Source organism: Parasteatoda tepidariorum, chromosome 4 (genome assembly GCF_982258835.1).
Source record: "Parasteatoda tepidariorum strain Cologne lab strain chromosome 4, Ptep-v5.0, whole genome shotgun sequence".
NCBI lineage: Eukaryota > Metazoa > Arthropoda > Arachnida > Araneae > Theridiidae > Parasteatoda > Parasteatoda tepidariorum.
Genome location: NC_141758.1, coordinates 110,061,863 through 110,350,220, shown reverse-complemented (window position 1 = coordinate 110,350,220; position 288,358 = coordinate 110,061,863). Strand labels below are relative to the sequence as shown.

At 30.0% G+C, this 288,358-nt stretch overlaps 2 protein-coding genes and 2 pseudogenes across 4 annotated transcripts; all 4 read right to left on the bottom strand.

Moving 5' to 3' along the window:
- Nucleotides 1-104,485: 104,485 nt before the first annotated feature.
- On the bottom strand, nt 104,486-130,675 carry LOC147812555 (uncharacterized). The gene is made up of 7 exons (XM_087162348.1): nt 130,540-130,675; nt 128,922-129,181; nt 127,492-127,549; nt 123,544-123,813; nt 118,947-119,179; nt 115,498-115,620; nt 104,486-105,716 (listed from the first exon to the last, which is right to left on the bottom strand). Exons 1-5 carry the CDS (start codon nt 130,673-130,675, stop codon nt 119,040-119,042), a joined length of 864 nt encoding a protein of 287 aa, XP_087018474.1. The 3' UTR covers nt 104,486-105,716; nt 115,498-115,620; nt 118,947-119,039.
- Nucleotides 129,050-138,509, bottom strand: LOC147812554 (uncharacterized). Its single transcript, XM_087161913.1, has 6 exons — nt 138,421-138,509; nt 135,226-135,352; nt 132,154-132,362; nt 131,519-131,615; nt 131,076-131,194; nt 129,050-129,181 (listed from the first exon to the last, which is right to left on the bottom strand). Exons 3-5 carry the CDS (start codon nt 132,351-132,353, stop codon nt 131,138-131,140), a joined length of 354 nt encoding a protein of 117 aa, XP_087018039.1. The 5' UTR covers nt 132,354-132,362; nt 135,226-135,352; nt 138,421-138,509; the 3' UTR covers nt 129,050-129,181; nt 131,076-131,137.
- A 4,850-nt stretch (nt 138,510-143,359) lies between these two features.
- Nucleotides 143,360-222,934, bottom strand: LOC147812553 (uncharacterized; annotated as a pseudogene). Its single transcript, XR_015433417.1, has 21 exons — nt 222,905-222,934; nt 222,783-222,791; nt 214,796-214,918; nt 213,156-213,282; nt 212,074-212,214; nt 211,217-211,364; nt 209,773-209,903; nt 209,241-209,374; nt 207,744-207,794; nt 207,572-207,639; nt 206,741-206,898; nt 206,083-206,138; nt 204,715-204,802; nt 199,218-199,289; nt 193,946-194,052; nt 187,534-187,660; nt 183,889-184,026; nt 152,892-152,939; nt 144,339-144,416; nt 143,807-143,895; nt 143,360-143,461 (listed from the first exon to the last, which is right to left on the bottom strand). The product of XR_015433417.1 is annotated as an uncharacterized LOC147812553 (transcript).
- A 7,831-nt stretch (nt 222,935-230,765) lies between these two features.
- Nucleotides 230,766-240,812, bottom strand: LOC147812552 (beta-ureidopropionase-like; annotated as a pseudogene). The gene is made up of 6 exons (XR_015433416.1): nt 240,787-240,812; nt 240,412-240,671; nt 238,608-238,693; nt 237,810-237,973; nt 233,688-233,802; nt 230,766-230,810 (listed from the first exon to the last, which is right to left on the bottom strand). The product of XR_015433416.1 is annotated as a beta-ureidopropionase-like (transcript).
- Between the last annotated feature and the right edge of the window lie 47,546 nt (nt 240,813-288,358).

Sequence of the window (288,358 nt, the reverse complement as noted above, 5' to 3'; positions counted from 1 at the left end):
GAAAATTTCAGACCTTTTCGGTACTTAGAAAATTTCTGTCGTTTTCGGTACTTAGAGAAATTCTGATGATTTCAGTACTTAGAAAAATTCTGCCAATTTCGGTACTTAGAAAAATTCTGTTGATTTCGGTACTTAGAAAAATTCTGTCGATTTCGGTACTTGGAAAAATTCTGTTTATTTTGGTACTTAGAAAATTTCTGACATTTTCGGTAGTTAGAAAATATCTGACGTTTTCGGTACTTAGAAAAATTCTGCCTTTTTCGGTACTTTTAAAAGACTCAGAAGATTTCAGTACTTAGTAAATTTCTGTCGTTTTCGGTACTTAGAAAAATTCTGTTGATTTCGGTACTTAGAAAAATTCTGTCGATTTCGGTACTTAGAAAAATTCTGTTGATTTTGGTACTTGGAAAATTTCTGCCTTTTTCGGTACTTTGAAAAGACTCAGAAGTATTCAGTACTTAGAAAATTTCTGACGTTTTCGATATTTAGAAAATTTCTGACGTTTTCGGTACTTAGAAAAATTCTGCCGATTTCGGTACTTAGAAAAATTCTGTTGATTTCGGTACTTAGAAAAATTCTGTCGATTTCGGTACTTAGAAAAATTCTGTTGATTTTGGTACTTAGAAAATTCTGACGATTTCGGTACTTAGAAAAATTCTGATAATTTCAGTACTTAGAATATTTCTGACCTTTTCGGTACTTAGAAAATTTCAGATCTTTTCGGTACTTAGAAAATTTCTGTCGTTTTCGGTACTTAGAGAAATTCTGTTGATTTCAGTACTTAGAAAAATTCTGCCAATTTCGGAACTTAGAAAAATTCTGTTGATTTCAGTACTTAGAAAAATTCTGTCGATTTCGGTACTTGGAAAAATTCTGTTTATTTTGGTACTTAGAAAATTTCTGACCTTTTCGGTAGTTAGAAAATATCTGACGTTTTCGGTACTTAGAAAAATTCTGCCTTTTTCGGTACTTTGAAAAGACTCAGAAGTTTTCAACAAAAAGTAAATTTCTGACGTTTTCGATACTTAGAAAATTTCTGACGTTTTCGGTACTTAGAAAAATTCTGCCGATTTCGGTACTTAGAAAAGACTCGGAAGATTTCGGTGCTTAGAAAATTTCTGACGTTTTCGGTACTTAGAAAAATTCTGATAATTTCGGTGCTTAGAATATTTATGACCTTTTCGGTACTTAGAAAATTTCTGACGTTTTCGATACTTAGAAAATTTCTGACGTTTTCGGTACTTAGAAAAATTCTGCCGATTTCGGTACTTAGAAAAGACTCGGAAGTTTTCGGTACTTAGAAAATTTCTGACGTTTTCGGTACTTAGAAAAATTCTGATGATTTCGGAACTTAGAAAAATTCTGTTGATTTCGGTACTTGGAAAATTTCTGCCTTTTTCGGTACTTAGAAAAATTCTGTTGATTTTGTTACTTAGAAAATTTCTGACCTTTTCGGTACTTAGAAAATTTCTGTCGTTTTCGGTACTTACAAAAATTCAGACGATTTCGGTACTTAGAATATTTCGGACGTTATCGGTACTTAGAAAATTTCTGACCTTTTCGGTACTTAGAAAATTTCTGTCGTTTTCGGTACTTAGAAAAATTCTGAAAATTTCGGTACTTAGAAAAATTCTGTCGATTTCGGTACTTCGAAAAGACTCGGAAGTTTTCGGTACTTAAAAAATTTCTGACGTTTTCGGTACTTAGAAAAATTCTGATGATTTCGGAACTTAGAAAAATTCTGCCGATTTCGGTACTTAGAAAAATTCTGTTGATTTCGGTACTTAGAAAAATTCTGTTGATTTCGGTACTTAGAAAAATTCTGTTGATTTTGGTACTTGGAAAATTTCTGCCTTTTTCGGTACTTTGAAAAGACTCAGAAGTATTCAGTACTTAGAAAATTTCTGACGTTTTCGATATTTAGAAAATTTCTGACGTTTTCGGTACTTAGAAAAATTCTGCCGATTTCGGTACTTAGAAAAATTCTGTTGATTTTGGTACTTCGAAAAGACTCGGAAGTTTTCGGTACTTAAAAAATTTCTGACGTTTTCGGTACTTAGAAAAATTCTGATGATTTCGGAACTTAGAAAAATTTTGACGATTTCGGTACTTAGAAAATTTCTGACCTTTTCGGTACTTAGAAAATTTCTGACCTTTTCGGTACTTAGAAAATTTCTGTCGTTTTCGGTAGTTAGAAAATATCTGACGTTTTCGGTACTTAGAAAAATTCTGCCTTTTTCGGTACTTTGAAAAATTCTGCCGATTTCGGTACTTGGAAAAATTCTGTTTATTTTGGTACTTAGAAAATTTCTGACCTTTTCGGTAGTTAGAAAATTTCTGACGTTTTCGATATTTAGAAAATTTCTGACGTTTTCGGTACTTAGAAAAATTCTGCCGATTTCGGTACTTAGAAAAATTCTGTTGATTTCGGTACTTAGAAAAATTCTGTCGATTTCGGTACTTAGAAAAATTCTGTTGATTTTGGTACTTAGAAAATTCTGACGATTTCGGTACTTAGAAAAATTCTGATAATTTCGGTACTTAGAATATTTCTGACCTTTTCGGTACTTAGAAAATTTCAGACCTTTTCGGTACTTAGAAAATTTCTGTCGTTTTCGGTACTTAGAGAAATTCTGTTGATTTCAGTACTTAGAAAAATTCTGCCAATTTCGGAACTTAGAAAAATTCTGTTGATTTCAGTACTTAGAAAAATTCTGTCGATTTCGGTACTTGGAAAAATTCTGTTTATTTTGGTACTTAGAAAATTTCTGACCTTTTCGGTAGTTAGAAAATATCTGACGTTTTCGGTACTTAGAAAAATTCTGCCTTTTTCGGTACTTTGAAAAGACTCAGAAGTTTTCAACAAAAAGTAAATTTCTGACGTTTTCGATACTTAGAAAATTTCTGACGTTTTCGGTACTTAGAAAAATTCTGCCGATTTCGGTACTTAGAAAAGACTCGGAAGTTTTCGGTGCTTAGAAAATTTCTGACGTTTTCGGTACTTAGAAAAATTCTGATAATTTCGATGCTTAGAATATTTATGACCTTTTCGGTACTTAGAAAATTTCTGACGTTTTCGATACTTAGAAAATTTCTGACGTTTTCGGTACTTAGAAAAATTCTGCCGATTTCGGTACTTAGAAAAGACTCGGAAGTTTTCGGTACTTAGAAAATTTCTGACGTTTTCGGTACTTAGAAAAATTCTGATGATTTCGGAACTTAGAAAAATTCTGTTGATTTCGGTACTTGGAAAATTTCTGCCTTTTTCGGTACTTAGAAAAATTCTGTTGATTTTGTTACTTAGAAAATTTCTGACCTTTTCGGTACTTAGAAAATTTCTGTCGTTTTCGGTACTTACAAAAATTCAGACGATTTCGGTACTTAGAATATTTCGGACGTTATCGGTACTTAGAAAATTTCTGACCTTTTCGGTACTTAGAAAATTTCTGTCGTTTTCGGTACTTAGAAAAATTCTGAAAATTTCGGTACTTAGAAAAATTCTGTCGATTTCGGTACTTCGAAAAGACTCGGAAGTTTTCGGTACTTAAAAAATTTCTGACGTTTTCGGTACTTAGAAAAATTCTGATGATTTCGGAACTTAGAAAAATTCTGCCGATTTCGGTACTTAGAAAAATTCTGTTGATTTCGGTACTTAGAAAAATTCTGTTGATTTTGGTACTTGGAAAATTTCTGCCTTTTTCGGTACTTTGAAAAGACTCAGAAGTATTCAGTACTTAGAAAATTTCTGACGTTTTCGATATTTAGAAAATTTCTGACGTTTTCGGTACTTAGAAAAATTCTGCCGATTTCGGTACTTAGAAAAATTCTGTTGATTTTGGTACTTCGAAAAGACTCGGAAGTTTTCGGTACTTAAAAAATTTCTGACGTTTTCGGTACTTAGAAAAATTCTGATGATTTCGGAACTTAGAAAAATTTTGACGATTTCGGTACTTAGAAAATTTCTGACCTTTTCGGTACTTAGAAAATTTCTGACCTTTTCGGTACTTAGAAAATTTCTGTCGTTTTCGGTACTTCGAAAAGACTCGGAAGTTTTCGGTACTTAAAAAATTTCTGACGTTTTCGATATTTAGAAAATTTCTGTCGTTTTCGGTACTTAGAAAAATTCTGCGATTTCGGTACTTAGAAAAATTCTGTCGATTTCGGTACTTAGAAAAATTCTGTTGATTTTGGTACTTAGAAAATTCTGACGATTTCGGTACTTAGAAAAATTCTGATAATTTCGGTGCTTAGAATATTTATGACCTTTTCGGTTCTTAGAAAATTTCAGACCTTTTCGGTACTTAGAAAATTTCAGACCTTTTCGGTACTTAGAAAATTTCTGTCGTTTTCGGTACTTAGAGAAATTCTGATGATTTCAGTACTTAGAAAAATTCTGCCAATTTCGGTACTTAGAAAAATTCTGTTGATTTCGGTACTTAGAAAAATTCTGTCGATTTCGGTACTTGGAAAAATTCTGTTTATTTTGGTACTTAGAAAATTTCTGACATTTTCGGTAGTTAGAAAATATCTGACGTTTTCGGTACTTAGAAAAATTCTGCCTTTTTCGGTACTTTTAAAAGACTCAGAAGATTTCAGTACTTAGTAAATTTCTGTCGTTTTCGGTACTTAGAAAAATTCTGTTGATTTCGGTACTTAGAAAAATTCTGTCGATTTCGGTACTTAGAAAAATTCTGTTGATTTTGGTACTTGGAAAATTTCTGCCTTTTTCGGTACTTTGAAAAGACTCAGAAGTATTCAGTACTTAGAAAATTTCTGACGTTTTCGATATTTAGAAAATTTCTGACGTTTTCGGTACTTAGAAAAATTCTGCCGATTTCGGTACTTAGAAAAATTCTGTTGATTTCGGTACTTAGAAAAATTCTGTCGATTTCGGTACTTAGAAAAATTCTGTTGATTTTGGTACTTAGAAAATTCTGACGATTTCGGTACTTAGAAAAATTCTGATAATTTCAGTACTTAGAATATTTCTGACCTTTTCGGTACTTAGAAAATTTCAGATCTTTTCGGTACTTAGAAAATTTCTGTCGTTTTCGGTACTTAGAGAAATTCTGTTGATTTCAGTACTTAGAAAAATTCTGCCAATTTCGGAACTTAGAAAAATTCTGTTGATTTCAGTACTTAGAAAAATTCTGTCGATTTCGGTACTTGGAAAAATTCTGTTTATTTTGGTACTTAGAAAATTTCTGACCTTTTCGGTAGTTAGAAAATATCTGACGTTTTCGGTACTTAGAAAAATTCTGCCTTTTTCGGTACTTTGAAAAGACTCAGAAGTTTTCAACAAAAAGTAAATTTCTGACGTTTTCGATACTTAGAAAATTTCTGACGTTTTCGGTACTTAGAAAAATTCTGCCGATTTCGGTACTTAGAAAAGACTCGGAAGATTTCGGTGCTTAGAAAATTTCTGACGTTTTCGGTACTTAGAAAAATTCTGATAATTTCGGTGCTTAGAATATTTATGACCTTTTCGGTACTTAGAAAATTTCTGACGTTTTCGATACTTAGAAAATTTCTGACGTTTTCGGTACTTAGAAAAATTCTGCCGATTTCGGTACTTAGAAAAGACTCGGAAGTTTTCGGTACTTAGAAAATTTCTGACGTTTTCGGTACTTAGAAAAATTCTGATGATTTCGGAACTTAGAAAAATTCTGTTGATTTCGGTACTTGGAAAATTTCTGCCTTTTTCGGTACTTAGAAAAATTCTGTTGATTTTGTTACTTAGAAAATTTCTGACCTTTTCGGTACTTAGAAAATTTCTGTCGTTTTCGGTACTTACAAAAATTCAGACGATTTCGGTACTTAGAATATTTCGGACGTTATCGGTACTTAGAAAATTTCTGACCTTTTCGGTACTTAGAAAATTTCTGTCGTTTTCGGTACTTAGAAAAATTCTGAAAATTTCGGTACTTAGAAAAATTCTGTCGATTTCGGTACTTCGAAAAGACTCGGAAGTTTTCGGTACTTAAAAAATTTCTGACGTTTTCGGTACTTAGAAAAATTCTGATGATTTCGGAACTTAGAAAAATTCTGCCGATTTCGGTACTTAGAAAAATTCTGTTGATTTCGGTACTTAGAAAAATTCTGTTGATTTCGGTACTTAGAAAAATTCTGTTGATTTTGGTACTTGGAAAATTTCTGCCTTTTTCGGTACTTTGAAAAGACTCAGAAGTATTCAGTACTTAGAAAATTTCTGACGTTTTCGATATTTAGAAAATTTCTGACGTTTTCGGTACTTAGAAAAATTCTGCCGATTTCGGTACTTAGAAAAATTCTGTTGATTTTGGTACTTCGAAAAGACTCGGAAGTTTTCGGTACTTAAAAAATTTCTGACGTTTTCGGTACTTAGAAAAATTCTGATGATTTCGGAACTTAGAAAAATTTTGACGATTTCGGTACTTAGAAAATTTCTGACCTTTTCGGTACTTAGAAAATTTCTGACCTTTTCGGTACTTAGAAAATTTCTGTCGTTTTCGGTACTTCGAAAAGACTCGGAAGTTTTCGGTACTTAAAAAATTTCTGACGTTTTCGATATTTAGAAAATTTCTGTCGTTTTCGGTACTTAGAAAAATTCTGCGATTTCGGTACTTAGAAAAATTCTGTCAATTTTGGTACTTAGAAAAATTCTGTTGATTTTGGTACTCAGAAAATTCTGACGATTTCGGTACTTAGAAAAATTTTGATAATTTCGGTACTTAGAAAATTTCTGACCTTTTCGGTACTTAGAAAATTTCTGACCTTTTCGGTACTTAGAAAATTTCTGTCGTTTTCGGTACTTTGAAAAATTCTGTTGATTTCGGTACTTAGAAAAATTCTGTCGATTTCGGTACTTCGAAAAGACTCGGAAGTTTTCGGTACTTAAAAAATTTCTGACGTTTTCGATATTTAGAAAATTTCTGTCGTTTTCGGTACTTAGAAAAATTCTGCGATTTCGGTACTTAGAAAAATTCTGTTGATTTCGGTACTTAGAAAAATTCTGTTGATTTCGGTACTTAGAAAAATTCTGTCGATTTCGGTACTTAGAAAAATTCTGTTGATTTTGGTACTTAGAAAATTCTGACGATTTCGGTACTTAGAAAAATTCTGATAATTTCGGTGCTTAGAATATTTATGACCTTTTCGGTACTTAGAAAATTTCAGACCTTTTCGGTACTTAGAAAATTTCTGTCGTTTTCGGTACTTAGAGAAATTCTGATGATTTCAGTACTTAGAAAAATTCTGCCAATTTCGGTACTTAGAAAAATTCTGTTGATTTCGGTACTTAGAAAAATTCTGTCGATTTCGGTACTTGGAAAAATTCTGTTTATTTTGGTACTTAGAAAATTTCTGACATTTTCGGTAGTTAGAAAATATCTGACGTTTTCGGTACTTAGAAAAATTCTGCCTTTTTCGGTACTTTTAAAAGACTCAGAAGATTTCAGTACTTAGTAAATTTCTGTCGTTTTCGGTACTTAGAAAAATTCTGATGATTTCAGTACTTAGAAAAATTCTGACAATTTCGGTACTTAGAAAAATTCCGACGATTTCGGTACTTAGAAAAATTCTGAAAATTTCGGTACTTAGAAAAATTCTGTCGATTTCGGTACTTCGAAAAGACTCGGAAGTTTTCGGTACTTAAAAAATTTCTGACGTTTTCGGTACTTAGAAAAATTCTGATGATTTCGGAACTTAGAAAAATTCTGTTGATTTCGGTACTTGGAAAATTTCTGCCTTTTTCGGTACTTTGAAAAGACTCAGAAGTATTCAGTACTTAGAAAATTTCTGACGTTTTCGATATTTAGAAAATTTCTGACGTTTTCGGTACTTAGAAAAATTCTGCCGATTTCGGTACTTAGAAAAATTCTGTTGATTTCGGTACTTAGAAAAATTCTGTCGATTTCGGTACTTAGAAAAATTCTGTTGATTTTGGTACTTAGAAAATTCTGACGATTTCGGTACTTAGAAAAATTCTGTTGATTTCGGTACTTAGAAAAATTCTGTTGATTTCGGTACTTAGAAAAATTCTGTCGATTTCGGTACTTAGAAAAATTCTGTTGATTTTGGTACTTAGAAAATTCTGACGATTTCGGTACTTAGTAAAATTCTGATAATTTCGGTACTTAGAATATTTCTGACCTTTTCGGAACTTAGAAAATTTCAGACCTTTTCGGTACTTAGAAAATTTCTGTCGTTTTCGGTACTTAGAGAAATTCTAATGATTTCAGTACTTAGAAAAATTCTGCCAATTTCGGTACTTAGAAAAATTCTGTTGATTTCGGTACTTAAAAAAATTCTGTCGATTTCGGTACTTGGAAAAATTCTGTTTATTTTGGTACTTAGAAAATTTCTGACCTTTTCGGTAGTTAGAAAATATCTGACGTTTTCGGTACTTGGAAAATTTCTGCCTTTTTCGGTACTTTGAAAAGACTCAGAAGTTTTCAGTACTTAGAAAATTTCTATCGATTTCGGTACTTAGAAAAATTCTGTTGATTTTGGTACTTAGAAAATTTCAGACCTTTTCGGTACTTAGAAAATTTCTGACGTTTTCGGTACTTAGAAAAATTCTGATGATTTCAGTACTTAGAAAAATTCTGACAATTTCGGTACTTAGAAAAATTCCGACGATTTCGGTACTTAGAAAAATTCTGAAAATTTCGGTACTTAGAAAATTTCTGACCTTTTCGGTATTTTGAAAATTTCAAACGATTTCAGTACTTAGAAAAATTCAGACGATGTCGGTACTTAGAATATTTCTGACGTTATCGGTACTTAGAAAATTTCTGACGTTTTCGGTACTTAGAAAAATTCTGTCGATTTCGGTACTTAGAAAAATTCTGTTGATTTCGGTACTTAGAAAAATTCTGTCGATTTCGGTACTTAGAAAAATTCTGTTGATTTTGGTACATAGAAAATTTCTGACGTTTTCGATATTTAGAAAATTTCTGTCGTTTTCGGTACTTAGAAAAATTCTGCCGATTTCGGTACTTAGAAAAATTCTGTTGATTTAGGTACTTAGAAAAATTCTGTCGATTTCGGTACTTAGAAAAATTCTGTTGATTTTGGTACTTAGAAAATTTCTGACCTTTTCGGTACTTAGAATATTTCGGACGTTATCGGTTCTTAAAAAATTTCTGACGTTTTCGGTACTTAGAAAAATTCTGATGATTTCGGTACTTGGAAAATTTCTGCCTTTTTCGGTACTTTGAAAAGACTCAGAAGTTTTCAGTACTTAGAAAATTTCTGTCGTTTTCGGTACTTAGAAAAATTCTGTCGATTTCGGTACTTAGAAAAATTCTGTTGATTTTGGTACTTAGAAAAATTCTGTTGATTTCGGTACTTAGAAAAATTCTGTTGATTTCGGTACTTAGAAAAATTCTGTCGATTTCGGTACTTAGAAAATTTCTGTTGATTTTGGTACTTAGAAAATTCTGACGATTTCGGTACTTAGAAAAATTCTGATAATTTCGGTACTTAGAATATTTCTGACCTTTTCGGTACTTAGAAAATTTCAGACCTTTTCGGTACTTAGAAAATTTCTGTCGTTTTCGGTACTTAGAGAAATTCTGATGATTTCAGTACTTAGAAAAATTCTGCCAATTTCGGTACTTAGAAAAATTCTGTTGATTTCGGTACTTAGAAAAATTCTGTCAATTTCGGAACTTGGAAAAATTCTGTTTATTTTGGTACTTAGAAAATTTCTGACCTTTTCGGTAGTTAGAAAATATCTGACGTTTTCGGTACTTAGAAAAATTCTGTTAATTTCGGTACTTGGAAAATTTCTGCCTTTTTCGGTACTTTGAAAAGACTCAGAAGTTTTCAGTACTTAGAAAATTTCTGACGTTTTCGATACTTAGAAAATTTCTGACGTTTTCGGTACTTAGAAAAATTCTGTCGATTTCGGTACTTAGAAAAGACTCGGAAGTTTTCGGTACTTAGAAAATTTCTGACCTTTTCGGTACTTAGAAAATTTCAGACCTTTTCGGTACTTAGAAAATTTCTGACGTTTTCGGTACTTAGAAAAATTCTGCCGATTTCGGTACTTAGAAAAGACTCGGAAGTTTTCGGTACTTAGAAAATTTCTGACGTTTTCGGTACTTAGAAAAATTCTGATGATTTCGGAACTTAGAAAAATTCTGTTAATTTCGGTACTTGGAAAATTTCTGCCTTTTTCGGTACTTTGAAAAGACTCAGAAGTTTTCAGTACTTAGAAAATTTCTGACGTTTTCGATACTTAGAAAATTTCTGACGTTTTCGGTACTTAGAAAAATTCTGTCGATTTCGGTACTTAGAAAAATTCTGTTGATTTTGGTACTTAGAAAATTTCTGACCTTTTCGGTAGTTAGAAAATATCTGACGTTTTCGGTACTTAGAAAAATTCTGTCGATTTCGGTACTTAGAAAAATTCTGTTGATTTAGGTACTTAGAAAATTTCAGACCTTTTCGGTACTTAGAAAATTTCTGTCGTTTTCGGTACTTAGAGAAATTCTGATGATTTCAGAACTTAGAAAAATTCTGTTGATTTCGGTACTTAGAAAAATTCTGTCGATTTCGGTACTTAGAAAAATTCTGTTGATTTCGGTACTTAGAAAAATTCTGACGATTTCGGTAGTTAGAAAATTTCTGCCTTTTTCGGAACTTAGAAAACATTCAGAAGTTTTCGGTACTTAGAAAATTTCTGACGTTATCGGTACTTAGAAAAATTCTGACGATTTCGGTACTTAGAAAAATTCTGGTGATTTCGGAACTTAGAAATATTCTGTTGATTTCGGTACTTAGAAAAATTCTGTCGAATTCGGTACTTAGAAAAATTCTGTTGATTTCGGTACTTAGAAAAATTCTGCCGATTTCGGTTCTTAGAAAATTCTGACGATTTCGGTACTTGGAAAATTTCTGACCTATTCGGTACTTAGAAAATTTCTGACCTTTTCGGTACTTAGAAAAATTCTGACGATTTCGGTACATAGAAAACATTCAGAAGTTATCAATACTTAGAAAATTTCTGACTTTTTCGGTACTTAGAAAAATTCTGCTGATTTCGGTACTTAGAAAAATTCTAATGATTTCGGTACTTAGAAAAATTCCGACGATTTCAGTACTTAGAAAATTTCTGCCTTTTTCGGAACTTAGAAAACATTCAGAAGTTTTCGGTACTTAGAAAAATTCTGACGATTTCTTTACTTAGAAAAATTCCGACGATTTCGTTACTTTGAAAATTCTGACGATTTCGGAACTTAGAAAAATTCAAACGATTTCGGTACTTAGAAAATTTTGACGATTTCGGTACTTAGAAAATTTCTGACCTTTTCGGTACTTGGAAAATTTCTGACCTTTACGGTACCTAGAAAACATTCCGACGATTTCGGTACTTAGAAAAATTCTGCCGATTTCGGTACTTAGAAAAATTCCGATGATTTCAGTACTTAGAAAATTTCTGCCTTTTTCGGTACTTAGAAAAATTCTGATGATTTCGGTACTTAGAAAAATTCTGACGATTTCGGTACTTAGAAAAATTCTGCCGAATTCGGTACTTAGAAAAATTCCGATGATTTCAGTACTTAGAAAATTTCTGCCTTTTTCGGTACTTAGAAAACATTCTGACGATTTCAGTACTTAGGAATTCTGTTCATTTTGGAACTTAAAAAAATTCTGACGATTTCTTTACTTAGAATAATTCCGACGATTTCGGTACTTAGAAAATTCTGACGATTTCGGAAATTAGAAAAATTCTGACGATTTCGGTACGTGGAAAATTTCTGACCTTTTCGGTACTTAGAAAATTTATGACCTTTCGGTACTTAGAAAAATTCTGACGTTTTCGGTACTTCGAAAAATTCTAATGATTTCGGTACTTTGAAAAATTCCGACGATTTCGGTAATTAGAAAATTCTGACGATTTCGGAACTTAGAAAAATTCTGATGATTTCGGTACTTGGAAAAATTCTGTTTATTTTGGTACTTAGAAAATTTCTGACCTTTTCGGTAGTTAGAAAATATCTGACGTTTTCGGTACTTGGAAAATTTCTGCCTTTTTCGGTACTTTGAAAAATTCTGCCGATTTCGGTACTTAGAAAAATTCTGTTGATTTAGGTACTTAGAAAAATTCTGTCGATTTCGGTACTTAGAAAAATTCTGATAATTTCGGTACTTAGAATATTTCTGACCTTTTCGGTACTTAGAAAATTTCAGACCTTTTCGGTACTTAGAAAATTTCTGTCGTTTTCGGTACTTAGAGAAATTCTGATGATTTCAGTACTTAGAAAAATTCTGCCAATTTCGGTACTTAGAAAAATTCTGTTGATTTCGGTACTTGGAAAATTTCTGCCTTTTTCGGTACTTTGAAAAGACTCAGAAGTTTTCAGTACTTAGAAAATTTCTATCGATTTCGGTACTTAGAAAAATTCTGTTGATTTTGGTACTTAGAAAATTTCAGACCTTTTCGGTACTTAGAAAATTTCTGACGTTTTCGGTACTTAGAAAAATTCTGATGATTTCAGTACTTAGAAAAATTCTGACAATTTCGGTACTTAGAAAAATTCCGACGATTTCGGTACTTAGAAAAATTCTGAAAATTTCGGTACTTAGAAAATTTCTGACCTTTTCGGTATTTTGAAAATTTCAAACGATTTCAGTACTTAGAAAAATTCAGACGATTTCGGTACTTAGAATATTTCTGACGTTATCGGTACTTAGAAAATTTCTGACGTTTTCGGTACTTAGAAAAATTCTGTCGATTTCGGTACTTAGAAAAATTCTGTTGATTTCGGTACTTAGAAAAATTCTGTCGATTTCGGTACTTAGAAAAATTCTGTTGATTTTGGTACATAGAAAATTTCTGACGTTTTCGATATTTAGAAAATTTCTGTCGTTTTCGGTACTTAGAAAAATTCTGCCGATTTCGGTACTTAGAAAAATTCTGTTGATTTAGGTACTTAGAAAAATTCTGTCGATTTCGGTACTTAGAAAAATTCTGTTGATTTTGGTACTTAGAAAATTTCTGACCTTTTCGGTACTTAGAATATTTCGGACGTTATCAGTTCTTAAAAAATTTCTGACGTTTTCGGTACTTAGAAAAATTCTGATGATTTCGGTACTTGGAAAATTTCTGCCTTTTTCGGTACTTTGAAAAGACTCAGAAGTTTTCAGTACTTAGAAAATTTCTGTCGTTTTCGGTACTTAGAAAAATTCTGTCGATTTCGGTACTTAGAAAAATTCTGTTGATTTTGGTACTTAGAAAAATTCTGTTGATTTCGGTACTTAGAAAAATTCTGTTGATTTCGGTACTTAGAAAAATTCTGTCGATTTCGGTACTTAGAAAATTTCTGTTGATTTTGGTACTTAGAAAATTCTGACGATTTCGGTACTTAGAAAAATTCTGATAATTTCGGTACTTAGAATATTTCTGACCTTTTCGGTACTTAGAAAATTTCAGACCTTTTCGGTACTTAGAAAATTTCTGTCGTTTTCGGTACTTAGAGAAATTCTGATGATTTCAGTACTTAGAAAAATTCTGCCAATTTCGGTACTTAGAAAAATTCTGCCGATTTCGGTTCTTAGAAAATTCTGACGATTTCGGTACTTGGAAAATTTCTGACCTATTCGGTACTTAGAAAATTTCTGACCTTTTCGGTACTTAGAAAAATTCTGACGATTTCGGTACATAGAAAACATTCAGAAGTTATCAATACTTAGAAAATTTCTGACTTTTTCGGTACTTAGAAAAATTCTGCTGATTTCGGTACTTAGAAAAATTCTAATGATTTCGGTACTTAGAAAAATTCCGACGATTTCAGTACTTAGAAAATTTCTGCCTTTTTCGGAACTTAGAAAACATTCAGAAGTTTTCGGTACTTAGAAAAATTCTGACGATTTCTTTACTTAGAAAAATTCCGACGATTTCGTTACTTTGAAAATTCTGACGATTTCGGAACTTAGAAAAATTCAAACGATTTCGGTACTTAGAAAATTTTGACGATTTCGGTACTTAGAAAATTTCTGACCTTTTCGGTACTTGGAAAATTTCTGACCTTTACGGTACCTAGAAAACATTCCGACGATTTCGGTACTTAGAAAAATTCTGCCGATTTCGGTACTTAGAAAAATTCCGATGATTTCAGTACTTAGAAAATTTCTGCCTTTTTCGGTACTTAGAAAAATTCTGATGATTTCGGTACTTAGAAAAATTCTGACGATTTCGGTACTTAGAAAAATTCTGCCGAATTCGGTACTTAGAAAAATTCCGATGATTTCAGTACTTAGAAAATTTCTGCCTTTTTCGGTACTTAGAAAACATTCTGACGATTTCAGTACTTAGGAATTCTGTTCATTTTGGAACTTAAAAAAATTCTGACGATTTCTTTACTTAGAATAATTCCGACGATTTCGGTACTTAGAAAATTCTGACGATTTCGGAAATTAGAAAAATTCTGACGATTTCGGTACGTGGAAAATTTCTGACCTTTTCGGTACTTAGAAAATTTATGACCTTTCGGTACTTAGAAAAATTCTGACGTTTTCGGTACTTCGAAAAATTCTAATGATTTCGGTACTTTGAAAAATTCCGACGATTTCGGTAATTAGAAAATTCTGACGATTTCGGAACTTAGAAAAATTCTGATGATTTCGGTACTTTGAAAAATTCTGACGATTTCGGTACTTAGAAAAATTCTGACGATTTCGGTACTTAGAAAAATTCTGTTGATTTTGGAACTTAGAAAAATTCTGACGATTTCTTTACTTAGAATAATTCCGACGATTTCGGTACTTAGAAAATTCTGACGATTTCGGAAATTAGAAAAATTCTGACGATTTCGGTACTTGGAAAAATTCTGTTTATTTTGGTACTTAGAAAATTTCTGACCTTTTCGGTAGTTAGAAAATATCTGACGTTTTCGGTACTTGGAAAATTTCTGCCTTTTTCGGTACTTTGAAAAATTCTGCCGATTTCGGTACTTAGAAAAATTCTGTTGATTTAGGTACTTAGAAAAATTCTGTCGATTTCGGTACTTAGAAAAATTCTGATAATTTCGGTACTTAGAATATTTCTGACCTTTTCGGTACTTAGAAAATTTCAGACCTTTTCGGTACTTAGAAAATTTCTGTCGTTTTCGGTACTTAGAGAAATTCTGATGATTTCAGTACTTAGAAAAATTCTGCCAATTTCGGTACTTAGAAAAATTCTGTTGATTTCGGTACTTGGAAAATTTCTGCCTTTTTCGGTACTTTGAAAAGACTCAGAAGTTTTCAGTACTTAGAAAATTTCTATCGATTTCGGTACTTAGAAAAATTCTGTTGATTTTGGTACTTAGAAAATTTCAGACCTTTTCGGTACTTAGAAAATTTCTGACGTTTTCGGTACTTAGAAAAATTCTGATGATTTCAGTACTTAGAAAAATTCTGACAATTTCGGTACTTAGAAAAATTCCGACGATTTCGGTACTTAGAAAAATTCTGAAAATTTCGGTACTTAGAAAATTTCTGACCTTTTCGGTATTTTGAAAATTTCAAACGATTTCAGTACTTAGAAAAATTCAGACGATTTCGGTACTTAGAATATTTCTGACGTTATCGGTACTTAGAAAATTTCTGACGTTTTCGGTACTTAGAAAAATTCTGTCGATTTCGGTACTTAGAAAAATTCTGTTGATTTCGGTACTTAGAAAAATTCTGTCGATTTCGGTACTTAGAAAAATTCTGTTGATTTTGGTACATAGAAAATTTCTGACGTTTTCGATATTTAGAAAATTTCTGTCGTTTTCGGTACTTAGAAAAATTCTGCCGATTTCGGTACTTAGAAAAATTCTGTTGATTTAGGTACTTAGAAAAATTCTGTCGATTTCGGTACTTAGAAAAATTCTGTTGATTTTGGTACTTAGAAAATTTCTGACCTTTTCGGTACTTAGAATATTTCGGACGTTATCAGTTCTTAAAAAATTTCTGACGTTTTCGGTACTTAGAAAAATTCTGATGATTTCGGTACTTGGAAAATTTCTGCCTTTTTCGGTACTTTGAAAAGACTCAGAAGTTTTCAGTACTTAGAAAATTTCTGTCGTTTTCGGTACTTAGAAAAATTCTGTCGATTTCGGTACTTAGAAAAATTCTGTTGATTTTGGTACTTAGAAAAATTCTGTTGATTTCGGTACTTAGAAAAATTCTGTTGATTTCGGTACTTAGAAAAATTCTGTCGATTTCGGTACTTAGAAAATTTCTGTTGATTTTGGTACTTAGAAAATTCTGACGATTTCGGTACTTAGAAAAATTCTGATAATTTCGGTACTTAGAATATTTCTGACCTTTTCGGTACTTAGAAAATTTCAGACCTTTTCGGTACTTAGAAAATTTCTGTCGTTTTCGGTACTTAGAGAAATTCTGATGATTTCAGTACTTAGAAAAATTCTGCCAATTTCGGTACTTAGAAAAATTCTGTTGATTTCGGTACTTAGAAAAATTCTGTCAATTTCGGAACTTGGAAAAATTCTGTTTATTTTGGTACTTAGAAAATTTCTGACCTTTTCGGTAGTTAGAAAATATCTGACGTTTTCGGTACTTAGAAAAATTCTGTTAATTTCGGTACTTGGAAAATTTCTGCCTTTTTCGGTACTTTGAAAAGACTCAGAAGTTTTCAGTACTTAGAAAATTTCTGACGTTTTCGATACTTAGAAAATTTCTGACGTTTTCGGTACTTAGAAAAATTCTGTCGATTTCGGTACTTAGAAAAGACTCGGAAGTTTTCGGTACTTAGAAAATTTCTGACCTTTTCGGTACTTAGAAAATTTCAGACCTTTTCGGTACTTAGAAAATTTCTGACGTTTTCGGTACTTAGAAAAATTCTGCCGATTTCGGTACTTAGAAAAGACTCGGAAGTTTTCGGTACTTAGAAAATTTCTGACGTTTTCGGTACTTAGAAAAATTCTGATGATTTCGGAACTTAGAAAAATTCTGTTAATTTCGGTACTTTGAAAATTTCTGCCTTTTTCGGTACTTTGAAAAGACTCAGAAGTTTTCAGTACTTAGAAAATTTCTGACGTTTTCGATACTTAGAAAATTTCTGACGTTTTCGGTACTTAGAAAAATTCTGTCGATTTCGGTACTTAGAAAAATTCTGTTGATTTTGGTACTTAGAAAATTTCTGACCTTTTCGGTAGTTAGAAAATATCTGACGTTTTCGGTACTTAGAAAAATTCTGTCGATTTCGGTACTTAGAAAAATTCTGTTGATTTAGGTACTTAGAAAATTTCAGACCTTTTCGGTACTTAGAAAATTTCTGTCGTTTTCGGTACTTAGAGAAATTCTGATGATTTCAGAACTTAGAAAAATTCTGTTGATTTCGGTACTTAGAAAAATTCTGTCGATTTCGGTACTTAGAAAAATTCTGTTGATTTCGGTACTTAGAAAAATTCTGACGATTTCGGTAGTTAGAAAATTTCTGCCTTTTTCGGAACTTAGAAAACATTCAGAAGTTTTCGGTACTTAGAAAATTTCTGACGTTATCGGTACTTAGAAAAATTCTGACGATTTCGGTACTTAGAAAAATTCTGGTGATTTCGGAACTTAGAAATATTCTGTTGATTTCGGTACTTAGAAAAATTCTGTCGAATTCGGTACTTAGAAAAATTCTGTTGATTTCGGTACTTAGAAAAATTCTGCCGATTTCGGTTCTTAGAAAATTCTGACGATTTCGGTACTTGGAAAATTTCTGACCTATTCGGTACTTAGAAAATTTCTGACCTTTTCGGTACTTAGAAAAATTCTGACGATTTCGGTACATAGAAAACATTCAGAAGTTATCAATACTTAGAAAATTTCTGACTTTTTCGGTACTTAGAAAAATTCTGCTGATTTCGGTACTTAGAAAAATTCTAATGATTTCGGTACTTAGAAAAATTCCGACGATTTCAGTACTTAGAAAATTTCTGCCTTTTTCGGAACTTAGAAAACATTCAGAAGTTTTCGGTACTTAGAAAAATTCTGACGATTTCTTTACTTAGAAAAATTCCGACGATTTCGTTACTTTGAAAATTCTGACGATTTCGGAACTTAGAAAAATTCAAACGATTTCGGTACTTAGAAAATTTTGACGATTTCGGTACTTAGAAAATTTCTGACCTTTTCGGTACTTGGAAAATTTCTGACCTTTACGGTACCTAGAAAACATTCCGACGATTTCGGTACTTAGAAAAATTCTGCCGATTTCGGTACTTAGAAAAATTCCGATGATTTCAGTACTTAGAAAATTTCTGCCTTTTTCGGTACTTAGAAAAATTCTGATGATTTCGGTACTTAGAAAAATTCTGACGATTTCGGTACTTAGAAAAATTCTGCCGAATTCGGTACTTAGAAAAATTCCGATGATTTCAGTACTTAGAAAATTTCTGCCTTTTTCGGTACTTAGAAAACATTCTGACGATTTCAGTACTTAGGAATTCTGTTCATTTTGGAACTTAAAAAAATTCTGACGATTTCTTTACTTAGAATAATTCCGACGATTTCGGTACTTAGAAAATTCTGACGATTTCGGAAATTAGAAAAATTCTGACGATTTCGGTACGTGGAAAATTTCTGACCTTTTCGGTACTTAGAAAATTTATGACCTTTCGGTACTTAGAAAAATTCTGACGTTTTCGGTACTTCGAAAAATTCTAATGATTTCGGTACTTTGAAAAATTCCGACGATTTCGGTAATTAGAAAATTCTGACGATTTCGGAACTTAGAAAAATTCTGATGATTTCGGTACTTTGAAAAATTCTGACGATTTCGGTACTTAGAAAAATTCTGACGATTTCGGTACTTAGAAAAATTCTGTTGATTTTGGAACTTAGAAAAATTCTGACGATTTCTTTACTTAGAATAATTCCGACGATTTCGGTACTTAGAAAATTCTGACGATTTCGGAAATTAGAAAAATTCTGACGATTTCGGTACTTGGAAAAATTCTGTTTATTTTGGTACTTAGAAAATTTCTGACCTTTTCGGTAGTTAGAAAATATCTGACGTTTTCGGTACTTGGAAAATTTCTGCCTTTTTCGGTACTTTGAAAAATTCTGCCGATTTCGGTACTTAGAAAAATTCTGTTGATTTAGGTACTTAGAAAAATTCTGTCGATTTCGGTACTTAGAAAAATTCTGATAATTTCGGTACTTAGAATATTTCTGACCTTTTCGGTACTTAGAAAATTTCAGACCTTTTCGGTACTTAGAAAATTTCTGTCGTTTTCGGTACTTAGAGAAATTCTGATGATTTCAGTACTTAGAAAAATTCTGCCAATTTCGGTACTTAGAAAAATTCTGTTGATTTCGGTACTTGGAAAATTTCTGCCTTTTTCGGTACTTTGAAAAGACTCAGAAGTTTTCAGTACTTAGAAAATTTCTATCGATTTCGGTACTTAGAAAAATTCTGTTGATTTTGGTACTTAGAAAATTTCAGACCTTTTCGGTACTTAGAAAATTTCTGACGTTTTCGGTACTTAGAAAAATTCTGATGATTTCAGTACTTAGAAAAATTCTGACAATTTCGGTACTTAGAAAAATTCCGACGATTTCGGTACTTAGAAAAATTCTGAAAATTTCGGTACTTAGAAAATTTCTGACCTTTTCGGTATTTTGAAAATTTCAAACGATTTCAGTACTTAGAAAAATTCAGACGATTTCGGTACTTAGAATATTTCTGACGTTATCGGTACTTAGAAAATTTCTGACGTTTTCGGTACTTAGAAAAATTCTGTCGATTTCGGTACTTAGAAAAATTCTGTTGATTTCGGTACTTAGAAAAATTCTGTCGATTTCGGTACTTAGAAAAATTCTGTTGATTTTGGTACATAGAAAATTTCTGACGTTTTCGATATTTAGAAAATTTCTGTCGTTTTCGGTACTTAGAAAAATTCTGCCGATTTCGGTACTTAGAAAAATTCTGTTGATTTAGGTACTTAGAAAAATTCTGTCGATTTCGGTACTTAGAAAAATTCTGTTGATTTTGGTACTTAGAAAATTTCTGACCTTTTCGGTACTTAGAATATTTCGGACGTTATCGGTTCTTAAAAAATTTCTGACGTTTTCGGTACTTAGAAAAATTCTGATGATTTCGGTACTTGGAAAATTTCTGCCTTTTTCGGTACTTTGAAAAGACTCAGAAGTTTTCAGTACTTAGAAAATTTCTGTCGTTTTCGGTACTTAGAAAAATTCTGTCGATTTCGGTACTTAGAAAAATTCTGTTGATTTTGGTACTTAGAAAAATTCTGTTGATTTCGGTACTTAGAAAAATTCTGTTGATTTCGGTACTTAGAAAAATTCTGTCGATTTCGGTACTTAGAAAATTTCTGTTGATTTTGGTACTTAGAAAATTCTGACGATTTCGGTACTTAGAATATTTCTGACCTTTTCGGTACTTAGAAAATTTCAGACCTTTTCGGTACTTAGAAAATTTCTGTCGTTTTCGGTACTTAGAGAAATTCTGATGATTTCAGTACTTAGAAAAATTCTGCCAATTTCGGTACTTAGAAAAATTCTGTTGATTTCGGTACTTAGAAAAATTCTGTCAATTTCGGAACTTGGAAAAATTCTGTTTATTTTGGTACTTAGAAAATTTCTGACCTTTTCGGTAGTTAGAAAATATCTGACGATGTCGGTACTTAGAATATTTCTGACGTTATCGGTACTTAGAAAATTTCTGACGTTTTCGGTACTTAGAAAAATTCTGTCGATTTCGGTACTTAGAAAAATTCTGTTGATTTCGGTACTTAGAAAAATTCTGTCGATTTCGGTACTTAGAAAAATTCTGTTGATTTTGGTACATAGAAAATTTCTGACGTTTTCGATATTTAGAAAATTTCTGTCGTTTTCGGTACTTAGAAAAATTCTGCCGATTTCGGTACTTAGAAAAATTCTGTTGATTTAGGTACTTAGAAAAATTCTGCCGATTTCGGTACTTAGAAAAGACTCGGAAGTTTTCGGTACTTAGAAAATTTCTGACGTTTTCGGTACTTAGAAAAATTCTGATGATTTCGGTACTTAGAAAAATTCTGCGATTTCGGTACTTGGAAAATTTCTGCCTTTTTCGGTACTTTGAAAAGACTCAGAAGTTTTCAGTACTTAGAAAATTTCTATCGATTTCGGTACTTAGAAAAATTCTGTTGATTTTGGTACTTAGAAAATTTCAGACCTTTTCGGTACTTAGAAAATTTCTGACGTTTTCGGTACTTAGAAAAATTCTGATGATTTCAGTACTTAGAAAAATTCTGACAATTTCGGTACTTAGAAAAATTCCGACGATTTCGGTACTTAGAAAAATTCTGAAAATTTCGGTACTTAGAAAATTTCTGACCTTTTCGGTATTTTGAAAATTTCAAACGATTTCAGTACTTAGAAAAATTCAGACGATTTCGGTACTTAGAATATTTCTGACGTTATCGGTACTTAGAAAATTTCTGACGTTTTCGGTACTTAGAAAAATTCTGTCGATTTCGGTACTTAGAAAAATTCTGTTGATTTCGGTACTTAGAAAAATTCTGTCGATTTCGGTACTTAGAAAAATTCTGTTGATTTTGGTACATAGAAAATTTCTGACGTTTTCGATATTTAGAAAATTTCTGTCGTTTTCGGTACTTAGAAAAATTCTGCCGATTTCGGTACTTAGAAAAATTCTGTTGATTTAGGTACTTAGAAAAATTCTGTCGATTTCGGTACTTAGAAAAATTCTGTTGATTTTGGTACTTAGAAAATTTCTGACCTTTTCGGTACTTAGAATATTTCGGACGTTATCGGTTCTTAAAAAATTTCTGACGTTTTCGGTACTTAGAAAAATTCTGATGATTTCGGTACTTGGAAAATTTCTGCCTTTTTCGGTACTTTGAAAAGACTCAGAAGTTTTCAGTACTTAGAAAATTTCTGTCGTTTTCGGTACTTAGAAAAATTCTGTCGATTTCGGTACTTAGAAAAATTCTGTTGATTTTGGTACTTAGAAAAATTCTGTTGATTTCGGTACTTAGAAAAATTCTGTTGATTTCGGTACTTAGAAAAATTCTGTCGATTTCGGTACTTAGAAAATTTCTGTTGATTTTGGTACTTAGAAAATTCTGACGATTTCGGTACTTAGAATATTTCTGACCTTTTCGGTACTTAGAAAATTTCAGACCTTTTCGGTACTTAGAAAATTTCTGTCGTTTTCGGTACTTAGAGAAATTCTGATGATTTCAGTACTTAGAAAAATTCTGCCAATTTCGGTACTTAGAAAAATTCTGTTGATTTCGGTACTTAGAAAAATTCTGTCAATTTCGGAACTTGGAAAAATTCTGTTTATTTTGGTACTTAGAAAATTTCTGACCTTTTCGGTAGTTAGAAAATATCTGATGATGTCGGTACTTAGAATATTTCTGACGTTATCGGTACTTAGAAAATTTCTGACGTTTTCGGTACTTAGAAAAATTCTGTCGATTTCGGTACTTAGAAAAATTCTGTTGATTTCGGTACTTAGAAAAATTCTGTCGATTTCGGTACTTAGAAAAATTCTGTTGATTTTGGTACATAGAAAATTTCTGACGTTTTCGATATTTAGAAAATTTCTGTCGTTTTCGGTACTTAGAAAAATTCTGCCGATTTCGGTACTTAGAAAAATTCTGTTGATTTAGGTACTTAGAAAAATTCTGCCGATTTCGGTACTTAGAAAAGACTCGGAAGTTTTCGGTACTTAGAAAATTTCTGACGTTTTCGGTACTTAGAAAAATTCTGATGATTTCGGTACTTAGAAAAATTCTGCGATTTCGGTTCTTAGAAAAATTCTGTTGATTTCGGTACTTAGAAAAATTCTGTTGATTTCGGTACTTAGAAAAATTCTGTCGATTTCGGTACTTAGAAAAATTCTGTTGATTTTGGTACTTAGAAAATTCTGACGATTTCGGTACTTAGAAAAATTCTGATAATTTCGGTGCTTAGAATATTTATGACCTTTTCGGTACTTAGAAAATTTCAGACCTTTTCGGTACTTAGAAAATTTCTGTCGTTTTCGGTACTTAGAGAAATTCTGATGATTTCAGTACTTAGAAAAATTCTGCCAATTTCGGTACTTAGAAAAATTCTGTTGATTTCGGTACTTAGAAAAATTCTGTCGATTTCGGTACTTGGAAAAATTCTGTTTATTTTGGTACTTAGAAAATTTCTGACATTTTCGGTAGTTAGAAAATATCTGACGTTTTCGGTACTTAGAAAAATTCTGCCTTTTTCGGTACTTTTAAAAGACTCAGAAGATTTCAGTACTTAGTAAATTTCTGTCGTTTTCGGTACTTAGAAAAATTCTGATGATTTCAGTACTTAGAAAAATTCTGACAATTTCGGTACTTAGAAAAATTCCGACGATTTCGGTACTTAGAAAAATTCTGAAAATTTCGGTACTTAGAAAAATTCTGTCGATTTCGGTACTTCGAAAAGACTCGGAAGTTTTCGGTACTTAAAAAATTTCTGACGTTTTCGGTACTTAGAAAAATTCTGATGATTTCGGAACTTAGAAAAATTCTGTTGATTTCGGTACTTGGAAAATTTCTGCCTTTTTCGGTACTTTGAAAAGACTCAGAAGTATTCAGTACTTAGAAAATTTCTGACGTTTTCGATATTTAGAAAATTTCTGACGTTTTCGGTACTTAGAAAAATTCTGCCGATTTCGGTACTTAGAAAAATTCTGTTGATTTCGGTACTTAGAAAAATTCTGTCGATTTCGGTACTTAGAAAAATTCTGTTGATTTTGGTACTTAGAAAATTCTGACGATTTCGGTACTTAGAAAAATTCTGTTGATTTCGGTACTTAGAAAAATTCTGTTGATTTCGGTACTTAGAAAAATTCTGTCGATTTCGGTACTTAGAAAAATTCTGTTGATTTTGGTACTTAGAAAATTCTGACGATTTCGGTACTGAGTAAAATTCTGATAATTTCGGTACTTAGAATATTTCTGACCTTTTCGGAACTTAGAAAATTTCAGACCTTTTCGGTACTTAGAAAATTTCTGTCGTTTTCGGTACTTAGAGAAATTCTAATGATTTCAGTACTTAGAAAAATTCTGCCAATTTCGGTACTTAGAAAAATTCTGTTGATTTCGGTACTTAAAAAAATTCTGTCGATTTCGGTACTTGGAAAAATTCTGTTTATTTTGGTACTTAGAAAATTTCTGACCTTTTCGGTAGTTAGAAAATATCTGACGTTTTCGGTACTTGGAAAATTTCTGCCTTTTTCGGTACTTTGAAAAGACTCAGAAGTTTTCAGTACTTAGAAAATTTCTATCGATTTCGGTACTTAGAAAAATTCTGTTGATTTTGGTACTTAGAAAATTTCAGACCTTTTCGGTACTTAGAAAATTTCTGACGTTTTCGGTACTTAGAAAAATTTTGATGATTTCAGTACTTAGAAAAATTCTGACAATTTCGGTACTTAGAAAAATTCCGACGATTTCGGTACTTAGAAAAATTCTGAAAATTTCGGTACTTAGAAAATTTCTGACCTTTTCGGTATTTTGAAAATTTCAAACGATTTCAGTACTTAGAAAAATTCAGACGATGTCGGTACTTAGAATATTTCTGACGTTATCGGTACTTAGAAAATTTCTGACGTTTTCGGTACTTAGAAAAATTCTGTCGATTTCGGTACTTAGAAAAATTCTGTTGATTTCGGTACTTAGAAAAATTCTGTCGATTTCGGTACTTAGAAAAATTCTGTTGATTTTGGTACATAGAAAATTTCTGACGTTTTCGATATTTAGAAAATTTCTGTCGTTTTCGGTACTTAGAAAAATTCTGCCGATTTCGGTACTTAGAAAAATTCTGTTGATTTAGGTACTTAGAAAAATTCTGTCGATTTCGGTACTTAGAAAAATTCTGTTGATTTTGGTACTTAGAAAATTTCTGACCTTTTCGGTACTTAGAATATTTCGGACGTTATCGGTTCTTAAAAAATTTCTGACGTTTTCGGTACTTAGAAAAATTCTGATGATTTCGGTACTTGGAAAATTTCTGCCTTTTTCGGTACTTTGAAAAGACTCAGAAGTTTTCAGTACTTAGAAAATTTCTGTCGTTTTCGGTACTTAGAAAAATTCTGTCGATTTCGGTACTTAGAAAAATTCTGTTGATTTTGGTACTTAGAAAAATTCTGTTGATTTCGGTACTTAGAAAAATTCTGTTGATTTCGGTACTTAGAAAAATTCTGTCGATTTCGGTACTTAGAAAATTTCTGTTGATTTTGGTACTTAGAAAATTCTGACGATTTCGGTACTTAGAAAAATTCTGATAATTTCGGTACTTAGAATATTTCTGACCTTTTCGGTACTTAGAAAATTTCAGACCTTTTCGGTACTTAGAAAATTTCTGTCGTTTTCGGTACTTAGAGAAATTCTGATGATTTCAGTACTTAGAAAAATTCTGCCTTTTTCGGTACTTTGAAAAGACTCAGAAGTTTTCAGTACTTAGAAAATTTCTGACGTTTTCGATACTTAGAAAATTTCTGACGTTTTCGGTACTTAGAAAAATTCTGTCGATTTCGGTACTTAGAAAAGACTCGGAAGTTTTCGGTACTTAGAAAATTTCTGACCTTTTCGGTACTTAGAAAATTTCAGACCTTTTCGGTACTTAGAAAATTTCTGACGTTTTCGGTACTTAGAAAAATTCTGCCGATTTCGGTACTTAGAAAAGACTCGGAAGTTTTCGGTACTTAGAAAATTTCTGACGTTTTCGGTACTTAGAAAAATTCTGATGATTTCGGAACTTAGAAAAATTCTGTTAATTTCGGTACTTGGAAAATTTCTGCCTTTTTCGGTACTTTGAAAAGACTCAGAAGTTTTCAGTACTTAGAAAATTTCTGACGTTTTCGATACTTAGAAAATTTCTGACGTTTTCGGTACTTAGAAAAATTCTGCCAATTTCGGTACTTAGAAAAATTCTGTTGATTTCGGTACTTAGAAAAATTCTGTCAATTTCGGAACTTGGAAAAATTCTGTTTATTTTGGTACTTAGAAAATTTCTGACCTTTTCGGTAGTTAGAAAATATCTGATGATGTCGGTACTTAGAATATTTCTGACGTTATCGGTACTTAGAAAATTTCTGACGTTTTCGGTACTTAGAAAAATTCTGTCGATTTCGGTACTTAGAAAAATTCTGTTGATTTCGGTACTTAGAAAAATTCTGTCGATTTCGGTACTTAGAAAAATTCTGTTGATTTTGGTACATAGAAAATTTCTGACGTTTTCGATATTTAGAAAATTTCTGTCGTTTTCGGTACTTAGAAAAATTCTGCCGATTTCGGTACTTAGAAAAATTCTGTTGATTTAGGTACTTAGAAAAATTCTGCCGATTTCGGTACTTAGAAAAGACTCGGAAGTTTTCGGTACTTAGAAAATTTCTGACGTTTTCGGTACTTAGAAAAATTCTGATGATTTCGGTACTTAGAAAAATTCTGCGATTTCGGTTCTTAGAAAAATTCTGTTGATTTCGGTACTTAGAAAAATTCTGTTGATTTCGGTACTTAGAAAAATTCTGTCGATTTCGGTACTTAGAAAAATTCTGTTGATTTTGGTACTTAGAAAATTCTGACGATTTCGGTACTTAGAAAAATTCTGATAATTTCGGTGCTTAGAATATTTATGACCTTTTCGGTACTTAGAAAATTTCAGACCTTTTCGGTACTTAGAAAATTTCTGTCGTTTTCGGTACTTAGAGAAATTCTGATGATTTCAGTACTTAGAAAAATTCTGCCAATTTCGGTACTTAGAAAAATTCTGTTGATTTCGGTACTTAGAAAAATTCTGTCGATTTCGGTACTTGGAAAAATTCTGTTTATTTTGGTACTTAGAAAATTTCTGACATTTTCGGTAGTTAGAAAATATCTGACGTTTTCGGTACTTAGAAAAATTCTGCCTTTTTCGGTACTTTTAAAAGACTCAGAAGATTTCAGTACTTAGTAAATTTCTGTCGTTTTCGGTACTTAGAAAAATTCTGATGATTTCAGTACTTAGAAAAATTCTGACAATTTCGGTACTTAGAAAAATTCCGACGATTTCGGTACTTAGAAAAATTCTGAAAATTTCGGTACTTAGAAAAATTCTGTCGATTTCGGTACTTCGAAAAGACTCGGAAGTTTTCGGTACTTAAAAAATTTCTGACGTTTTCGGTACTTAGAAAAATTCTGATGATTTCGGAACTTAGAAAAATTCTGTTGATTTCGGTACTTGGAAAATTTCTGCCTTTTTCGGTACTTTGAAAAGACTCAGAAGTATTCAGTACTTAGAAAATTTCTGACGTTTTCGATATTTAGAAAATTTCTGACGTTTTCGGTACTTAGAAAAATTCTGCCGATTTCGGTACTTAGAAAAATTCTGTTGATTTCGGTACTTAGAAAAATTCTGTCGATTTCGGTACTTAGAAAAATTCTGTTGATTTTGGTACTTAGAAAATTCTGACGATTTCGGTACTTAGAAAAATTCTGTTGATTTCGGTACTTAGAAAAATTCTGTTGATTTCGGTACTTAGAAAAATTCTGTCGATTTCGGTACTTAGAAAAATTCTGTTGATTTTGGTACTTAGAAAATTCTGACGATTTCGGTACTTAGTAAAATTCTGATAATTTCGGTACTTAGAATATTTCTGACCTTTTCGGAACTTAGAAAATTTCAGACCTTTTCGGTACTTAGAAAATTTCTGTCGTTTTCGGTACTTAGAGAAATTCTAATGATTTCAGTACTTAGAAAAATTCTGCCAATTTCGGTACTTAGAAAAATTCTGTTGATTTCGGTACTTAAAAAAATTCTGTCGATTTCGGTACTTGGAAAAATTCTGTTTATTTTGGTACTTAGAAAATTTCTGACCTTTTCGGTAGTTAGAAAATATCTGACGTTTTCGGTACTTGGAAAATTTCTGCCTTTTTCGGTACTTTGAAAAGACTCAGAAGTTTTCAGTACTTAGAAAATTTCTATCGATTTCGGTACTTAGAAAAATTCTGTTGATTTTGGTACTTAGAAAATTTCAGACCTTTTCGGTACTTAGAAAATTTCTGACGTTTTCGGTACTTAGAAAAATTTTGATGATTTCAGTACTTAGAAAAATTCTGACAATTTCGGTACTTAGAAAAATTCCGACGATTTCGGTACTTAGAAAAATTCTGAAAATTTCGGTACTTAGAAAATTTCTGACCTTTTCGGTATTTTGAAAATTTCAAACGATTTCAGTACTTAGAAAAATTCAGACGATGTCGGTACTTAGAATATTTCTGACGTTATCGGTACTTAGAAAATTTCTGACGTTTTCGGTACTTAGAAAAATTCTGTCGATTTCGGTACTTAGAAAAATTCTGTTGATTTCGGTACTTAGAAAAATTCTGTCGATTTCGGTACTTAGAAAAATTCTGTTGATTTTGGTACATAGAAAATTTCTGACGTTTTCGATATTTAGAAAATTTCTGTCGTTTTCGGTACTTAGAAAAATTCTGCCGATTTCGGTACTTAGAAAAATTCTGTTGATTTAGGTACTTAGAAAAATTCTGTCGATTTCGGTACTTAGAAAAATTCTGTTGATTTTGGTACTTAGAAAATTTCTGACCTTTTCGGTACTTAGAAAATTTCTGTTGATTTTGGTACTTAGAAAATTCTGACGATTTCGGTACTTAGAAAAATTCTGATAATTTCGGTACTTAGAATATTTCTGACCTTTTCGGTACTTAGAAAATTTCAGACCTTTTCGGTACTTAGAAAATTTCTGTCGTTTTCGGTACTTAGAGAAATTCTGATGATTTCAGTACTTAGAAAAATTCTGCCTTTTTCGGTACTTTGAAAAGACTCAGAAGTTTTCAGTACTTAGAAAATTTCTGACGTTTTCGATACTTAGAAAATTTCTGACGTTTTCGGTACTTAGAAAAATTCTGTCGATTTCGGTACTTAGAAAAGACTCGGAAGTTTTCGGTACTTAGAAAATTTCTGACCTTTTCGGTACTTAGAAAATTTCAGACCTTTTCGGTACTTAGAAAATTTCTGACGTTTTCGGTACTTAGAAAAATTCTGCCGATTTCGGTACTTAGAAAAGACTCGGAAGTTTTCGGTACTTAGAAAATTTCTGACGTTTTCGGTACTTAGAAAAATTCTGATGATTTCGGAACTTAGAAAAATTCTGTTAATTTCGGTACTTGGAAAATTTCTGCCTTTTTCGGTACTTTGAAAAGACTCAGAAGTTTTCAGTACTTAGAAAATTTCTGACGTTTTCGATACTTAGAAAATTTCTGACGTTTTCGGTACTTAGAAAAATTCTGCCAATTTCGGTACTTAGAAAAATTCTGTTGATTTCGGTACTTAGAAAAATTCTGTCAATTTCGGAACTTGGAAAAATTCTGTTTATTTTGGTACTTAGAAAATTTCTGACCTTTTCGGTAGTTAGAAAATATCTGATGATGTCGGTACTTAGAATATTTCTGACGTTATCGGTACTTAGAAAATTTCTGACGTTTTCGGTACTTAGAAAAATTCTGTCGATTTCGGTACTTAGAAAAATTCTGTTGATTTCGGTACTTAGAAAAATTCTGTCGATTTCGGTACTTAGAAAAATTCTGTTGATTTTGGTACATAGAAAATTTCTGACGTTTTCGATATTTAGAAAATTTCTGTCGTTTTCGGTACTTAGAAAAATTCTGCCGATTTCGGTACTTAGAAAAATTCTGTTGATTTAGGTACTTAGAAAAATTCTGCCGATTTCGGTACTTAGAAAAGACTCGGAAGTTTTCGGTACTTAGAAAATTTCTGACGTTTTCGGTACTTAGAAAAATTCTGATGATTTCGGTACTTAGAAAAATTCTGCGATTTCGGTTCTTAGAAAAATTCTGTTGATTTCGGTACTTAGAAAAATTCTGTTGATTTCGGTACTTAGAAAAATTCTGTCGATTTCGGTACTTAGAAAAATTCTGTTGATTTTGGTACTTAGAAAATTCTGACTATTTCGGTACTTAGAAAAATTCTGATAATTTCGGTGCTTAGAATATTTATGACCTTTTCGGTACTTAGAAAATTTCAGACCTTTTCGGTACTTAGAAAATTTCTGTCGTTTTCGGTACTTAGAGAAATTCTGATGATTTCAGTACTTAGAAAAATTCTGCCAATTTCGGTACTTAGAAAAATTCTGTTGATTTCGGTACTTAGAAAAATTCTGTCGATTTCGGTACTTGGAAAAATTCTGTTTATTTTGGTACTTAGAAAATTTCTGACATTTTCGGTAGTTAGAAAATATCTGACGTTTTCGGTACTTAGAAAAATTCTGCCTTTTTCGGTACTTTTAAAAGACTCAGAAGATTTCAGTACTTAGTAAATTTCTGTCGTTTTCGGTACTTAGAAAAATTCTGATGATTTCAGTACTTAGAAAAATTCTGACAATTTCGGTACTTAGAAAAATTCCGACGATTTCGGTACTTAGAAAAATTCTGAAAATTTCGGTACTTAGAAAAATTCTGTCGATTTCGGTACTTCGAAAAGACTCGGAAGTTTTCGGTACTTAAAAAATTTCTGACGTTTTCGGTACTTAGAAAAATTCTGATGATTTCGGAACTTAGAAAAATTCTGTTGATTTCGGTACTTGGAAAATTTCTGCCTTTTTCGGTACTTTGAAAAGACTCAGAAGTATTCAGTACTTAGAAAATTTCTGACGTTTTCGATATTTAGAAAATTTCTGACGTTTTCGGTACTTAGAAAAATTCTGCCGATTTCGGTACTTAGAAAAATTCTGTTGATTTCGGTACTTAGAAAAATTCTGTCGATTTCGGTACTTAGAAAAATTCTGTTGATTTTGGTACTTAGAAAATTCTGACGATTTCGGTACTTAGAAAAATTCTGTTGATTTCGGTACTTAGAAAAATTCTGTTGATTTCGGTACTTAGAAAAATTCTGTCGATTTCGGTACTTAGAAAAATTCTGTTGATTTTGGTACTTAGAAAATTCTGACGATTTCGGTACTTAGTAAAATTCTGATAATTTCGGTACTTAGAATATTTCTGACCTTTTCGGAACTTAGAAAATTTCAGACCTTTTCGGTACTTAGAAAATTTCTGTCGTTTTCGGTACTTAGAGAAATTCTAATGATTTCAGTACTTAGAAAAATTCTGCCAATTTCGGTACTTAGAAAAATTCTGTTGATTTCGGTACTTAAAAAAATTCTGTCGATTTCGGTACTTGGAAAAATTCTGTTTATTTTGGTACTTAGAAAATTTCTGACCTTTTCGGTAGTTAGAAAATATCTGACGTTTTCGGTACTTGGAAAATTTCTGCCTTTTTCGGTACTTTGAAAAGACTCAGAAGTTTTCAGTACTTAGAAAATTTCTATCGATTTCGGTACTTAGAAAAATTCTGTTGATTTTGGTACTTAGAAAATTTCAGACCTTTTCGGTACTTAGAAAATTTCTGACGTTTTCGGTACTTAGAAAAATTTTGATGATTTCAGTACTTAGAAAAATTCTGACAATTTCGGTACTTAGAAAAATTCCGACGATTTCGGTACTTAGAAAAATTCTGAAAATTTCGGTACTTAGAAAATTTCTGACCTTTTCGGTATTTTGAAAATTTCAAACGATTTCAGTACTTAGAAAAATTCAGACGATGTCGGTACTTAGAATATTTCTGACGTTATCGGTACTTAGAAAATTTCTGACGTTTTCGGTACTTAGAAAAATTCTGTCGATTTCGGTACTTAGAAAAATTCTGTTGATTTCGGTACTTAGAAAAATTCTGTCGATTTCGGTACTTAGAAAAATTCTGTTGATTTTGGTACATAGAAAATTTCTGACGTTTTCGATATTTAGAAAATTTCTGTCGTTTTCGGTACTTAGAAAAATTCTGCCGATTTCGGTACTTAGAAAAATTCTGTTGATTTAGGTACTTAGAAAAATTCTGTCGATTTCGGTACTTAGAAAAATTCTGTTGATTTTGGTACTTAGAAAATTTCTGACCTTTTCGGTACTTAGAATATTTCGGACGTTATCGGTTCTTAAAAAATTTCTGACGTTTTCGGTACTTAGAAAAATTCTGATGATTTCGGTACTTGGAAAATTTCTGCCTTTTTCGGTACTTTGAAAAGACTCAGAAGTTTTCAGTACTTAGAAAATTTCTGTCGTTTTCGGTACTTAGAAAAATTCTGTCGATTTCGGTACTTAGAAAAATTCTGTTGATTTTGGTACTTAGAAAAATTCTGTTGATTTCGGTACTTAGAAAAATTCTGTTGATTTCGGTACTTAGAAAAATTCTGTCGATTTCGGTACTTAGAAAATTTCTGTTGATTTTGGTACTTAGAAAATTCTGACGATTTCGGTACTTAGAAAAATTCTGATAATTTCGGTACTTAGAATATTTCTGACCTTTTCGGTACTTAGAAAATTTCAGACCTTTTCGGTACTTAGAAAATTTCTGTCGTTTTCGGTACTTAGAGAAATTCTGATGATTTCAGTACTTAGAAAAATTCTGCCTTTTTCGGTACTTTGAAAAGACTCAGAAGTTTTCAGTACTTAGAAAATTTCTGACGTTTTCGATACTTAGAAAATTTCTGACGTTTTCGGTACTTAGAAAAATTCTGTCGATTTCGGTACTTAGAAAAGACTCGGAAGTTTTCGGTACTTAGAAAATTTCTGACCTTTTCGGTACTTAGAAAATTTCAGACCTTTTCGGTACTTAGAAAATTTCTGACGTTTTCGGTACTTAGAAAAATTCTGCCGATTTCGGTACTTAGAAAAGACTCGGAAGTTTTCGGTACTTAGAAAATTTCTGACGTTTTCGGTACTTAGAAAAATTCTGATGATTTCGGAACTTAGAAAAATTCTGTTAATTTCGGTACTTGGAAAATTTCTGCCTTTTTCGGTACTTTGAAAAGACTCAGAAGTTTTCAGTACTTAGAAAATTTCTGACGTTTTCGATACTTAGAAAATTTCTGACGTTTTCGGTACTTAGAAAAATTCTGTCGATTTCGGTACTTAGAAAAATTCTGTTGATTTTGGTACTTAGAAAATTTCTGACCTTTTCGGTAGTTAGAAAATATCTGACGTTTTCGGTACTTAGAAAAATTCTGTCGATTTCGGTACTTAGAAAAATTCTGTTGATTTAGGTACTTAGAAAATTTCAGACCTTTTCGGTACTTAGAAAATTTCTGTCGTTTTCGGTACTTAGAGAAATTCTGATGATTTCAGAACTTAGAAAAATTCTGTTGATTTCGGTACTTAGAAAAATTCTGTCGATTTACTTAGAAAAATTCTGTTGATTTCGGTACTTAGAAAAATTCTGACGATTTCGGTAGTTAGAAAATTTCTGCCTTTTTCGGAACTTAGAAAACATTCAGAAGTTTTCGGTACTTAGAAAATTTCTGACGTTATCGGTACTTAGAAAAATTCTGACGATTTCGGTACTTAGAAAAATTCTGGTGATTTCGGAACTTAGAAATATTCTGTTGATTTCGGTACTTAGAAAAATTCTGTCGAATTCGGTACTTAGAAAAATTCTGTTGATTTCGGTACTTAGAAAAATTCTGCCGATTTCGGTACTTAGAAAAATTCTGACGATTTCGGTACATAGAAAACATTCAGAAGTTATCAATACTTAGAAAATTTCTGACTTTTTCGGTACTTAGAAAAATTCTGCCGATTTCGGTACTTAGAAAAATTCTAATGATTTCGGTACTTAGAAAATTTCTGTTGATTTTGGTACTTAGAAAATTCTGACGATTTCGGTACTTAGAAAAATTCTGATAATTTCGGTACTTAGAATATTTCTGACCTTTTCGGTACTTAGAAAATTTCAGACCTTTTCGGTACTTAGAAAATTTCTGTCGTTTTCGGTACTTAGAGAAATTCTGATGATTTCAGTACTTAGAAAAATTCTGCCAATTTCGGTACTTAGAAAAATTCTGTTGATTTCGGTACTTAGAAAAATTCTGTCAATTTCGGAACTTGGAAAAATTCTGTTTATTTTGGTACTTAGAAAATTTCTGACCTTTTCGGTAGTTAGAAAATATCTGACGTTTTCGGTACTTAGAAAAATTCTGTTAATTTCGGTACTTGGAAAATTTCTGCCTTTTTCGGTACTTTGAAAAGACTCAGAAGTTTTCAGTACTTAGAAAATTTCTGACGTTTTCGATACTTAGAAAATTTCTGACGTTTTCGGTACTTAGAAAAATTCTGTCGATTTCGGTACTTAGAAAAGACTCGGAAGGTTTCGGTACTTAGAAAATTTCTGACCTTTTCGGTACATAGAAAATTTCAGACCTTTTCGGTACTTAGAAAATTTCTGACGTATTCGGTACTTAGAAAAATTCTGCCGATTTCGGTACTTAGAAAAGACTCGGAAGTTTTCGGTACTTAGAAAATTTCTGACGTTTTCGGTACTTAGAAAAATTCTGATGATTTCGGAACTTAGAAAAATTCTGTTAATTTCGGTACTTGGAAAATTTCTGCCTTTTTCGGTACTTTGAAAAGACTCAGAAGTTTTCAGAACTTAGAAAATTTCTGACGTTTTCGATACTTAGAAAATTTCTGACGTTTTCGGTACTTAGAAAAATTCTGTCGATTTCGGTACTTAGAAAAATTCTGTTGATTTTGGTACTTAGAAAATTTCTGACCTTTTCGGTAGTTAGAAAATATCTGACGTTTTCGGTACTTAGAAAAATTCTGTCGATTTCGGTACTTAGAAAAATTCTGTTGATTTAGGTACTTAGAAAATTTCAGACCTTTTCGGTACTTAGAAAATTTCTGTCGTTTTCGGTACTTAGAGAAATTCTGATGATTTCAGAACTTAGAAAAATTCTGTTGATTTCGGTACTTAGAAAAATTCTGTCGATTTCGGTACTTAGAAAATTTCTGTTGATTTTGGTACTTAGAAAATTCTGACGATTTCGGTACTTAGAAAAATTCTGATAATTTCGGTACTTAGAATATTTCTGACCTTTTCGGTACTTAGAAAATTTCAGACCTTTTCGGTACTTAGAAAATTTCTGTCGTTTTCGGTACTTAGAGAAATTCTGATGATTTCAGTACTTAGAAAAATTCTGCCTTTTTCGGTACTTTGAAAAGACTCAGAAGTTTTCAGTACTTAGAAAATTTCTGACGTTTTCGATACTTAGAAAATTTCTGACGTTTTCGGTACTTAGAAAAATTCTGTCGATTTCGGTACTTAGAAAAGACTCGGAAGTTTTCGGTACTTAGAAAATTTCTGACCTTTTCGGTACTTAGAAAATTTCAGACCTTTTCGGTACTTAGAAAATTTCTGACGTTTTCGGTACTTAGAAAAATTCTGCCGATTTCGGTACTTAGAAAAGACTCGGAAGTTTTCGGTACTTAGAAAATTTCTGACGTTTTCGGTACTTAGAAAAATTCTGATGATTTCGGAACTTAGAAAAATTCTGTTAATTTCGGTACTTGGAAAATTTCTGCCTTTTTCGGTACTTTGAAAAGACTCAGAAGTTTTCAGTACTTAGAAAATTTCTGACGTTTTCGATACTTAGAAAATTTCTGACGTTTTCGGTACTTAGAAAAATTCTGTCGATTTCGGTACTTAGAAAAATTCTGTTGATTTTGGTACTTAGAAAATTTCTGACCTTTTCGGTAGTTAGAAAATATCTGACGTTTTCGGTACTTAGAAAAATTCTGTCGATTTCGGTACTTAGAAAAATTCTGTTGATTTAGGTACTTAGAAAATTTCAGACCTTTTCGGTACTTAGAAAATTTCTGTCGTTTTCGGTACTTAGAGAAATTCTGATGATTTCAGAACTTAGAAAAATTCTGTTGATTTCGGTACTTAGAAAAATTCTGTCGATTTACTTAGAAAAATTCTGTTGATTTCGGTACTTAGAAAAATTCTGACGATTTCGGTAGTTAGAAAATTTCTGCCTTTTTCGGAACTTAGAAAACATTCAGAAGTTTTCGGTACTTAGAAAATTTCTGACGTTATCGGTACTTAGAAAAATTCTGACGATTTCGGTACTTAGAAAAATTCTGGTGATTTCGGAACTTAGAAATATTCTGTTGATTTCGGTACTTAGAAAAATTCTGTCGAATTCGGTACTTAGAAAAATTCTGTTGATTTCGGTACTTAGAAAAATTCTGCCGATTTCGGTACTTAGAAAAATTCTGACGATTTCGGTACATAGAAAACATTCAGAAGTTATCAATACTTAGAAAATTTCTGACTTTTTCGGTACTTAGAAAAATTCTGCCGATTTCGGTACTTAGAAAAATTCTAATGATTTCGGTACTTAGAAAATTTCTGTTGATTTTGGTACTTAGAAAATTCTGACGATTTCGGTACTTAGAAAAATTCTGATAATTTCGGTACTTAGAATATTTCTGACCTTTTCGGTACTTAGAAAATTTCAGACCTTTTCGGTACTTAGAAAATTTCTGTCGTTTTCGGTACTTAGAGAAATTCTGATGATTTCAGTACTTAGAAAAATTCTGCCAATTTCGGTACTTAGAAAAATTCTGTTGATTTCGGTACTTAGAAAAATTCTGTCAATTTCGGAACTTGGAAAAATTCTGTTTATTTTGGTACTTAGAAAATTTCTGACCTTTTCGGTAGTTAGAAAATATCTGACGTTTTCGGTACTTAGAAAAATTCTGTTAATTTCGGTACTTGGAAAATTTCTGCCTTTTTCGGTACTTTGAAAAGACTCAGAAGTTTTCAGTACTTAGAAAATTTCTGACGTTTTCGATACTTAGAAAATTTCTGACGTTTTCGGTACTTAGAAAAATTCTGTCGATTTCGGTACTTAGAAAAGACTCGGAAGGTTTCGGTACTTAGAAAATTTCTGACCTTTTCGGTACATAGAAAATTTCAGACCTTTTCGGTACTTAGAAAATTTCTGACGTATTCGGTACTTAGAAAAATTCTGCCGATTTCGGTACTTAGAAAAGACTCGGAAGTTTTCGGTACTTAGAAAATTTCTGACGTTTTCGGTACTTAGAAAAATTCTGATGATTTCGGAACTTAGAAAAATTCTGTTAATTTCGGTACTTGGAAAATTTCTGCCTTTTTCGGTACTTTGAAAAGACTCAGAAGTTTTCGGTACTTAGAGAAATTCTGATGATTTCAGTACTTAGAAAAATTCTGCCAATTTCGGTACTTAGAAAAATTCTGTTGATTTCGGTACTTAGAAAAATTCTGTCAATTTCGGAACTTGGAAAAATTCTGTTTATTTTGGTACTTAGAAAATTTCTGACCTTTTCGGTACTTAGAAAATTTCTGACGTTTTCGATACTTAGAAAATTTCTGACGTTTTCGGTACTTAGAAAAATTCTGTCGATTTCGGTACTTAGAAAAATTCTGTTGATTTTGGTACTTAGAAAATTTCTGACCTTTTCGGTAGTTAGAAAATATCTGACGTTTTCGGTACTTAGAAAAATTCTGTCGATTTCGGTACTTAGAAAAATTCTGTTGATTTAGGTACTTAGAAAATTTCAGACCTTTTCGGTACTTAGAAAATTTCTGTCGTTTTCGGTACTTAGAGAAATTCTGATGATTTCAGAACTTAGAAAAATTCTGTTGATTTCGGTACTTAGAAAAATTCTGTCGATTTCGGTACTTAGAAAAATTCTGTTGATTTCGGTACTTAGAAAAATTCTGACGATTTCGGTAGTTAGAAAATTTCTGCCTTTTTCGGAACTTAGAAAACATTCAGAAGTTTTCGGTACTTAGAAAATTTCTGACGTTATCGGTACTTAGAAAAATTCTGACGATTTCGGTACTTAGAAAAATTCTGGTGATTTCGGAACTTAGAAATATTCTGTTGATTTCGGTACTTAGAAAAATTCTGTCGAATTCGGTACTTAGAAAAATTCTGTTGATTTCGGTACTTAGAAAAATTCTGCCGATTTCGGTTCTTAGAAAATTCTGACGATTTCGGTACTTGGAAAATTTCTGACCTATTCGGTACTTAGAAAATTTCTGACCTTTTCGGTACTTAGAAAAATTCTGACGATTTCGGTACATAGAAAACATTCAGAAGTTATCAATACTTAGAAAATTTCTGACTTTTTCGGTACTTAGAAAAATTCTGCTGATTTCGGTTCTTAGAAAAATTCTAATGATTTCGGTACTTAGAAAAATTCCGACGATTTCAGTACTTAGAAAATTTCTGCCTTTTTCGGAACTTAGAAAACATTCAGAAGTTTTCGGTACTTAGAAAAATTCTGACGATTTCTTTACTTAGAAAAATTCCGACGATTTCGTTACTTTGAAAATTCTGACGATTTCGGAACTTAGAAAAATTCAAACGATTTCGGTACTTAGAAAATTTTGACGATTTCGGTACTTAGAAAATTTCTGACCTTTTCGGTACTTGGAAAATTTCTGACCTTTACGGTACCTAGAAAACATTCCGACGATTTCGGTACTTAGAAAAATTCTGCCGATTTCGGTACTTAGAAAAATTCCGATGATTTCAGTACTTAGAAAATTTCTGCCTTTTTCGGTACTTAGAAAAATTCTGATGATTTCGGTACTTAGAAAAATTCTGACGATTTCGGTACTTAGAAAAATTCTGCCGAATTCGGTACTTAGAAAAATTCCGATGATTTCAGTACTTAGAAAATTTCTGCCTTTTTCGGTACTTAGAAAACATTCTGACGATTTCAGTACTTAGGAATTCTGTTCATTTTGGAACTTAAAAAAATTCTGACGATTTCTTTACTTAGAATAATTCCGACGATTTCGGTACTTAGAAAATTCTGACGATTTCGGAAATTAGAAAAATTCTGACGATTTCGGTACGTGGAAAATTTCTGACCTTTTCGGTACTTAGAAAATTTATGACCTTTCGGTACTTAGAAAAATTCTGACGTTTTCGGTACTTCGAAAAATTCTAATGATTTCGGTACTTTGAAAAATTCCGACGATTTCGGTACTTAGAAAATTCTGACGATTTCGGAACTTAGAAAAATTCTGATGATTTCGGTACTTTGAAAAATTCTGACGATTTCGGTACTTAGAAAAATTCTGACGATTTCGGTACTTAGAAAAATTCTGTTTATTTTGGTACTTAGAAAATTTCTGACCTTTTCGGTAGTTAGAAAATATCTGACGTTTTCGGTACTTGGAAAATTTCTGCCTTTTTCGGTACTTTGAAAAATTCTGCCGATTTCGGTACTTAGAAAAATTCTGTTGATTTAGGTACTTAGAAAAATTCTGTCGATTTCGGTACTTAGAAAAATTCTGATAATTTCGGTACTTAGAATATTTCTGACCTTTTCGGTACTTAGAAAATTTCAGACCTTTTCGGTACTTAGAAAATTTCTGTCGTTTTCGGTACTTAGAGAAAATCTGATGATTTCAGTACTTAGAAAAATTCTGCCAATTTCGGTACTTAGAAAAATTCTGTTGATTTCGGAACTTGGAAAAATTCTGTTTATTTTGGTACTTAGAAAATTTCTGAACTTTTCGGTAGTTAGAAAATATCTGCCTTTTTCGGTACTTTGAAAAGACTCAGAAGTTTTCAGTACTTAGTAAATTTCTGACGTTTTCGATACTTAGAAAATTTCTGACGTTTTCGGTACTTAGAAAAATTCTGCCGATTTCGGTACTTAGAAAAGACTCGGAAGTTTTCGGTACTTAGAAAATTTCTGACGTTTTCGGTACTTAGAAAAATTCTGATGATTTCGGAACTTAGAAAAATTCTGTTAATTTCGGTACTTGGAAAATTTCTGCCTTTTTCGGTACTTTGAAAGGACTCAGAAGTTTTCAGTACTTAGAAAATTTCTGAGTTTTCGATACTTAGAAAATTTCTGACGTTTTCGGTACTTAGAAAAATTCTGTCGATTTCGGTACTTAGAAAAATTCTGTTGATTTTGGTACTTAGAAAATTTCTGACCTTTTCGGTAGTTAGAAAATATCTGACGTTTTCGGTACTTAGAAAAATTCTGTCGATTTCGGTACTTAGAAAAATTCTGTTGATTTAGGTACTTAGAAAATTTCAGACCTTTTCGGTACTTAGAAAATTTCTGTCGTTTTCGGTACTTAGAAAAATTCTGATGATTTCAGAACTTAGAAACATTCTGTTGATTTCGGTACTTAGAAAAATTCTGTCGATTTCGGTACTTAGAAAAATTCTGTTGATTTCGGTACTTAGAAAAATTCTGACGATTTCGGTAGTTAGAAAATTTCTGCCTTTTTCGGAACTTAGAAAACATTCAGAAGTTTTCGGTACTTAGAAAATTTCTGACGTTATCGGTACTTAGAAAAATTCTGCCGATTTCGGTACTTAGAAAATTCTGACGATTTCGGTACTTGGAAAATTTCTGACCTATTCGGTACTTAGAAAATTTCTGACCTTTTCGGTACTTAGAAAAATTCTGACGATTTCGGTACATAGAAAACATTCAGAAGTTATCGATACTTAGAAAATTTCTGACTTTTTCGGTACTTAGAAAAATTCTGCCGATTTCGGTACTTAGAAAAATTCTAATGATTTCGGTACTTAGAAAAATTCCGACGATTTCAGTACTTAGAAAATTTCTGCCTTTTTCGGAACTTGGAAAACATTCAGAAGTTTTCGGTACTTAGAAAAATTCTGACGATTTCTTTACTTAGAAAAATTCCGACGATTTCGTTACTTTGAAAATTCTGACGATTTCGGAACTTAGAAAAATTCTGTTGATTTCGGTACTTAGAAAATTTCTGCCTTTTTCGGTACTTTGAAAATTTCAGACGTTTTCGGTACTTTGAAAAGACTCAGAAGTTTTCAGTACTTAGAAAATTTCTGACGATTTCTTTACTTAGAAAAATTCCGACGATTTCGGTACTTAGAAAAATTCAGACGATTTCGGTACTTAGAAAAATTCAAACGATTTCGGTACTTAGAAAATTTTGACGATTTCGGTACTTAGAAAATTTCTGACCTTTTCGGTACTTGGAAAATTTCTGACCTTTACGGTACCTAGAAAACATTCCGATGATTTCAGTACTTAGAAAATTTCTGCATTTTTCGGTACTTAGAAAAATTCTGATGATTTCGGTACATAGAAAAATTCTGACGTTTTCGGTACTTAGAAAAATTCTGCCGATTTCGGTACTTAGAAAAATTCCGATGATTTCAGTACTTAGAAAATTTCTGCCTTTTTCGGTACTTTGAAAAGACTCAGAAGTTATCAGTACTTAGAAAATTTCTGACGTTTTCGATACTTAGAAAATTTCTGAAGTTTTCGGTACTTAGAAAAATTCTGTCGATTACGGTACTTAGAAAAATTCTGTTGATTTTGGTACTTAGAAAAATTCTGCCGATTTCGGTACTTAGAAAATTCTGACGATTTCGGTACTTGGAAAATTTCTGACCTATTCGGTACTTAGAAAATTTCTGACCTTTTCGGTACTTAGAAAAATTCTGACGATTTCGGTACATAGAAAACATTCAGAAGTTATCGATACTTAGAAAATTTCTGACTTTTTCGGTACTTAGAAAAATTCTGCCGATTTCGGTACTTAGAAAAATTCTAATGATTTCGGTACTTAGAAAAATTCCGACGATTTCAGTACTTAGAAAATTTCTGCCTTTTTCGGAACTTGGAAAACATTCAGAAGTTTTCGGTACTTAGAAAAATTCTGACGATTTCTTTACTTAGAAAAATTCCGACGATTTCGTTACTTTGAAAATTCTGACGATTTCGGTACTTAGAAAAATTCTGATGATTTCGGAACTTAGAAAAATTCTGCCTTTTTCGGTACTTTGAAAAGACTCAGAAGTTTTCAGTACTTAGTAAATTTCTGACGTGTTCGATACTTAGAAAATTTCTGACGTTTTCGGTACTTAGAAAAATTCTGCCGATTTCGGTACTTAGAAAAGACTCGGAAGTTTTCGGTACTAAGAAAATTTCTGACGTTTTCGGTACTTAGAAAAATTCTGATGATTTCGGAACTTAGAAAAATTCTGTTAATTTCGGTACTTGGAAAATTTCTGCCTTTTTCGGTACTTTGAAAAGACTCAGAAGTTATCAGTACTTAGAAAATTTCTGACGTTTTCGATACTTAGAAAATTTCTGAAGTTTTCGGTACTTAGAAAAATTCTGTCGATTACGGTACTTAGAAAAATTCTGTTGATTTTGGTACTTAGAAAATTTCTGACCTTTTCGGTAGTTAGAAAATATCTGACGTTTTCGGTACTTAGAAAAATTCTGTCGATTTCGGTACTTAGAAAAATTCTGTTTATTTCGGTACTTAGAAAAATTCTGTCGATTTCGGTACTTAGAAAAATTCTGACGATTTCGGTAGTTAGAAAATTTCTGCCTTTTTCGGAACTTAGAAAACATTCAGAAGTTTTCGGTACTTAGAAAATTTCTGACGTTATCGGTACTTAGAAAAATTCTGACGATTTCGGTACTTAGAAAAATTCTGGTGATTTCGGAACTTAGAAATATTCTGTTGATCTCGGTACTTAGAAAATTTCTGTCGAATTCGGTACTTAGAAAAATTCTGTTGATTTCGGTACTTAGAAAAATTCTGCCGATTTCGGTACTTAGAAAATTCTGACGATTTCGGTACTTGGAAAATTTTTGACCTATTCGGTACTTAGAAAATTTCTGACCTTTTCGGTACTTAGAAAAATTCTGACGATTTCGGTACATAGAAAACATTCAGAAGTTATCGATACTTAGAAAATTTCTGACTTTTTCGGTACTTAGAAAAATTCTGCCGATTTCGGTACTTAGAAAAATTCTAATGATTTCGGTACTTAGAAAAATTCCGACGATTTCAGTACTTAGAAAATTTCTGCCTTTTTCGGAACTTAGAAAACATTCAGAAGTTTTCGGTACTTAGAAAAATTCTGACGATTTCTTTACTTAGAAAAATTCCGACGATTTCGTTACTTTGAAAATTCTGACGATTTCGGAACTTAGAAAAATTCTGTTGATTTCGGTACTTAGAAAATTTCTGCCTTTTTCGGTACTTTGAAAATTTCAGACGTTTTCGGTACTTTGAAAAGACTCAGAAGTTTTCAGTACTTAGAAAATTTCTGACGATTTCTTTACTTAGAAAAATTCCGACGATTTCGGTACTTAGAAAAATTCTGACGATTTCGGTACTTAGAAAAATTCAAACGATTTCGGTACTTAGAAAATTTTGACGATTTCGGTACTTAGAAAATTTCTGACCTTTTCGGTACTTGGAAAATTTCTGACCTTTACGGTACCTAGAAAACATTCCGACGATTTCGGTACTTAGAAAAATTCTGCCGATTTCGGTACTTAGAAAAATTCCGATGATTTCGGTACTTAGAAAAATTCTGCCTTTTTCGGTACTTTGAAAAGACTCAGAAGTTTTCAGTACTTAGTAAATTTCTGACGTTTTCAATACTTAGAAAATTTCTGACGTTTTCGGTACTTAGAAAAATTCTGATGATTTCGGAACTTAGAAAAATTCTGTTGATTTCGGTACTTGGAAAATTTCTGCCTTTTTCGGTACTTAGAAAAATTCTGTTGATTTTGTTACTTAGAAAATTTCTGACCTTTTCGGTACTTAGAAAATTTCTGTCGTTTTCGGTACTTACAAAAATTCAGACGATTTCGGTACTTAGAATATTTCGGACGTTATCGGTACTTAGAAAATTTCTGACCTTTTCGGTACTTAGAAAATTTCTGTCGTTTTCGGTACTTAGAAAAATTCTGATGATTTCAGTACTTAGAAAAATTCTGACAATTTCGGTACTTAGAAAAATTCCGACGATTTCGGTACTTAGAAAAATTCTGAAAATTTCGGTACTTGGAAAAATTCTGTCGATTTCGGTACTTCGAAAAGACTCGGAAGTTTTCGGTACTTAAAAAATTTCTGACGTTTTCGGTACTTAGAAAAATTCTGATGATTTCGGAACTTAGAAAAATTCTGCCGATTTCGGAACTTTAAAAAATTCTGTTAATTTCGGTACTTGGAAAATTTCTGCCTTTTTCGGTACTTTGAAAAGACTCAGAAGTTTTCAGTACTTAGAAAATTTCTGACGTTTTCGATACTTAGAAAATTTCTGACGTTTTCGGTAGTTAGAAAAATTCTGAAGATTTCGGAACTTAGAAAAATTCTGTTGATTTCGGTACTTGGAAAATTTCTGCCTTTTTCGGTACTTAGAAAAATTCTGTTGATTTTGTTACTTAGAAAATTTCTGACCTTTTCGGTACTTAGAAAATTTCTGTCGTTTTCGGTACTTACAAAAATTCAGACGATTTCGGTACTTAGAATATTTCGGACGTTATCGGTACTTAGAAAATTTCTGACCTTTTCGGTACTTAGAAAATTTCTGTCGTTTTCGGTACTTAGAAAAATTCTGATGATTTCAGTACTTAGAAAAATTCTGACAATTTCGGTACTTAGAAAAATTCCGACGATTTCGGTACTTAGAAAAATTCTGAAAATTTCGGTACTTAGAAAAATTCTGTCGATTTCGGTACTTCGAAAAATTCTGTTAATTTCGGTACTTGGAAAATTTCTGCCTTTTTCGGTACTTTGAAAAGACTCAGAAGTTTTCAGTACTTAGAAAATTTCTGACGTTTTCGATACTTAGAAAATTTCTGACGTTTTCGGTAGTTAGAAAATATCTGACGTTTTCGGTACTTAGAAAAATTCTGTCGATTTCGGTACTTAGAAAAATTCTGTTGATTTTGGTACTTAGAAAATTTCTGACCTTTTCGGTAGTTAGAAAATATCTGACGTTTTCGGTACTTAGAAAAATTCTGTCGATTTCGGTACTTAGAAAAATTCTGTTGATTTAGGTACTTAGAAAATTTCAGACCTTTTCGGTACTTAGAAAATTTCTGTCGTTTTCGGTACTTAGAAAAATTCTGATGATTTCGGTACTTAGAAAAATTCCGACGATTTCAGTACTTAGAAAATTTCTGCCTTTTTCGGAACTTGGAAAACATTCAGAAGTTTTCGGTACTTAGAAAAATTCTGACGATTTCTTTACTTAGAAAAATTCCGACGATTTCGTTACTTTGAAAATTCTGTTGATTTCGGTACTTAGAAAAATTCTGACGATTTCGGTAGTTAGAAAATTTCTGCCTTTTTCGGAACTTAGAAAACATTCAGAAGTTTTCGGTACTTAGAAAATTTCTGACGTTATCGGTACTTAGAAAAATTCTGACGATTTCGGTACTTAGAAAAATTCTGGTGATTTCGGAACTTAGAAATATTCTGTTGATTTCGGTACTTAGAAAAATTCTGTCGAATTCGGTACTTAGAAAAATTCTGTTGATTTCGGTACTTAGAAAAATTCTGCCGATTTCGGTACTTAGAAAATTCTGACGATTTCGGTACTTGGAAAATTTCTGACCTATTCGGTACTTAGAAAATTTCTGACCTTTTCGGTACTTAGAAAAATTCTGACGATTTCGGTACATAGAAAACATTCAGAAGTTATCGATACTTAGAAAATTTCTGACTTTTTCGGTACTTAGAAAAATTCTGCCGATTTCGGTACTTAGAAAAATTCTAATGATTTCGGTACTTAGAAAAATTCCGACGATTTCAGTACTTAGAAAATTTCTGCCTTTTTCGGAACTTGGAAAACATTCAGAAGTTTTCGGTACTTAGAAAAATTCTGACGATTTCTTTACTTAGAAAAATTCCGACGATTTCGTTACTTTGAAAATTCTGACGATTTCGGTACTTAGAAAAATTCTGATGATTTCGGAACTTAGAAAAATTCTGCCTTTTTCGGTACTTTGAAAAGACTCAGAAGTTTTCAGTACTTAGTAAATTTCTGACGTGTTCGATACTTAGAAAATTTCTGACGTTTTCGGTACTTAGAAAAATTCTGCCGATTTCGGTACTTAGAAAAGACTCGGAAGTTTTCGGTACTAAGAAAATTTCTGACGTTTTCGGTACTTAGAAAAATTCTGATGATTTCGGAACTTAGAAAAATTCTGTTAATTTCGGTACTTGGAAAATTTCTGCCTTTTTCGGTACTTTGAAAAGACTCAGAAGTTATCAGTACTTAGAAAATTTCTGACGTTTTCGATACTTAGAAAATTTCTGAAGTTTTCGGTACTTAGAAAAATTCTGTCGATTACGGTACTTAGAAAAATTCTGTTGATTTTGGTACTTAGAAAATTTCTGACCTTTTCGGTAGTTAGAAAATATCTGACGTTTTCGGTACTTAGAAAAATTCTGTCGATTTCGGTACTTAGAAAAATTCTGTTGATTTCGGTACTTAGAAAAATTCTGTCGATTTCGGTACTTAGAAAAATTCTGACGATTTCGGTAGTTAGAAAATTTCTGCCTTTTTCGGAACTTAGAAAACATTCAGAAGTTTTCGGTACTTAGAAAATTTCTGACGTTATCGGTACTTAGAAAAATTCTGACGATTTCGGTACTTAGAAAAATTCTGGTGATTTCGGAACTTAGAAATATTCTGTTGATCTCGGTACTTAGAAAATTTCTGTCGAATTCGGTACTTATTAAAATTCTGTTGATTTCGGTACTTAGAAAAATTCTGCCGATTTCGGTACTTAGAAAATTCTGACGATTTCGGTACTTGGAAAATTTTTGACCTATTCGGTACTTAGAAAATTTCTGACCTTTTCGGTACTTAGAAAAATTCTGACGATTTCGGTACATAGAAAACATTCAGAAGTTATCGATACTTAGAAAATTTCTGACTTTTTCGGTACTTAGAAAAATTCTGCCGATTTCGGTACTTAGAAAAATTCTAATGATTTCGGTACTTAGAAAAATTCCGACGATTTCAGTACTTAGAAAATTTCTGCCTTTTTCGGAACTTAGAAAACATTCAGAAGTTTTCGGTACTTAGAAAAATTCTGACGATTTCTTTACTTAGAAAAATTCCGACGATTTCGTTACTTTGAAAATTCTGACGATTTCGGAACTTAGAAAAATTCTGTTGATTTCGGTACTTAGAAAATTTCTGCCTTTTTCGGTACTTTGAAAATTTCAGACGTTTTCGGTACTTTGAAAAGACTCAGAAGTTTTCAGTACTTAGAAAATTTCTGACGATTTCTTTACTTAGAAAAATTCCGACGATTTCGGTACTTAGAAAAATTCTGACGATTTCGGTACTTAGAAAAATTCAAACGATTTCGGTACTTAGAAAATTTTGACGATTTCGGTACTTAGAAAATTTCTGACCTTTTCGGTACTTGGAAAATTTCTGACCTTTACGGTACCTAGAAAACATTCCGACGATTTCGGTACTTAGAAAAATTCTGCCGATTTCGGTACTTAGAAAAATTCCGATGATTTCGGTACTTAGAAAAATTCTGCCTTTTTCGGTACTTTGAAAAGACTCAGAAGTTTTCAGTACTTAGTAAATTTCTGACGTTTTCAATACTTAGAAAATTTCTGACGTTTTCGGTACTTAGAAAAATTCTGATGATTTCGGAACTTAGAAAAATTCTGTTGATTTCGGTACTTGGAAAATTTCTGCCTTTTTCGGTACTTAGAAAAATTCTGTTGATTTTGTTACTTAGAAAATTTCTGACCTTTTCGGTACTTAGAAAATTTCTGTCGTTTTCGGTACTTACAAAAATTCAGACGATTTCGGTACTTAGAATATTTCGGACGTTATCGGTACTTAGAAAATTTCTGACCTTTTCGGTACTTAGAAAATTTCTGTCGTTTTCGGTACTTAGAAAAATTCTGATGATTTCAGTACTTAGAAAAATTCTGACAATTTCGGTACTTAGAAAAATTCCGACGATTTCGGTACTTAGAAAAATTCTGAAAATTTCGGTACTTGGAAAAATTCTGTCGATTTCGGTACTTCGAAAAGACTCGGAAGTTTTCGGTACTTAAAAAATTTCTGACGTTTTCGGTACTTAGAAAAATTCTGATGATTTCGGAACTTAGAAAAATTCTGCCGATTTCGGAACTTTAAAAAATTCTGTTAATTTCGGTACTTGGAAAATTTCTGCCTTTTTCGGTACTTTGAAAAGACTCAGAAGTTTTCAGTACTTAGAAAATTTCTGACGTTTTCGATACTTAGAAAATTTCTGACGTTTTCGGTAGTTAGAAAAATTCTGATGATTTCGGAACTTAGAAAAATTCTGTTGATTTCGGTACTTGGAAAATTTCTGCCTTTTTCGGTACTTAGAAAAATTCTGTTGATTTTGTTACTTAGAAAATTTCTGACCTTTTCGGTACTTAGAAAATTTCTGTCGTTTTCGGTACTTACAAAAATTCAGACGATTTCGGTACTTAGAATATTTCGGACGTTATCGGTACTTAGAAAATTTCTGACCTTTTCGGTACTTAGAAAATTTCTGTCGTTTTCGGTACTTAGAAAAATTCTGATGATTTCAGTACTTAGAAAAATTCTGACAATTTCGGTACTTAGAAAAATTCCGACGATTTTGGTACTTAGAAAAATTCTGAAAATTTCGGTACTTAGAAAAATTCTGTCGATTTCGGTACTTCGAAAAATTCTGTTAATTTCGGTACTTGGAAAATTTCTGCCTTTTTCGGTACTTTGAAAAGACTCAGAAGTTTTCAGTACTTAGAAAATTTCTGACGTTTTCGATACTTAGAAAATTTCTGACGTTTTCGGTAGTTAGAAAATATCTGACGTTTTCGGTACTTAGAAAAATTCTGTCGATTTCGGTACTTAGAAAAATTCTGTTGATTTTGGTACTTAGAAAATTTCTGACCTTTTCGGTAGTTAGAAAATATCTGACGTTTTCGGTACTTAGAAAAATTCTGTCGATTTCGGTACTTAGAAAAATTCTGTTGATTTAGGTACTTAGAAAATTTCAGACCTTTTCGGTACTTAGAAAATTTCTGTCGTTTTCGGTACTTAGAAAAATTCTGATGATTTCGGTACTTAGAAAAATTCTGTTGATTTCGGTACTTAGAAAAATTCTGACGATTTCGGTAGTTAGAAAATTTCTGCCTTTTTCGGAACTTAGAAAACATTCAGAAGTTTTCGGTACTTAGAAAATTTCTGACGTTATCGGTACTTAGAAAAATTCTGACGATTTCGGTACTTAGAAAAATTCTGGTGATTTCGGAACTTAGAAATATTCTGTTGATTTCGGTACTTAGAAAAATTCTGTCGAATTCGGTACTTAGAAAAATTCTGTTGATTTCGGTACTTAGAAAAATTCTGCCGATTTCGGTACTTAGAAAATTCTGACGATTTCGGTACTTGGAAAATTTCTGACCTATTCGGTACTTAGAAAATTTCTGACCTTTTCGGTACTTAGAAAAATTCTGACGATTTCGGTACTTAGAAAAATTCTGACGATTTCGGTACTTGGAAAATTTTTGACCTATTCGGTACTTAGAAAATTTCTGACCTTTTCGGTACTTAGAAAAATTCTGACGATTTCGGTACATAGAAAACATTCAGAAGTTATCGATACTTAGAAAATTTCTGACTTTTTCGGTACTTAGAAAAATTCTGCCGATTTCGGTACTTAGAAAAATTCTAATGATTTCGGTACTTAGAAAAATTCCGACGATTTCAGTACTTAGAAAATTTCTGCCTTTTTCGGAACTTAGAAAACATTCAGAAGTTTTCGGTACTTAGAAAAATTCTGACGATTTCTTTACTTAGAAAAATTCCGACGATTTCGTTACTTTGAAAATTCTGACGATTTCGGAACTTAGAAAAATTCTGTTGATTTCGGTACTTAGAAAATTTCTGCCTTTTTCGGTACTTTGAAAATTTCAGACGTTTTCGGTACTTTGAAAAGACTCAGAAGTTTTCAGTACTTAGAAAATTTCTGACGATTTCTTTACTTAGAAAAATTCCGACGATTTCGGTACTTAGAAAAATTCTGACGATTTCGGTACTTAGAAAAATTCAAACGATTTCGGTACTTAGAAAATTTTGACGATTTCGGTACTTAGAAAATTTCTGACCTTTTCGGTACTTGGAAAATTTCTGACCTTTACGGTACCTAGAAAACATTCCGACGATTTCGGTACTTAGAAAAATTCTGCCGATTTCGGTACTTAGAAAAATTCCGATGATTTCGGTACTTAGAAAAATTCTGTCTTTTTCGGTACTTTGAAAAGACTCAGAAGTTTTCAGTACTTAGTAAATTTCTGACGTTTTCAATACTTAGAAAATTTCTGACGTTTTCGGTACTTAGAAAAATTCTGATGATTTCGGAACTTAGAAAAATTCTGTTGATTTCGGTACTTGGAAAATTTCTGCCTTTTTCGGTACTTAGAAAAATTCTGTTGATTTTGTTACTTAGAAAATTTCTGACCTTTTCGGTACTTAGAAAATTTCTGTCGTTTTCGGTACTTACAAAAATTCAGACGATTTCGGTACTTAGAATATTTCGGACGTTATCGGTACTTAGAAAATTTCTGACCTTTTCGGTACTTAGAAAATTTCTGTCGTTTTCGGTACTTAGAAAAATTCTGATGATTTCAGTACTTAGAAAAATTCTGACAATTTCGGTACTTAGAAAAATTCCGACGATTTCGGTACTTAGAAAAATTCTGAAAATTTCGGTACTTGGAAAAATTCTGTCGATTTCGGTACTTCGAAAAGACTCGGAAGTTTTCGGTACTTAAAAAATTTCTGACGTTTTCGGTACTTAGAAAAATTCTGATGATTTCGGAACTTTAAAAAATTCTGTTAATTTCGGTACTTGGAAAATTTCTGCCTTTTTCGGTACTTTGAAAAGACTCAGAAGTTTTCAGTACTTAGAAAATTTCTGACGTTTTCGATACTTAGAAAATTTCTGACGTTTTCGGTAGTTAGAAAAATTCTGATGATTTCGGAACTTAGAAAAATTCTGTTGATTTCGGTACTTGGAAAATTTCTGCCTTTTTCGGTACTTAGAAAAATTCTGTTGATTTTGTTACTTAGAAAATTTCTGACCTTTTCGGTACTTAGAAAATTTCTGTCGTTTTCGGTACTTACAAAAATTCAGACGATTTCGGTACTTAGAATATTTCGGACGTTATCGGTACTTAGAAAATTTCTGACCTTTTCGGTACTTAGAAAATTTCTGTCGTTTTCGGTACTTAGAAAAATTCTGATGATTTCAGTACTTAGAAAAATTCTGACAATTTCGGTACTTAGAAAAATTCCGACGATTTCGGTACTTAGAAAAATTCTGAAAATTTCGGTACTTAGAAAAATTCTGTCGATTTCGGTACTTCGAAAAATTCTGTTAATTTCGGTACTTGGAAAATTTCTGCCTTTTTCGGTACTTTGAAAAGACTCAGAAGTTTTCAGTACTTAGAAAATTTCTGACGTTTTCGATACTTAGAAAATTTCTGACGTTTTCGGTAGTTAGAAAATATCTGACGTTTTCGGTACTTAGAAAAATTCTGTCGATTTCGGTACTTAGAAAAATTCTGTTGATTTAGGTACTTAGAAAATTTCAGACCTTTTCGGTACTTAGAAAATTTCTGTCGTTTTCGGTACTTAGAAAAATTCTGATGATTTCGGTACTTAGAAAAATTCTGTTGATTTCGGTACTTAGAAAAATTCTGACGATTTCGGTAGTTAGAAAATTTCTGCCTTTTTCGGAACTTAGAAAACATTCAGAAGTTTTCGGTACTTAGAAAATTTCTGACGTTATCGGTACTTAGAAAAATTCTGACGATTTCGGTACTTAGAAAAATTCTGGTGATTTCGGAACTTAGAAATATTCTGTTGATTTCGGTACTTAGAAAAATTCTGTCGAATTCGGTACTTAGAAAAATTCTGTTGATTTCGGTACTTAGAAAAATTCTGCCGATTTCGGTACTTAGAAAATTCTGACGATTTCGGTACTTGGAAAATTTCTGACCTATTCGGTACTTAGAAAATTTCTGACCTTTTCGGTACTTAGAAAAATTCTGACGATTTCGGTACTTAGAAAAATTCTGCCGATTTCGGTACTTAGAAAAATTCTAATGATTTCGGTACTTAGAAAAATTCCGACGATTTCAGTACTTAGAAAATTTCTGCCTTTTTCGGAACTTGGAAAACATTCAGAAGTTTTCGGTACTTAGAAAAATTCTGACGATTTCTTTACTTAGAAAAATTCCGACGATTTCGTTACTTAGAAAAATTCTGCCGATTTCGGTACTTAGAAAAATTCTGACGATTTCGGTACTTAGAAAAATTCTGACGATTTCGGTACTTAGAAAAATTCCGACGATTTCGGTACTTAGAAAATTTTGACGATTTCGGTACTTAGAAAAATTCTGATGATTTCGGTACTTAGAAAAATTCTGACGATTTCGGTACTTTAAAAAATTCTGTTAATTTCGGTACTTGGAAAATTTCTGCCTTTTTCGGTACTTTGAAAAGACTCAGAAGTTTTCAGTACTTAGAAAATTTCTGACGTTTTCGATACTTAGAAAATTTCTGACGTTTTCGGTAGTTAGAAAAATTCTGATGATTTCGGAACTTAGAAAAATTCTGTTGATTTCGGTACTTGGAAAATTTCTGCCTTTTTCGGTACTTAGAAAAATTCTGTTGATTTTGTTACTTAGAAAATTTCTGACCTTTTCGGTACTTAGAAAATTTCTGTCGTTTTCGGTACTTACAAAAATTCAGACGATTTCGGTACTTAGAATATTTCGGACGTTATCGGTACTTAGAAAATTTCTGACCTTTTCGGTACTTAGAAAATTTCTGTCGTTTTCGGTACTTAGAAAAATTCTGATGATTTCAGTACTTAGAAAAATTCTGACAATTTCGGTACTTAGAAAAATTCCGACGATTTTGGTACTTAGAAAAATTCTGAAAATTTCGGTACTTAGAAAAATTCTGTCGATTTCGGTACTTCGAAAAATTCTGTTAATTTCGGTACTTGGAAAATTTCTGCCTTTTTCGGTACTTTGAAAAGACTCAGAAGTTTTCAGTACTTAGAAAATTTCTGACGTTTTCGATACTTAGAAAATTTCTGACGTTTTCGGTAGTTAGAAAATATCTGACGTTTTCGGTACTTAGAAAAATTCTGTCGATTTCGGTACTTAGAAAAATTCTGTTGATTTTGGTACTTAGAAAATTTCTGACCTTTTCGGTAGTTAGAAAATATCTGACGTTTTCGGTACTTAGAAAAATTCTGTCGATTTCGGTACTTAGAAAAATTCTGTTGATTTAGGTACTTAGAAAATTTCAGACCTTTTCGGTACTTAGAAAATTTCTGTCGTTTTCGGTACTTAGAAAAATTCTGATGATTTCGGTACTTAGAAAAATTCTGTTGATTTCGGTACTTTGAAAAATTCTGACGATTTCGGTAGTTAGAAAATTTCTGCCTTTTTCGGAACTTAGAAAACATTCAGAAGTTTTCGGTACTTAGAAAATTTCTGACGTTATCGGTACTTAGAAAAATTCTGACGATTTCGGTACTTAGAAAAATTCTGGTGATTTCGGAACTTAGAAATATTCTGTTGATTTCGGTACTTAGAAAAATTCTGTCGAATTCGGTACTTAGAAAAATTCTGTTGATTTCGGTACTTAGAAAAATTCTGCCGATTTCGGTACTTAGAAAATTCTGACGATTTCGGTACTTGGAAAATTTCTGACCTATTCGGTACTTAGAAAATTTCTGACCTTTTCGGTACTTAGAAAAATTCTGACGATTTCGGTACTTAGAAAAATTCTGACGATTTCGGTACTTGGAAAATTTTTGACCTATTCGGTACTTAGAAAATTTCTGACCTTTTCGGTACTTAGAAAAATTCTGACGATTTCGGTACATAGAAAACATTCAGAAGTTATCGATACTTAGAAAATTTCTGACTTTTTCGGTACTTAGAAAAATTCTGCCGATTTCGGTACTTAGAAAAATTCTAATGATTTCGGTACTTAGAAAAATTCCGACGATTTCAGTACTTAGAAAATTTCTGCCTTTTTCGGAACTTAGAAAACATTCAGAAGTTTTCGGTACTTAGAAAAATTCTGACGATTTCTTTACTTAGAAAAATTCCGACGATTTCGTTACTTTGAAAATTCTGACGATTTCGGAACTTAGAAAAATTCTGTTGATTTCGGTACTTAGAAAATTTCTGCCTTTTTCGGTACTTTGAAAATTTCAGACGTTTTCGGTACTTTGAAAAGACTCAGAAGTTTTCAGTACTTAGAAAATTTCTGACGATTTCTTTACTTAGAAAAATTCCGACGATTTCGGTACTTAGAAAAATTCTGACGATTTCGGTACTTAGAAAAATTCAAACGATTTCGGTACTTAGAAAATTTTGACGATTTCGGTACTTAGAAAATTTCTGACCTTTTCGGTACTTGGAAAATTTCTGACCTTTACGGTACCTAGAAAACATTCCGACGATTTCGGTACTTAGAAAAATTCTGCCGATTTCGGTACTTAGAAAAATTCCGATGATTTCGGTACTTAGAAAAATTCTGTCTTTTTCGGTACTTTGAAAAGACTCAGAAGTTTTCAGTACTTAGTAAATTTCTGACGTTTTCAATACTTAGAAAATTTCTGACGTTTTCGGTACTTAGAAAAATTCTGATGATTTCGGAACTTAGAAAAATTCTGTTGATTTCGGTACTTGGAAAATTTCTGCCTTTTTCGGTACTTAGAAAAATTCTGTTGATTTTGTTACTTAGAAAATTTCTGACCTTTTCGGTACTTAGAAAATTTCTGTCGTTTTCGGTACTTACAAAAATTCAGACGATTTCGGTACTTAGAATATTTCGGACGTTATCGGTACTTAGAAAATTTCTGACCTTTTCGGTACTTAGAAAATTTCTGTCGTTTTCGGTACTTAGAAAAATTCTGATGATTTCAGTACTTAGAAAAATTCTGACAATTTCGGTACTTAGAAAAATTCCGACGATTTCGGTACTTAGAAAAATTCTGAAAATTTCGGTACTTGGAAAAATTCTGTCGATTTCGGTACTTCGAAAAGACTCGGAAGTTTTCGGTACTTAAAAAATTTCTGACGTTTTCGGTACTTAGAAAAATTCTGATGATTTCGGAACTTTAAAAAATTCTGTTAATTTCGGTACTTGGAAAATTTCTGCCTTTTTCGGTACTTTGAAAAGACTCAGAAGTTTTCAGTACTTAGAAAATTTCTGACGTTTTCGATACTTAGAAAATTTCTGACGTTTTCGGTAGTTAGAAAAATTCTGATGATTTCGGAACTTAGAAAAATTCTGTTGATTTCGGTACTTGGAAAATTTCTGCCTTTTTCGGTACTTAGAAAAATTCTGTTGATTTTGTTACTTAGAAAATTTCTGACCTTTTCGGTACTTAGAAAATTTCTGTCGTTTTCGGTACTTACAAAAATTCAGACGATTTCGGTACTTAGAATATTTCGGACGTTATCGGTACTTAGAAAATTTCTGACCTTTTCGGTACTTAGAAAATTTCTGTCGTTTTCGGTACTTAGAAAAATTCTGATGATTTCAGTACTTAGAAAAATTCTGACAATTTCGGTACTTAGAAAAATTCCGACGATTTCGGTACTTAGAAAAATTCTGAAAATTTCGGTACTTAGAAAAATTCTGTCGATTTCGGTACTTCGAAAAATTCTGTTAATTTCGGTACTTGGAAAATTTCTGCCTTTTTCGGTACTTTGAAAAGACTCAGAAGTTTTCAGTACTTAGAAAATTTCTGACGTTTTCGATACTTAGAAAATTTCTGACGTTTTCGGTAGTTAGAAAATATCTGACGTTTTCGGTACTTAGAAAAATTCTGTCGATTTCGGTACTTAGAAAAATTCTGTTGATTTTGGTACTTAGAAAATTTCTGACCTTTTCGGTAGTTAGAAAATATCTGACGTTTTCGGTACTTAGAAAAATTCTGTCGATTTCGGTACTTAGAAAAATTCTGTTGATTTAGGTACTTAGAAAATTTCAGACCTTTTCGGTACTTAGAAAATTTCTGTCGTTTTCGGTACTTAGAAAAATTCTGATGATTTCGGTACTTAGAAAAATTCTGTTGATTTCGGTACTTAGAAAAATTCTGACGATTTCGGTAGTTAGAAAATTTCTGCCTTTTTCGGAACTTAGAAAACATTCAGAAGTTTTCGGTACTTAGAAAATTTCTGACGTTATCGGTACTTAGAAAAATTCTGACGATTTCGGTACTTAGAAAAATTCTGGTGATTTCGGAACTTAGAAATATTCTGTTGATTTCGGTACTTAGAAAAATTCTGTCGAATTCGGTACTTAGAAAAATTCTGTTGATTTCGGTACTTAGAAAAATTCTGCCGATTTCGGTACTTAGAAAATTCTGACGATTTCGGTACTTGGAAAATTTCTGACCTATTCGGTACTTAGAAAATTTCTGACCTTTTCGGTACTTAGAAAAATTCTGACGATTTCGGTACTTAGAAAAATTCTGCCGATTTCGGTACTTAGAAAAATTCTAATGATTTCGGTACTTAGAAAAATTCCGACGATTTCAGTACTTAGAAAATTTCTGCCTTTTTCGGAACTTGGAAAACATTCAGAAGTTTTCGGTACTTAGAAAAATTCTGACGATTTCTTTACTTAGAAAAATTCCGACGATTTCGTTACTTAGAAAAATTCTGCCGATTTCGGTACTTAGAAAAATTCTGACGATTTCGGTACTTAGAAAAATTCTGACGATTTCGGTACTTAGAAAAATTCCGACGATTTCGGTACTTAGAAAATTTTGACGATTTCGGTACTTAGAAAAATTCTGATGATTTCGGTACTTAGAAAAATTCTGACGATTTCGGTACTTAGAAAAATTCTGCCGATTTCGGTACTTAGAAAAATTCCGATGATTTCAGTACTTAGAAAATTTCTGCCTTTTTCGGTACTTAGAAAACATTCTGACGATTTCAGTACTTAGAAAAATTCTGTTGATTTTGGAACTTAGAAAAATTCTGACGATTTCTTTACTTAGAATAATTCCGACGATTTCGGTACTTAGAAAATTCTGACGATTTCGGAACTTAGAAAAATTCTGACGATTTCGGTACTTAGAAAAATTCCGACGATTTAAGTACTTAGAAAATTTTGACGATTTCGGTACTTAGAAAATTCTGACGATTTCGGAAATTAGAAAAATTCTGACGATTTCGGTACTTAGAAAATTTCTGCCTTTTTCGGTACTTTGAAAATTTCAGACGTTTTCGGTACTTTGAAAAGACTCAGAAGTTTTCAGTACTTAGAAAATTTCTGACGATTTCTTTACTTAGAAAAATTCTGACGATTTCGGTACTTAGAAAAATTCTGACGATTTCGGTACTTAGAAAAATTCAAACGATTTCGGTACTTAGAAAATTTTGACGATTTCGGTACTTAGAAAATTTCTGACCTTTTCGGTACTTGGAAAATTTCTGACCTTTACGGTACCTAGAAAACATTCCGATGATTTCGGTACTTAGAAAAATTCTGCCGATTTCGGTACTTAGAAAAATTCCGATGATTTCAGTACTTAGAAAATTTCTGCATTTTTCGGTACTTAGAAAAATTCTGATGATTTCGGTACTTAGAAAAATTCTGACGATTTCGGTACTTAGAAAAATTCTGCCGATTTCGGTACTTAGAAAAATTCCGATGATTTCAGTACTTAGAAAATTTCTGCCTTTTTCGGTACTTAGAAAACATTCTGACGATTTCAGTACTTAGGAATTCTGTTCATTTTGGAACTTAAAAAAATTCTGACGATTTCTTTACTTAGAATAATTCCGACGATTTCGGTACTTAGAAAATTCTGACGATTTCGGAAATTAGAAAAATTCTGATGATTTCGGTACTTAGAAAAATTCTGACGATTTCGATACTTTGAAAAATTCTGACGATTTCGGTACTTAGAAAATTCTGACGATTTCGGTACTTGGAAAATTTCTGATCTTTTCGATACTTAGAAAATGTCTGACCTTTTCGGTACTTAGAAAAATTCTGTTGATTTCGGTACTTAGAAAAATTCTGCCGATTTCGGTCCTGAGAAAAATTCTAATGATTTTGGTACTTAGAAAAATTCCGACGATTTCAGTACTTAGAAAATGTCTGCCTTTTTCGGTACTTAGAAAACATTCAGAAGTTTTCGGTACTTAGAAAAATTCTGACGATTTCTTTACCTTGAAAAATTCCGACGATTTCGGTACTTAGAAAATTTTGACGATTTCGGTACTTAGAAAAATTCTGCCGATTTCGGTACTTAGAAAATTTCTGCATTTTTCGGTACTTAGAAAAATTCTGATGATTTCGGTACTTAGAAAAATTCTGACGATTTCGGTACTTAGAAAAATTCTGCCGATTTCGGTACTTAGAAAAATTCCGATGATTTCAGTACTTAGAAAATTTCTGCCTTTTTCGGTACTTAGAAAACATTCTGACGATTTCAGTACTTAGGAATTCTGTTCATTTTGGAACTTAAAAAAATTCTGACGATTTCTTTACTTAGAATAATTCCGACGATTTCGGTACTTAGAAAATTCTGACGATTTCGGAAATTAGAAAAATTCTGTTGATTTCGGTACTTGGAAAATTTCTGCCTTTTTCGGTACTTAGAAAAATTCTGTTGATTTTGTTACTTAGAAAATTTCTGACCTTTTCGGTACTTAGAAAATTTCTGTCGTTTTCGGTACTTACAAAAATTCAGACGATTTCGGTACTTAGAATATTTCGGACGTTATCGGTACTTAGAAAATTTCTGACCTTTTCGGTACTTAGAAAATTTCTGTCGTTTTCGGTACTTAGAAAAATTCTGATGATTTCAGTACTTAGAAAAATTCTGACAATTTCGGTACTTAGAAAAATTCCGACGATTTCGGTACTTAGAAAAATTCTGAAAATTTCGGTACTTAGAAAAATTCTGTCGATTTCGGTACTTCGAAAAATTCTGTTAATTTCGGTACTTGGAAAATTTCTGCCTTTTTCGGTACTTTGAAAAGACTCAGAAGTTTTCAGTACTTAGAAAATTTCTGACGTTTTCGATACTTAGAAAATTTCTGACGTTTTCGGTAGTTAGAAAATATCTGACGTTTTCGGTACTTAGAAAAATTCTGTCGATTTCGGTACTTAGAAAAATTCTGTTGATTTTGGTACTTAGAAAATTTCTGACCTTTTCGGTAGTTAGAAAATATCTGACGTTTTCGGTACTTAGAAAAATTCTGTCGATTTCGGTACTTAGAAAAATTCTGTTGATTTAGGTACTTAGAAAATTTCAGACCTTTTCGGTACTTAGAAAATTTCTGTCGTTTTCGGTACTTAGAAAAATTCTGATGATTTCGGTACTTAGAAAAATTCTGTTGATTTCGGTACTTAGAAAAATTCTGACGATTTCGGTAGTTAGAAAATTTCTGCCTTTTTCGGAACTTAGAAAACATTCAGAAGTTTTCGGTACTTAGAAAATTTCTGACGTTATCGGTACTTAGAAAAATTCTGACGATTTCGGTACTTAGAAAAATTCTGGTGATTTCGGAACTTAGAAATATTCTGTTGATTTCGGTACTTAGAAAAATTCTGTCGAATTCGGTACTTAGAAAAATTCTGTTGATTTCGGTACTTAGAAAAATTCTGCCGATTTCGGTACTTAGAAAATTCTGACGATTTCGGTACTTGGAAAATTTCTGACCTATTCGGTACTTAGAAAATTTCTGACCTTTTCGGTACTTAGAAAAATTCTGACGATTTCGGTACTTAGAAAAATTCTGCCGATTTCGGTACTTAGAAAAATTCCGACGATTTCAGTACTTAGAAAATTTCTGCCTTTTTCGGAACTTGGAAAACATTCAGAAGTTTTCGGTACTTAGAAAAATTCTGACGATTTCTTTACTTAGAAAAATTCCGACGATTTCGTTACTTAGAAAAATTCTGCCGATTTCGGTACTTAGAAAAATTCTGACGATTTCGGTACTTAGAAAAATTCTGACGATTTCGGTACTTAGAAAAATTCCGACGATTTCGGTACTTAGAAAATTTTGACGATTTCGGTACTTAGAAAAATTCTGATGATTTCGGTACTTAGAAAAATTCTGACGATTTCGGTACTTAGAAAAATTCTGCCGATTTCGGTACTTAGAAAAATTCCGATGATTTCAGTACTTAGAAAATTTCTGCCTTTTTCGGTACTTAGAAAACATTCTGACGATTTCAGTACTTAGAAAAATTCTGTTGATTTTGGAACTTAGAAAAATTCTGACGATTTCTTTACTTAGAATAATTCCGACGATTTCGGTACTTAGAAAATTCTGACGATTTCGGAACTTAGAAAAATTCTGACGATTTCGGTACTTAGAAAAATTCCGACGATTTAAGTACTTAGAAAATTTTGACGATTTCGGTACTTAGAAAATTCTGACGATTTCGGAAATTAGAAAAATTCTGACGATTTCGGTACTTAGAAAATTTCTGCCTTTTTCGGTACTTTGAAAATTTCAGACGTTTTCGGTACTTTGAAAAGACTCAGAAGTTTTCAGTACTTAGAAAATTTCTGACGATTTCTTTACTTAGAAAAATTCTGACGATTTCGGTACTTAGAAAAATTCTGACGATTTCGGTACTTAGAAAAATTCAAACGATTTCGGTACTTAGAAAATTTTGACGATTTCGGTACTTAGAAAATTTCTGACCTTTTCGGTACTTGGAAAATTTCTGACCTTTACGGTACCTAGAAAACATTCCGATGATTTCGGTACTTAGAAAAATTCTGCCGATTTCGGTACTTAGAAAAATTCCGATGATTTCAGTACTTAGAAAATTTCTGCATTTTTCGGTACTTAGAAAAATTCTGATGATTTCGGTACTTAGAAAAATTCTGACGATTTCGGTACTTAGAAAAATTCTGCCGATTTCGGTACTTAGAAAAATTCCGATGATTTCAGTACTTAGAAAATTTCTGCCTTTTTCGGTACTTAGAAAACATTCTGACGATTTCAGTACTTAGGAATTCTGTTCATTTTGGAACTTAAAAAAATTCTGACGATTTCTTTACTTAGAATAATTCCGACGATTTCGGTACTTAGAAAATTCTGACGATTTCGGAAATTAGAAAAATTCTGATGATTTCGGTACTTAGAAAAATTCTGACGATTTCGATACTTTGAAAAATTCTGACGATTTCGGTACTTAGAAAATTCTGACGATTTCGGTACTTGGAAAATTTCTGATCTTTTCGATACTTAGAAAATGTCTGACCTTTTCGGTACTTAGAAAAATTCTGTTGATTTCGGTACTTAGAAAAATTCTGCCGATTTCGGTCCTGAGAAAAATTCTAATGATTTTGGTACTTAGAAAAATTCCGACGATTTCAGTACTTAGAAAATGTCTGCCTTTTTCGGTACTTAGAAAACATTCAGAAGTTTTCGGTACTTAGAAAAATTCTGACGATTTCTTTACCTTGAAAAATTCCGACGATTTCGGTACTTAGAAAATTTTGACGATTTCGGTACTTAGAAAAATTCTGCCGATTTCGGTACTTAGAAAATTTCTGCATTTTTCGGTACTTAGAAAAATTCTGATGATTTCGGTACTTAGAAAAATTCTGACGATTTCGGTACTTAGAAAAATTCTGCCGATTTCGGTACTTAGAAAAATTCCGATGATTTCAGTACTTAGAAAATTTCTGCCTTTTTCGGTACTTAGAAAACATTCTGACGATTTCAGTACTTAGGAATTCTGTTCATTTTGGAACTTAAAAAAATTCTGACGATTTCTTTACTTAGAATAATTCCGACGATTTCGGTACTTAGAAAATTCTGACGATTTCGGAAATTAGAAAAATTCTGATGATTTCGGTACTTAGAAAAATTCTGACGATTTCGATACTTTGAAAAATTCTGACGATTTCGGTACTTAGAAAATTCTGACGATTTCGGTACTTGGAAAATTTCTGATCTTTTCGATACTTAGAAAATGTCTGACCTTTTCGGTACTTAGAAAAATTCTGTTGATTTCGGTACTTAGAAAAATTCTGCCGATTTCGGTCCTGAGAAAAATTCTAATGATTTTGGTACTTAGAAAAATTCCGACGATTTCAGTACTTAGAAAATGTCTGCCTTTTTCGGTACTTAGAAAACATTCAGAAGTTTTCGGTACTTAGAAAAATTCTGACGATTTCTTTACCTTGAAAAATTCCGACGATTTCGGTACTTAGAAAATTTTGACGATTTCGGTACTTAGAAAAATTCTGCCGATTTCGGTACTTAGAAAAATTCCGATGATTTCAGTACTTAGAAAATTTCTGTCTTTTTCGGTACTTAGAAAATTTCTGACCTTTTCGGTACTTAGAAAAATTCTGCCGATTTCGGTCCTGAGAAAAATTCTAATGATTTCGGAACTTAGAAAAATTTTGTTGATTTTTGTACTTAGAAAATTTCCGCCTTTTTCGATACTTTGAAAATTTCAGACGTTTTCGGTACTTTGAAAACATTCCGACGCTTTCGGTACTTAGAAAATTCTGACGATTTCGGTACTTGGAAAATTTCTGACCTTTTCGGTACTTAGAAAATTTCTGACCTTTTTGGTACTGAGAAAATTCTGACGATTTCGGTACTTAGAATAATTCCGACGATTTCGGTACTTAGAAAATTCTGACGATTTCGAAAATTAAAAAAATTCTGATGATTTCGGTACTTAGAAAATTTCTGACCTTTTCAGTACTTTGAAAATTTCAGACGTTTTCGTTACTTAGAAAACATTCCGACGATTTCGGTACTCAGAAAATTCTGACGATTTCGGTACTTGGAAAATTTCTGACCTTTTCGGTACTTAGAAAATTTCTGACGATTTCGGTACTTAGAAAATTTCTGCCTTTTTCGGTACTTTGAAAATTTCAGACGTTTTCGGTACTTTGAAAAGACTCAGAAGTTTTCAGTACTTAGAAAATTTCTGACGATTTCTTTACTTAGAAAAATTCCGACGATTTCGGTACTTGGAAAAATTTTGACGATTTCGGTACTTAGAAAAATTCAAATGATTTCGGTACTTAGAAAATTTTGACGATTTCGGTACTTAGAAAATTTCTGACCTTTTCGGTACTTGGAAAATTTCTGACCTTTACGGTACCTAGAAAACATTCCGATGATTTCGGTACTTAGAAAAATTCTGCCGATTTCGGTACTTAGAAAAATTCCGATGATTTCAGTACTTAGAAAATTTCTGCCTTTTTCGGTACTTAGAAAAATTCTGATGATTTCGGTACTTAGAAAAATTCTGACGATTTCGGTACTTAGAAAAATTCTGCCGATTTCGGTACTTAGAAAAATTCCGATGATTTCAGTACTTAGAAAATTTCTGCCTTTTTCGGTACTTAGAAAACATTCTGACGATTTCAGTACTTAGGAATTCTGTTCATTTTGGAACTTAAAAAAATTCTGACGATTTCTTTACTTAGAATAATTCCTACGATTTCGGTACTTAGAAAATTCTGACGATTTCGGAAATTAGAAAAATTCTGATGATTTCGGTACTTAGAAAAATTCTGACGATTTCGGTACTTTGAAAAATTCTGACGATTTCGGTACTTAGAAAATTCTTACGATTTCGGTACTTGGAAAATTTCTGATCTTTTCGATACTTAGAAAATTTCTGACCTTTTCGGTACTTAGAAAAATTCTGTTGATTTCGGTACTTAGAAAAATTCTGCCGATTTCGGTCCTGAGAAAAATTCTAATGATTTCGGTACTTAGAAAAATTCCGACGATTTCAGTACTTAGAAAATTTCTGCCTTTTTCGGTACTTAGAAAACATTCAGAAGTTTTCGGTACTTAGAAAAATTCTGACGATTTCTTTACTTAGAAAAATTCCGACGATTTCGGTACTTAGAAAATTCTGACGATTTCGGAACTTAGAAAAATTTTGTTGATTTTTGTACTTAGAAAATTTCCGCCTTTTTCGGTACTTTGAAAATTTCAGACGTTTTCGGTACTTTGAAAACATTCCGACGATTTCAGTACTTAGAAAATTTCTGCCTTTTTCGGTACTTAGAAAACATTCAGAAGTTTTCGGTACTAAGAAAAATTCTGACGATTTCTTTACTTAGAAAAATTCGGACGATTTCGGTACTTAGAAAAATTCTGACGATTTCGGTACTTAGAAAATTTTGACGATTTCGGTACTTAGAAAAATTCTGATGATTTCGGTACTTAGAAAAATTCTGACGATTTCGGTACTTAGAAAATTTCTGACCTTTTCAGTACTTTGAAAATTTCAGACGTTTTCGTTACTTAGAAAACATTCCGACGATTTCGGTACTCAGAAAATTCTGACGATTTCGGTACTTGGAAAATTTCTGACTTTTTCGGTACTTAGAAAATTTCTGACCTTTCGGTACTTAGAAAAATTCTGACGTTTTCGGTACTTCGAAAACATTCAGAAGTTTTCGATACTTAGAAAATTTCTGACGTTTTCGGTACTTAGAAAAATTCTGACGATTTCGGTACTTAGAAAAATTCTGACGATTTCTTTACTTAGAAAAATTCCGACGATTTCAGTACTTAGAAAAATTCCGACGATTTCGGTACTTAGAAAAATTCTGACGATTTCGGTACTTAGAAAATTTTGACGATTTCGGTACTTAGAAAAATTCTGATGATTTCGTTACTTAGAAAAATTCTGACGATTTCGATACTTAGAAAATTTCTGACGTTTTCGGTACTTAGAAAAATTCTGACGATTTCGGTACTTCGAAAAATTCTGACGATTTCTGTACTTAGAAAACATTCAGATGTTTTCGGTTCTTAGAAAATTTCTGTCGTTTTCGGTACTTAGAAAAATTCTGACGATTTCGGTACTTAGAAAATTCTGACGATTTCGGTACTTGGAAAATTTCTGACCTTTTCGGTACTAAGAAAATTTCTGACCTTTTCGGTACTAAGAAAAATTCTGACGATTTCTTTACTTAGAAAAATTCCGACGATTTCGGTACTTAGAAAATTCTGACGATTTCGGAACTTAGAAAAATTCTGTTGATTTCGGTACTTAGAAAAATTCTGACGATTTCGGTACTTAGAAAAATTCTGACGATTTCGGTAGTTAGAAAATTTCTGCCTTTTTCGGAACTTAGAAAACATTCAGAAGTTTTCGGTACTTAGAAAAATTCTGACGATTTCTTTACTTAGAAAAATTCCGACGATTTCGGTACTTAGAAAAATTCTGACGATTTCGGTACTTAGAAAAATTCAAACGATTTCGGAACTTAGAAAATTCTGACGATTTCGGTTCTTGGAAAATTTCTGACCTTTTCGGTACATAGAAAATTTCTGACCTTTTCGGTACTTAGAAAAATTCTGACGTTTTCGGTACTTTGAAAACATTCCGAGGATTTCGGTACTTAGAAAATTCTGACGATTTCGGTACTTGGAAAATTTCTGACCTTTTCGGTACTGAGAAAAATTCTGACGATTTCGGTACTTAGAATAATTCCGACGATTTCGGTACTTAGAAAATTCTGACGATTTCGGTACTGAGAAAATTCTGACGATTTCGGTACTTGGAAAATTTCTGACCTTTTCGGTACTTAGAAAATTTCTGACCTTTTCGGTACTTAGAAAAATTCCGACGATTTCAGTACTTAGAAAATTTCTGCCTTTTTCGGTACTTAGAAAACATTCAGAAGTTTTCGGTACTAAGAAAAATTCTGACGATTTCTTTACTTAGAAAAATTCGGACGATTTCGGTACTTAGAAAAATTCTGACGATTTCGGTACTTAGAAAATTTTGACGATTTCGGTACTTAGAAAAATTCTGATGATTTCGGTACTTAGAAAAATTCTGACGATTTCGGTACTTAGAAAATTTCTGAACTTTTCAGTACTTTGAAAATTTCAGACGTTTTCATTACTTAGAAAACATTCCGACGATTTCGGTACTCAGAAAATTCTGACGATTTCGGTACTTGGAAAATTTCTGACCTTTTCGGTACTTAGAAAATTTCTGAAACTTCGGTACTTAGAAAAATTCTGACGTTTTCGGTACTTCGAAAACATTCAGAAGTTTTCGATACTTAGAAAATTTCTGACGTTTTCGGTACTTAGAAAAATTCTGACGATTTCGGTACTTAGAAAAATTCTGACGATTTCTTTACTTAGAAAAATTCCGACGATTTAGGTACTTAGAAAATTTTGACGATTTCGGTACTTAGAAAAATTCTGATGATTTCGGTTCTTAGAAAAATTCTGACGATTTCGGTATTTAGAAAATTTCTGACCTTTTCGGTACTTGGAAAATTTCTGACCTTTTCGGTACTTAGAAAATTTTTGACCTTTCGGTACTTAGAAAAATTCTGACGTTTTCGGTACTTCGAAATTATTCAGAAGTTTTCGATACTTAGAAAATTTCTGACGTTTTCGGTACTTAGAAAAATTCTGACGATTTCGGTACTTCGAAAAATTCTGACGATTTCTGTACTTAGAAAACATTCAGATGTTTTCGGTTCTTAGAAAATTTCTGTCGTTTTCGGTACTTAGAAAAATTCTGACGATTTCGGTACTTAGAAAATTCTGACGATTTCGGTACTTGGAAAATTTCTGACCTTTTCGGTACTTAGAAAATTTCTGACCTTTTCGGTACTTAGAAAAATTCTGACGATTTCGGTACTTAGAAAACATTCAGAAGTTATCGATACTTTGAAAAATTCCGACGATTTCAGTACTTAGAAAATTTCTGCCTTTTTTGGTACTTAGAAAACATTCAGAAGTTTTCGGTACTTAGAACAATTCTGACGATTTCTTTACTTAGAAAAATTCCGACGATTTCGGTACTTAGAAAAATTCTGACGATTTCGGTACTTAGAAAAATTCAAACGATTTCGGAACTTAGAAAAATTCCGATGATTTCAGTACTTAGAAAATTTCTGCCTTTTTCGGTACTTAGAAAAATTCTGATGATTTCGGTACTTAGAAAAATTCTGACGATTTCGGTACTTAGAAAAATTCTGCCGATTTCGGTACTTAGAAAAATTCCGATGATTTCAGTACTTAGAAAATTTCTGCCTTTTTCGGTACTTAGAAAACATTCTGACGATTTCAGTACTTAGAAAAATTCTGTTGATTTTGGAACTTAGAAAAATTCTGACGATTTCTTTACTTAGAATAATTCCGACGATTTCGGTACTTAGAAAATTCTGACGATTTCGGAAATTAGAAAAATTCTGATGATTTCGGTACTTAGAAAAATTCTGACGATTTCGGTACTTTGATAAATTCTGACGATTTCGGTACTTAGAAAATTCTTACGATTTCGGTACTTGGAAAATTTCTGATCTTTTCGATACTTAGAAAATTTCTGACCTTTTCGGTACTTAGAAAAATTCTGTTGATTTCGGTACTTAGAAAAATTCTGCCGATTTCGGTCCTGAGAAAAATTCTAATGATTTCGGTACTTAGAAAAATTCCGACGATTTCGGTACTTAGAAAAATTCTGATGATTTCGGTACTTAGAAAAATTCTGACGATTTCGGTACTTAGAAAATTTCTGAACTTTTCAGTACTTTGAAAATTTCAGACGTTTTCATTACTTAGAAAACATTCCGACGATTTCGGTACTCAGAAAATTCTGACGATTTCGGTACTTGGAAAATTTCTGACCTTTTCGGTACTTAGAAAATTTCTGAAACTTCGGTACTTAGAAAAATTCTGACGTTTTCGGTACTTCGAAAACATTCAGAAGTTTTCGATACTTAGAAAATTTCTGACGTTTTCGGTACTTAGAAAAATTCTGACGATTTCGGTACTTAGAAAAATTCTGACGATTTCTTTACTTAGAAAAATTCCGACGATTTAGGTACTTAGAAAATTTTGACGATTTCGGTACTTAGAAAAATTCTGATGATTTCGGTTCTTAGAAAAATTCTGACGATTTCGGTATTTAGAAAATTTCTGACCTTTTCGGTACTTGGAAAATTTCTGACCTTTACGGTATTTAGAAAATTTCTGACCTTTCGGTACTTAGAAAAATTCTGACGTTTTCGGTACTTCGAAAACATTCAGAAGTTTTCGATACTTAGAAAATTTCTGACGTTTTCGGTACTCAGAAAATTCTGACGATTTCGGTACTTGGAAAATTTCTGACCTTTTCGGTACTTAGAAAATTTTTGACCTTTCGGTACTTAGAAAAATTCTGACGTTTTCGGTACTTCGAAAACATTCAGAAGTTTTCGATACTTAGAAAATTTCTGACGTTTTCGGTACTTAGAAAAATTCTGACGATTTCGGTACTTCGAAAAATTCTGACGATTTCTGTACTTAGAAAACATTCAGATGTTTTCGGTTCTTAGAAAATTTCTGTCGTTTTCGGTACTTAGAAAAATTCTGACGATTTCGGTACTTAGAAAATTCTGACGATTTCGGTACTTGGAAAATTTCTGACCTTTTCGGTACTTAGAAAATTTCTGACCTTTTCGGTACTTAGAAAAATTCTGACGATTTCGGTACTTAGAAAACATTCAGAAGTTATCGATACTTTGAAAAATTCCGACGATTTCAGTACTTAGAAAATTTCTGCCTTTTTTGGTACTTAGAAAACATTCAGAAGTTTTCGGTACTTAGAACAATTCTGACGATTTCTTTACTTAGAAAAATTCCGACGATTTCGGTACTTAGAAAAATTCTGACGATTTCGGTACTTAGAAAAATTCAAACGATTTCGGAACTTAGAAAAATTCCGATGATTTCAGTACTTAGAAAATTTCTGCCTTTTTCGGTACTTAGAAAAATTCTGATGATTTCGGTACTTAGAAAAATTCTGACGATTTCGGTACTTAGAAAAATTCTGCCGATTTCGGTACTTAGAAAAATTCCGATGATTTCAGTACTTAGAAAATTTCTGCCTTTTTCGGTACTTAGAAAACATTCTGACGATTTCAGTACTTAGAAAAATTCTGTTGATTTTGGAACTTAGAAAAATTCTGACGATTTCTTTACTTAGAATAATTCCGACGATTTCGGTACTTAGAAAATTCTGACGATTTCGGAAATTAGAAAAATTCTGATGATTTCGGTACTTAGAAAAATTCTGACGATTTCGGTACTTTGAAAAATTCTGACGATTTCGGTACTTAGAAAATTCTTACGATTTCGGTACTTGGAAAATTTCTGATCTTTTCGATACTTAGAAAATTTCTGACCTTTTCGGTACTTAGAAAAATTCTGTTGATTTCGGTACTTAGAAAAATTCTGCCGATTTCGGTCCTGAGAAAAATTCTAATGATTTCGGTACTTAGAAAAATTCCGACGATTTCAGTACTTAGAAAATTTCTGCCTTTTTCGGTACTTAGAAAACATTCAGAAGTTTTCGGTACTTAGAAAAATTCTGACGATTTCTTTACTTAGAAAAATTCCGACGATTTCGGTACTTAGAAAATTCTGACGATTTCGGAACTTAGAAAAATTTTGTTGATTTTTGTACTTAGAAAATTTCCGCCTTTTTCGGTACTTTGAAAATTTCAGACGTTTTCGGTACTTTGAAAACATTCCGACGATTTCAGTACTTAGAAAATTTCTGCCTTTTTCGGTACTTAGAAAACATTCAGAAGTTTTCGGTACTAAGAAAAATTCTGACGATTTCTTTACTTAGAAAAATTCGGACGATTTCGGTACTTAGAAAAATTCTGACGATTTCGGTACTTAGAAAATTTTGACGATTTCGGTACTTAGAAAAATTCTGATGATTTCGGTACTTAGAAAAATTCTGACGATTTCGGTACTTAGAAAATTTCTGACCTTTTCAGTACTTTGAAAATTTCAGACGTTTTCGTTACTTAGAAAACATTCCGACGATTTCGGTACTCAGAAAATTCTGACGATTTCGGTACTTGGAAAATTTCTGACTTTTTCGGTACTTAGAAAATTTCTGACCTTTCGGTACTTAGAAAAATTCTGACGTTTTCGGTACTTCGAAAACATTCAGAAGTTTTCGATACTTAGAAAATTTCTGACGTTTTCGGTACTTAGAAAAATTCTGACGATTTCGGTACTTAGAAAAATTCTGACGATTTCTTTACTTAGAAAAATTCCGACGATTTCAGTACTTAGAAAAATTCCGACGATTTCGGTACTTAGAAAAATTCTGACGATTTCGGTACTTAGAAAATTTTGACGATTTCGGTACTTAGAAAAATTCTGATGATTTCGTTACTTAGAAAAATTCTGACGATTTCGATACTTAGAAAATTTCTGACGTTTTCGGTACTTAGAAAAATTCTGACGATTTCGGTACTTCGAAAAATTCTGACGATTTCTGTACTTAGAAAACATTCAGATGTTTTCGGTTCTTAGAAAATTTCTGTCGTTTTCGGTACTTAGAAAAATTCTGACGATTTCGGTACTTAGAAAATTCTGACGATTTCGGTACTTGGAAAATTTCTGACCTTTTCGGTACTAAGAAAATTTCTGACCTTTTCGGTACTTAGAAAAATTCTGACGATTTCGGTACTTAGAAAACATTCAGAAGTTATCGATACTTTGAAAAATTCCGACGATTTCAGTACTTAGAAAATTTCTGCCTTTTTTGGTACTTAGAAAACATTCAGAAGTTTTCGGTACTTAGAACAATTCTGACGATTTCTTTACTTAGAAAAATTCCGACGATTTCGGTACTTAGAAAAATTCTGACGATTTCGGTACTTAGAAAAATTCAAACGATTTCGGAACTTAGAAAAATTCCGATGATTTCAGTACTTAGAAAATTTCTGCCTTTTTCGGTACTTAGAAAAATTCTGATGATTTCGGTACTTAGAAAAATTCTGACGATTTCGGTACTTAGAAAAATTCTGCCGATTTCGGTACTTAGAAAAATTCCGATGATTTCAGTACTTAGAAAATTTCTGCCTTTTTCGGTACTTAGAAAACATTCTGACGATTTCAGTACTTAGAAAAATTCTGTTGATTTTGGAACTTAGAAAAATTCTGACGATTTCTTTACTTAGAATAATTCCGACGATTTCGGTACTTAGAAAATTCTGACGATTTCGGAAATTAGAAAAATTCTGATGATTTCGGTACTTAGAAAAATTCTGACGATTTCGGTACTTTGAAAAATTCTGACGATTTCGGTACTTAGAAAATTCTTACGATTTCGGTACTTGGAAAATTTCTGATCTTTTCGATACTTAGAAAATTTCTGACCTTTTCGGTACTTAGAAAAATTCTGTTGATTTCGGTACTTAGAAAAATTCTGCCGATTTCGGTCCTGAGAAAAATTCTAATGATTTCGGTACTTAGAAAAATTCCGACGATTTCAGTACTTAGAAAATTTCTGCCTTTTTCGGTACTTAGAAAACATTCAGAAGTTTTCGGTACTTAGAAAAATTCTGACGATTTCTTTACTTAGAAAAATTCCGACGATTTCGGTACTTAGAAAATTCTGACGATTTCGGAACTTAGAAAAATTTTGTTGATTTTTGTACTTAGAAAATTTCCGCCTTTTTCGGTACTTTGAAAATTTCAGACGTTTTCGGTACTTTGAAAACATTCCGACGATTTCAGTACTTAGAAAATTTCTGCCTTTTTCGGTACTTAGAAAACATTCAGAAGTTTTCGGTACTAAGAAAAATTCTGACGATTTCTTTACTTAGAAAAATTCGGACGATTTCGGTACTTAGAAAAATTCTGACGATTTCGGTACTTAGAAAATTTTGACGATTTCGGTACTTAGAAAAATTCTGATGATTTCGGTACTTAGAAAAATTCTGACGATTTCGGTACTTAGAAAATTTCTGACCTTTTCAGTACTTTGAAAATTTCAGACGTTTTCGTTACTTAGAAAACATTCCGACGATTTCGGTACTCAGAAAATTCTGACGATTTCGGTACTTGGAAAATTTCTGACTTTTTCGGTACTTAGAAAATTTCTGACCTTTCGGTACTTAGAAAAATTCTGACGTTTTCGGTACTTCGAAAACATTCAGAAGTTTTCGATACTTAGAAAATTTCTGACGTTTTCGGTACTTAGAAAAATTCTGACGATTTCGGTACTTAGAAAAATTCTGACGATTTCTTTACTTAGAAAAATTCCGACGATTTCAGTACTTAGAAAAATTCCGACGATTTCGGTACTTAGAAAAATTCTGACGATTTCGGTACTTAGAAAATTTTGACGATTTCGGTACTTAGAAAAATTCTGATGATTTCGTTACTTAGAAAAATTCTGACGATTTCGATACTTAGAAAATTTCTGACGTTTTCGGTACTTAGAAAAATTCTGACGATTTCGGTACTTCGAAAAATTCTGACGATTTCTGTACTTAGAAAACATTCAGATGTTTTCGGTTCTTAGAAAATTTCTGTCGTTTTCGGTACTTAGAAAAATTCTGACGATTTCGGTACTTAGAAAATTCTGACGATTTCGGTACTTGGAAAATTTCTGACCTTTTCGGTACTAAGAAAATTTCTGACCTTTTCGGTACTTAGAAAAATTCTGACGATTTCGGTACTTAGAAAACATTCAGAAGTTATCGATACTTTGAAAAATTCCGACGATTTCAGTACTTAGAAAATTTCTGCCTTTTTTGGTACTTAGAAAACATTCAGAAGTTTTCGGTACTTAGAACAATTCTGACGATTTCTTTACTTAGAAAAATTCCGACGATTTCGGTACTTAGAAAAATTCTGACGATTTCGGTACTTAGAAAAATTCAAACGATTTCGGAACTTAGAAAAATTCCGATGATTTCAGTACTTAGAAAATTTCTGCCTTTTTCGGTACTTAGAAAAATTCTGATGATTTCGGTACTTAGAAAAATTCTGACGATTTCGGTACTTAGAAAAATTCTGCCGATTTCGGTACTTAGAAAAATTCCGATGATTTCAGTACTTAGAAAATTTCTGCCTTTTTCGGTACTTAGAAAACATTCTGACGATTTCAGTACTTAGAAAAATTCTGTTGATTTTGGAACTTAGAAAAATTCTGACGATTTCTTTACTTAGAATAATTCCGACGATTTCGGTACTTAGAAAATTCTGACGATTTCGGAAATTAGAAAAATTCTGATGATTTCGGTACTTAGAAAAATTCTGACGATTTCGGTACTTTGAAAAATTCTGACGATTTCGGTACTTAGAAAATTCTTACGATTTCGGTACTTGGAAAATTTCTGATCTTTTCGATACTTAGAAAATTTCTGACCTTTTCGGTACTTAGAAAAATTCTGTTGATTTCGGTACTTAGAAAAATTCTGCCGATTTCGGTCCTGAGAAAAATTCTAATGATTTCGGTACTTAGAAAAATTCCGACGATTTCAGTACTTAGAAAATTTCTGCCTTTTTCGGTACTTAGAAAACATTCAGAAGTTTTCGGTACTTAGAAAAATTCTGACGATTTCTTTACTTAGAAAAATTCCGACGATTTCGGTACTTAGAAAATTCTGACGATTTCGGAACTTAGAAAAATTTTGTTGATTTTTGTACTTAGAAAATTTCCGCCTTTTTCGGTACTTTGAAAATTTCAGACGTTTTCGGTACTTTGAAAACATTCCGAGGATTTCGGTACTTAGAAAATTCTGACGATTTCGGTACTTGGAAAATTTCTGACTTTTTCGGTACTTAGAAAATTTCTGACCTTTTCGGTACTGAGAAAAATTCTGACGAATTCGGTACTTAGAATAATTCCGACGATTTCGGTACTTAGAAAATTCTGACGATTTCGGTACTGAGAAAATTCTGACGATTTCGGTACTTGGAAAATTTCTGACCTTTTCGGTACTTAGAAAATTTCTGACCTTTTCGGTACTTAGAAAAATTCCGACGATTTCAGTACTTAGAAAATTTCTGCCTTTTTCGGTACTTAGAAAACATTCAGAAGTTTTCGGTACTAAGAAAAATTCTGACGATTTCTTTACTTAGAAAAATTCGGACGATTTCGGTACTTAGAAAATTTCTGACCTTTTCAGTACTTTGAAAATTTCAGACGTTTTCGTTACTTAGAAAACATTCCGACGATTTCGGTACTCAGAAAATTCTGACGATTTCGGTACTTGGAAAATTTCTGACTTTTTCGGTACTTAGAAAATTTCTGACCTTTCGGTACTTAGAAAAATTCTGACGTTTTCGGTACTTCGAAAACATTCAGAAGTTTTCGATACTTAGAAAATTTCTGACGTTTTCGGTACTTAGAAAAATTCTGACGATTTCGGTACTTAGAAAAATTCTGACGATTTCTTTACTTAGAAAAATTCCGACGATTTCGGTTCTTGGAAAATTTCTGACCTTTTCGGTACTTAGAAAATTTCTGACCTTTTCGGTACTTAGAAAAATTCTGACGATTTCGGTACTTAGAAAACATTCAGAAGTTATCGATACTTTGAAAAATTCCGACGATTTCAGTACTTAGAAAATTTCTGCCTTTTTCGGTACTTAGAAAACATTCAGACGTTTTCGGTACTAAGAAAAATTCTGACGATTTCTTTACTTAGAAAAATTCCGACGATTTCGGTACTTAGAAAATTCTGACGATTTCGGAACTTAGAAAAATTCTGTTGATTTCGGTACTTAGAAAAATTCTGACGATTTCGGTACTTAGAAAAATTCTGACGATTTCGGTAGTTAGAAAATTTCTGCCTTTTTCGGAACTTAGAAAACATTCAGAAGTTTTCGGTACTTAGAAAAATTCTGACGATTTCTTTACTTAGAAAAATTCCGACGATTTCGGTACTTAGAAAAATTCTGACGATTTCGGTACTTAGAAAAATTCAAACGATTTCGGAACTTAGAAAATTCTGACGATTTCGGTTCTTGGAAAATTTCTGACCTTTTCGGTACTTAGAAAATTTCTGACCTTTTCGGTACTTAGAAAAATTCTGACGTTTTCGGTACTTTGAAAACATTCCGAGGATTTCGGTACTTAGAAAATTCTGACGATTTCGGTACTTGGAAAATTTCTGACCTTTTCGGTACTGAGAAAAATTCTGACGATTTCGGTACTTAGAATAATTCCGACGATTTCGGTACTTAGAAAATTCTGACGATTTCGGTACTGAGAAAATTCTGACGATTTCGGTACTTGGAAAATTTCTGACCTTTTCGGTACTTAGAAAATTTCTGACCTTTTCGGTACTTAGAAAAATTCCGACGATTTCAGTACTTAGAAAATTTCTGCCTTTTTCGGTACTTAGAAAACATTCAGAAGTTTTCGGTACTAAGAAAAATTCTGACGATTTCTTTACTTAGAAAAATTCGGACGATTTCGGTACTTAGAAAAATTCTGACGATTTCGGTACTTAGAAAATTTTGACGATTTCGGTACTTAGAAAAATTCTGATGATTTCGGTACTTAGAAAAATTCTGACGATTTCGGTACTTAGAAAATTTCTGAACTTTTCAGTACTTTGAAAATTTCAGACGTTTTCATTACTTAGAAAACATTCCGACGATTTCGGTACTCAGAAAATTCTGACGATTTCGGTACTTGGAAAATTTCTGACCTTTTCGGTACTTAGAAAATTTCTGAAACTTCGGTACTTAGAAAAATTCTGACGTTTTCGGTACTTCGAAAACATTTAGAAGTTTTCGATACTTAGAAAATTTCTGACGTTTTCAGTACTTCGAAAAATTCTGACGATTTCGGTACTTAGAAAAATTCTGACGATTTCTTTACTTAGAAAAATTCCGACGATTTAGGTACTTAGAAAATTTTGACGATTTCGGTACTTAGAAAAATTCTGATGATTTCGGTTCTTAGAAAAATTCTGACGATTTCGGTATTTAGAAAATTTCTGACCTTTTCGGTACTTGGAAAATTTCTGACCTTTACGGTACTTAGAAAATTTCTGACCTTTCGGTACTTAGAAAAATTCTGACGTTTTCGGTACTTCGAAAACATTCAGAAGTTTTCGATACTTAGAAAATTTCTGACGTTTTCGGTACTCAGAAAATTCTGACGATTTCGGTACTTGGAAAATTTCTGGCCTTTTCGGTACTTAGAAAATTTCTGACCTTTCGGTACTTAGAAAAATTCTGACGTTTTCGGTACTTCGAAAACATTCAGAAGTTTTCGATACTTAGAAAATTTCTGACGTTTTCGGTACTTAGAAAAATTCTGACGATTTCGGTACTTAGAAAAATTCTGACGATTTCTTTACTTAGAAAAATTCCGACGATTTCGGTACTTAGAAAATTCTGACGATTTCGGAAATTAGAAAAATTCTGACGATTTCGGTACTTAGAAAAATTCCGACGATTTAGGTACTTAGAAAATTTTGACGATTTCGGTACTTAGAAAAATTCTGATGATTTCGGTACTTAGAAAAATTCTGACGATTTCGGTATTTAGAAAATTTCTGACCTTTTCGGTACTTGGAAAATTTCTGACCTTTACGGTACTTAGAAAAATTCTGACGATTTCGGTACTTAGAAAACAATCAGAAGTTTTCGGTACTTAGATAATTTCTGACGTTTTCGTTACTTAGAAAATTTCTGACCTTTTCGGTACTTGGAAAATTTCTGACCTTTTCGGTTCTTGGAAAATTTCTGACCTTTTCGGTACTTAGAAAATTTCTGACCTTTTCGGTACTTAGAAAAATTCTGACGATTTCGGTACTTAGAAAACATTCAGAAGTTATCGATACTTTGAAAAATTCCGACGATTTCAGTACTTAGAAAATTTCTGCCTTTTTCGGTACTTAGAAAACATTCAGACGTTTTCGGTACTAAGAAAAATTCTGACGATTTCTTTACTTAGAAAAATTCCGACGATTTCGGTACTTTGAAAATTCTGACGATTTCGGTTATTAGAAAAATTCTGACGATTTCGGTACTTAGAAAAATTCTGACGATTTCGGTAGTTAGAAAATTTCTGCCTTTTTCGGAACTCAGAAAATTCTGACGATTTCGGTACTTAGAAAACATTCAGAAGTTATCGATACATAGAAAATTTCTGACTTTTTCGGTACTTTGAAAAATTCTGCCGATTTCGGTCCTGAGAAAAATTCTATTGATTTCGGAACTTAGAAAAATTCCGACGATTTCAGTACTTAGAAAATTTCTGCCTTTTTCGGTACTTAGAAAACATTCAGAAGTTTTCGGTACTAAGAAAAATTCTGACGATTTCTTTACTTAGAAAAATTCGGACGATTTCGGTACTTAGAAAATTTCTGACGTTTTCAGTACTTTGAAAATTTCAGACGTTTTCGTTACTTAGAAAACATTCCGACGATTTCGGTACTCAGAAAATTCTGACGATTTCGGTACTTGGAAAATTTCTGACCTTTTCGGTACTTAGAAAAATTCTGACGTTTTCGGTACTTCGAAAACATTCAGAAGTTTTCGATACTTAGAAAATTTCTGACGTTTTCGGTACTTAGAAAAATTCTGACGATTTCGGTACTTAGAAAAATTCTGACGATTTCTTTACTTAGAAAAATTCCGACGATTTCGGAACTTAGAAAATTCTGACGATTTCGGAACTTAGAAAAATTCTGATGATTTCGGTAGTTAGAAAATTTCTGTCGTTTTCGGTACTTAGAAAAATTCTGATGATTTCGGTACTTAGAAAATTCTGACGATTTCAGTACTTAGAAAAATTCTGACGATTTCGGTACTTAGAAAAATTCCGACGATTTCGGTACTTAGAAAATTTTGACGATTTCGGTACTTAGAAAATTCTGACGATTTCGGAAATTAGAAAAATTCTGACGATTTCGGTACTTAGAAAAATTCCGACGATTTCGGTACTTAGAAAATTTTGACGATTTCGGTACTTAGAAAAATTCTGATGACTTCGGTACTTAGAAAAATTCTGACTATTTCGGTACTTAGAAAATTTCTGACCTTTTCGGTACTTGGAAAATTTCTGACCTTTACGGTACTTAGAAAAATTCTGACGATTTCGGTACTTAGAAATCAATCAGAAGTTTTCGGTACTTAGATAATTTCTGACGTTTTCGTTACTTAGAAAATTTCTGACCTTTTCGGTACTTGGAAAATTTCTGACCTTTTCGGTACTTAGAAAATTTCTGACCTTTACGGTACTTAGAAAAATTCTGACGATTTCGGTACTTAGAAAACATTCAAATGTTTTCGGTAGTTAGAAAATTTCTGTCGTTCTCGGTACTTAGAAAAATTCTGATGATTTCGGTACTTAGAAAATTCTGACGATTTCGGTTCTTGGAAAATTTCTGACCTCTTCGGTACTTAGAAAATTTCTGACCTTTTCGGTACTTAGAAAAATTCTGACGATTTCGGTGCTTAGAAAACATTCAGAAGTTATCGATACTTTGAAAAATTCCGACGATTTCAGTACTTAGAAAATTTCTGCCTTTTTCGGTACTTAGAAAACATTCAGACGTTTTCGGTACTAAGAAAATTTCTGACGATTTCTTTACTTAGAAAAATTCCGACGATTTCGGTACTTAGAAAATTCTGACGATTTCGGAACTTAGAAAAATTCTGTTGATTTCGGTACTTAGAAAAATTCTGACGATTTCGGTACTTAGAAAAATTCTGACGGTTTCGGTAGTTAGAAAATTTCTGCCTTTTTCGGAACTCAGAAAATTCTGACGATTTCGGTACTTAGAAAACATTCAGAAGTTATCGATACATAGAAAATTTCTGACTTTTTCGGTACTTTGAAAAATTCTGCCGATTTCGGTCCTGAGAAAAATTCTATTGATTTCGGAACTTAGAAAAATTCCGACGATTTCAGTACTTAGAAAATTTCTGCCTTTTTCGGTACTTAGAAAACATTCAGAAGTTTTCGGTACTAAGAAAAATTCTGACGATTTCTTTACTTAGAAAAATTCGGACGATTTCGGTACTTAGAAAATTTCTGACGTTTTCAGTACTTTGAAAATTTCAGACGTTTTCGTTACTTAGAAAACATTCCGACGATTTCGGTACTCAGAAAATTCTGACGATTTCGGTACTTGGAAAATTTCTGACCTTTTCGGTACTTAGAAAAATTCTGACGTTTTCGGTACTTCGAAAACATTCAGAAGTTTTCGATACTTAGAAAATTTCTGACGTTTTCGGTACTTAGAAAAATTCTGACGATTTCGGTACTTAGAAAAATTCTGACGATTTCTTTACTTAGAAAAATTCCGACGATTTCGGAACTTAGAAAATTCTGACGATTTCGGAACTTAGAAAAATTCTGATGATTTCGGTAGTTAGAAAATTTCTGTCGTTTTCGGTACTTAGAAAAATTCTGATGATTTCGGTACTTAGAAAATTCTGACGATTTCAGTACTTAGAAAAATTCTGACGATTTCGGTACTTAGAAAAATTCCGACGATTTCGGTACTTAGAAAATTTTGACGATTTCGGTACTTAGAAAATTCTGACGATTTCGGAAATTAGAAAAATTCTGACGATTTCGGTACTTAGAAAAATTCCGACGATTTCGGTACTTAGAAAATTTTGACGATTTCGGTACTTAGAAAAATTCTGATGACTTCGGTACTTAGAAAAATTCTGACTATTTCGGTACTTAGAAAATTTCTGACCTTTTCGGTACTTGGAAAATTTCTGACCTTTACGGTACTTAGAAAAATTCTGACGATTTCGGTACTTAGAAATCAATCAGAAGTTTTCGGTACTTAGATAATTTCTGACGTTTTCGTTACTTAGAAAATTTCTGACCTTTTCGGTACTTGGAAAATTTCTGACCTTTTCGGTACTTAGAAAATTTCTGACCTTTACGGTACTTAGAAAAATTCTGACGATTTCGGTACTTAGAAAACATTCAAATGTTTTCGGTAGTTAGAAAATTTCTGTCGTTCTCGGTACTTAGAAAAATTCTGATGATTTCGGTACTTAGAAAATTCTGACGATTTCGGTTCTTGGAAAATTTCTGACCTCTTCGGTACTTAGAAAATTTCTGACCTTTTCGGTACTTAGAAAAATTCTGACGATTTCGGTGCTTAGAAAACATTCAGAAGTTATCGATACTTTGAAAAATTCCGACGATTTCAGTACTTAGAAAATTTCTGCCTTTTTCGGTACTTAGAAAACATTCAGACGTTTTCGGTACTAAGAAAATTTCTGACGATTTCTTTACTTAGAAAAATTCCGACGATTTCGGTACTTAGAAAATTCTGACGATTTCGGAACTTAGAAAAATTCTGTTGATTTCGGTACTTAGAAAAATTCTGACGATTTCGGTACTTAGAAAAATTCTGACGGTTTCGGTAGTTAGAAAATTTCTGCCTTTTTCGGAACTTAGAAAATATTCAGAAGTTTTCGGTACTTAGAAAATTTCTGACGTTTTCGGTACTTAGAAAAATTCTGACGATTTCGGTACTTAGAAAAATTCTTGTGATTTCGGAACTTAGAAAAATTCTGATGATTTCGGTACTTAGAAAATTCTGACGATTTCAGTACTTAGAAAAATTCTGACGATTTCGGTACTTAGAAAAATTCCGACGATTTCGGTACTTAGAAAATTTTGACGATTTCGGTACTTAGAAAATTCTGACGATTTCGGAAATTAGAAAAATTCTGACGAATTCGGTACTTAGAAAAATTCCGACGATTTCGGTACTTAGAAAATTTTGACGATTTCGGTACTTAGAAAAATTCTGATGACTTCGGTACTTAGAAAAATTCTGACTATTTCGGTACTTAGAAAATTTCTGACCTTTTCGGTACTTGGAAAATTTCTGACCTTTACGGTACTTGGAAAAATTCTGACGATTTCGGTACTTAGAAAACAATCAGAAGTTTTCGGTACTTAGATAATTTCTGACGTTTTCGTTACTTAGAAAATTTCTGACCTTTTCGGTACTTGGAAAATTTCTGACCTTTTCGGTACTTAGAAAATTTCTGACCTTTACGGTACTTAGAAAAATTCTGACGATTTCGGTACTTAGAAAACATTCAAATGTTTTCGGTAGTTAGAAAATTTCTGTCGTTTTCGGTACTTAGAAAAATTCTGATGATTTCGGTACTTAGAAAATTCTGACGATTTCGGTTCTTGGAAAATTTCTGACCTCTTCGGTACTTAGAAAATTTCTGACCTTTTCGGTACTTAGAAAAATTCTGACGATTTCGGTACTTAGAAAACATTCAGAAGTTATCGATACTTTGAAAAATTCCGACGATTTCAGTACTTAGAAAATTTCTGCCTTTTTCGGTACTTAGAAAACATTCAGACGTTTTCGGTACTAAGAAAAATTCTGACGATTTCTTTACTTAGAAAAATTCCGACGATTTCGGTACTTAGAAAATTCTGACGATTTCGGAACTTAGAAAAATTCTGTTGATTTCGGTACTTAGAAAAATTCTGACGATTTCGGTACTTAGAAAAATTCTGACGGTTTCGGTAGTTAGAAAATTTCTGCCTTTTTCGGAACTTAGAAAATATTCAGAAGTTTTCGGTACTTAGAAAATTTCTGACGTTTTCGGTACTTAGAAAAATTCTGACGATTTCGGTACTTAGAAAAATTCTGGTGATTTCGGAACTTAGAAATATTCTGTTGATTTCGGTACTTAAAAAAATTCTGTCGAATTCGGTACTTAGAAAAATTCTGTTGATTTCGGTACTTAGAAAAATTCTGCCGATTTCGGTACTTAGAAAATTCTGACGATTTCGGTACTTGGAAAATTTCTGACCTATTCGGTACTTAGAAAATTTCTGACCTTTTCGGTACTTAGAAAAATTCTGACGATTTCGGTACATAGAAAACATTCAGAAGTTATCGATACTTAGAAAATTTCTGACTTTTTCGGTACTTAGAAAAATTCTGCCGATTTCGGTACTTAGAAAAATTCTAATGATTTCGGTACTTAGAAAAATTCCGACGATTTCAGTACTTAGAAAATTTCTGCCTTTTTCGGAACTTAGAAAACATTCAGAAGTTTTCGGTACTTAGAAAAATTCTGACGATTTCTTTACTTAGAAAAATTCCGACGATTTCGGTACTTAGAAAATTTCTGACGATTTCTGTACTTAGAAAAATTCAAACGATTTCGGTACTTAGAAAATTTTGACGATTTCGGTACTTAGAAAATTTCTAACCTTTTCGGTACTTAGAAAATTTCTGACGATTTCGGTACTTCGAAAACATTCAGAAGTTTTCGATACTTAGAAAATTTCTGACGTTTTAGGTACTTAGAAAAATTCTGCCGATTTCAGTACTTAAAAAAATTCTGTTGATTTTGGTACCTAGAAAAATTCTGACGATTTCTTTACTTAGAAAAATTCCGAATATTTCGGTACTTAGAAAATTCTGTCGATTTTGGTACTTAGAAAAGACTCGGAAGTTTTCGGTACTTAGAAAATTTCTGACCTTTTCGGTATTTAGAAAATTTCAAACGATTTCGGTACTTAGAAAAATTCAGACGATTTCGGTACTTAGAAAAATTCCGACGATTTCGGTAGTTAGAAAATTTCTGCCTTTTTCGGAACTTAGAAAACATTCAGAAGTTTTCGGTACTTAGAAAATTTCTGACCTTTACGGTACTTAGAAAAATTCTGACGATTTCGGTACTTAGAAAACAATCAGAAGTTTTCGGTACTTAGAAAATTTCTGTCGTTTTCGGTGCTTAGAAAAATTCTGATGATTTCGGTTCTTAGAAAAATTCTGTTGATTTTGGTACTTAGAAAATTTCTGACCTTTTCGGTACTTAAAAAATATCTGACGTTTTCGGTACTTAGAAAAATTCTGTCGATTTCGGTACTCTGAAAACAATCAGAAGTTTTCGGTACTTAGAAAATTTCTGACGTTATCGGTACTTAGAAAAATTCTGTAGTTTTCGGTACTTAGGAGAAAATTCTGCCGATTTCGGTACTTAGAAAATTCTGACGATTTCGGTACTTGGAAAATTTCAGACCTTTTCGGTACTTAGAAAATTTCTGACCATTTCGGTGCTTAGGAAAATTCTGCCGATTTCGGTACTTAAAAAATTCTAATGATTTCGGTACTTAGAAAAATTCTGACGATTTCGGTACTTAGAAAAATTCTGACGATTTCGGTACTTAGAAAAATTCTGGTGATTTCGGTACTTATTAAACATTCAGAAGTTTTCAGTACTTAGAAAAATTCTGCCGATTTCAGTTCATAGAAAAATTCTGTTGATTTCGGTACTTAGAAAAATTCTGTCGATTCCGGTACTTAGAAAAGACTCGGAAGTTTTCGGTACTTAGAAAATTTCTGACGTTTTCGGTACTTAGAAAAATTCTGATGATTTCGGTACTTAGAAAATTTCTGACCTTTTCGGTATTTAGAAAATTTCTGACGTTTTCGGTACTTAGAAAAATTCTGATGATTTCGGTACTTAGAAAAATTCTGACGGTTTCGGTAGTTAGAAAATTTCTGCCTTTTTCGGAACTTAGAAAATATTCAGAAGTTTTCGGTACTTAGAAAATTTCTGACGTTTTCGGTACTTAGAAAAATTCTGACGATTTCGGTACTTAGAAAAATTCTGGTGATTTCGGAACTTAGAAATATTCTGTTGATTTCGGTACTTAAAAAAATTCTGTCGAATTCGGTACTTAGAAAAATTCTGTTGATTTCGGTACTTAGAAAAATTCTGCCGATTTCGGTACTTAGAAAATTCTGACGATTTCGGTACTTAGAAAAATTCTGACGATTTCGGTACATAGAAAACATTCAGAAGTTATCGATACTTAGAAAATTTCTGACTTTTTCGGTACTTAGAAAAATTCTGCCGATTTCGGTACTTAGAAAAATTCTAATGATTTCGGTACTTAGAAAAATTCCGACGATTTCAGTACTTAGAAAATTTCTGCCTTTTTCGGAACTTAGAAAACATTCAGAAGTTTTCGGTACTTAGAAAAATTCTGACGATTTCTTTACTTAGAAAAATTCCGACGATTTCGGTACTTAGAAAATTTCTGACGATTTCTGTACTTAGAAAAATTCAAACGATTTCGGTACTTAGAAAATTTTGACGATTTCGGTACTTAGAAAATTTCTAACCTTTTCGGTACTTCGAAAATTTCTGACGATTTCGGTACTTCGAAAACATTCAGAAGTTTTCGATACTTAGAAAATTTCTGACGTTTTCGGTACTTAGAAAAATTCTGCCGATTTCAGTACTTAAAAAAATTCTGTTGATTTTGGTACCTAGAAAAATTCTGACGATTTCTTTACTTAGAAAAATTCCGAATATTTCGGTACTTAGAAAATTCTGTCGATTTTGGTACTTAGAAAAGACTCGGAAGTTTTCGGTACTTAGAAAATTTCTGACCTTTTCGGTATTTAGAAAATTTCAAACGATTTCGGTACTTAGAAAAATTCAGACGATTTCGGTACTTAGAAAAATTCCGACGATTTCGGTAGTTAGAAAATTTCTGCCTTTTTCGGAACTTAGAAAACATTCAGAAGTTTTCGGTACTTAGAAAATTTCTGACCTTTACGGTACTTAGAAAAATTCTGACGATTTCGGTACTTAGAAAACAATCAGAAGTTTTCGGTACTTAGAAAATTTCTGTCGTTTTCGGTGCTTAGAAAAATTCTGATGATTTCGGTTCTTAGAAAAATTCTGTTGATTTTGGTACTTAGAAAATTTCTGACCTTTTCGGTACTTAAAAAATATCTGACGTTTTCGGTACTTAGAAAAATTCTGTCGATTTCGGTACTCTGAAAACAATCAGAAGTTTTCGGTACTTAGAAAATTTCTGACGTTATCGGTACTTAGAAAAATTCTGTAGTTTTCGGTACTTAGGAGAAAATTCTGCCGATTTCGGTACTTGGAAAATTTCAGACCTTTTCGGTACTTAGAAAATTTCTGACCATTTCGGTGCTTAGGAAAATTCTGCCGATTTCGGTACTTAAAAAATTCTAATGATTTCGGTACTTAGAAAAATTCTGACGATTTCGGTACTTAGAAAAATTCTGACGATTTCGGTACTTAGAAAAATTCTGGTGATTTCGGTACTTATTAAACATTCAGAAGTTTTCAGTACTTAGAAAAATTCTGCCGATTTCAGTTCATAGAAAAATTCTGTTGATTTCGGTACTTAGAAAAATTCTGTCGATTCCGGTACTTAGAAAAGACTCGGAAGTTTTCGGTACTTAGAAAATTTCTGACGTTTTCGGTACTTAGAAAAATTCTGATGATTTCGGTACTTAGAAAATTTCTGACCTTTTCGGTATTTAGAAAATTTCTGACGTTTTCGGTACTTAGAAAAATTCTGATGATTTCGGTACTTAGAAAATTTCTGACCTTTTCGGTATTTAGAAAATTTTAAACGATTTCGGTACTTAGAAAAATTGTGACGATTTCTTTACTTAGAAAATTTCCGATGATTTCGGTACTTAGAAAATTCTGACGATTTCGGAACTTAAAAAAATTCTAATGATTTCGGAACTTAGAAAAATTCTGACGATTTCGGTACTTAGAAAATTTCTGACCTTTTCGGTACTTGGAAAATTTCTGACCTTTACGGTACTTAGAAAACATTCCGACGATTTCGGTACTTAGAAAATTCTGACGATTTCGGTACTTGGAAAATTTCTGACCTTTTCGGTACTTAGAAAATTTCTGACCTTTTCGGTACTTAGAAAAATTCTGACGATTTCTTTACTTAGAAAAATTCCGACGATTTCGGTACGTAGAAAATTCTGTCGATTTCGGTACTTAGAAAAGACTCGGAAATTTTCGGTACTTAGAAAAATTACGCTTTGTTATATTATTAGTTATGAGTTGAATGCAGTTATAATATTTCATATTTATTTTAAGTTATATTTCATGAATCTTAATAACCTACTTACGGATTAGGGTGGCGCCATTCAGAGAATTAAAAATACAAAATTATCTTTAGCGAAGCCGATGCTTTACATCCGGCGTTCAGTGGCAGACTACTATTTCATATTGTCTTACAACACATGGCTTTAGCCCTTTTGTGGGAAAGACTTTAAATCAAAACTTACAACAGTTACTTTTCTCAACAACTGAAATTTAGAATAGTGTGATTAAGAAAAATATGTGAACTGTTTGCAATTTCAAATTAATATTGAAATGTACAGGTTTAGAATTTTCTACAGCGAAAAGTTTTCGGAACTTCAGTGTTTCATCAAGCAAATAATCGAGCAAATAATCAAAGCAAATAATCAAAGCAAATCAAGTAAATATCATCAAGCAAATAATCAAAGCATCGGATTGCGAAGCAATCCGAAATGAACTGCGAAAGCAGTTCCGGGGGTTGGCGAGCAGCAGCGAGCAGGGGGCGAAGCCTCCTAGTATTAGAATAAAAGGTCAATTTATTAATCAAAATAAATAAAAACAACCCTAATAAATTACCAAACAGAATTGTTTGTTTAAAAGAAGCACTAAGATAAATATTAAAACCTGGGACAAAGCAAGATATGATGAGATCAACTGGATTTAAAAAAATTCCTTATCTTAAAATTCATAAATAAAAGGAAATAATTTATTGAGTATAAATGATTGTGAAGAGGAAAAAAAATCTCAAAACATTGGGGAATCAGAAATGTAACACTTGTAAAAGGAGGAAGCTGCAATCATCTTCATAAAAAAAGATATCTTATCTTAACAATAAATAATGCTCTAATTCTCCTCTTAATAATAAAGTATGCATATGTCTAAACAATATTCTGCTTTTATTTTTTTATAAAAGCAGATAAATTTTAATGAAAGCAAATGTAATTTTACATAAGGCAATTAATAACCCTACTCCGAGAAATCAGAAAACATGCAAATAAATTTTTGTTTCTTTAATAGATAGTAAAAGAATAAGCATGGCAGACGATAAAAAATAATAATAATGTATTATCCAAATACATATAAAATAATGATTTGTCACAATAAATCAAGGTTAACGGAAATTGTGAAATAAAAGTGGATTAAAAAATACTTATAAGATAGAAATTTTAAGCTCCTTAACTCAGACATCCAATTGACAACACTCCAGCAACGATTAAAAATAATAGAATCTCAAGGATACACCTAAGATCAAGATGCTTATCCAAATTTTTGAACAAAAAATAAGCACCCCTTAAGTACTTTTCAAGACTCAAAACATATTCCTAAACTCTTTATTTTTCTAAAAAAATATAATGGGATATTTCCGTATCGTGATCTGTCGCACCAGCTACAATCGCCAAGATGCCAAATAGATTTTAGAATTACACATCTTTTCTTTTTTAAAAAAAAAGCCTGACGACGTTTGCCCGGATAATTTGTCTTAAAAATGAGACCATTACATATAATCCAATACACAATACAATACATTCAATATACATTCAGCAATCAACAGCTGATGGTTAGTAACTGATATCAGTTTTAAATTAAAATATAATAAAGTTAAAATACCACATTATAAAAAAAGAAATCATTAAACAAATCATAAAAAATATTCTGCTAAAAATTTAGAATTACTGCTAATTTGGAAACAATTTGGAAACAAAAATGAATGAAATAACATAATTGAGGTAAAAAATAAAACGGCTGAAGAGTTGCATGACCACAAAGGTTAACTTCACTGGTTGGAGAAAACCATTTCAGATCAAACTTATTGCCTAGAGATAAAAATATATATATGTATCCAAGAAGAATGAATAAAATGAATTTAAAATTTTTTTAAATTTGAAATAAAATCTATACAAATTATGCAGGAATATTGTATACTACAGTGATTAAACATGTTTAGAGAATTGCTTAAAAAATGAATGACTACGTGTACTATTATTCCTTTATATTTATTTTTACAGTGTCTATAATCAGAGCTTTGAAATGAAGATGGTTTGTTACTACAGTATTACACTCATTAGTTCTTTAACAGATCCTTGTAAACTCGAACCTGCCCTCCATTAATAACAGTTTTGGATTTTAAACTCCCAGTATTCAGTTTTCAACTTTTTAACATCCTCCTCAATATCTTCCAACGAGCTGTGATTGCACAGGGGATACAGCATTCGTCTTCCAATGAGGTTCACCGGGTTCGAATTCCGCAGCCGGCTCACCCCGACCACCCTGATGACGTAAAATATCCTCAGAGGTAGACGAATCATGGGTTAGAGTCCCCTTGCCGTGAGGCTAACTGTGAGAGGTTTTCCTCACCATGTAACAAAAATGTGAGTTACTTCCATCAAAATGTCCCCTACAGGAACAAATTTCTCCCAAAATTTGATCTAGGAGCTCCCTTGTCTTTTAGATTGAGTTCAAAATTACAAGGCTACGGAGTTGAACATTAGTCGTAAACCCAAAAAATTGGGTCTGCTGTTCAATGATGGATATAACAAAAAACAATTACTTAAAACCATATTTTCCTTAACTAATAACCGAATCCTAACAATTAAAAAAGCTTAAAATTTATCTGTTTATTAATAGTAAATTTTTAAAAGTATACAAGTATTAAATAATAAATTATTAAAAACATAGATTGAAAAGAGAAAGAATAAATGTTATAAAACACTGGACTACATTTAAATAAAAATTATCGCCATTAAAGCCCAAAATAAAAAACAGTGGGAAAAAAACCCCAACCAAATAAACAAAACTGTTATACTCTGCATCTTCATATTTATAGTAAACAGTATACTTTCATACTTATAGTAAAAATACGTGAGCAAATATTTTTTTTCCTGTGGAATTATATTCTAAAGATACTTTTCTTATTCATCAGAAAGGAAAGAAATACTCCTGATTTTTCTGTTCTCAATTCGGAATTTAAAAAAAATTTGCCAATGACAGGCTTGCTTCAGCTAGAATTTTAAATTGATAAAATAAAATAAAGTAAAATAAATCTCAAATCACAGAAGTTTAAAAGATAATTTGCTCCATAAATGATGTTTTTTATTTTATTTTCTCAAAGAACACCATAATTATTTTAAGAACATGATAAAAAAATATATTTTTTAGTAAATTAAGACTGAGTGGGAAATTTGTTACACATTCAGATATTCGGAAAACCATGAAATTGCGATGGCGGAAAATTCCAATTTAAATACTAGATTTTACGGAGACCTAAATCCATGACTTTTCATGATTTTTAAAAAAAAATTAATATCATGACATTTCATGACAAATTTTGTTCAACATCGAAATTCATGACTTTTCAGGATTTTTCATGACTTTCCAGGAGTGCAGATTATACGTCTTAATGCAAAACAGTGAAATAAACTATAGTTGTAATTTGTGACAGGGTCGTTACGTTTAAAAAACTTTGTTAAAACAAGTTTAAAATAAAGAATAAAAATGTGTTTTAAACATACTTAAACAAGATAAAAAAATTCTTATTTAAAAAGAAAAAAAAATTGTAAAAAAATTCCAGAAACTAATGGGAAAATGCTTGAGTAAAAAAATGTCTTAAGCTAAAAATAAAATGAAATGCAGTGTAAGAACAAATGGTCTCAACATTTGGTTATGTACATTGTTAAATAAGGAATTGTTTGAGTGTTACTAAGATAGCAAAGCTTGTAACAATATTGAAAGCTCTAAGTAAATAAATTGTTATGTTCTTAAAGGAAATGTGACTTAACATAAGGTTCTTTTAGATTAAAAAAAATAAAGAATATCTATGAAAAATATAATGTTCAACTCTAAAATAAAATTAAAAAAATCATCATAATTGTTAACTAACGCATAACAAAAGTCGTGTTAGAAGGCACGCGCACATCAGACCCCGTAACTCCCTAGAATATTAACCTATAAATTTTAAACTCCGCCCTAAATTAGAGTTTAATGTTTCGAACATATATACCGAAGGATTTTTTTATACCCCAATTAGAGGGCCCACAATAGGCCAAAATAAGTTTTGTTTACTTTCCGGGAGGAGGTGTTTTAAGCTAAATATTCGCGAAGCAGGCATGTGAAGCATGGCGCAATTGGTAAAGTTGCGTAGCAAGTCGGATTTGTTGTCCCGGCGGTCATGGGTTCGAAACACTTCGAGGGTCGACGTTCAAAATTTTTCTTTTTTTTTTATTATTTTTTTTAAATATATTTTTTGATATTTTAACGTGAATCAAGTGTTCTGCATATAACAATAAACTATTTTTTCTTTGGGAAATAGCGAATAATGGCTAATAAACGGATAAATTTCGGATAATTTTTATTTATTTATTTATTTTTATTTCTATTATTTTTTAGACTTCTTTTCAATATTTTAAAGAGAATAAAGTATTCCATATGTAAAAAGAACTATTTTTCTTAGTTAAAGAGCGAATAATGACTGAAAAAGGGACTAAAGTCGTGTTAGAAGGCACACGCACATCAGACCCCGTAACTCCCTAGAATATCAACCTATAAATTTCAAACTCCGCCCTAAATTAGAGTTTAATGTATCGAACATATATACCGAAGGATTTTTTTATACCCCAATTAGTGGGCCCACAATAGGCCAAAATAAGTTTTGTTTACTTTCCGGGAGGAGGTGTTTTAAGCTAAATATTCGCGAAGCAGGCATGTGAAGCATGGCGCAATTGGTAAAGCTGCGTGGCAAGTCAGATTTGTTGTCCCGGCGTTCATGGGTTCGAAACACTGCGAGGGTCGACGTTCAAATTTTTTCTTTTTTTTTAATTATTTTATTTAAATATATTTTTTGATATTTTAACGTGAATCAAGTGTTCTGCATATAACAATAAACTATTTTTTCTTTGGGAAATAGCGAATAATAGCTAATAAACGGATAAATTTCGGATAATTTTTATTTATTTATTTATTTTTATTTCTATTATTTTTTAGACTTCTTTTCAATATTTTAAAGAGAATAAAGCATTCCATATGTAAAAAGAACTATTTTTCTTAGTTAAAGAGCGAATAATGACTGAAAAAGGAACTAAAGTCGTGTTAGAAGGCACACGCACATCAGACCCCGTAACTCCCTAGAATATCAACCTATAAATTTCAAACTCCGCCCTAAATTAGAGTTTAATGTATCGAAAATATATACAGAAGGATTTTTTTATACCCCAATTAGTGGGCCCACAATAGGCCAAAATAAGTTTTGTTTACTTTCCGGGAGGAGGTGTTTTAAGCTAAATATTCGCGAAGCAGGCATGTGAAGCATGGCGCAATTGGTAAAGCTGCGTGGCAAGTCAGATTTGTTGTCCCGGCGTTCATGGGTTCGAAACACTGCGAGGGTCGACGTTCAAATTTTTTCTTTTTTTTATTATTTTTTTTTAAATATATTTTTTGCTATTTTATCGTGAATCAAGTGTTCTGCATATAACAATAAACTATTTTTTCTTTGGGAAATAGCGAATAATGGCTATTAAACGGATAAATTTCGGATAATTTTTATTTATTTTTATTTCTATTATTTTTTAGACTTCTTTTCAATATTTCAAAGAGAATAAAGTATTCTATATGTAAAAAGAACTTTTCTTCTTGGTTAAAGAGCGAATAATGGCTGAAAAAGGGACAAAAGTCGTGTTAGAAGGCACGCGCACATCAGACCCCGTAACTCCCTAGAATAATAACCTATAAATTTCAAACTCCACCCTGAATTAGAGTTTAATGTATCGAACATATATACCGAAGGATCTTTTATACCCCAGTTAGTGGGCCCACAATAGGCCAAAATAAGTTTTGTTTACTTTCCGGGAGGAGGTGTTTTAAGCTAAATATTCGCGAAGCAGGCATGTGAAGCATGGCGCAATTGGTAAAACTGCGTGGCAAGTCAGATTTGTTGTCCCGGCGTTCATGGGTTCGAAACACTGCGAGGGTCGAAGTTCAAATTTTTTCTTTTTTTTTATTATTTTATTTAAATATATTTTTTGATATTTTAACGTGAATCAAGTGTTCTGCATATAAGAACAGCGGCTAGATTGCCAAATCTGCAAATGACGCCAATGCAAATTTCAGAGTTAAACGCAGTTAGTACCAGATCGCAAGCTCGTTTAAAAGCAGAAAATGAAGAATATGAGCAACAAAATTCGAACGATACCGAAGACTCTTCCGAACAAGTTATTTTAGATGAAAAAGATGACGAACCAGTTTTAGAAACGGATACCGTCAGTTCAGAAATGGAAGAGATATTACCAACTCTAAATGCCAACTCTGATGAACTTTCTTTAATACAGGTAGATCACGATGAATTCGTTAAAGCTCAACAGGAAAGTGCCGAGTTAAAATCAGTTTTTAAAACTGTGGAAGAAGTTATTCAGAATCAAAACAGTAAACATCGCTATCTGGTTGCAAGAAAACTTCTTTTTAAATGCCAAGAAGGACGATTAGGAGAAAAAAAATACTTTTAGTTATACCTGAGAAATTTAGAATCCGAATTTTAAAGTTATGTCATGAAAGTATTTCCGGACACCTTGGCGTAACCAAATCCAAAGATAGATTGGCGCGATATTATTTTTGGCCAAAATGCTATAAAGAGATGGAAGAATTCGTACGAACCTGCGATAGTTGTCAAAAAGCGGGGAAACCAAATGATAAAAAAAGGCTCCTTTAAAAATTGTACCTGTCATACAGGAAATATTCTCAAAACTAAACGTTGATGCAGTTGGTCCTCTTCCCACCACGCCAAGTGGAAAAAGATACTTGCCCATACAGCACATTGATTTCGTTATGACATCCTAAAGTTGTCATCTTTAGGATTCTGTGACTTCCAGAGGAAGTCCTATATTTACCGCTAAATGTCCTACGGATGTCATCTGCGTGTTAGAATGTCCCACCTGCAGATATCTTAATGATGTCATAACTAGGACAGTTTCAGGATACCTTTAGAACGCTTTAGGATGGCATTAGGACATAATAAGACCTGTTTAGTAAGGATTTAGGTAACTTGTGGGATGCATGTTGGAAATGGTATGATAGTAATAGGAGGGTGTCTTATTTTGGAAATAAATTTCATCTTTGAAATTTTTATTAATTTTAGCAACTTAAATAAGGTTTTTCTTTTAAATTTACTGAATTGGAGGTCAGAAAAATGTTTTCTAAATGAAAAAAAAGGTGATAGTTTTTAATTTGTATACCACTCTATTTTTCCAGAAAAATGGGCTATTCCTCTACTTTTTAGGAAAATTAGTAAAGGAAAAGGGAGTAAAACAGTTAATAAACAAACGTATCTAAAGAAAAGAATAATGTATCATTTTAATACAGAAATATGCAAGATAATTGGATTTCACATTTCTATTGCTTGGAATAAAAACTTGGCCATTATTAAAAAGTCTAATAGAATGTATCCTTTGAACACCAAGGAAGGTTACAAGTCTCCTAATTAGCGTTAGTTTTCTGTAAAGAATATTTCTTATTAAATTAAATTATGAGACTTATTGAATCTTTTATGTAAATTGTAATTTATGATTGCTTCATTATTGCTCATATTGTTTAATGTAGTAGATATATTAAATATCTTATAATAAAATAATGAATAATTTTCATTTTAATGTTGCTCTAATACTGAGAACTTCGCATTAATATTTAAATTTCTCGTATGATCAATTGAAACTAGTTAATTGAAAAATAATTCTCATTACATTCTTCTGCAAAATTTACTAAAAAACATTTTATATTATAAATAGTTTAAATGAAGTTGTGACTATTTTATCAAAAACTCAAAATAGATGTTTATGGATCACATACTTTATTGTTTAGTTATTGTGTCAATGATGCAATTTAAAAAAACAATTAAAATTAGAAAATTATCTGTTTTGATATACAAACTAAAACATCTGTTGCCATGTTTTGCTGAAGAATTGTTAGCTGAAGGCATACTTAAATCAATATCTTGAAAATATTAAAAATAACTTGTTTTAAGGATTTATCTATTTTTTGAAGCATAAATTTAGTGTATGCAAATAAATATGAGAATAAAAAAAAATAAACAATATTAGAATCACATAAGTGAAACTTTTATTTACACTATTATTTCCTTAATTTTTTTACAAAATAAACTCTTCTTTCTTTAGCATGGCGCAACCAGCCTCTAATAATGCTTCCAATTTCATTTACTTTAGTGCATGTGAAAACACTGCAAACAGCTTCTAAAACATAACAAAAAGAAAATATAAACAAACCAGTAGGTATTTTCATGAATAAACATAAAATTATTTCAGAACCTATTTAAAAGGTATCTCAAACTAAATTAGTAGAAGCCCAGATTTCTGTTACTCTCAGGGAAAATATTATAGGGTAACCTTGTTAAGCTGCTTTTTCAATTGCCCATCATACGTAACTTAATACTAGTTCACAAAAAATAAAATTATTTGATACATGTTTGATTCATTGTTATAAGAATAATCTAGTAACAACAACTGTAATAATGATAAAGCTATTAGTGCAAACACATGTAACAATGATCAGAATATTTTAAAGTGCAAGTCAAAAAAAGTGTTGGATAACTGAAGTATCGTATGATTACCATTCTACTATGACTGGAAAAGAAGATGGTGATACTAATAACAATATTATTTCAAACAACACACTCATAAATTATTCCAATGTTTGAAATTTATGAACTCATTGAAAATTCATGGAATACTAAATTTATAGTATATTAAAAAGTTTAGCAACACAAATTTTAACTATATACTGTCAAACTACAAATGGAATAATATACATATATATAACCAGAGATTAAATATTACCAATAATTGCACCTGACACTCTGTAACCAAAAAATCTTTTTTTTCATTATTGCCCATCCAGCTTTAGAGTTCAACAACATCATCAGGCATGATGTGACGAATAGCTCGTCTTGTACGTTCTTTAAAATCAGTTCCATCAAGACTTTGCAATCTAGCAGACTATGAGAAAGAAAAAAAATTATACAAATAACAATATTTTAAAAAAGCAAATTGACATGTAAATGATATAATTAATAAAAATTTATTTTAAAGAAAACAAAATTTCATTCTGAAAATAGTTTATCGTAAATCTGTCCTTGTAAAAGAACAAGCTCTTGGAGAATCAAGAAAAAGACAATACTAAAATTTAGCATACAATTTTTTTTTGTAAAAATACAAATATGTAAATACTAATTAAATGTTTCAACCACAATTATAAGTTAAAAATGTTAACAAAAATTTAATAATTGAGAAAATATGCAGATCAACTACAAGTAAGTTTTATATGCCTTTTAAAGCACTAAATATTTTATCTTAAGAGATCATTGAATATTTTTTAACCCCATCAAAAAATACATATTATGAAACACAAGATACCTACCTAAAATATATCTATAAAAGTAAACTAAGAATTAAAATGTAAACACATATATTTAAACCAGCTTCACAATGCAAGAGGTGAATAATGACAAATATATTTACAAGAACTTTTTAAAAGAAAATAAACTCCTTACAGATTCAATAACTTTTTTCAATACTTTTATTAACTTTTCAATATTTTTTAAAAAAAAAGTATTTCTTGAAATACTAAGTAGTGAGCATGAAACTAAGCATTAAGCAGGAGAAATTCTAATAACTGCTTTTGAAACAATGACATTAAAATGAGAAAATGTAGACACTATTCTGTATAAAATTAGTTACACGTATAGGCATTTTGATCGCGTCTATATGATTCTTTTTTAAATAATAAACTTAACTAATATTAATATAAATATAATTTAAGAACTATTTTTAGAAAGATATGAATTACTGAGATAGTGAAAATAATGTAATTATCTTCAGCAGTTAAAATTGATAGCCTGATTAAATTTAATATAATAGTTAGATAACTTTGCAACCTTTTATTAATTTTAAGACAGATTGATTATGAACAATCATATAAGGAGAAAAATTGAATTCATTGCAGCAAATGCTGCAATTTACTCAGACTAGGACGGAAAAAAAAACCTGCAGCCCTTTTGCCTGGTTATTTACTTGGCTAAGTATCTCTAATTTTAAAAATCCCTATGGACCGCATTTTTTACACAAGGGAACGCTGCAAGCTCTATACGCCTATACTTCCAGGCAGGGTTGGGGTTTTGGACGTCCTAAACTGGTTTGGACAGGACTCGTGGGTTTTACTGTCTTAAACTGGGTAAAACTGTCCAAAACCTTGAACTTTGGTAAAAGGTAAAAATTCTATAGGTGTAACCATTGTACACATAATAATTACATGTATCAATAAATATTTGATATTTTTTACACAATTTACTATAACTTATTAAAGGAAAATAATATAATAGGAAAAGGTTTATAATTTTTGAAGCTCCACAATTCATTGAACATCAAAAGTGAATACCTAATCCTTTAAATATAAATATGCTTTTAATACTGATAAATAATATTTTTGCATAAGGATAAATATGGCAATATTAAAAAATAAGAATTTTTCTTTAAAAAAAATACTAAAATTATTCAAAAATTATCCTTTTATTTTTCACAATTTTTTTTTTTTAATTTTATAATTTCTGCATCACAAGATGATAAAAAAGACATCTTTTTTAAAAAAAAATTGTTTTTGAATATAAATATATTAGTTTAAATTGAAAATACAAAATAACTGAAAAATGTATTCACAGTTTTGAAGGGCATAACATCAGTTTCTGTTACTGACACTGATGATGTATCACCACTATGCTAAAAGAATTGAACATGAATGAAATAAAAGTATTCTTGAATAGTACAATAGATAAATAAACCTGTTTATGACAAACCAAGCACTTAGTCCCTAATATTTTAACCTGTATGGCAAGGCCAAACTTCAGTTATGTACTATTGAATGAGAGGACCAATTGAACTTGATTACTGATTAATCTTCCTTTGTTTAAATTGAAGAGTCAAACAATATTAATAAAACATTATTCTTTTAAAAACAAATATTCTCTAGTATATTTAATTATCAATATGTTATTAGTTCTATGTTTATTTTACCTCTTAAATATTGTTCAGATAAAATTGTGCCATAATTTGAGTGAAAGGGTTTTGAACAGTTTAAGATAGTTTTGGACAAAGGGGTTTTGGACAGGACGGTTTAAACCGTGGATTAATCCCTTCTGTCCTAAACTTTGCCAACCCTGCTTCCAGGTTACTGTTTCGGGTGTATTTTAAAGCCATTTGGCTCACAACGCGATCATTGTTTTTTGAGAACTTGCAAGAGAACATTGTGATTCTTGCAAACGTGGTATTTGATTACTTATTACTTGTGTTTACAATGCTAAAGGTGCTAACACTAACGTAAGATGATGCACAGCTTGCAACAAGAACAAACAATAATAAACAAATTGAAAGAGGCCAAATCAGGATTGCCAAAAAAGGGAGTTATTCAAAATCTAGCAACCATGTCACCTTTTTCGCAATACATCTCTAAAGAAATAAAACAAATTTTCACTTCTTACTCACCAGAATTACTTATCGTTATTATCTTATGAAATACAACAGATTTGAGCTTAAAAATTATATAATTTATTTCTTTTGTTAAAAACAAAATTATCAGTCTGAAAATATAGCCTAGTGGAATAAGCAGTAGCAAGTATTGAGTTGGAGATTGTTATTGTTTATATTTATATTGAAAACACCATTCATTGACAAAACTTTGTAAAAAATGGTAAAACAACAATATACTAAATAATGAAGATGAATAGCAACATTGAAATAATTTAAATGTCATTTCACTTGTAGTTAGAAGAAATGATTAATTTAGGGTTACCAAAAAAACATGCCAAATAACAAGTTGAACTTAAAGGAAGAAAACAAAAATAATAGAAAGAATGAGTTATCAGAACAGATAAAAATTTGCCTCACGAAATAATAAAAGTAAAACTTCCTCAATAATTATGAAAAAATTAAATAAACCACGCATTTAAACATTTAGTAATGTATGTAAACATTGCAAACATGCATGTAAACATTGCAATTGAGATATTAAAGATAATGACGGGGGTTCAAGTACACTTATAAATCAAATATATAAATAGATAATAAAAAAAGAAAGAAAAACAAAAAAGAAACTAATAAGATATTTGAGCTTATAAATACCTTATTGTTCAGAATTGCTCTTGTCACTGGATAAAAGAAATAACATTAACGGCAAAGTTGAAGTTAACACGCATGCGCTGAACGATGATCCTACAAGACTCCTAAAACACTCCTTTGAAAGGCCTGTCATATTGCTGTCTATTTGTGACATCCTACGAAATTCTTTCTTCTGACACTTTACGGATATGACTGTTCCAGGAGTGTTCGGAATGTTTTGGGATGTCTTTAGGACGAAATTTGCTGTATGGGTGATTACAGCCATTTGAATGTCGTCAAAATATCCAGAAGCAATTCCAGTGAATGATATAGGATCTGTGTCGGTGACTAATGCCCTACTTAATATTTTTTGTAGAACTGGTTTCCCACGAGAAGTTCAATGCGATCAAGGAACTTCTTTTATGAGCATGCTAACAACTGAGTTTTTTGATCGATTTGGCATAAAGGTTCGGCATAGTTCCGTTCATCACCCACAGTCGAATCCCGTAGAAAGATTTCATAGAACTATCAAGCGGATCTTATGGGTACTTTGTTTGGAGTCTAGTTCTGACTGGGAGAAGTTTTTACCATTTGCCCTTTTGGCTTTGAGAACTATAACACATGAAAGTACAGGATTTTTGTCAGCAGAGTTAGTACACGGAAAAAATTTGCGTACTCCTGAAACTTTGTTGTATGAACAGTGGACCAAAAGAGAAATAGACGAATCTCCTGCGACGGAATACGTTTTTCACCTAATAAATCGTTTAAAAAGATGCCAAGAAATTGCAGTCAACAAGATGGAAGATGCAGCGTTAAAACGTATTACGATAAAAATAGTATTAGGAGAGAGTTTAGTGCCGGAGATTTGGTTCTTGTTTTGGCTACATCTAGCGCTAATAAATTGTCTGCTCAATGGATTGGGCCGGGGAAGATAGAAAGCAAAATGTCTGAAACTAATTATTTAGTGAATATTCCAGGAAAAAGAGAGAGTTCACAGATTTATCACGTAAATATGCTTAAACCATATTATAAACGGCCTGCAATAATTAATTTTCTATCCTGTGCAGAAAACGATTCTTCATCTTTAGAACAAGATATTGACTATTCACAAGTTTATATTTCACCAGATGAATTTGATGTATCTGAAATGATTAAAGACAGTCACCTAGATAATCGCCTTAACGGACATGAAATCTGCCAATTGAGGAATATTTTAAGATGATATTCGAAAAGTTTTTCAAATAACCCAGGAAAAACTAACTTAATTGAGCATGACATTCAACTTAGTACAAATAAGCCAATTATTTCCAAGCCTTACCGATCTTCACCCAGACAAACCGAAATTTTAAAAACTGAAGTACAGAAAATGTTGGACTTAAAAATTATTGATTTAGGTGAGAGTGATTATACTTCTCCTATGATCCTAGTAGAAGCACCAAATAAAGATCCAAGACCCTGCATTGATTACCGTCGTCTCAACGAAATAACGGTAACACAATGTTTCCCACTTCCGAACATAGAAGACCGAGTTGAAGAGGTAGCCAAGGCAAAATTTATCAGTCTTTTAGATTTCGCCAAGGGATATTGGCAAATTAAGCTTAGTCCAAACGCTCAAAGATTAGCTACTTTTGCTACCAGTTTCGGAACTTATGGGCCATTACAACTTCCATTTGGGTTGAAGAATGCCCCTTATTTTTTTAGCAAATTAATGGCACGACTACTAAAGGGTTTAGAAGAATTTGCAGTGCCATACCTTGATGATATAGCAATTTTCTCAGATACCTGGGATCTTCATTTAGAACATCTTAATTGTGTATTGCAGCGAATCAAAGAAGCAGAACTTACAATGAAACCTTCAAAATGCCGTTTTGCGCAAGATCATGTTCTTTATCTAGGACATATTGTAGGACAAGGCTATAGAAAATCCTCTGATATAAAAACACGAGCAGTTGCCGAATTTCCTGTACCTAAGACCAAAACTGAGATCAGAGCATTTTTGCGACTAGCGGGCTATTACAGTCGATATATACCAATGTTCTCTGTTCTGGTTGCACCATTAACAGACACTTTAAAAGGCAAAACAAAAAAGGGAGAAATTACCTGGACGATTGAATGCGAAGAAGCCTTTGAGAAACTAAAAGAAAAATTAACGAGCCAACCTATACTCTTCTCTCCCAACTATGAAAAGGAATTTATCTTGCAAACAGATGCTTCGGAAATTGGTATGGGTGTGGTATTAACACAACTAGTATATCTGAGTAAAAAGTTTAATGAGTCCGAAAAAAAATATTGTACTACGGAAAAAGAATGCGCCAGTATAATTTTTGCCATCAAAAAATTACGACACTATTTAGATGGGCAAAAGTTTACTATTCAGACTGATCATCACCCGCTAACCTGGCTTAAAACAAATGCTACTTCAAATGCCAACGTATGCGTTGGGCTTTAGCATTACAACCGTTTAATTTTAAAATTGTGCATAGAACTGGTACTAAGAACAAGAATGCAGATTGTCTCAGTAGAGTATCTTTAAGTTCTTGATTTGAATTAGAAAAAAGTTAATTGATGGGGAGGAATATGTAAATAATGTTTGTTTTTCTTATTGATATTGATACAGATTAGTCTTATTTCCTTATTCATATGTATGATTTATTTATTTTAAAAAACTAACTCGTAAAGAAAGTAGTTGCTATTAAAGTTTGAATTAAAGCTCTAATTAAAGTGAAAATATAAAATAAAAATGTATTGAAGTTTTTGAAATTGAACCAGTTAAGTTTAATTTAAGAAAGTGTTTAAAAATGATTATATTGAAAATGAAACATAGGTGTTAAGCGAATTTGTTTGAAGAGAAAAGTGCTAGTGTTCTTAAATATGTTATTTCTTTATGCATATAAATATTAACAAGATTAAGTAGAATCTAATTATGTGAAGCTTAAAAATGTTAAGTATATTGTTTGGATTAAAAAAAAAATAGTCATACCAAGATAAAAAAAAATAAGCACTTTAAAAAAAAATCTGGTTAGCTTCAGTTTTTAGATATTGATGATACGTTACAGCAGGTTTAAAGGTTCTCATAGAGAAGCAACTTTCTACGATAAATACCGAGTGTCAAAAAATTGCTTCTGGATCACTGTTAACCATTATCAGCAGCCTAAAATATCTCACAAGACAAGGATTAGCAATCAGACGACATGCCAATGATGAAGAAAACTACATGGAACTCTTGAGAGTTTGCAGTGAAGATAAGCCAAATCTAAATCAATGTTTAAAAAGATCCTAAGGTGAAATCAATATTTACTTTCATTCAAGAAGATTGGACGCAATGTCCTGTAATCAATGCAGGTAGAATAAAGCCATTGTGTCCGATGTGATGGATTTATTAGCATTAATTAGGCTCTTAAAAATATATAATCCTGAAAACCTTAGAAGAGGTAATGTCGAAAAATTACGTCGGGGCAGTTGGCTTACTAGCACTTTCCAAAATGAAACGACCTATTTAGGATTGATCATGGGAGTAGAAATAATCGAAATGCTAGAGACCATCAGCAAATCATTTCAAGGTTTAAAAAAAACACATTGTCAGGTTTATGTAAACTTATTGAAGCTATGATTAGTGGATTGGTAGATCTGCGAACTGAAGAAAAGTTTTAGAAGAATGTATTGCAACAAGCGAACATAACGAATTGTAAGAATTATCACTTACAAGGCCAAAAACCCCTAAAAGATACAGTGAACCTGCTTTTTCACATGGATATAATTAATGTGAGGAACATTATCGCCGTTAATTTAATCACATGATTGATACAGCAATAAGTGGGTTAAAAATCGAATTTTAGATCAACCAAGTGTTAAAGAACAAATTTTGTTGGAAAATGTTCTGCTAACTGCTAAAGGTAGAAAAATTGGAATGCTTAATTTCTTATCCAGAATTCGACATAAATGCCCTAACAGTTGAGCGCCAACTTTTCTATAAAAACTTTAAAGTCAGTTGCTTAGAGGTCGCAAAAAAGCACTTTCATCAACAATCAAAGAAGTTAGATGCTTTATTAGTATTCCTCGCTGCGTCGTGTGAAGCATCAGTGCTTTAAGAATATTAAAAACGGTTTAATCTATTTTGCGTCATTGTTGATCTTAAATACATGTAGCGTTGTGTTCACACATTTCGTTATTGACAATGAATTGTAAAACATTTTCGCTGCTGACAAAGAGAAAGTTGCACAAATTTTTCTTTTCCTAAGTACAATGTAGGAAAATTGTCCTTGACGTAATTTAAATAAGTTTTTCTTAATGTGCTAACCTAAGGTTTGAATAAGTTTCAATTTTCGTATAATAATAAATTGAATAAAAACTTAAGGGTCAGTGAAAAAAAATTGAAAAATAAGAAATTTAAAATGTTGTTTAATTAACTTTAAAATTGTTAAAAAGTAACGCAACAAACAGAATTTTATATTTATCAGAAATAAAAGTGACGGAATATTTAGAACCCTTCCCCGCTCTTAATTGGTAGTTTGCGGGCTGCTAATTTATATATTTTTTTAAAACTTAAGATGATGATTAAAGATGATTCTAAAATTATATATGAGGATGTAGATTACCGAACATTCTGCATAATAGAATCAAGATGTATAAGTTTTCATAATTATAGATTGAATGTTAATAAAATATATTGATTTGATTGTGAAATTAAGAAAAAGTTACTTTTATCAATCTATGTGTATATTTCGGTTTTTGTATATGTATCGTAATCTGCATAAGGGATAAAAAAAAACTTTAACCAACCGTTGTCAGGTGCCTGCTGAAGATACTTAATCGCTTCTAGAGTATCGTCAATTAGCAATTCGAGTTAAGGAACTTGAAACTTCTGCCTCAAGAGTTACATACTAGAATTTTTTAGAAATCCACTTCAGTTATCCTTTATTGACTTAAGACTAGATTAATAATTCTATCCAGTTAGTTTAGTTACTACTTAAACCCTTTATCTCTAATTGTACCCACAAACCTGCTGTTTTCAAAAATTAGTCTTATACCGGATACTCGCAATTAGATTAGTTATCAAAACTAGTCTCTTCAATTTAACTGTTGAACCCATTACCACTGTTACTCCAGTATTTGCATAAATTTTAAATGGTTGAAGTACCTCTAAAAAGATGGTACGTTAGTGTTAAGTTAATTATGACACAATGGGAGCGAATACCGATTTGATCAAAATATTATGTGTTTGAGTGTTGAATTGATTGAGAGTTTGAATACTGATCAAATGATTGTACAATCGTATGTTCGAGCCAGAGCCGATAAAAAAAATCAGTGTTTAATAACTAATCGATTGATTATGAAAAACGTGTTGAGCATATCATTATGGGTTCGGTCCGAGTACTGAGCAGATGATCGCTTTGAATATTGATTAAGAGAGAACTGATTGAGAATAATGATAGCTATTGTGAGATCAGATAAAAGAAATTTGTGTATGATTAAAATAGTTTTACTATACTATTTTCTCTGTTCCCAAACGCATTATTCATTCTACCTTTATATCAGTACTCGGACTCACCCACTTTTTATCGGTGTTAGCACTCGTTATTATTTGATTGTTCATTCTAAATTGAACATTATTTGATCTCATTATTGTTACAATTATAATTGACGATTTATAATAAATTTGAACTGGTCATCCTTTACGTTATATTTAATCAATCTGTTCTGTTATCTGATTTGATCAGTTTTCCAACTCAGTCGGTTCAATTCAATCACTAACTTTTATTTGAAACTATCAATTAATCAGTTTTCATATAGTTTGTATGCTTACTCATTTATAGGTAATTGAAATTTCATAATTTTGTCATTTTCAGTTAGCTGTGTGAAACTGGAAATTTTTTTCAGTTCCCTACGATCCGATAACGTATTTACTCAATACTTAGAACCGGGTTGCATTCATTTCATCGACACCACCTAATCGTTTCCTTGAAAGGGTCATTTCGTTGATAGTGTCATGCGTAATTCTGAAACTGTTTGGGATTTAATCTAAACTAGAGGGCTGCGCCCCCTGCTCGCTAACCCCCGAAAATTGCTACGCAATCTATATGGTTTGCTTCGCAAACCAAGCTCGCTACTAACTTAGGTACATTGGCACAAAATTCTAAGAATTAAAAGCAATCATTCAAATCCATATAACAACTTTTTAAAAAAAAATTACATCTTTTTAGTAAATAATGTTATTAAAATAAATTTGAATTTAAATAAATGACATGTAATTCGTTAAACCTATTAGAAATGTGCTATAGTGCAAAATCTGAAGATAAAATTTCTAAAACTGATATCTCTTTAAAAAGGTTAAAATTTTGGCTATAGTTTCGTAATATTCGAAAAAAAGCGCTTTCGACAAAATTCTAAAATATAGAGATCTATCGACGAAGACTACTCACTTCTGCTCGCTCTGGTTATTTCAGTTTCCGTTTTTTAAAGCGCTATATGTTGAGCCATCTCAGTTAGATTTGGCATGTGACATTGTTAGCGACAATCATTGGTCGATTTTCTAGCGTTGCCATTCGGGGAGTTGTAATGAGGCTTTTTTTGTTTCCGTGTAAGAGAAATATATATATATATATATATATATATATATATATATATAGATGGATGGATGGATGGATGGATGGATGGATGGATGGATGGATGGATGGATAGATAGATAGATAGATATTTTTATTATTCATTAGAAAAATGCTATTTAATTTTTATACTAAAGTAAAATTCTTTATTGCTGTGTATTGTTGCAATTGCACTAAAAGAAGTTCGTTTTTTAAATTAATTGATAGGTAGTTGAGAAGCGTTTAATCGTTAACATTTGATGTATCAAAGTTTACTTTTGATACAAAGTATGAAAAAACTAATTTAAAAAATTTGCGTTCGATGCATTTGCAAAGTAGTTATAATGGAGAAAATCTGTATCAGAAGTATAAAAAAACTAATTAAAAGAATTAGAGTTCGATGCACTTCAAAATTAGTTATAATGGAGACGCTCTGTATTTGATATAGTATGACGTTAGTAATCAAATTATTTAATATCAAATTAATAAAATAAGACATTTTTAGAATTAAAAGTAAAATAAAATTATAACGATGAATATTTAGACACTATTTTAGGGGGGGGGGAGGAAGCTAAATTTATTGCTGTAAAATTTTTTACATAACCTTTTTATCTGACTTTGTCGATGAAATGTCTATGTCTAAGAAATGATACTGTCGATTAGAATGACCCTGTCGACTTATTAACTTACTGAATGGTACTGAATTTTATTATATTAGATCAATAATCTAGCAGCCTATTGCTTTTAAATTTACGAATGAAGGTTACTTAGTGTTAGATGCTTCTATAATATAATTGCTGTTCATGTCTTTGGCCGTCCGTGAGTTTAACATCGGTAGCGTGACGTGTGCTATGAGATGAGCATATTTAAATGAGATGGTGGAGAAAAGATTTTGTTGTAATTAAATTGACTAAGTTTTTAAGGAATTCAATTTAAATTGGAAATAAATTTGTAATAAATAGTAGATTTAAAATTGTTTTTCACAAAGTAATCTGACTGAATAGGCTCCATAATGCAGGAGCCCCTGTCTCTTAGTCCATTCGTGATGGCAAATATTAAATTCTTTTGCTAAAAGTATATTCAGTCAGCGAGTGTCTCCACCAATTATTTCTTCCTCAGCTGAAAATTTTTTTTCTTCGGTTGTAAAAATGACACACACACAAAATAATCTTTTAATTACATGACTGGCTTAGCCCTATTAGCATTAAATATTATATAAATATTAGTTATATCAAATATACTTTATAACAATTTTAGTAACAATAGGTACGATTGAAATTGTTTCTGCCATTTGATGATCTGCAGAACATACTGCATTAGCTAGGTTACAAAGCTACTACATTAAACGTTTGAAATTTGTCGACAGGGAAAAGACCTGTCCTTCTGCTTATGCTATTAATTGTTGTGAAGGATGGTGGACTAGTGGTGCTCTTAGGGCGATGGACTTGATCTATATATTTCTGGACCAGGGTTGGACAGGAATCAGAGGTTATGTCATTTCCTGATTACATAAGTAAATCTTTAATTTCTCATCACTTCTTATAGAATTCAAATTTTTCCACAGATTTGACTCTTGTTACAGACCCTGTGAGAAAAAGTATATATTTAATATATTTTCATAACATGTTTTTACAGCTATAAAAACTACTATAATAAATATAACTATTTTTTTTATTCATCTCTGTTTCCAGTTCAAAAATTACCTGAAAAATTTATTAAATACTTTAGCGGTCGGGAATGAAAACCGAAATATTTTGATGGGTTAATGCAGGGAGGATGCAGGACAATACGTGAGACAAATTGCATGCTTAGTAATTCTGAGTTCTACCCATTGAATTATATTATAAAAGATATCACAATGTCTTAAAAAACACTTTCAAATTAAATAATCAAAGTTTTAAATAAATATTAAATGCTTAATAGTCTTAAATTAAGTGTTTTCTATGAAAAGTTATACTTTTTTTCTCATATAATTTTAGCTTCGTCTGCTGGATTTACAAGCGAATCTACCAGAAAAGAATAATTCAATTTTGAGATGCACTGCCGGACACTGTAAGTCGAAAATAACACACTTTGGTAGAAGACTGGGGGCCGTAAGTATGATCCTGACAAAAAACAAAACAACTGGCGTGCATTTGCAACAAGGTGCACTTTAAGTCTCTCGTAGATTAAAGTAGTCTTATTGGTTGTTGTGTAGAAGTTTAAAGAAAGGCGCATGCCTGTGTGATTCATCCCTATACTTTGTAAAACAACAGTGAATATACACAATATTCACTGTTGCTGATCATTTTATAAAATCCTTCAAAAAAGCATTTCAAGATTCCTTGGTTTATTGCTTGGAAATATAGTTGCAAGTAAACAATAACTTGCATTGATGGAATAAAACTGTACAAATATTCAACAGGGAAAATTTTTTCTCGGAAAATTTTCTCGGAAAACAGGAAAATAAAAATTTATCACTTTAGTAAAATAAAAGTACATAGTCCAATTGTTACTTCTTATATTAAAGAATAAAAATTATTTCTTTTAATAACAAGTATGTGTTTTTGACTTGTATTTTAAATATAGCTTATCTATGTCATAATAAACAATGATGGTCAGAACGTATTGCTTTAATAATTGAGTGATGTTTATTTTTATATTAAAGTTTATTTTTATTAAAAAAATTATGTTGTGAAATAATGTTTGTCGTAATCTTTTTTTAAATTCTTAACTACTGTAGTGTGTAATTTATTCTGAACTTCGTCATAAATCTTCAGAATTTTATATAATGGTAGTTGACAGATAAGATATGTTCGTTAATAAAACTTAATAAAATACAATGCTTGGAATTTGTTTTAGTGCTGCTGAGGTATTATGAAAACAGATATATTTAAAATTTGGTTACTTTTAAATTTTCAACATGCCAAACTCATTTTTATTTTAACATTGTCATTAAACATTAACTCTAGCTAAGGAGTATATTTATACTACTAGCATTGTACTAGCATTTATGTATATAAGGGTGATTCTCACGAAATATGACAATTCACTGTCCCTTGCTCCAAGATCTAATACTATTATACTAAAAGAACTTTTTTTTAAAAAAAATTAATAAATAGCATCGCTGTTAGCATTTTGAAATTACTCTGCGCTAGCAATGACTGTTTTGTATAATTAAAAAATTTAATTGAACTTCAAAATATCATTTTTCTGGCATGTCACAAACAATGTTTCCAATAATAACTAGCTTCAAAACTTCCCATACATTTTTCAATATATAATTTTTTTTTTTATCTCAACCGATGTAAGCATTTTTAGAATATACTCAGAGGGTACTATTTACAAAATCTTCGTTTAAAATAATTTTTTCTGTCAATAATTTGTTTGTCCCAAGAAAATCTGTCATTTTTCTGGCTACTTTTATTTAGTGGTTTATAACCAAAATAGATAGAGCCAGCAATCAATATCTTATGTTAATAGATTGATTAGATACCTTCCTATAAAAACATGTCTTGTTGCATGAATAAAGAACCAATTTTCTGGTTTAAAATATATTTCAAAAGATTTTTCGAGGTGAGTAGGTTTTTGTGTTATTTTCCTGTTTTCTTGAAATCATAAATAACAAACTACATAGATTTACCTGAGTTATTTTAAAAAATCCTGTTGTTTTCTACAGAATATAAATGTCTTAGGCCAAAATATTAAATTAAAGTAAAGTTATATGCTATAAAATGGTGAATTTGTCATTATCCTGGCTTATGAATGCCAGGACATTGAAGTGTTACCATAAATTATCTTTAACTGCTAATATTGTAAGGAGGGAAAGCAAATATAAACCTAATACCATGTTTATGTATGATTGTAAAATGCTTGGATGTAATCAAAGTTATTTATTTATTTAATGATTGATTATTATACACAATTTTATTCTGTACATATCAGCAACAAAATTTTATTTGATTCTTTCTACAATGGATAAAAATAACTAATTTAAGCAATTTATGGTTCATCTAACATAAAGGCTTAAGTTGAGTTACTTACTATTAAGTTAAAATGACAGTTTTTTAAACTTCTAAGCTAATATGTCATTTTCCTGGCATACAAGATTTGGTGAATTTCGATTTTATTTTTTCTCTCGAGCAAATGTCAATGAACTACACTGCTGTCTGTAAGATATTAATAAGTGTAACTAAAGAAATATACAAAAAATTTTAGATTATTTTGAAGATTTTTTGGTCCGAATTGTTATGTTCAAAAAGAATCACCCATATATATATTTTTATCATGTTTAAAAAAAGTGATAGTAAAATAATGATAATAGTAAAAATTTCTTTGGCTTAATATTTAAAATTTAACTGAAGAGCATTAATGTGTAAATACAAAAAATTTAAACGAATGTAGAAAAGAAGCTTGTTTAAATTTTAATCTGTAAGGTCCTTAATATTCTTTGCGAAAACAAAGTTTTTATGTGGCTAAATTTTTCTATGGCTAATTCATCAATATCAGAGACTTGAATCCAGCCTCTGATTATTACTTTTTTTAACTTTATTTTTATAAAAAGCTCTGTTTTAAAATGCTTACACGTTACACCAACTTTTTCTGAAATCTATTTATGTTCTTAATGTATTATCTATAAATAGCGAAACACGGGAAATGGAATTGTTTTAAACAAAAATCTATTTTATTATAGAAATGTTCTCAAAAGATTAATTGACTGTAGATAAATTTTGATAATTCATACTAATGGTAGCTTTTAAAAGATGATGTAAGAAATTAAATATTTTTCCGTCTATTCTCCTATGCAATTATATGTTTGTACAAATTTACATTTGATAAAACATAATAACTACTCCTATTTTTCGGTTTTAAAATTAAAACGTTATGTAATTTATTTGGCTAAGATTGTTGGTTCAGTATGTAGCACCTCTAAATAATTATGGAATTGTAGAAAATGTCTGATGTGCCCATGTAAAGTTATTTTTGCATTTAAATTACTGGCTATTTTTCAGGACTCGAAAAACAGCCTGTCCGCCCGTCCTCGACGGTCAAAAATTCTCCGCGGACAACGAATTTCTCGTATCCGACGTCCGCGCGGACGGCCATTTTCCCGTTAATGTTCGTGATACATTTTCAATTTTTATTATCTTACAAGAGTCTTGTAAGTTACAAGGCAGCAAAATGACCCACAATACAGCAACATACTGCGCATATATTGATGTTTTCTCTGTCTGGGAGTACTGCAGCGGTTGAAAGGGGCTTTGCAGCAATAAACTTACAAAAAAAAAAAAAAAAAACACAATACGTACTGGTCTTAAACAAGAAGCTTTAAAAGCAATTATGAACATCTATAAATGGAAAACCCCTTTCAGATTTCTGTTCAGAAACCTCTGTAAATCATTGGCTTGATTGTGGAACTGGCAAACGTCATATTTGATTCATTTAAAAAACGCAGTACCCTCGGATAACTTGACCCTTGTCATTTAAATTATTTTATAAAAGAAACACTAGGTTACTATTAGTAACCTAGTATTTCTTTTATTACTGTATAATGCAATCCTAGTAACGACTAATTCATTGTGCAATTTATATAAATGTTTGTAATAAATAGGAGAAAATTATATTTTTATTTATTTAAAAGCGACGGGTTAGTTTCAACGGAGGACGGGTGCATTAATGGACAAGACGTCCTCGGGGACGGGTAAAATTTCTGAGTTTTTTCGAGCCCTGCTATTTTTATAATATTAGATACTTTCCTGGTTTCACACCCTAGAAAAATTTTACGTTTCATTTGGGATTCAGGTATTTTGTTAAGTAAAATTTCAGATATTGAAAGAGTAAAGTTACTTAAGTATTTCTCCATTTAATTTCAGTGAAAAAAGAAGTAGAAGAAATATTTGTATAAGTGAGTAATCTGAATATTTTTAAAGTATGTTCTTTTTTGTGTCAATTATTGCAAAAAATGGGAATTTAAAAATTAAAAAATTTTGTTTTAGGATTCTAAGGATGTTAGGAAAAAAAAACTTTTTTGGTGATTAAAATTTTCCCTCAATTCAAATGTACATTTAATTTTAATAATATAGTTTGGTTTTTATCATATAATTTCAAAATTTGAACAATGCATGATAATTGTGAAATTACAAATGGCTAGAGAAAAATGAGAGGTGACAAGAGTTAGTAAAACTGCCAAGATAGATTAAGTTAATTCATTTGAAAAAAATAGGAATTCATTTAAAATTAAAAATAAACACTTGAAAATTATTAATGATATAAAATTAATCAAACAACACATTGCATAAAAGATAGAAAAAATACCAACAAAAATTTAGCAGCTCAAGTATTATTTCTTTATTAAATCTGAAATATTTATTCCTAAAAACCAACTGGTCACAAAGTATACTTTGGAATAAGAGGGAGAAAAATTGATGGCAGCAGAATTTGGTAAAATAATTTTATATAGTGTTTCTGTACTGTTATGTAAATAATACGTGGAATGACATTATAAAACTATTGTTCCATGTTTTTCTCTTTCTTAAGAATACAAGGAATCAAGTAAAATTACATGGCCGAATTATTCTACTACCGTCTAAATCTTCCCCTTGCTTACTCCAAAAATGAAATGCGACGCAAAATAATATCAGAAAATACGAAATCTAATATAGTCATAGATAATATTAGTTTATATAGAATCGAAACAAAAAGTTTTGTTAGTTAACCAACTGTAAAAAAGAGTAACAGTCAAAATAATTTTTGGCTTACTTTTTTCGAAAAACGTTTAAATTTTACTTCCAATGACAGTGTTAGAAAAGGCATGGTCCAATTAAGTTTTTCTTAAACCTTAAATAAAAAACTACAAGCTTTAAATTTAATTCATGTTTATTTTATTTAAAGCTGTGATTTTAAAACGTGAATCTATGAAACTAAATAATTTAAAATAAGGAGTAATAGAAATAAAATTATTAAGTTATGTAATGAAAAGAACAATTAATGGAGATATAGTACTAATTTCTATAGGACAAGCATAAAAAATTGCAACTGTATTACTGACACTAATGATGCACTTTGTAGTAGGTTTTTATTGAAACAAAAATTATGCCCTTAGAAACAAAATGAAGAGGTTCTTTTAAGGGAACGGTGAAAAATAGTCATATTATTATCGAATCCAATTATGCTTAATTTTGGTAATCTGTAAAAATTTAAATAAAAAAAATAAGTGTAGTACTAAAATGAAAAATTAATGGAAAAATTGAACTAACTCGTTTGAGAGAAGCGTAAAGAAATATAATTGGAGCCAATGCAACTTAATTTTGGTAAAAAGAACTAATTAAAAATTTAAAGCAATAAGGTATATATTTAAGAACTATTAAGCAAAATAGAGAAATGCCACTAATTAGTTTAGGAGAAATGTAAAAAACTGCCATATTATTATTGACACCAATGATGCTGTGTATTTAATTATAGACACTCTTGGGAATTGAAGCAATTTTAATAGGTATTAAATGTACGAATATATAGGGCATATATACTGGGAAGCTTTAATATAGGTACTGCGAAAAAGAAAGTTTTCTCGCTTTCTTTAAAGGGATAAGTATCTGAGAAACACGATCTTATTTTTGTAGATTTATGTATATTAATTTAGCCTACCTTTGAGTTTTGTGAGCCTGGGAAAAGACAACATAAACATAAAATCGAGCGTTACAATTGATCATGACAAAGGTCATATGTATTCTTTATAATATTTAAAGTTTTTTTTTTAAATAATTTTTTAAAAAAAGTTTTATTTTAATTATAATAGCATTTTTTTATTCTGAATTATATTTGCTTCTATAAAACAAAAGAACTTTAGTTAATAAGACAATCTTCAGAAACATGTACAGTTTTAATCCCATCCACATGAATACTGCTTGTGTGTTTATCAGCAATCATATCCCGCAATCTTAGACTCAACTCGAACTCTTTGATCTATGGAAGTGATGATCATACTGTTCATTTAATGTTTTAACAGTTAACAGTACCTTCTGAAAATATTTTGAGGGATCGCTCTGCATGAAATTCAATTCAAAATTTCTCTTGAGGTGAAATTCTACTTGGATGCCTTGGCTCATTTTAACAACAAAAAAAATAATATTTTAAATTCAATAATATTAATAATAAAATAATAATAATTACATTAATATCAAAACTTTCCTTTTCAGGATCTTTGTTGGTGAAAGGAGCCTTAATATGCAATAGTTGTAAATAGTTGGTCTCGAAAAAATGCTTCAGATTGTGAAACGTTTAAAATCTTTTCTGCATAAGAACGACAATTTCTCAATTTTTTTAAATATTGTGGTTTAAAAAAAGTAATTAAAATATGGCTTGATTTGATTGATCTTTCCCTGTTTTAAAAATATAAGGGTTAAAATCTTGCTTCTTCTGTGAAATTACTTCAATTCCTATACATTTTATTGCCATAAATTACATTATTTTTAATCTTCTTTCATTAGCACAAAGGCGCCAACAACTTGAATGCTTTTAATGAAGAAAGAAGTTTAGGAAAAAATATTATCATAACCAGTACAAAGCCAATAAAACTATTAAACTATTGAACAATAAAACTATTTACTCTTCCGAAATTACCAGAATTCTAGAAGGTTAAGGTACTAGTTTCAAGAACAACTTACAAACAAGGAATGTATATAGTTTCAAGTTCTGAGAATGAAGAACCTGTGTTTGGAAAAACATTATTTTGTGAAAAGGCTCCAAAGTTTAATTTGTTTGTAATCTTTTTAAATCTTGTTGTTTTTCTTACAATCGACTGAAAAATGTGATGTAGTACAAGTAATAGCGCCAGAAAAATATATAATAATGAATATGTTATAAAAATATTGCTTTTTATCAAATACTCACCATCACTTACTAATATGTCAAAAAATGACAGTAATTTTTTTCCAAACTGAGTGAAATTTTAATCTTTTTATCAAGTAGTAAATTATATTTGTAAAAAAGTGATTTAGTTATATTGTAAACTTTAATTCATATGAGGCAGAGTATATCAAGAAATTTAATATCTTGTTAAAATATTGAAAACTATTTTTTGATGATCCCAAATTTTAAAACTGTAAACATTGAGGTAACATAATTCTTTTTTTTAAAATTACTGTAAATTAAAAATAAGTTTGAATTGAATGCACTCTCTTAGTAACAAAAACATACAATCTATCATATTTTTGAGGGAATATTATGTATTTTTTTGATGAATGCTGTGATTTGTATAAAAATTATAATATATTTAAATTTCAAGATTTTGCATTAAAATTATTACATTCTGTGTATGTATACAAACATCAAAATTATTGTAAATGAATAAATTATGTTTGAATATCGATCTAGATCTGTATATTTTTGTTAATATTTCCATGTCATTATTTTTAAAATTTCTTAATTTACTTCAAATTTATTATTTCCATACGCCAATATATTTAATATTGAAATGCTTCCTTAGAGATTGGAGAATGACCTATCCAATATCTTTTTTATATAAATATGTGAAAGTAATATTTTCATTTTCAAATAATTTCAAAATACATTAATAAGAATTTGAATGAGCCTAAAATTAAAATTCTCTTTAAAACATTAGTGGTACTAACTCTATAGCATCTTTTGGTTCTTTGACGAATGAATTGAAAAAAATGATTTTCATTTTAAATAAATCATTTTGAAGAAAGAAAAATTTTTTTATATGAAAGACAATATTTTGAAAGCGCTAAAAAAGCAGAAAAGGTTAGCATCATTATTAAATTATTATAAAAAAAGAGACGATAATTTAAGTCAAATTCACATAAATCAAATTATAATTACTTAAATCCATAAAAATTTAAAAAAAACTTTTAATTTTAGATGTGTTTATTTATATATATGATATTAAATGACACATTTAAAATAAAAATAGTGTTTTGAAATTTTCATAAATTTAAATACTTAAATTATAATTTGATTTATATAAAATTTATTTATATTATCGTCTCTTTATTTTATATTAGGTTCTTTCAAAATACCCATGTTTGGTGCAACCTTCTCTCGTTGTCTGGAGCTAGTAAGAGCACTAATATATAGTAAAACTGAACACGAATTTATGTAGCCAGCAAATGAATACCAATGTTAGGCGCAACATAGCTCGAAATTTTTAACAGCGCAGCTAGGTATGATTGCTTTAGAATATTAATTTTTGGTTAATAATACATGAATGAAGAAAAAGAAGCCAGTACTTGAAATATTAAGTTTCTTTCATTTTTTTTCTTCTTTGATATATGAATAAAATAATTATACACGTATTTTTAAAATTAGGCTGTATATACTCCTTTTTCTACAATATTTACTTAAATTCTTTTATGTTGTTTTACTTGTCAATTGTAATAGCTTGTAACATCAATGTTAACAGTTATTTTACGGCATAAAAACACTAAAATGCTTATACCGTTCTGAATATTTTTTTAATATTATAGGAGGATATATTGAATATTTTTGAAGAATAAAAAAGTTGCGAGCTTAGAATTGGCGTCATTAGTAAGATATGCATATACTAGTGCCAATATACCATAAATCATAATCCTAAATTTATCATAATGCATAAATAATCATATGTGAACCATCTAAGAGCAAATAACATGATTTGTTTTAAATTTATTTGCAAATTTTTTATTTTTGTTACAATAAAATGAATATTTTATTATTGTTTTTTGTTAATAATCTGAAAATTTTAGTCGAATCACACAAATGCTCTGAATCTTTATTACTTTTTTTAATATTAGTTAAAACGTAAGGCATTAATTTTTATATTTTATTTGATGCAATCTAGCATATGGAAGGCTACTGCAAAAATTCACCAATTTTCTACAAATATTAAAAAGATCAAATTTTATGTTTTATGTAGAAAGTGAATTGTTACTCGGAAGGACAAAATATTCATTAAAAAATTATTCTACCTGTTTTTCAAAATTTATTTATTATCTTTAGATTTTTGAGCTGAAGTTATTGGAATAAAATTATTAAATAATTGAAGAATGGAATTTTTTATTTTTTTACAATATATATATATATATATATATATATATATATATATATATAATAAAAAATAAATAAATAAATAAACTGCAAAACTAATTAAATACATTAGTTAATTATTTTTTCTTTTAAATACTAAAGCAGCAAAGCATTTTTTATAAAAGAGTTGTAAAGCTTAGAAGATTGTTGCACTGTAGTTTTTCAGAGTCACCACCCATAATATTGATTAAGTAAATATGTATGTTATGCATATTAGTGGAGTCACATTATTTATGAGAGGAAGAAAGAAAACATGATAAAAACTGTCGAATCAAAAGTAAGATGAAAAATATCAAAACCAGTACCTGATTGAACTAGGAGGAGTTTCCAAATCACACTCAAACTACTCATTCTTTCCGACGGCATTCAAACATGTTTTGATTTTTCAGTAAGTACCATCTTCAATTTTGATAGATTTCTTCTCTTATCTGAAATAATAGTTATGTTAATGCTATATACTATTTTGTTTAAACTTTAGGAAGAATTATAGGAAACCATATATATCAAGGGTAATGGTTATAGAATTATCTGTATGCGTAATTGTTTATTAAGCAATTTTGAAAGGTGTTCTGTAATAACCACTCTTAATATATATTTTGAAACCTTTGTCAACATTGAAGTAAAAAAAAAATAACGAATTAGTGCTCGTCAATAAATAGTTTAGTGAAGAAAGAATTTAAATGCATTATTCAAGTTCAGCGAATCACTTTCAAAAGGAAAGCGAGGTTAAAAGCATCTAAACCAGTTTGCTTGCCAAAGAAAATGGAAAGGAGTTGAAACGTGATTTTTGTGAATATTTCAAACTTTTATCAGACAATCAAACTGGTTTTGTTGTTTTTATTTTTCTGTCTTCGCAAGAAATTCGAAGAAGTTTGATGATGCATTTCTTTATTCACCAATTCATCTCCCAATTCATTAAGTTATTTTATTTTTACACTTTCGACAAGGCTACTATAAAGCCCTATACTAAAGGTGGTTAGTACAAGCAACCCAGTATATAATTTTTTTAACAATTTAGTTTTAGATTTCAGGCTTTTTAAGTTCATATTCAGTCTCTGTCGTAATCGGAAATTCTGTCAAAGGACAGAAAAGCGTCTTCTATGATTTTGAACAGACTTGTCAAATACCTCGTGTTACGTGATTTCAAGACTTTTATAATATTTCCAGAGTTTAATTGTTGTATACTGAAACTGTTAATTAATTTCACTTTATTGCTGAATATCTATTTATACAGTTACAAGGCCTCCTAAAATTTTTATAATAAAAAACACTGAAAAGCTAAGACATTTAATTATATATGCAAAAATATCACTTTTTAACACTAATAGAGAGGTTATGGAAAAATTTATTTTGTTGAACTTATTTTAAATTAGTTTTGAGTGAAGTTTACCAGCAAATAGGCAAATGAAATTTATTTCGTTATAGTTTCTTATCAGCTGCCAATCTAGTTTGATTAAATAATAAATTCATTGTAGGAAATCATTATACTAACAAAACGTTTTGTTCACCCACTCATAAATAAAAGTATGGCCAAAACAAGTTTTACCTAATTTAGTACAAGAAAACTATAAAATTTTGCTAAAAGTCGCAGGAAACTGTTGGCACTACAAAAATTTTCATTATCCTACCTAGTCTATAAAAATGAGGGGAAATTTAGTATGTTTCATAAGCATTGCTCATTACCATCTTCAAAATCTGTCAGAAAAAATAAGCTTAGAAGCTTTGGTTATATTTTCAAAAACCAGGAAATTGACGCAGCATTAAGTTGAAATTTTTTCTATAACTATGAGGTATTCTATTACAAAATACCGATTAATTCTATGACGTAGCTTAAGCTCCCCATAAAAACAATCAATTTTGTAAAACGCACGGAAAACTAGATTTCATATGAAATTATTATTACTTCAAAAGATTTTTTTTGTAAAACAATTATTAATAAATTTAGTACCGTTGATTTGCATAATTAATATTCACCGCATAATTAATATTCACCATCATAATGCCTGTATAATTCATATGTTTCGAAACAAATACTCTAAGAATTAGATTACATGAGCACCATGACAATTCTACGACAACCTAAGTTTGCCAGCTATGTAAACCAAGTTATTGCTAACTTATGTTCTGAAAATCACAAGCTAGAATTTAGCCTCCAAATGTCAGTATATTGTACAAATTTGTTAACACAGTGTAGTATGTCTATCACTACAAAATTCCAATAAATATTCACTAGTATATAAGACATATTAACTCGATTCTATGATGGGGTACCTTTTCATAGATGACCGTTGACATATTCGATAGCTACCATTCCCATGTCAGAAATTCATTTTATTATAGTTTATAATAAGCTGCCAACCTTGTTGGATTAAATAATAAATTCATTGTAGGAAATCGTTATATTAACAGAAAGTTTTGTTCTCCCACCCATCAATAAAAGTATGGCCAAAACAAGTTTTAGCTAATTTAGTACAAGAAAACTGTAAATTTTTGCCAAAAGTTCTAAGAAACTGTTGGCACCACAAAATTTTTCGTTATACCACCTAGAAAAAAATATAGCCAAAACAAGTTTATGCAAACTTTTAATCTAGAAAGAATCTCAAAACATAGGCTGACTTCACAAAATTATTCGAGCATATGGTGCTTTAACAAAACGTATCGTTAGCTGTCCCACCAGGAAAAGTTATGGCCAATGCAAGTTTCTCAAAATGTACGACTTAATATTTATAACCATCGTTGAACAGCCGGCCCAATATTTCGGGTTTATGACTACAAATGTTAAACTCCATAGCCTTGTAATTTGGAATCCAGTCCAGAAGAAGGGGGGAACTCCTGGAGAAATTTGCCTTTGTGGAAGACTTTTTGATGGAACTCACCAGCATTTGTGTTACGTGGAAAGGAAAACCATGACAATCTACCACGGTCAGCCTGGCGGCAAGGGGACCCATGATCCGTCAACCTCTCATGGTGTTTTACGTCAGCACTGTGTTCAGTGCAACCTGGATGCGGAATTCGTTTCGACCAGATATAGCTGGGATTCGAAACCTCGTTGGAAGACGAACGCTCTATCCACCGTGGTTCTACGACTTAATATGTACGAAACCACAAGTTTGAATTTCGCGATTAAACGCTTAACTAAATACTCTTAATTTTTCTTCTTCTCAAGAACTTAAAATAATACTAGTAGATTCATACAAAAAGCAAAAATATAGTGTGCAAAATAAAAAAAATGACCACTTCTATATCTTTTGGCCTAATGATTTTCTCTTCATGTGCTAAGATGCTAAATTAATAGAATTATTAAGATAACATCTTAGTGCATGAAAAATTATAAAGGTGCTCGCTTCTTTATTTTGCACATTGTATATAACACACTATTAACAATCGCATTTAATCTATAAATTTATGAAGGATCCACAATAGGAACTCACTTGTAATTTTTACTTTCTTTTTAAAGAACTTAGACCAATATTTGCAGCATTCCTAAAGTAACAATATAAAGAAAGCAAACACTTCAATATTTTTTTACTTAATAATTGAATCTTCGTTTACTGAGATGCTATCTTAATTAGATAGACTCATTGAGATTATCTTAATGGTTTGATTAAGATAGCTCCTTAGAGCATGAAAATCCAACCGTTAGATCAAATGTTATTAAGGTACTTGCTTCTTTATATTGCGCACCGTACATAGCACACTGTATTAACAAACATTTAATCTATAAATTTATGAGGGATTCACAATAAGTACTTACTTGTAAAGAGGTAACAGAGACTGATAATCGGAAGGTGAAGTGGTCTCAGGAAAATAACTGCGTATTCCCAGGCGGTGGGGGCAATGTTTCTGCTCACATATAAGTGAAAAGCGTTGCTACAGTTTCCCAATTAGAGTGAAAAGCAAACTGAATGGTCGCTTCCAGGCCACATTGAGATCGGGATCGTTTGAAAAACTTGGGATCAAAATGCTGTTGTGCTGCAACAGCACCACCTAGAATTATCCAGAGAACATAAAATTTGAATAACTTAAACAAAGTTAAAAGCTTGACGATGCTCACATTCATTAATTAAAATAATAAACCACAGCAGTATCTTGCAAATTTTAGCTAACAATTTGAAGCACCCTTAATTGATATTTTATTGTATCCTGATTGAATCCTAGGTGGTATTCCTCACTCAGATAAATCCTAGGTTTATGGTATTCTTATTGAACTATCTAGTCTAATATATTTACATACCTAGACTTATATTTTCTAACTGAATGAAAAGAAATTTCAAAATTAAAATTTCATTAAAACATTTTTTTTTCAAATATGGGATATGCAGGGCAATTTAATTTTTAATCCTTGAAGCCCATGCGCATAAAATAGTCAGGAGTTCTTAGATGGTATAGGGCAAAATTAGGAAAATTTGGCAACAGTCAGTTGTAACATTTTCAACAGTATAAACTTTTTCAAAAATAGAAAATTTTAAATGGTTAAAAATTGTCAATAAATAATAATATCAGGCATTTCTTTTAAAGCATTACTCAAAATATGGTAAATATTACAATTGAAAAATGCAGAAAAATTTAAAAAAACAAGTGTGAAATAAAATAATTTCCTAAGTGTTATGATATTTATTTAACAAGAAAACCAATAATAAAGTGCACATGTTTCACATTTTTAATAAAAGGTGGCAAATGGCAATTAAAGTTTTAATCACTATTTGTAGTAGTTAGCCATCCTGTGGCGATCGTTAATTTTGACGTAAGCCCTAATTCATAATCAAAGATAAAATATTATTGGCTTAATAGTTGTTAAATTTTGATGAATGAAAAAATTTGAATGAGAGATGACATCGATTGAGAACATAGTGAATCTGACAAATAATGACAGGTAATGAAACGGAAGATTTTTGTGTGATATAACATGCAGTATCTGCAAAACTAGGGGTGAACAGTTTGCGGCCCGTGGGAGATCCTAAACAAAATGAAATTTTCATAAAATTATTCAAAAAAAAAAAAAAAAAAAAAAAAAAAAAAAAGATAATGTGTAAAATTTTAAATCGCACTTTTGAGTCATCACTTTTTGACGCCCTTAATTTTCACAAATTTTATAGTAAATCTATGTCACTCCTAAAATCGCATTTTCAGCAGTTATTGTATGGAATTTCACAAGGTTTAAAGAAACCCAATATTTTAATACGATAATGCTTTGCTAATTTAAAATTTTGGTGATCAGTTTTTGAGACCAGCTTTATTTTTACCAATTTCATAATAAATCAAAGAGACCTTTCGATCTTACAAGTACTGATAGGTGGAGTTTTTCTTTAAAATGTTGATAGTATGAATACGAAAATATTATGAATTTCGAAGTTGAATCACAAATTTAAATAATCACATTTAAACGCACTTTCTTTAAGACAATTTTATCGGAAATCCAAAAAAAAATTTAAACAGTAATTTCTATGCTTTTCCACATGATTTGAAAATCCTGTATTTTTACGTAGACATTATTACGCCAGTTGAGTTTCAAATTGCACATTTAAGTAGGGGAGAGTGGGGTCAATTGTAACATTTTTTACTTAACTATTTTTAACTAACGAAAATTCCAAAATATTATTAGTATTAATTGACAGACGAGTAAAGTAGACTATCCTCTACTAGAAAAAATAATAAATACCTAATTTTAAATGTTATTATATTAGTTATTAACAATTTTTGACAGTCGTGCACTTGTTACAATTGTCCCCACTTACGGGGTCAATTGCAACAGTTCATAAATTCAACTAAAACATAGTTAATTATACATAGTATCACAGTTGTGATATATTTCTTTATTGATCAAAATAGTAGTGATATTTTAGGAGTAAAAATAATAATGAGCAGAGACCTAAAGGGTTAAACTTTTAACTTTAAGGGGTTAAAAATTTTAATTTATGCTGTGAAAGGTGACAAATAAAATAATGCACATGCAACATAATATAAATGATATAGGAAACTATTGGTGGTTCTTAAAGAGTTAAGTAATGGTTTGTAAACATAGGATTATTTATTTTCAGCTGTTACAATCGTCCCTTTACTTATTGTTACAATTGTCCCCAAGACGCCATTTCAGCTTCATTTGTTAAAAACAATGCTAGTTAATTAGCAAAACTAATCTTTTTTTATTGAAATGTTAATTTAGGTGTCCACTTACATATTCGGTTACTAATTTTTATTTGTTTTAACAAAATTACTTTGTTACAATATAATATTTTAATACCAAAAAAGCAGTTATTAGTTAAAGTTAGTTTTTTAAGCAGTTATTTTCGCTTTTCGAGTTGAGATATCACATATTTCAAGTTCTAATATCACGTATTTTTATTACAATATTATTACCATATGCGAATTTCAAATCTCCTATTTAAATAATAATTTTTTGACACACATTTTTAATGCCGACTTCATTGTAAATCTAAGTAATTCTTTATCTTTTATTGCACTTATTTCTTTCTATTTTTCAAAACTTTTTTGAGGCAATTGTGCTATGCATTCACACGTAGTTTTAAAAATTCAAAAATGTTTAATACAGCATTCAAATTTTTTATCTTCCTTTTGACACGCTTAATTTGTGCTTATTTCATTCTAAATTTAAGTTTTTTTTCTTCTTTTTTGACATAATTATTTCTTTTTCTTTTCTTTATATTACGACATATGAATTTCTAAGCGTGCATTTATATAAAAGCAGCATAGCAACATTTAAACCGCAATTTCAATGCTAAAAATAATATTTCCGGAAAAACCTATTCATGAAACAAAGTTAAAAATAAAGACTATCAGAAACTCTATTAAGAATGCTGTGCTATCATAAAAATACCAATAAAACTAAATATAATATATGAAAGCGAAATAGAGAAAATAAAAATGTATCTTAATTCTCAAAAGGGAATTTTAAAGTAGAAAATCTCAGTTTTCCGATTTTCGAGAAAAAATGTTAATGAAAATCTAATGCCGAAAAACTTAACTTCTTCACATTGACACATTTTTAGAAAAAAAAAATTTGCTGCAAAATAAAGTTTATTGGAAACGCTCTTTAAAAAATGCTGTGTCATAATAAAAATGCAGATAAATGAAAAACTATTAGAAAGAACAAAAGAAAAAATTAAGAAAAAAATTATTCTTAGTTCCCAAAACAAACATTAAAAATCGCAGGTTTCTATGTTACCGTTTTATATACATTACAGTACAGGAAAAAACTGACAATAAACAAATAGTCTAACTGAAACGTTCCGTTAAAATGCCACACTATAATAAAACATGCAAAATGAAACACAAAAAAACATCTCAATTATTTGAACTAAAAGTGTCTAAAAAATGACGAAATTGACTATAGTTAGATAATGGGGAAGAAGTACGAAAAAGTATGGTTTAACATAAAGTAATCTAGTTTCAATCCTTCAAATTTCATTTTTCTATTAATCTTCCAGAAGATAAATTTGCAAGCACATTAATTTTAAAACTTCACAAATATGTGTAAAAACTACTATGTCTAATAGAGTTAAAAATACGATTTCAGATTTTTTATTATGTCTACACAAATTCCAAAAAAAAAGTACTTAATAGAAAAATACTTTTCCAAGAAATACTCTGCTGAATATTCGGCCAATCATTCTTGCAATTACATTTTTGACAAAAGAGCATAATATTTGTTACATCCCTAGTTATATTACAATATTATTACTAAGTTGAAGGATACAATATTATAATACAATATTATCGCAAAGTGGAAGAAAACGTGAATTTTAACTGCTCACTGCTTGTAATTTTGATCTCAATTTATTGTTGCTTAAATGATTTTATAAGGGAAAAAAATAAAATATTTACTGCATAAAAAATCTAATCATTCAATAAAAAGAAATAATAACTAAAGTTTATTACCAAATGATTATTGAATCTTATTTTGAACAATAACGTTTTGTTTTTATTTTAGGCTTTAGCTTAAACCTTATGAATTTTCTTCAATTAAAATTACGCAATATGTATTTAATTTTTTTATACTTTCCATTTGTGAGCATTTTTTGTTATTAGAATTAATTTTAAATTGAGCTTTTGTATTGTGTGATAGAATAATATAAACAAATTTTTAAACAAACCTTTTTCCTCAATGCTTATTTATTTTTTATTTTATTTATTTATTTACTTTTGATAAATCTATTTTTGATATAAAAATTATTTTTTTAAAAAAAAAGGTATTAATTTTTTTACTTTTGAACAAATTTTAATAATTAAAAGCATTTAATTTTCTGCAAATATATTACTAAATTTACTGTGGGATGGAGAGAGGTCGCACCCCGAGATCTTCCACTGTACATAAAAGAATACATTGTTATTACCAGCATCGTTTGCAGTAACAGAGTGATCTGAAACTGAGACATCTGATGAGTTGCCTTGAGATTTGACAGATGGATTTTGTTGACTAGATGTAGAATACAATGATGACTGTGAATGAGAAACTTCACGACTAAAGGTTGTTTCTACTTTTGTATAACTTTCAAATGAAGATTGAGATATTACTTCGCAAGACTGTGATGTCATTACTTGGGCGTGGTTGAAATCAAGTTGATCAAACATGCATATGTCATCTGAAGAAGCACTTTGATTTACTAAAACATACAAAAGAAATGCATATAAAAAGCATTTGTTTAAAAGGAAAATTTTAATATTAGCTAGTAAAAAATTTAACATTTTAGCAAATAATGCATTTTAAATTTGTTTTTATCAGGATTGGACGGGTTAAACTGAATAAAATTTGTCAACAAAAAAAAATCTCGGCAGATTTTATAGAATTTTCTGACTTTTGTATTATAAGATTTATAACATAATTTTTCAGTTAGGCCTTATTCTTAAACATAAAATATTTTACTAAACACTTATATGTGCCATTTAAGATTGAAAATAAAAAATGTTTTTTACAAATCCAATTTTTTTGGAAAAAAATATCAAGCTTTAAGGCACCTCAAACATATATTTGTTCATTTTCCAAGAAATTTTGGGCATTTCAGTTGAATATACTGACATTTATCCTAATTTTACACAATGATAAAATTCCTTGACTTATTTCTTTTTGGTGGTGACCCTTGAAAAAATTACCATAATTTTACCCTACAAGTTAAATATTTTTTGAAATAATAATAATAAGAATGCTGATAAGAAACTATAGAAATGTTTTTTAAAACAAATTCACTAGTTTGGAAATATTATTCAGACCTGCATCATTTTCTACTAACTGATATCAGTAGGCAGTTTTTTGATATTCTTCTGTGTCTAAGATGCTGAGCTAAATTGCCCTAAAAAGATGACAAAAATCTTTCAAAAATTTATAAAATCCTAAATTGCCAGAAAGACTGTGAATGCAGAACACTAATTAATTTGATTGATCATTATTATTTAAGAAACTTCTTTAACTATAAGTTGAATGGAATTATTATTAAAATTTTAAAACTTAGTAAAAATGGTGTAAAATTTAAAAAAAAAACGTAGTTTTTAAAAAATACTTTTTTTGTAAATTATGTATGTTATATTTTAAATTGCAGTTTGTATAAATTTTAATTTAAAAAATTGAATTTCAGAATCTTGAAAATACAATGCAAGTGCGAAAATATCCATTTCATAAAAATGAACTTGAATTTAAAAACATATTTAAAAATCATATTCAGACAGCGGTTTGGCTACTGATCATATTGTTTAAAGAAATAATATAGTGAATTTTCTCAGAAAAAAACTCTAAAACTTTTACAATTTTCATTTTACTATTTAAGATAATAAGGTCTGACTTTTACATGAACAAAATATTATTGGAAATACTTTTTAGTTAAATAAAGATAAGGAACATAACAGTGGCCTCATGAACACTTTTCACCATTAATGCTTGAACTTTTTTTCTTTCATAAAAATATTTCATGAAAAATATTTTGACACTATCCAAGGGAAGGTTATATATTGAGAAAAGAGAATGTCACATTAACAGACATACAATAATTAATAACTATATTAAAACCATAATAAAAAACCTACAGTTTTAAAATACAGGCTGAAAGGTGTGGTTGATGACACTATACCCCTGCCACACCTGCTTCTTTTCAACCTACTTTTGTTTGATTATCTTGTGCAAACTTGCTTTCTCTATCCTGCTAATCCACTCCTTTGTTTCTTGTTATAACATGTTTGAGATTTTCTGCTGCATCTCAGTGTTTCTTTCATTCTGTGTCTAACACCGAGTAAGTACAGTATGCCTGTTAGTGGCATATTATTTGTGATATTTTCAAGTAGTTAAAACTTCATCCATTTAACAATATATTTTAGTTTCAAATTACTTGTGAGAAAGTATAAATATAACATTTAAAAAAATTGTTTTATTCTAGCACAATTTAAAAACTAAATTTTCAACTAATTATAATAAAAAAAAAACAATAAAAAAGAATTTAAGAAAATTTAAATAAAGAGTAAGTACAAAAAAATATGCTTAAATATTTCAAAATAAGAAAGTAATAGTTTTACAAAAAAAACTTTGAATAACATTTAATGTGTTAAAAAACTTTTTCTAAAGTCATAGATTTAAATTTATAAATTTCAAATAATAAATAAAAATACAAATATGCGTGCAAACAACTAGCATTTCCTAATATAATTCAATCCATTGAAAATTTTTCAATTTTTCAATTGAAAATATTTCACTGGGAATGATTTTAACTTAATCATTAAATAATATGGGCAAAATTTCATAAATCCACAGTAATTTATGTAATGAATAAATCCTTAAAAATTCAATATCTTTTTTTATTAAGTGTAGAGGTAGTTTAGTGGTTAAGTATATTATGTGGGGGGGGGGGAATTCAAATTTTGAAAATACTCAAATCCTAAGAATAGGTTAGAATTTACTTTTAACAGTTTTCAGTAAAAAAAAAAGATGATTTGTAACCAGGTTTTAGAAATTTCCATACAATATTAAAATGCTTTTTATAAATCACATAAAATGTCACAAAATATTTTTTACAAGGCTTGTTCTTCAAAAGCAACAGGTAGCATTACAACTAATGATTAAGTTGACTTCGATATAAAAAAAAAACTTTCTAATTTGTCACATAAAAGTGTAGAGTTAATTTAATTACATAAATACGATATATTCTCAATAATAAACTGGCAAAATTATATTCGTAAACATAAACTGTCGGCCATACAAACTTAAATTATTAAAAAATAGATCAAATTAGCTTAAAAATTAAAGGTAAAATATAAGTTACAGTAGATTTTTTAATAATCTCCTAAATAAAATAAGTAATGAATGTGGTAAATCATAAATTAATATAACCAAATCGTGTGTTTATAAGTTGTTATATTATCATACATTGATTCCGTTTCACGCAATCCAATTATATTAAATAATAATCCCAAGAAACTGAAGCGGTAAGATATTGCTTGATTAAAAACATCATTCGCTTCAGAAGTAAAAGATATGAATAACTGACAAGTCCTGAAAATTGACACCTTTTTTTTGAGCACTTAAAAATGTCGAATATTATCCCCAATTTGTATACTTTTGAAGTGAAGTTTTTAATCAAGTAAAATCCAATTATGCGTTTGATATTGTTATTTTGTTAAAAAAATGTGACAATTATAAGAAATTACTAGCTTGTTAATTATTTTTATCAAAGAATATGGAATAAAACTAATGATTTTAATATTCTAGGAATGAATTAAAAATAGTGGATTTAATGCAAAAATAGTAATTTAAACTTTTTAAAATTTTTTTTAAGGAATCTCAAAATCAAAATTAATGAGAAATGCCTTATCTGAAAATATTGAAATAAATAAATGCAAAAAGATGTGAAAATGCAAAATAATTACTCAAACATTAAATTTATAAAAGTTACTTTTTTTAAAAATATTTGTACAAAAAAAATTTTTTTATGGTACTTTTCTGATACACGTGTGGCTTGAAATAATTTTTCATGTTGCTTGAAATAATTATTAAATGTTTATTATAATAATTATTATAGAAATATAATGTTATTAAAATCATAAATATTATTAACTAAATTTGAATTCAGAAGACTACAGGAATTATTATTTGTTTAAATATGTTATAGTTTACTTGTTTTATGATATGCAAAAAAATCTAAGTACTACTACTATTAGAATAAGTTTAGTATTGTACACAACAAGAAGGTTGTACTAGTTTTCATTCCTTTAATTAATTTTTATTTTTTTCAGCATGTGCTGCCTTTAAGTGTGCTTTTTGTGTGAATCTAAAGTTTAATATATGAAGCAAAACTTTTACTTACTGGAAACTTTCTTAAGGATTGATGAAGATATCATAGACAGCATTTCTATCAGGAAAAACTGGAAGAAATAAATTATAAAATGTAAAAATAATTATTTTAAAAAATATTAAAGAATAATTTAAAGCAAATATAAAGTAATGTGAACTCTAAGATGGATCATGTTACAGAAGTTTAACAAGATATACTTAATGTGCAGTGCACAAAAACAAAAGAAAACAGACCACCGTGAATAGCTTCAACTAAAGGACTTCACATTCTGGGACTTAATCTTATTGGTTCTAGGTGGTGACTTCAAATATGATAATTATTTAGCGCAGACGATATTTTTATGTTGCAAAATCAGACACAAAAACACACTTTCTTTGAATAAATATGCTTTTTTTTAAAACAAATTTGGATTTCTAACCCCAAAAATACAGGGGTAGCCGCACTCTGGAAAATATGGTCCTAATAGTTTAGTCAGAACAGCGGTCCAAACTTTTGACCCCTTAATGTAAATTTAACTTTTTGCATATTCCGCCATATCACAAGAATTTTTTAAAGATATTGAAACATTTTTGGATACAATTATAAAATCTGTTCATCTAAAGATAATCCCCTGCAATATTGTTCACTATTTTACTTAATAATAGTAAAAAAAAATTTGAATTGTAATGTATAAAATTTCTTACACCATTATAAAGTATCTAATTTTAGTTGGCAAAATTCAAAATTGAGTGAAATCTCAGGAATTATTGAAACGATTGTGCTCAAATTTTGCAGTTTGCTATGTAAAATCAGATATTTTAAAATGATGTAAAAAATTTTAAACCTTACACTTCAAAATTTTTTTGACTACTTTTAAATAAAATATTAAAAAATAATAAATATTTACTAAATTTATTTTTTGCATGGATTATCTTTAGTTAAATTAATTTTATAATTGTGTGCAAAAATCTTTCAATTTAATTTCTCGAGATATGGCGAAATACGCAATAAATAAAATGAACAGTAGGGGATCCAGACTTTGAATCACTCTCCTGACCAATCTATTAGGACCTCATTTCCCAGAATGCGGCTACCCCTTTTATTTGGGAGGGTGGCAGAATACTAAATCTGCGAGAAAAAAAGATAGGTTTATTCAGAGGAAATACATTTTTGTGCCTGATTTCGTAACTGAAAATATCATCTTCACTAAATAATAGTATATTTGAAATCATCCCGTGAACCACTAAGATAGAGTCACAGAACGCGAAGATCTGATCATTAGATCAAAAGTTATTCTGTGTAGCCGGGTTTTTTTCTTATTTTGGCACACTATACAAAAAATGAGCAAAGTATCCTCCAGAAAAATAGAAATTTGATAAATTAAGTATGAACAATTATGAATAATGAAATATATTTCAAAAACAAAATAATTATTTAAAATACTGATTACAGACATAACTTACAGAATCGGACAATGATTGATTCTTAATAGACGGGGACTGTCTGTTAGCTAAACTGCCTTTGTTTGCCAATTCAGCCTTTGCTTTAGCTGCACTTGTATCAAGTAGCTTAGTGTGAGGAACCGCTGTATCAAATAAAATTTCACAATCTGGTCGTCTCTCTAACGTGGCACATTTATCACAATACTCATCATCCGGACTAAATGGGGACTGCAATTCACTATCTGATATTTCACTATCAGACAGATCAAAGCACTGAACTTCTAAAAAAATAATCAATCCTTTTGAAATCAGATGTAAATTTCATTTTAGTAATTATTAAAATCATTCACAAGAAAAATATACATATGAAGTATTGTTTCTTTAAACTGGATATTTTTTTCAATAACGTTTAAATAGTTTGCTAAATACGGCGGTATTATTTAGCCTACCTCAGACTGCATCTCTTCATGTTAGTATTAAAAGGCAGTTGCAACATTTATTTCACACTAATTACACAAAAGTTAATATATAATATATTGTACCTCTATTCTGATTAAGTATAATTTCAATTACCATAGAATAATTCTTGTAAGATTCTCAATTATGCCTTATTTTCAATATGATTCATAATAGTTCGTTATTCTAAACTAGTATACTGAAATAAGTTATTTAATGCTTTTTTTTCTTAAATAATAATTTTTAGAATTCAAAATTTAACCTCCTACATCAAAAGAAACCCATTGTTATATAACTGCAACTATATTACAGAGAGAATCATAACAGAGCTGAACTTTTGGCTATAACCTTCTAACAGAACTATAACATTCTAAAAAACATTATAAAACATTAGCTAAGTACATTAATTTCAAAAATTTTATTACAAACAATTATTTTAACAAATACAAAAAAAATTTCTCACTATTTCCAGTAATAAAAATAGAATAAAATTGGTTGCAAAAATAAAAAATTAATAAAAAATGGACAATATTTTATTTTTTGAAGAACATGTCATGCTATAGTTATCATTGAATTATTTCAAAATCAAAGGGAAAAAATTAGTCTTTTCTAACTAAAAATGTCTAACTGTGATGAGCAAATAACCTCAAAATAATACATATAATAAGTGCTTTAGAATAATCATTAAATATACTAGAGACTACAATTCTAATTCATTTGAACATTTTATTAAATTTTCCACAGGATAATTGGGTTGCCTTGCATAGTTAAATATAATCTATTAAAATTAAATAAAAGTTTAATATAACAAGAAAAACACATTAAACGAAGTCTACTATTAAGACAAATTTTCAAGTCATTGTCAAAATTATAATATTAAAAATACAAAATTGGAAAGTTTTTAAGAAATTAAAAATTACTAGCCCTCCCATGACAAATTTTTTTAGGGAAATCTATTTTTATGTTTAAACGAGAAATATAATACCAAAACGTTTAAATAGAAGAAAACTTAATTATTTCCAGTATTGATAGAGAAAAGTGAAAAACTTCTTTTTTTACAATCTTAACCCCTTATTTTCATAAGGCAACCATGCGCTAGAAAAGAAAGTTACTTCTTTTATCACATATCTATAATGCCCCTTTTTTCTCTTCTTGCCAGCTTACTATTAAAATCAACATTTACTTATATCACTAACATTAAAACTGTTAGTGTATTTCATTTTATTTTCACTTTTCAAAAACTTGAGGCAGTTTTCAAAAGGTACAATTATGTTACTAAAATTTAGATTCTGTTGTTCAAACAATCCTGTGGTATACATTCCTGCCCTTTCCAAAATGCAAAGCAATGTCATTCAGAATACAATCTATATGCAAAAACAGTCTACTCTAGATACATATTTTAAATCTACATTGTTCAAAACAAAAATAAGAGGTTAATATGTCTAATTCATTTTAATTGCTATTTTAACATTAAATATATGTATTTGGTTATAACAAGGATTTCAGCTACTTTTCTGAATTGTTGATAGAACAGACTTTTACTATACATAAAAAATATCTTTTGATGTCAAAATTCCTATCATAGCTTTATAATTACGCAATACTACAAGATCATATTACTTGCACTACAGTGAAAATACTATGGTGGGGAGAAAAATACAGCAGCACGAGGAATGAAAGATTAATTATAAAGTGAAAAGAGAAAACTAAAAAATTTACTTAAAAATTTAGGTGGGCTGACAAGATTTCTACATTGTGGAGTGATCGGCTTTAAAGGTGTATTATAAGGAAGACCAGTTGGAAAGAGTCACCACAAGAGTCTGTTCAAGCAATATTACCTGAAAAAAAATTTAAATTTCTTTTAAAATTTAACTACAAATTTATTATTAAAAAAAAGATTTTTTAATATCTAAATAAAGAAACAAAGCAGTAAGATCTTATTCCATAAAAAATTATAATAAATCAAAATTCTAGCACGACAGAAGTAAATAACTAAAGTAAGCTTTATAACAATAAAATACAACTAATTTATCACTTTAAATATTTTGAAAGTAAAATAAGCTATCTACGTGATAAATAAGTAAATAATTTCAAATTGAATTAAGTGTCATTATAAAAATGTATATATTATTGATTATAGTTGTAAGCAATGTAAATCATACCCTGTCCTTTAGTGCTTTTACCAAAGCATTATATTCTTGATCTTTCTCTTGCAGTTGTTGAACATGATACTCTTGCCACTGAATAAGCTCTTTTTCTCTGTAAAAATAATTAATAAGCACTGAGCACGTCGTGTATAAAAATTATTAATAATGCCTTTAAAATAGACTTTTATTTTCTGAGGAGAATAGACCTTAACAACTAGGACATTTCAAAATAAAGAGGAAAACTATTTTTATTCTAAGACCTAAGCACTAAATGCAAGGAAAAAAATAATGTTTTTTTACCAATTCTTTCTGAAAAAATTATCAGAACTAAATAATTCACTCCACATAAAATTGTAAAATAATTAATACATTAATAAAAACTATAGTCAAAATTGGAATTTAATTAAAAAAAGCTAAGCCATTACTTATTTTAAAAAAATCCATAAAAAAACACAGCTAAAATGGATATTTAACAAGATGGTCACAAATTTCTTTAAAAAAGAAAAGAAAAACCTTTATTGAATTTAGCATAAAAAGTATATTTTATAAATGTTAATAGTGAATGCTATATGTTTAATCATAAAAAAATTAACAAATATAAATAAAAAATTTAAAAAAAAAATAATTTTAAAAAATTTTGTAAACTTTACCTTTTTTGAAACTCTTTTATAAATTTCTTAGCTCTGCTGTATTTCTTTTCAAGTGTTGAATATTTGCATTGTAATGCATCTAAGTCACTTTTGCTTTGCAACAACTCTTGTTCAACATTCTGTAAACTAAGACTTAGTTCTTCAACTTGACATTGAGCCATGTCTAACCATTTTCTGTAGTCACACTCCATGTGCTCCATTGCTTGTAGCTTTAACAAAAAAGTATTTAAGAATATTAAATTTCAGAAACTTTAATGGCAAGGAATACCCTAGAAGTTTCTCAGATCATAGCGAAATTCATTGCAAGAAAACAAATGAAAAAATTACTTAAAAGTGATGAACAGCAATTTAATTCAAAACAATGAAAACTTTCAGATAATATAATATCATTTTTATTTATTTATGTGTTAGTTCATTTCTAAAACATAGTCCTCCAAAAGACTAAAAAATACTCTTGAAATTTTTATTACTCAAAATTCTCAGATTTTCTTTAAAACCCCAAATCACTACAAACCTATAAGTCACGTATCATATAATCACCTTTCAATGTGAGTGTTCGTTAACAAAGATTTAAGCAACTAACAAATTTGCTTGAGTTACCCAGCACTTAAAAACCTAGCCATGTGACCAACATTGTTACTATAGCAAGAAAAATATATTGCAAAAGCATAAAACTGACAAACCTGAAAATTGTATTATACAGTAGTTAATTAGCAAAGAAATAATTACTAGATGTAAAATATAATTTTAACTTAAAAATGTAACTGTAGCATTTTTTTTAAATATTTTTTTTTGTCTGGTTAAATTTTTACCAATCTTGAATAGAACTTTGATAATCAGAAACAAAAATGTAGATTTGTAACTCAAATGTGTTGAAAATTATATCCAATAGATTTGCCTTTTTGTAATGCAGTTTATGTAGTTCAATCTTACCTTTTCATTTGCTTTTTTCAGCTCATTTTATGTAATCACACTAGCAAAATGGGCCTAAAAAGTACTGAATCAGTTTGATAAAATAATATAACTGATATTAAATTATAAAGACAGAAACTATTTTTTAACAAAGTCAGTTTTGAAATGAACGTAAGAATTTTATTTCGCACATAAAAAAAATCAATGCATTTAAGGAGCGACATTTTGTTTTTCCTAACTACACAATAAAGAGAGTACTAAATGAATAACTAAAATTACATTCTAAAGCACTGAACTTACGGAACTTACCAAGTTTTAATACTAAACTTATAAAGTCTAACTTATAAGAATTAAACTTATACAGTCTGAAAAATAAGTACGATGAGGGGTTCCTCATAAGTTCTATAAGTAGCAAATAGGTAGTTGTATAACTAATACTATTTTTTAACAAAGTAGCTAATAAGCACTAGTGAGTAGATAATACTATTTTTTAACAAAATCCATTTTAAACAAAACATGAAAAATTTATTTTGCATACAAATTTTTTTTTATAAAATCAATATATTTAATGGGCCATTTTGTTTTTCTTAGTAATACAATAAAGAGAGTACTAAATGAATTACTAAATTTAGAATATAAAGCACTGAACTCACTAAATTTACCAAGTTTTAGTACTAAACTTATATAGTCTAAAAAATAAATGTGATGATGGGTTTGTCATAAGTAGCTAATAGTTATATAAAGGTTAAATAAGACAAAATTGTAAATAGTTAGATAAAATATGAATATAAACTGAAAATAAGTATTCTGTATAAAATAATAAAATTAATTTGTAACGAGCGTAACTTTAACCGACTTTGTAACTTTAACCGAAACTGTTTGAGCCACCCCATGAACTCTTCAGTTCACGGAATGATACAGTCAGAATGGGATGTTTAGTTTTTCTCAAATCTTTTAATTTCTCTCTAAAATTTGTTTTTCTTTTTATAAATATTCCAACTAACTTAATTTTTTTGTTTAAGTTTTAATTAAATATATTTTGTCCATTGAATAAATTTGTTAATTAACTGCAGTAGAATTGTTTCTGCTTCTTTCTTCTTCTTTTTTTTTGTGCCTCTTTAAACTTAAGTCACCAAAGCAGGCACAAATTCACATAGAATATCCTTTTTTTCCATTTCATCGTTAAGACAAGAGTTAAATTATATATATCTATGAAAAATATCAGAGAGAATTAAATTGTTTCATTCAATGAATACTAAAAAGTATCTTTAAAATGATTTTTAGTGGGATTCCCAATCACCTTGAAAATTAAGTAAAATAATGTTATTTAGTACTACCTCTTTCATCTAATTCGAGCTTGTGAATTAAATAGGAAGTATTTTAAACTTGAAATAAAATCATTAGCCGAAAATGGGAAGCCTAGATAACAACAGACAAGGAGATAAAAAAAAATTGCTTAAGGAAAAGAAATGCAGTCTACCTGATATCAAATGAAATATGAGGAAATAACATTGATAAACTGAAAACAAAATTTATACAATATTATTCTAATATGTCATTCAGAGAACATACATTATAAATTTCATGTAAAATGAGATATGAAAGAGTGAGTATAAAATTAAAATAAGAATTTTTAAAAAATTAAATGTACAAGATCAATATATAAATTTGTATACAATAAAAAAAGTATATTAATTGAACATGATAAAAATATATCAATTTCATAAATCGAAAAGATATGTTTCTTTCTATCAAAATGAGGCAAGAACAGACTTTTTTTCCTTCTTTTAATTAAGATTTAGAATAATGAAGAATTTTCAGTGAAATATGATAAAACTAACATAAAGGGGGAAATGAAAGTTGAGCGTTAAAATAATTGCTACATGTGCATCTTACCTTGCATACTACATTTTATCTTGTTGATAATTTTTCTTTATTTTTAACTAAATATAAATATAAACACAAAACTTTTTTTTCCATTGAAATAAAGCACTGTTTTTTAGAAGAAAAAATTTTTTAAAAATCGAGGCAGTAACATTAAATTAAAGACTTGCGATTATTAAAAATTGAAGAAACAAAAATAACTCCTCACTAAAATCAATAAATGTATATTAAATTCTGAATAATAAATTGCGCAGTGAAACTTAAAACTATACTCACTCTATTATCAAAAGCAAAGTCACTACTGGGCCGTTCAGTTTTTCTTTCACGGTCAGCTACCAGAGATTGAGAAATTAACTGTGTAATTTCACTTTGAACTCCATCTTTTTCACGTCCAATAACAAATCTGCAAAAGATAAAGGGAAATTTAAACTAAATAAAATTAAAAAGAGACATCAATTGCAATAATTTTTAATAAAAAGTGGCAAAAAGGATAAAAGGTTAAACTATAAATTTTAAAAGTAATTATCTCTTTTTTTTTCTTGGAATATAACAATAGAATTTTAATATTGCAATTGCTCTTATTTAAACCTTTCACTAAATAATTATAGATAAGTTTATACACAAATATTTTTCATTCATTAACAAAGAGCCTGAGGAAATTGAAAAAACATCCAAAAGCAGTATTTACTAATATTTAATAAACGTTTTGACTATAAGTGAACTAAAAAAAAAACAAACTAACAAGCAATAACTTCAGAAAGAAATAAAATAGCTTGCAAGAATGCCTTTTTTTTCCATAATAAATCAATGATATGTGAAAACATGTCAAAATAAATGAAATACACAAGAAAAGTGTTTAGGTAAATAAAAGATCATTTATTGGGGTTGCACAAGGAGACTACATAACTCAGCTATCTTTTTAAATGCTGTTGGATGCTATAGTTTGTTAAATAATTCTCACCATACGTCCTGGAAGTGTCTATAGAAAGTTTCCATTTTTGGATAATTTTTGGGAATCAAAATAAATGTTTTTCTGGTCACTCCCCACACCAAAAAATTCCATTTTTTTTATTTACCATCTGTAAATATTTAATATGTAAGAGTAAGAAAAGAAATTTTTCGTGCTGTGTTTAGGACAGCTAAACATTTATGCAGCTGTAATAGGCACACTTAAAGGTTATTGAAAGCTAAAGAGTAGAAGGAAAAAGCAAAACGTCAGTGAGGGATATAAACTATGAATATTAATGAAGGTAAAAATTAATACTAAAATAGTATTAATGCTTACCTTCAATAAAGGCAATAGGCTTTGTTTTTTTTTAATTATTACAAATGAAAACCATTTTTTTTAAAAAAAAAACCTTATTTAATTCTATTGCTTATTCAATGTGTTTTTCATTAAATAGGATAACTTAATTTAATTGTTTTCTAATATTTTTATCAGAATATCTTTGCTTCGAATTCTTCATATGAAATGTTTTTAATCCAGAAAAAGGAAGCTTCAACTTAAAATTCTGCTTGCGTTTCACCTCTTTATTTTAATCAATGGCTTTTATTTATTCTTTCTAATTTTCAAGAAATCTAATTTTAACCAATAACTAAACAAAATATTAAAACTGAATTTCGCTGTTTTTTATTTTACTGGCACATTTTATTAAATGATGCATGATTTGAGCTTTTTATATCTTTTATAAGGAAAAATCCATTGCCAGGACTTGCCATAGACTAGATGACTAATGATACAGGACACTCCACGGCGCGATTAAATTTGAACTCCAGTTTGCTTTCTATTATATTTTGCCTTAAAATATAGAATTTATCAATTTACCCAAAATAGTCCCGCTTTCCTCAAGGAAAGTCAACCGTCGACCCAAAATTTTTAAAAGCAAGTGATTAGGCATGAGCCTATTCACAGTCCATGACAATTAAATTCTAGATTAGTAAGAAGAGTATAATCCTTCTTTGAAGTAGGAACATAAAGAATATTTGATCACTATTCGGTATTCGACTTATTCGGCCCGTTTGCTGAATATTCGGCTGACCGAATGTTTGGCCAAATATTCAGTAAATTATTTCTAGGAAAAAAATTTTTTGACAGTTCTTTCAGAAATAAGAAAGATTAAAAAATTATATAAAATAGTCTTTTTACTTTACATAATCAGAAATAGTTTTTACACAAATTTATTGAGTTTTAAAATTTATGAGCTTGCAAATTTATATTCTAGAAGACAAATGGAAAAGGAAAATTTCAAAAAATGAAACTAGATTACTTTATACTGAACCACATGTTTTGTATGGCTGATTTTTTAAAAAATTATATTCAAGCAGGTCAATTTTATTGTTTTTTCAAGACTTTTAGTTTTATGACTTTTTTTGCTGTTTTTCTGTTTTTATGATAGAGCAGTATTTAATCAGAACATTTCTGATAGATTTTATTCATTTCTTGTTACTCTTTCCTGTTTTGAAAGACAGATAGCAGGTAACAAAAAGGCCGTGATTTTCAACGTTAAAGTTATATTTTAAAAAATAAGAAATTTTTTTTATTTGTTTCTCTTTTTCTTTTTATTAACTTTTTTTAGCAGCGTTTTTATTATGACAGCAGTTTCTAAAGAACGTTTCTAAAGAGCGTTTCTAATGTATGTTATTCTTTTATTGTCACTTCTTCAAAAAATATGGCAATAAGAAAAAGTTAACTTGAGAGTTTTAATATTAAATTGTCTGTTCAAAAACTAAGAATGAATTTTGTTTTGGTTCTTATCTTGCTTTTTCTTTTTTCAAAAATCAACGCTTTTATTAAGACGCAGTAATTAAAAAGGGTTTCTATTAGACTTAATTCTTTTCTTCCTTTTTTTTCACTTTTTCTTGAGAATACAATAATTAGAAAACAGATGTCCAACTTTAAAATTTTCATTAGATTTAAGATTGGATTTTTCTTTTTTTCTTTCACTGTTTATATAATCTTTTTCCTTGGGCATTTTTATTATAGCGTAGCATTTCTAAAAACGTTTCTAATATACTATATTTCTTTTAACGTTCCATGAATACTTTGTTTTCCGGGAAAAAATATTTTTAACATTCAAATTTTGTCTTAATTAAAAAAATCTTTGTTTCTATTTCTCTTTTTTCAACTTTATTTTTTTCATAGCTGTTAGTCAGTTTTTTATTTATCCTAAATATTTTTAATGAATAACTATTATAGCTTTTTTTTTACCCCAAACCAGTAATATAGCTAAGTTTGATTAATTTTAAAGTAAAAAAATATTTATTAATTAATTTTTTTAAAAACAAAATGTTGCTATTTGACCGCTTAATATTCAGTAGGTCGATTTTTTTTGGTCAAATATTTGGTATTCTGCCAAATTACTATTCCTTATATCCTTACTTTGGAGAAAACATTTTAAGGTCAAAAAATAACAATAGAAATAGAAATAAATAAAAAATATCAACCACTGAATAACACAAAACAAAATGTACCTCACTGGTCCTGAAGTATTTCTTAATACAGTGGCTGCATAAGCTTGAGTTACACCAACAAGGGATTTTTAAGCTTCAAAAGTAATTTTATTGTAATACTCCCTATCTGCATTTTTTTTAAATGCAAAACACATTTTATTAGAAAGTTATAGTAAGATATTGGAAAAAACTCTTTTGATTATCTCGGGCGATTTTCCAGAAACCACATTTTTTTAAATTTGACTGACACATGTAATTAACACATAAATCAATTCATATGAAATTTCATTATGTTGTTATCAAACATTCTTATGTGAATTGGTATCCAGTTGATAGCTTCATTAAATGAAGCACATTTCTAATTAAAACTGACAATACATGCTTAATAAAATAGAAAAAAAAGCGCCAAAACAATATATATAAAATAACAAGTAAATCATATTTTACATCAGCTTAACTTGACTGTGCTCAGGGCCGGATTAAGAGCATGCGGGGAAATTCAAATTTTTGGGGACCTTAGATTACATTTTTTTTCTCGTATATTTTTTTTATTCAAATATAAATGTATTTATATATCTTTTCATTTAAGAAAGCATATTTAAAATTAAAATAAATAATAAATAAGATTTTACTTTATTTCGCTACATTAGAAGTAAAAGAATTATCGTATTTTACTAATGTATAATTGAAATTGATTTTCTTAAAGAAAATTTTTTAAGGGGGCCCCAGGCCATAGCCTAGTCTAGCCTAATGGGTAATCCGGCCCTGACTGTGTTAAAAGCCTTACACGTGTTAATCAGGAATGTCTATTTAAATATATGTTGTAATTTGTTAAAATTAAAAGGACTATCAATAAAGAATAAAAAAAAACCTATTTGGATTATCTAACAGGAAAATTAACAATTTTTTATCTCACTTTCAACTTAATGATAAATATCTGGCATTATTTAGCATCATTTAAGAAGAAATTTGACACACAATTATCAAAATTTTTATGGTTAAACTCCCTTTACAAATATGAGCCTTCCATTAAAATATTCTTTTGAAAAATAGAATTCATATTTTTAAAACTAAATCTCTTTTTAACTGATATTGCAGCAAGACTGAAAATTTTTATTACACTTTACAAAACTTGCTTCAAGGACATAACCTTTCACATCTTTGAGATTTTATTCTGAAATTAGAGCTGCAAGGTGAACTTAGGGTAACTGAACAAAATGAAGTGCTTTATTTCTATGCTCGAACCAAAGTATTTTTAATAGAAACTATTTTAAGAACATTTCTATGGAAAGAAGTACCTTCCATCTCTATCAGCATTTGGAGTAACTGTTTTCACAAATATACCAAGTTTTTCCACTCCGGCATCAGCTCCAACACCCATTCCAATAATACTTAACCCTAAGCCTTCTGGACCTAATATGAAAATTACAAATCAAAATTTTAGTTTCAAATGAAATAGTTTCATTTCAAAACAAAGAGCTACATTCAAAACAATTTAGTAAATAAATTATATAAACACTCTGCACAAGTTGAACCAGTATTTATATTATTTTAAAGTTATGTGACGGGCGTAACTTTCAAATAATAAACTGATTAGCAACTGGTTGGTTTGAATAATAAACTGATTAGTATTAACAATAAACGAAGAGCAATAGAATCTTTTATAATAGGACAAGAATCTGATTAAAATAATAATTAGAAGAAATGCAAGAATCTGATTTTAGGAAAAATGACAACATACCTAAACTTTAAAATAAATACCCTTTTACTATATATGAATAAAAATATTTAAACTAATTAGAATTTTAAGTAATACTACTTTTCTGCTATAAGCATAGATAACCATATCTTGAATTAACAGAGTGATTTTTATATAGGGTATTTCATATTGACAACCCTAAACAGATATAACAAAACTTCTATAAGAAATCATCTTTATACATCTTCTTCATTATGACACTGAGTTTTTAAACTATCAATTTAATATTTAAATGTCTTCTAGAAGAATTAAGAGTTTAGTCTTCTAGAAATTGTATTGTCTTTCGAATCAGTAAAGTAAACAAAGGCAAATTCCAACTCACTTAGAGGAGCTTTTATTCACATTTTCAGCAACTGACCGTTAACTACAGCTAATGTAAAGTGTTTACTTACCTTCTTCATACCTAGTGGCACATAAAGCAATCATAACTGGTGCAAGTAGAAGACAATATTATCACTGGGGCAATAAATAACAATTACGGTATAAGAGTCTGATAAAAATAATATAAACACTAATTTTAGTGCTTATTATTATTGCAAAGTTTAACTACTAATTTGAATATATTATTTGGCTAAACTTTTATCAAGAGGTGAAAATTCTAGAAATGATCTGTTATCTTAATGACCAATTTTGCACACAACAGTGAAAGGTAACTAGATGTTTCCCTGTCTTTTTAGAATCATTGTCAAAAAAAATTTACGTAGACTTTGGAAACTGCAAAGTGGTATTAAAATGGGAAAAAAGCAAAAAACCAATCAAAATCTGCCTAATAACTAACAAGAAAAGTAGAGTAAAAAACATAAAAATAAATTTGATTGCTAAATAAATGTTTCTAAAAGACACCATTTATTTCCATTTCTCTCTGACAATCAAACAGTAAGACAAATACAAGATTACAATTTAAGTTTAAACTAAGAAACTTTGCATTAACAAAATAAATAAAAAAATTTATAAAATAAAAAATTATCATTTAAAACTATTTGTTTCACAAAAAGACATTAATTGAAAAATTACCTTTAATAAGATCAACAGGAAAAACATCCATTTTTTCAATTCTTTTCTCTAACTCATATTCAGCAGATGCAGATATCGGATCAACGTCTTCATTCCGTCTATCATAGTCTTCCGTAGAATGAGTGGTATAAACCTAGAAATAACAATACCTTTAAAATTAAAACTGATATGGGAATATACAATGTTAAGGGCAATAGTTTATGACATCAAGAAAAGTCTATTAAGAGTTTAAAATGAATAATATGTAATTTTTCTGTGGACAATTGCTACATTCATTACACATAATCTAAAACCTAACTGAATATTTTACAACATTTATATCATTTAATAATCAACACTTGGAGATGGATACTATTCAAAAAAGGAAAGTCAGCTAATTGGCCAAGTCCATAAGTTAACTGGTCAAGCCATAATTAATTAACCCTTTTTGTACTGACAGGACTTTTAAGTCCCACTAATAATGTTCTCTTACAACAATGCAACAGAACAAAATATTGCATTAAAACTATTCTGTACCTGTAATATGACTTTTCATTTAACATTATTAGTTGCAAACACATGATTATTAGAAGTTGAACATCAACATGGTACTATTTAGTTTTTGATATCGTGTTTGAGGATGCCATTTTATAACTTCCCAGTTCTCTATCTTGATCAATTCCATAAATCTTGCATACTTTTTCATTGATTCATTAAAATTTAAAACTAGTTATAAGACAAAGTGTTAAATGTTTCGCTTTAATTAAAATTTTATATTCATTATATTTATTATTTAGCATGTTAATCTTATATTTTTTTTAAAAATATTCGTCAAAAGTGCAAAATAATAATTAATTTTCAGCTAGACAAACCAAATTCTATATTGCTTTCCAAACTGAATCCCTAATCTAACAAATGAGCAATTTAATTCAGACAATAATGTGAAAATGAGCATGTTCTGACAGAATTAAAACTTAATTCTAACCAATTTTATTTTAGAAAGTTAAAAATGATGTATATATTGGATAGAAAACATCAGAAACCTTAAGTTAGTTTGAAAGAAGGTTGAAAAAATCCATTCTATATTAAATTAAAGGCGTGATATGCAATTATACTAAAGTATTTCAACTAATAACAGATACCATTACCAGCTTAAAGTTAGTTGTATAATATGCAGAACAATACAGTGCACTTTTGGAGCCTTGCCTAATATTTCAAATTTTAAAAGGAAATTCTAGTTATGCTTTGTTATATGGTTTATCACAACATTTCTTCCATTTCGCATGTTTCATTTAAACAGTAATTAGCAAACTTTACATTTAAGCTATTTAAATGAACTCAGAATACTTAAAAAGCATTAGAAAAATGATTAGACAATTTTTACTCCGAAATTTTTAAATAAAACTCATAAGTTAGAAATTAATCGTAAGTTATCTTTTGCCATATAATTTTTTTTCATAAAAATCTTATAGTTTCTTTTTAAAATTTATTTTATCAATATTATTCTTGCTATATTTAAACCAATTAATCTGTGTCTCAAACAAAGATGAATTTTTAAGTAAGAAAATTTTATAAATATATATATTCACTACACATAGCAATAACAATAGTAAAAATGGGTAGGTACCAGGGCTTGAAAATCACATAGCATGGCATATCTCAGGCATTCAGATTGGGCATATATCCTTTTTTTACAAGCCGGGCATGTAAATATTGTATCAATAATTTGCTAAGACAGTGATTATGGGTCCCTAAAAGTTTGATTATAAATAAAAATTTATGTGAGAGCAAAAATAGGAATGATATCATTATAAGAACTCTCAACTTAACATCTACTTTAAATCTTTAAACAATTTTGCATTGCGCCCTCTTTTTTAATATGAACAAAAGTTTCCAAAGAAGTTCAAAAATTCCTCACATAACAGATAAAAGTAACCAATTAACAGAAGAAAAAAGGAAATTACTTTAATTGGATTCGTGCTAAATGATATTTTTGTAGTTCGACGAATTGGGTGTTCAGGATCAGGTACGTCATTCACAGGTTCTAGTTGGCAATTATCTTCGATCTCTGGAGGAGATAAACCAGGACATTCGAAATAGTAGTGGCCATCTTCAAGAAAATGATATTCTGTACCATCATGTATAAGCGTAGATTCAAATTCGCCTGGAGTGAATGTGGCATTCAATACCTCCTTCTTGCAATTATCATTTAATGTTTCTTAAGCCACATCTTAATGACTTTCATCAGATCTAGATAAAAGTAATACTACTTCTCTTGCCTCCTCATCACTTAACAATGCTGGATGTTCCCTAGATAAAAAAAAAGAAGACAGTTAAAGATATCTTAAAGAAAACAAAAATGAAAATTTATCAAGATGGGATAAAAAGTGCAAAGACTAGATTAACATATACACTATTAAAAGTAAGTTAAAATTAGATAAACAAAAAAGCTGTTAATTGACTTTTTTACGTAAAAACAGTGTTTTACTTGCTACTTAATAACTCAGCAGCTCCATCTTTAGTCAATAACAACAAAAATTAAATTTACATACTTAACTACAAAAACTAGATTAATATATACAGCTTATAAAATTAAGCTAAAATTAGATATAATAAACAGTTAATTGACTTTTTTAGAAAAAAACAAGGCTTTACCTGCTACTTAATAACTTAGCAGCTTCATTTTCAGTCATTAGCTCTATATATCCAAGATTGCTATGTTTTGTTGAGCTGGTATCCAAAGGCTATAAAAAATTTATTGAATTTCATTATTAGAGAAGAAATACAATTTGTAAGTAATGGCTGTTTATACTCTTAAGTTTTTAAAACTTCAGGTATTTAACCCGGAAAAAAAATTCCAATAAATATAAGGTTTTAAATATTACAATAAAGTACCACGTTTTAAAAATGGTATTCTTTACAAACAATCAAAAACTCTTAATAAGTTTAGATATTATAAAATAAAAATATTATTTCAACTTCAAAAAAGATATTTAAACTTTCTGAAAGGGATAAAAAGGAAAGTTTAAGCTTTAAAATGAATTGATTTTATAAACAAGTAATATAAAAAAAAATTAAGTAAATAACTTCATCTCTTGCAAAGCTGACAAACAATTAAAAGAAAATTGTTACAAATTACATACCTGGTTTATTTAATTTTGATTTAAAAAAGTTGAATTTAACTTACTTGTCAAATTCATTTTCACACCAGTCAGGCTCTCTAAGTTTTTGTTCATGCTATGGATAAAAAACCACATCTAAATCCCTGCCAAGAAAAAAAAAGAGAATAAAAAAATTCATTTCATTTATCATTACTTTGAAGAAATAATTTAGCTCAAAAGACAAATATTTCCAAATGCTGTGAAAAGACTAAAATATCTTATAATACAAAATTAAAAAAATGTTTTTTTAAAAATTAAATTCAATAACTTTTTAAGAACTACAAGTTGCACTACCGTGGTACAAAGTTTTCTTTTTATAGAATTGATGGTAATGTAAAAATTATTAAAGATTATAAATTTTTAAAAAAGAAATATTAAGTTCATAACATCTATCATGCCTTCTGCAATATAAAAGTTGATGCATTTGTATACAGTATGTAAAACAATAACTAACAGTCATTAGAAGCATTTTTTGTCCTGAAAGCACAAAATGATTGCCACTTGTTAAGGCAGTGAGGCTAACTTAGCCCCTGGCCTGCAGGCTGGTAGAGCCTCATAGACATGTAGTCAAGTGCAATCTTTTAGTCAATGGTCCTTTAAATCAGTAACTAAATACTCTTAATTTTTCTTAGACTAATATTAGACAGACTTAGAGAACTTTGACTAATATTAGTAGCTTTATGCAAAAAGCTACAGTTTAGTGTGTAAAATAAAAGAACACCTCAATATCCTTTGGCCTAATTATTTTATCTTCATGTGCCTAAGATGCTAAATTAATAGAATTATTAAGATAACATCTTAGTGTAGGGGTGCACAACCTGCGGCCCTTCGACTACTGAAGTGCGGCTCGTGAGAGCTTCTAAACACAATAAAAAAAATTTCAAAAATGGCAATTTTTAGTCGCACTTTTAAGTCATCACGTTTTGACACAATCAATTTTAACAGATTCTTCAGTAAATGTACGTTTAACGCGCTTTCTTGAAGCCGATTTTATTTAAAATATAAATGATTTTCTTAAAGCAGTTATTTCCGCTTTTCTACGTGATTTCAAAAATCCCGAATTTTTATTACGACGCAAGTTTCAGATCACCCATTTAATTAATCACTTTTTGGTGCACTTTATTTGTGACGATTTCATCTTAAATCTAAGTGATTTTTAATCTTTTTTTTTTCGCAATTCTTTCTGTTTTTCAACAATTTTTATCGGCAGTTATTGCTATGAGTTCCCACGTATTATAAAAAATTCCAATAATTCTATTACGACATGCAAATTTTAAATCGTGCATTTGACACGCTTTATTCATGTTGAGATAAGCATAAATATAAGTAATTTTTTGCTCCCAATTATTTCTATTTATTATGATGTTATTACGACACGTGATTGTTAATCGCGTAAATAAATAATCACTTTTTGATACGGTATTTCGATACAGTTTTATCGTAAATCCTAGTTATTTTTTCTTCGTTTTTTTCCGCAACGAATATGATTTGGTCGAATGTGGTAATGAATTGTGATTTGGTCAAAAACCAAATATTTGGAAAAAAAAAAGAAAAAAAATCAACTGAACACCGTACACTCGGGGCCAAATAGCAAAATCTTTTAGCAGCATAGCAACACTAAAACTAAAATTTCAATGCTCAGAATAATATTTCCTGGAAAAACGTATTCATAAATTAACTCTAAAAAATAAGGCCAATCAAGAGCGATTTTGAAAATGTCGAAAAGCGAAACAGAGAACATAAAAATCAATCTTAATTTTTGAAAGAAAATTTTGAAGCTGAACATCTCAGTTTTCCAATTACCAGAAAAAGCCAAGAAAAATGAATTAAGTCAACAGAAATGCTATTAGAAATTACTGCGTAATAATAAAAACGTCTAAATAAAGTTTTTTTTATTTAAAGAAAATAAAAAGTTAGAAAAAACGTTCTTAATTTTTTAAATGAAAATCTTATGCTGAAAATCTCAATTTCAATTTGTCTCATTGCCATAATTTTAGAAGAAAAAAATTGCTATAAAATAAATTTTATTAGTAACTTTATTTTTAAAAAAAATGCTGAGTCATAATAAAAATAACTAAAAAAAGAAAAAACAAATTTTTCTTAGTTCCTGAAACAAAACTTTAATACTGAAAATCACACTTTTCTATGTTACTGGTTATTTATATTACAGTACCGGGAAAGAGTGATAATAAATCAATAGTATGAGACGTTCTGTTAAAATGTTGGGTTATAATAAAAACAGCAAAAAAATGGGAAAAAATCATTCTCAATTCTCAAAGTATCGAAAAAATTACAAAATTGACTTGTCTGATTATAATTTAAAAAACAAAGTAATATCTATAAAAATTCAAAAATAAAAAAAACTAAAAAATGCATTTCTAAAAAATATTCTGCCGAATATTTGACTGATCATTCAACCAACTGAATTTTTTACAGAAGGGCCAAATACTCGTTGCATCCTTAATTTAAATGCAATGTTATTGCAAATTGAGAAATCATAAAATGGCGGAAAACGAGAATTTTTATACTGCTCACTGTTTGTAGTTTAGATTTAAATTTTTTGCTGCTTAAGTGATCTTTTTCGACAAAAAAGAAGGAAAATGCTTACGATATAAAAAAGTCTAATGATTTATAAAATGAAATAATAAAATACATTACAAAATAAGCATTGAATTTTATTTTGAACTATCACAGTTTTGTGTTTATTTTAGGCTTTTGTTTAAAACCTATAAATTTTCCTCAATTAAAATATTTAATTTGAATTTATATTACTTAATTATGACTAAATTTTTTCCTACTTTCATTCTGTGGGCATTGCAATTTTTTTATTAGAATTTAATTCTAAAATGAATTTTCGTATTGCATGATATGTTAAAAAAAACATTTATTTTCTTCAATATTTATTGATTTTGATAAATCTATTGTTCATATGATAAAAACAGCAATTTTTTTTGTAAAAAAAGGTATAAGTTTTTATTATTTTTGAATTAATTCTAATAATGGAACACCTTTAATCTTTTACAAATATATTACTAAGTTCATTGATAAAAAAATATAAAGCTAATGTTTAAATAAACATCACTACATTTGTCATTAACATGTCTAAATACATGTGCGGCCTTTCCTTAGCCAACCTGCTGTGCAAGTGTCTCTTCACTCAAAAAGGTTGTGCACTCCTATCTTAGTGCATGAAAGATTATAAAGGTGCTCGCTTTCTTATTTTGCATATTGTGTATAACACACTATTGAAAAACAAATTAATAAATATTTAATCTATAAATTTATGAATAAATGTAAAAACAATTCATACCACATTTTTTTTTGTTGAAGTTTGCTACCTACAATGGATAAAATTATGCATTTAGACAATAAGTCTCGCTGATTCAGGGGATAGAGGGCTTTTCCTTCCAAAAGGGTGACCTTGGCTCAAATTCCACATGTGGCTGATCGTTAAGAATTCTACTCCTGGCTTTTACTGACGACTGTGGTGACGTAAAATATCCTTGTTGGTAGATGGGTTCGAACTCCCTTGTACTTAGTGTGAGAGGCTTTCGGGGTTTTTCTTTTCATGTTTCGCATTTCTTGTATTCTACTCCATAAGAAAAATCCTTCACGAAGGCTAGTTTATGTCAATACTCTTGATCAAAGAGTTCCCCCTGTCTTCTGGGATGTTTTCAAAGTTACAAGGCTAGGCAGTTGGACATTGGTAGACATTAACTCAAAAATAGATCGGCTGTCTGATGCCGGTTATAAAACAAAAGGAATCGGTAAACGCATTGAGAAAAGTTCAAAATTATGCTTTCCTGGAGAAAACTTACTTTAAACTTCTTGCTAAAGCTTTCTTTTTATGGGTGCGCTGACGAAAACTTTTGGCGGATCAATGTATGAGATTAATATTACATGACTTAGCAGTTTGAAACAAAATCAGATTAAAAAAATAAGCTTAATCAGCTATAAAAGCTGTTATGGTTTCAAAAATGCATGTAAACAGGTTAGAAGCAAGCATTTCTGCTATAGACAAAATTGTTCTTGGCTGAGGGGGGATGGAGGTTAATGGTTAGTTATTTCGTAGACCAATGGCACGATAGTGACAATTTAGTCAGCATTCAACACAGATCGCCATTTCCGCAGACGATCGAATGGAAATCGACCTGAATCTGTATGGGTTTCATGAAGCAGCCCAAACACCGTTTTTCCCAAAGATAGTTCAGTTCCTGACCCACTGAGACATCGGGACTCTTTTCTTATTGTGGTAAAGAAAATTAAGCTAGCTGACTGATAAAAAGTTTTAAGGGCTGTTATAACTTACGATATTCTCATATAATCTAGGCCTTTGTGGTCAAATGTTAAACTTCACTTCAAAAAGTTGCAGAATTTTTAAAACTTAACAAAACGCTGTTTTGCAGTAATTATTTGGTATAAGATTTTATATATATATATATATATATATATATATATATATATATATATATATATATATATATATATATATATATATATATATATATATATTGCTAATGATATAGAACTACAGCCTTAAATTTAGTAATAAAATTCAACCTTTTGAAGTTGGATATCAAAAACTTATTTAAGCTATATTTTCCCCCTTTTTGGTGCTTAGCATACGAAACTTTTTCCTGGCATAACGTTTAACTAACTATCTAAAATTCGATGGAAAAATCTACAGATTATCTAGAACTTAAAATATCGTCCGCACAAATTACCTTGTTTGAACTTACTCCTGGAAAACATTCAGTTTGCGTCTTTGAACATTAAAATCCGAAAAATGGATGAAAAGTTATTCAGAGTGGTTCGATTTTTTTGCACCACGTACTTGATATTTATAATTTAATAAAAACTTAAATTATTCATATATTTTTAAAAACCAAGTTCAATTAAAATTTAAACTTCTACAGCTTGAAGACATGAAAGTATCTATTAAATCTTCATACAACTTGCAGTGGGTAAAATAGTGATTGCTTCTGTCACATTATCTGTTATAACATAATATTTTAACATGTATTATTGCGAACTGCAGCATTAGATATCATTAAGTATTATATTATAAAAAAAAATTCTTTGTAGTTTTTACTGAACAGCAATCAATAAATTTAATTTAAATACAAGGCACAATACGTTTATACACACAGGTTTATTTATTCATTTATTTATAACAGTTGTTGAATCGCCAACTCAAGACTGCTAATGTTCAACTCCGTAGCCTTGTCATTTTGAACCCAATCCAGACGACAAGGGCACTCCTGGATCAAGTATTGGGAGAAATTTGTCTTCCTGGTGACTAATTTGATGGAACTAACCCGCATTTGCGTTATTAAGAGAAGAGAATCACGAAAACCCTCCACGGTTAATCTGACTGCAAGGGGACCCTAACCCATGATCCTACCACCTCTGAGGATATTTTACGTCAGCACATACGTCGATGCAAGAAGGATGCGGAATTAATATAGACCAGCAATCGGGATTTCACCTCATTGAATCACCTCATTGGAAGGCAAACGCTCTATGCCCTGAACTATCACGGCTCCACACACATTGGTTTAGAAAAATAAGATAAAAATAAAATTAAAACTGTCTAATAAAAGTCAGCTTTTTTTTTAAATAAAAGACTGCTTCCTAAAGAAAATCCGCTTGGACTTTTTTAGAAAAGGTCAACTCTTATAGCTACCCTACTAACTAATGCTTAAAATGGACAAGCATTTCGAAAACACTATTTGTGGTGGAAGAAAAGGTTTACTGCCTTTGGGTTTAACATTTGATGGCAAAATTCAAATTTGTCATTTTAAGAACAAAATCTTTAACAGTTTGCTCTTGTTATGTTATATTATTTTGTGGGCAAGATAAAAATTTTAGTCAGGTTGATCTGTAAACTAATAATTTACTTTTGGTAATACGGATTATAGCAATTACTAATGAAGTATAACTGCCTATTTTGGTTCATTTTTTAATCATTAAATAAAACAGCGATTGTAAAAAATATTAATTGTGATATTCATCCAAAAAAAAAAAAGAATTAAGCTTTCTTATGAAATTTTTTTTTAATAATATTGAAGCGCTCAACGCTGTTGTTTAAATTGTATTGCAAAGAAAATTTCGAAAAAATCAAAATAGCGATTAAAATAACAGCTAGTGTTTTTACTATTTTTCTAAATTTATACAATGTGCAAAATAAAGAGTGGACATCCTGAATAACGTATGATCTAATGATGTGATATTTTTTTCTGGATTCTTAGGACTCAATCTTAATAGTTTATGTCTTAACCTATAAAATTTAATTATCGGAAGATAATTCAGGCTAAAAAATAATATCTGATAAATATTTATTATTTTATTTAGTAATAACCGAAAAAAACTTGATTTCTGAGGTATAAAAAAAACCTTACATAATTTTAAAGTATCTAATTTTAAATAATAATTAAAACTAATTTGATAACTTTAATTTTTCAAATTTCAATACAAAAATCGAACAAAATCGTTCGAATAGTTTTTGAGAAATCAAATTTTGAATATACGATTCAAGATATAACATTAAGAAAAAGAGATTTTGAAGAGTATTTCGGTGACTAAATGTAAAACCAATATAAAAGTTTGATGATGCGTTTCTTGCTAAACTTTCTAGAAAAATAACAGCGATAAAGCTGGAAATATATTAAGTTATGAATGAAGCAAAAATAAATTCTTCTTAGCTTAATTAACAGGGCCATTGGCATGTAATAAACACTAAATTACTTAATATTTTCACAAGAAATTTCAATGCATAGAACGAAAAATTTGAAATTTCAACATTAGTTGCTGTTATCATTAAGATAATTTCAACAGCAAAATAATAAACAACGACACTATTTAATTGCATTTATTTTTGATTTACCAATGCCCATATTTAAAATTGATTTGTCATAAAGGCTTGATGGAGTGCAATTTTTGAACCTAATCCAAACATTAAAATCCCAACATGCATGGAGTAATTCCAAGGATAAATAAAAATATTTTCAGAAGAGATTGCAATTAACATCAAATTATTTTAAAAATTATGTAATAGTACTTTTAATTTCAAAAAATACTTATATTTGTATTATATTAAATTTTCAAACACAATTTTAATAAATCTATTTTAACAAAAAATTAAGAAAATTTATTTTCAAATCTACTAAACCAAAGGTTTTTTCAGTACGAAGTTTTTTTCATATTTTTTCAACTTAATAGTAAAAAATTAACAAAAATTATAACACTTTTAACTGAATATGGCATACGCAATTGCAAAAAAAATTGTTTTAATGTTGTATTAATATTTTAAGAAACGTATAGTTGTAGCAAATTTTAACATATCTGACGGATGTAAACAAATCGGGTAAGACTCAATGCATTTATATAAATGTTTAGAAAAAGACTACCTAATCATTTTTACTTTTCAGGATAAAATAAAAATCCAAATTTTTTTCTTTTTTAAATGTTCAAACTGTAACGATATTAACTACATGCATCTTTAAACATACATCTCACATCTGTTTTTATTTTCCAGAAAAGAATGGGGTCTTAAATTGTTTGATGGCTTTAAAATAGTTGTCAAACAATAGACGTCTCCTTAGTATTTATTATAAGGATTCCTCATCTTGGCCCTCTGTGGATGTATTTTTTCTTTGTTCTCACCAATTTACAAAGGGGAGTCGTGGTGGCTCTGGGGATAAAGTGTTGGGTTCGAACCCTAGCGATGGCTGATCAATAAGAATTTCGCATCCGTCTCGCACCGATCACAGTGCCGAAGTAAAATATGATCAGTGGTAGATGGATCATGGATTAGACCCTTGCCGACAGTCTAACCGTGGGAGGTTTTCGTGCTTTCCTCTCTATGAAACGAAAATGTGGGTTAGTTAAATCAAAAAATACTTCACGAAGGCAAATTTCTCCCAATACTTGATCCAGGAATTCCCTTGTTTTCTGAATTGGGTTCAAAATGACAAGGCTATGGAGTTGAACATTAGTAGTCGTAAATCCCTAAAATTGGGTCGAATGTCCAACGACGGTTATAAAATAAAATTTACAAAGGGGTAGGAGTTAAATCAATTCTACAGATTCGGAAAAAGTTTTTTCAAAGGGATTTTCACAACAGATTAAATATTAGTTAATTAAGCATATCCCTTAATGTTTGATGGGCATTGGACAGGGGGACAATTAATGACCAGCGTGTAAAAATACGTACTTTTTACTTTCGTTAAAAGTAAGAAAATTACCATGTATGCATAAAAGCGAAAAATTTTCTTGATGGTATTTTTCCACTCTGAATAAAAAAAGCTCTTTTTAAGTTAAGGAAAATGAAAAAGATAGTGTACATCAAAATTCATCCTTATTGGAATCAAAGTTTTAGAAAATATGTTCTAAAATCTGCTGTTTTGAGCGGAAAAAGGCAAAAGGAACCGGTAGCAACGTTACTAAGGGTTTTAAATAGAAGTATAAATAGTATTACTCTAACTAGAATTGTTTTTGAATCTTAATTGAGAAGTTAAAATTGAATTTATGATGGTTCAGATCTTAAAATTTATAGAACATGAGAATGAAATTCTTACCTGAATTATGGAATATCACATTATCGGAAAAGAAGGCCGCAACTTGTTCTGTAAAAATTGCAAATAAAATAATGCATAAATATGGTCATAGGCATTTCAAACCATAAAATTCAATAAAAAAATTCATTACAAAATTAATGATACTTATATTTTACAAAATGTAAGTGTGCACGGTGCAAAAGATCATAAGAGCAGGGAAAGACGAGACAGTAACTTATAGTTTGTCTATTTAAAGAACTCCCCTTAGGACAAAGTCTAAAACCGTCTACTGTTATGGAAATCAGAAAACAGCAGAAAAAATTAATCACAAGAGGGTACTTTTATTAACGTCAATGTTTCATTAAATTTGGTAATAAGCACTACCGGTATTATGGTAATTGGTGTAGTTTTAATAGGTAGCAAAAATACTTATGGTACAGTGTATTTTATTAGTCAATTTGGTACCTATTAAAACTGCATCAATTCTGCGCAGTTTTATAATAGATATTGTTATGATAGATTTGTATTACTAATGTGAATTATTTTTATACCCTCCAAAGGCTCAATTTTAAGAACTGATTGGATGGAAATTATAAGTAAATCAATCAAGCAATTTATTTCTCATTATTATTCGTAAGTAAATTATACTTTTACAAGCTTTTAACTAATGTACTTTATTATACATACATATACCTATAAATTAATTATATGTTTTGTACACAAATAATCATCTCATTTTCAAGAAAGTTGAATCTTAGTGAAAATAAATTTCAATTTAGAAAATTTTGTGTTTGATAGTCTGCATTTTTAGCATTTTAAGATAGTAGTTTAAAAAAAATCTTAGTAAAATTTAATGAAAGTTGTTAAAAAATTCACTGAAAATTTGAAAAAAGTTCAGAGGGAATGTATTGTCTCCGATTCTATAACATAACTTAATAATATATATTAATTAGTCAATTGTTAGCATTAATTAGTTATCTCTTGAGTTCACCCTTTTGAGCTGTTAAGACCGACACTTATTAGTTTTCATAAATCCGATCATTAGAACAAAAGCTATGCAGAGTTATCTCACTTTCTCTCTTTTTTTTTTAAGTGGTCCATATGAGCTGCTAAATTTGAATGAAATCAGAGTGGGATGTTATTCATGCAAATTCATTGTTTCTACAGCAAAATTTATTATTTTAGTTGCATTTGTTTTTGCTATTATTGTATGAAAGGTTAATAATTTACGAACTTGATATCAAAACAGTTTAAAAAGATGGTACAATCGTGTCGATTTATTTATTTTTACAAATGAATTTTTTTAAATAATTAAATTTTTTTTGTTGTTTCTTTTTGGTAATTTAGTATATTTAATGTCGCATTCATCATGATGCACTTTTTTTGGATCTTGGTCCAATAGATGCGACTTTTTATATAGCAATTTTGCCAAACGTATTTCATTTTTTTTTTTTTGTTTTAATATTTATTTTCAGCGAGATTCTTCAGAAAAAAACAGAGCCAGAATGTTAATTTTTATAGAGATGATTTATAGAATACCTACTTCTCTTATTTACTAAGGAAACATGATATATACTTATTAGTAAATTATATGAATAATTGATAAATTAAGTTATTAATTAATATCATAAATTAATATTCAATTTTATTAATCAATTGACAGAATAATTGATAAATCTATTTTATTAATATGAAGAGATTGAGTCGAAGAAAAATAGAACTATAGTCATGAATATTAAAAAAATTCGTTAAATCTGAAACAAGTCTTATAGTTGGAGGTTTTAATGCAATTTTTTCACTTTCAAATTTCAAACTTCTCCAGACTAAACTTTTAAACATACTCAAGTGGAAATTGGAATTTAGTTATTTTTTATATCTGAATGACAAAACTAGCCATCGAATTTTTGGGGGCTATTTCTATATCATGACGCCCGGTGGCTGAGTGGTGCCATAGGTCGTTGGTTCGATCCTTGGGCCGGGCAAGGTTGACTCAGCCTTTCATCCCTTCAGTAGGATCGATAGATGAGTACCAAGCATGCTTGGGAACTAAACACTTCGAGTTTCGCGTTCGGCTGATCCCCTAACCGGAACATCTGCTCCTGCACTCCACAGTCCAAAGTCAAGAAAACAGGGATGAGCACAGTAGGCCTTGGCCCACTATGGGCTGTCGCGCCAATGAGTTCAGTTATTTCTATATCATCAGTCCAGAATCTTATTTTCAATCAAGATTAATAATGTTCTTTGTAGTCTTAGCTGTCACCGACGTTTGTGATTCTGTAGTGTGTCTACCAATACATAACTACAACACCAATCCACTGGTATGTAATATATGTTAACTCGATTTTATGCTGGGGTACCTTTTTATAGATGAATGCTGACATTTTAAATATAATTCTCGTCACATTGGTGACATGGACGTGATACTCGTGACTGTGACGTTATCCATCTTCTCGCACTGTTGCTGCTCAGTATGGATCATTCTCAACGTCGGCTTGTATACGCTCGACTTTAATGGCAACACAGGGGCGACCACCACTGTGAACTTAATACAGCTCTCCCGGCTTCTCACAAAATAGCAATGAATCAAGTAGTGGTTCACCGAATTCTGTTACAGATGAAAAACACATTTCTAATTCACTAGTATATAAGATATGTTAACTCGCTTCAATGTTGGGGTACCTTTTCATAGATGAATTGTCGATATGACTCTCCCCACAATGCGATTGATATTAAACAACCTTGCAAATTTTATTTTTAAATTTAAATAAAATTTATTTTCACTTTTGTTTTACTTTAAGTCTCATGTATTTCGTTTTTGAAGATTAAGTTACAAATAATTTTGTGCTCATTTTGTAGCTCACTCGAGAATAAAAAATTTTTGTGGCATCTGAATTTTTTTTTTACTACTAGTTATATTTCTATAATGAATTTTGTTAGGTCTGAATGTGAAAAAAACTGTAAGCAAAAATTAATTATTCACGCAATCTGCCTTGTAAAATTGTTTTTGTGAATGACCTGAAAAAAAATGATCCTAAAATAAAATTTTCCTTCAAGCCTGCGCAATTTTAACAAATTTTTATACTAACTACAAAAAATGCAATAATCAAGCAAAGAAAAAATATTTAGTTTCAAAAGATTAATGCTCAGATTATTCTTGTACAATGACAATGAAATAAACAAAAATGCATGAGTAAAAAAAAAAAATCTGTTGTAGGTAGGTTTATCTGTGATGTAGATAATTTATAAGGGAACAATATATATAAATGGATATTGTTAAAATATTATAAGTCGTCATAAATTCAAAACAATACAAAATTGGTCCTGTATTGCAAGCCTGTAATAGTCCTGTGTATTTCTATATAATGTGGTCTCGAAACGGCTTCTGATATTGAACTGAGATTGATGTGTATAAGTTTTGTAATAATAGATCCTAGAATGGCTTATATTCTGAACAAATATTTATTTCTATATAAAACCCTTATAGGCTTACAATATAGGGCCAATAATGAAGTGTCTAAATTTTGCAGTATTGGTTCTCGAACGATTTTAACATTGAACCAATATTAATTTCTATATAGGAATCCTTTTAGGTTTAGGATATATTGGAGTGTCTATATTTAATATTGGTCCTAAAACTTTCAATAATGGAACAATATTTTTTTCTATGTAGGACCCTTATAAGCTTACGAAATTGGTAAACATCTGGATGTCTGTTTACAATATTGCGATGTCCAGATTTTTTAATTTAAGTACTAGAATAGTTTTCAGTAATGGACCAATATTGACTTGAACGTAGACCCTTATAGACTAATAATGTTGAGTGAGTAGTGGGGTGTCATATATATATATATATATATATATATATATATATATATATATATATATATATATATATATATATATATATATATATATATATATGTGTGTGTGTGTGTGTGTGTTCTAGATTGAAGTGAATCTTGTTCCAGTATTGAAAGCCATTCTAGGACCAATATTGAAAAATCTAGATATCTCAATGGACCCTTGGTGCATGTTCTTATAAGAACCATAGGCCACCATTCTTAGGTTACCTCTGCCATGTAAAAGAAAAAGGGACAAAAAAAAATTCAAGTTGAGATATGTTTGGCATCTTTCTATTATAAGCTACTATCGGAAATGAATGTTTTTCAAAAATGAAATTTGTTTTATCAGTTTTAGAAAAATCCATTTTAGCGTTTATAGCATTAGCAATAGAGAAAAAACAGTTGTGAAGCCACTTTTTATTGAAATCAGTAACGAAGCACTTGCATTGTTTTTCATATTGCACGACAGAACTGGAGCCAAAGTAAAATTGTTGCTTGGGTATTGTTTTTGGTTATTATTTTTTATTGGCGAGGTAGCTAACCAAAGATTTTGGTGCGATAATGGTTTTTTTTCATTATTATTTTTTTATACAAAAAACTGGCGCTTTCGGTAAAATTTAAATACTGCAGTTTGAGAAAAATTACATGAACTTGAAATTAATTAAATTTACGTAAACTTCAGATAAATTAGATTTTGTTAGGGTGAACGAGAGGACAAAATTTTTTAATGGGCTAACAATGTGCTAAAATGGGAGACAAAGTTCTAACTGGTGTTTTTTGATCGGAATTGAGATAAAATTCGTTAGGAGGCAAACTTTAAGCTTGCGGTTTCTGGGAAAAAGAATCGCAATATTTTGTCAAGGCCATATTGTAAGAGAAGTTTAAGTTAAACGAAACGTTTTAGTGGGGTAAGGATTGCCTACTATGGATTTTGTTTAAAAGCAAAATTCAAGCCTCGGGTTTTTTTAAGTTAAAAACTTGTATTGGCCATTAATCACTTTAATTTACAAGTGGGTTTCCCTTATATAGCTTAAATTTCAAGGCAAAAAATTCAAACTTTCAGTTTGTAGATCAAAAATCGTCGTTTTGAAACTAAACCGTGGTAACTCAAAAAAGCAAGCTTTTCAGGAGAGTGATTTCAAACTTTCCGCGCTAATATTAATCGCGGGAATGCGATGACGATTTATCTGCTCTCTAAATTAACTTTATGAAACTATAAAGATAACAGGTTGTTTTTCTAAAAGGGTGACTTTTTTTACACAAAATGACCCAAAAATCTCATTTTTCGACTTTTTTGAGTTACAACGGTTTAGTTTCAAAGCGACGAAATGATCTAAAACGTTTCTTCGTAAATACTATAATAGACTAAAAATATTTTTCGGGGGGTAATGGTTTGCTTTACGATTTTCTATAATGGACTTGCTATTAGGTTAAAAAAATAACAAAACTTATTTCCTCTTATATTTGATGACTTTGGAGAAGCTAATGATAATTTTTTTGGTAGTATAACGATTTACAATGAGTACGCTAACGGCAAAATTACTTTTGCCTTTAGCTAACGAAATGTTAGAGGGCGGAGGAGATCTAAATGCTTCTTACAATGCGTTAAATTTTAAGACAAAATTCAATTTTATATTTGCTCACTTTACAGTTTAGGCTAAATTTGCTTTTTACCGAAAATAGTTTGGAGGGATAACGGTTTCCTACAATAATCTCTAATTTCAGGCAGACAATGGTGTTGGAGAAATGGCTTATGGTGTTTCAGATAATAACTTAACTATATCTTAATTTGAGCCGTGGTAGTTCAGGGGATAGAGCCTTCAAATGAGGTGAACGGGGTTTGATTCCCAGCGAAGGCCAGTCGATACGGATTCCGCACCTGCTCGCACCGACCGCAGTGCTAACGTAAAATATCCTCAGTGGTAGACCGATCATGGGTTAGAGTCTCCTTGCCATCAGGCTAACCGTGAAAGGTTTTCAAAAAGTCCTCCTGGAAGGCAAATTTCTCCCAATACGTTACACAGGAGTTCCCTTGTCTTCTGGATTAGGTTCAAATTTACAAGGTTATGGAGTTGAACATTAGCAGTCGTAAACCCAAAAAAGTAAATCGGCTGTTCAACGACCGTTATAAAATTAAATTATAAAATATTTCTTAATTCGATAACTGTTTTTGGATGGAAGGCTTAACATTTATCTACAAGAAATTAATGTTAAATTGCAAAATTCAAACTATTTTTTTAACCCAGTTAGGACCTCTTTTTGCTGTAGTTTTTTAAATTTTTGATCGACGGCTTAGTGGAAATTTTGACGAAATAACACAAAATAGTAATTTCTCACAATAAGCTAAGAGTTATGAAGAATTTTGGTTCAAAAATTAGCTTAATCAATCATAAACTGCTTTGGCTAAAAAACACTTTTGGGTAGGTTAAAATAAAACATTCCTGCAACAATAGAACAGTGGCTCATAGATATCAAGGATCTACAATTTCATGACCAATGCAATGATGTTCAGCATTTACTTTACTTTCTGGGCAAGTTGGCACAAATTAATTTGGAGTTGGAGTGCTTCGAGTAAACATCTAAGCCAATCCATCTCAACATTATCGCAGTGAGACTTTATTTAAAATCTTCTTGTTTTAAAGAGAAATTTTTTTAAGTTGGTTGGCTAATGAAAGTTTTTGATGCCAAACAAAGGCTTACGATATACTGTTAGGGTCTAACTGAGTTGTTAAATCTGAATCGTTAAAAATCGTGAATTTTTACTTAACAAGAAACTGCTTTCGTCATTATTTTCAGTTGGGTTAATGTTTTCTATTTATAGGTGGAGTGGGTAACAAAGTTTTGGTTGACAAATGTCTGCTAATTATTTCCTACAATGTGCTAAATTTTGAAGTCCGATTTCTTTTTTATTTTATATCATAACCGTCGTTAAACAGCCGTTCAGTTTACGGCAACCAATGTTCAACTCCATAGCCTTGTAATTTTGAGCACAATCCAGAAGACAAGGGAACTCCTGGATCAAGTATTGGAAGAAATTCACCTTCATGGATGACTTTTTAATGGAACCAACTCTCATTTGCGTTACGTGGAGAGAAAAACCATGAAGACCTCCCACGGTTAGCCTGGCGACAAAGGGGACTCTAACCCATGATCTGTCTATCACTGAGGATATTTTAAGTCAGCACTGTGAACGGTGTGAGGCGGGTGTGGAATTCAAATTAACCAGCCTTCACCGGGATTCGAACCCAGTTCACCTTATGGGGGGGGGGGCGAGTGCTCAATCCCCTGAGCCACCACGGCTCAAGTCCAACTTCTTGTTCAATTCCATAGACAGCAAGTAACTAAACTTGTTAAATAAACTTGTGAAATAAAAATATTTAGCGTTCGGGACGCAAAGATAAATAACACAAATGCCATATTAGAAGGTATTAAGTGGGACAGGCAACACCCGTTAGCAGTACTACCTTGAACAATGATTAACAAAGTTAAGAAAGGGAGATTTTTTATTTATTTATTATAAATAATTTTAGTTTATGAATATGTTTCACCTACTGTCACAGTAACACTTTGTGAAATGTTAACAATTTACTCTTTTATTTAAATCTTATCTTTTAATTTTTTAATCCTTTATTTCTTTTTTATTTATAGAATTTATTTCACACGAAATTTCCCTAGTGATTTTCTTAAATTAGGGTTTTGTCTTCTCGATTTAAATACAAATATTTTTTTTAAATATCCTGTTTGGCAAAACTTCACTTTTCTTATTATAAAGAATATTAACTTTCTGTTGTCCCCTCTTCGCTGGTCATCACGGTTATTATACTTCCTGTGGGGAGAGATGCCCCTCTATACCCTCCTTTATTTTTTCTTCATTTATTTTTTCAGGGGGGCTTAATCAATTTGATTCGTCTGATTTTCAAACTCTTCGCTCTTTAAATTTAGTAGTCTATCGCTTTTTTGGATCAATACCAATTAACGATTTTTTTTAAAAGATTTAACACTTTAGGTCCGAATCGAGAGAAATTTTTTTTGCATCCTTTTTCTTTGCTTTTAAGTTTAATAAAATCCTCGAACCGTACATTTCTGTTAATTGAATATCTACTTTTTAAAACTTCAATTTTCTTTAACATTAAAGACCTTTTCAAATTTAAGCATTCCTTCTGCATTTATCTTAATGATCATCATTTAAATTTGTCTTTTTCTTGTATCTTATTCTGATGCACGACGCTTTATGTTAAATTCTCTTGTCCAACATTTCTAATTCCAGGCTTTTTTTTGTTAAAATTGCGTCAAAAGATACGTTTTACTGGTAAAATTGTGAATTGTTCTAAATACATGTTGTGCTAAACTAAGAGAATGTGGGAATACACCATTTTATTTGTGTTCATTTTTGTGATGGTTTTTCATTTTTTTTCCTGTATGCGGTGAGTAATTTGGTTGTTTATTGGTTGTTATTTTGAGTAATGTTATTGATTTGAGTACAGGTTTTACTTCACTTTGGAAACATCTCACCTTGTAAAATACTAAGCTTGTGTCTGGCTATAGCACGTCATTGTCTTATTTATTTATGATCATAATTAATTTTAGTTTTCACCTTATTTCAAATTTGGTGATACCAATTTATCCAAACCTCACACTTTGTGACCTATTGGGTTTTCCAACGACATCATTGTACCGATTTTATTTAATGATCACGTTCATCGTCATCATAAATAGCTCGACAGCCCAAGGCGGGTCTTGGCCTTCTGAAGAAGTTTTTTCCATGCTAAGCTTTTTCCTGCAACCGAATTTCCAGTCCTTAGTTTTTAAGACCAAAAGGTCTTTTTTTAAGCCATCTATCCATTTCAAATTCGGTATGCCTTTTTTTCGTGAAATAACAGGTCTGGCATTGAAGTTTCTATTTTTGGTACGATTTTCATCCATTTTGAAATAGTGGCCTGCCCATTTTATTCGTCTCTTAATAAAGTCAGTAATATCAGGCTCATTATATGAGTGATAAGGCTCTAGATTTGTCCTTCTAAGGTACACATCATTTTTTTTTAAAATTCCTCCAAAAATACTTCTCAAGACCTTTCTCTCAAAGGTACCCAACATAACCTCCTTCGTACAAGATATGGTCCAGGTTTCAGAAGCATATGTTAAAATTTACCTTAAAAGAGATTTATATCATAAAACTATCGTTTTTCTATGAATTACATTTTTTAAATTTATTTTCGAATTCCATTAAAACAACTATTGGCATATTGTTATATGATCACGTTCCCCTTAATTTAATTAATCTTGATCCTATTTCCGGCCTTAATTCGTTTGTGTGTTCCATACTTATAAAACTCACTATTGCCTATTTTTAACTCAATGACTATATCCAAATGCAAGTACAAATTCAAAGATATAAATATTATTACAGTATCAAAAAAATATGTAAAAAAGAAATCGGTGTTCAATCTAAGTCAAATGGTCAAACTTGAGTCATTTCTTTTCACTGCAAATTTTATTTCAGTTGATTTTTGAGAATAAAATGAAGTTCATTCAAAGATTTTCCCACTAAAGTAAAAATTAAAATTTGTGGGTTTTTGGACAAAAAATTAGTTTAATTGTTTTTGGCATTATTTTTTAACGGGTAATGCTAATAAAACAATTTCGATGGGTATTAGATTTCCTACAATTTGTTTGATTTGGAACCTTTGTCACTATCAACGATAACTTTTTTTAAGGGTAGTGCAATTACTTCCTACAATGGACAAATGCTTGGAAACAAATTAAAACTTGTGATTTCTAGGTTAATATTAACATGCGCCAGCCAATTTTTTTTTTAATTAATTAGAACTTTTGGGTGATGTGTTATTGATTTCCCACGATGGGTAAACATTTGAAGAAGGCTAATGTACGTTCAAACTTTTATTTCTTAGTAAAATATTAGCTAAGATATGGCTTTGCATACCTCTTTTGGTAGGTTACCTGAATTAGCAAAACGTCTACTGAAAAATAACATTTTGAGGTCAAATTCGATATTGTGGTTACTAGCTCAAAAATTAATTAAAACTTGTTTTGGCTATTTTTATGAAGTCCGGTTTGTAGTTCATACAATAGGTCAAACCAATTTTAGCCAAAAACTACATTTGAGCAAGTGATTTAACAATGCGAATATTTTGATTCCAGGAATTCTGGGAACTGCAAAGGGTTACGTTTAAAGAAAAAATTCAAATTTGAAGATTTAAGGACAATGTATTTAGAGTGTATTTTGCCCTGCTATGATGTTTTGGTGGATGGACTAACAAAAATTCAATTCGGACTAGAATTTACTAATATTTTTCTACAATGGGTTACCGATTGGAGATAAAACTGAGCCTGTTTTTATGTTAAAATGTAGTTATAACCTATCAATCCAAAAACTTTTTGAAAATGGGTTAATCTTATGGTGGTGACTTTCTCCTACGAAGGACTTAACCAGGCATTGTAAATGGCAAAATTCATATTTGTGATTTCTTTTGTCAAAAAAAGAGCCGACACTTGTTTATTAAAGCAATATATAACTTTAAACTTTCCACTATTTTTTCTGAAATTAGCTGCAACTTGTTTAGGACATTTTGTTTTATAAAAATGGGAAAATAAAAATTTCTGATGGACTAAGGAGGGCTAGCAATTTCCTACATTCATTGCTGTCAATTAAAACATATTTCATAACTTCGGTTGTGTTCATGAAAATTTATGTTTTAGTAATTAGTACAGGCTTTTCAGTAATTTAATGCGAGGTTTTTAAAATATTAATTCGATTATCTTTAAATAATTTAGATATAAAATTTCATAGATTATATCACTCCAGAAAATGACATAAAAAAACTGTGTTATACAACATTAAAGAGTATTGAAGCAATAGTTTCATAGAAAATGTGTGTTGCAATTTGCAACACGCAAAAATTTGAATGAAACAAGGGAAAAAATCTTACCAGAACTAGGTCGCTCTACATTATACAATTTACACACTAACTTCCCTTCCAAAAAATTAAGGGTCACAACTTTTCCTGCAAAAATTACAAAGAAAACAGTAAGCAATGTTTAAATAAGCCTTTCAAATCACAAAATTAAATTTAAAAAAATTATATTCAAAACACTTTTAATAAAAACAACAAATATATGCATGGTGCAAAAGAAAGAGAAACAAGTGAGTAACATAGAAGAGGTGGCTTAAGTTTTTAATGCATTCTTATAACACTTGCTTGATTATTTCATAAAGATGTATATTGAACAATAAAAATGAATTAAAAATTATTATGCAAAAGAATTGGTTTATCTTTCCCTCACAATGCGTGCATGTGATTTACCATTAAACAGATATAGACAAGCTGACTTACAGGATTGGGAGGATTTTCTTTTTATGTAAATTTCCAGCTGTCTCTTGTTTATTAAATCAAAAATTCGCTGTGTCCGAGGAAAATTTTTAGATAGCTCACGATTTTTTTCGATGGGTTAATGGAGGATTCCCAAAAGGTGCCCCGTCAATGGATCGACGTCTACAGATGTCCGTGAAAAGAAGTACCAACACTTAGAACTTTTAATTTTTTTCTTTAAATTTTAAAACCTATAATTATATTTAGGTAGAATGCGCAAAAAAACGGACCACCCTGAATAACTTTAGATCGAATAATTTTTACGTTCTAGGACTCGATCTTAATGGCTTTAAATTAAACAAAATATCGTTTTGAAAAAGTTAATAAATATATTTTTCATTAAATCTAAATAAAATTATAAATAATAAGAAAATATTTAGATAATAAAAAAATATTTAGATGGTCATAGGTCAATGGATTATTATTATTTTGTAATTTAACCACATTTGCGTTTTATGAGGGAGGGAAAAGGCAACATAAGCATAAAATCGAACGTAATAATTGATCATGAAAAGGTCATATGTATTCTTTATAATGTTTACAGTTTTTTTTAAAATAATTTTTTAAAAAAAATTTTCATTTAACTATAAAAGTGATTTTTTTTAATTCTGAAATATAACTTCTTCTATGAAATAAAAGAACTTTTGTTAAAAAGACAATCCTCACAAACAGTATACATGTGGATTTTTTAATACCACCCACGTGAATACAGCTTGTGTGTTTATCAGCAGCCATATTCTGCCCTCTTAGACTCAACACGAACTCTTAGAACTAACTAAGTGATGATCATATTGTTCATTTAATGTTTTAACAGTTGACAGTACCTTCTGCAAATTTTTTGCGAGGTCGCTCTGCATGAAATTCAATTCAAAATTTATCACGAAGAGAAATTCTACTTGAGATTACTTATGAAACTTTCCTACGGCATTCAAACATGTTTTGATTTTTAAGTACCATCTTTAATTTTGATACATTTGTTCTCTTCTCTGAAATATTAGTTATGTTAATGTTGTATACTATTTTGCTTACAGTTCAAGAAGAATTATAGTAAAAATATGTAAAGGGTAATCGTATGCGTAATAATCTGCATGCGAAATTGCTTGTTAATTAATTTTGAAAAGTGTTCTGTAATTACCACTCTTAATATATATTTTGAAATCTTTGTCAACATTGTGGTAAAAACAAATAACGAATAAGTGCTCGCCAATAAATAGTTTAGTGAAGAAAGAATTAAAAATCCAGGGAATCACTTTAAAAAGGAAACTGAGGTTAAAAACATCTGAACATCATGAGGTTAAAAACATCATGAAAATGGAGAGGAGTTGAAACGTGATTCTTGTGAATATTTCCAACTTTTATCGGACAATCAAACTGGTTTTGTTGTTTTTATTTTTCTGCCTTCGCAAGAAATTTGAAACAGTTTATTGATGCATTTCTCTTTATTCTCCAAATATTAAATTATCTCCCAATTAAGAGTAATTTGCATCTCCCAATTCATTAAGTTATTTTGTTTTTACTTCTGACAAAGATTCTAAAAAGGCCTAAACTAAAGGTGGTGAGCACAAGCACCCAGTATATGATTTTTTTTAACAATTTATTTCAGATTTCTGGTTTTTAAGTTCATATTCAGTCTCTGTTGTAATCGGAAATTCTGTCAGAGGACAGAAAAAGCGTCATCTATGATTTTGAACACACTTGTCAAATACCTCGTGTTACGTGATTTCAAGGCTTTTAAAATATTTCCTGTTTAATTGCTGTAACTGAAACTGTTAATTAATTTCACTTTATTGCTTAATATCTATTTATAGAGTTACAAGGCCTCCTAAAATGTTTATATTAAAAGACACTGAAAGCTAAGACATTTAATTATATATGCAAAAATATCCCTCTTTTTACACTAATAGAGAGATTATGGAATAATTTATTTTGTTGAACTTGTTTTAATTTAGTTTTGAGTGAAGTTAACCTGCAAATAGGCAAATGGAAATTCTTTCGTTATAGTGTATTATAATCAACAAACCTTGTTTGGTTAAATAATAAATTCCAGTGAAAGTTACGTCTTTGTGAAAGTGTCAGTGATGCCAGTGAAAGTTAAAATCTTTCACTGGCATCAATAAATAAAATTAAAGTAATAAAATGTAGAAACCAAATCTTTTACTGGAAAAGCTATTCATTTAAAATTGTAAAAATTACTAATAGAATTTATATGGAGCTCAAAAATTCTGATTGTGATCATTTTTAAAAATAATTTCTTCTTCAAAAAGTAGACGGGGGGGGGGAGGTGAAAATCCTTTTGCACTAAGGATGATGCTTTTCAGGAGGGCGTCTTTTGGGAGATCTTAAGAGAGTTAGAATCTCCAATAAGTTATTAAAAATAAACTGTTGCATGACTGGTGCTTAAAATTAAAAAATTGCAATGCATAAAAAAGTTAAGAAAGAAAAATAAGGATGGAACTTTCTACTCGTACTTACAGTTTTTATCTTTCAAAAGCTACAATTCCTCGTATTCAACTTCAAGAAAGGGAGTCAGGCAATGTTTTAATCTGGCATATGAGTCAGGCCTTCACTTCTCTGTGGGATCCTTAAAAATTGAAATATAATAAATTAGTTTTCTCTGATTACAGGATAAGTGAACATAAACTAAAGAGAAAATGTGAAGTGAATATTTGAATCTATTAATTCAAAGGGCCAAAAACGGGATGATACTGAAAATCACATTATTTATCGCGTTACTTGTATACAGATTGGTTTATTTGTATACTTTTCCTAGAAAGTGTAATGTTTCTTCCTAATGATAGTGTTCTGTAAGAAATCTTAATTCTAAGTTGGTTTGATGAAATTTATAGTCTGAAATAATTTTTATCTTTTAGATTTTACACATTTGTTTTGGTCCCGGCATTTGCATAGTTACAGACAAGGGCTATTCCAAATTTTTATTTTGTCTCAAGTTCTAGCAGTTCATACAAACTTTCGATTGGACATATTGAAAACTACAAATTTGAAATTTGTCTACAAACGTTAAATTGTTTAAGAAAAGCACTCAACAAGAATTGCATTAATTCACCGGCCAATAAAAAGAGTTAATGCCACCAAGATCTCCGCACTTGACAAACCATTATTTCTATCTATGGCGTTATGTGATAGACAGGGTGCATGTTGTTGTTCATTTACGTCGCATTAGAGCTGTACAATGGGCTATTGGCAACGGTCTGGGAAACATCCCTGAGGATCATCCGTAGACATGCCATAACAATTTTGATCCACTGAAGAGGGGATGGCACCCCCACTTCGGTTGCCCAACGACCTGCACACGAAGTCGAGCACTTTACGGTAGAACAGTTTAACGAGGACCAATACCGTCCACCCTCGGTCCCTACGGTGACTGCTCCAAGTGGTCACCCACCCGCACACTGACCGTAGCCAGAAATGCTTGACTTCGGTGATCTGCTGGGAACCATGTCTTAACGATCAGTCAACAGCGGGACACAGGGTGCATGTGCTTCTTATGTCCAAAATAATTGAACTCGAAAAACGCATTTCTAATGTGCTTGCTTCGTCAACTGTACAAATGCTTCAAAATGTGTGGCGTGAAATGGATTACATCTTATATGTTGTCCGTGTAACCAAGGCAAACCAAAATCTGTGGCATGTATACAAAATTTTGAAGTTCCTTTTACATTCTGTTAAAATTTTATCGATAAATTCTTTTTCGTCAAATAGTTACAGTCGTTTGTAATGACTAGATTCATTTAGAACTACCCTGCTCTTTTAAAAACCCTACAATTGCTGAATCATAATGAACCAGAACTAGTTGTGTATCATAAAATATCGATGACGTCAATGCCATGTCTCTTCACAAAGACCAATACAACATGTCCTGTAAAATGCAAAGAAAGAATAGGATTCCAAATAAAATTACATTTCTAAAGACACATTTAAAGAATCACTGCTAATTTACTCAATGGATATAAGTATTATTTAATTGTTAAAAAAAATATATGATTATATGAAGCACTTACACTCCCATACCTCTGATTAACAAAATTGGCCCACTCAGAAAAACAAGTTTTAGTTAATTTATGGCATAAAATAAGAGGTATTAAAATTTCTCTTTGAAGGTTAGCCCGCAGTAGAAAATCGTTTACCTAAAAAAATATTTTTGTTAGCCTAACCACCAAAAAAGATAAGAGAGTTTGAAATTTGAATTCAAACTTTAGTCTACCGAATTAATTTTTCAGCGCACGTTAGTCCTAATAAATAATGTTAACCCATCAAACTGAGCAAAATTAGAACTAATTCAAGTTTTACACACTCTTTGACCTTGAAACCAATGAAATTTTTTTACACACATAACCCACAGTATAAAATTGTCGGTGTGAAATTTTCATGAAATCACATTTCTTTTAGAAATCTTATTGAGTTGTTAAGTGCCTGGGTGCTAACTTTCGAACAAGAAGGCAAAAATTTATATTGCTCTACCAAACGTTAGTCGAGTAAGCATTTTTGCTAGTCGAACACATAAAGAAATTAAGGCTAAAACAATTTATAAATTATATAATAAAACAAAAAAAAAACTAATTTCTGATCTAAATGCCATAAGTTTGATATTTCTTTTAAAAGTTCAAGCATTATAAACGTTAGTACAATGTTAGCCCATCAAAATTTTTGGTATAAAATTATCGATTTCTAGGCCATTATATGAAATCAGTTGCCCAATAAAATTTTTTGTTAAATCATCCATCAACGAAGAGTTGGGTCAAATAAAGCTTTAGCTTACTTTTGATTTAGAAAAATTCGTTTTTACTCCAAATAAGAACGCCGAAATCGAGAGAATTTTTTTGTAGTCCACCCTCCAAAAAAAGTCATGACTGAATCAAGTTTTAGTTAGTTTATGACCTAGAAACTGCAAGTTTGACATTCGTTTTAATATGTTATCTCATAAAAGGAAATTGTAGGCCAAATCGAAATTTTTTTTCTCAAATCCATTTATCGAAAAATATGGCCTTAGTCTTAGTTAAGTATAAACAAGTTTGAATTTTATCATAAAACGTAAGTTCATTTTAGCAAATCGCTAGCCTAGATAAGTTTTGTTTGCAAACATTACCAAAACATTTTTTGGATAAAACAAAAGTTCTTGGTTATTTTTGACCAAGAATTTAAATTTCACTACCCAGGTAGCAAAAGGATATTGTCTAACATTACAAAGGTGCAATATAATACTGCCGTGCTAGACTCCTGAATCCCATCTTCTAATATTAGCTAATATTATAAAAGATTACTTAATATTCAATCTAACATTTGAGCGTTTAAAATTCTCATCTATTTCATTAATTTTGGTCCAGCACCACTTTTTGAGAAAGGACATCCCGTATTATTAATAAATAAAATTATTTTAGTAAAGCAAACAATAAATTAAATATTATTCAAAATGTCATTTTAAGCCAATTCAATTTTATGCCAGAAAATGCAGGAAAATATTAGTGTTATAAAACTGGACAAACTTTTTCAACTCTTAAGTCGTCATATCATTCGTTTTCGGCAGCTAGAATGAATCACTTCATTTTCAAAGACAATTTAGTAAACTTTTTAAATTTTAATGATAGTTACATAAAATATTAAAGTAATATCGTAGGCAGTGTTTTTTTCCTTAGTTAAAAATCAGTTAGAAAAGTAATATAAAGCACTTCAAATCATGATGTGCTAGAGAAGATGATTTTGTAGAAACAGTCAGTATACTTAATAATCTGGACCACTTAATCGTAACATTTAAGAATTAATTTAATTATCATGTATTTAATATCTAATAAAGTTAATAAATATTATGATTGCGTTCATTATGGACAATGAACAGTTTTCGTGTACTAGTTGAATTTTCTGTCAAAACGCATTGTCTAACTATAAACAGGTAGTATTGTAATTAGTTCAGAATATGCTCGTTTACTTGGTTATTCGTATTTGATAAAATTTGTTTGGAGCAATGACGATGAAGAAAAATAATTTTCAGTAAACAAATTTGGCATGATAAAATAATTATTAATTAATCTGCTTCTTTTATGTTAAAACCTTTACATTTTAGGATGGTTGTTTGAAATTTTATTTATAAGATAAACACTATTGTTACTTTATTAAAACTTATTGCTTAAAATATTGTAAAATAATGAGTTAAAGATCTTTATTTTCATTTCTAGAATATAGACTAATTTGCATGTTTGTGATACATCATTATTTATATTAATTTGTAAATGACAGCAACTTATTAAAATATAAGCGACAATACAGCCTAATCAATGTGGGTTTTCGTTGAATGAAAACAGTGCTGTAAAGGAGTTAAAAAATTTTATTCAGGAAGTTTGAAAAAAAAAGTGCGAACATACAACCTCTCGAACATACCTATATGCAACATCTCTCAAGTAAAAATTTTATTCCTTCTCTTTAAAAAAAAAAAAAACAATGTATATATATATATATATATATATATATATATATATATATATATATACATATACATATACATATACATATACATACATATATATATATATATATATATATATATATATAATAAAATGAATGAAGAATAAAACCTATAAACGGTTTTCTATTCCTGTATGCAGGCTCTGATTTTTAAATAAGTCACCCTATGAAAGATGGATATGTGTATTCTGTAAAATTATGAATGAAGGATGAGTCTATAAACGGCTTTCTATCCTGACAGACTGACTTTTAAATTAATTTCCCTATTAATGATTTTTTTAAAAATTTTTTTTAATTTTTTTTATTTTTATTTTTTTATTTATTTATTTATTTATTTATTTTTTTTATTTATTTATTTTTTATTTTTTTAAGACTGCTAATTTATTCAATCCGTTAAACATTTTTATTATTATTTCAATTTTATTACCTTTTTACTAATTGTTTCTCATAGATGGCAGCACTAATATTTTACCTAAACATTTTTTTCTTCTTCTTCGATCAAATATTTTTTAATTTTATTATATTCGATTCAAGCTATAAGCAATATTTTACATCTTCGCGATTTTTGTTAACTGTTTTATTATTGTACTTTTAAACCCCTAAACCGCGTTTTAATTCACGCCGGTAAGTTTGATTTCCTTTTACATTTTTCTTTTATTTCATGATTTTTTTCAAAATAAGGTTTTTTGCGATATCGACACATATAAAGAATAATTTTTATCTTAGGATAATTATTCTTTATTCAGAAATATCGCATTATTTATGGCAATTAGATGTGTCTTGACAACGACTATTTGCTTATACCATTCTTGTTTCTCTACCATTTAGTTTTTTATTTTTATTTTATTCATGTTTTTCATGTTAATTTGTGTTTATTTAGGGTAATAATTTCTGCTGCATTTGCGCGATTAATACTCTTTTTATGTTTTTATGCTTCTTTCTCCTAGATACAAATTTTCCCCTGTTGCTTATGCACGCGGTTATTTGTTAAAGAGATAATTTTCTTCCAAATTTTGTAATTTTTTTATATAATTTTTTGGTCCCCTGCTGATTCAGGTTAGCACCCTGCTTCAGTTTAATCAAATTGCTAATAATTCCAATGATAATTTTAAATGTAAGGATAATCGATGATTAACCTGCAAATCGCTCGTCAGTGCTAATTCTTCTTTAAATTCCCCTCTTTGAAAGGCTACCAACTGTATTTATAAAATTAAATGTTTAATTTGTGATGTTATTTATATTGGACAAACCTCCCAACCCCTTCACAAAAGAATTAATTTGCATAGGTCTTTAACAAATAAGTTTAACTGTAATAATAACAATAGCCTTGAAATTAAACATTTTTCTGAACACGGGTTTAAAAATATTTCAATAGAGGTTCTGGATTTCGTAAAAAACCCTAAAAAACGTCTTGAGGCTGAAAATAAATATATGATTATTAATGAATCTATTTTTCCTTACGGTCTAAATACTAACTTCAATTTTAAATCTTTTGATAATAATGAGTGTATTTATAATATTTTCAAACTTTTTAAAAATTACAATAATAATAATAGAGGAAAAAGAGGTAACAGTAAAAATAAAATTAAATATAACTTAAAAGATTTTGTTAATGATTGCATTAATTGTTATGATGAACCCAATGCTATTAAATCTATTAAAACTAAAATTCTAGGGGTTAAACTTAATTTTCACAACAAACTTTTAAATTTTTTAAAGTTAGATCAAGTAAAAATTAATTCAAATCAATATTTTTCTAATTTTTTAAACTTAGTAGAAGATCTAGCTAGATATAGGTTTATGAATAATTATAAGCACAAGGATTTACCCAAACCAGATTATTTTGTTTTAGATTTTACCAATAAAATTTTTAATAATCTTAACATAAATGCCATTATAGGTAAAAATAAAAACCTTCTTCCTATCCAACTTAATTGCAAACCAACTTTCAGGTACACTAAGAGTCTAAAAAATTTAATCTGTAATTATAGGAATATAGCTACAGATAATTTCAACTATGTATGTAATTGTGATGATTTTAAAGATACTCCTTTTTTTGATAACTTCCATAAACACGTTATTACAGGGGATTTAGATATTATTGACAACGATAATATTAAAAAATTTATGTCTTTAGGTTCAAAATTTAGACCATCTTTTCCAATTTCAAAAAACAAAGTTATTTCCATTTTTATTAAAAATCTCGATGATTTTATTTTAAAATTATCTTACAAACATAATTTCCCAATTGAAGGTTTCTTTGAATGGAGAGAGAATATCATTAAAGATTTTAAAATCAATATTAAAAGGGACAAATTAGTTTTTCAAAAGGATTTAATTTTTAACTCTGTTTTAAGACAAGATATTAAAAATATTCAAAATAAATTTTGTATAACCACTGTTGATAAAGCTAGTAATAATTTTGCAATTATTTGAAAATTTTTTTACAAACAACTTCTTTCCAATGAACTTAATAGCAATATTACCTACAAAAAACTTAACACCAACAGTAATATTATTATTAATAAAATTAATGCTATCTATAAAAGACATAAAATTAAGCCAAATAATATTAACAATTTTCCTTTTCTTTTTGCCAATCCAAAATTCCATAAGACTCCAACCAAATTCAGGTTTATTGCAAGTGGCGTTAATAGTAACATGAAAAAAATCGGTATTTACTTTGAGAACATTCTTAAAAAAGTTTATAACAAAATTAATAAACTTACTAAAAATAATAACTATTTAAATTGGAATATTAAAAATAGCATTCAGGTTTTAAATACACTAAAAACTTTAAAAAATGTAGATTCAATTCTCTGTTTTGATTTCGAAAACCTCTATACTTCCCTTCCAACTAATAAAATTCATGATGACCTTCTTCAAATTCATAGCATGTTTAATCTCAGTGATATTATTAATGAAGATAACTGGAACTTTCTAGTACATATTAACCTTAACAACAATTATATTCTTTTCAATGACCACCTTTTTCAACAAATTAATGGTATTCCCATGGGAAATAATTTTAGTACTAACATCTGCAATATTTTTCTTTTTCTACAAGAATATAGATTTGTAAAATCACATGTTAATCTTCCAATTGATTCTCTCTTTCTCAGATTCATTGATGATCTATTAGTTATTAATTTTAATGATTTCGATATTCTAGCAAAACATATTTATCCAAATGAATTAATTCTTAATAAAACAAATAATAGTAATTCTTCAGCAAATTTTTTAGATTTGACTCTTAATATTAATGCAGATAAAAATATTACATTTAAACTTTTTGACAAAAGAAATGAATTTAAATTTCTAGTTAAAAAATGCATAGATTTCAACTCTAACTTAGCCAATAAGGTTTTTTCTAATATTATTGCCAATCAAATTCATAGATTTTACAGGAATAATTCTAACTATAACGAGTTTTTATTAGATACTGATATATATAAAAACGATTTAATTAATAGCCATTTTCCTAGTTCATTTCTTAATTTCTATTTTAAAAAAATCTTAAAAAACTTGGTACATTAATTTTTAATTTTTATTTAATTTTTCTGTTTTAAGAATAAGCTCTGATTTTTTCAAGGTAGGAACTAACTATGATAAACTATTCCTAAAGCCACTGGACGGAATAGTTTGGATGTATGACCTTTTATACTGGATTAGTTAAATATTTTTTAGTTACTTTTTAATATTTGTAGCCTCTTAAAATTAATTTAATTTTAATTGTCCAGTATAATAAACAGTTTATTTATTTATTTATTTATTTATTTTTTATTTTTGTATAAGTGGAATGGGCTCTGGTTCGTAAAGAACCACCCCAAATAAATGCAGGTGATACGTGTATACTTTAAAATTGTGTAAGGTTGTATGAATGAAGAATAAAACCTATAAACGGTTTTCTATTCCTGTATGCAGGCTCTGATTTTTAAATAAGTCACCCTATGAAAGATGGATATGTGTATTCTGTAAAATTATGAATGAAGGATGAGTCTATAAACGGCTTTCTATCCTGACAGACTGACTTTTAAATTATTTTCCCTATTAATGATTTTTTTTTTTAAATTTTTTTTAATTTTTTTTATTTTTATTTTTTTATTTATTTATTTATTTATTTATTTTTTTTATTTATTATTTTTTTTTTTTAAGACTGCTAATTTATTCAATCCGTTAAACATTTTTATTATTATTTCAATTTTATTACCTTTTTACTAATTGTTTCTCATAGATGGCAGCACTAATATTTTACCTAAACATTTTTTTCTTCTTCTTCGATCAAATGTTTTTTTAATTTTATTATATTCGATTCAAGCTATAAGCAATATTTTACATCTTCGCGATTTCTGTTAACTGTTTTATTATTGTACTTTTAAACCTAAACCGCGTTTTAATTCACGCCGGTAAGTTTGATTTCCTTTTACATTTTTCTTTTATTTCATGATTTTTTTCAAAATAAGGTTTTTTGCAATATCGACACATATAAAGAATAATTTTTATCTTAGGATAATTATTCTTTATTCAGAAATATCGCATTATTTATGGCAATTAGATGTGTCTTGACAACGACTATTTGCTTATACCATTCTTGTTTCTCTACCATTTAGTTTTTTATTTTTATTTTATTCATGTTTTTCATGTTAATTTGTGTGTATATATATATATATATAATAATATATATAATATATATATAATATATGTATATATAATATATATACATATAATATATAATTATATATATATATATATATATATATATATATATATATATATATATATATATATATATATATTTTTTTTTTTTTTTTTTTTTTTTAAAGAGAAGGAATAAAATTTTTACTTGAGAGAGGTTATAAATTAAACTCTTTTAGCTAATCACTTTCCCTCTGTTACATTTTTTGATTCTTGTGTTTTTGAAATACCTATTATTTTTTGGCTCTTGGTATTGATAGGGATATCTACCCATTGAATTTTATTACAAAGGATATAATTTCTTGATATTTTCAAATTAAATAATCGAATTTTAAATAAATATTCAACGCTTAATATTTTTAAATTTAATGTTTTCGATGTAAAGTTTTACTTTTTTTATCATGCAATTTTAGCTTCGTCTGCTGGATTTACAAGCTGATCTACCAGAAAGGAATAATTTAATTTTGAGATGTGCTGCTGGAATCTGATAGAAACTGGATGTAAAATTTTATATTTAAATTAAATCAATATGTTCGCCTTTATAAGATTAACTCATTGATTTAATTTAAATATAATTCGATTAATAGTTGTTAGAAAAAATAAGTTTAAGTTATTAAAGATATTTTCAAAGTTAGGAAATACTAATTGTGGCATCACAAAACTTTATGCTTTTTTCGATATAAATTTAAGAAATGTTTGGAAATTATCAAGTATTTGTGATTTACATGCTCAATGCTTTTTTTATATCCTCCAGGAAATAAAGCACAGGGCAAAAAACAAAAACAGACCACCCTGAATAACTTTAGATCTAATGATCGGATCTTCACGTTCTAGTACTCAATCTTAATGGTTTGAGAGGGTGACCACAAATATGCTGATTAATTAATGCAGAGGTTACTTTAAGTAACAAAATGAGACACAAAGGCGTACTTTATAGTTCGTCTGAAATAGAATTTAAAAAAAGTCAGATATTTAAAATTCGATTCCTCAGGATCAATTCACACCGAGCATCAGATGTAGATCTTATTAACTCTCGGCCACAAAGGCATTAACATTGCGTATGTTGACGGGTCTGCGAAAAATTTGCACCAATCAACTACAAAAACATTTTTGCGTTTGAACTTTATTTCTACTTTTAACTAACGTTAAAAATAGTTGCCATGAATCGCTGCAAACTGCAGTAGTTTCAGTAGTATACAGTAGTTTCGCTACTTGTAGTTTTCTGTTTCCGACCACTGATGAAAAAATAAAAAAAATTTTTACAACAGAACGGGTACTAAGCATTGAAACAGGAGGGACATCACATTTTTTTCGTACATTATAAACATATACTCCTGTTACTAGAGAATTTCGGTATTTTCAGAAAATATTTTTCTTTCTTAGTAGTAACAGAAATTATGTATTAATACATTACATTAAATAGAATTGTGTCCACCATTAGATATGAACAATTTAAACAGTACAACGCGATAAGATATCACCATTAATAACTTTCGTTCTAATGATCTGATTTTCACAAACAAAGTGTAAATCTTAATGGTTACATCAGATGAAGACACCCATTAAGAGTTCTAATCTTAATAGGTGACTTCAAATATGCTAATTAATTAGTGCTAACTATTAATTAAGTTACGAAATCAAACACAAGAACGTTCTTTTTCTGAATAAGCCTTTTTTACATATGTGGATTCTTGACTCTTGGAATCGGGAGTATTTTTTTCTTATAACCGACGTTGAACACCGAAATAATTTTTTTTTTGGGGGGGGGGGAAGCTTACGATTAAATGCTCCGTATTTTTGTATCTTTTTAACCCAATCCAGAAGGCAGGGGAACTCCTGGATGAAGTATTGGGAGAAATTTGCCTTCGTGGAGCACTGTTTTGAATGTAACAAACCCGCGTTTGCGTTGCATGGATCACGAAAAAATATCCTTCCAATGATAAAAATCACGAAAACCTCCCACGGTTAGCCTGATGGCAAGGGGACACTAACCCATGATGATATTTTGAGGTAACACTGCGGTCGGTGCAAGACGGATGCGGAATCATCGACCAGCCATCGCTGGTATTCGAACGCAGGGCACCTCGTTGGAAAGCGACCGCTCTATCGTCTGAGCCATCCGTGGTTCTTATAGTAAAACCGAAACGGATAAAAGTTTGGTCTCCTTAATGTTTAATAAATCATTAGTAATACAACTTAATAATTTATTAAGCAGAGGCATCTTTGATAAATTATTACAAGATCTAGAAATGAATAAACTTTTCAGATATCTCATATTTCAATTGAATTTAATTTATCTGTTTATTTTAAATAAATGAAATGTTTGTTTAGCAGAAACTAAATATTACGAAATTATTTAGAATTATTTTTAAAATTAGCATCGATTATCTGAAAAATAAATAGTGCCATTGGATAAGTGTGTAAAACTTTATAGGAGGATATATTGAATATTTTTGAAGAATAAAAACGTTGGGAGCTTAGAATTGGCTTCATTAGTAAGATATGGATATACTAGTGCCAATATACTGTAAATCATAATCCTAAATTTATCCTAATGCATAAATAATCATATATGAACTATCTAAGAGCAAATAACATGATTTGCTTTAATTTTTTTTGCAAATTTATCATTTTTATTACTACATAATGAATAGTCTACTATTGTTTTTTGTTAATAAGATGAAAATTTTACTCGAATCACACAAATGCTCTGAATCTTTATTACATTTTTTAATATTAGTTAAAACGTAATTCATTTTTTTTTTCATTTTATTTATTGCTACAATCAAGCATATGGAAGGCTACTGCAAAAATTCACCAATTTTCTACTAATATTGTAAAGAACAAATTTTATGTTTTATGTAGGAAGTGGATTGTTACTCGGAAGGACAAAATATTCTTTAAAAAAATTATTCTGTGTGTTTTTCAAAATTAATCTATTATCTTTAGAATTTTGAGTTGAAGTTATTGGAATAAAATTATTAAATAATTGAAGAACGGATTTTTTTATTTTTCTACAATATATATATATACTGCAAAACTAATTAAATAATTAGTTAATTATTCCTTCTTTAAAATACTAAAGCTGTAAAGCATTTTTTATAAAAGAGTTGTAAAGTTTAGAAGATTGTTGTGTTGTAATTTGCCATAGTCACTACCTTAAATATTGATTTTAAAATGTTTTGCCAAAAATGAAGTAACTATGTATGCATATTAGTGGACTCGCATAATTATTTAAGCGAAGAAGGAAGAAAACATACGATAAAAACTGTCGAATCAAAAGTTAGATGAAAAAAATCTAGACCAGTACCTGATTCAATTGTACCTGAATTTTTGCTCTTCTCTGAAATATTAGTTATGTTAATGTTGTATACTATTTTGCTTAAAGTTTAAGAAGAATAATAGTAAAAAATATATAAGCGGTAATCGTTGTAGAAATTATTAATAAGTTACTAATAGTACTATGGAGTTCACAAATTCTGACTTGTGATCATTTTTAAAAATAATTTCTTCTTTAAAAAGAAGACGGGGGGGGGGGTTGAAAATCCTATTGCGCTAAGCTTCCCGCTAAACACAAACAAATATTGCGCTAAACACAATAAAAATAAACAAAAATTGCAAAAATAATCAAAAAATTTCGAGCATTTTAAATCGCATTTTTGAGTCATCACGTTTTGACGCACTCAATTTTTATAGATTCTATAGTAAATGCTTAACACGCTTGCTTTAAACCGATTTTATCGTAAATCTAGACGATTATTTAAGCAGTATTAACGCTTTTCAACGTAATTTTGATTACTATATTATTACGACACGCGAGTTTCAGATCGTCCATTTAAATAAACACTTTAGGCTCACTTTATTTTTGTCAATTTCATCGTAAATCTAAGTGACTTTTTATCTTTCTTTTTTTCGGCAGTTATAGCTATGCATTCCCACATAGTATAAAAAATTCCGATGATTTTATTACGACATGCGAATTTTTAATCGCGCATTTGACATGCTTTATTCGTGCAGAGTTCAGCATAAATTTAAGTGATTTTTTTAAAAATTATTTTATACTTTTCCACGTGATTTTGACTATCCCGTTATTTAATTACGATGTTATTACGACACGCGAATTTCTAATCGGACGCTACTTTATTTCGGTACAGTTTTATCGTAAATCCTAATTATTTTTCCTTTGTTTCTTCGGCAACGAATTTGATTTGGTCGAATGTCGTAATGAATTGTGATTTGGTCGAAAACTGAATATTCGGCGGGAAAAAAATCAGCCGAATACCGTATATTCGAGGCCAAATAGCGAAATTTTTTTGCAGCATAGCAACATTGAAACCAAAATTCCATTGCTACGTATAATATTTTCTGGGAAAACGTATTTAGAAAACAAAGCTAAAAAATAAGGCCTATCAGAAACGCTTCTGAAAATGCCGCACTTATCATAAAAACTTATGTTTGCATACAAAAGGGAAGCAAAGAAAATAAAAATTTATCTTAATTTTCGAAAGAAAATTTTAAGGCTGAACATCTCCAATTACCAGATTGGCAGTTTTCCAATTACCAGAAAAAGTACAGAAAAAAGAATAAGTCCAACAGAAATGCTGTTAAAAATTGACACGTTTTAATAAAAACGTCCATAAAAAGATTTTTCTTTAAAAAGAGAAAAAGAAATGCTAGATAGAAACAAAAACATAAAGTGTTCAAATGTCGTAAAACATAAGATTTTTTAAGTGAAATTTTTTTAAATCAGTTCTTAGAACTAAAAGTATCGAAAAAATGACGAAATTGACCTATCTGAATATATTTTTTTAAGAAAAAGCAGAAATGCAAAAACTTGAGTTCACTATAAAGTAATCTAGTTTCAATTCTTCAAATTTTGTTTTTCCATTTGTCATCTAGAAGACAAATTTGCAAGCCATGTTCAGAAACATGGACATTAAATTTAGCAAATTTGTATAAAAATTATTTCTAATAATAAACAATACTATAATATAGTTAAAAATAAGGTTTTATATTATTCTTTATCATATCTATACAAATTCAAAAAAAAGTTAGAAAAATACTTTTCTAAAAAATACTGCGTTGAATATTTTGCCGATCATTTGACCAACTAAAAGTTTGACAAAAGGGCCAAATACTCATTACTTTAAATGCACTAATTTAAATGCAATGTTATTGCAGCCTGAGAAATTCACAAAGTGGTGGAAAATGGGAATTTTCAAACTGCTCACTGTTTGTAATTTTGATTTTAATTTCTTGTTGCTTGTTGTGATCTTTTCTGGTAAAAAGAAAAAAAACGTTTACTATATAAAAAAAATCTAATATTCAATAAAAAAAAGTACAATAAGTATTGAATTTTATTTTGAACTATAAAAGTTTTGCTTTTATCTTAGGCTTTTGTTTAAACCTTATAAATTTTCTTCAATTGAAATATTTAATTTAAATTTGCATTACTTAATACAGGGTGCGTAGCCAAATTATTCAACAAAAAACAAGCACCTTTAAAGCACTTTTCAAGCACTCAAAAAATATTTTTAAGCACTTTAAAAATATATCATAACTAGGCAGGGTTGGAAAGTTTTTGGCAATTGACGGTTTTATCTTGTTTTAACCGTCGTGTCAAAAAAAACCTTTTGGCATAGTTTTTGACAATTGTCAAATATCAATGAAATTTTGAATCACGCAAAACGAATGGCGTTTTCATACTCTACGGACTGACAATACGCCAAAATAGATTAGGATTGAATGAATTGTAAAAACGTAGAACAATGTGAACATAATGGTCAATGTGTTGGTCAATGTGTCTTTTTACATTATTCGAAGCGAAAAAAAACTTAGTAAAGGAAAAATCTCATTTTAATAAGGGGAAAATTAAGCACTTTTTAAAAATTTTTTTCCAATGAGAAAAAGCACCTTTAAGGGCTTTCAAAAAATGAAAATTGAAAATAAGCACCTTTAAGCACTTTTTAAAAATGCTACGTACCCTGTTATATGTACTAAATTTTTTCCTTCTTTCACTCTGTGAAAATTGAAGTTTTTTTTTGTTAGAATTTATTCTTGATATGAATTTTTGTATCGCATAATATGATAAGAAAAAAAACATTTCTTTTCTTTAATGTTTATTTATTTCAATAAATCTATTTTTGAATGAATTCTAATAATTGAACACCTTTAATTTTCTACAAATATATTACTAAGTTTATTGATAAAAAAATTAGAGCACTAATGCTAAAATAAATATTAGTACATTTGCCATATACATGTCTAAATACATGTGCGGCCCTTCGTTAGTCAACCTCCTGCGGAAGTGGCCCATCACTCAAAAAGGTTGTGCACCCCTACATTAAGGGGTTCAAATTGCACCGTTCTCCTGATCAAAATATTAACACCATATTTCTCAGGTTGTTGCCACCACATATATTTTGGGGGACAGAAATCCAAATCCGTATAAAAAAAGAGGTATATTTATAAAACGAATACGTTTTCCAGTCTGATTTCGTAACTCAAAATCGTCTACACTAATTAATTAACATATTTGAGGTCCCCCCCCTCGAACCATTAAGATTGGGTCCTAGAATGTGAAGATACGATCATTAAATGAAAAGTTATTCAGAATGGTCCGCTTTCTTTATTGCCAACCTAAAATATCTCACAGAAGAAATTTAACCTATAAATAAAAAAAAGCTATTTAAGATGTCCCCTCTAGCCTCATCTTCAACACTAACTCTTATCTCCTTTACTAATTTTTCATACAAACAGATTAGAAGCTAACATTATGTTTAAATTAGCAAATAATATAATAAAAATTGTAAATCTTAAATAAAACTTGATAATTTCTAATTAAATTTTTTTTTTCATTTCATATTGTCGACACAAAGTGTTCTTAAAGAAAATAAAGAGTGTACATTTATTTCGTAAAGAAAATATTATTTAGACACTAACAGTAAATGCCTGTGTAGTAACCTGCAAATGGAGTCTTTAAAATGTTGGTAAATCATACAGTAACATTTGCTAGCACTACAGGGTTAACACTTTCATAAAGAGCATTTTTATGTGAGCAAAAAAAATTTTTTCAATAACACTCCAAATTGCCGATTACTGGTCAAGTGGTTACTGTACTGAACTAAGCGGCGAGTTGCTGTGGGTTTGAATATCACGATGGGAATGGATACAACTTTCTCTATCCCTGTATTCTAATGTCCTTTATTCTAAGTGATTTTATTTTATTTTATGACCATCGTTGAACAGCTGACGAGCCAAATTTAGATTTACGACTACTAATGTTCTACTCCGTAACCTTGTAATTTCCAACCAATCCAGAAGACAAGGAGACTGCTGGATCAGTATCCCCAGAAGTATGATTTGCTACGGGAACAGGGAGGACTTCGTGACTAGACAGATTTAAAGTTCATTAGTCACCATTTACTACATGGGTAGTCGTCGATCGGCGGGGATCGGACCAACGACTTCTTGGACATGGGTCCAGTGCCCTACCAACCAGGCTATCCCGTCCCTTCTTCTGAGTGATTGTGTGAATGTAACCAGCCGAGCTGCGATGGCTCAGGAAATAGCGCGATATCCAATGAGGCCGGGTTCGAATCCTATTCGATACGAATTCCGCATCCGGGTTGCGCCGACCACAGTGCTATCTTGAAAAATCCTCAGTGGTAGACGGATCATGGGTTAGAGTCCCCTTGCCGTCAGGCTAACCGTTGGGGGTTCTCGTGGTCTTCCTCTCCATGTAACACAAATGTTGGCTAGTTCCATTAAAAAGTCCTCCACGAAGGCAAATTTCTCCCAATACTCGATCCAGGAGTTCCCTTGTCTTCTGGATTGGGTACAAGGCTACGGAGTTGAACATTGGTAGTCGTAAACCCATAAAATTGGGTAGGCTGTTCAACGACGGTTATAAAATGTAACCAGCCCTATAAACGGGTTTGTGGTTCAATGGCATAGACGTTGATACTGCACCGTCGAGGCTTAGCGACAGATGCCCAATGGGTAACAATAAGTTAGGAGCAATTCTGAGGCCAATAGGAAATAATCCCAAGTGCACGCCACTAAAAAAATGCTCAAAATTAGAATATTTGAAGATCCTGAACGTTTCTATGGAAAATTTTGAAATAAAAAATATTTTTTTAAAGATTTATTTAAATATATATATATATATATATAACGTCGTTGCTGAGTGGAAGGATTGAAACAGGTTTTAGGTCGGGAAGGAGGATACAAACTGTATTTATTAATTATTAGACAACAGCAGTCATGAGAGTGAGTAAAAAAGTGAACACGAAAAGTTGTGCTCCTTGGTTATATATTAGGGAAAATCTGGCAAAGTAAAATCCGTAAAATGTCTTAATTTAGGGAAAGAGGGAAATCTTAGTAGTTGCTATTGGTTTATGAAATAGATCGAATGTTTCCCACACAGAACAAAGGGAAATATGTCCTGCTTTTAATTAAATGCATACTTGAGCCAAAAATAGATTTAAGAACAGGATGTGGCTTTTAAAAGTGTGAGAAAGTATTTCGATTAGAATAATTAATTAGGATGAAGTTTTATAGCAAAGAAACTAACATAAAAAGATTAATTGAAGCTTTTTATGTTACATATATATTTACCTGTGATAGCTTCTGGTGTGCTTTCTGATAGCAAAAAGTGAGCATGACAGATTCAACCACTTCTCATTCACTCGATAAAAACACACTGAGGAGGACAAATTTTGTCATCTTTCCCTCCAACTGCAACAACCATTTCTCCTGCAAGAGACATCGTTTATCTGTTACAAATTTTCCCATATCAAAATTTTCGATGGTCCCATTAAATTTTTTTTTATAGTTTCAGTGTGATTCATGATGGTCCAACATCATTTGGTGGTCACCATTATCCAAGATTTTCCATTACATGTTCACGGTTTTCGATATGCCAACAAACTTCCATCATTCCATGATGGAAAATACTACTTTAATACTATGATGGTTAACCATCAAGAGAAGTTTGACTCTCATGGATCAACAACCCATGATTTTTCAACTATACATTTTCTTGATGAGCTAATGGGAATTCTTGTTGGTTCTCAGGAAAATACCATCAAAACAATCTGGGTTTTTTACTTTGGACAATCATAAATCTGTCCGAATTCCTACATTTAGGTGATAGTTGTTCATGATCGTTCCAACATTTGATTTCCAACATGCTGTGATGGAAATTCGGATGGCTAAAAAGGAACAAACCACGAGAACAAGTTGCTATTCTTATGATGGAACATCATAATTAATTTCGAATTCCTATATTGAGGTGAGGGTTACTTATGTTGGTTACTATCAAAAAATATAATGATTCATGACAGAATTATTGATGGTTATCGAGATTATGTTGTTCCATCAATGGAAAACCATCAAAATTTTGACTTGTGTAGAGCAAAAATCATCTCAATACCGAAAATGGTGGCAACTACTTTACACCAAAGGGAATCACTGTGCATAACTCTTGGTACCTAAGTGTTTTGCTACACAAAGAACCAAGTTTTGGTCCACCATTTTGGTATTCAACAACTCAAAAATTTAAGAGTTCTGTAAGATATGACACAGATGTGAGTCGGTAAATTTATTTTTATGATGCAACAAGTAAGAATCTAATTAAGGTTGCATATATATGTTGCCGTGAATAACCAAAATCAAGAGAATGTCGACTTTCACTGGTAAATGTCAACAATCACAAAATCGTTTTGGTGATTGTCCAGAATATTTCTTATATCCGATTTTATATTAACTTATTCATTTGTATTATTATATGAATTCGACATTTTAATATCTGATGAAAATAGATTTGGGGTAATATCAGTGTGTACCGGTTAAATGACCGAAAAAATAGACCGAAAAAAAAGATTAATTTTCTCTGACCGACCAGAGCCAAAACCTGTCCTAAGCAGTGACCCCACACCTCTACGTACAATAGTTATATCTCGTTACCATAGTCACCGTCATGGGTGCAAACAAAAGACTAGAGGAATTCTTACTTTAGTCGAACTGTAGTATATATTTCGAACTCTTACTGGCGAATATATAATTGTCAACATTCACCGGTGGAAGTTAAGAACCACCAATTTCGGTCATTCAGAGTATACAAATTTTTAAAATAAAATTTGTTTGCAAATCGAACTTACTAATCGAACCAACACACATCAAAAAGGATTATTTAGGTGAACTCAAACTAGGCTGACTAGCTAGACGAATGAAGTTTAAATATTATAAAATTATTCAGTGGAATTGACCATTTTATGTAAATCTTCCAATTAAAACATAACTATTTTTATTACACAACTCAAAGCAAATATGCTCACTCACATGTCACTGCAGGTGTGTATGAATGCCTATTTCAGTATAAACTTGAAATGAAATTCCCTCACACAATTATTGGAGTTTTTCAACACTCAATTCGGATGGGTATTGCACCGTAGTTTACACAGACAAACTCATTCCCAATGGTTGTGTATCCTTTTATAACTGGCAATAACACAATTTTAATATTTTTTTTAATTTCTCAGAATTGTAAGACAAATTTCCTGTGTTAATACCTACCAACAATTATGGGCAAGGATCATGTTGGAGTTCTCCTTAAATGTCTTAAATGAAAAATCCGACAAATGCAACAGTGAAAAAGTCTATCCAATAAAATGTGGCCTATAAAATTTCCCTCAAAAGCAATAGCATTTTTCAGCAGGATGAATAGCTTAGAACATTTTGAAAAACATATGTGAAAGACTGGTCTGTATTTTTTGGCATGTAATATTGTGCAATATAGATTTTTATTTTTAATTTTTCACTGATGACTCAAGTCTTTAATAACTAAATAGATTTTATAACACAGTTTCATGTATAAACTTGCAGAAAAATGCGTTAGTATTTCTTTGAAGATTGCATGAATTGAAAGTGCCCAAAATCACTTTTGTCGACCAGCACGCTGGCAACTAACATTCAAAAATAATATCCCTCGGCAATAAAATTTCATTATTTGTACACATTTTTACACTTCTTAGTATATATTTCTGACACTTACTAAAGAGACTATATGATTGTCAACATTCGCCGGTGGAAGTTAACAGCTCCCAATTACGTTCTTTCTCAGTACACTAATTCTTAGAATAAAATTTGTTTGTAAATCAAACTTACACACATTACAAAGGAACATTAAGAAAACTAATCCTGACCGAAGAGAAACGAATGAAAATTAAATATTTTAAAGTTATTTAATGGTATTGACAGTTTGTTTTATGTAAATCTTAAAATTAACTATTTTTGTTGCACAACTCAAAGGAAATATGCTCACTCTCAACAAACGCGTTTAAATGCCCATAAGCCTTGAACTAAAGTATTCACTCGCATGTTTTTCCAACACCGGATAGATAGGTATTACGCTATAGTTTATACAGACAAACTCATTCCTAATGGTTGCGCATCCTTTTATAACTGGCAAATAATCCAAATCTGATATTTAGCAGTTTTGAACCAAATCCAGAGGACAAGGGAATAAGAGCATTGGAACAAATTGACCTTCCTGGAAAACAGTAATCCCGACGTCGAGTGGATTCTAGTCAGTGACCCGTTGATATTTTACACCAGTACTGTAGTGGGAACAGAATTTGTAGAGACCAATAATTTCTGGGATCCGAACTTGGGTCACGTCCATTGAGACGCAAGCACGCTATCCCCTAAGCGCCCCCAGTTAAGTATTGTTCTAATTTTCATACTTTAAATTTATGCCATTTATGACATTTTTGTTTAAGAAGTCGAAAAGATGTTTCGGAATAAAAAACTCACTTTCGTAAACATAAATAAATATTTCTTAATTATTTCCTTATATTTTATGCAAGCCAATTTGTTTTTAAAAACCATTTTTAACATAGGTGTAAATTAAGTACTTTTCCTTAAAATTGTGAAGTAATTAATACAATTTCAAAGTAATTTGTAGTCACTACATATTAAAAAAAGTAGTTGTAATTGCAGTTAATTACATTTGCAACAAAGTAGTTGCGGTTGCAATAAACTACAAAAATAATGCAGTTTTTCAGACCACTGATCTTAAATATAATATTTCACTAATTAGTTTAATATCGAATCAAATTATTTAAAAGATAATTTTTAAATGTAACTCAATATAATTTTTTACACTAATATTTATGGGAACTTCCAAGCTTTAAAATGCTGAATATTGCTATATTTTTGTGCTTTTTTTAATCAAATTCTCTGAGAGTTAAAAAGACGTACCGAAAGATTTATGAAGTCACAGATGCCAGCTGTCTGGAATCAAGGAGTGTTTGGCACAAGTAGACCACTGTCGAGGCTGTTGCCACACAATCATACAAATAATAACTCATCGAACTTCTTCTAAAACCTAGAAATGTGCAAACACTTTGTTTCAATAATAAACATATTACTTTAAAAAACATTTACTTTATTCTGACTATTATTTTTCATCGCAAAATATTTTTTAATCATTTAAGTATTGACAATTTTTAAAAAAAAAAAATTATAATAAAAATAAACTTTTAACCATCATGGTTTTGTCTTTCAAATCGGAATTTTATGTAGAAATGTCATTTATGTTTTTTTTTAGTTATATTGATTGAAATAATTAATTAAATTATGATTTTTCAAAAGCTATTATTCATTTATCTTTTAAAACTGAAGGGGTACTGAGCATTGAAACAAGAGGGCCATCAAATTTTTTTGTCGTACATTGTAAACATATCTCCAGGTACTAGAGAATTTCTGTATTTTCGGAAAATATATTTTCTTCTTTATAGTAGCAAATATTTTGTATTAGTACTTTAAATACAAGAGTTGGACAAAATAATGGAAACACTTAAATACTAACACATTTTTAATATTGCTCAAAAATTATTTTAAGAATCAGTTCATAAATTAGATCATGCGATTTCTCAAACATACAAAGGAAGTTTAAATATTTTAAGATTTGTGGGACTGACAATAAATTAAAAACTAAACTAAGTGGCGCTACAGCCCATAAAGGGCCAAAACCTAATGTGCCCATCTCAGTCTCTCTGACCTTTGACTCTGGGGTGCAGGAGCAGATGTTCCGCTTAGGTGGTTAGCTGAATGCGAAACCCCCAGTGTTCAGGTTCCAAGCATGATTGGTTCCAAGGTTCCAAGCATTTATCGACCCACTAGAAGGGATGAAAGGCTGAGTCCACCTTGTTCGGTATGAGAATCGAACAAAGGACTTGTGGCCCAAAAGCGTGAAGCGCTACCATTCAGTCACCGGGCGTCAGACAAAAAATGACGAAAGGAACAATAACATTTTTTGTACACCCTATTGTACGCTAAAAATGTAGCAATAAATTTGTCCACCTCGACGTTTGATCAACTCAAACATATATATGTACCGTGCGTAAAAATACAGCCTGAATAACTTCCGCTCTAATGATCAGATTTTCACGAACTAAGTATTAATCTCATTGGTTCTCCATTAAGAGTTCCTATTTTAATAGGTGACTCCAACTTCGCTAATTAAATAGTGCTAACTATTAATTAATAATTAGTGATAACTATTATTTAAAATGCTAAATCGAACACTAAAACATACTTTCTCCGAATAAACATGAATTTTTTTTTACACATATGGATTTTTTACTCTTAAAATCATGCGGGGTAGCTGCAATCTAGAAATTGTGGTCCTTATGGTATACAACATACTATAATGTACTTACTATATAACTATTTTTAATAGTTGTTTTATTTAGAACATTAAGTTTTAAAAGTTTTTAGCACAATTTAATTAATGGAACACTAAACATTTACTAAAAGCTTAATATCAATATATAGAAAATTCTTATAGTAATGTTGCATAAAAATAATAGACGGCATCAGTTAGTCGGTATTCTTCCGTAATTGCAATCATATTTGATGAAGATTTTTAATACAGTTCAAGAATTTCTTAATCAAATAATATTAAAGTAGAATTTCAATAATATTAAAAAAAATGAAACGAAAAAAAACTTAAATTGTTAAATGATCTCCCAATTCGCCATCCAAAAATTCCATTTTATGATTACTGTATTTTATTTTATTTTATTTTGCTTTATTTTATAACCGTCGTTGAACAGCCAACCCAATTTCTTTTTTGATTTATGATTACTTATGTTTAACTCCAAATCCTTGTGATTTTAAACCCAAACCAGAAGACAAGGGTACCTGGATATTGGGAGAAATTTGCCTTCGCGAAAGACTTTTTGATAGAACTAGCCGCATTTACGTTACATGGAGAAGTAAACTACGAAAAACTCCCATAGTTATTCCGACGACAGGTGACTCTAACTCATGATCCGTCTACCACTGAGGATATTTTGCGTCAGCACTGTGGTCGTTGCAAGCTGGATGCGGAATTCGTATCGACCAGGCCTCGCTGGGACTTGAACCCAGTTCACCTCATTGTAAGGCGAACTCTCTATCCCCCGAGTAATTGTGGCTCATGATTACTGTATTGATAGTAGCCAATCAATTTTAAAATCATATGATACGATAGTTGTAAAACTACGAAATTCAACCTACATGATTTATTGCTGGATTGGCTGAAAATATTATAAAAGTGCATGAACTTAAATTCATCACCATTAAAGTTAGATTGTGTATCAAATTTTCATTATTAATTAAAAATAGAAAGATGTTGGGTTGAAAATCGATATTTCTCTATTTATCGATTTGAACAGACTATTTTAAAATCCTCATTTACTTGAGTAGAAAACAGAGGGTCTTCTGAACGTGCACAAAATTCGGGAATATCTGAACCCATATCTATATAAGAATTTTAAAGTTTGTGATTGTTTTTCCTATTAAAAAATCCCTTGTAATTATACAAGTATTAATTTTGAAATACATGCTTCTTAAAATTTCAAGTAGCATACAATTGTTTTAAGAGATTTATATTTAAATAAAATGACATATTTTTTAGTAATTCAAACATAACAAAAAAAGAAGGTTAACTATTTTGATGTACTGTCAAATTGAATTCAGAAACTAATGTTTTCGTTTTTTTTTTTTTTAAACGCCGTACTTCTGCACCAGCATTAAGTAAACTACTAAAGCTCTAAGTGATTTGCAAACTAGAACGGTCTTCAGGTGTTAAAATGAGAGAATGTCGTAAAAAAGGGCTAGTCTAAAAAGGCAAAAAATGATGAGCTCAGGGGATAGAGCGTTCACCTTCCAATAATGTGAACCGGATTCGAATCCCAGCAATGTTTGCTCAATACGAATTCGGATTGCACCGACCACAGTGATGACATAAAATATCCACAGTGGTGGACAGATCATGGGTCTGAGTCCCCTTTTCGCCTGGCTAACCGGGGGAGGTTTTCGTGGTCTTCCTCTCCATGTAGCGCAAATGCGGGTTAGTTCCATCAAAAAGTCCACCACGAAGGAAAATTTCTCCTAATACTTAAACCAGTAGTTGCCTTGTCTTTTGGATTGGGTTCAAAATTACGAGGCTACGTAGTTGAACACTAGTAGTCACAAACCCAAAAATTGGGTCTGCTGTTCAACGACAGTTATAAAATATAAAATAAAATTGGATATTAGTTTTAAAAAAGAAATTTAATAACTTTTAAAATATTTAAGATATTTGTCCATTTTAAAGCCAAATAATTATTCTCGTGAAATGGTATTTATAGTTTACAATAATCATTTTGCTTCTTGTGACAGACACTAAAACTGCGAATTTCTTTTATTTTCCTTGACGGCAGAACTTCGAAAGCCGGTGTTAATCGCATTCAAATTTCGTCAATTAACGAAAGCACCTGTCACTCCTCAGACAATCTCATTTTCGTGCAATGTAATTCTTCTCCTTAACCTTGATCAACTTTTTGAATTTTGATTTAAATATATTAAAATATAAATGAGAGAAAAAAGAATAAGAACCAATTTGGAAAGATTAAAAAAATCAATAAGATCAATTTGGAAAAGAATCGAAACCAAGATGGATTTCTTTTGTATTTTAAATATAACATTGAACTAGAAAATTAATTTTCATATTCAGAGCCATCAAACGTGGGGCTAGTGATCGTCTGCCCAGTGCTCTAAGAGGCTTCACGATGTTAATATTCAAAACATTTTTTAAGAATAAAAAAAATTGCACTTTATCGTTATGATAAACTTTTTGTTGTATCATTAGGATGATATGGGAAAGAATGCAATAGAATCCTAATGTCTAGGGGTAAAACCTTCGAAATGAAAATTAGACCATTTAAATTAGAAAATAAGACTTGTTTAAGAAAAATTTAGACTAAAATTTAAAAAATATTTAAACATTTTTAGATTAGTTTATTTAAAATAAGACTTATTATCTACTTATCTAATTTTATTTTAAGATTATTCAATTAGGGCTCTAAAATGCAAAATTTTTGTAACAGACAAAACTGTTTTGTACACAAAATATAAAAAATAATAGTACATAAAATTTGAAGGAGAGAAAAAATTTTACAAGCTAAATTGGAGGCATTTTTTTTCTTCAAAATTAAAGGTGAAATTCTTAGATCTTGCGATTCTATCCGAAGGACACAGCATAAAGGGAATATTTTATGTTAATACTGGTGTAACTTAGTTCAGTGCTTCACTAATAAGTTAATTTCTTTGTTTTAAAATTTTCATACTGGAATCATTATGATATCTTAAATATATTTTTTGATTTACGCTTTTTTTTGCAATTTTAACATATTTTAATGACCATAATAACCCAAGATAAGAATGATTTTGACAACTTGTAAAAAATAACTTTTTCATTTTATGCCGTATTTATATTAATTTAAAAATTCTTATTTAAAGTAATCATTTCTGAAATTAAAGTGAATCACTTTGTAAAATGAAATATCAAATTGTTATTAAACAAAACTATTTCTATAATTAAATTGTAAAATTTTATATAAACGTTTCTTTTATTTTTAATATAGCTTTATTGAATCCCTTTTATATTTGTGAAGGTGAAATTTTAACCACTTTTTCACTTGCCAGTGCACTCAAATCTCTTTTTGCAGCTCTATGCCTGGTGTCAATGGAGGTTTCAATGGTATCATCATTATAGCTACAAGAGGACTTTTAACACCAAATGAAATTTTTCTCTTATCTAAAACGTCAATGACATTCCGAATAATCTAGGTACTCTTACTTCAACTGCTTCTGAGAACTTCACAAGTTTAATAAGTAAAAAAGTTTTCCTGATCACCACAAGCAGAATTTGACACTATTATTATTTATCATTAGGTAATATTTTTACCACTTTTTGACAAGCTAATGTGTTTAAATTTTAACTGGAGTATTGTGTGAGACAGTACAGGTATCAAACGTTTTCTATAACATTCAGCCATAATCAAAATGTTACTAGCTATTTCAACGTCTAAAAGATCTTTATGCCCATCGAAATTTCCATTACTTTTCAACAAGCTATTGAGCTCAAAATTTAATTTAGTGCGTGGTGTTAATAATCCAATTCGATATTATTCAATTCCTACTATTAATTCACACTCTTCCTACATCTTGCTCAATTGTTAATAAAATACTTTTGATTCATCCACTCAAGTGTTCAAATACATTTTTTTAAACTTGTAGTGGATGATGACATTTGATGTTAATGCAGTTTTTTCAAATATTAATTCATTCATTAAATTTAGTTAGGAAATTTTTTTAATTATTTAATAAAAAGTAAGTAAAGTAAAAACATTTTTGTTGACCTAAGTAAGAATTGAGTTCAATTTTTTTATATTACTTTTTTTAAAAAATAATGTTAGTAAAATTAATGGCAATATTGTCACTACTTTAACTAAACTTAATTGTTAAGTAGGAACTCACAAAGAAAATTACAGACATCAAATTAAAATGAAAAGTTTAAATAATTATTTTCTAAAAGGTTTTAAATTGGAAAAATATTTTAATTTTTGTTAGACCTAAAATGGGTAACAAATCTTAACCAACACAGGGCGCATTATTAAAGTCATTGCCGGCGGACCATGCGATACTGGAAACAGCGCCCTAAGCTTTAGTTTGAAAAAAGAAGCTGGATCAAGAAGATATCAATATTAACTTCTTTTTCTTGAATTGTCTCACTGATATTGTCCTAACGCTGTGTAAAATAGCTCTTTATATTTTACATACCACAAAAATATAAAATCAGTATCAACTCTAAATGTTGATTTAAACATATGAACAAGATGAATAACAATTAGCCTCATTCATTGTTAAAAAAGAAAGTCGTTAGTTTAACTCATGAGAATATCACCTCAAGTATTCTAAAATAAATATCTATTATAGGTAATATTTTTTATAGGTAATATTTATTATAGTCAATATTTATTATAGTCAATATTTATTATAGTCAATATTTATTATAGTCAATATTTATTATAGTCAATATTTATTATAGTCAATATTTATTATTGGTAATATTTCTTATAGTCAATATTTATTATAGGCAATATTCATTATAGGCAATATTCATTATAGGCAATATTTTTAATAAGCATAATCTTTTATGACTAACAAATATCAAATCGTAAACATTAAAATTTATTTTTTTCGCTCTAAAGTGGACTCAAACAGTGTCCGATTCTTTAAAATAAACTATTTTTGTGGTTTTATTTTCAATAGAAATTACTGAAAAATAATTTTGACTCACTGTCATTATGGACTATGTCGACATTAGACGTTATGTAGCATCAATTCTCAATATTTTTTGCTCCATGTATTTCTTTCATCATTGTTAGATCACTTGCTTGTCGAAATCTGAAATCCGTAAGGGAAACTATGAAATCTAATTAAAACGTGAGTAAAAGTATAGTTATATGCTTTCATAAATTGAAAATAAGGACCTAAAGTTCTAAACAAAAAGAAAGCGTAATTATTTTAATGGAAAAAGTTCAATTAACGTGTCTGCACTAGGGAAAAAAAAGTTAAATTTGTCTCAAATTGTCAATAGTGAAAAGTGCTCTTCTTAAATTGAGGATGAGATTTATTTTGATGTTTTAAAATACTTGTTTTTAAACTTTATAAAATACTAGTCGGGGACCAGCTGGTTTGGCTTTTAAAGAAGTAGAATTTCAAATATTTCGAGATTTAAAATCAAAAATTAAAACAATTTGTAAGCATAAAAACAGTTATTGTTCAAGTGTGAGGGGATTTTAATTTCTGCCTCTGTTAATTTATTGCTTAATCTTATGGTATTGTGATGAATTTGTTATTAAAATGTTTAGTACAACATATGCTAACATTAAAAAAAACATACACCAGTAATATCAATGGCGTCTTGATAAAAAATAAAATTATCAACCTTCCCAAAATCAAAATGCGCACTTATTTTATTTATTAATTACCAGTATGGGGTGAAAAAAAAGCATCAATAAATCTGTAATGAACAACACTGCAAAATAGTTCAAAAAAGTTTCCCACAAATACCGACCTAAACAACGAAGTTAAAATAATTACAATGCTTTTTTATTTATAATTATTTGTTGACTCTTATTTCCTTTACATTATTAGCTTAAGCAAAGCTGATTTTTAGCAGTTCCTCCTCTCAAAATAAAGGCTAACTTTATTCAGCATCATCTGACATATCTATTCACATAATAAATCTATTATAAAAATGTACAGTATTGTTGCAGCTGTAATCTGCACCAAATGTAATCTGCACTGGTGTAATCTGCACTCTAAAATACATTGTACCTATATAAAAGTATATTTGGTATCTATCAAAACTTCAACTATTACCATAAAAAATAAATACATTTTCTGTACATAGCATATCTTTATGTCATTTACTTTTATGTCATTATTTATTATAAAAATTAATTCAGCATCTTTGACATCAATAATAGTTTGCTAATTTTTTTATGCTCGCTTAAACGACATTTCTCTGTTGTTGTTTTTTTTTGCCTTTTAGTACATAGTTTATTATTGTACTTTAATTAGTAATTTGCCAAAATTAGTTATCCTTGGCGTCCATAATAACATTAGTGTTTTTTATGTTTATTCCTCAGTGAATTAGTTCCATGTTTCCAATAATTTTGTCTTTTAGTACAAGACTTAAGCTTTTATTTCAATTAGCCTCAATTTTAAATTGTTTAGTCCTGTAAAATCACGATTTAAAAGCATAATTATAAACAAAATAAACACTTGTTTTCAAATAAACTTAGAAATAATAATTTGGTGGTGTAGTTTGCTTATTCACATTAATCACACAGATAACCTGTCATAACAATTAAAGTATAAGTAAGTATAACTGGAAGCTCAATAAACAACTTTTTTATGATTAGAGCAATAAGCTATAATTTATCTTTAAAATATTTGAAGAAACTAAATCCTCCACAGCTTATTTTAAAACACTGGATTCCACTAAGTCTATGAGAAAATTACATTCTTAAATGCCTTTGTATTTAAAATATAATTTTAAAAAATCAAAAATCGGGTTTCGTAATTAAGCTTATAATCTTACTTATTTAGATACATTTTTAATCTCGTATTTTTACAGCTGCTCACCGTATACCCAAAATACGGCATAGAGACACACAAACAGACACTCAAATTTTAAATTTAATTTTATGTATAGATTTGCTGCTTTTCTTGGCAACTCCAACATATTAGGCTAAATAAGACACATTTTTAGCAGCCCATCTAGTAGACGATCCTAGATTGTCCTTGTAGACAATCTTTCATAGTACTCCTAATAGATCCATATCTCCATTTTGTTTTTCAGTACAAAACTGATATTTTTCATTTCAATTACCGTCGATTTTAAATTATTGAGTTTTATAAAAAGACGCTTTAAAAGGGTAACAAACATAAATACGATGGTTTCAAATAACCTTAGAAATATTAAATTTGCGATGTAGTTTGCTTATGCTACCACGATTACGTTAATCAATGAGTTAACCTTGCATAACTAATAAAATATAATTAATAATAACAGAACACGCAAATAACATCTTTTTTGATTAAAGACATAACATAACTGATGATGTCTTTAAAATATTTGAGAAACTCAATCGTCTATTCCTTATTTAAAACAATGGCTTCAGTATTATCTGGCATAATACTGGTAACTCATGATAGTGAAAATTTACCAAAGTCAAGCTACTTTCTCCTGTACTTATATCTTATAAAACTGCACAGTACTGGTGTCAATAATATTATGGCAGAAATTTACGGTATCCCGTAACGAATGAATACATTTTCTCCATCAATTTACATTTTTAGTACATAGCTAATTTTTTTAAATTTCAATTAGTACATATTTCTAAAAATAAGTAAGCATCATTGACATCAATATTATTTAACCGATTTTTATAAACGAATTAGTACCATTTTTTGATTAGTTTTTCCTATGACTTATTTTTTTATTTCAAATTGTAACGATTACCGAAATTAATTATCATTGACGTCCATAATAATACCGGCATTGTACTTTCTCTTCAACGAATTTGTACTATTTTCCCCTCAATTTAGCCTTTTATTTCAATTACCATTGATTTTTAATTATTTATTTTTGTTAAAACCCGTTTTAAGAGCATAACTATAAATAAAATAAACTCGTAGTTTCAGATAACCATGAAAATATTAATTAGGTGACGTAGTCTGCTGATGCAAGCAAGATCACCTTCATCTTTCAGATAACCTGGCATAACGAAAAGAAAAATAAGTATTGCAGAACGCGCGATAAACAACTTTTTTTGATTAGATCTATAAGCTAACAAACACTACTGGTGTTATCTTTAAAATATATGAGAAAACTGAATCGTCTATGGCTTACTATGAAACAAAGGCTTCCGCTAAAGCCAATGAGAAAATTCCCTTTCTTAAATGTCTCTGAATTTAAAAATCTGATTAAAAATCAAAAATCGAGCTTCGTAAAAAGCACAAAATATGGTTTCGTAATCTTACCCGCAATTACAAATACAGATATACATACGCACGCACAAATAAATTATTTATTTTATTGTATGCAAAGATAAAACAATGAATTTCAATTGTAAGGGTTTTTTTCACCAATACGAAACTAACATTAACTGATTTTTCTTCTTCTTTCAGTTAAAAGAATAAACGGATTTGAACAGCAAATAATACATTTTCAAGCAAAATTCATTGTTAAATGGCACTTTTCAAGAACTAAAAGAAGTGTAACCAAGCAAATGAGTTTTTACGTTAAAAAGTTAAAATCAGTCTTAGCATTTATTTGACTTGGTGATTAAATTTCATTATTTACTGAATTGGTAAATAAAATGGACTTTAGCTGCCTACCAGTTATACACCGAAGAGCTATTACATTATGACCACCCTGCTAATAACATGTAGGACCACCTTTAGCCCTCAAAACTGACAGCACCCGCCGTGGCATTGATTCCACAAGGTGCTGATAGGTATTCTGAGGTATCTGGTACCAAGCGCTCACCAACTGGTCCTGCAATTCCCTCACATTACGAGGGGGTAGCGTGGCAGCACGAATTTGTTTTCCAAGTAGGACCACAAATGCTCTATTGGATTAATGTCAGGTGAATTTGGGGGCCAAGACATGACTTGAAAGTCACTGGAATGTTCCTCGACGATTCGACCCTTATGACATGGTGCATTATCCTGTTGGTAAACACCATCCCCCGCAGGAAAAACTGTTGCCATAAATTGGTAAACCTGGTCTGCAACTATGTTCAAGTAGCTTACAGACGTCAGGAATTGTTCTATGAGGATTATGGGTCCTAATGTGCCCCATGAAAACATTGTTCCTGGGCTAGAAGCCATGAAAACCTGGGAGCGCCCATTGTTATAGATGGAGAGTGGTCATAATGTAATGGCTCTTCGGTGTATTTGATTTTTGTTAGCCCACATGAAAGATTTTTCCTTTTCTTAATATTGAGACCCTTGTTTAAGTCAAAAATATTATTTATTTACAGAGCTCAAAAAAATAAAAAAATAAAAGGAGTACCTGAATATTTTTTGATCTAATGATCGGATGTTTTAACATCTAAAACTGAATCTTAATGGTTCGAGGAGAGGAGTGGGTTTCAGATATGCCAATTAATTAGATCAGACTATACTTTAGGTAACGAAATAAAACGCAAAAACTGTCACTCTGAATATGTCTTTTTTATTCGACCTCCAAATTATAGACGGTAGCCAAAATCTGGAAAATATGTCGGATTTTAAAAAATCGACTTTTTTAAAATTCAATTTCTCAAATACTCTTCGACCAATTTCGCTCAAATTTTACATTTTGCCATGTAAAATTATGTTCTTTAAAATGATGGCGAAAATTGTACATGACAAAATTTGTTTGACACTAATTAAATAGTATAATAAAAAAGACAATAAATATATATTAAAATATACTTTTTTGCATGCAATTAACTTCGGATAAACTAATTTTTTAGCTGTGTTCAAATTTTTTTTCAATTAGCTTAAAAAGTTTTAGAGTTACGGCGAAATGCACAAGAAATAAAATTAAAATAAATGGATTTAAACTTAGAATCACTCTCTGGCCAAACTATGGGGACCATGTTTCCTAGATTGCAGCTACTCCCTTAATTTTTGGATCAGAAATTCGGATTCATCTGAAAAAGATCTATTTATATAGAAAAGAATACTTTTTTGTGTCGGATTTCGTAACTTTAAATATCGTATGAACTAATTAATTAGTGTATTTTAAATAATCACTTTGAACCTCTAAGATTAAGTTCTAGAACGTGAAGATCTGATCAAAAGTTATTCTGGGTGGTCCGTTTATTTATTTGTTTGGCGCTCTGCATATATTTAAATATTTTAAAGGACTTTTGCATTAAATATATTGCAATTTTGTTAAAAATTATTTTAATAAACGAAAAATTGTCGTTGACTGTAGTAACACATTATGAATTTATAAACTCATTCACTTGCCAAAAGTCACTGCTGTTAATATACTTACTTACTCGTTTTTAATAAGCTTATTCACTGATCTCAAAGCCATACACCCCCTGTTTGTTGAATGGAAATGATCCTATCTGGAAAATGCAAAAATTAAACGAAATTGTGCTTTTTCTGCTGTAAAATTAATAAACTTTTGCAACAAGAACTCTAATTATAAGGAAAGTTAACATAACAATATTTTATTTCTTAATATTTTATTTTGTAACCGTCGTTGAACAGGTGATCCAAATTTTGGGTTTACGGCTAGTCAACTCCATAGCCTTCTAATTTTGAATCAAATCAATAAGATAATGGAACTCCTGGATCAAGTATGGGTAGAAATTTGCCTTCATTTAGGACTTTTGGGTGGAACTAACCCTCATTGATGGAACTAACCCCATGAGAACCTCCCACGTTTAGCCTGACCGCAAGGGGACTCTAACCCGTGATCCGTGTACCACTGAGGATATTTCACGTCAGCACTGTGGTTGGTGCAAGCTGGATGCGGAATTCGTTACAGGTCTTAATTAAAAAAAAAGGGAAAAAGTAGGAAATGTAATGATATAATAAGCATTTCGAATCACAAAATTAAGTAAAAATTAAATAATAAATTCACGACCTTCTTATTTAAAAAAAAAACACTAGTTGTTAAAAAACAAGAACTAGAACAGGGAGCGATTAGAGGAGGTTAACCCAGAAGAGATGGTTTAATATGCTTTGAATTGATTTTTCAATTTTTGGCTGATAAATTAAGCAAAAATTTTGTGGGCGTTACCTAATGTTTAAAACTTAACGTTAAAAGCGTTTACCTAAAACTGGAAAATGTCTGAAAGGAAAATTCAATTGTTTGGTTTGCCTTGCGTGAAAATAATCTTAATCTTTTTCCCGCCATATTTTTGTCATGTTGAGTAACTATTAAGGAACAGAAACAAAAAGACAAATTATTAGATTTGAAGACTAATTTATATCACGTGTTTTCTGAGCCAAAAATAAGCTAAAACTCTTTTTAGCCGTATTTTATTTTGTAATGGGAGGCAAGCTTCAACTTTATGACAAAAATACCTAATACTTATTTTGGATGTAACCTTTTTTGGAGAATGGACTACTAATTTTCTTATGACTTAATGTTTGAAGGAGAAATTTGAGTTTGTGGCTTGTAAGTAAAAAACTGGCTAAAAGTTTTTAAACATTATTTTTTTAGAGGGTAAGGTAATATGGAATAAAACATAAGCCTGAATATGGAATAAAGCATAAATGCAGAATTGAATTTTTGGTTAAAATTTTGCTAACTTGTTTCGGCGTTGTAAAGTTAAAATGGGCTAATGATTTCCATCTATCGTGGGCACATAAGTTTTTTAATATGATCAAAACTTGAAGGCAATATTAACTCTTTTGTTACGGTAACCTGCTCTGCTGAAGTACCACCAAATAGTACAACACACCAAGAAATGTGCACATTTCACGTTACAATTCGTATTACACTATACTTTTATACCTAACTAATATTTCACTCTTAAATATAATAAATAGAAACTTGTTAAATATTACGCCCTAAGACGCGATGGCTCAGGGCTAGAACGCTCGCCTTCCAATCAGGTGAACCGGGTTCGAATCCCGGCAATTGCTAGTCGATATGAATTCCACAACCAGCTTGCACCGAAAACAGTGCTGACGTAAAATATCCTCAGTGGTAGACGGATCATAGGTTAGAGTTCCTTTGCCGTCAGGCTTACCGTGGAAGGCTCTCGTGATCTTCCTCTCCTTGTAAAGTAAATGTGGGTTAGTTCCATCAAAAAGTCCTTCACGAAGGCAATTTTCTCCCTACACTTAATCCAGGAGTTCCCTCGTCTTCCGGATTTGGTTCAAAATTGCAAGGCTACGTAGTTGAACATCAGTAGTCATAAACCCAAAAATTAGTTCTGCAGTTCAATGACGGTTATAAAAAAAAATATTATGCCATTTCAAATGTAAGGAAATAAAAAGAATATAAAAATGTAAGGAAAAATGAAGGGGGAAGACGCTGGATACCCTGGATTGTGTGAAAATCGGTTCTGTTTTCTAGTGGACAAATTCTGAATTACACTTCAATAGTAAAAAAGATTGACCCTACCATATTGGCGAATTGTTGTTAATTTTACAAACAAAAGCAGTTTAAAAATATTGGATTCAATCAGCCTTATTCAAATCCAATGAAATACTATTTTTCCTTTTATAGGGATTTTTTTTAAATATTTCCCTAAACATAGGGATATTTCAGTAAAAAAAAAAAAAAAAAAAAAAAAAAAAAAAAAAAACGAGAAAATTTTAATTTATTCGGGAGAGCGAGAGAATCACGCGAATTCCAGTAGTCTTCCCTAAAAATCCAGTAGGGTTGCTGGAAAAAAACGGACCACTTTGAATAACTTTTGACATAATGATCGGATCTTCACGGTCAAGGACCCAAACATAATTGTTAGAGAAGGTGACCTCGAATACACTAATTAGAGCAGACAATATTTTAAATTACGAAATCAGACATAAAAACGCGCTTTCTCCGAATAAAAATACCTTTTTTCAACGGATTCGCGTTTTTGACACCCAAAATAAAAATATTTTTATTATTTTTAATTTTTGTAAATATTTGTTATTTTTTATTATTTTATTAAATGATAGTTGAAAAGATTCTAAGTAGTTAGATACATAATATCATACGTAATTTTGCAAAGCAAAATACAAAATTTAAAAGAAATTGGTAAAATAGTTCTTGAGAAATCGAAATAGTTTAAAAGGAGACGAATATTTATAATTTGATTTCTCAGGAACTATATTCAGCCGATTTCGCCCAAATGTTTTGCCATGTAAAATTACAACCTTTAAAATGATGTAAAAATTGCATACCTTACAATTCAATTTCCGACTATTAATAAGTAATGTTTAAAAATAAAACATTAAAAATTTACCAACATTTATATTTTACTAGGAATTATCCTTGGAAAAACGAATTTTATATTTGTGAGCAACTTTTTTTTAAATCGCTTAAAAAGTTTTTGAGATATGCGAAATATACAAAAAGTGAAATTAACATTAAGGGGTCCAAAATTTGGATCGCTCTCCTGACCAAACTATCAGGACCATATTTCCTGGGTTGCGGCTATAATACGAATCCGTTAAAAAAAGGTATTTTATTTCAGAGAAAGTGCATTTTTATGTCTGATTTTGTAACTTAAAATATCGTCTGCAATAATTAATTAGCATATTTGAGAACACAGCCCTCAAACTGTTAAGTCAACTCAAAAAGTCAAGCTGGCGAAAAGGAATTTTTAGTGCGCAAAAAAGCTTTTTTGAAAGTGTCCTCGTAGGAGCAAACATTGCAGGATAAAATCTTAAATTTCGTTGCAAAATATTAGTTACTTTTCAAAGTTAAGAAAAAGCTATTTTAGCCGTGATTTTTACTTTGGTTGCAATTTTCTTCCTGGTTAACGAGTTTCTTAAGGTTAATAATCGTCTACAAGGGTTCAACGTTTCGAGGCAAAACTCAGACTTGAAGTTTCCAGGTCAAATATTAGCTAACACTTGCCATAAAATTGTTACTTACAGTTTTTTTAATAGTTTAACGTATGGATTAACGATGTATTAAAAAGACTATAAATATGGAGTCAAAATTCAAACTTGTGGTTTTTATTGTTAGAAATTAGATAGAACTTGTGCTTTTTAGGAAAACGTTTTTTAGGGATGCAATTTTTTTCTGATGATTTAACGTAGAAGTGCCAACAAACTACTCACGAAAGTAGTGAAGTGGCAGGCAGACCCATATAAATATTAGAATTTTAAAATTTGAGTTAGTTTTTCCTATTTAAAAAATCCCTTGTCAGAGATGCCAACTGCTCCGGACACGCCAAAATAATTTTTAAAAAACGGTAAATAATTAAAAAGTTAATTTTGAAAATATTTGACTCTTTTTGATTGATTTTTAAAACGTATAGCATGACATAAGTACTATAACTTAAATTTCGTTGGTTGTTGAGTTATATAAGCCTACGAATTATTTATAAATAGTGGTGGATAAAAATCTACTAAATTGAATTTATTAAACCAAGAATCACAATTGATAAACTACCACTTTAAAATATATATTTGCTGTCCGGAGCAAGTTGGTATCTCTGCCTTGTACAAGAATTAAATACAAGAATTAAATCTGAAATACATCTAGCTTAAAATTTCATATAGCATACAATTGTATTCAAACATTTATATTAAAGTGAAATGAGATGTATTTTTCACTTATTCAAAAATAAAGAAAAAAAAGATATTCTATTTTGATGCACTGTAAAATCGAATTTAGAAACAAACATTTTCATTTTTTTTAAACACACTGTACTTCTGTACAAACTGTAAATAAATAAAGGCACTAAACTATTTGCAACTAGAACTGTCTACAGGTCTTAAAAAGAGTGAATGTTGTAAAAATGAGCTAGTAATAATGTGAAAATAAACTTCAAAAAATGCACTGAACTAGCAGAAGTGTCTAAAAACGCAAAACATGGCTCGTGATGGCTCAGGGGATAGAGCGTTCGCCTTCTAATGAGGTAAACCGGGTTCGAATCCCAGCGATGGTAGGTCGATACAAGTTTCGGCTCCAGCTTGCGCCAACCACAGTGCTGACTTAAAATATTCTCAGTGGTCGATCGCGTCTGGCTAACCGCGGGAGGTTTTTGTGGCTTTCCTGGCCATGTAATGCAAATGCGGGTTAGTTCCCTCAAAATGTCCTCTACGAAGGCAAATTTCGCTCAATGCTTGATTTCGATCAATACTTCGCTCAATATATCCAATATCCAATGCAATAATCGTGGTAAAAATGTCATTAATAACATTACTTTTCGAAAGAGTCATGGAAGCTCAGGGGATAGAGAGTTCGCCTTCCAATGAGGTGAACCGCTTCCGAATCCCAGTGATGGCTGGTTGATACGAACTCCGGCCACAGTGCTGACGTGAAAAATCATCAGTGGTAGACGAATCATGGATTTGAGTCCCCTACCCGTTAAGTTAACCGTGGGAGGTGTTCATGGTTTTCCTCTCCATGTAACGCAAATGCGGGTTAGTTCTATCAAAAAGTCCTCCGCGACGACACATTTCACCCAATACTTGAGTCAGAAGTTCCCTTGGCTTCCGGATTGGGTTCAAAATTTTAAGGCTACGGAATTGAACATCAGTAGTCGCAGACGCAAACTTGGGTCAGTTGTTCAACAACGGTTATAAAGTAAAATAAAAATGTAAAGAAAAATAAAAAAATGCCGATCTCATCAAAATTCGGGCTTTACTCATATGTTATGTAAACTCATATGTTATAAAAACCAATAAAGTTTATCGCTGAATGATGAGTAGCTTGAATAAACTGTGGATAATTTCAGATTCCCAAAAGTGGTCATAAATAGATGTGGTCGCTAGATAGAGGTGATCTTTCCTGGATGTTTCACTTTTCTTATTAAAATAAGCACAACAAAGATATTTTTCTAAAACATTAGTTTAACAAACAAATCTTACCCAATCAAGAATGAGTATCTTCTCAAGCTTCAGGTTTTCTCTTAGCTGTTTCGCTGCAATTGCCACAGAATTAAAGAAGCAGTAACCCCTGTAATATTAAAGAATGTTGGTGTAAAAATTTAATCTTAGTTTATAGAGAAGTTTCATTCTGCTTTAATAATATAGAAATATATTAAAAATTTTGAAGGGCAATGCAAATGAAAATGTCTTATTTACTATTATTTATTTATTTTTAAAAAATACTATAACTAGGCTATAGCTTTTTTAAAAATGCTTTAGCTTTGTGAAAGAAAATATTAAAACAATTTCCACGAATATATCCTAGACAGTTTTGAGTATATTTAAATTTAGTAAAACATTGAAAATAGATTGATAAACTAATTAAAATATCGTAATACATTTTTGAACTTTTTATGAGGGCATTAATCACTTTTGCTAAATTTAAAAATTATTTCTGTAGTTACATACTGGATAAAAAAAAAAAAAAAGGCATGAACCAAAACATGATGAACTCTCAAAACTATTTACAAAGTAAAGTATTTCAAGATTAATATGAGCTATTTTTAAAAAGTCCACCAGTATCTAGAATTTGTTGACAATTACTATATTTCTAGTTGAAGTCATAGTCTTGTATGAAATTGCCTTTTTTTTATTTCCTAGAAAGTTTGAGAAACATTTCTGTAAAAAATTATTTTCATGAAACAATCCCACTGTTTTTCCTGTCTTGAATAGAAGGCTCCATGAGAAAATGAAAATTGCTCTCTTACCCTAATCCCCCTAATTAATTTTTTCCCACTTAAATTCAAATTATATTCCTTTTATAATTTTAATTTATGAATTATCCGTTTATTTTAATAGCATTTTTTTACGTTAGAGACCAGACTCTTGATTTTTCATGCATGGCATAACTTTTTTTTTTATCACTCTGATACTTTTCTCTCTCTCTGATACTCTTTCTGATACTTTCATGAATTTAAGACAATAATTTTAAAATAATTATAAATATTAAAGGTTATTTTATTGTATAGAAAATATGTACCAAGATAAATTATCTTTGTTAGTGTGATGACTTTAATATTGCTACAGGTTAATTAGATATCTGCATATAAATGCATAATGCAATTGATTTTGGTTAAAGATAAATGCAATTGATTTTGGTTAAAGATAAATGCAATTTATTTCTGTTAAAATATATTTTTATTGTAATTTATATATTGTTATATTTTTCATATATTTAGATATTTATGTTTTATATATTTTTATATGTTTTATATGTTTTTATATATTTTATGTATTTATATATTTATACATTATTATTATACGATATGCATATATATTTCAATAAAAAGCATTCAAGGAAAAACTTACATTGCTTCTTGATGTTCCGCATGATGTCCAGGAGGACAGACGATAGCAAAACCATTCTACAAATAAATAAAATATTTTATTGAAAAAAAAGTAGACTATTTGTAGATTTATGTACAAATCTTGTAAAAAAGACTAAACAAAAAATATACTTGGAAAAACATCAATTGATCTTCGAAGCTTCTTATATAAATTATTTTAAAATATCAAAATAAGTATTTCATTTAAAAAGTGCTGTTACCGTTAAATCTGTTACTCTTTTTCCCCAAACTGTTTTAACCAACGGTTTGGTGCTTTTTCCCCTTAGTTAAAATATGTAATGATGAAATTATTTGTGTTACTGCATTTTATTGCTAAAGTCTTCAACTCCACAGTAAGCTTTGTCCTTTAGTGACTTAAAGTATCCCTTAAAACTTTAGTCTTGGAAAAAAGTAATGTTTGAAGGAAAACGAAATTAAATATGCAAAGAATCACTGTAAGAAAAACAAAATTATTCTTATAGAAGTCATGAACAAATTAATTAGTTGATTTAAAAGATGTAGAAAAGCAAAAAATTTTCAAGGTTATTTATATAGTAAAATTTTTCTGTATGATGATTGATAATAAGCTTATCATTGTATTGCATAACTATCAAGAATTAAAATATAGATATTAATAATACCTCTATTTCATCTGTTGCTACTTTCATGGCCAATTCAACAACACATCCAGCAGCCATTCTTGCAGCACTTGCTGTGTGTAGATCATTCCAGGTTGTGTCAGAATCTACACCAATGCCACCACAAGGCAACATCACAAAATTCTTCATTGGAAGATCAGCTGCAATTGATTAAATATTAAACTTTTATTTTTAATTACTATTATCATTAAATTATAAACTTATAAAAGTCATTTGAAGTAAAAGAAAAGTTTCAAATTACATTAAAATTAGATTTTAAAAATTTTTTTTAAATTTTCATTTTAAATTAAAAGGGTTACAAACAATAATTTCAATTAAATAAAATAATTATATTATTCAGTTTCTTAAATTAAAAATCTTTAATTTTATACCTATTTAAACTGAGAAATGTATTTCCATGCAGTTAGAGGTTAAGTAGTTCTTTATTAAAAAAAGAAAAGATTTATATTTTAAACTCATATAGTTTGCCGATACAGAATGTTATTAGATAAGTAAAACAATGCTTAAATAATTAAGTTTCATCTTTCTTTCAATTTTTTATCCTGTTAAGTTAATTAAAGTTAAATATGAACAAGAAATTGCTTGAAACAGACAAAAGAATTGGATGATTTGGTTCCTTTTCATTTTGAAATTTAAACTTAATGTATATCTCGGTGAAATTTAAAAACTGTTAAAAAAAGTATTTACAACGATAAACTGTTTAGTTTCACCATATATCGTAATCTAGTTTTAATATAACGTAAAAAAATTTTTAAACCTTTGTATGAATGAATGATCATAAAACTGTTATCAAAACAAAAACCATTTTAATACCTAATTTGCTGGCATCAAGTTTCGGTCGATTCAAAGGATTGGTCCCAAATAAAAGAGTATATGATTCACTAAACAAGCAAATAAAAATAAAATGTAATATTTTAATAAATTGTAAATTTAGGATTTAATATAAGTTATAAAAATGCACATTAAAAGTTTTTTCAAAGCATACCTATGACAAGACTGGATTTCTTCTAGGTGTTGCTTTCCTGGATCTGACTCTCTGGAAAGAATAAAACAAAGTTATCATTTAAAAGTTTTTAAACATTGAGAATGAATATGAATTTATTTAATAACATAAAATATTTCCAATTAGAATATATGTCATTAAGTATTACAGAAATTTAATTACATGTAATTGCCTATATTTTGCCTACTTTCATAAATTTACAATGTGATTGAATTCTTTTAATATAAGCTTGTTACACTTATTACCTCTGTAGTTCTAATAATCTTTCATTCCAGTCTTCTTTAAATCATAATAACATCCTTTTTTGAAATAATTAAAAATTTATATGACTACATACCTCAACAATTCTATTTCATTTAGGCAAAGGAAAATGTTATTTATAAAATGACTGGTTATTGCAGTAATTTAATAATTAGCTTATAATTAAAAGAAATTAACATTACAGTTTATGTATCATATAGCGAGATATAAGATTTTAGAGATATAAAAATAACATATTTTAAAATATAGCTATCAAATTTCGTTCAAGAATGCATTAGTATATTTTTCATCGAAGTGGTTAAAAAAGCTTAAGCTCTTCAGCATCTTGCAAAAGTGAAACTGTTTTCGGAAGCATTTAAAAAAAAAAAAAAAAAAAAAAAAAAAAAAATATATATATATATATATATATATATATATATATATATATATATATATATATATATATATATATATATATATATATATATATAAATAAATGAATAATTACGTTTTCCCCTCCCAAAAATGGCATACATTTGTTAATATTTTTCTATTTATTAAGTAAATACTTTTCTATTTATTAAGTTAGTACTTTTCTATTTATTTCTATATACTAAGTTAAAAGGATACTTTTGAGGAATTAAAATGTGGTTAACTGTAATAATTAGAATGCAATACAAAATATCCAAATACAAAACTCTTCAATAAAGGCAATTTTTTAAATATGACCAGTATTTTGCTCATATGAGTCTATTTTTTATGACACTCAGTCAATTTGAGTTCTATCACAGAACAGTTTGTCTTTCTTAATATATTACCTCCTAATATTTGTGGATTCTCCTTAGGTAAGACTTTTCTTATATTTTTATCTACATTAGAAATTTCTCTTGAGCTAATTTGATTGATTAGATATCCAATGAGTTTACTTTTGTATTTTTGGCAATGATAAGATTTGTTTAGTATAGACAAAGGCTATTAAAACACCAAATGAAAATAAATGCAAATGTTGTGAACATGACAAAAAATTAAGTTGAGATCTTTTGACTATTTTGAGCCATGGGATTTGGTTATCTGTCTTTGTTGCACCATTTAATTTTACATCGAATCATTAAATAGTTGCATAATTACGAAAATGTGGCATTGTAAGATTATGAAAATGTTAATGGACAAAAATAAAAATTATGTATTTATTTGTTTTATATAAATGAGATTTTTTTAATATTCGAAATTGCCTCTTACCTCGCATCTATTAAGAAGACTGGTTTCCTGTAACCTTGCCCATATACTTTGTAGGCGACCACCATGTTCAGGATGATGAGCACTGCTACCACAAACACATTGATGTTTTAACATTAAACTGTCGTACACAACACCTGTTAAAAAGTTAAATTTGGTATTTTTCTTTAAAAAAAATAGAGCTCAAACTATTAAACAATAAGGCGTCGCAAATAAATACTTAAATGATTAAAAACAAATTTGTAATCAAATCATTTACAAAGTCAATCAGAATGAAGGAGGGATTAAAATCATCAAAAGCCAGTTTAAATAGAGTTACTGGAATGTACTTGCCCTTCATTAATAGCCAGCTTTCAGCTTCAATCTTAAATAACCAAGGTTTTATATAATTTTAATCCATCCTTGATCTAATTTGTTAATAATTCTTCTGATTTCAATAGCTTGTTTTTCTTTCTTTTAAGTATTACTCTGCAGTAGCCGGAATGTTTTTAATATAATTTTTATAAAGTTATTCTTTGAAGAAAGAGGTTTGCACCTGTTGTAAATGCATGAGGAGAATGAGCTTGCGTTTCCTGAGGTCTTCCAATCGGACTAAGAGCAACAAGAGGACTTGATAATGTTCGAGACAGAGGCCTTCCCAAATGATGCCTGATGTAGGTACCTATAAATGATCAACTAAAGTCAGCTTTTTTACACATATATATTGAAGTATGTATTTCTTTAATTATAAAGTTTTTTTTAATATGTTTTCAATTCATGAAGTTAAATAATATAAACATTGAAGTCATCTAGTTGTGAAACCGGAAAAATTATGAATTAAACCTATCAATTAGCTTCAATAGGAATATGCTCTCATTTCTAAACTTTTTACAAAATTTTTTAATACAGCAGATATATTCTTCATGCTTTGTATTAAAAGCAGCAGGTTTTGCATCTAGAGTATTTATCAATAATTTTTTGGGAAAGATTTCAGTATCGTGATCAATGGAAGAAAAATCGCCAAGTCTTGACAATTTTCAAGTAGTGGCCCACAAAAAACTGAAAAAAAAAGGCAGAAAGGATGACCAACTCAAAGGGTATCGCTTGTAACTAACCTCTACATGTTTTTTGAAAAAAATTTGCAAGTTTAAAATCATTTGGCCCCTTGGAAATTGTAATTGAGGTGACAGACTACGTACAAAATATTCCCATTCTTTATATACCAATGTGTTCTGTATGGAGAAGAATTTTAAATCATTATAACATTTTTACATAGATATATGCTACTTAAAGACAAATGTTATCGACAATGTCAACTTTCATCCATGAAAAGGTGTCCCAACATAGAATTGAGTTAACATGTCTTATATACAAGTGAACTGGAATTAAATAATTGTAAAGGCAGACACACTACATTACCCCTTCACCAGAATTTTATCTGTGATAGAATCGATGAACAATACCACTAGTTGATTCATTGCTGTTTTGTGTATAGACTAGAGAGCTGTATTAAGTTCACTGGATTTTGATCGCTGGCCATGACAGTTACATTAAGATCATACATAGCTCCTGCGTTGTCATTAGCAGTTGAGTGTATACAGAGAAATATTGTGTAATTGACACTGAATAGCAACAGCGTGATGAGGACGGATGACTAATCTAAGTTTGGAACAGAAATAGTTTAGAAATGATTTCTTTATTTAGAGAGGGATAACGACATAAAAACTACACACTTAAAAATTTAACTATTTTGAAGAAAAGAAAAGCATCAAAAGTACTTTTTTTCTTTCTTGATATTCCATAACCTGTTATTAGTAGTATATATTTTATAAATTCAAGTTAGATCTTATTTAGAAAAAGAAGAACAATTTTAAAAAGTTCTAAAAGCTTTTATTTTGGAACTAAAAATAAAAAAACTGATAGGGAATGTACAAAAGTTTTAGACAAAAAATATTTTATTTCTTGAAGTTGCAAATTAAATCAATCAGAAGACCTCTTACTTGTTTGAGTAGATTATGTTGCTGCTGCTCACAGAGTCTCTTTTCGCGAGCATATTGTTCATTTTGTTGAGATGATAAAAGTATGGCTTGTGGTTGTAGCATTGAATGACCAAGAGGTAGTGGAGCTGACTGTGTTCTCCCAAGAGGTCTAGAATTGAAATTGAGGTAGATTGTTTAATAAACTTATGAAACTAACAGATTGAAATACATTCCAGTTCATTAAAATATCTCAACAAAAAATAAGCACCTTTAAAGTACTTTTTATACATTCAAAAGAAAGTTTAAGCACTATTACATTAACAAAATGCAAAATAAATTTCAAAGACTTTATATGATCATGATAAAATAATTAGTTACTGATAAAGAACTCCTTTCTTGATTATATTAGCCAAAATGAAAAGATAGAGAGATTTTTTGGTTCGATTTCAGAGGGTGTAAAATAAAGCCTGAAATTGAGAATATCTTGCAAAATGCAGCAGAGTTGCATTTGAGAGTGCAAGAATTTCATCGAACCCAACTCAGTAGTCAGTCCCAAGTATTTCATCAAGCATGTAACATGCTTGGCGCTATTATACGTCACGGGCCAACGGCATGCCGAAATGGATGGTGGTTGAATTAATTGTGAAAACGCTGAATAGAACAACGTGAAAACCACACTTTTGCATAATACACAGCAAAAATCGACAAGGTAAAAAACATATCATTTTCGAAAAGGGAAAATTAAGCAAGGGTTTTTAAAAAACGAAAATCGAAAATAAGCAGTTTTAAGGTCTTTTTAAAAACGCTATGAACCATAAACATAACACTCTAAGTTATATTTAATCCAGTGATTATACAAACTTACCTATGTAATCTCTAAGCTTGAGCAACTTGATGCATCAGTGATTGTGGTAGGATATACACTCTACGCATACTTGTGATGCCAGTAGAGCTGTCCAGTATTTTAGTAGGTTGGATATAACCTGGACCTGTTGAAGGTGTGAAGTCTCCATCAATCACTGTAAAAGACAAGTACATTTTTATTTATCAAAATAAATATTTTAAAAAAATTAGAAAATACATAAATTTTTCATATAAATTCATTAATTTATATGCTTGAATATATTAATATATTTATTTTTATTTCTATAAACAAAAATTTTAGAATATATATTATAAAGTTTATACAGAGTAACTAAAAATTCAACTAACCAATTCAGAGGGATAATAAAAGACACTAATAGAATAAAAACTGATTGTAGAACATGGTGCAGCAAAACGATATTCAGAGGGTTGAAATCGTGAATGGGGCAAACGTGACCTGTTTCTCAGTCCATGCGACTTTTTCCTATGAAGTCAAATCAAATCACTAGTTTAAGCAAGACTTGTGGACACACTAGAGAATAGTACGGTTTGTCATTGATTTGGCAGACTTCAAACGCATAGGTGTCATCTCCATGTGCATTTGAGAATCGTTTTTATGTTGTTGTAGACTGTAAAATCCCATTTCCCTCTTAACGTGGTTGGTAATCCCTTGTTCTGCGTTACGTTTTTATTCTTTTCATATCTAATATCACCCCTATGAATTTGTGAGTCAAATTTTGTAACATGCTGTATATTAAAGCATTTATAAATAATAAATTAAATTTATTAATGTATTTTTATTTATGCACGAATTATAAACAGATTAAATTTAACAAAAAAAAATTAAAGAAATATAGAAATTTTAACGTACATTAATATATTTATTATAATTTAAACACATACTATATATCGATTTGAACGAAGTATTTTTGCATTTAAGTTAACAAAGAATCAAAGTAATTTTAAAACAAAGCAATAGTTTGAAGCTGATATCTTTTCAATTTGACTTAAAATTAAAAATTTATTACGTTTAAAAAAATATTGCATGATTAATTACTACCTGGACAACTAGATTTTTAAGAATAAGAGAGTGTACCTGGTAATGCTGGGTAATACGTTAAAGACTGTAAGACATTTGATGCAAGAGGCATTCCTAATCTTATGGTGGAAATATCTCTTTCCTGTACTTCAGAACCAGCTGGTACAGCACTTTTACCAATTTCCTGTAGAGTGGATAAAAATATTCAAGATTCAGTATAGAATATAATAAAAATAGAAGTTGCTTTAAAATAAAATTGAAAGAAAGCTCATTATTTAAATTAACTTAAAATTTAATTCACCATTGTATTGCCCTTAGCAGAAGAGACATATGCCTAAAGTGAGAGTTTTACAGAAGTGAGCAAGAACTGTGTACTGTTGACCTCTTTAATCCTTTGCTTACGGCTGGTACAACATGGTTTACCGTAAGCAAAGGGTTAAGTAATGAGGGTGTTTACAACTTAGCGCCTAAGGAACTTGGAGGGTATGTTATAAGTATTGGTTTATATTATTTTTCAGTTCATTTTTCGATGCATTAAAAATGACATTTCTATATAAAAGTCAATCAAAGAAATTTAAGATTTAGATAATTTATTTTTTAGAAGAAGTTGCTTCACTTGCTCAGAATTTCAAAGATTAAAAGAAGAAGAAGGATTGCAACATAAATTCTAATAAGAATCATTGATTATTTCATTTCATTTCTAAACGCTTAAAAAACAACAAGATATTATTTTAACATAATAAATGTAACCTGCACTAGAATGCACGTTACAGATATTTGAAGAAAGCATTACATTAAAAATATGAGCCCCAATTTATTTAAGAGGCATAATTATTTATGCCTACAAATGCAAAGGATGTTGCAAAAATTGAAATCATCGAATCACTACTGAAGAAAGCAGGACGAAAAACTTTTTTTTTCAAATCCACTGTTTCCTCTGGCAATCAACCAGGTTTCAATGCTCTCAATAGTGATTTGTTATACAGTGTTTTTATTTCTAGTTTATATATTAATTAGCATCCGGTAATGTATGCAATTTTTTGAACTTCATTTTAGGAAAGCAATTCTAAAAATGCTTATTAAGAGGACCATGGAAAACTTCGTATATTGAGAATTTTTAAATATCAAAAGCTTGAAATTCCTTCACTTAAAAGTTGTGTATTCAAGCATTCAAAAAGTAAAATTTGTGCCAAAGTAAAACTTGGTAATATACAGGGTGTTCCAAAATTATCTTTACAAATTATCTTACAGACTGGAAGTGCTTGGGGCCACCAATGGTGCGCACGTTGAAGTGTACTAAACAAAACTTTATTAGTTGCAGTAATACATGCAAAAGAAAGAATATAAATATCTTGTTTATTTTCGAAGTTATGAATTTTTGAAGTTGTAAAGAGAATTTTGGAACACCCTGTATAATAATTCAATGTTAAAAAAATGTTTCATAATTTTAATTATCGATTTATTCTTCTAAAACACAAGAAATTTCAAAATTGTGACTGAAGCTAGATTTCATAAGATATTTATAAAAGCATTGAATTTAAAATGTCAAACAAAAATGGAAAAAAAAATTTCCTCAGCATTTTGAACATAGGAGAAATAAATAATTCACAAGCAAGAGAAAGATAAAATTCTAAGTAAATACATTTTTTTTATAGAACAAAATATATTTTCCTATGACAGTTCCAAAATAAACTTACAGCAGATGTAGGTACAGGAGGTCTCCCCAATGATATATTTGGCAAAGATGGTGATGAATACAATGTGAAATCATTGATACTACCTGGACTGTTGACTGAATTATATAAGGATGTAGGACTCTCCTAAAAAAAGTAATGATAATAAAGTTGAAGATTGTTTTACAATTTCAAATGCTAATTTGGTATGCTAAACAGTTTTAAGTGTTAAATGAAATTAACATTCTGTTAAAATATAATATTTCATTAATTTTAAGTAATATGCAAGGTACTTACTGAAGCAAAAGTGGTGTCTATGTATTGTAAAGTGACTATACATAACGAAAAGGTAATGTGCAAAGCGCTATTTCTAAATGCTGAAAAAACTTGGAGTTACCATTTCTATCTCAAAAACGATATGAGATATTGGAGATAAAATTGAATTAAAAAGTCTTAGATAGATTTAACACAAATTCAAAGATACCTTGTTGAATTTAATGCTAACAAAGAACTTTTAAAACAGTGAACAGCATTTTCTATATTATTATTTAACATTATAGTTATTTTCAAACAGAAAAATAAATGTGCCATTATTTTTAAAAGCGGAATAAGTCCATTTTTTCAAATTATTTTTTTCCCTCCATTTTCTAAGGGTTAGTCTTTGATAAAGATTAATCTATTTGGATGATGTTTTTAACACTGCAATTTGATGAAACATCAAAATGCAGCTGTGATTATTAAAATCGTAAGAGAATAAATAAACAACAGGTTCTTTAGCTTCAAATGGACCTACCACGTTAAAAAATAAACGCTCAATTTTGCGACAAACCTTTTTTTTCGATGTCTAAACTTCTCTTAGCATTATTCATTAGAAATAAATGTGTCTCATGTTAGTTAACTCGACACCGAAAACAACCTCAAAGTCCTAAAACTTAAGAACTGGAGGGGAGTTGCCATGGACAGAGGGAGCTGGAGAAGGCGTGCTATTGAGGCAGCCAAGGCCTGCAAAGGGCTGTTGCGCTCCTGAAGAAGAAGTTAGTTAACTAGACATTTTCCCCTAGATCGTCTCATTACGTCCTATTGTTTAAAGTCTGAAACATAAATATGCATTTTCCTTTTTTAATGCGATGATGTTTACAAAGCGTATATTCTTTTAAAATCAATACACTTTATAGATTATTTCCTCCCTTATTGTAACGCTTTCGTGATAGGAATGCTGACACTGCAATGTTCCACTAGGTGGTGCTGTTGTAAGTATTCACATCTTTTAGCGCACAGCCTCTTTGTTATACATAGGCACCATTTGTATAACTATAGCTGCAACCGTTCGGAAGTTTGGCTACAATGGATATGTGATACCAATATAAAATTCAATACCAAAAATACATATTTATCACATTCTTATACAGGGTGCGTAGCCAAATTATTCAACAAAAAATAAGCACCTTTTAAGCACTTTTCGAGCTCTCAAAAAATATTTTTAAGCACTTTAAAAAAATATCATATTCAGGCAGAGCTGGAAAGTTTTTGACAATTGGCGGTTTTATCTTGTTTTAACCGTCATGTCAAAAAAAAAAAAAAAAAACTTCTGGCCTTGATTTTGACAATTGTCAAAAATCATGAAATTTTGAATCATGTAAAACGAATGGCGTTTTCATTCACTACGGACTGACAATACGCCAAAATAGATAGGGGTTGAATTAGATGTGAAAACGTTGTATAGAACAATGTGAACTGTGTCTTTTTGTATAATTCGAAATGAAAATCAGCATAGTAAAGGAAAAAAACTAATTTTGAAAAAGGGGAAAAATTAAGCACTTTAAAAATACCCCATGAAAAAACCACCTTTAAGGGCTTTTAAAAAACGAAAATCGAAAAAGAGCACTTTTTAAAAAAGCTAAGCACCCTGTTATATACATAGTTTTTACTATAATAGTTATTCTGATAAGCACTTAAAAGCTAATTCTATTCTGCTAACTTTTAAATCAATATATATTTGCATTTTAGGCAGTATATTTCATATTGAAGATCTATGTGGCAATATATTTTAACGATCTATTTCAGCGATCTCTAAACAAAAGTCATGCATTTAGAATACAGTAAGAAAAATAATAATTAAAATAGAGGGTGATGTTAGGATTTTCTAATGGAAGGCAGGAAGTCTCCAACAAAGGGGCATCTTTAGAGCTCAATATAATTTTTTTAAAAATATTTGTGGCGACTTAACTAAATCGTAAAAAGAAATAAAATATTTTAAAGATTATTTAAAGGGGCATACACACCTAGGAAGGTCAGAAAAATCAATTCCCCCCCCCCATCTAATTATGTTCTTGACTGTCTCAAGAATCATAATCCAAAAGATTAAAACGAAATTCGTCATAGTTATGTATTGTTCATTATGAAAAAAATAAATGAGAAGACTAGTATTAAAAACCCTAGTTTATTTTTTCAAAAATAATATTTTTAAAAAATTATCTGAGTCTGGGGGATCTGAGGAATCCTCCCAGGAAAAATTTCTGGATCCTCCCCTGTCCTGAACACAACCAACCACCACATATTTAAATGAATTTGTTCTATTTTTCTATTAAAAAATTTAATAAATGTCCTTAATAGAAGAGGATATCTGATGCTGCCTGAGGGGATGATTAACGCAAAAAAATAACGATTTTCTCTTGTCTCGAAATTGTAATTCTATTAGATACAATCCTTTACCCACTTCTTTTCTTATTTATTATTCTAATCAACAGAAATTATTGGAAACGTGTTTGAAATAAGCCGGATTTTAAAAAATTTTATTGCCAATGGCACGTTATAGATTCGATGTGCGTAAATTACATCATTTTTGGCAAGGTTTCAAAATTTTTATGTTAAGAGTGGTGATTGCAGAACAATGTGTATTTTATTTGGAATGCTTGAAAAACTTGTATACATAATTATAGATCAATATTTAGGAACTATATCTAGACTTTTAAATTAAATCAACTCTTTTCATATTTTTATTAAATTAATAGATTTCTTTACGACTTCAATGTAAGAAGGAAAAAAAATATATTTTCATACTATACATGTTAATTTTAATAGTAGTTTTAAATTATTACTTCAGCTTTTATTTTTATTAACTAATGCTGGTTTAAAAAAAGCATTCCCGCAACATAGATGCTAAAGCCTCACAATTTCGTTACCAACGGCATGATTATGGTTATGTGGTTAGGATTGGGCATAGGCAGCCTTTACTTCGTAGACAAACTGGTACTCATCCATCTGAAGCTGGGTATGTTTCACGCCGCTACTAGGGATTGAATCCCAGTTCTTCACTTTGACAGCCTTAACCACTGAACCATTGCGGTTTTACTAGTTTTGATCAGTGCTAAATTTACACCCATTATGCATATTCATTTTTTTATTATTTGATAATAAATAAAAACATTAAATTATAAAGATTTGAAAATTATTAAGATTTAGAAATTATTTTAAAGATTTTACGAAAACTATGGCATATTCGAAACATTCACATACTTGTTTACCATTGTCACGGATTTAAATGATCAAAATAGTGTGATACTGCCCTTAATTTATACTTCTGAACTCCTTGTTAAAAACGAGGGCAATATGCATACACATTAGTGGCCTCAAATTACTATTTATGCATGTAAAAAACAAATACGTCATCAAAATCGAAAAATACTCTCTAATCTACTGACAAATCTAATACCGAGGAACGGAAAATTCAAAACAACAAAATCTGTTTGAAAAACAGATTAAATTTTATGGTGTTTCTATGAATAAGCTGCCTTTCAAATTTTTTCAGCAATCGAACAAGTTTTGATGTCAATAGTCTCTATTTCCTAGTTAATGATTTTCCTGGTTTCGATACCATTTCTATTTTTTTTCTCGCTTTTCTATTTTTAATTGACGTCCCTAAATTTGTATGTTTTTTCTAAGTTCATTTTTGACAAGACGTCAAAAATGTATACACCCTTTATTATTACACGAAAGTTCAACAATTTGTTAAAGATTAAAAAGCAATATACGCATCAGAAATTACTTTTACGTTAACAGTAATTTCATAATAAAAATAATATTTTAACTCTAAAGCAATTGCTGTCTAAGATTTATTAAGAAAACAAATTTTTCTTAGTCATTTTCACCGAGTTCTCTAACCTCACTAAAACTGGTGGAGTTCATATGAAATTACGATATAGTAGAAAGTTGAGCAAGATTTACGTGATGTGATTAAAATAACATTTTAATAAGAGGGCGTATTTTTTATGAATTATATTTTGTGATACTTTAATTTGTCATGATATTAACCCTGAATATCGTAATTGATATGATATTAGTTACACGTTGTTCATAAAAAGAAACATGAGTAACTAATTGCTAAATGCGTTATAGAAAGCTAAAAGGTCGTTTGATTGGACCTTGATTTATCGATGCGCAATTTTTATTACTTTAACCCTAACAGTAACCACCAAACGTTGGCAACTAATTACCAAATGTTGACTCATACGCGATCTTGAAAATTAAAAGGTCGTTTTATTAGCCCTTGATTTAATGATTCATCTTATTACCTTTTTCAAAGCAAAAACATATTAGCATGAAATTAAGCAGTTTTATTATTTCTTTAAATTGCCCTAGAATATAAAGGGTGCTTGGTAACGACCGATCTTAATACAAATCTTTAAGCCACCTTCATCTCACCTTCCTCCCTAGTGATTCGTCTTTGATAAGTATTTTATTAATATGTATCTCAGGCTGTAATTATTGAACACCAAAAAGTTATAAGCACATAAAGTACGAAAATGTGCTGTTAATTTCATGTATCGCTGCAGATTACTTAACGAGAAGAAGAGTCATTAAAGAGTTATTAACTTTTTGATGGGTTAAGGATTTTTAACAAAGGGCGTACTACTTTTAATCTATAATAATAATAATCTTAATTTAGGAACGACGCTTAGGTGTGAGCAGTTTATATTAGACGAATTCTGGTTGCCAGCACTCTTGAGAAAGAACATTCCATCAACTATTATTAAAATAAAGTGTAAGAACTTAACTATAATCAAGCGATCTGAAATGAACTGCAAAGCGTTTAATTCTGGGGATTAGCAAGCGATAGCTAGCAGGGGTATATTTTGCCGAAAAAGAAGTCTTAACTTTGCTTAAATTTCTAATGAATTTCAGATCATCTATTTTGTCGCTGCTGAATCTCCTTATTTTTGAGGTAGATTTTTTTTTTGTATCTAGAGTATTAACAAAATGTCTACTTTAATATTTTCTCATAATTTAACAAAATTAATTTTTTCCACCATTGCTTACAAAATAATTGAAAAATATATTAAAATACTAACTGTTTGTGGAGATAATATAATTTTGTTACAGCTACAAAGAATCTTAATCAGTAGAGAGGCAAACCGTCGTTAAACAGCCGACCCAATTTTTTGGGTTTACAACTACCAATGTTCAACACCTTGTGATTTTGAACCCAATCCAGAAGACAAGGGAACTCCTGGATCAAGTACTGGGAGATATTAGCCTCCGTGAAGGACTTTTTAATTAAACTGACTCGTATTTGCGTTACATGGAGAGGAAAACCTCGATAACCACCCACGTTTAGGCTGACTGGGATATTTTACGTCAACAGTGGTCGGTGCGAGCCGGGTGCGGAATTCGTATCGAAAAACCATTGCTGGGATTTGAACTCTGTTTACCTCATTGGAAGTTGAATGCTTTATCCCCTGAGCCACTACGGCTCTGCAGATATGATATTGTTAAGTTTCTTACTTTAACGAGAAAATATTAATCTACTTTAACATTTCGTTGCGTTGTGGGCAATCCGGGGGATGTTTGGAAAGCGAGTAGGGGTGGATCTACTAATATAATAAATATATTATATATTAGAGAGTAAAAGCTGAAGTATTAAGCAAGATCAATGTAGAGACAGTAAGCGAAGCAATCCGCAAGGGTCGGAGAGCAGGGGACGGATACCCCTGCTTAGTTTACTAAAACTATTAGCAGTAGAATTACATGTTTTTTGTCAATGAACTAACAATGCGTCTTAATTTGCTTACATTTTTTAATTCCTTCAGAACAATTCAATTCTGAACTTGAGTTAGTTTTACGAACAAACATGAACTCACTCCATTGTTTTGAATGATTCCTACTTTATACGTTATCCGTTCCAGATCGCCCAGCCATCTCATATGAACTTTGTAAGAAGTTCCAGGGTTTGACGAGCAAAAGCGAGCAGTCTTTAGAAAATGCACTTAATTTATTATTATTGTTGAATTTAATTAATGGACAAGTATCTGTAATGCACTATGGACTGTATGATTACGTTGATCTACTAAAACTCAGCGAAAAAATTTATGCTTCCTACGTCAAAAAATATATTAAAAATTTCACACTACAAATCGCGTCCTTTTTTAGAACAATCTCGGAATAAATGAGCAATGCACTACGTCAACTGTTAGAAAAAGTATATTTTTGTTATCTAAATTTAATAGTTTTAATTTGTCAAAATTTTTATACAAATCTGTAGAATTTAATTTAAATTGGAAAGTACTAGTTTATTTAAAATATTTTTAATTGAAAAACCACTTTTTCATTAATGAAACACAAATAATTTTCACTTTGTCTGACATAACAATAATTTAAAAACGTTTTTGCTTTAACCTCAACGTCAGATTAGGCATGCGAACGTTAGTCATTTCGCTTTAGCCAACAGACAATTTATACAAAATAGTATGAGAATATTAAAACGACTATCATTTTGCAACTTGATCTCTGTAATGGCGATCATAAACTTTTAATGTAATTTTAGACTAGCATATATTCGTTCTTAAGAAAATTCCAATTTGTGTTCAATTTGTGTAAATTAAAAAAGTTAAAAAGAATATTTCTGCAGCATAAAGTTATATTACGCGAATTAAAAATTGGGAGCAGTTGACTATTTTAAATATCTTCTAGACAAATAACTTTAGCTTTCCATTTGAAAAATCAACCTTGAAAATTTAAAAATCAGGTCATATTGATTTAAGTAAGTTTTGGAAGAACTTTTCTAATTTTATAAGAACTCATTCAGAAAAGGAACTTTTTTTTTAAATTAAAAACCCATCAAATGGCTTGATTATTTAACTTTTATAGATAACACAATGTTAAATAATTAATACTTCCATGAACTATGGTATTTGACGTTTAAAAAGTATATTTTCTTATTCATTTATTTAAACATATTTTTTATAGTTTTTTCCTTATTTTGTATTAATTTAGGTTAAAATAAGTAAAATATTATATTTAGAAATTTAATAATTTATGGTTATGAAATAGAGATAGATAGGTACAGAAAAGTCCTTTCATCTGGGTGATTGTGTGAATGTAACCAGCCTGAGCCGCGATGGCTCAGGAGATAGCGCGTTATCCTTCCAATGAGGCAAACCGGGTTCTAATCCCAGTCGATGCGAATTCCGCATCCAACTTGTACCGACCACAATGCTGACGTGAAATATCCTAAATGGTAGACGGATGGATCATGGGTGAGAGTCCCCTTGCCGTCAGGCTAACCGTGGGAGGTTCTCGTGGTCTTCCTGTCCATGTAACGCGGGTTAGCTCCATCAAAAAGTGAAGTCAAATTCCTCCCAATACTCGATGCAGAAGCTCCCTTGTCTTCAGGATTAGGTTCAAAATTACAAGGCTATGCAGTTGAACATTAGTAGCCGTAAACCCATAAAATTGGGTCGGTTGTTTAACGACGGTAAAAAATTTTACCAGCCCTATAAAGGGGTTTGCGGTTCAATGACATGGACGTCGATACTCCACCGTCGAGGCTTAGCCACAGGTGCCCAATGGGTAGCGATAAGTGAGGAGCAATTCTGAGGCCAATAGGAAATGAACCCAAGTACACGCCATCAAAAAATGCTCCAACTTAGAATATTTAAAGATCCTGAACGTTTCTAAGAAAAATCTTGAAATAAAAAATATTTCTTTTAAGATTTATTTAAAAATATATATTTACCAGTGGTAGCTACTGACGTGCTTGCTGATAGCAAAAGGTGAGCATGATAGAGTCAACCACTTCTTATTCATTCGATAAAGACACACTGAGGAGGACAAATTTGGTCATCTTTCCCTTCCAACTGCAACAACCATTTCTCCTGCAAGAGACATCGTTTTTTTGTTACAAATTTTCCCGTATTAAAATTTTTGATGGTAGCATTAAAATTTTTTTTGATAGTTTCAGTGTGATTCAAGATGGTCACCATCATCCGAGATTTTCCATTACATGTTCACGGTTTTCGATATGCCAACAAACTTCCATCATTCCATGATGGAAAATAATACTATGACGGTTAACCATCAAGAGAAGTTTTACTCTCATGGATCAAAAACCAATGATGATCCGTGATTTTTTCAACTATATATTTTCTTGATGGGAATTCTTGTTGGTTCTCAGGAAAATACCATCAAAACAATCTGGGTTTTTTATTTTGGACCATCATAAATCAGTTCCTACATTTAGGTGATGGTTGTTTATGATCGTTCCAACATTTGATTTCTAAGATACTGTGATGGAAATTAGGAGAGCTCAAAAGGAACAAGCTACGAGAACAAATTGCTATTCTTATGTTGAAACATCATAAATCAGTTCGAATTCCTAGATTGAAGTGATATTTACTTTTGTTGGTTACTATCAAAAAATATAATGTTTCATGATAGAATTATTGATGGTTACCATCAATGGAAAACCATCAAAAATTTGGACTTGTGGAGAGCAAAAGTTATCTCAATACCGAAAATGGTGGCAACTGCTTTACACTAAAGTGAATCACTGTACATAATTTCTTGGTATTTAAGTGTTTTCCTACACAAAGAATCAAAGATAGTTTTGGACCACCATTTTGGTATTTAACAACACTAAAATTTACGAGTTCAGTAAGATATGATACACATAGGAGTCGGTAAAGTTATTTTTATGATACAAAAAGTAAGAATCATTAATTTAGGTTGCATATGTATGTTGCCGTGAATAACCAAAATCAAGAGAATGTCGACTTTCACTGGTAAATGTCAACAATCACAAAATCGTTTTGGTGATTGTCCAGAATATTTCTTATATCCGATTTTATATTAACTTATTCATTTGTATTATTATATGAATTCGACATTTTAATATCTGATGAAAATAGATTTGGGGTAATATCAGTGTGTACCGGTTAAATGCATACTAGGAAGTGGCACTTTACCTTAAAAAAACATTGATGTAGATCATACCGGACAAATGTATACCGGGTAGAGGCAATAAACTGGACCAAGTTTATAATTCGGACATTTACCAAACAGATTATGTGACTGTCAACTTAACCGGCGGAAGTCAACAATCACCAATTTCTGTCATTCATAGCAACATATATCTATAACGTTTATAGCATTTGTTTTCATTTCCATGAAAACCATTATTCAGCTTCATATCAAAAATAAATATAGAGACTAAGACTAAACTCCCGTAGTGCAAATTCAACCTTGACTTTAAAAAAACATGGATGTAGGCACTTTAGTTTGTCTATGGTAATAACTCCCCCCGCGACAAAGTCTGAGGCTGTCTGCTGCTACGAAAACTAGAATAGCGCATTTCAGTGCGGAATAGCTTCTATTCTCTTTAGGGCTAACACAATAGACCGAAAAAAAAAGATTAATTTTCTCTGGCCGACCAGAGCCAAAACCTGTCCTAAGCAGTGACCCCACACCTCTACGTACAATAGTTATATCTCGTTACCATAGTCACCGTCATGGGTGCAGACAAAAGACTAGGGGAATTCTTACTTTAGTCGAACTGTAGTATATATTTCGAACTCTTACTAGCGAATATATAATTGTCAACATTCACCGGTGGAAGTTAACAACCACCAATTTCGGTCATTCAGAGTATACTAATTTTTAAAATAAAATTTGTTTGCAAATCGAACTTACTAATCGAACCAACACACATCAAAAAGGATTATTTAGGTGAACTCAAACTAGGCTGACTAGCTAGACGAATGAAATTTAAATATTATGAAAATATTCAGTGGAATTGACCATTTTATGTAAATCTTCTAATTAAAACATAACTATTTTTTATTACGCAACTTAAAATAAATATGCTCACTCACATTTCACTGCAGGTGTGTATGAATGCCTATTTCAGTATAAGCAATAAGCTGGCGATAACACAATTTTAATTTTTTTTAATTCCTCAGAATTGTAAGACAAATATCCTGTGTTAATGTTTTCCAACAATTATGGGCAAGGATCATGTTGGAGTTCTCCTTAAATGTCCTAAATGAAATATCCGACAATTGCAACAGTGAAAAAGTTTAACCAATGAAATGTGGCCTATAAAACTTCCCTCAAAAGCAATAGCATTTTCCAGCAGGATGAATAGCTTAGAACATTTTGAAAAACATATGTGAAAGACTGGTCTGTATATTTTGGCATATAATATTGTGGAATATATATTTTTATTTTTAATTTTTCTCAGATGACTTAAACTTTTAATAACTAAATACATTTTATAACACAGTTTTATATATAAACTTGCAGAAAAATGCATAGATTATTGATAGAAGATTGCATAAATTTAAAGTGCCCAAAATCACTTTTGTCCATCAGCATGCTGGCTACTGACATTCAGAAAAAAAAATCCTTGGCTTTCCTTTAAGGTTTGTAACTAATGATAAAATTTCATTATTTGTATTACATTTTTTAATATTTTTAATTGTGATTAAAGATGAATATGAATATTCAAAAAAAAAATTTTTTTTTAACAGATTTATATCTAGCAAACATTTTGCCTGACTGAATTCTCGTATATAATAGGCTTTATTCATAAAGTGTCAAAGAGAAATTATGAACGACATACATCATATTTTTTACTACGTAACTTATTCCTTAATAACGTACAGAGATTAAAAACTTTTAAATGACAAAATATTGAAACTAAATTTAAGCAAAAATAAATATTTCTCAAAAATAAAATATGCAATTTAAAGAATAAGTCCAACTTTCTCTTTATTCATAAGTGTCAATCTCATTCAGGGTGCGTAACCAAATTTTTCAGCAGAAATAAGCACCTTTCAAACACGCAAAAAATATTTTTAAGCACTATAAAAAATATCATAATTAGACCGGTTTGGCAAGTTTTCGACAGTTGAAGGTTTTATCTAGTTTTAAAGTCAAAAAACCATTTTGACATAGTTTTTGACAATTGTCAAAAACTCAAAATTTTGGCGTAATGATAATTATTAGCTATTATAAATATGAAGTATTTTTAAATTACCATACATGTAAAATTACAAGTACACATCACTTATGTTATTGAGCTATTTTAACATAAACTCTTTTTATTTTGAAAATTACTACCAAAATCTGAAATTTTGGTGCGGAAAATATTAAATAATTATAAATAAAAATATATCAAACTGATATTTATCTAATAACTAAAATTGTTAGACTATTAAAAATAAAAATACAAAAACTCTTAACAATGATCTTATTCTTTATATGCAAAATCATTTTTCATTTACTTCCATTTTAACTCTTCTTTTCCAAAAAGCAAAGAATTACAAAAAAGTAGTTTTAGAGCTATCTGTATTCCAAGTTTATTTTAATATGAATAAGACCGATATTTGAAACTGTTGTTTTGTTTGATGCTCAGCTGTATAGACTAGAATGTTGACCTATTAAACTATTAAAACATTATAAAATAACAGATAATTAAGAAATTAATATTAATAACTGTACTGAATATTGATAGTAACTCAACTAAACCTATAAATAGATTGATTTAAGAAATTATAACTTATTTAATCAAACATTTATATACTTTGTAAATTATAATTAGATTACTTATAAGGTAATATATTATATTCATGATTTACAGGATATATTCCTGCACATATAAGCAGGAGTGCAGAAAAATCTCTGCCCCTAATATATTTTATCGAAATTTCCACCAAAATTTTATCATTTCTCTTTCTTTTAGTACCATACCTTTTAAAAAATATTTTTGGAAAGTTAAAATTATACAAGAAACTTGTTTGAATTCTTCAATAAACGAGCATATGTTACAAATTTTCAGAAATTTAAATGCAGCAGGACTTCTATTGAAGAAACTTCCATTTTGCGAATTTCTCAGTTTTCCGATTTTTGTCAAGGAACCAAAAACATTATGAAAATTTCTTTGTAAAATAACTTCCAAATATCGAAGCGAATTTTCTATATAGCGAACTTTTCTTTGTGATCCACTTTCCCTATTTCCCATTATTATTTCTGAACATTTCAAACTTGCTAACGCATGCTTTTATGGGGGGAAATGACATTGAATTGACTTTCAAATTTTCGAGAAAGCAGTAAAATCCCTTTTTGTTTGCAATTCAAACGAAAAACTCAGACAAAATTGGCGGCTTTAATCAATTCAACATAAGAGCGCATGAGGTATGAAAGTTTGCTTAAAATTACTTTTATAATTAATGCAGCTATAATTTCGTAAATAAATTCAGCTTTTTTAGTTGAAAATGTATGTAGCATGATAATGTAACACTGGGTAAGGTAATGTTTTGCTCTATTCCTGCTTTACTCGTAGATTTCTTTTATGGCTAAGATTTGCAAAATAAATATCAGATACTAGCTTACAAGACAAAGGTGTATCAATTACTATTTTAATTATGCCCAATGTTTATGAATTTGAAACCTGTTTCGTGTTGCTTAAGTATTTCAAAAGGTGATTTTCTATTTAACGAATTTTTCATGTAACGAACTTTCTATCGGGATTCAGCGACTTCATTAAATAGAGGTCCGACTGTATATTGCAAAAGTAATAGTTTATTAAATTAAAGATACCACTCATAAACTTAAGGAATTTTAACTAATAAATACACAAATTAACATTTAATGTTTTTTAACAAGTAAACATATACAAAGTGACACATTTTTTAATAATAAAGAGTTTTGTAGGAACTTTTTTAGACGGAAAAGTTTTCTTTGGCTGCCTGAATATCCCTCAAAACCTCAGTCGCATGATTAGACATTATCTTCGAATCTACACATAAGTAGCGTAAGTAGTAATAACAAACATTAAGAGTCAAGAAGCTTTTTTTTTTTTAATAAGTTAAGATCAATTGTTGGCGACCACTTTTGTTTTACTTAATCTAAAAAATCTACCTAAATTGTGGCATAAAATATTTAAAATCAATATTTAGATTGACAATAATTAACAACTCATAGTTATTACTTATATTAAGATTACCATGTTTTTAGAAAACCCCATTTATAATTTAACGATTTTGGCTATATTTTTAATAAACGGTATATAATATAAATGTTAATTATGGTTGTATAGAATGCAAGTATTGTGCATGATTTGATGGCTAATAAAACGTCCCCAATGTTAACAAAGAAACTTGTCCGACAATTTTTGAAATCCTTCGACAGATTTTTGACGTGCTTAATCAAAAGCCGCTTGTGACGTCAAAATCCAACACTGTAATTAGGATATGAACACTAATAAAAAAAAAATGTCTTCCTATTGTTAAAAGTTCTTCATAAAAACATTACCAAAGTGCAAAATAATTTCCAAAGACATTAACTGATCATGATAAAATAACTAGTGGATGATGAAGAACTTTTTTTCTTGATTACATTAGCCACCACAAAAACAATTTATACACGCTTTTTAAGCTATTCAGTATTAAGAGGCTCATTTTATTTTTAAATCAATAATTACTTTATTTAATAATGTAAAAAAATTAATTCAAAATTGTAATTTAACTATTATTTCGAAAATGTTATTGAATGTATTTTTTAGATTAAAATAAAAGATTAATATTATTGATCATACCGAATTTGTGTAAACATATGTAAAAAATTAAGCAAGCTAGGAAAACTAAAATAAATTCATATTACATGCGTAAATTAATGCATGGACCCTAAAAATGTTCCTTTTTGTTATTTGGCTTAGTATTTCTTCAACACTAGAAAGACTGAAACTTAGTATAAACCTATATTGCCCAAAAGTAGCCAAAATAACTGGATTGTTAAAGAATAACTAATGTTGAAAGAGAAATTTGCTTAAAATTAATGTTAAAATTTTTTTATATAATTTACAGTTATGTAACATGTTATTAGTAAATATTAACAATAAAAAAATTATACGTTGTACAAAAAGTCACAAAATTCTAAGAAATTGTGTCATTATATTCATCATTGTTTTTCTAATTGAAATTAAAAAGCTATCAAAATGACTTCCTTAGCGTTAATGAAATGATTGAAAATATTTTTTAGTAATTTTGAAATGTAAATATAATGAGTTTAGAAGCTAAGCATTTTTGTTAGAAGTAAATTATTAATGGTTATTGAATTCCTAAGATTTAACAAATATGATTTTATTAAATTTTCGGATTTGAATTGTTTACAAAAAAAAAATCCTTAAAATATTAATTAAAATTTTTTGGAATGACAAATCTGAATTTGTTTACATAACTAATTATTGGATTTTCTATGCTGCATTTAAAATATTAAAAACCCCTCAATTTAAACTCTTTTTAAAATATTGCCTCTAATTATTTTTGAGTTCTCATAAAACAACTTAAGAGTACTGAAAATTTTAAAAGTAATAATACCATAATTAATAAAAATTTAAAATACGATTCACTACAAAATGAAAAGAATTATGATCGCCACAAAGCGATCACAGGTTATCCATTGACAAAATGGCTATAGTCTAATTTTTTGGGGAGAAGAAACTTTACTGTGTTTTCATCTGAACTGCTCTGTACACAATTTCGCAGACATACTTAAGTGTAGCTCAGAAACATTCTGTGTAAATTCCTTTCACGACTGAATAGACTTTGAACAGCCAATCGAGATCAATATTAGCATTTTCGGATTGGTACAGTGGTGTTTGATGGGAATTGTAAGTTGCATCATACACCCGTTTCGGATTCACAAGTTCAAGCCTGAAATATGATTTGAAATCTAGGTTTTTTTAAAATTTCACATGAATCGTGAATTAATCATTTATATTGGGAGACATTGGAACTCTAACACAATACGATTGTAATAAATAAATAAAAATGTGTACAACCAAGAAAATTTTCCAAAAGAATCTAAGAGGTTATACTTTTATACTTATTGCTTATTAACAATTTTGAATAAATTTATAATAACGATTATAAATAATAACGATTTTGATGCAATAAATTTCTAGTAGAAACACCATACAAGCAAAAAATGTTTACAATTTTCAGTTATCATCGCACAAGGCATAATTTTCATTTTTAGTTACCATACTTTGTTAGATTCTATTAAAGAAAAATGAGAATTTTAAGTCAAAAAAAAAAAAACCAGTGGTGTATTCTAGCCTCTATCTTTGAAGGCAATTTTATTTAATGCTGGGAGCATTTATATATACATTGGAGCTCAAATAATTTACCAAGAAATGGCAAAAAAAATAATTAATTTAAAAGTTAACATATATATAAATGAAGTTAAACTATGGAAACTATTTTTATAATATAGCAATGTAGATAAACAATAACTAAAAAAAAGCAGAAAAATAAATAATTCAAAAATATAAATCAAATTTGAAAGTGAAACATATTAATTAAATAAAATATCAACATAAAAACCTATTTTAATTAAAACCATTATAACGATATTACAATGTAAATAAACAGCTGACATTAAGGAAGTAGAATAATAAATATCACAGAAATAAATACAAATTAAATTAAATATGAACATTAAAACTAATTACTTACAGTTCCAACCCGATTGATTGCACAAGTAGAACAGCTATTGGCAATAGCAGCACATCATGTCTCTATGGGCCACATGGGTTAACTATTAATATATTACACCAATTAAAGATATTATGCATACTTTTGTTTCAAAATCATTCATGATTTTAACAAAAGAAATAATTGGAAGAAAAAGACATAATTGGAGACATGATGTGCTGCTATTGGCAATAGCAGCACATCATGTCTCTATGGGCCACATGGGTTAACTATTAATGTATTACACCAATTAAAGATATTATGCATACTTTTTGTTCAAAATCATTCATGATTTTAACAAAAGAAATAATTGGAAGAAAAAGTTTCAGTATATTTAAACATGTTAACAAACTGTGGATAAGAGAAAAAATAATAATATAAATATGCTTTGGATCAGAATTCCTTTAACCATATTGCAACTTAATGTATTCTTGTTAAAAGAAGGATACATTTAATTTTATTTAGAATGAGCCTTAAAAAATCTTATTTAAGATGAATTAAATAAGTATAAAAGTATACATATAGTAAGAAATAGTGTTACCAAAATATTAGTGGAGAAAATTGCATCAGAATGAATGAGAAGTTTAATAGCAACCCTGATAAGGAAGAAGTAATTTGGTGCTTTATAATAGTAGCATTTACTAACATTTGAGTGATAAGAAATTTTTCTTTTAGAGAAAAAGAAATTTTCTTTAAGAGAAAAAGAAATTTTTCTTTCTCTGAATTGAACAACATAGTGAGAAACCAATTTCTTACAGATGAAAATAAACAGACTAATTGGTGGGAAAATTGTGTTAAAAACTCTTTAAGCAAACTGCTTTGAATTAAATGAAAAGAAAAATATTTTTAGCTTATTACAACAAAATTGTTTGTCCTATTATGTTTTGCTTTAAAAAAGTTAAAAATTTTATGCGAAAAAAAAACAATTAAAGAAAAGAAAGGAAAAATTAATGTATTCTGATGTAATTGATTTCTAATATTTGATGTAAAAATGAAGAAAAAAAAAACATTTGAAAATTTAATTTGAAAGTTGAGCTGTCCTTGCAGTTCAACTATAATTTAAATTAAAAGTCATAATAATTTATATTATAAATTATTTTAAGTCTAATTTCTTTTTTAAATTTTGGAAAAAATTTTTAAAAAATATATAGATTTTGGAAAAATTAATTTAAAAAAAATACTTAAATAAAAATGAATAATTTCTATTTGATTTAACAAGTTTGAAACAATCTTAATTTGAAATTTGTTATATGTTAGTGCATACCTACCAGCTTTTACGCATTTGGCGTAAAATTTTAATTTTATATTTAAAGTGGTAGTAAATATACACTATTTTTTCTTTTATAAATTTATATTTTAAATTATTTTGATAACCAGTATTCTTAAAAAAATTAAGCATATATGTTAATATGTGTTACTATCATGGTTGTCAGCTGAAGCTTCTTGAAATACAACTTATTTTTTTACTAACAATTGAAATTTTAATTCCATTTTACTACCACTGGGAAAAATCATAATGGAAGGGATCAAAAATTGGCAGGTATGTTAGTGGAATAGAATATATAAAAAATTAAACTTTCTTTTCTTTCTACATACAATTTCACAATATGTATTTCTGATAACATTTTTCTGATAACATTTTTCTGAAAGTATAAATTAAAATTTATATTGTTGTTGTTTCTAATGCCACTGGTCACTACCAGCCAACCTGCTTAGTGAAACTCATCAATTTAAGTATAGTTATTGATAATTTCTTTATTTCAAATCTGCCAATTCACAAATCATGGCTTCATTAATAGTTATACACAAAACTATAAAATGTGAATGCATAAAATTAGCTTACCTCACTACAAAAAATATTTAATTCATTAATATCCGTACTTAAATTTATTTTAGAGTTAGAAATGTTGGAAAATTTATTCATTTACAACATGCAATTAAATAAATAAGACCTTAAAAATTATTATATTATTGTTATAAGATTAATCAACAAGAGAGAATATTAACGAAATTTCGAAAGTAATTTTTTTAGAAGTAAAATATTAACTAGTTATGTTGTATCTATTTATTATGATTAATATTGTGATTGTATAGATAAAAACTTAAGATACAACATAAGCAAAAGGAAAAGACAAGTAAAGATTGATTTAAGCTACCAAGAAAAAACTAGGATGTTAAATCCAAAACAAAACAAAAATATTTGATTTATAAAAACCTTATTAGTAAAAGTTAATTCAGGCTGAAATAATAGTCAACATTATTAGAGTTACTAAGTTTATTAGTTAAGTTAAAATATAGATAGCATAATTTTGATAATCTAGTGATAAGGCTGGTGCACATAACATTTCGAGAATATTTAATACATATATAATTTAAACATAAAATAAAAGAAAAGGCACTTAATTAATATTAAATTTAAGGGGATAAAAAGAAATATTTATAGTTAAAAAAATACGTTACAGTCTACTAGGAGAAATCCATATGCCACCCCGCAACATGAGCTTGTTTGTTTTCTCCTGGTTCTAGCAGCCAAAAAAGCTCTTCGAAGAAGAATAAAAAAACTTCTGTCACCTCAACTTTTGCGACTGCGCTGTTAATGGTTTCCACTAATTAGCCGCGAACAGCTGGGATAATTTATCTCTGGTCAAAGGGAACGAATATCTCTGCAGCAGTGGTGCTGCTTTCCAATGTTTAGACCAAAAACTTTCTGTTTTCAGCATGAAGGGAGTTTATCAAAAATTAAAGCGCCATAAAATTGCAGTTTAATTAAAGTGCCTAGCAATGATATTGAATAAAATACACTCATGAATACAACAATTATTAAATCTCTGGCCATATTACATATTATTAATTATGTATTATTATCAACAATTGACTGTATTACTTAATACATAACAGTTATCATGAAAGACATTATCAGTAACTATAACCACACCAATAGTAATTAAAACCTGTAATATATTTTGAGAATACTGATTTAGAAAAATATTTTATTAAAAATTTCACTTAGAATGTTTAAGACATGCATATACTTAAAACATTAAGTTTTATCAATACACTTCTTTTATTTTTGACAGCAAACAAAAAAAAATATGTGTTTAGCTTACCTTAAGTCTCCAATAGTAGCTCATGGATTAAAAACAATTTCTGCACGATTAAGTCCATAAACCATCCACTTTTGTGGATGATGCCTTCCATAACAGATGTTGATTGCAATTTTTCCTGAAAATGAAGTCAATTTTATAATTTGTTTCATAAGTTGCAGGATAATTTAGAAAGTCCATCTTCTTTATAGATGCAATACAGTGGATTCATTTTAATATAAGCTTATTACAATAAGTAAAAAAACAGCTTTTTGTTGTATGAGATTTTTCAGAACGCCAGTTTCAAATCAGCAATCGGATTCTCTCTACAAACAATTTTTTTTAAATGGACATTTTTAGCAAAATGTACAATTCAAATGTAAAAATAAACAAGGGGTCACATATATGTTGTGACAAACTTCTAAGGAAGATAGGACACATCATCTGGATAAACATTGCATAGGAACCCATGCCGGGGAAAATCATATTCTGCTTGGAGTGCTAATGAACTGTTTCTTTGCATACTTTTGAACAGGTCATAATAGGGAAGTGCCTATGCAATTTTAATCCTGATTTTGTATCCTAACTGCCACAGAGAATCATCCTCACATTTACATGACTTCTTATTATATACAATGCCTTAAAAATTGTACATTTTAACAAAAAAAAATTAACTAAAAATGTGATTTTAAAGAAATATTTAGCTTCAAAAGTCAAACTTTTTTCAGATTGGAAATTCCCACACCCAAATTAGGCAAGATCAAGTATTTGTATAAATGCAACAAAAAATTTGTACCCCAGTGTTATTGATATTATTTTATAGTTTGAACTTCCAAAGATTTCCCCAGAATTTCCTATTGATATCCATGAAAAAATTTCAATACAAGTTTGAATTGTTCAATTTTTTTTTTATTATTTGAAGTCTAAAACTCAGTAAATCAAAAATAGTGCATTTTTTCACAATTTCTCCTTTTCTGAGAGAAAATATGAAATAAAATTTATTAAGTATAAATATCAAACATACTTTTTCTAGGGATTTAATTAAAATCAAAGATACATTTTTACACAAGATTCCTTCTTTATACTCTATGCATTTATGAAATACTAGAGCAAAGCTATTTGAATTTTCAATTTAAAAAATTCAGCAATCATAAAAAATTTTAAATCTTAAAAAATTCATGCTGTCAAATAATACAGTATACAATTATTTATTTAAAAAATTGGAAATTTTATTATGTTAGAAACACAAGTTTAAATTTTCATAAAGTAAAATAGAGTGTAAAAAATTGCCATCACTAAAAGACAAAAAAAATCTGCTAAATACTTTTTAAATTGACATTAAAAACAAACAAAAAGCTAAAACAGAATTAAAAACTTTGCTGCTTATGAAATAGAAAAAAAAATCTATTACAATTAAGCAGACTATGTAAGCTTTTCTTGTTAAATACTTTAATTTAATGCAGTACAATTTAAGAAATAACTGTTATTTCTTTAGCAACAAGCATTTTTCTTAATTTGAAATTACTTTTCAATTTTTTTTCTTAATTCTTTTCTAGACCTAAATAAAAAAAACAATCATAAAGAAATTTAAAATAAAAATTAAGCATCTATCATTTTACAAATATTGTGTTAGTATGTCAGGCTTAGGATGTATTCATTATAAATTAGACTTAAAATATTTTACAACTGTTTAAGAATTTGGAAGAGTTTTTAATTTAATCTAAGTATTTATTATTCTGATTTATTGATTTTCTAAATAACAAGTTCCATGTAATAAGTAGACTAAAACAAAATACAACATAAAATTGAAAATATAACATAAAATTGCTGCAATAAAAAAATACCCTTAGCAGGTTAATTACAAATAATAGAGTTGGTAATTAATTTTATTTCATTCGTATTATTGTTTTTAATGTTTTAAACATGATTTAAACTGTCATGGCCAAAATTCTAACTCAAAAAGTTATGTTGAAAACTGTCAAAAGCCTTAAATATTAAATTTTTGTAATAATATGAGCATTAGTGCAATTCTTAAGATACTCATGGTGTCAGATGTTGACTTGTCATGAATTTTACTATCATAAATTTTATTATCAAAAATTAGTTCTTGACATAAAAAATGAGAGTTTAAGCCTCAAAAATTAGCTCAAACAATAATAAACAATCTATAACATATGATATAGGTAATGTTTACAGTAACCATTAAGAGGAGGGAAGTATGCACAAAATAGTTTTAACAGATTTTAAGTAGGTATTAAATTGCATATAAAATTAACCTTAATTATACTAAAAATGTAAAACATTTCAAAATATAATTAACGTCATTTCAGTTAGTTTCATTAATATTAATTAATTTCATACAAGTGTTGTCAATTTTCTTTAAGTAAAATGAATTTTCAAAGCCTGAAACTGGCATTTTAATAAATAATAATTTGACATTGAATAATAATCATAAATAATTTTATTTTAATTATTTTATTTTAATTTTTCAGTTTTTATTATTTCAATATTTCACAATTCAAGAGGATAATATTCAATGATTTTTTAGAGGTTTTGAAAATTGATAATTGGCCATTGTGATTTTTGAAAAATTAAATTTTAAGTTAGCAAATTAAAGTCCTTGTCAGTTTAAAAACTTGTTAGTGGAACCATTTGTTTATCATCAAATATTTAAGTACAAAATCAATTATGGCATTATTCAAATTTTTTTTGTTAACAGACTCATGACAGCAAGAAATCTAAATCAAAACAAAGGCAGGTACTTTATTTAAATCACACAAGAGCTGCACAATGGGCTATTGGCAAAGGTCAGGGAACATCCCTGAGAATGATCTCCTCTGCAGAGGGGATCCATATCCTCTGCAGAGGGGATAGCTCCCCTGCTTTGGTAGCCCATCGAACTGCCCAAAGTCAAGCACTTTATGGTAGAACAGTTTAAGGAGGACCAATACCTTCACCCTCGGTCCCTAAGCAGGCTGATCAAAGTTGTCACCCACCCGCTTACTGACCGCAGCCATTGATGCTTGACTTTGGTGTTCTACTGGGAACCGTGTCTTTACGATCAGTCCACTGCAGGACCATCAAAACAAAGAGTGAGATAGAACTGTTAAGCTGAAAAGGGAGATAAAGCTGTTAAGTCGAAAGGTGCACTACAATGCCTTTCATCTGCATTCTAAGAAATTGTTCATTATCAGGTGTTTTATTACAACGCTAGGTTCTTTTCCTCTTGCCCTTATACGTCAAATTATTTTAAACCTCTCTAGACATGCGGTTCAGGATTTGCCAGAATGCAGATGGGCCTGATGTCAGGATATGAGGAATTTTCTTCTAATCAAAATAGGGACTAGCTTTCAGTTTTATACCTATTCTGACAGATAAATAGAAAAGGTTCTCTTTGACTTTTACTAGGATTAGCTTCAACTCTTTTAACATTGAATTTTAGCTACTGACTTATTTGAAATTTCCAGAAGAAAGTTAAGCTTTATAAATTTGCACAAATATGAATAACTGAATCCTATTTTACAGTTATGCTCATACTGTAGAGCAAAACTAATATTATTCTGTTCTTATGCAAATTAGATATGCTATTAGTGATCATCCGCTTATAGGAATCAAATGCTTCATGTATAAATTTAATAAAATGCCAGAAACTGTTTTAAATCACAGAATAAATTTATGATAGCACATTTAATAGTCTTTGACTAAATTTCATATTGAAAAAAATATCTTTTAAATTTAATTTTTTTAAAAACAAATTTCCTTAAAATGTATGTAAATGTAATCTGGTTAGAAATATGTTTAAATAACGTATTTCTAACCAGAATTATATTAAGAAACAAGATAACTTGAATTGTCAAGTTAAAGAAAGCAATTTATACAGTCAATTCTTGTGAGATTTCAGAAGGTGACTGAAGTAGTCTAGTTGATTGGAGCATGTAGGACATGGCCGAATCTCTGCTCATAAGAAATATTTGCTAAACATGAAACTATGCATAAATTGAAGCATTTTTTGTTGTTGTTGTAACACGGTAATAATAAAACAGCAACTTTTTTTATAAGTATTTTCAACTGATAATCTCAAACTATCTGCAACTTTTTTTTAACATAATTAGGAAAAAAATGTTTTTTTATTAATTGAAAATTTACTTCATTAAAATCGCCAACACGTGGTATATGATTCTTGCTAAACTTTCCTAAATATTCTCCAGAGCTTGAAATGACAACAGCTGTATTCCATATAGTATCTCCATAAGTTTCATCTCAGTAACTTCAATATTAGATACAATAACCATATTGTGTTTCGCAGCTAACTACAAAATATAAAGAAACAAAATTAATATATTGAAATAGTTTTTTATTTTGGGATGTTAAATATGTTAACTATAACAACTATATTGTGAAACCACATTAGTCATACTGTCGTGTTATATTAAACTATTTGTCATGCCTCTATGTTGTGATGGAGCAGTGATCAAGTGTAGATGTAGTGAATAAAGATATGTGAGAGTTAGCACGAAGTGGCTGTGAGGAAAAGACGTTCCTTTGTAGGAGTCTGGGGAAATTATTCTTTGGACAGAGTGCGATATTACACTATTCATATGTCACTGTGTTTGGTTCATAAATTATTTATATACTTTTTTTTCTAATTAGCATCCTATCAGAATACCTTTATGGAAATTTCATAAATCCTTCGATATTCACCTAATTATTGATGGTTGATTTGTGGAAGAATATTCAAAAGAGTCATTATGAAAAAAAAAATACTTTTACTACTTATATGTTTATTTTTTTATATCAATTATATATACATGAAGAGGAAAAATAACTTATTTTCAATAGAGATAAATAAACAAGATAAACTGTTTAAAAATCAAACATGTGTATTAAACATTTAAAAAATATAATACTCATTTCTTTCATAGAAATAAAACCTTTATAAATTACCTCTGCACAAAGGAGTGTCGTAGGATACCTTTCTGCAAATTCACACCACGGATATCTTTCTCTAGTGCAAAAGGAAAATGGCATTGCTATAAAATATTAAACATTGTATCACACTTAGTTTACTACTCAGATAATTAATATTCAGAAAATTACTACATCCACAAAATATTAATGTTTTCAACAATAAAAATTTTTAATGTTTATTAATTTCGATTTTTGTAAAAAAAAAATATGTATGCTAGATTATGCATAGGTTTGGTATGTTTTCATGCTTGACGGTTTCATACTGTTTATAGACAATCTTTTTTCCCCAGTGACTAACCTTTGCCTTCTTTTCTTAGATCATTAAACAAATTTTTGATAATTCAAACCAAACATGCTTATGACACTTGTATCATCAAAACTGATTTTATGACACCAGAAATATAATCCCAAAACATTAATAACTATGTAGTAGCAGTTTAGTTCAAATTCTTAGTCCATAGGGGTTAGTGGGAGGTAGTTTCTTTGTAGAATTAAAGTATTATGGCCGTTTCAGATACATTTCAAATTGGATACGATATAAGGTTATTTATCCCAGAAAAATTAATATAATCATTTAGAAAAAATTGATTTATAATGTAAAACTTAAATTGAACATAGCCACATTCTAAAATTATAAAAATAAAGAAAAGAAGTCCCTCAAAGGAATCAAGAAAATTATATTCTTCGCGTCAGGAATTGCTTTGTAAAGATATCTATTTAACGGTTGGGACCAGAAGGCCGAAGCCTCTGGTTCAACTACTAATAATTCAAAATTAAAAGTGAATGAATTGTTCCCAGTGGATAATCATTTGAAGAGATCCATGGTTGGTGATTTATCAAGAGATAATCAACATTACATTTGAAAATAATTTGGCAAAAGCGAATCGCCAGAAAGACTGTTAGGATTAGTATAACTATGTAACTGAAACATTTTTGTGGTAAGAAATAAAGAATAAAGAGTTAAAAATAGATTTTTGTTTTTTATTTAGTTGCAACAATAAATTAATGAGTCTTACTTTAGTATTGAAATAAAAAAATTAGCTGTTACATTGATTGATAAGAAACGAATAAGATTATTTTATATTAGCTTTTTATAAAATGTATAAAAATTAAATAATTGGCTTAATTTAATTAAAATTCGATTAAGAATGATTAAAAAAAAATTTACAAAATTTTGAAGCCTAGGAAATATGCAATGCCTAGTGTGGCATCATAAACTATATCGTTCAGTTTCTGTACCAACAATGAGAATGAATTCCCCTAGATGAACAAAAGAGATTTTCTTTTCTCTAAAAATTAATTGAAATTCCCTACTTCTCTCAACCAATCTTTTACATCAAAAACTTTCTTTCGACTTTTTTTTAACAAACTAACTAAATTGGGAGATATATAAAGTATGTTTTTTAAGCATATAAGCTAAGTATAGGAAAACTCAATAACAGACAATAAAACTTCAAATGAATATCCCAAAGTTGTTAGAATGAAAGGAGATTGAGTTTTTGTTGACATAAAAAAGTTGAAAAACATGTTTTCATTAAAAATTTGTACAAGTTACCAGATCAAATTGGAATGAATCCGTCTTTTCTATTAAATTGCTTTTCTATTAAGTAACACATAAAATAATCCACTTCCTTATTCCTGAAAAAAACCTTAATTCTCCCACTCTATATTACAATGCTATGAGGTTAATGTTCCAAATAATAAAAAAAACAATTCTTTTAAACTAATAAACTGTAAACTAATAAACTATTCTTGAAATATGAAAAAAGCATTCTCTTACTCCATGCTTTTTGGAAGCATATAATATTAACTCCACACTGTGCTGCTATTTCAACAATCTCCCGAATTCGATTATGAATGGCTTCTCTTTGTCTTGATATTGGTGCGGTAGTAGGTTCTGCAATCGCATGTTGTACAAGACCAACTCAAACAAGACGGGGAGCTCGGAGATCTTCAGGCAATGCATCAAAAAAATAACCTTTTAGTTCAAGATTTTTACTAGTAGCTTCAGCTAAAACACCTTCAGAAAATTCTAGTTTTCTAAAAAATTCAAAAATATTTAAAATTAAATAAATAAAAAAAAATACTGAAAAATACCTCAAAATATTTAAAGTATTTTTTTAGACAATTGAGGAAATACATTTGTAGTACATACTTTTCCTCGACTTTTGTACATACCATTAGTATGTCATTTTTACGCATTTTTCTTCTATTTATCATAACCAATACTACTTATTATTTCTGAATGAAGGCTTATTTTTTGCCTGAGATTTCTGACAAACCCCTGCTTTAACAAGCAAAAAAAGCGTTTCGTATTTCTTGGGAACTATTTGGTGTTTTCTTTTCTCCCAAACTTAATTTCTTGGACAAATTGTGATTAGATATGACTGAAATAAAATTTATCTCACAATTTAGCAAATTCACACTATAGAAAAAAACCCGGGTTGGTAAGTTTTTGACAATTGACAGTTTTAACCATGGTTTTATCTGTCATATCAAATAAACTGTAATAATGAACCCTAAAGATTAAATAGATAATAAAACTTTATTCTTCAATAAGTAATGAACCCTTACAGTTCATTACATAAATCACGTATTCATAAGTAGTATAAGTAACTCAGGACAAGACTAAATAATATATTATTGTGTTTTAGCACTAGTATCATGGAATTCATTTACAAAATAAATTACTTATAAACAGTGATCTACATAAACAACCCTCAGGTATCAAATACACAATGAAGTTGAGCGCTGAAAATGTATTAGTTATGTCATATAACTTCTCATACGGGGACATTTTGCTTTTGAATGGCTTAAAATAAAGCAAAAAATATAGTTATAAATTGTGGCTTGCTTTAAGATATCTACAAATGTTACCTTTTGAGTTTGTTCCCTTCTGGGAAATTTTTTTCATTTACTACCTTGCCATTGTCCTGTTGTAGCTAAATCATGGTGACCTTTAGTTATGATCCTACACAAAAAATATTTCCTAACTTATAAGTCAAAATATTTGCAGGCAGTGTTTTGTATAATTAACCCTCATCCAAAGTATGGGGAAACATCCAAAGTATCCTAGTATGGGGAATCCAAAATTGATAATTGTGTTAAGAAAAATTAAAACGGTATCGAAATCTTACGAATCAGACATCAAAACCAGTTTTATAACCTGGTGAGTATTGGAGTTGTTTCTTATATTTACATTTTCAACGCATTTTAGGGTATTTCAAACAGGTTTGGATTTTTTTTTCATATCCGCATTCAACGGTAAATAAATTCCAATTCTTGCAATGAAATTTGAACTAAAATGAACCGGGAAGCATTGTGTAAAACTTTGATATTAATTCTTCAAGAGTAAGCATTTCGTTTAATATTTTGTTTCATAGAGGTAGGAAATCTTAAATTTGAGCAACTTTGGAAAATTTTACATTCATTACATTCTAACTAATAAACTTTTGATAACTCTGAAGGATTGTGATTAAACTCCACCTTTGGGATCAGATGTTTAATTATATGTAATTATAGAGAATAAAGTAATGATAGAATATACAATAATATGCATTTATTCGTAATTTATCGTGTTATAACGCTTTTAATCAATATTAAATTGATATGTGACAATATAAGGTATCATTATTTTTACTTTAAATATCACAAATTAAATAAAAATAAGAAAATTTCGTTTGTATTTATTTCTAATTCGTTTCTCTGAGAAATGTCTAATACCATAAATCACTCTCAGGAGCGCAGCGTTTAAAAAATTCCCAAATTTGGCGATTTAAAAAAAGCGCGCCGAAAGTGGTTGTCGAACGGCATTTTTACCTAATGACTCTTCTTACAATGGTGAAATACTAACTAATACAATAAATCTCGAGCGTTAAATTTAAAATCATCACATATTTAACGAAAATAAAAAGAAAATTACTTAATTCGTTTCTCAAAAATGCGATTTTAGAAATACTTTATTCAATGTAAGCATCTCGATTTATTTCATTATTAAATTTTTCTTCTTTTAGTGGGTGACCTGCTTGGTGGTGAGTAGTTGGGATATAATTGGGATAAAAACAAATATAATACATATTCTTGAAAATATCATTCCATATATTAAAAAAGGAAAACATAATAATAATAAAATTTCAGCATCAAAGATTAAAAATAAAATACCACTTAAGATACCGTTAAGAAAAAGAAACTCGAGTCTTAGATATAAAATTAAATCCACATTCATATCCAGAAGATGATTCTATTCTATAATTTATTTTATATGATATAAAATATATATAATTTATTTTATATGATATAAAATATATATACAATTATGATTAAAATATTTACAACAATTATAATAATTATTATTAATATTCTCCTTTTAATTGGAAATTAAATGTACATAATATACTTATTTATTTATGAACCCCATCAATATATTACAGAAAACAAAAAAACCACACTACATCAACAAAATGTCAATATCAAGCTGCAGCTTCAAACCCAAAATGATGTCTTCTACGAAAATGAATTTTTGTTACTCGTATTCATATTACAATTAAAAATAAAGTCCCTACAATAACATAAAATCCATGAAATCCAGTAGCCATAAAAAATGTTGAGCCAAATACAGAATCTCTAATTCCAAATAAAGTTTCTATCTATTCAAATCCTTGCAATATCAAAACATAAATTCCCAATAATCAAGTTGCTAATAAAGAATTTTTAGCTATAATTCAATTTTCATTTAAAATAGCCTGATGACATAATGCTACTCTTACCCCTGAAGTCAATAAAATTACAGTATTCAATAGTTGAAAAGCATTTAATACTTCTACTCCAGTAGGAGGTCAAAATTAACCAATTTTAATAGTAGGTCTTAATCTTGAATGAAAAAATGATCAAAAGAAAGAAATAAAAAAAAATATACTTCTCTAATAATAAATAAAATTATTCCTAATGTAAGTCCACTCAATACTACTCTAGAATGATATCCTAAATGAGTTCTTTCACGAACTACATCTCGTCACCGTAAAATCGAAATTGTTATTCTTACTATAAATCTAACTATTAATAACTTATATTCTATATATGTAAATATTTTTACCTTTCCTAATGTAAACGACAAAATTCTAATTCCAATAAATAATGGTCAAGGAGAAATATTTACTGTATGATAAGGATAATTTCCAATAATTAATAATATTCAATGGCATACAATAATAACAAAATTCTAAATACAGATCCTTGAATAATAGCTACACCAAATTCTAATAATAATCTCTGAAAAATTAAAGAAGAAATTAATTCTAATAATCTGATTCTTGAAAACAATCCAATAATTAAGTGACCAGCTATTATATTAGCAGCTAGTCGAATAGATAAAGTAAAAGATCGTATTAAATGTCTAATCGATTCAATTAATATCAATACAGTCGATAAAAGCAAAGGACTTTCTTCAGGAGCTAAATGAGCCGCATTACAAATAAAATTTTTAAATCATCCTATTGTAAAATAGCTTATTCTCATATTACAACTCCTAGTCCTATTGTAAATATAACATGAGCCGTTCCAGTAAAAATAAATGGAAATAAACCTATCAAATTTGATATAATATATAAAGCTAATTAATCTTACACAAATAATTCCAGAATATTTTTGAAATTATACTTCTTATGCGACTTCCAACAAGGTTGCGTTAAACGTTTAACGCTACATTTTTATTGGCCGGGAAAACACGTGGTAGGATCCAGTTTTCCCTCATTCATTTCCATATTGTTTTGGTTCTGACTAGCATAAAAATAATAAAAGTCATAAAAGTACTGTTTTTCTATAAATATTTTAGTTTGATTTGATACACATATAATTTAATAGGGCAGTATTTTTTATTTTCAAACTTAGTGGATAACAATTGTAAAAAATGAGTGAAAACAATGCCACGGACAATGCGACGGATTTAAAGTTATGTCAAGGTACGTCTCTTGTGAATACCAATTGATTGTTAGGTTTTCTCTTTTCTAATTGCCATTTATATTTCACCAAATGCAGCCATGAGGGATATTAAATTATTTATTGCAAAATCTTTATTGCCACTATCCACAGTGTGTTCACAAGCTCTGGCAGACGTTACTGGTGAAGAAACTGATTATTGTGAGCGGCCCGTGATCCTTGCAGGAGATTTCAATGTGAATTTCTCGTTACCTGAAGCTTCCTTAAAGACAAATTTGGATTGGAAATGATAAATTGTAGGAATGATCCAACAACCAACTACCATTTATGCAGTTTTTACAAGAAATATTGAAAAAATAGAACTCAAACATTTCGTATCTTACTTTAGTTATCATAATCCTATTGTAAATGTTATAGATTTGGATATTTTTCCACTCGAAAATGATAATTAAGAGATGCGATCAATTGTGAATTGTAAGCATTGTTAATAAAGTTTGTCTTAAAAAAACAATATGATTTCACTAAAAATCAATTTCTACCCCTTCCTATTTTCATTTCCACATTACGAAGTTTCACTTCTTCCGCGCGGAGGGACTCCACGCACCATTTTTTTAAAATCAGCTACTTCCTTAAATACTTCACTTACATTTACTAAAAATTTCTTTATTCTAATTAAATATATTCAATAAATCTTAAAAAATCTAGTAAATATAATTATATATACTAATATGATAATTATTAATTTAATTGAAATACCAAAATATGATGTAACACAGAAAATAAATTTATCAATATCATGTGTTTTTTTTCTGTTTCTAATCCTTTTATATTATACGAAAAATTTCTTATATTTAAATAATTACCATAAGTTTTTATAAATAATAATAATAACAAAACTACAAATAAAAGAAGATAGAATTCAATATAAAGGTATTAATTGTGGAATAAAAATCATCTTTAGTTTGATAAACTAATATTAATTCAACTACTCATTACATAATTAATTTAAGAGACTATCACCTAATTTCGGCCACTATTTCATAATCATATTTTCATAAATTCAATTTGAGGAATTACTGAAATTAAAATAAGTATAAATCTATGATTAGCTCCACAAATCTCTGAACATTGTCCTACAAATAACCCATTTCGATTAAAAATACAAAATAACTGATTTAATTAATAGCATCTACTTTTACTCCGAATGAAGGAATAGTTCAAGAATGAATAACATCAGTTCTAGATACAATTATTCAAACATTTAACATTCTAGGAATTACTAAAAAATTATCTACTTCCAATTATCGAGAAATTTGTCTCCGTGGAGGACTTGTTGATGGAACTAACCCGCATTTGTGTTACATGGAGAGGAAGACCACGAGAACCTCCCACGGTTAGCCTGACGGCAAGGGGACTCTAACCCATGATCCGTCTACCACTGAGGATATTTCACGTCAGCACTGTGGTCAGTGTAAGCCGGATGTGGAATTCGTTTCGACTGGGATTCGAACCCGGTTCAACTCATTGGAAGGCGAATGCTCTATCTCCTGAGCCATCGCGGCTCATTTGTAAGCATTTGAATGAATTGAAAAGTATTGGAAAAGTTTAATACATTTGGATGCTTTTTTTTCCATAGGGGTGCACAATCTGCGGCCTGCCGACTGCGTATGTGCAGCCTGCGAAAGCTTTTGAACACAATCATACCTGCCAACATTGGAGAAATAAAATTACGGAGATTTTGCTGCTACATTTTTTTAGGCTATGAGTAAAGTTTTGATACATTATGCATAGTCATGTAAGTCAAAAAGAGAAATTCAAAATTGGAAATAATATTACACACTAATAATATAATAATATAAACACTTACATTTAGTGAAGTGAAAAATATGTATATAAATATTAATCTAAAGAAGATTTTTTAAACCATTATTTATAACTACTTAAACTATTAACACTCAACATACTGCAGTACTGGCAATAGCACTATTTGTTGGGGAATGAGAGAAAGTATTTTTGCAAAGTATTTTGAAACAAAAAAAAAGAAAAAATAATAAATAAATGATTAGAAATTAGTGGTCACAAACAATGAGCCGGATATAAATACAATCTTAAAATCTCATCACGTTCATCCAAGTCATTAATTTTTTTATTTTATTTTAAACAAAAGATATAATTTCAATAAATAGTTCTCCAACAAAAAGTTTCTTTTTTTTAATTTGTAATTTTTATACCGTACATATATGCAGTTTTTCACTTGGGGGTCCGTGGGCAAGCTTTGACTATAAAAAGGGGTCCATGGGTCAAAAAATTTTGGGAACCACTGCTCTAACGTAACTCGTTCAGACGAATGCGCTTACGAAAATTTACGATAAATTCATGATTTTCAAGAGGCAGAATTACAACTTCTAGTAGAAAAACTTGTTTTAGTCAGACTTTTTTGTTGGGTGATTTATCGAGAGTTTTTGTTGGCCCGGCTTTAAATGACTTTCTAAATTGGGCTAAAAATTATCTAAAACCTATTTTGGTCATTACTTTTGTTTGAGTTAACGAAAATTTTTGGGGTGCGAGAGCGAGATAACGATTTTCTAAAACGGGCAACGTTTTGAAGCAGAAGTTGAGTGAAGTTAGCCTGCAAATAGGCAAATGGAAATTATTTCGTTATAGTTTATTATAACCTACCAACATTGTTAGGTTAAGTAATAAATTAATAAGTTAAAATCCTTCACTGGCATGAATAAATAAAATTAAAGTAATAAAATATAGAAACCAATCTTTTACTGGAAAAGCTATTCATTTAAAATTGTAAAAATTACTAATAAATTTATATGGAGCTCAAAAATTCTGATTGCGATCATTTTTAAAAATAATTTCTTCTTTAAAAAGTAGACGGGGGGGGGGAGGTGAAAATCCTTCTGCACTAAGGATGATGCTTAAGGAGGGCGTCTTTTGGGAGATCTTAAGAGAGTTAGAATCTCCAATAAGTTATTAAAAAAAACTGTTCCATGACTGGTGTGTAAAATTAAAAAATTGCAATGCATAAAACAGTTAAGACAGAAAAATAAGGATGGAACTCTCTACTTACAATCTTTATCTTTCAAAAGCTGCCATTCCTCTTATGCTGCTTCACAAAAAGGAGTCAGGCAATGCTGGAATTAATTTAGCTGATTCCAATGAGTCACACTTATTCATTTATGTGGGGTAATTGAGCAAATCCTGAAAAGCTAAAAGATAATAAATTCAATAATAGAAAATAGAAACTAAACACTGCTAAGAATTGGAAAAACACAATGGAAAAAAAAAAGAAAAAAAAACAGAATGGAAAAAACCCACGGGGAAAAAATAGAAAAAAAAACACTGAAATAAAGGAAAATACGAATGGAAAATAGAAAATGGATAACAAATGGGAAATAGAAAATAAACACTGCAAAGAATTGGAGAAACACAATGTAAAAAACCCACAGGAAAAAAACACTGAAATAATAGAAAATACGAATGGAAAACAACAAATGGATAACAAATGGGAAATAGAAAATAAACACTGCAAAGAATCCGAAAAACACCAGGGAAAAATAGAAACAAAACAGAAAGGAAAAAAAATGGAAAAAAAACACTGAAATAATGGAAAATAGCAAATGGATACGAAATGGGAAGTAGAAAATAAACACTGCAAAGAATGGGAAAAACACAATGGAAAAAATAGAAAAAAACCAGAATGGAAAAAATCCACAGGAAAAAAATAGAAAAAGCACTGAAATAATGGAAAATACGAATGGAAAATAGCAAATGAATAAAAAAAAAATGGGAAATAGAAAATAAACACTGCAAAGAATTGAAAAACACAATGGAAAAAACCCACTGGAAAAAAATAGAAAAAAACGCTGAAATAATAGAAAATAGGAAAGGAAAACAGCAAATGGATAACAAATGAGAAATAAAAAATAAGCACTGCAAAGAATCGGAAAAACACAATGGAAAAAATAGAAAAAAAACAGAATAGAAAAAAGCCACTGGAAAAAAATAGAAAAAAAACACTGATATAATGGAAATTAGCAAATGGATACGAAATGGGAAATAGAAAATAAACACTGTTAAGAATTGAAAAAACACATTGGAAAAAATAGAAAAAAAAACAGAATGGAAAAAACCCACAGGAAAAAAATAGAAAAAACACTGAAATAATGGAAAATACGAGTGGAAAATAGCAAAAGGATAACAAATGGGAAAGAAAAAATAAACACTGCTAAGAATCGGAAAAACACAATGGAAAAAACCCACTGGAAAAAAAGAAAATAAACACTGCAAAGAATCGGAAAAACACAATGGAATAAATAGAAAAAGAACGGAATGGATAAAACACACTGGAAAAAAATAGAAAACAACACTGAAATAATGGAAAATAGCAAATGGATACGAAATGGGAAATAGAAAATAGAAAAAAAACGGAATGGATAAAACCCACTGGAAAAAAATGGAAAAAAACACTGAAATAATAGAAAATACGAATGGAAAATTGCAAATGGATAACAAATGGGAAATAGAAAATAAACACTGCTAAGGATTGGAAAAACTAGAAAAAAACAGAATAGAAAAACCCTAAACAAAAAAAATAGAAAAAAAACACTGAAATAATGGAAAATACGAATGGAAAAAAGCAAATGAATAAAAAAATGGGAATAAGAAAATAAACACTGCAAAGAATCGGAAAAACACAATGGAAAAAACCCACTGGAAAAAATAGAAAAAAACAAACACTGAAATAATGGAAAATAGGAATGGAAAACAGCAAATGGATAACAAATATGAAATAGAAAATAAACACTGCAAAGAATTGAAAAAACACAATGGAAAAAACAGAGAAAAAAAAACAGAACGGAAAAAACCCACTGGAAAATTAGAAAAAAAACACTGAAATAATGGAAAATAGCAAATGGATACGAAATGCGAAATAGAAAATAAACACTGCAAAGAATTGGAAAAACACAATGGAAAAAAAAGGAAAAAAAACAGAACGTAAAAAACTCACTGGAAAAAAAATAGAAAAAGAAACACTGAAATAATGGAAAATAGCAAATGGATATGAAATGGGAAATAGAAAATGAACACTGCAAAGAATTTGAAAAACACAATGGAAAAAATAGAAACAAAACACAATGTAAAAAACCCACAGGAAAAAAGCGGAAAAAAACACTGAAATAATAGAAAATACGAATGGAAAATTGCAAATGGATAACAAATGGGAAATAGAAAATAAACACTGCAAAGAATCGGAAAAACACAATGGAAAAAATAGAAAAAAAACGGAATCGAAAAAAACCACTGGAAAAAACTGAAAAAAACACTGATATAATAGAAAATACGAATGGAAAATTGCAAATGGATAACAATTGGGAAATAGAAAATAAACACTACAAAGAATCGGAAAAACACAATGGAAAAAAAAGAAAAAAAACAGAATGGAAAAAACCCGCAGGAAAAAAATAGAAAAAAACACTGAAATAATGGAAAATACGAATGGAAAATAGCAAATGGATAACAAATGGAAAATAGAAAATAAACACTGCTAAGGATTGGAAAAGCACAATGGAAAAAATAGAAAAAAAAAACAGAATGGAAAAACCCAAAGTAAAAAAATAAAAAAAAACACTGAAATAATGAAAAATACGAATGGAAAAATGCAAATGAATAAAAAAATGGGAAATAGAAAATGAACACTGCAAAGAATCGGAAAAACACAATGGAAAAAACCCACTGGAAAAAAATAGAAAAAAACACTGAAATAATGGAAAATAGGAATGGAAAATAGCAAATGGATAACAAATGGGAAATAAAAAATAAACACTGCAAAGAATCGGAAAAACACAATGGAACAAATAGAAATAAAAACAGAATGGAAAAAACCCACTGAAAAAAAATAGAAAAAAATACTGAAATAATGGAAAATAGCAAATAGATACGATATGGGAAATAGAAAATAAACACTGCAAAGAATCGGAAAAAACAATGGAAAAATCTGAAAAAAAAAACGGAATGGAAAAAATCCACTGGAAAAAAATGGAAAAAAATGGAAAAAAACACTGAAATAATGGAAAATGGGAATGGAAAACAGCAAATGGCTGACAAATGGGAAATAGAAAATAAACACTGCAAAGAATCCGATATGCACCAGGGAAAAATAGAAACAAAACAGAATGGAAAAAACCCATTGGAAAAAAATGGAAAAAACACTGAAATAATGGAAAATACGAGTGGAAAATAGCAAAAGGATAACAAATGGGAAAGAAAAAATAAACACTGCTAAGAATCGGAAAAACACAATGGAAAAAACCCACTGGAAAAAAAGAAAATAAACACTGCAAAGAATCGGAAAAACACAATGGAATAAATAGAAAAAAAACGGAATGGATAAAACCCACTGGAAAAAAATAGAAAAAAACACTGAAATAATGGAAAATAGCAAATGGATACGAAATGGGAAATAGAAAATAGAAAAAAAAACGGAATGGATAAGACCCACTGGAAAAAAATGTAAAAAAACACTGAAATAATAGAAAATACGAATGGAAAATTGCAAATGGATTACAAATGGGAAATAGAAAATAAACACTGCTAAGGATTGGAAAAACTAGAAAAAAACAGAATAGAAAAACCCTAAACAAAAAAAATAGAAAAAAAACACTGAAATAATGGAAAATAGGAATGGAAAACAGCAAATGGATAACAAATGGGAAATAGAAAATAAACACTGCAAAGAATCCGAAAAACACCTGGAAAAAATAGAAACAAAACAGAATGGAAAAAACCCACTGCAAAAAAAATGGAAAAAAACACTGAAATAATGAAAAGTAGAAAGGAAAATAGCAAATTGATAACAAATATGAAATAGAAAATAAACACTGCAAAGAATCGGAAAATTACAATGGAAGAATAGAAAAAGAAATTGGAAACAATTAGAAAGCAATAAAAAAAAGTAGAAAAAATTGTGAAAAAAAAATATACGAATTGAAAAAAAAATATAGGAAAAACATATGGAAAGAAAATGGAAAAGAAACAATGATAAACAATTTTAAAATGCATCAATAAAAAAAAATTATAAAATAAGCTGAAAAAAGAATTGGAAAAGAAACAATGAAAAAAATAAAACGTGGAAAAAGCACAATGGGGAAAAAAACTAAAGAAAAGTGGAGAAAAAAAGTAGTAAAAGTCTTAGATCACAAAGAAAAATTAAAAAGAAATGGAAAATACTGTGAAAAAAGAGTAGCCAAAATATGAAAGCGCAAACGCAATAAGATGACCTAACGACCAAATTTCGTTTCATGTAACACAAACGTAGTAATGATGAATTTTTCGACACGGGATCCCTCGAATGAAAATGTACCAAACGGGGAAAAAAAGAAGAAAAAACCGGACAAAATGTTGCCTTTTTTTCCCGAAGAAAAACGGCAATATTAGATCAGCCACTCTGCCTTCTTACGATTACTTTGAATATCATAAGAAACAGAAATTCAGGAAAAATAAATAACTTACCTTAAACTTAAGAATTATTAGTAAGCTTACCTTTACAACGAAGAGTATCATACTATTTCTTGAATACATAGAGCCTCCTATTTTTTAAGCTAGTAAAACTTACCTGTAGTTACCTTACCTTACTATTAATGACTGTTAGATGGGTCTTTACAAGGCTTCTTGCTCATTTTTCTTGATATCCTGAGGGAAAATTAAAGATCATTATATTAAAATCATTACATCAATGTCGTAAAAGTAATAGAATGATTGTATTTTAATGGAATATTTTTGTCCCCTTTCTTAAATTTCTTAACATTAGGAAAACTAAGATGTCAGAATCGAAAATCCCTATCTAGATAATTTGCAGATTAACCGAACTGCTCCGTTAAAGAGCAGAATCAAGTGTTTTCCTCATTGTCCCAAGGTAATGAGATCATATACGGCTTCATGTGGTTAAAGTTCAAAAGTTTGTTAACTAATTGGTTGGCTATATTTATTGACTTGATTCTAAATATAAACAAATGACATTACGATTTTTTTCTTTAATTGTACATATTTTAATAATTATTGTGAACAAGTTTGAACATTGCATTAATAATAAAAGGAAGTGTTTGTGTCCGTGTGTTCCTCCTGTAAATCCAGAATCGTTTGCATAGAAGGGTTCTAAAATTTGGATAGCGGCTTCGAGGAGAAATTTCAACCTCCCTTTCTAAAAGTGATTCAAGAAATTTCATTCATTTGTTGGGAAAAGACGTTTAAAAAAAGAATATTTCTTATGGGATATGCATTAACCATTGTTAAAAATTAAACTGTTGACGATTCTGTTTTAGTACTTCAAATATTTAAAACATGCAATCATTTTCAGCTTTGCAATATTTATCACGGTGAACAACGATAATGCTTGAGTTGAAAGAACTTAATAACGAAAGGATTGAAGAAAAGTTGGACTGTAGATATTGTTTGAGTTACGTGTTTTATTTGTATGATAAAGAGTCAATATTCTGATCCTTTTACAAAACGTGAATCAGTGCGCGTTTTTTTTTTTATAAAAAAATTTATATTCAAAATCAAATTTCTCTATAACTATTTGCCTATTTCGTTGAAATTTTGCTTATCGTTATTTAAAATTATTTCTTTAAAATTATGTACAACTTCGCATACCTGACGATTCAAACTTTTATCAAACATTAGTAAATAAGATAAATAATTATTTAAAATACTTTGCTGCACGGAATTGTCTTTGGATATTTTAATTGTATAATTGAGTACAAAAATTATTCACTTTGTTTAAAAAGTTTGAGATATGACAAAATACACAAAAATTAAAATAAATGCTCCAGGGTTCAAATCTTGGCCAGCTCTCCTGATCAAATTATTGAAACATTATTTTCCTGATTCTGACTATCCCCACCCCCATATTTTAAGGGTCAGGAATCCAAATCAGTAGAGGACAAAATGTTTATTCAGAGAAAATGCGTTTTTGTATCAGATTTCGTAACTAGAAATATCATCTGCACTAATTAATTAGCATATTAAAAATTTGACCCTTGAGCCATTAAAATTGAGTCATACTACGTAAAAATGTGCCCATTAGTTAAGTTTTTCTTTTCTTTTTGTGTATTGTACCATTTCAAAAATACTGCATTTTTCTGAATTCTAGTGGATTTCACTCAATAGTAAATAAAATATCCTTTTATTTAATTCAGTTTTTATGTAAATGGGTCTTAAATTATTATGAATTCATCACTATACAATTGTTAAACTTACCTAACTTACAAAAAGACGAGTTTGGAGAATTTTTCGAATATTTCTTGCTCTCTTCATCTATGCAAACAAAAAGCCATTCATCCATACGAATAAGATCAGAGAACACTAAACAACGACTTCGATAAGCTAAAAAAATCTATAATATTCATTAGTTTCACCTGTAAAAAAAATTTAATATTAAAATCATAAATGAAATACTTAAAAAGTAGACAATGCACAACAATTTTTAAAAAGTAAAAAGTAGACATATGACTATCGATGTAGTAAATTTGATAGTCAATCGACAACAATTATTTTCTCTTAAATTTGGCGATTATAAAATTCTTTCTGCGTATTTTCTTTCACTAAGCGCAACCGTTTGCGGTTGATAACACAACACGTTAATATCACTAATTTGTAAAATAATATATACAAATTTTATAGACAAATCGCAATTCTTTGATTCGTTTTTGCTAGACGTATGTGATAAGATGTTTGATAATCAATTTTTTGACCATTAGATCAATCAACTTATTTACATATTTACTGCATTATATACATATTTGTTTGAAACATTGAACCCAGAAGGCATTAAAAACATTCCATTATCCACATTTACTTAAAATATTACTGTCTGTTTCATGTAAAGCACAAAACAGAATAAATAAAGTTAGCTACACATACAGAAGAGTTCTTTCATAGACTAATAATATAGGTAGACTGCTCATCTATGATTGCCAATTGGCAACCAGGAAGTCTCTTCACCAAACCTAGCTGAGTTTGGGTAGGGGCGGACTAAGCAATCGCTAGAGAGTGCCAAATAAAATGGGCAGAAAATTCATTCGTGATTTCTTTAAAAATATTACAAAAAAATGTTTTTAACTTTTCATACGTGTTTGTTTTAATTTTTTTGACACTCTGTTTTCTGATAATTTCCATTAAAAAATTTCATAGGCGATTAATATTTTCTTTAATGTTAAAGCAAGGTAAAATTCGAGTGATGGTCTGTTTTAGCATCCATTGCGCATATATATTATTGCTTGTAGAACTCAACGCGAAAGTAAGATGGGAAAAAAAATCAATATTTTTTAACAAAAGTTACTGTGTCAAGATGTTTTGTCTGAGATAATCACTAGACAAATCAAAATGAAGTTTTTTTGATTTTTCACAAACTTATTTACGATTGTATAATGCAACGAGTATTTAATAACACGTTTATGAAAAAAACAGATTAGTGCTTTAAAGTTATTTTTAAAATTTATTTTTATATTCACTTCAGTAAAATTGAATACAAAATAATTTTATCGATATTTTCTTTAAAGACTTTAAAGCTGCACTTTTAATAATCTCCTCATTGAAATAATTAGGAAAATTTGCACGAAATTATTTTGAAAACTTGTAATTTTTTATTCAATATTTTGTCTTAATTTAGATAAAAATTTAAGATATAACCAAAACTCTCCAAGTTTATATTATAGTTTGCTTTACTTAGTTGCTTTACTAGATTAGGGTCTTTGAAATTAAAAATTTAATAAAAAATTTAAGAGGAATTTAAACAAACGTTCAATAGTCCCCCGGCATTAAATTTTGGTTTCGTATTTAACTATTTAAACCGAAACTGTATAAAAAAAAATAAGGATTTCATAATAAAATATTTCTTTATTAAATTCAAAATTCGATTGAAAACAATTAGATTGAAATTAAATTTATGAAATATTTATTTGAAAGAATAATTATACTTTGTTCAAACTCTTCGCAGTTACAAATTCTCTTCAATTACCTACATTATATTTTGCTCCGCATAAGTAAATTTTACTTTTTCTTTGTTTTAATTTTAATTTTACTTATTTTAATTTTACTCAATTTAATTTTACTTATTTTAATTTTACTCAATTTAATTTTAATCTTTTTAATTTTACTAATTTTAATTTTACTCATTTTAAATTTACTTCCTTTTATTAAATTTTATTTTCCTTCATTTTTCTTCAAGAAAATCTTACAATTTTAATCTAGACGAAACTTACCGATTAAGTAAATTTGTTACTCATAAAGTTTAACATTTATAACTCTATTTAAAAATATATAAGTTGACTAGTTGCAGAGAAAAAAAATTAATAAAATCGTTGAACATTGAAAAATAACTGTCAATTTTCCTTTAATTTATTTATTTGCCTATTTTTTTTTTGCTTTTCAGTTTAGCTTTTCCATTTGTTTAACCCACATAAAATTATTTAAACGAAACCAACCAAAAAAATATGTTTTCTAAAGAAATATTTTCGCTAAACTTGAAAACCATTGAATCTTTCTAAAAAATTAATTATTCCCGGAGCCTGGTTTGATTAATTTAATGTGATAAAGGGGGAAAGATAATTTTTCAGGGTAAGTTTGTTTTAAGAAGAAGGGTGGTTTTTACGATTGGGGTAACAGTCTAATCCGATTTTATTTGTCTATGGGTAATTTTAAACTCCTGATTTGAATGTTAAGCTAACAATCACTTTTTCTAGAAGCTTTCTATTTCGGAAAACACATATTACAAAACATATTTGAGAGGACTAATATAACTTATAAATACTGAAGGCATATAATAATAACTCAATTGTAATAGATTTACACAATTATAAATTCTTAATTTGCATAACTTTGGTCTCAGAAGAGCACTTTAAAAGCTCTTTAGAGAACATGTGCAATAGTATCATTAAAACCACAAATCCGAAATTAGTTTTTTTTATATAATGGAACAAAAATTTAAGTTTTTAAAATCAAGGAATTAAAACTAAAAATAAATAAAGAAGTGCCAACTTTCTAAACTAGATATCAGTAATATACAATAATATATACAATATACAATAATATATATAACCTAAACATATATAACATATGAAATAATATGTATAACATAAGTAAACTTCAAATTAACTACTTAATTCAATATAGGTATATACCTACTATTAATGATATTATGTATATTTAATACTTAATTGATACTTTTTTCGAATATTTGCTGTAAACGAAAAAAAAAAGATAATTGTTTTCAGCAGATTATTCGGAAAATAATATCGTAAACAATACCAAGCTGTAATATCGTTATTTAGACTAAAAGAAACTTCAGTTATGGATAAATTGCAATAGTTGGCGCTTCTTTAAATAGAAGAAATAAATAGAAAGTTTCAAAATGTAGAGCTCGTTTACTTCATAATTGTATCAAAGATTTATTTTTTAATTTTCCGAAGCCAAAATTTTTACATTTCTTAAATCTTAGAAAGATTTTAGGATGTTTTATTCCAGTCTAATTAAAATGAAAATAAAATTGGAAAATAGGTGCTAATGAGCCTCCTCAACACCTTTCATACACGCATTTAAGTTCGTAAAGGCTGAAAATGTTTAAAAGTAGCGTTTCGTTGAACGCTGTAAGTTTGTCAATTATAAAATGACATCTTAAAAACTTGTGTTTAGAACTGGAAAATATCGCCAAGATTTTTTTTTTTTTAAATTTAAATATTTACTAACAAAAAGAATTCATTCATATAAACAAACTAATACATTTAACAAACTTGTTTCAATCTTTTCGAAAATTTTTGCTTGTTGTTGCTGCACGTGGTTGATTATGAAACTTTTTATTTAAAACTCACGTTTTAAAACAATTTAGACAAAAATATCATCCTCTAATCATAAACACATAATGAAACAAAAATTTATGTATTTACATGGCACAATAATGTAAATGCGCGAAAGTCAGAATTACAAAAAATATTCAAAATTAAATAATAGTTTGACTTCTTTAAATCCAGGAGAGAAACAAATATTCGATTGAATCAATTACTAAAATTTTCCTATTGAAACGTCTTAAACTGGTAAAACGAGCGCAATACATGAGATAAAATAGAATCGTTTTTTCCTAATAATTCATTGTAACAATGTAAATACACAAATGTAACAATCAGCTTTTAATGAATAAATTTCTTAGTTATAACTTTTTAATCAAAGGAAGCAGCAGCTTTTAAATATTTTTTAATTGAGAAGATTTTGATGTTTAATTTAGTTAAAACATTAAATAAAAGAAAGTAAATTTAATGTTCTTCAAAGATACATTTTAGGCGCATAATATTCTGTATGTGCAAAATTAAAATTCGAAAATAACAGATAAGACATTTTGGCTTCCTTTTTAAGATATTAAATTTAAAACCATCTCGTGGGAGATAAAAGCCATGATTTTTATTACCAAAAAACTCAAACTATTTAGAATGACAGCGAGTCCACTGCAAGTATTTTTTTTCGTCTACACAAGCATTCCTTTTTCATATTGTAATGTAAAGCAAATCTCTTGAACAAATCATTATTTTCAGAAAGGTATTTTGAAATAATGATCTGAATCAAGTAATTCTGAAACCATCAACTGTGATAATTGAATACTTATTCAACCATCGTAATTAATATTCACAAAATGAAAACTTTCCATACTCATGTATTAAAAAACTTATAAGGAAAATTGTTTCAAATAGGAAAACAATGAATACTGTGAAGAGTATTTTAATATAGAAATTAATCAAAATAGATAATCCAGGTCTTATGAAAACAAACTTGCATTTAAGTTTTTAAAGAAGTTTTATTCCATTTAAGGATTTATTTTGTATACCTTAAAAATTTCAACAACACAGTAAGGATTTGTTGAAAACTTTGCAGTTTTTCAAAGCATAGAACATAAATACATATACAAAAATTTATTAAAAGAATGTTTCTGCACTAAAGAAAGCTGTTTTTATTGCATCTGTTTCGAAATAAAAATAGAAAGACAACTTCTTCTCTTTTTTTTAAAAAAAGTAAGATAATTAATACTGTGAGATATGCATAATTTGTAAAATAAATGTAAGGATCATAACTTTTAACCACACACATTTTTTGTGCTCGGTTTTAAAGCAAAATACAATTTTGCGAACAAATAGTTTTATATGCTGTGATTTAAAATAGCTGCAAAACTTCTTTAAATTTAGAGCAGAAACTTTCAATTTGGAAAAACAAATGCATTGGAATTTAAATTGGGAAAACATTCTATTTTCACTCTTTAATCAAACGACTATAATAGCAGAAAGAAATTGAGGTAAAATTTTTTTGGATGGATTTTTTCTAGGTAGTTGGTTTGATTTAAAAATCAATATCCATAAAAATTCATTAAAATAACACATATTATTAATGAAACTTTTTGGAAAATATTTCCTTCTGAGGGCATTTGTTTTTCCATACATTAAAAATATCAAAAATCTAACTACATAATAAGAGTGAATAGAAAACTCTAGAATTTTAAACCCATGAAAAAACAAATATTACTGGATTTTTCTTTCAAATCAGTTTAAACTTTCCTTTTTTAAAAAAAGTTTTTTCAACAATGCAAATTGAATATGTTTCTAATAATATGTTTAATAATATATTTTAAACGATACAAATCAAATACATTAAGTAAAAATGAATAATGGAAAAAAAATTCTAATTCATTCAACTTTCCACTTATACAAAATGAATATTTTTATTTCCATTATTATTAAAAGCCAGATATTAAATTTTTTTTGAACAAGTCATATTTGTTTAATGGAGTAATAGTTTTAAGATTTTGGGGACCATTTTTTGTAATTGAATAAAATCTTAACTAATATCTAAAAAGTCACCGAGAATAGAGTTGAAAAATTAGTTAATACGAAAATACTGTGTAACGATAAGAAACCGTCCATCTTCATTTTTATAGGAGAAATCCGAATTTATTGCAGAGACATCAGACATGATGGAATTTATTCCAAAAACACTCTCGAACTATTTAAAAAAGCATAATATAAACAATAATTGAGCCTTAAAATTTGTTTTGACATTTACATATTTATCAATTATTTCCTTAAAGAGAATCAAAATTAAAATTCTAGTCATTAAAAGTAAATATCATAGAAATTTATTAAGCATGATTTACGCCAATAATTACTGATGTAAATGGAGATGGACGTCACTGGGGCACCCGGGTGCGTGGAGCCCGTATTTGCTTAACACTACAATTTAAGCCGATGAAGTAACAACTGAAGGGACTGTTTATATACATGAAAGCTGATTCTGAGAAAAACGAATGTCAAGGTTTGTGAATTTTTCAGGAGCTATATGATTAAAATTTAAAATAAATAAAACAAAATGTTAATTTTTGATGTTGAGAAAAGTAAATTATAAAATCTGGTTGGACAAGAATCGCTTTTTCCTCAAACTTCATTGCCATATATATTTCCTCACTAAGCCTTGTCTTATTCACGATACTTTTCTTAATTCTTCTCGTTTATGCATGGATATGAACCATTTTTTCCAAACACGGTCCATCTTCACTGAGTAAAAACTCTCGTGAAGATTTCTCATGTTAATGATTTGTCAAAAATTAGTAACCCTCATATGGACAACATGACGATCCAATCGAAATTTTTGTAAAAAAAAATGGACATAAGCCGTTCTTCTCTAATGATCTTCAATTTTCTTTTTCCTCTTATTGATCTTTTTTTTTTAATATTTAAAAGGTAAAAAATTTGACTTTTAAACTTCAAAAATTTCCTAAAAAATTTCCAAATAAATTTTAAGACTTTCTGAAATTTGAAGTATAAAAATTTTGAAACTGATAAATCAAGAAAAAAAACAGAACATTTTATTTATTTTCTGATTTAAAAAAATTTATTTTCACTCTTAAATGAGAATTTTTTTTTCAAGATAAGTACGCATGAACAAAAGCTATTCAAAATGTGAGTATTAAAAAAAAAGTGAAAATTCAGAATATAATAAAAAAAAAAAAAAAAAAAACAAATAGAAAATCCACATTGTAGGGTTAAGCAAACCCCCTGGGGGAAATTTTGATTTAGTTTGAAAAACAATTAGCCAAGTCAAACACACCTTCTAGTAAAAAAAAAAACTTAACCTTTTGAGGTTCGGATTCCAGCTTTGGGGTTTACTGTTTCGCGTGTGCTTTAAAAAAATATCCCTAATAAACAAACAGATCATAACAGTCTCATCGGGATTATACAAACGGGACTTTTCCTTCATACTCCTTCTTTGATTATAGTTACTATATAGCTCTATGTAGTTGCTTTTTGCCTTCTGAGTTCCGTTCAAAATTACGAGGATTTATAGACAAAACATTAAATCTATAAAAATTGCTTTGTGAGAATCCACGTCGATTTTGCATGTCGTTCAAAATGCAGGGAAAGCAATTCGTGGAATTTGTCAATTATTCGCATTTGTAATCAAACATATATTACGAAACTCTAATTTTAACTGTAACGCTATTATACTTACTAAATATGATGATTCCAATCAGATTTCCAATCAGATAAGTAAAAAATATTTTTTAATATAAAATTTTAAAATGGACATTTAATTGATTATGCATTTTCAAGAAAATTTCAAGCACTGGATTAATAAGCAGAAATAATAAACTGTAAAATAACATGTATGAAATATGAATAAAAAGTAAGGTATGGGTATATAACGCGTAATTAAAATATAGTTATTATAAATAAACAAAATCTATGGAGAGAAAGGTGAAAAACAATTATGATATAAAGCTAAAGAGAAAAGAGAAATGATTATTTTAAAAAAAACAATCGAAATTAATAATATTTAATAAAACTGAAATAGCAAGTTAAAAAAAAATAACCATAAAAAATGAATCGGGAGATTTAAGAAGAAAAAAAATATGCAAAAGGAAGTAAATATGCGAGAAAAATTTTTTAAATATACATCAGAAAAATACCCCCCCCCTCCCATTTTGATATTATACATTAATATGAAAGTAATTCAAGAAGTAAGTTAAATTTAGTATTTTCGCAGGAAAAGGAAGGAAAAAAATTTTTTAGTGCGGCCTAATGTATACTCTTTGAATATCTATCGCAGCCTCTCATCAATGGAATGTCACAGATCATACATATGAAAGCACTACTTTATGAAAGCACCATCGAGGAAACTGTGGTAGAGTGTGACACCCTATAAATTTCAGGGTTCTTCAATGATCAATGATGCACTCATGGAGAAGTACGTTCATACATTTGCCTCCCCGACACACCATTGACTGAGGCAATGATGAATATTCCACACGTTACCCGGGACATATGCAACTGGGAGCATCACATCTGATACGCCCAGGCTACTTCTGCAAATATACAAAATTTGATTTACATTTTGAGTTACTTCTGTTAACTTCCTTTTGCAAACAGTAACCATGAATTTTAAATTTAATTGCCCGATAAAGAAAACAAAAAAAGGGAATTTGTATTGTATTTAAGGTTTAGATATTTTTTTTTGAGTTCATTGAGTTGATCAAGAAACTCCATAACTTCATTCATGATGGGGAAAAAACGGAATTTTTCAGGGGCGCATTCTTAATATTCGTGTTAGAAACCCTTCTTATTTTTTCTAGCATTCGAAACAAGCAATCGAACATTCTTATTTTGATTCTCCCTCACACCATCTCGAATTCTGTCATTTTCATTGTCCACCGTTGTTACATTTTTCTTTCTTTCTCTCTCTTTCTGTCATTGACCCACTGTTTTTATGCTAATCACTCTTTTCATTGCTATTCCTAACCTTTTCACTAATAAGAAAATGAAAGCGGGAATTTTCTTTTCAAAATAGATCATTGGCATACACCCAGTCTTGCTTATTTAATAGTGTGACATTTCATTAATTTAAAACAAGTGTTAAGAATATATTAACCTTGTGTATTAAAATTAAACATAAATAAATTACGTCTAGTTATTCCTTTCAATCAATTTTTAAGCAATCTTGAAGCTTCCTTCTTTGGTGAAAATTAACCTGATAATTTTTGTAAATACTAATTGGACACAATTTCAGTACTGCATCTCAAATCTAGAAAATATTTTCTTGTACTAATTTGATTATCACACGAGCTCAGGGGTTCAGACCAGCGCCCCAAGCAAGCATTAAGCATGTATAGTGCACACCATTTGAGCTCAGTCAACAGGTTCAAATAAATTCATTGTCAGAAACAACCTATCCTGGTATGATACATATTTAGTAGTCAGAAACTACCATATAAGTATGATAGAGAAGGGGATAAATAAGCGAGGAAATTTTATCCAAGCGATTATGAATATTGAAGGCGAAAATATTTCCCCCTCAAATTTATGGAATTTCCCGGTTTCGCTGTATTTTACTGGCTTGTTAAGAAACAATTTGGTGAGAAAAGGTTAACTCTTCTAGATCTAGCTCCCTACTAACAATATTTTCTTTTCAATCTAGAAATTTCATTATATTCTAAAACATCATAAGAAATAGTTTAAAATTTTTACTAACAACATTATAGGTTTCATCAACAATTGATTACATATCGAACATTAAATCTGGAATAATATGAAGCTTTGAAATTCTTTCTCTTAGGTAACGTAAGCAATCTTAACATTCACGCTGCGTTATAGATGCTTTTTTGTATCATCTTGCAAGAGAAGGCAAATATCCAATACCAATCCTAGCAAAAATGTCATGTTTAATAACAATAAATGTTGAAAAAATCCAATATTGATTTCCATACAGTTGACTCGTTTGAACTGAAGAAAAATGAAAATGGTGTTTACGATATTCAGATTAACACACTCAACAATAAGAACGAGGTTGGAGAATGTTAACGGATGCAAACCATGGACGGTACTGAACAATTAATAAAAATATTATATCTATTTTCATAAACAACCTTTCAGAGATATGATCTATAAAGAATGTCTAAAATTGTCCAAGAATTTCAAAATCGAACATTATCTAAAATTATGAGAAAAGATTTCATATTTTTGTATTTATTAAAATATTTCATTTGTAATCTAATAGGAAATTGAACACTTTATTTTTGACCTTATTAAAAATAAAAAAAATATATAAGTATGAACTAACAAAATTAGTACATTTAAAGTTATTTGACAATTGTTATGGGTGAAGTTTACGCGATCAACCCAAATTAGACAAAACTCAGAGAAAAAACCAAATATGACTATCCAAAATTTTTGGAAAATAAAAGGAATTTATTATATTTTTTCTCAATTTTCTTTAGTTTTAAAGTTTGTAGCTAAATAAAAAAATAAGTTTTAGTTAGTTCATATATATCTGCAAATTAGATCCGAATTTTAGATGAATCAAAAATTTTTGCATCTACAGAAGTAGTAATCCTCCCTCCCCCTCATAGTACTTAATAGTTACCCTTTTTCCAAAATTTTCTTTTTTTTTCTTCATTTCTAACATATAAAAATTGAAGTTTTCTACAATTGCAAAACATGCAAAATTATCTGAAATATTTTTCTTTAGTTTTAATTTAGTACATAACGAACAATTTATTTTTGCTTTTCTGGCAATTCAGCTATATATTTTTGATTGAAAATTAGTTTAAAAACGTTTTAAAAAAATAGCCTGGTTGAAAATGGATAGCTTTGGTAACAACAGTTAAATGTTGAAACTTTCTATCTTTTCAAAGACAACTTTTCTATTTCTCGCAAGAAGTAAAAAAAAAAATCTGCAGTGCCCGTGACCAAGCTGCACGGTTTCTGCTTACCATGTTTGCGATATATATATATATATATATATATATATATATATATATATATATATATATATATATAGCTTTTGAGACATTTTTTCCTCCTGTAGTTGCCGATTTTTTCAACGTTCATTTGCAAATTTATTTGAAACAGAAGTTTACTAAAAACTTCAGTCAAGCTTGTTTCGAGACTTAACATCTAGTTCTATTTACAATGTAATCATGAACCGTGGAATGAAATTAAAATGTATCTTACGCGGCTGTCAAATACTGAAGGTTTATCCAAGCTAGATTACTTGCGGGGCCATTTAGTAATAGCTTCATTTCAAACTAAGGTAAGCCAAAAATCAAGCAACTTGAAGTTATAAAAACAAAAGAATAGGTAGAGACATCATAAGTTCAATTCTCCTCTTTTTCTGGGTCTAATCTGCTAGTTATTTATTAGTTTCTAGTGGGCCATTGTGCAGAAATATTTGCGATGATTTTAGTGTAATTGCCGAAATCTTCCCCATTCAACGGATAGTGGTAACTGATTTTGTTAACAACGACGCAAGTAGTATTTAATACTGTTAAATGATCTCAAAATAATTTTCAATAAATGTAGAAGAGCTGTTTATAACATGTATTAATTATTTTTTTCAAAACCAATACTGTTTATCAAAACTATTTGATTTTTTAACCCTTAAACTCTTTTAAAAAAAATTATAAGACTTTATCGTAACTTTAAAAAAATGCTATTTAAAGTTATCACACCAAATACAACTGCAATTTATACTTATGAAATATTTAACTCTCTTTAGTAAAATGTATTTAAAGGAACGTCACGCTGCAAACATTAGATTAAGTTTTCATAGTTCAATTAATAACATATTATTAGAAATAATTAGCTCAATTAGACGGATCAATTGCGAATTTTTAGCTGCATTATTTTCCTACTAATCATGGGATTCATCATTAATGAGGATGGGCCTCTACGATAAAATTAGTAAAAATTTGTAAATAATGTTCCACTTAAGCGGGTAACTAAATAGTACATTTTAATCATTCTAGTTATTTTCTAATCAATGATTTTGAAATTCTTTCAAATTGATAATAATGTTCAATATGATTTTTTTATGACTTTGAAGATGAATATCAAAATATTTTACAATATTATATCAAAATAATATTTTAATTATAATTAATTAAATAATAAGAATCCTACTTGTGCACAATAAAATTTTATTTGCCGTTATCATTTGATTTTTTAAATATTTTTAAGGCCACTTTCATAAAAACAGTAATAATTTGACAAACGTAAATATCAATTATATTATTGCTTCAAATCACTATAAATCAGAAAATATCTACTTTACAAAAATAAATGAGCAACCATTCGAAGCTTTTAACTTGTATGCTTATTTTTATCAATAAGAGTAGAATAAAAATTTATAGTAAAGTTTTCTCCTTCTGAGAAAAGAAGAACAATTTTAATTTATTTTTTAAACTTGTTTTATTGATATTTTTATTTTTAAAATATAGAAACGGTAACTAAAATCTGTTGATAAGTTATCGTTGCTTTATTTACTTGACGATCTTATGTTTTAAGGCAACCTTTCTGAGAACGGATTGTTTGAATAAATAAATAAAATAAAAAATAATAAGGAGTTTAAGAAAATTTGAATTAAAAAATGGCAGTTTTCTTCATTAAGAAATTTTACCTTTTAAAAAACAACTGCAAATATGTTTTGCACCAGAGATATAAATATTACCGGTCTAAAACTCTTTTCTATTAATCAAGATATTCGGAATATATTTGTTTTGAAAACTATTAATCTTTAAAAAAGATGAATCTGATACTTTTTTTTTACTAATAAGGTGCACCAATATAAAGCGTGTCAGAAGATATTTTTTTCTCCTTTTAATAATGAAAAATAAAAACGCATAAAAAGACTCATAATATTTAGTTTCTGGGACTTTTAAAATATTTTCCGTTCTGATGAACGATGCCGTTAATGATCTGTATATTCCCAGTTTCTCACTTTCTACTCTTTTGCAGTGAATTGTTGTGAGAAGTTTTCTCACCGATTGTGGGAGGCAGCAATCAAATTCATAAGTGAATAACACTCCTAAAAAAATTGATTAAGGGGACTGGACAATGTGAATTTAAAACAAAAACAAATTGTGCAATTTTTTCCAATAATTTTGAATTTTTTACAAGATATTGTCATCACTAATTTGAGTTTGTTTCAGAAATTTTATAAAACTCTTAATTTGTTAAGTTATATTCTTTTTCTAAAAAAAAATAATGAGTTTTAAATAATATTTTAGAAAAAATATTTGAAAGAAATAGTAAGTATATAAACACTTAATCTGAATTAGTGTTTTGAGGATAAGTGCAATTATCTAATGGAAATGTTTCACATAACAAATATTTTCAATATCACATGACAAATATGTCAATAGTTGGTGAATATTTTCAAAATTAATATCGAAAATATATTTATTTTACATGCGTTTCATATTAATAAAATTATTAATTTTTTTTACAAAAAAGTATAATCCGCCCGCTTGTTTATAATTTCTAAATAGAACACTTGTCATTAAGTACTGTCTAAGGAAAGACATTATTCTCCTTATAAAATTCCAAAGAAATTATTTCTTTTAAAAAAATATTAGCACAAAAGAAACCTTTCAGTTTTATGTTATTTATAAGCTATTACTTTGCAAATTACATTAAAATATTAGACAGTAGCTATAAATTAAAAAATAAACGTAGGACAAAGAATACTTAATTTGAAAGAATTAACTTTTATGCAGAAAATAAATTACGCATTGAAATGAATTCAAATTTATATTTTGCACTTAAAATGAGCGTGAGAAATAAATTATTTTGTACCTCTTATTTTCTCAAACTTGTTTTATATCACTGTATGACTTCATTGCATTGAGCACGTAGCGATGTTTGGGCTGTAAGAGTGTCTGCAGCACTTGTGCTATTAAACCCAACATTCAACAACAACGATAAAAGAAATACTAATAAACATTTAATTAATCAGTAGTAGGAAAAATAGTATTAATTATGTAAGTATGGCTGAGCACATGCTACAACGTAACACCGTTAATTAACACCATTAATTTTCTTTCTTAAAAGTTAAGAAATAGTTTATACAATCATTATTACTAGTTGAGACATTTAAAGTAGTTTTCTAAAAAGATGAATTGCACAGGTCTTATGAGCTATATTTGTTGATCAATAGGTTATACTATTGATTCTTTAAAAAAAACATAATCATTGATTTCATTTATGTATGCATTTAAATTTAAAATTTTTATATATATATATTTTATATTTATATATATGTTAGATAGGATATTATAAAACGCACCAAATTAGACTTCATACTAGAGTAGATAATTTGAAAATGCCCAATCATATTTACTAAAACTACATTGTTTTAACAAAATTATAAATTAATAGTACAAATAAGTTATTTTTCTAGCATTTACTTTCTCAAAAATTTCACCTCTTATTAGTCTTTTCCTTTTCAAATATAATTTGGCAAATTTCATTTCATTAAATCTCTTAAGTTCTCAAACAAATCAATGAATTTGCAACTTCAAAAAGTTATTCAGAGAAGTGAAATCATTCGATCCAGCCAGATTGCGTACGCCCACTTAATATAAACTTATTAAATTTGAGGAACACAAATCTCTGGTACTTTTGTAAATTTTAAACAAGAAAAAGAATCCGAGAATTCTTTTGGAACGTTTTTTTCTTTATTACTCTAAAGGGTTCAAAACTCATGAAAACGTATTGGCAATTTCTTGGATTTTGCATTTTTATTATTTTAAAAAAGACCCTAGTACTTTAACACAATTTCCTATATCGGAAGAGTATCGAGAATTTGTATAGATTTATCACTAAATCAGTTTTATTAAGTTTAACAGTCACAAATTCAGAAAATAACACCTCATTGGCAGTTCTATGGATTTTGCTTTTTCTTTATTGCTCCAAAAAAAAGCAAAATGCGTTTACTAGAAGAAACTTCTCACAGATATTTGCAACTACGCAGAGAGTAATATTATTTAAAATGCTTTATGCATTTACCAACTAATAATGCTTCATTTTGAAATAACATTTTTATTTTTCAGATTTCTTACACTAACAATAAAAAAAGATTTATAAAGGGAGGAAAGAAATTGAAAAACCATACGTGTGGATTATTTTCGTGAATTTCAAAAAATTTGGGTAAAAATACAGCAAAAAGACTTTCTTAAGAAATGTTTAAATGCAAAATTTGTCTTTTTATATAACGTTGAAATGACAGTTTGCAAGTATAGCGTCAATCACAAAGAAAAGAGATTTTACAAATTTATTATATTATTAAGTGTATTAAAATTATTTGAAATAAAGAAAATAGAAAAAAATAGAGATAAGTCTTAAGTCGTTTGTACTTATGTTTGATCCGTTTAGAAAAATCTATGTTGTTAAGCTCATCAATCAGTTGATAATGGTAAATATTCTTCAGCAGTCTTTTATTAATTCAATTTTTGAATCTATATTTAATTTCTTTTATGTATTTTATATAACGGCATAAAAAAGTATTTTCCCTTAATGAAGTTTTATATTTAGTGAAATGGTTTCATGAACACAGTAAAGTATATAAAATATTGGTTTCGTTTCAGAGATGTGTGTAAATAGATTTACTAGCAGCTTAAAAATACTAAAATTTGATGGTTTAGGAACGCCCAATAAGCTTGAATTGAGCGTTAACTAGTTAAATTTTAATTATTGGTTATCAACAAACTAAAGCGTTTCTAAATTTTTTGTAAAAAAAACCTGGCATTTGTAAAACATTTTTAACTCCTTTGAAAAAAGGATTAATTATTGATTCACAAGTTAAGAGGGAATTGACAGTTCCTTGTTTAAACAGAAGTGCTTTTAATTGCAATAAATTTTCATTGCATTCAAGCTCTAAAAATATTGATTAGTACACTATTAAGAGAATAAAAAGGATTTTACACAATAAGTTTTAAAAATAATACATTTATGAAATATTGGTTTCTTTTTGACAATATGATTAACCAACCAACGACATAAAACTCTAACAAATTTGCAGTAGTTTAAGGGGAAAAAATTACTGTTCACCACTGTAGTTTATATACTGGTCAAATGCTAAACCATAGGGAGGACACAGATTTAAATTAAAAATATAATTACACTTGAAATATTTTTATTAAGCTGTAATAATGCCTATGTTTAGCAGAGACCATCAATTGCTGTTATAATTATTGGTTTAATAATTAAAAGCAAGCATTGAGCTCATTAACATTAAAAATTCAGGGTACTTGTTTCTTTCTGCCAGTTTTTCTAACTTGGAAATAGTTAAAAAAAATTTACGATAGGAACAAGCGCGAACTTTTTAATTAGTCAAAAATTCAGTTTTAATCATTGGTAAAATATTAGATCAAAGAGAGGAAGCACGTTTAAACAAGAAAAACGTTATATTTAGAATACTAATTCTCTTTAAGAAATGTGACTCTTCAATTTAAAAAGTCACATGTATAAAAGTAGTTAAAAAGTCTAAGTTAACCCATTAATCACATCCCAAAATATTATATAGATACCCATTGCCAAACTGAGAACAAACTGCTTTTTTTTCGTTGATTTTTTACACTTTGAAGTGAATACCTTCCGTACATAGTCAGTAGTGTTTATTTTAATATTTTAATCTAATAATTTTAAGTAAATATATTTAACTAAAACATTTTCGAAATAAATGTCTGAGAAACTGAGTTTTAAAGTTTGAACTAAAAATAAAATACGTAAAAATATATTTTGTATGGTAGTTACTCTTATTCACAAGTTTTGAAAAAGTAATGAATGAGTTTTGCAAAAATGTGAAAAAGAAATCAAACTATGAATAATTATCATTAATTACTGCAGATAAATTAAACATTCAACAACAATTATTTAGTAATAAAATTTTAAAAATAACAGTACATGATTAGTTCTTTCATTAAAAAATATTTTATTTCAGAAATCTCATGAATGAGTAAGGAGCCTTAAAAATTTCAAAACGATATCATAGTTTTGTGAAAATTTAATATTTTAAGTACTTTTTTGCTTAGCGAGCATCTTTTCTTAAAAAAATTTTGATTAAATATTCATTTTTCCTCACTAAAATCATAAAAAAGTGCGCCTCAATAATACAGAAGACATAATACTTTATAAATAAAATTAAAATAAAAAGCTTAGATTTAGAATATAAACGTTTCACCCAATTCTTGTATTTTTACCCACGGAGACTGAAACAATTTAAAGATCATTTGAGAAACTATTAATGCTTCCTGTTCATCACAAATTGAAATGAAAATCTTTTAAATGTAAAATTTGATAATACATTTTAGTATATTTGAATTAAATAGATCAAAATTATATTCTTTTATTAATTTAAAATTTGGTATTGACAAAAAATGTTCCAAATATCAATATAATCAATTAATAGAACCGAATCCTGGCTCCATAGTAAGGTTTTGATTAGATTCCTTATCCTGACTCACGTGGTATACAGGTCAGGTATAAAATTATCCCAGGAGTAGATGAATCATTATTTTAAAGGTTCATTACTTTCACATTAATGGCGAAATGTTTTTTCTAAAAAAAATCTCCGTCAATGGCACAGGTAAATGCAACTAGCTATTTAATACACTCCTTAAAAATAAGATAGATATGTAAATGTTGTAAATCAACAAGTCTATTGCATCTTTTCTGAAATTGATAAACATCAGTTATGGAAGAAAACTACTTCAAAAATAAACTATCTATAATAATTATTAATAAATATTAGCTTTCAAGACATTATTTTGTTTTAGAAAAATTTATAAAATTAAATTTTTCATAATAATTCACAGCATTAGTTACAAAAACAATTTTATTTTAATCAGGGAGGCTGATAAATACACAAAGAAGAAACATTTTCTGCCAATGTCTAGTACGAATTAAGAAAAAAAAACAGACAAAAAAATAAAAAGCTCAAAACTAATAAAAACGTTCATAAAAGTTGAATTGTTAATATTATTAATATGATTATTATTATAATTAGAGGTCGCGGCAAGCACAATACCGTAACTTAGCTAAATCGGAAGAAAAATAAGTTTGTATTTTTACCTATGCCTAATCATAAGAGGAATTAATGTGATTTTTAATCAACTCATTTTCATTTTTAAATATTGATTTCTGTTATATTTTAACTTTTATGACAGAAAATGACTTTAATTAAGAAATTTTTACAAATTTTAGGTTTTTGTCAAACATTATAAAAATTTCTCATAAACATTTAAAAAAAAAACAATTCTGGACATTTTTTGTCAATTGGTGTTTCTGATGAAAAGTTACAAAGTTATATAGTTACTATATAGTACTATATAGTTAATTGAACAGTAAAGAGTATTTTATTAAATATTTATTTACTTTGAGACCTTCTGGAATTCATGCAAGAGGATATCGTGAAAAAGCTTTGCCATCACTTAAGTACAATCGCTTAAGCATGAGCGTGAACAACGCCACAGGAAGGAAAAAAAAAACAGATTAGGTTTTAGTCAAACAAAAGTTTCAAAATAGAACTTGAATAAAAGTTCAAATTTTGAAATTGTATTTCAAGGATACAAGTTAAGAAAGTCGGCGCAGAAATCTTATTGATTAATTTCCTGTGTATGAAAAAAAGTTTTCACATCAAAACGAAAGACTTTCCTTCACTCCGTGTTTAAAAGTACTTTGAATTCATAATTTCGTTTTTAGTAATTGGAACAATTAGTAAAACGAGAGGTACCGCTTCGCCCTGTTTTAAAAAGAATTTTAGTAATTTCAAAGTAAATATTTCAAATAACAGTTTCAACTTTCGAAAAACGTCCTCTTAATATCATTTTATCACCCTGTTGATCATAGTTAAATATTATGTAAATATCAATAAAAAAGCTTCACAAATCGTTCATTTGATTCAATTTTTTTAAGGGTTCCATTAACCGATTCAAATCAAACGTTCGTTCAAATAATTTTATTTTTTAAAAAAAGAGGTTATAGAAAAGAAATATTTTTGTTTATAATAACAATTACAAAGACTATTTTTAATTATAATCATTAAAATACAATAATCATGCACTATTTTCCCTTCAAAAATATTTCCATACAAAAAATAGCTTTTTAAAATAATATCTCAGAGAAAATATTTTTAGTGATAAAAAAATAACCAAATTACCTAAATTTATTTTTTCTTATATTTGAAGTATAAAGAAGTGCTTTTAAACCTGAGATTGAACAGAAACATTTTTGGAATTAAAAATCTCAAAAAATTGTTTTTTAAAAATTTCATTTTTTAAAAAGGCATAAAAATTTCTTTTATGGAAAGATAATTAGCAAGTTTTAAAAAAAGAACATTTTTAGAATAAATTTCTGAAAAAAAATCAAACTATATATTAACATTAATTGCTAAAGTTAACTTAAATATTTACTTACAATCATTTACTAATGAAATTCTGAAAATAACAGCAAATATGACTAATATAAATAACAGTACATGATTAGTTCGCAAATAGATAATCAGAAAAATAATTTGCTTGATAAATCCCTGTTTTCTGATTAATAAGGCTTTAGGAATTATTATTAAACTCCTAAACGGTGTTGTGCAAGCTTCATTTTTGTAATGCATTTTTTAAGCATAGTGTGGATTCCTTTTTATAATAAAGGTTAAAGGTCATAAAAAAGGTTTGCATCAAAGTAGAAACTATACGTTAATATATATAAAACTAGAGCAAAAATATTAGTTTCATGCTTATAAACTTTTCACTCATTTTTGTGCATTAATTGGCACACACGTATAGCTGAAACAATTCGAAAACACTTTAAATAAACGATTGAAGTTTGATTCAAGAATAAATATTTCAAAACGTATATTTCTTATTCATCACAAATTGAAACAACTTAGTAAATTTAAATTTTTGCAACTAAAGGCGCACTTAATTATGCTTAAAATTAATCCATAAATTACATTCTCTTTTTAATCAATAAATTTGGCAGCGTAAAAAATACTGCAAGATATAAATACCCGTTAAAAGAATCTAAAGGCAAATCCTGGTTCCATAGTAGTATTTTGATTAGATTCCTTATTTGATTAGATTTAGATTTATAGTAATTCACATGCTCGGTCCAAGCCGGATGCGGATTCGTATTGACCAGCCATGCCATCGCTGGGATACGAACCCGGTTCACCTCAATGGAAGGCGAGCGCTCTAGCCCCTGAGCCATCGCGGTGCAAGATTTCCAGTAATTCCCTGTGGTCGGTCCAAGCCGGATGCGGATTCGTATTGACCAGCCATGCCATCGCTGGGATACGAACCCGGTTCACCTCAATGGAAGGCGAGCGCTCTAGCCCCTGAGCCATCGCGGCGCAAGATTTCCAGTAATTCCCTGTGGTCGGTCCAAGCCGGATGCGGATTCGTATTGACCAGCCATGCCATCGCTGGGATACGAACCCGGTTCACCTCAATGGAAGGCGAGCGCTCTAGCCCCTGAGCCATCGCGGCGCAAGATTTCCAGTAATTCCCTGTAGTCGGTCCAAGCCGGATGCGGATTCGTATTGACCAGCCATGCCATCACAGGGATACGAACCCGGTTCACCTCAATGGAAGGCGAGCGCTCTAGCCCCTGAGCCATCGCGGCGCAAGATTTCCAGTAATTCCCTGTGGTCGGTCCAAGCCGGATGCGGATTCGTATTGACTAGCCATGCCATCGCTGGGATACGAACACGGTTCACCTCAATGGAAGGCGAGCGCTCTAGCCCCTGAGTCATCGCGGCGCAAGATTTCCAGTAATTCCCTGTGGTCGGTCCAAGCCGGATGCGGATTCGTATTTACCAGCCATGCCATCGCTGGGATACGAACCCGGTTCACCTCAATGGTAGGCGAGCGCTCTAGCCCCTGAGCCATCGCGGCGCAAGATTTCCAGTAATTCCCTGTGTTCGGTCCAAGCCGGATGCAGATTCGTATTGCCCAGCCATGCCATCGCTGGGGTACGAACCCGGTTCACCTCAATGGAAGGCGAGCGCTCTAGCCCCTGAGCCATCGCGGCGCAAGATTTCCAGTAATTCCCTGTGGTTGGTCCAAGCCGGATGCGGATTCGTATTGACCAGACATGCCATCGCTGGGATACGAACCCGGTTCACCTCAATGGAAGGCAAGCGCTCTAGCCCCTGAGCCATCGCGGCGCAAGATTTCCAGTAATTCCCTGTGGTCGGTCCAAGCCGGATGCGGATTCGTATTGCCCAGCCATGCCATCGCTGGGATACGAACCCGGTTCACCTCAATGGAAGGCGAGCGCTCTAGCCCCTGAGCCATCGCGGCGCAAGATTTCCAGTAATTCCCTGTGGTTGGTCCAAGCCGGATGCGGATTCGTATTGACCAGACATGCCATCGCTGGGATACGAACCCGGTTCACCTCAATGGAAGGCGAGCGCTCTAGCCCCTGAGCCATCGCGGCGCAAGATTTCCAGTAATTCCCTGTGGTCGGTCCAAGCCGGATGCGGATTCGTATTGACCAGCCATGCCATCGCTGGGATACGAACCCGGTTCACCTCAATGGAAGGCGAGCGCTCTAGCCCCTGAGCCATCGCGGCGCAAGATTTCCAGTAATTCCCTGTGGTCGGTCCAAGCCGGATGCGGATTCGTATTGACCAGCCATGCCATCGCTGGGATACGAACCCGGTTCAACTCAATGGAAGGCGAGCGCTCTAGCCCCTGAGTCATCGCGGCGCAAGATTTCCAGCAATTCCCTGTGGTCGGTCCAAGCCGGATGCGGATTCGTATTGACCAGCCATGCCATCGCTGGGATACGAACCCGGTTCACCTCAATGAAAGGCGAGCGCTCTAGCCTCTGAGCCATCGCGGCGCAAGATTTCCAGTAATTCCCTGTGGTCGGTCCAAGCCGGATGCGGATTCGTATTGACCAGCCATGCCATCGCTGGGATACGAACCCGGTTCACCTCAATGGAAGGCGAGCGCTCTAGCCCCTGAGCCATCGCGGCGCAAGATTTCCAGTAATTCCCTGTGGTCGGTACAAGCCGGATGCGGATTCGTATTGACCAGCCATGCCATCGCTGGGATACGAACCCGGTTCACCTCAATGGAAGGCGAGCGCTCTAGCCCCTGAGCCATCGCGGTGCAAGATTTCCAGTAATTCCCTGTGGTCGGTCCAAGCCGGATGCGGATTCGTATTGATCAGCCATGCCATCGCTGGGATACGAAACCGGTTTACCTCAATGGAAGGCGAGCGCTCTAGCCCCTGAGCCATCGCGGCGCAAGATTTCCAGTAATTCCCTGTGGTCGGTCCAAGCCGGATGCGGATTCGTATTGACCAGCCATGCCATCGCTGGGATACGAACCCGGTTCACCTCAATGGAAGGCGAGCGCTCTAGCCCCTGAGCCATCGCGGCGCAAGATTTCCAGTAATTCCCTGTGGTCGGTCCAAGCCGGATGCGGATTCGTATTGACCAGCCATGCCATCGCTGGGATACGAACCCGGTTCACCTCAATGGAAGGCGAGCGCTCTAGCCCCTGAGCCATCGCGGCGCAAGATTTCCAGTAATTCCCTGTAGTCGGTCCAAGCCGGATGCGGATTCGTATTGACTAGCCATGCCATCGCTGGGATACGAACACGGTTCACCTCAATGGAAGGCGAGCGCTCTAGCCCCTGAGCCATCGCGGCGCAAGATTTCCAGTAATTCCCTGTGGTCGGTCCAAGCCGGATGCGGATTCGTATTGACTAGCCATGCCATCGCTGGGATACGAACACGGTTCACCTCAATGGAAGGCGAGCGCTCTAGCCCCTGAGTCATCGCGGCGCAAGATTTCCAGTAATTCCCTGTGGTCGGTCCAAGCCGGATGCGGATTCGTATTTACCAGCCATGCCATCGCTGGGATACGAACCCGGTTCACCTCAATGGTAGGCGAGCGCTCTAGCCCCTGAGCCATCGCGGCGCAAGATTTCCAGTAATTCCCTGTGTTCGGTCCAAGCCGGATGCAGATTCGTATTGCCCAGCCATGCCATCGCTGGGGTACGAACCCGGTTCACCTCAATGGAAGGCGAGCGCTCTAGCCCCTGAGCCATCGCGGCGCAAGATTTCCAGTAATTCCCTGTGGTTGGTCCAAGCCGGATGCGGATTCGTATTGACCAGACATGCCATCGCTGGGATACGAACCCGGTTCACCTCAATGGAAGGCGAGCGCTCTAGCCCCTGAGCCATCGCGGCGCAAGATTTCCAGTAATTCCCTGTGGTCGGTCCAAGCCGGATGCGGATTCGTATTGCCCAGCCATGCCATCGCTGGGATACGAACCCGGTTCACCTCAATGGTAGGCGAGCGCTCTAGCCCCTGAGCCATCGCGGCGCAAGATTTCCAGTAATTCCCTGTGGTTGGTCCAAGCCGGATGCGGATTCGTATTGACCAGCCATGCCATCGCTGGGATACGAACCCGGTTCACCTCAATGGAAGGCGAGCGCTCTAGCCCCTGAGCCATCGCGGCGCAAGATTTCCAGTAATTCCCTGTGGTCGGTCCAAGCCGGATGCGGATTCGTATTGACCAGCCATGCCATCGCTGGGATACGAACCCGGTTCAACTCAATGGAAGGCGAGCGCTCTAGCCCCTGAGTCATCGCGGCGCAAGATTTCCAGCAATTCCCTGTGGTCGGTCCAAGCCGGATGCGGATTCGTATTGACCAGCCATGCCATCGCTGGGATACGAACCCGGTTCACCTCAATGGAAGGCGAGCGCTCTAGCCTCTGAGCCATCGCGGCGCAAGATTTCCAGTAATTCCCTGTGGTCGGTCCAAGCCGGATGCGGATTCGTATTGATCAGCCATGCCATCGCTGGGATACGAACCCGGTTCACCTCAATGGAAGGCGAGCGCTCTAGCCCCTGAGCCATCGCGGCGCAAGATTTCCAGTAATTCCCTGTGGTCGGTACAAGCCGGATGCGGATTCGTATTGACCAGCCATGCCATCGCTGGGATACGAACCCGGTTCACCTCAATGGAAGGCGAGCGCTCTAGCCCCTGAGCCATCGTGGCGCAAGATTTCCAGTAATTCCCTGTGGTCGGTCCAAGCCGGATGCGGATTCGTATTGACCAGCCATGCCATCGCTGGGATACGAACCCGGTTCACCTCAATGGAAGGCGAGAGCTCTAGCCCGAGCCATCGCGGCGCAAGATTTCCAGTAATTCCCTGTGGTCGGTCCAAGCCGGATGCGGATTCGTATTGACCAGCCATGCCATCGCTGGGATACGAACCCGGTTCACCTCAATGGAAGGCGAGCGCTCTAGCCCCTGAGCCATCGCGGCGCAAGATTTCCAGTAATTCCCTGTGGTCGGTACAAGCCGGATGCGGATTCGTATTGACCAGCCATGCCATCGCTGGGATACGAACCCGGTTCACCTCAATGGAAGGCGAGCGTTCTAGCCCCTGAGCCATCGCGGCGCAAGATTTCCAGTAATTCCCTGTGGTCGGTCCAAGCCGGATGCGGATTCGTATTGACCAGCCATGCCATCGCTGGGATACGAACCCGGTTCACCTCAATGGAAGGCGAGCGCTCTAGCCCCTGAGCCATCGCGGCGCAAGATTTCCAGTAATTCCCTGTGGTCGGTCCAAGCCGGATGCGGATTCGTATTGACCAGCCATGCCATCGCTGGGATACGAACCCGGTTCACCTAAATGGTAGGCGAGCGCTCTAGCCCCTGAGCCATCGCGGCGCAAGATTTCCAGTAATTCCCTGTGCTCGGTCCAAGCCGGATGCGGATTCGTATTGACCAGCCATGCCATCGCTGGGGTACGAACCCGGTTCACCTCAATGGAAGGCGAGCGCTCTAGCCCCTGAGTCATCGCGGCGCAAGATTTCCAGTAATTCCCTGTGCTCGGTCCAAGCCGGATGCGGATTCGTATTGACCAACCATGCCATCGCTGGGATACGAACCCGGTTCACCTCAATGGTAGGCGAGCGCTCTAGCCCCTGAGCCATTGCGGCGCAAGATTTCCAGTAATTCCCTGTGGTCGGTCCAAGCCGGATGCGGATTCGTATTGACCAGCCATGCCATCGCTGGGATACGTACCCGGTTCACCTCAATGGAAGGCGAGCGCTCTAGCCCCTGAGCCATCGCGGCGCAAGATTTCCAGTAATTCCCTGTGGTCGGTCCAAGCCGGATGCGGATTCGTATTGACCAGCCGTGCCATCGCTGGGATACGAACCCGGTTCACCTCAATGGAAGGCGAGCGCTCTAGCCCCTGAGCCATCGCGGCGCAAGATTTCCAGTAATTCCCTGTGGTCGGTCCAAGCCGGATGCGGATTCGTATTGACCAGCCATGCCATCGCTGGGATACGAACCCGGTTCACCTCAATGGAAGGCGAGCGCTCTAGCCCCTGAGCCATCGCGGCGCAGGATTTCCAGTAATTCCCTGTGGTCGGTCCAAGTCGGATGCGGATTCGTATTGACCAGCCATGCCATCGCTGGGATACGAACCCGGTTCACCTCAATGGAAGGCGAGCGCTCTAGCCCCTGAGCCATCGCGGTGCAAGATTTCCAGTAATTCCCTGTGGTCGGTCCAAGCCGGATGCGGATTCGTATTGACCAGCCATGCCATCGCTGGGATACGAACCCGGTTCACCTCAATGGAAGGCGAGCGCTCTAGCCCCTGAGCCATCGCGGTGCAAGATTTCCAGTAATTCCCTGTGGTCGGTCCAAGCCGGATGCGGATTCGTATTGACCAGCCATGCCATCGCTGGGATACGAACCCGGTTCACCTCAATGGAAGGCGAGCGCTCTAGCCCCTGAGCCATTGCGGCGCAAGATTTCCAGTAATTCCCTGTGGTCGGTCCAAGCCGGATGCGGATTCGTATTGACCAGCCATGCCATCGCTGGGATACGAACCCGGTTCATCTCAATGGAAGGCGAGCGCTCTAGCCCATGAGCCATCGCGGCGCAAGATTTCCAGTAATTCCCTGTGGTCGGTCCAAGCCGGATGCGGATTCGTATTGACCAGCCATGCCATCGCTGGGATACGAACCCGGTTCACCTCAATGGAAGGCGAGCGCTCTAGCCCATGAGCCATCGCGGCGCAAGATTTCCAGTAATTCCCTGTGGTCGGTCCAAGCCGGATGCCGATTCGTATTGACCAGCCATGCCATCGCTGGGATACGAACCCGGTTCACCTCAATGTTAGGCGAGCGCTCTAGCCCCTGAGCCATCGCGGGGCAAGATTTCCAGTAATTCCCTGTGGTCGGTCCAAGCCGGATGCGGATTCGTATTGACCAGCCATGCCATCGCTGGGATACGAACCCGGTTCACCTCAATGGAAGGCGAGCGCTCTAGCCCCTGAGCCATCGCGGCGCAAGATTTACAGTAATTCCCTGTGGTCGGTTCAAGCCGGATGCGGGCTCGTATCTACCAACCATGCCATCGCTGGGATACGAACCCGGTTCACCTCATTGGATTGTAGATTTTTCTTTTAACCACAGTTACGACAAATTAACAGAAAGTGGCAAAACATTTTCTGCCGTTCCCTCCACAAAATTGCTTTGCATAAGTGAAAAATATATTTCTCTGCGAAGACAAAAATTTTAAATATTCATTAAACGACATTGTGGTGCTACTTTTTAATAAAGCATTAAGTTGTAGACTGCGATTTTAATTTGATTAAATCTCGTGACAAATAAAATACAAAAAATTTATTCTAAAAAAGATTAACAACTTAAGAGACTTCTATATCCAAATACGATTTAAACAAAAAAGCAATTAATGCGTCATTTAGTCTTAGTATTGTTTTTGTTTTTAACAGTTTATTTCTACATTTTAATTTTACAGGCAGAAAAATTAAATATTTAATTTAGATAATTTTATAAATTTTATGCTTTTTCAAAATATTATGAAAGCTTCGCACACCTAATAATCGAAACAAATATTTAAAAATCTTTAGTAAATGGTTGCATTAATTGAAATATTTCAAAGGAAATAATTCAAGATAGTTAATTGAACTGGAAAAAATAATTATTTCCTTACTTTGAAAACATCTGGTATTCAATTAAGAGTATTTCATGATAAAAGTTGGTATTTCAGTAAGAATATCTCACGATAAAGGCTGGTATTCATTAACCTGCATTCAATTATGCTCTAGTTTCGTCCCCCCCCCCGAAAAAATCTGCACTGTTTAATTGAATTGAAATTTAAGTCAAGCTCAGTTTAACAAACTGAAGTTAAATTATTATTTCAATCGAATTTACACTTGAATGGATTTGAAGAATTCCAGTTAATAATATCTGCTCATAAAATTTTTTTGCCTGGCTTCCTGTAATTGAAACGGTGCGTTAATTGAGAGGTATTACTTCGCCCTGTTTTTCTAAGGAATTTTTTGACTTGATAATACAGGTTTAAAACTATAAAATCTCAGGTTCAACTTTTTAGAAAAAAGTCCTCTTAATATGATCTAATCATACTGTTGATTATAGCTAAATATTGAATGGATGATCTGAACAGAAATACTTTACGAATCGTTTATAAATTCAATGTTTTTAGGACTTCATTAATCCATTCGACTCTATTAGTTTAAAGATATTCAAAAATTGACAAACGAAATTTTTTTTGGTTCGAATCACTTAAATTCGTTCTTACCATACTCTATTCTTCATTTAAAATTTAATTCGTAAAAATATAACCTTATGCTTTCAACATTTCCGGAATTAAAACATAATACATCACTCAATTCATAAAGTACAGCAAAAAAGTATGAAACACTGATGCAAAGATTTAATGTTTTTTAATTGAACTAAATGATTAAATAAAAAAAGTTAAAAAAAATTATTTAACAATAAACTATAATTAAATGAAAAAATGAAAGCTATAAAAAATAGAAACTTTAAATGTTAAACTCTTGCTTTACATATGAAAGTTCTGTAATTAAAGAAAAATTTTCAATGTTTATAGATAAATATAATGATGTAAACAATTTTTAAGTAAACAGAATACTAAACACAAAAAATGCATACATAGTATTAATTTGATAACTCTTTAGTTGAATACTACAAAACATTTTAATCATATAAATTGAAAGGTAAGTACAAAAATATTACACAAAATATTATTACCACAGTTTGCTTTTTTAAATTTTTCATATTTTTTTATATTTTCATTTTTTTTACCTTTTTTTTTATTTATTTTTTTTTTTTTAATTTTTCTTGTTTTATATTTTTTCTTTTATATTTTTTCTTTTATATTTTTACTTTTATATTTTTTTCTTTCATATTTTTTTCTTTCATATTTTTTCCCATTTATATTCTTTTTTTCTTACATTTTTTTTTCCTTTTATATATCTTTCTTTTACATTTTTCTTTTTTTCTTCTTCATATTTTTTTTTTTTTAGAAGCAAACTGTCAGGTTGTTTACATATATATAATACAATTGATTACAGTCGAGTAAACATTAAAACCAAAATGAATTTGCAAGGTTTCATGGAGGTTGAATTGGTCAGTTATATTGTTTACATATATAATAACTGAATTTTTGAAGAAATTTTTTAATAAATCGTTTTTAAAAAAAATTTAGTTTATTTCCACTGCAACACTGTTTTAAACTTAAAAAAAAACATTCTTAATAATAGCAAACAAAAATATGTTTCATACCAAATAATGTAATAAAAATACCAAAAATGATTAAAAAGAGATTATCTTTCTCTAATAATAAAATAAAGCTTTCTAAAGTAATGAAAATCCCATTTAGTTCATTTTTTGACTACTCATTTAAAGAAATAAAAAACAATTTAAATAATTTGGAATAAAAGCTATATGCAAATTTTTTTATTTATTTATTTTGATGGGTTGAATTGGATTTTTATTTTCTTCAATAATAAAACAATGTTTAAGATAGGGTATGATGCAAATAATGACAAAAGATGAGAGAAATGTGAAACATTTGCAGATGATAAAAATATAAAAAGATAATGTGATTTAACTAAGTATAAAACTTTTAAAATACGAACGAAAATCCATTTAGTCCGAAATAAATTTTTTTCAAAAAAAAAAAAAAGAATAATTCATATTTAGAGAAATAAAAAAAGGTAAAAAATTGTCTTTAAACCCCATCTTTTTTTTGTTACGATGAGGGGGGATGGATTTTCTTAATTACAAGAATTAACTAAATAAGTGAACTAAGTAAGCATAAAAACCAAAATTTAAGAAACCCATTCAATCCGATAATAATTTTTAAAAAAAATTTTAAAAAATAAATTACATTTAAGGAAATAAAAAAAATTAAAAGAATTAAGACAAAAAAAATTTTGCCCCATCTTTTTTTTTTTTTTTGATGAGTTGGAATGGATTTTCTTTTACTTAAAGTAATTAAAACAACAATGAAATATAAAACACTTTTAGAACAAGCCTCCATAAAAACTGTACATATTTTACAAAGTATCCAGTACATTTACATAGAAAACACCCCAAGAAAAATAAGCAAAAATTACAAGCTTTTGAAACGAAAAGGAACATAATAAATAAACTAAAGCATATTTCTTCAGTTAGTTAGTCAATTTTTTAATCACCCCCATTTTATTTACTTCCTTGCTTCCGATAATTGACGTTCTACACTGTGACTTAGTTTATATAGAGAAGAGAATTGAAATATAGAAAAATAGTCGGGTCAAATCTGCTTATATCAGACAATCGAGAAGTTTGTCGCACATTTTGTGCGCATTATTGTAGAATGCTGGAATGCTATGCTAAATTGTTTGATTACGAATCAAAACGGCGCCTTGCAACGGCTCAACGGACATGGGATTTTTATTCTCATTAGTCCACTTTTTTGTATCCTTCGCAACTTTCATGTTGTTTCCCTCATTATTTACTTCGGAAGAATAATTTCTTGGAATTTATTTTTCTCCTCTAAACATTTGGTGTACATTTCTCTGTCATCTTTCAGGCAGTATTACTGACTGTATCCATTCTTTACTGAAACTATTATAATCTCTTAACTGACTCTTTTTTGTATTATATTTAAAGACAGGCCAGACCATCTCAAAGTGTAAGTCCAATAGCCAAGGCATAAATCAAAATGTCGTCGATCAGTGAGGAGTAGTACAGGACTCTTCCTAATTGGTTGCGTGCAGATTTGAGCAGCCCTTTAGATATTCTCTTCTTTTTTTATATAAAAATAAACACCAATTCACTTTATTTAAAAGATAAAATAGAATTTTGTTACCCTTTTCCTTGATTTTTTTAAAATTTATGCATAATGAAAATTTGAGTTTTTAGTGGATATCACTTTAAGAGTCCACTCTCTTTAAGCGATCACTCTTTTTACCAAGCTTTTGAAACTTCAGATCATCAATTTCTTTATTTTGGTTTATTCAACTTGTACTTGCTAACAATTTAGCGTTCCACTTTTATTTGCGAATTAGTTGCTGGTTCATATGCTTGAAATAGGATTGCCGACATTTAAGGTTGAAACTTCAATTTTCAAATCAAATTCTGTGTAAATATCGTGTTTTTCCATCAAAAATGAGTCGATCAGCATTTTTTTTTTTTGACATCGTAGTAAATCTTTGTAAGATTTTTCGACCACTATCATTAGAGCCTTGAAATTGGAGCTTGTCTCATCATTTCTGTTTTTTATGAGCCAAAATGCCTAAATCTGAACTGTTTACTCAAAAAATGGTCCCTTAAATCTTCATGAACTGTTCTTTTAAGCTGATCAGTTTAAATTCTAAGAAATCAGATTTTTGATAATTTGTATCAGGCTTCCTCGTAACCTTTAAACTTTTGTTGATATTTCAAAAAGTATCACAAGCCCAGATTTTACTGGAATTCCTAGGAATTGGGAGGGTTTTCCTGAAGTGTTTAAAGCTCTATTTAAGCAATTTGAGTAAACTGCGTTTTTTTAAAGTTTTTTGTGAGCGTTTTTTGTAAGTCATTGAGTATGTCTTACTCGACAATTCAGGTATTTAGATGATAATTTAGACGGCATAATAGATATAAGTTGACAGATAATTACAATTCATACACTATGCTTGCAGTTTTTTTTAAACATTTCTCGATTTCAAAACTGAAAATCCTCTTCTTATATTTCAAATTGTGAAAGTTATCTTTGAATCTTTCAATTCGTCTTTCTAAAACTTGTTTAACTAAGTTACTTTCTAGATGTTTATTTTGACGAACGTTTGGATTTTCCACTTAGATTTTCTTTTATTTTCACGCTTCTTCTATTCTCAGAGATTCAGTATTTCCAGCTGATTCTGCTCCTCTTTAAACTCACTGTTCAAGAAGCTACTCAATTTCGAGCTATCGTTCAGTGAGTTTTCGAACAGAGTTCACACTATTCTTCGAATTCCAAAAGTAAAAATTCAGCTTATTGACCCGACTTATTGGCTTAAAATTTTTAATCAGTTTGGAAGGGGGTGATTCACAAGTTCAAACGAAAGTTTCATTTTTATGAAATTGTTCATTGATCTTCTATAGTTATCTTCCATTTTTGTTTATAATAATAAATAGGTCAATTTTTACTTATAATACAAAAAATACAGTAACAAATGCACTTTACCCTTAAATTGTAAAAGTAACCATATTCAAATATACAAGCATAAAAACTTAGCTTTTAAATATAATATTTTAGAGAAAATAAGATAAAACTTAAAATATTTTTCAAAGTTCAAGTATTATTTAATAATATTGATTCATTTAGCTACAAAAGCTAAGGTTTTAACATAGAAAAGAAAAAGTTACTTTAGGAAATAAATTTTTGAGAGAAGTTTTCAAGTAATTTAAGTATAAAACATTTTGAACTTGAAAATGCTTAAAATAATCCGAAAAAGAATTTTTGAAAAATGTAAAACTCATTGTTTTAAAACAAGATATTCTAATTTTTATTTGTGAGAAATGTTAAATTTGAAAAAGTTTAAAGCTACCAAAAGATTAATATTAATAACAGTTTATAAATATAATAGTTCAATTTTTATTTATCTATAAACATAAAACACAGCTACTTGATTTTTTTTAAAAATGCCATATGTTTAAAACTATTTAAAAACAAAACAAAAAAACTACTTAGATAATGCTTTTAAATAAATCTACACATCATCTTCCATACTTTTTAAATATTTTTATACGTTTAAACAAACATGAATTGAAATTTGTTTTCAAACTATTGAGTGATAATACAAGGTTTTGAGTGATAGTACAAAATTTTGATATAGGGATTTGATATACATGAGCTGACATGCTTTGAAGGTATTACTATGATCAACTAATATCATTATTAAGAGAACATTATGGGGATACAGTAAAAACCCAATCTAACCCTTACAAAAAATAATTATTTTCTAAATATTTTTATTTTTAAAATAATTACTCGGGGCGAAGATTCATATAAAGCAACGGAATTTAGAAAAAGATACTTAAAAGAATTTGCTTTTTAATGTAAAAAGCAGGTTTACAAAACTTTCAAAGTCTTGTAAAAATATTCTCATTTTGTAAAAAATTTTCCTATCCCTCGATCGATACGTACGTTCACAATAGAGAAGCCAACAAAAAAATTATGAATATCCAAAAAATTACCCACTACAAATTGATGTTTCGTTTTCTTTCATAAATTTGTTAAGATAGTATCTTTCTTAAAAAGGCGATGAAAGTACACTCAAATGAATATCGTTAGATATACCAGTCCTTATCACGAGCAATCGGAAAAATTGTGTAAAACATGAATAACTGTCAAGAGTTAACACCAATATTATTCATTAAATAAGCTTTCGTCATCTTATTGAAATGAAACATTTTGTGGTATGAGAAAAGATTTTTCCGTTAGTGATCGTTAAAATATTAAGGCAACCATTTGGTATTACAAGTATTAAGTGCTGTAGAAAAAGGGATAATATTATCTAAGATATTTTAGAGGTGTAAAATATTTTTAATCTACGAAACAAAACTGTAATTTGCAAAAGATTTGCCATTTTAAATTGCTTGTTACCGTTCCATAACTTGCTCTTATGATAATTATGCTACTAAGTTTAAAACACATATCGAAAAAAAGAAAGCTCTTACTAATCACGTATTTTCTTATAATATGATTTTTTCCGATAAATATTTTAATCATAGATTATTATTTATGTAACTAAGAACAGAACGGCATATATCGTTTTTAGACAGCTTGTTGCTGTCAATTGAAAACTAGAGAAGTCTCCTTGTGGCAGAAAATGCTTCACTTACTGTTAAACCTTGTATTGGAGAACATCAAAAATTTAAAAGAACATTTTATTAAGGATTTTTATTTAAGGTGTCTTACCGACGAAAGATCTGAGAATGGTCATTTTTATAATTCGACACTCAACATTGAACATTCATGCACAATCCGACAATATTTCCACAAGTATTTATTGTCAGGTGAAACGCATTTTTCTCAGTATGCGTATTTATTAAATATATATTGCATTCAATTAATAAAGCCTTAAAGTTGATTTCCACAATATTTTATAATCTGTGTCTATGAAGTCTATTATGTATATATCAAAGCATCAACGAAATTTCTAAAAAGTAAAATCATTCACTTTTCTTAAATACATATTGCATCCCTTATATCAAACTATATTGCAGTTTGAGACCAAATTTTTTTTTCTTTGGTAAATAAAGCACCCTTTCAAATAAATAAAATCGCTAAAATTCATTAATTTGATTTCCCACAAATCAGAAACACTAAGATGAATTTCAAGCATTTATACAGCAAGCAAAGGGTACGAAAACGTTAATTTGTGTGTGATCTTGCTCAATTTTATGCAAATTAAGAATTGTGATTTTGTTAACAACAATCTTAGATGCAAACTTTATTAGTTTCTTAAAACAGTACATTTATAATTATAGATGACAACAAATTAGCTTGCAGAGAACATGGAACAGTTAACCTATTACTTCTCTGGTTGGTTACAGTTATTGAATTTTTTCATTTTTTTCACGAGACTTAGATGCTGTACGTTTTTTAAGAAAATTATAAATTTCTTATGAAATCATTCAATGAAAAATCCAATAAATAGAAGGATTACCTTGATTTCTAAGATCGAGATTTAGCTTTGAAATTACATTTCGAACAACTTTCTCTTTTTTCAGTTTCTTCAGGTTTTGGGACGACTAATCATGTACTGATTTATTAAAAGAATGTATAATTTCATAAAACTATTGAAAAAATTCTTATACTTATCTTTTTAATTCAAAAAGGACATTAAATGAAAAGAGAAAGAAAATTAACATTAAAACAAAATTTTTTTTTAAAAAAAAAGCCTCAAAAATTTATTATTTTCCCAATAATAAGTTAACATATTTTTCTTAAATAACTCGTAAAACTTTTTCAAAAATTCTTTATTTTTTAAGAAATATTCAGATTTTTTTTGTTCAAAAAATATTTGCAAGACATACTTCATATATTTAATAAATTGATACTTTTTTTAACGTATTTGATGTATTTCAACCGCTAAGAGCTAAAATTTAAGTTTTAAAGATTTCGTATAATTTTTGAGTGAGAACACTGGTTTTTATAACGATAAGATTCATATTCTAAAATTTTTACACAAACGAATACTTTAAACAAGTAAATATACTTTTCTGGCATTTGTCGATTAAAATATTGAGTTTAAAAATGAAATGACATAGCATTTTTGAATTGCATTTCAGATTGCATCATCGTAAATAAAGATACTATCGGCCAGGTAATTTAAGCAATCTAAGTTAATGTGCCAATAATTTTACTGAACAATTTTTTAAACAAATTAACACTTTTAAGCAAATTGTATTCGCTGCTTAATAATTTCAAAAAAACCTTTCAAAGCTTTCTCAACAGTGTCATTGTATGAAGAGGACGTTACGCGGATACAGTTGAAACTAGTTATAAACCTTTAAAAAAATAAATACTTTCTGTTTTTATTCATAAAGAATTACGTGGGGTAAAGCATTCACTAA

What these genes read in the sequence shown, in the direction of transcription:
- LOC147812555 (XM_087162348.1), bottom strand. Translation starts at nt 130,675, where the DNA reads ATGTATACCACAGGATTGTTTGAACAACAGAATCTAAATTTTAGTAAC. An exon ending in ATCAATCATTGTCCGATTCT is followed by an intron (nt 127,550 to 128,921) that starts GTAAGTTATGTC and finishes TATTTCTTCCAG; the next exon opens with TTTTTCCTGATAGAAATGCT. An exon ending in TGTTACTGCAAACGATGCTG is followed by an intron (nt 119,180 to 123,543) that starts GTAATAACAATG and finishes GGATAATTCTAG; the next exon opens with GTGGTGCTGTTGCAGCACAA.
- LOC147812554 (XM_087161913.1), bottom strand. Translation starts at nt 132,353, where the DNA reads ATGGAGCACATGGAGTGTGACTACAGAAAATGGTTAGACATGGCTCAA. An exon ending in ATAAAAGAGTTTCAAAAAAG is followed by an intron (nt 131,616 to 132,153) that starts GTAAAGTTTACA and finishes TTATTTTTACAG; the next exon opens with AGAAAAAGAGCTTATTCAGT. An exon ending in TAAAAGCACTAAAGGACAGG is followed by an intron (nt 131,195 to 131,518) that starts GTATGATTTACA and finishes ATTTTTTTTCAG; the next exon opens with GTAATATTGCTTGAACAGAC.